General features: G+C 57.1%; 30 protein-coding genes, 1 long non-coding RNA gene and 1 other non-coding gene across 50 annotated transcripts; 12 read left to right on the top strand and 20 right to left on the bottom strand.

The window, feature by feature from the left end:
• Window positions 1-1,921: 1,921 nt before the first annotated feature.
• On the bottom strand, window positions 1,922-13,766 carry LOC118687036 (antigen WC1.1-like). Its single transcript, XM_054515082.1, has 25 exons — window positions 13,694-13,766; window positions 13,207-13,602; window positions 12,798-13,118; window positions 12,421-12,723; window positions 12,033-12,347; window positions 11,531-11,914; window positions 11,148-11,456; window positions 10,690-11,061; window positions 10,223-10,318; window positions 9,925-10,008; window positions 9,548-9,688; window positions 8,095-8,641; window positions 7,841-7,975; window positions 6,398-7,149; window positions 5,997-6,326; window positions 5,588-5,908; window positions 5,211-5,513; window positions 4,823-5,137; window positions 3,937-4,704; window positions 3,530-3,850; window positions 3,260-3,478; window positions 3,018-3,113; window positions 2,720-2,803; window positions 2,343-2,483; window positions 1,922-2,138 (listed from the first exon to the last, which is right to left on the bottom strand). The coding sequence occupies exons 1-25, from the start codon at window positions 13,764-13,766 to the stop codon at window positions 2,044-2,046; spliced, it is 7,221 nt and encodes a 2,406-aa protein (XP_054371057.1). The 3' UTR covers window positions 1,922-2,043.
• A 1,905-nt stretch (window positions 13,767-15,671) lies between these two features.
• AIP (aryl hydrocarbon receptor interacting protein) lies at window positions 15,672-17,885 on the top strand. The gene is made up of 6 exons (XM_036383927.2): window positions 15,672-15,852; window positions 15,990-16,169; window positions 16,345-16,533; window positions 16,712-16,888; window positions 16,975-17,116; window positions 17,202-17,885. The coding sequence occupies exons 1-6, from the start codon at window positions 15,754-15,756 to the stop codon at window positions 17,405-17,407; spliced, it is 993 nt and encodes a 330-aa protein (XP_036239820.1). The 5' UTR covers window positions 15,672-15,753; the 3' UTR covers window positions 17,408-17,885.
• Window positions 17,886-18,139: 254 nt separating this feature from the next.
• PITPNM1 (phosphatidylinositol transfer protein membrane associated 1) lies at window positions 18,140-29,423 on the bottom strand. 2 transcript variants are annotated; one of them, XM_036383926.2, is made up of 24 exons: window positions 29,378-29,423; window positions 28,770-28,877; window positions 27,903-28,117; window positions 27,708-27,829; window positions 25,087-25,311; window positions 24,700-25,014; window positions 24,245-24,340; window positions 24,030-24,137; window positions 23,856-23,917; window positions 23,541-23,785; window positions 22,842-23,031; window positions 22,621-22,728; window positions 22,385-22,527; window positions 21,985-22,163; window positions 21,500-21,670; window positions 21,153-21,302; window positions 20,905-21,053; window positions 20,721-20,831; window positions 20,470-20,586; window positions 20,114-20,262; window positions 19,863-20,012; window positions 19,347-19,530; window positions 18,972-19,100; window positions 18,140-18,866 (listed from the first exon to the last, which is right to left on the bottom strand). In XM_036383926.2, exons 2-24 carry the CDS (start codon window positions 28,845-28,847, stop codon window positions 18,600-18,602), a joined length of 3,663 nt encoding a protein of 1,220 aa, XP_036239819.1. In that variant the 5' UTR covers window positions 28,848-28,877; window positions 29,378-29,423; the 3' UTR covers window positions 18,140-18,599. The 2 variants fall into 2 exon arrangements, with proteins under 2 accessions (XP_036239819.1, XP_036239818.1); XM_036383925.1 differs by lacking the exon at window positions 29,378-29,423 and having other exon boundaries at window positions 28,770-29,304.
• A 308-nt stretch (window positions 29,424-29,731) lies between these two features.
• CDK2AP2 (cyclin dependent kinase 2 associated protein 2) lies at window positions 29,732-30,851 on the bottom strand. Its single transcript, XM_036384302.2, has 4 exons — window positions 30,527-30,851; window positions 30,268-30,368; window positions 30,043-30,175; window positions 29,732-29,943 (listed from the first exon to the last, which is right to left on the bottom strand). Exons 1-4 carry the CDS (start codon window positions 30,615-30,617, stop codon window positions 29,876-29,878), a joined length of 393 nt encoding a protein of 130 aa, XP_036240195.1. The 5' UTR covers window positions 30,618-30,851; the 3' UTR covers window positions 29,732-29,875.
• A 522-nt stretch (window positions 30,852-31,373) lies between these two features.
• CABP2 (calcium binding protein 2) lies at window positions 31,374-34,062 on the bottom strand. Of its 2 annotated transcripts, XR_004980360.2 has the most exons (8): window positions 33,567-34,062; window positions 32,963-33,124; window positions 32,816-32,846; window positions 32,611-32,745; window positions 32,431-32,540; window positions 32,206-32,353; window positions 31,982-32,128; window positions 31,374-31,892 (listed from the first exon to the last, which is right to left on the bottom strand). XR_004980360.2 is itself a non-coding variant. In XM_036384771.2 (7 exons), exons 1-7 carry the CDS (start codon window positions 33,822-33,824, stop codon window positions 32,103-32,105), a joined length of 870 nt encoding a protein of 289 aa, XP_036240664.1. In that variant the 5' UTR covers window positions 33,825-34,062; the 3' UTR covers window positions 31,374-32,102. The 2 variants fall into 2 exon arrangements, 1 of the variants encoding a protein (XP_036240664.1); XM_036384771.2 differs by having other exon boundaries at window positions 31,374-32,128.
• Window positions 34,063-34,242: 180 nt separating this feature from the next.
• On the top strand, window positions 34,243-36,738 carry NDUFV1 (NADH:ubiquinone oxidoreductase core subunit V1). The gene is made up of 10 exons (XM_036384769.1): window positions 34,243-34,370; window positions 34,455-34,537; window positions 34,623-34,793; window positions 34,875-35,058; window positions 35,138-35,327; window positions 35,656-35,868; window positions 35,936-36,102; window positions 36,177-36,258; window positions 36,334-36,479; window positions 36,553-36,738. Exons 1-10 carry the CDS (start codon window positions 34,317-34,319, stop codon window positions 36,634-36,636), a joined length of 1,374 nt encoding a protein of 457 aa, XP_036240662.1. The 5' UTR covers window positions 34,243-34,316; the 3' UTR covers window positions 36,637-36,738.
• A 306-nt stretch (window positions 36,739-37,044) lies between these two features.
• Window positions 37,045-39,038, bottom strand: NUDT8 (nudix hydrolase 8). Its single transcript, XM_036383690.2, has 4 exons — window positions 38,462-39,038; window positions 38,261-38,393; window positions 37,465-37,542; window positions 37,045-37,391 (listed from the first exon to the last, which is right to left on the bottom strand). The coding sequence occupies exons 1-4, from the start codon at window positions 38,680-38,682 to the stop codon at window positions 37,161-37,163; spliced, it is 663 nt and encodes a 220-aa protein (XP_036239583.1). The 5' UTR covers window positions 38,683-39,038; the 3' UTR covers window positions 37,045-37,160.
• Window positions 39,039-39,566: 528 nt separating this feature from the next.
• MTCH2 (mitochondrial carrier 2) lies at window positions 39,567-42,572 on the bottom strand. Its single transcript, XM_036385020.2, has 13 exons — window positions 42,433-42,572; window positions 42,261-42,345; window positions 42,067-42,173; window positions 41,903-41,929; window positions 41,425-41,472; window positions 41,292-41,349; window positions 41,157-41,208; window positions 41,014-41,073; window positions 40,684-40,777; window positions 40,517-40,564; window positions 40,206-40,273; window positions 39,897-39,972; window positions 39,567-39,768 (listed from the first exon to the last, which is right to left on the bottom strand). The coding sequence occupies exons 1-13, from the start codon at window positions 42,517-42,519 to the stop codon at window positions 39,682-39,684; spliced, it is 897 nt and encodes a 298-aa protein (XP_036240913.1). The 5' UTR covers window positions 42,520-42,572; the 3' UTR covers window positions 39,567-39,681.
• A 460-nt stretch (window positions 42,573-43,032) lies between these two features.
• AGBL2 (AGBL carboxypeptidase 2) lies at window positions 43,033-46,707 on the bottom strand. The gene is made up of 13 exons (XM_036385021.2): window positions 46,578-46,707; window positions 46,372-46,497; window positions 46,058-46,210; window positions 45,855-45,962; window positions 45,627-45,777; window positions 44,786-45,550; window positions 44,546-44,708; window positions 44,302-44,428; window positions 44,113-44,210; window positions 43,927-44,036; window positions 43,786-43,852; window positions 43,591-43,677; window positions 43,033-43,472 (listed from the first exon to the last, which is right to left on the bottom strand). The coding sequence occupies exons 1-13, from the start codon at window positions 46,705-46,707 to the stop codon at window positions 43,050-43,052; spliced, it is 2,508 nt and encodes an 835-aa protein (XP_036240914.2). The 3' UTR covers window positions 43,033-43,049.
• Window positions 46,708-47,709: 1,002 nt separating this feature from the next.
• Window positions 47,710-58,216, bottom strand: FNBP4 (formin binding protein 4). Of its 2 annotated transcripts, XM_036384022.2 has the most exons (17): window positions 58,062-58,213; window positions 57,821-57,901; window positions 56,841-56,977; window positions 56,495-56,699; window positions 56,251-56,401; window positions 56,053-56,170; window positions 55,549-55,887; window positions 55,251-55,461; window positions 53,079-53,197; window positions 50,904-51,008; window positions 50,499-50,632; window positions 49,360-49,541; window positions 48,891-49,204; window positions 48,640-48,784; window positions 48,253-48,599; window positions 48,011-48,168; window positions 47,710-47,905 (listed from the first exon to the last, which is right to left on the bottom strand). In XM_036384022.2, the coding sequence occupies exons 1-17, from the start codon at window positions 58,183-58,185 to the stop codon at window positions 47,815-47,817; spliced, it is 2,961 nt and encodes a 986-aa protein (XP_036239915.1). In that variant the 5' UTR covers window positions 58,186-58,213; the 3' UTR covers window positions 47,710-47,814. The 2 variants fall into 2 exon arrangements, with proteins under 2 accessions (XP_036239915.1, XP_054371149.1); XM_054515174.1 differs by lacking the exons at window positions 47,710-47,905; window positions 48,011-48,168 and having other exon boundaries at window positions 48,269-48,784; window positions 56,053-56,173; window positions 58,062-58,216.
• Window positions 58,217-58,692: 476 nt separating this feature from the next.
• NUP160 (nucleoporin 160) lies at window positions 58,693-85,415 on the bottom strand. Its single transcript, XM_036384800.1, has 35 exons — window positions 85,213-85,415; window positions 84,837-85,047; window positions 83,679-83,901; window positions 83,518-83,596; window positions 82,157-82,271; window positions 78,993-79,151; window positions 78,041-78,118; window positions 77,399-77,496; window positions 76,723-76,807; window positions 76,428-76,496; window positions 75,717-75,800; window positions 75,099-75,269; window positions 74,915-75,014; window positions 73,619-73,784; window positions 72,956-73,071; window positions 72,688-72,848; window positions 71,447-71,580; window positions 71,103-71,173; window positions 69,458-69,617; window positions 68,942-69,011; window positions 66,120-66,218; window positions 65,754-65,873; window positions 64,987-65,082; window positions 64,805-64,899; window positions 64,071-64,167; window positions 63,870-63,975; window positions 63,592-63,752; window positions 63,012-63,072; window positions 61,794-61,904; window positions 60,667-60,790; window positions 60,378-60,479; window positions 60,009-60,150; window positions 59,320-59,445; window positions 59,141-59,245; window positions 58,693-59,054 (listed from the first exon to the last, which is right to left on the bottom strand). The coding sequence occupies exons 1-35, from the start codon at window positions 85,413-85,415 to the stop codon at window positions 58,968-58,970; spliced, it is 4,185 nt and encodes a 1,394-aa protein (XP_036240693.1). The 3' UTR covers window positions 58,693-58,967.
• A 4,116-nt stretch (window positions 85,416-89,531) lies between these two features.
• Window positions 89,532-95,068, top strand: PLEKHG3 (pleckstrin homology and RhoGEF domain containing G3). The gene is made up of 14 exons (XM_054515150.1): window positions 89,532-89,815; window positions 89,903-90,003; window positions 90,101-90,170; window positions 90,253-90,299; window positions 90,387-90,537; window positions 90,726-90,860; window positions 90,970-91,152; window positions 91,396-91,488; window positions 91,574-91,660; window positions 91,773-91,806; window positions 91,892-91,999; window positions 92,160-92,371; window positions 92,573-92,758; window positions 93,003-95,068. Exons 1-14 carry the CDS (start codon window positions 89,540-89,542, stop codon window positions 94,563-94,565), a joined length of 3,246 nt encoding a protein of 1,081 aa, XP_054371125.1. The 5' UTR covers window positions 89,532-89,539; the 3' UTR covers window positions 94,566-95,068.
• A 36-nt stretch (window positions 95,069-95,104) lies between these two features.
• Window positions 95,105-113,801, bottom strand: SPTB (spectrin beta, erythrocytic). The gene is made up of 36 exons (XM_036383640.2): window positions 113,600-113,801; window positions 110,089-110,286; window positions 109,863-110,014; window positions 109,517-109,690; window positions 109,313-109,404; window positions 109,150-109,230; window positions 108,942-109,057; window positions 108,630-108,742; window positions 108,363-108,550; window positions 108,164-108,281; window positions 107,659-107,817; window positions 107,274-107,576; window positions 106,974-107,124; window positions 106,015-106,882; window positions 105,795-105,932; window positions 104,945-105,704; window positions 104,657-104,859; window positions 104,483-104,573; window positions 104,265-104,411; window positions 103,510-103,773; window positions 103,162-103,377; window positions 102,986-103,075; window positions 102,613-102,888; window positions 102,143-102,273; window positions 101,689-101,893; window positions 101,233-101,607; window positions 100,848-101,092; window positions 100,629-100,767; window positions 100,471-100,555; window positions 100,179-100,375; window positions 99,984-100,093; window positions 99,626-99,710; window positions 96,750-96,919; window positions 96,498-96,671; window positions 96,384-96,426; window positions 95,105-95,933 (listed from the first exon to the last, which is right to left on the bottom strand). Exons 2-36 carry the CDS (start codon window positions 110,234-110,236, stop codon window positions 95,763-95,765), a joined length of 6,978 nt encoding a protein of 2,325 aa, XP_036239533.1. The 5' UTR covers window positions 110,237-110,286; window positions 113,600-113,801; the 3' UTR covers window positions 95,105-95,762.
• A 1,130-nt stretch (window positions 113,802-114,931) lies between these two features.
• Window positions 114,932-117,046, top strand: CHURC1 (churchill domain containing 1). The gene is made up of 4 exons (XM_036383658.1): window positions 114,932-114,998; window positions 115,169-115,304; window positions 116,124-116,194; window positions 116,624-117,046. Exons 1-4 carry the CDS (start codon window positions 114,960-114,962, stop codon window positions 116,714-116,716), a joined length of 339 nt encoding a protein of 112 aa, XP_036239551.1. The 5' UTR covers window positions 114,932-114,959; the 3' UTR covers window positions 116,717-117,046.
• Window positions 117,047-117,585: 539 nt separating this feature from the next.
• On the bottom strand, window positions 117,586-119,266 carry GPX2 (glutathione peroxidase 2). 2 transcript variants are annotated; one of them, XM_036383657.1, is made up of 3 exons: window positions 118,628-119,266; window positions 118,227-118,397; window positions 117,586-118,148 (listed from the first exon to the last, which is right to left on the bottom strand). In XM_036383657.1, exons 1-3 carry the CDS (start codon window positions 118,667-118,669, stop codon window positions 117,798-117,800), a joined length of 564 nt encoding a protein of 187 aa, XP_036239550.1. In that variant the 5' UTR covers window positions 118,670-119,266; the 3' UTR covers window positions 117,586-117,797. The 2 variants fall into 2 exon arrangements, with proteins under 2 accessions (XP_036239550.1, XP_036239549.1); XM_036383656.1 differs by having other exon boundaries at window positions 118,227-119,266.
• Window positions 118,286-123,053, bottom strand: RAB15 (RAB15, member RAS oncogene family). 6 transcript variants are annotated; one of them, XM_054515146.1, is made up of 8 exons: window positions 122,705-123,053; window positions 121,383-121,443; window positions 121,180-121,240; window positions 121,014-121,091; window positions 120,848-120,937; window positions 119,915-119,980; window positions 119,594-119,798; window positions 118,286-118,397 (listed from the first exon to the last, which is right to left on the bottom strand). In XM_054515146.1, exons 1-7 carry the CDS (start codon window positions 122,826-122,828, stop codon window positions 119,643-119,645), a joined length of 636 nt encoding a protein of 211 aa, XP_054371121.1. In that variant the 5' UTR covers window positions 122,829-123,053; the 3' UTR covers window positions 118,286-118,397; window positions 119,594-119,642. The 6 variants fall into 6 exon arrangements, with proteins under 6 accessions (XP_054371121.1, XP_036239546.1, XP_036239547.1 ...); XM_036383653.2 differs by lacking the exon at window positions 118,286-118,397 and having other exon boundaries at window positions 119,368-119,798; XM_036383654.2 differs by lacking the exons at window positions 118,286-118,397; window positions 122,705-123,053 and adding an exon at window positions 122,041-122,652 and having other exon boundaries at window positions 119,368-119,798.
• A 1,128-nt stretch (window positions 123,054-124,181) lies between these two features.
• FNTB (farnesyltransferase, CAAX box, beta) lies at window positions 124,182-129,085 on the top strand. Its single transcript, XM_036383649.2, is given in 14 exon segments — window positions 124,182-124,225; window positions 124,227-124,297; window positions 124,300-124,472; window positions 125,375-125,439; window positions 125,596-125,668; window positions 125,898-125,989; window positions 126,276-126,422; window positions 126,496-126,579; window positions 127,208-127,294; window positions 127,370-127,499; window positions 127,582-127,714; window positions 127,808-127,919; window positions 128,005-128,119; window positions 128,616-129,085. Coding segments are annotated over 14 exon segments (1,437 nt in total). The 3' UTR covers window positions 128,727-129,085.
• MAX (MYC associated factor X) lies at window positions 129,072-132,130 on the bottom strand. The gene is given in 7 exon segments (XM_036383652.2): window positions 129,072-129,888; window positions 130,200-130,323; window positions 130,533-130,640; window positions 131,683-131,709; window positions 131,888-131,953; window positions 131,956-132,003; window positions 132,005-132,130. Coding segments are annotated over 7 exon segments (669 nt in total). The 5' UTR covers window positions 132,116-132,130; the 3' UTR covers window positions 129,072-129,703.
• Window positions 132,131-132,145: 15 nt separating this feature from the next.
• UNC93B1 (unc-93 homolog B1, TLR signaling regulator) lies at window positions 132,146-135,737 on the bottom strand. Of its 2 annotated transcripts, XM_036383645.2 has the most exons (11): window positions 135,533-135,737; window positions 135,310-135,451; window positions 135,079-135,232; window positions 134,841-135,002; window positions 134,647-134,776; window positions 134,474-134,567; window positions 134,270-134,394; window positions 134,015-134,197; window positions 133,672-133,945; window positions 133,328-133,446; window positions 132,146-133,234 (listed from the first exon to the last, which is right to left on the bottom strand). In XM_036383645.2, exons 1-11 carry the CDS (start codon window positions 135,734-135,736, stop codon window positions 132,968-132,970), a joined length of 1,854 nt encoding a protein of 617 aa, XP_036239538.1. In that variant the 5' UTR covers window position 135,737; the 3' UTR covers window positions 132,146-132,967. The 2 variants fall into 2 exon arrangements, with proteins under 2 accessions (XP_036239538.1, XP_036239537.1); XM_036383644.2 differs by having other exon boundaries at window positions 133,672-134,197.
• On the top strand, window positions 135,396-144,094 carry LOC118687005 (aldehyde dehydrogenase family 3 member B1-like). 4 transcript variants are annotated; one of them, XM_036383647.1, is made up of 11 exons: window positions 135,396-135,427; window positions 137,730-137,939; window positions 138,291-138,453; window positions 140,522-140,632; window positions 140,720-140,840; window positions 140,943-141,028; window positions 141,224-141,305; window positions 141,470-141,856; window positions 142,025-142,191; window positions 142,366-142,465; window positions 143,528-144,094. In XM_036383647.1, exons 2-11 carry the CDS (start codon window positions 137,746-137,748, stop codon window positions 143,719-143,721), a joined length of 1,605 nt encoding a protein of 534 aa, XP_036239540.1. In that variant the 5' UTR covers window positions 135,396-135,427; window positions 137,730-137,745; the 3' UTR covers window positions 143,722-144,094. The 4 variants fall into 4 exon arrangements, with proteins under 4 accessions (XP_036239540.1, XP_036239539.1, XP_036239541.1 ...); XM_036383646.1 differs by lacking the exon at window positions 135,396-135,427 and adding an exon at window positions 135,729-137,279 and having other exon boundaries at window positions 138,308-138,453; XM_036383648.1 differs by lacking the exon at window positions 135,396-135,427 and adding an exon at window positions 137,183-137,279.
• Window positions 144,095-144,185: 91 nt separating this feature from the next.
• On the top strand, window positions 144,186-149,048 carry LOC118687011 (aldehyde dehydrogenase family 3 member B1-like). The gene is made up of 10 exons (XM_036383659.2): window positions 144,186-144,455; window positions 144,607-144,769; window positions 145,489-145,599; window positions 145,684-145,804; window positions 145,935-146,020; window positions 146,228-146,309; window positions 146,544-146,930; window positions 147,119-147,285; window positions 147,464-147,563; window positions 148,765-149,048. The coding sequence occupies exons 1-10, from the start codon at window positions 144,355-144,357 to the stop codon at window positions 148,956-148,958; spliced, it is 1,512 nt and encodes a 503-aa protein (XP_036239552.1). The 5' UTR covers window positions 144,186-144,354; the 3' UTR covers window positions 148,959-149,048.
• A 975-nt stretch (window positions 149,049-150,023) lies between these two features.
• Window positions 150,024-151,933, top strand: NDUFS8 (NADH:ubiquinone oxidoreductase core subunit S8). 3 transcript variants are annotated; one of them, XM_036384740.1, is made up of 9 exons: window positions 150,038-150,116; window positions 150,155-150,301; window positions 150,688-150,702; window positions 150,793-150,858; window positions 150,940-151,002; window positions 151,088-151,177; window positions 151,260-151,432; window positions 151,507-151,635; window positions 151,721-151,933. In XM_036384740.1, exons 1-9 carry the CDS (start codon window positions 150,038-150,040, stop codon window positions 151,850-151,852), a joined length of 894 nt encoding a protein of 297 aa, XP_036240633.1. In that variant the 3' UTR covers window positions 151,853-151,933. The 3 variants fall into 3 exon arrangements, with proteins under 3 accessions (XP_036240631.1, XP_036240633.1, XP_036240632.1); XM_036384738.1 differs by lacking the exons at window positions 150,155-150,301; window positions 150,688-150,702 and having other exon boundaries at window positions 150,024-150,095; window positions 150,811-150,858; XM_036384739.2 differs by lacking the exons at window positions 150,038-150,116; window positions 150,688-150,702 and having other exon boundaries at window positions 150,166-150,336; window positions 150,811-150,858.
• Window positions 151,934-152,211: 278 nt separating this feature from the next.
• TCIRG1 (T cell immune regulator 1, ATPase H+ transporting V0 subunit a3) lies at window positions 152,212-158,895 on the top strand. The gene is made up of 19 exons (XM_036384737.2): window positions 152,212-153,989; window positions 154,235-154,313; window positions 154,402-154,631; window positions 154,721-154,815; window positions 154,985-155,111; window positions 155,191-155,273; window positions 155,394-155,487; window positions 155,558-155,770; window positions 156,240-156,390; window positions 156,467-156,606; window positions 156,845-157,002; window positions 157,080-157,170; window positions 157,251-157,369; window positions 157,546-157,759; window positions 157,861-157,965; window positions 158,039-158,149; window positions 158,229-158,349; window positions 158,436-158,607; window positions 158,697-158,895. The coding sequence occupies exons 1-19, from the start codon at window positions 153,873-153,875 to the stop codon at window positions 158,776-158,778; spliced, it is 2,502 nt and encodes an 833-aa protein (XP_036240630.1). The 5' UTR covers window positions 152,212-153,872; the 3' UTR covers window positions 158,779-158,895.
• A 49-nt stretch (window positions 158,896-158,944) lies between these two features.
• Window positions 158,945-160,630, bottom strand: TBX10 (T-box transcription factor 10). The gene is made up of 7 exons (XM_036383689.1): window positions 160,576-160,630; window positions 160,185-160,368; window positions 160,010-160,111; window positions 159,772-159,943; window positions 159,526-159,681; window positions 159,391-159,458; window positions 158,945-159,107 (listed from the first exon to the last, which is right to left on the bottom strand). The coding sequence occupies exons 1-7, from the start codon at window positions 160,628-160,630 to the stop codon at window positions 158,945-158,947; spliced, it is 900 nt and encodes a 299-aa protein (XP_036239582.1).
• Window positions 160,631-167,560: 6,930 nt separating this feature from the next.
• Window positions 167,561-173,398, bottom strand: LOC129046728 (uncharacterized). 2 transcript variants are annotated; one of them, XR_008508475.1, is made up of 4 exons: window positions 173,313-173,398; window positions 169,710-169,821; window positions 169,039-169,122; window positions 167,561-168,145 (listed from the first exon to the last, which is right to left on the bottom strand). It is a non-coding gene; the product is annotated as an uncharacterized LOC129046728 (long non-coding RNA). The 2 variants fall into 2 exon arrangements; XR_008508474.1 differs by lacking the exon at window positions 167,561-168,145 and having other exon boundaries at window positions 168,237-169,122.
• Window positions 173,399-178,891: 5,493 nt separating this feature from the next.
• Window positions 178,892-185,425, bottom strand: RAD51 (RAD51 recombinase). Its single transcript, XM_036384339.2, has 10 exons — window positions 185,387-185,425; window positions 184,409-184,518; window positions 183,854-183,991; window positions 183,343-183,460; window positions 182,696-182,787; window positions 181,902-181,996; window positions 180,943-181,056; window positions 180,490-180,619; window positions 179,827-179,948; window positions 178,892-179,567 (listed from the first exon to the last, which is right to left on the bottom strand). Exons 2-10 carry the CDS (start codon window positions 184,493-184,495, stop codon window positions 179,444-179,446), a joined length of 1,020 nt encoding a protein of 339 aa, XP_036240232.1. The 5' UTR covers window positions 184,496-184,518; window positions 185,387-185,425; the 3' UTR covers window positions 178,892-179,443.
• A 1,161-nt stretch (window positions 185,426-186,586) lies between these two features.
• On the bottom strand, window positions 186,587-209,726 carry KNL1 (kinetochore scaffold 1). The gene is given in 27 exon segments (XM_054515076.1): window positions 186,587-187,729; window positions 187,827-187,949; window positions 189,074-189,192; window positions 189,702-189,811; window positions 189,943-190,011; window positions 190,286-190,386; window positions 190,861-190,962; window positions 191,072-191,111; window positions 191,474-191,542; window positions 191,928-192,015; window positions 192,825-192,941; window positions 193,424-193,514; window positions 193,741-193,856; window positions 194,858-194,956; window positions 195,083-195,150; window positions 195,253-195,394; window positions 195,750-197,057; window positions 197,059-200,010; window positions 204,644-204,696; window positions 205,031-205,068; window positions 205,580-205,619; window positions 205,935-205,990; window positions 206,402-206,463; window positions 206,658-206,717; window positions 206,975-207,014; window positions 207,871-207,946; window positions 209,564-209,726. Coding segments are annotated over 27 exon segments (6,408 nt in total). The 3' UTR covers window positions 186,587-187,623.
• A 286-nt stretch (window positions 209,727-210,012) lies between these two features.
• On the top strand, window positions 210,013-210,094 carry TRNAS-GCU (transfer RNA serine (anticodon GCU)). The gene has a single exon. It is a non-coding gene; the product is annotated as a tRNA-Ser (tRNA).
• A 2,431-nt stretch (window positions 210,095-212,525) lies between these two features.
• On the bottom strand, window positions 212,526-216,457 carry RPUSD2 (RNA pseudouridine synthase domain containing 2). Its single transcript, XM_036385111.1, has 3 exons — window positions 215,975-216,457; window positions 215,194-215,490; window positions 212,526-214,259 (listed from the first exon to the last, which is right to left on the bottom strand). Exons 1-3 carry the CDS (start codon window positions 216,455-216,457, stop codon window positions 213,477-213,479), a joined length of 1,563 nt encoding a protein of 520 aa, XP_036241004.1. The 3' UTR covers window positions 212,526-213,476.
• Window positions 216,458-216,587: 130 nt separating this feature from the next.
• LOC118687762 (protein-L-isoaspartate(D-aspartate) O-methyltransferase-like) lies at window positions 216,588-220,507 on the bottom strand. Its single transcript, XM_036384883.2, has 8 exons — window positions 220,239-220,507; window positions 219,368-219,472; window positions 218,998-219,029; window positions 218,451-218,555; window positions 218,104-218,224; window positions 217,893-217,978; window positions 217,640-217,809; window positions 216,588-217,368 (listed from the first exon to the last, which is right to left on the bottom strand). Exons 1-8 carry the CDS (start codon window positions 220,351-220,353, stop codon window positions 217,356-217,358), a joined length of 747 nt encoding a protein of 248 aa, XP_036240776.1. The 5' UTR covers window positions 220,354-220,507; the 3' UTR covers window positions 216,588-217,355.
• A 161-nt stretch (window positions 220,508-220,668) lies between these two features.
• CCDC32 (coiled-coil domain containing 32) lies at window positions 220,669-225,307 on the top strand. Of its 3 annotated transcripts, none has more exons than XM_036384555.2 (4): window positions 220,669-220,720; window positions 220,914-221,151; window positions 221,856-222,012; window positions 223,606-225,307. In XM_036384555.2, exons 2-4 carry the CDS (start codon window positions 220,923-220,925, stop codon window positions 223,688-223,690), a joined length of 471 nt encoding a protein of 156 aa, XP_036240448.1. In that variant the 5' UTR covers window positions 220,669-220,720; window positions 220,914-220,922; the 3' UTR covers window positions 223,691-225,307. The 3 variants fall into 3 exon arrangements, with proteins under 3 accessions (XP_036240448.1, XP_036240449.1, XP_036240447.1); XM_036384556.2 differs by having other exon boundaries at window positions 220,701-220,724; XM_036384554.2 differs by lacking the exon at window positions 220,669-220,720 and adding an exon at window positions 220,727-220,824.
• A 2,969-nt stretch (window positions 225,308-228,276) lies between these two features.
• On the top strand, window positions 228,277-232,104 carry LOC118686817 (prolactin-releasing peptide receptor-like). Its single transcript, XM_036383206.2, has 2 exons — window positions 228,277-228,390; window positions 229,544-232,104. The coding sequence occupies exon 2, from the start codon at window positions 229,610-229,612 to the stop codon at window positions 230,693-230,695; it is 1,086 nt and encodes a 361-aa protein (XP_036239099.1). The 5' UTR covers window positions 228,277-228,390; window positions 229,544-229,609; the 3' UTR covers window positions 230,696-232,104.
• Window positions 232,105-236,281: the final 4,177 nt, after the last annotated feature.

Below are 236,281 nucleotides of genomic sequence, written 5' to 3'. Positions count from 1 at the left end.
GCTCACCCTTCACAGGACTCTCCGGCAGCGCATTCCCAACGCAGGGATCCGCTTGCTCCCATGGCACTGACACCCATTCACAGCTGCGGCTCCACTGACCCCCGCTGGCCCCGGAGCTTCCCCAAACACCCACTGCAACACGCAGACCTCACGTTTCCTCACTAGTTCCACTCCAGCTTTCCCACGGCACAGTCGCAGGTGACTCTCTGTAAATCCGATTGCTGCTGCCCGCAGGAACACAGAAGCAGCCCCAGCTGCTGCCTCCAGGATTGTCCCAGGCAAAGGAACGGGGCTTTGAACCTCTCACATTCCAAGCACAGAAAGTCCACTCTAAAGGCTCTCTTCCTCCCGATCCTCCTCTCCCGCTGTCTCTCACCTGGCCGGGATCCCGCTTTCTCCGGCTCTTTGTTATACAAACGACGGGCACCTCCCGGACTCTCGTGCCGGGCTGCCGCGCAGAGCAAACGGAGCAGCTGGAACTGCAGCTGCTGCCCATGCACCGGCAGCGCAGCCATTGCTGCCCGGCACCACGTCCCGGTCCCTCGCTGTGCGGCGGCGGGAGGAGCTGCCCTGCCCCATCCCCCCGCGCTGCCGGGCCCTGCGGCACCGGGCCCTGTCCGGGGCTGCTCCGCTCACAGACGCACGCACCGCACGGAGCCCACACCGGCCCGGGTGGGCCGGGGCACCCGGACCGGAGGGCACTGGCCGGCTGGGTGGCTGGCGGCGGGCCCGGCCACAGCGGACAGGAGATCTCCGAGTCCACGGACACATCTGGGGCCCCTCGGGAGGCTCTGAGGGTCTTTCCCGAGGGCTCTCCTTGGGCTGCGGAATTGCCGCCTCAGCAGCCCCTGCTGCTGCGAGCACCTCAGCCACTGCTCCGCCCTTCCCACCCGGAGCAGCTCAGCAAGCAGAGGCCAAAGCCCTCCTTCCCTGTTTCCCTCGCTCCCACAGGCTGGGCAGCTGCCGGCTGTCGGGCGCCTCTGCCCGGCCCTGGCTGCGCGGCTGCTGCAGGGGCCCCGTCTCACCTGCCTGGACCTGAGTGACAACGAGCTGCGAGCCCAGGGCATCCTGCAGCTCTGCCAGCAGCTCCGGCAGCCCGCCTGCCCGCTGAGGAGCCTGGGGTGAGTCAGGGCCCTGCCCCGGGCCCTTCCATGCCCGGCATGCCCGAGCCGGGCAGCGGAGGCTGCGGGACAGGCAGGGCCGCGCCGGCACCGCGGCCCCTTCAGCACCTCCCTCCCCACAAGCTCCAACACCTTCTCCTCTGCTCCTGCCTCCTCCACGCCCAGGCTGAGCACGGACGGATTCAGCCAGGCCCTGCTGCAGGAACTGGACGCCCTCCGGGCCCTGCAGCCCGGCCTGAACATCGGGAACCTCCTGGAGCACGACGTGCCGCACGCCGGGGCCATGGCCCGGCTGCCCTGCCACCGCGGGCTGCCCTGCCGGGGGGCAGGAAGGCACTGCCCTCCTTCAGGAGACCTCCCATCCTTTAGGAAAATCCTTCCAACAACCAGAGCCAGTCCTGGCCCAGCTCCCCGTGCTGAGACTGGGGCTGAGCCTGCCCCACCCTCGGGACACAGAGAGGAGATCCTGCTGCATCTGCGGGGCGGGGTCCGGCTCCTGCCCTCTCCCTTTTGCCCTCGCTGTTGGGGGCAGCAGTTCTGTGCATTTGGCAGTGCCAAATAAAGACCCCGAAGACAATCCCAGCCATCTCCCACTATTTCTCCCCCTCAGCCAAGGATGGGGTCTCTGGTTCCAGTTCCTGCCTCACATGCTTGTGCGTGGCTGGTGTACCTAAAATGAAAGTGCCAGCCCAAGAAGGATGTTCCAGGCCTGGCAGTGAGTTTCTGTCCACTTTGTGTTTTAATAGGAAAAAGGGGAAATTCACACTGAAATCAAAGAAAATCCCTTAAACAAGGGCTGCTTTCCTGCAGCGCGGGAGAGCGAGGGCTGACCTCTGTGGGCAGGGCCAGCCTTCCCTGGGGACAGGGCCCCATCACGCTGCCACACACGTGTCCTCAGGGCTGTGGCATGGCCAGGACATCCTCATGGCAATGTCCCCAGGGCGCTGCTGCCGACATCATCATAGTCCATGTGTCCAGGGGGCTGTTCTGAGGGCTCCCTGCTGGCTCCTGCGGGACCTGAAGGGGAGTAGATCCCACCATGGGGACAGCACAGAAAGGTGCCCGAGGGGGCAGGCGGCTCCGTGTCCCCCTGACAGACCCCACCTGGGCTCTGGCCACAGCACCCATGGATCTGCTGCTGGGGCCCTGCCCACCCCCACAGCCAAAGCCTGCCATGGAGTGGCTCTGCACAGGGGACAGGGCAGCTGGGAGCCCTCTCACCTGTGGGGAGCACACAGCTCCACCTCTGCCCTGCCATTCCCACGGAGATGTCCCCACTGCTGGCAGCCAGGGGCTCCTGGGGCACAGCCAGGACATCGTCGTAGCCATCCGGGGGTCCTTGCTCGGGCCAGGCAGGGGGATCTGGGAAAAACAGAGGGGTCCATGGCAGTGACCAGCAGCCCTGGCAGCGCTCAGGCTGTGCCACCCCCTCCAGCCTTTCCACTTCAGCACGTGCTAGAGGCCCTGTGGACCCACAGGGAAAGGTGATGTTTCACTGCACATTAATAAGGGAGGAGATTTGTCCCCTCAGCCCCCCCAGCCCAAGTGTGTCCCCTCTCCCCAGCTCTCCCTGCTGGGCTCCTGCCCTGTGGCCCTACCTGGGGCTGCCTCGGTGTCACTCCCCTCCATGCTGTCCCCTGTGTAATACGGCAGCTTCTTCACCCATCCCTCCAACAGGGAACCTGCAGGGGATAAACAGGGACTTGGGGGTGGCCTCAAGTGGTACCGCCGGTGACAGAACCTCACACCACAGAGCGGGGCTGCTCTGGGACCGAGGGACACCCACAGCCCATGGCCACGAGTTCCTGCTGGGCCACCAGGAGCCAGAGGTGCTGTGAGGCTCTCAGGGCAGAGCCTTCAGGGCGGGCACAACTGGGGCAAAAGGGCTGCACCCACCTGGGGGAGTGGGCACCTCCTGGTACTCGGGCATGTCTTTGTAATCCAGCTCCTCGTAGACAGCGTTGGAGATGGCATCTGCAGCTCTGCCAGGGCCTGGAAGGAGATGCAGCACTTACCTGGGGCCCTGGGCACGGTGGGGGGCACCGGGATCACCCGTGGTCCCCTTCTGAGCTATTCAGGGCTGGGGTTTCTGGACCCCCAAAGGGGATCTGTCCCCACCCCCACCCACCGGGACACACCTCGGCGACGGGCACGGCACAGCAGCAGGGCCAGGGCACCCAGGGACAGGCACAGCAGCATCCCCAGCACCACGCACAGCACAGTGGGCACAGGCACAGACCCCACGGCCACTGCCGGGGGCCTTCTTCTGGGGACACCTGTGGGGACACAGGCAGGCAGTGAGGCCAGGGGGATCCCAGCCAGCCTGCTGGGGGGGATGCGGGCACGGGCAGAGCTACCTGTGCTGCTGGCACCCTCCGGATATGCGGTCGTGTGTCCCTCCGTGGTGCCATCTCTGTCCTCCTCACACTCCACATGGGCGTCCCCGCCTGGCCTGCAGCTCTGCAGGTGCCAGGCTGCCGAGGGGCACTGCCAGAGCGAGCGGGCCCCGTCCTCACAGCCCACCCAGGCCAGCCAGGCCTCGGTCGAATCCTGGGCGGTGACAGCTGTGAGCCAGCCCCGCTGCCCACAGCCCAGCTGGCGGCAGACGGTGCTGGCAGTGCTGGGGCTGGTGCCGTTGGCGCACACGCGGCCCCAGGTGCCGTTGTAGGAGATCTCCAGGAAGCCCCGGCAGCGCCCAGGGCCCCCTGCCAGCCGCACGGAGAGCTGCTCTGCAAGGGAGGCACGGGGGTCACGGCACGGCCAGGAACCCCCCGGGGCCTCGCCGGGCCCTGATCTGGGGCTGCCCGGCACTGACCTGAGCAGACGGCCCCTGCCCCGCCGCCGCGCCCGCACTCGCGCCGTTCCGTGCGCCCGCATTCCCACAGAGACTCCTCGGAGCCGGAGCAGGCGGGGCTGTACGGCCACAGCGGCCCCGCGCCGGCACCCAAGCGCGCCCAGCCCGGGGCCTGCAGTGCCGTGCCACAGCCCAGCTCCCGGCACACAACGGCCGCGGCCTGCAGCCCCCAGCCTTCCTGGCACACCCAGCTCCAGCTGCCACCGGAATAGACCTCCACACGCCCGGCACAGCGCCCAGAGCTCCCCATCAGCCTCACCCGCAGGCTGCCTGTGGGCACGGAAGGAATGGGCTGGGGTGGCTGCTTGGGGCACCGGCACCTCCAGCCCTTCTCAGGACACCCACCTGAGCAGACAATGACCATCTCCTCAAGGCTGCTGTTTGCTGCAGGGCCCATCCCTGACACATTGCCCATCTCCTCCAGCTGGTCATCCATCTCCTCAGGGCTGCTGCTCAGTGCAGAGCCCATGCCCAAACTGCTGCCCATCTCTTCAGTCATGATGTCCACCTCGCTGGGGCTGCTGCTCAATGCAGGAGCCGTGCCCAAGGCAGTGTAAACGTCCTTGGGAAGGCCACAGCCCAGCACCGCACATACCATGTACGCATCCCATTGGTTCCACTGCTCCAGAGGCACACGGCGCCAGGCTGGGCTGGTTATGGTCTCCTCCAGCCGCCCATCACACAAGCTCTGACCATCCACCAGCCTCAGGGACGTGACAAAGCCACTGCCTGCAAATTCACCAGCAGAGCCATGGCTCACACCGTACTTCAGTCCGAAACATCAGCTCGCAATTCTCGGCAAGGTCCCAAAAGCCCTTAAGGCTCTTCACAGAGCTGCCATACCCACCTGAGCAGTTGACGGCGGCGGCGTTTCCGGGGGCACAGGGCGGCTTCCCCAGCACGGCCACGGGGCACTGGCCCGGGTGCCGCTCGCTCCCGCTGCAGCCGAAGGCGTCCGGCCGCAGCGGCCCCTCCCCACTGCCAAAGGAGCCTCCCGGGGGCACGCTGAAGGCGCGGCCGCAGCCCAGGTGCCGGCACAGGACGTGCGCATCGGGCAGGTCCCACTCGCTGGCGCACACGGAGCCCCACGTCCCCCTCACTGCCACCTCCACTCGCCCGGCGCATCCCGAGCTGCCGTTGCCCAGCCGGAAGCCCGTGTAGGCTGCCACAGGAACAGCCTTGAGAGCACTGATGCTGCAGGGACCCCAACTGCCCCCGCTGTCCCCGCCACTTACAGGAGCAGATGACGCTGGCAGAGCCGCTGCACTCCTGGCTCTGGGCTGGACGTTGGGCACAGGCACTGAGGAGGGGCTCGGTGCCATTGCACCGGAAGCCCCCGACCCAGAGCGATCCCGACACTGCCCCAAAACGGCCACTGCCGGCGATGGCGATCACCTCACCGCAGCCCAGCTCCCTGCACACCACCTGGGCCACCTTCATGTCCACCTCATCCTCACAGACACCGACCCAGGCCCGGCCCTGACGCACCTCCAGCCGCCCGGCACAGGCTCCATCGCCACCAACCAGCTGGGAAAAGCCTGGGGGAGCAGTGCAGGGCCTGTTACAAGAGATGTGCATGAACAGTCTCAACTCCCTCAAGCCCGGCTCCTACCTTGGCAGACTACGGCAGTGTCCGAACCATGGAGGTTAATGGAATAGGGTCCCCAGCCACGGATCTTGCAGTCCCAGAGCGTGGCCTCATCCCCACTGCAGTTCACCAGGGCCAGGCTGATGGGCCCAACGCCTACACCAAAGTGATCAAGGGCGAAGAAGGCACCGGAAGCCGAACCACAGCCCAGCTGCTGGCAAACCACCTCGGCGTCCGCCATGTCCCAGCTGTTGTCTACCACCGTGCCCCAGTGTCCCTGCAGCTTCACCTCCACCCTCCCGGCACAGGGACTGCCGCCGCCCGCCAGCCTCAGCTCCACGGCATCTGCACAGGGGCACCGGAACGGCTCACACCAGCCCGCAGTGCCCCAGCGCAAGATTGCTCTGCCAACGCGGCCAGCGTGTCCCCTCACCTGTGCAGGTCACTCCCACATCCGACTGGTGGCTGCAGAAATGCCGTCCCCATCCCTCGTGCGAACACTGCTCCAGCGTATCCTCGGTGCCGCGGCAGAAGAAGGGCTGCAGCCAGATCCGCCCGCTGCCCGGCCCGAACGGGGCGTGCAGGGACGCCCTGGCCACCCGGCCGCAGCCCAGCTGCCGGCACACCACCACGGCCAGTGGCTCTCCCAGAGCCTCCCAGTAGAAGTCGAAGGCGCACACGGAGCCCCACTCACCGTCGTGCTTCACCTCCACGCGCCCGGCACAGCGCCCGCCGCCGCCCACCAGACGCAGCTCCCCGGAGCCTGCGGCACGGAGGCTGCTGAGCCGGGCCCGCCGCCGCCGCGGGCCCCGCTCCCGCCCGCCCGACACTCACCCCCGCACAGCCGCACGCACACGAGCAGCCCCAGAGCCAGCAGCGGCCCCATGGCCACCGGCCCCCAGCCAGCGCAGCCACGGCACCTCTGCCAGCGCCCGAGCCAATGCACGCAGCAGCAGCAGCACCGGGGGGGGCAGCCTTTATCAGGCGCCTCATCTCCCGGCTGCGGGGCCGCGGCCTCCAATAACCTGCTCCGTGCCCAAATATGAGCCTCGCCTGCGCCTCTGCCGTCACACACCTCGCCACAGTGGGCTGCCACCAGGATGTCCCCGGGGGGAGACAGCCCCCCCACAGCACCTGCCCTGCGGGGGCCCCTCCTGCATGCCCCGGGGCTCCAACGCTGCTGCTGGAGCCTGCCGAGAGCCACCCTGATGGGGAGGACGGGCTCCAGCCCACATCCTACCGAGAGCATCCAGCAACCACTTCTAGGTCGAGCACCTGCAAAGCTCAAAGCCCCACGCTCGGGGCGCTCCCCTCCCGGCTGCTCGGAGCCCCCGGGGGGGTGGCAGCAGCCCCCGGCTCTCGCCGGGGCTGCCAGCTGCCAGCTGCATGCGGTCCCTCGCGGCGGCGCTGGCACATGGCGCCGCTGCCGCGGCTCTGGCCCCGCGCTCGCCTCGCCCAGGGCAGGAAGGAGGCGGTCACCCCCCGGCGGCTCCCGGCCTCGCCAGCGACCGCACGCGCCTCCCGACACCTGCGCTGCCGCCGACAGCGCCGCGCCCCCGCCGCGCCTGCCCCGCCGCCCCGGGCCCCTGCAGCCCGCCAGCCGCGCACGGCAGGAAACGTCCCGGGCTCACCCTTCACAGGACTCTCCGGCAGCGCATTCCCAACGCAGGGATCCGCTTGCTCCCATGGCACTGACACCCATTCACTCACAGCTGCGGCTCCACTGACCCCCGCTGGCCCCGGAGCTTCCCCAAACACACACTGCAACACGCAGACCTCACGTTTCCTCACTAGTTCCACCCCGGCTTTCCCACGGCACAGTCGCAGGTGATTCTCTGTAAATCCGATTGCTGCTGCCCGCAGGAACACAGAAGCAGCCCCAGCTGCTGCCTCCAGGATTGTCCCAGGCAAAGGAACAGGGCTTTGAGCCTCTCGCATTCCAAGCACAGAAAGTCCACTCTAAAGGCTCTCTTCCTCCCGATCCTCCTCTCCTCCTGTCTCTCTCAATGTCTCTCACCTGGCCGGGATCCCGCTTTTCCCGGCTCTTTGTTATACAAACGACGGGCACCTCCCGGACTCTCGTGCCGGGCTGCCGCGCAGAGCAAACGGAGCAGCTGGAACTGCAGCTGCTGCCCATGCACCGGCAGCGCAGCCATTGCTGCCCGGCACCACGTCCCGGTCCCTCGCTGTGCGGCGGCGGGAGGAGCTGCCCTGCCCCATCCCCCCGCGCTGCCGGGCCCTGCGGCACCGGGCCCTGTCCGGGGCTGCTCCGCTCACAGACGCACGCACCGCACGGAGCCCACATCGGCCCGGGTGGGCCGGGGCACCCGGACCGGAGGGCACTGGCCGGCTGGGTGGCTGGCGGCGGGCCCGGCCACAGCGGACAGGAGATCTCCGAGTCCACGGACACATCTGGGGCCCCTCGGGAGGCTCTGAGGGTCTTTCCCGAGGGCTCTCCTTGGGCTGCGGAATTGCCGCCTCAGCAGCCCCAGCTGCTGCGAGCACCTCAGCCACTGCTCCGCCCTTCCCACCCGGAGCAGCTCAGCAAGCAGAGGCCAAAGCCCTCCTTCCCTGTTTCCCTCGCTCCCACAGGCTGGGCAGCTGCCGGCTGTCGGGCGCCTCCTGCCCGGCCCTGGCTGCGCGGCTGCTGCAGGGGCCCCGTCTCACCTGCCTGGACCTGAGTGACAACGAGCTGCGAGCCCAGGGCATCCTGCAGCTCTGCCAGCAGCTCCGGCAGCCCGCCTGCCCGCTGAGGAGCCTGGGGTGAGTCAGGGCCCTGCCCCGGGCCCTTCCATGCCCGGCATGCCCGAGCCGGGCAGCGGAGGCTGCGGGACAGGCAGGGCCGCACCGGCACCGCGGCCCCTTCAGCACCTCCCTCCCCACAAGCTCCAACACCTTCTCCTCTGCTCCTGCCTCCTCCACGCCCAGGCTGAGCACGGACGGATTCAGCCAGGCCCTGCTGCAGGAACTGGACGCCCTCCGGGCCCTGCAGCCCGGCCTGAACATCGGGAACCTCCTGGAGCACGACGTGCCGCAGGCCGGGGCCATGGCCCGGCTGCCCTGCCACCGCGGGCTGCCCTGCCGGGGGGCAGGAAGGCGCTGCCCTCCTTCAGGAGACCTCCCATCCTTTAGGAAAATCCTTCCAACAACCAGAGCCAGTCCTGGCCCAGCTCCCCGTGCTGAGAGTGGGGCTGAGCCTGCCCCACCCTCGGGACACAGAGAGGAGATCCTGCTGCATCTGCGGGGCGGGGTCCGGCTCCTGCCCTCTCCCTTTTGCCCTCGCTGTTGGGGGCAGCAGTTCTGTGCATTTGGCACTGCCAAATAAAGACCCCGAAGACAATCCCAGCCATCTCCCACTATTTCTCCCCCTCAGCCAAGGATGGGGTCTCTGGTTCCAGTTCCTGCCTCACATGCTTGTGCGTGGCTGGTGTACCTAAAATGAAAGTGCCAGCCCAAGAAGGATGTTCCAGGCCTGGCAGTGAGTTTCTGTCCACTTTGTGTTTTAATAGGAAAAAGGGGAAATTCACACTGAAATCAAAGAAAATCCCTTAAACAAGGGCTGCTTTCCTGCAGCGCGGGAGAGCGAGGGCTGACCTCTGTGGGCAGGGCCAGCCTTCCCTGGGGACAGGGCCCCATCACGCTGGCACACACGTGTCCTCAGGGCTGTGGCATGGCCAGGACATCCTCATGGCAATGTCCCCAGGGCGCTGCTGCCGACATCATCATAGTCCATGTGTCCAGGGGTCTGTTCCGAGGGCTCCCTGCTGGCTCCTGCGGGACCTGAAGGGGAGTAGATCCCACCATGGGGACAGCACAGAAAGGTGCCTGAGGGGGCAGGCGGCTCCGTGTCCCCCTGACAGACCCCACCTCGGCTCTGGCCACAGCACCCATGGATCTGCTGCTGGGGCCCTGCCCACCCCCACAGCCAAAGCCTGCCATGGAGTGGCTCTGCACAGGGGACAGGGCAGCTGGGAGCCCTCTCACCTGTGGGGAGCACACAGATCCACCTCTGCCCTGCCATTCCCACGGAGATGTCCCCACTGCTGGCAGCCAGGGGCTCCTGGGGCACAGCCAGGACATCGTCGTAGCCATCCGGGGGTCCTTGCTCGGGCCAGGCAGGGGGATCTGGGAAAAACAGAGGGGTCCATGGCAGTGACCAGCAGCTCTGGCAGCGCTCAGGCTGTGCCACCCCCTCCAGCCTTTCCACTTCAGCACGTGCTAGAGGCCCTGTGGACCCACAGGGAAAGGTGATGTTTCACTGCACATTAATAAGGGAGGAGATTTGTCCCCTCAGCCCCCCCAGCCCAAGTGTGTCCCCTCTCCCCAGCTCTCCCTGCTGGGCTCCTGCCCTGTGGCCCTACCTGGGGCTGCCTCGGTGTCACTCCCCTCCATGCTGTCCCCTGTGTAATACGGCAGCTTCTTCACCCATCCCTCCAACAGGGAACCTGCAGGGGATAAACAGGGACTTGGGGGTGGCCTCAAGTGGCACCACCGGTGACAGAACCTCCCACCACAGAGCGGGGCTGCTCTGGGACCGAGGGACACCCACAGCCCATGGCCACGAGTTCCTGCTGGGCCACCAGGAGCCAGAGGTGCTGTGAGGCTCTCAGGGCAGAGCCTTCAGGGCGGGCACAACTGGGGCACAAGGGCTGCACCCACCTGGGGGAGTGGGCACCTCCTGGTACTCGGGCATGTCTTTGTAATCCAGCTCCTCGTAGACAGCGTTGGAGATGGCATCTGCAGCTCTGCCAGGGCCTGGAAGGAGATGCAGCACTTACCTGGGGCCCTGGGCACGGTGGGGGGCACCGGGATCACCCGTGGTCCCCTTCTGAGCTATTCAGGGCTGGGGTTGCTGGACCCCCAAAGGGGATCTGTCCCCACCCCCACCCACCGGGACACACCTCGGCGCCGGGCACGGGCACGGCACAGCAGCAGGGCCAGGGCACCCAGGGACAGGCACAGCAGCATCCCCAGCACCACGCACAGCACAGTGGGCACAGGCACAGACCCCACGGCCACTGCCGGGGGCCTTCTTCTGGGGACACCTGTGGGGACACAGGCAGGCAGTGAGGCCAGGGGGATCCCAGCCAGCCTGCTGGGGGGGATGCGGGCACGGGCAGAGCTACCTGTGCTGCTGGCACCCTCCGGATATGCGGTCGTGTGTCCCTCCGTGGTGCCATCTCTGTCCTCCTCACACTCCACATGGGCGTCCCCGCCTGGCCTGCAGCTCTGCAGGTGCCAGGCTGCCGAGGGGCACTGCCAGAGCGAGCGGGCCCCGTCCTCACAGCCCACCCAGGCCAGCCAGGCCTCGGTCGAATCCTGGGCGGTGACAGCTGTGAGCCAGCCCCGCTGCCCACAGCCCAGCTGGCGGCAGACGGTGCTGGCAGTGCTGGGGCTGGTGCCGTTGGCGCACACGCGGCCCCAGGTGCCGTTGTAGGAGATCTCCAGGAAGCCCCGGCAGCGCCCAGGGCCCCCTGCCAGCCGCACGGAGAGCTGCTCTGCAAGGGAGGCACGGGGGTCACGGCACGGCCAGGAACCCCCCGGGGCCTCGCCGGGCCCTGATCTGGGGCTGCCCGGCACTGACCTGAGCAGACGGCCCCTGCCCCGCCGCCAGGCCCGCACTCGCGCCGTTCCGTGCGCCCGCATTCCCACAGAGACTCCTCGGAGCCGGAGCAGGCGGGGCTGTACGGCCACAGCGGCCCCGCGCCGGCACCCAAGCGCGCCCAGCCCGGGGCCTGCAGTGCCGTGCCACAGCCCAGCTCCCGGCACACAACGGCCGCGGCCTGCAGCCCCCAGCCTTCCTGGCACACCCAGCTCCAGCTGCCACCGGAATAGACCTCCACACGCCCGGCACAGCGCCCAGAGCTCCCCATCAGCCTCACCCGCAGGCTGCCTGTGGGCACGGAAGGAATGGGCTGGGGTGGCTGCTTGGGGCACCGGCACCTCCAGCCCTCTCGGGACACCCACCTGAGCAGACAATGACCATCTCCTCAAGGCTGCTGTTTGCTGCAGGGCCCATCCCTGACACATTGCCCATCTCCTCCAGCTGGTCATCCATCTCCTCAGGGCTGCTGCTCAGTGCAGACCCCATGCCCAAACTGCTGCCCATCTCTTCAGTCATGATGTCCACCTCGCTGGGGCTGCTGCTCAATGCAGGAGCCGTGCCCAAGGCAGTGTAAACGTCCTTGGGAAGGCCACAGCCCAGCACCGCACATACCATGTACGCATCCCATTGGTTCCACTGCTCCAGAGGCACACGGCGCCAGGCTGGGCTGGTTATGGTCTCCTCCAGCCGCCCATCACACAAGCTCTGACCATCCACCAGCCTCAGGGACGTGACAAAGCCACTGCCTGCAAATTCACCAGCAGAGCCATGGCTCACACCGTACTTCAGTCCGAAACATCAGCTCGCAATTCTCGGCAAGGTCCCAAAAGCCCTTAAGGCTCTTCACAGAGCTGCCATACCCACCTGAGCAGTTGACGGCGGCGGCGTTTCCGGGGGCACAGGGCGGCTTCCCCAGCACGGCCACGGGGCACTGGCCCGGGTGCCGCTCGCTCCCGCTGCAGCCGAAGGCGTCCGGCCGCAGCGGCCCCTCCCCGCTGCCGAAGGAGCCTCCCGGGGGCACGCTGAAGGCGCGGCCGCAGCCCAGGTGCCGACACAGGACGTGCGCATCGGGCAGGTCCCACTCGCTGGCGCACACGGAGCCCCACGTCCCCCTCACTGCCACCTCCACTCGCCCGGCGCATCCCGAGCTGCCGTTGCCCAGCCGGAAGCCCGTGTAGGCTGCCACAGGAACAGCCTTGAGAGCACTGATGCTGCAGGGACCCCAACTGCCCCCGCTGTCCCCGCCACTTACAGGAGCAGATGACGCTGGCAGGGCCGCTGCACTCCTGGCTCTGGGCCGGACGCTGGGCACAGGCACTGAGGAGGGGCTCGGTGCCATTGCACTGGAAGCCCCCGTCCCAGAGCGATCCCGACACTGCCCCAAAACGGCCACTGCCGGCGATGGCGATCACCTCACCGCAGCCCAGCTCTCTGCACACCACCTGGGCCACCTTCATGTCCACCTCATCCTCACAGACACCGACCCAGGCCCGGCCCTGACGCACCTCCAGCCGCCCGGCACAGGCTCCATCGCCACCAACCAGCTGGGAAAATCCTGTGGGAGCAGTGCAGGGCCTGTTACAAGAGATGTGCATGAACAGTCTCAACTCTCTCAAGCCCGGCTCCTACCTTGGCAGACTACGGCAGTGTCTGAATCATGGATGGTAATGTTATAGGGTCCCCAGCCGCGGATCTCGCAGTCCCAGAGCGTGGCCTCATCCCCACTGCAGTTCACCAGGGCCAGGCTGATGGGCCCAACGCCTACACCAAAGTGATCAAGGGCGAAGAAGGCACCGGAAGCCGAACCACAGCCCAGCTGCTGGCAAACCACCTCGGCGTCCGCCACGTTCCAGTTGTCGTCTCCCACCGTGCCCCAGTGTCCCTGCAGCTTCACCTCCACCCTCCCGGCACAGGGACTGCCGCCGCCCGCCAGCCTCAGCTCCACGGCATCTGTACAGGGGCACCGGCACGGCTCACACCAGCCCGCAGTGCCCCAGCGCAAGGTGACTCTGCCAGCACGGCCAGCGTGTCCCCTCACCTGTGCAGGTCACCCCCACATCCCACTTGTGGCCGCAGAAATGCCGTCCCCATCCCAAGTGCAAACACTGCTCCAGCGCATCCTCGGTGCCACGGCAGAAGAAGGGCTGCAGCCAGATCCGCCCGCTGCCCGGCCCGAACGGGGCGTGCAGGGACGCCCTGGCCACCCGGCCGCAGCCCAGCTGCCGGCACACCACCACGGCCAGTGGCACTGCCAGAGCCTCCCAGTCGAAGTCGAAGGCGCACACGGAGCCCCACTCACCGTCGTGCTTCACCTCCACGCGCCCGGCACAGCGCCCGCCGCCGCCCACCAGACGCAGCTCCCCGGAGCCTGCGGCACGGAGGCTGCTGAGCCGGGCCCGCCGCCGCCGCGGGCCCCGCTCCCGCCCGCCCGACACTCACCCCCGCACAGCCGCACGCACACGAGCAGCCCCAGAGCCAGCAGCGGCCCCATGGCCACCGGCTCCCAGCCAGCGCAGCCACGGCACCTCTGCCAGCGCCCGAGCCAATGCACGCAGCAGCAGCAGCACCGGGGGGGGCAGCCTTTATCAGGCGCCTCATCTCCCGGCTGCGGGGCCGCGGCCTCCAATAACCTGCTCCGTGCCCAAATATGAGCCTCGTCTGCGCCTCTGCCGTCACACACCTCGCCACAGTGGGCTGCCACCCGGATGTCCCCGGGGGGAGACAGCCCCCCCACAGCACCTGCCCTGCGGGGGCCCCTCCTGCATCCCCCGGGGCTCCAACGCTGCTGCTGGAGCCTGCCGAGAGCCACCCTGATGGGGAGGACGGGCTCCAGCCCACATCCTACCGAGAGCATCCAGCAACCACTTCTACGTCGAGCACCTGCAAAGCTCAAAGCCCCACGCTCGGGGCGCTCCCCTCCCGGCTGCTCGGAGCCCCCGGGGGGGTGGCAGCAGCCCCCGGCTCTCGCCGGGGCTGCCAGCTGCCAGCTGCGTGCGGTCCCTCGCGGCGGCGCTGGCACATGGCGCCGCTGCCGCGGCTCTGGCCCCGCGCTCGCCTCGCCCAGGGCAGGAAGGAGGCGGTCACCCCCCGGCGGCTCCCGGCCTCGCCAGCGACCGCACGCGCCTCCCGACACCTGCGCTGCCGCCGACAGCGCCGCGCCCCCGCCGCGCCTGCCCGCGGTGAAGCCACATTCCGGGGGGGCACCGAGCCCACTTCTTTTTGTGGGGACCCACCTGCGTTATCTTGGATCAAGCACCACCGAAAAACAAGGGGTGTAAGAGGCGGGAGCAGGAGCTCTCTTGAGTTCTCCGCTGTGTGTGAGGGTGACAGTGGGTCTGAGCCACCCTCAGCAGTGCTGAGCAGTGACAGTGCCAGCAGAACAGCTTGCTCCCTGCGCGGTCACTTCTGCAGCAGCGTAATCACCGCTGTGAAAATCGCCAATCACTTGTTTTTAAATTTTTAAAGTCTAATAGTAATAAAATTGTTATAAAATTGTAATACAATTAGAGTAATAATAATTTTGACAATTTTAATTAGGAGAATAATGGACAATAGGGACAAAGAGTTACGGTCGTCCGGGTACACCTGTTAGCAGAGGATTAACCCTTAAGAGCAATAGCCTGTTACATATTCATGCACTTGATACATGATGCATAAATTCCATTCAAATACAGGATTCTGTCTGGTCGTCGTCAACTTATTCCTCTGAATCCTAACAGCGCCTTCGAGGTGGGAAGAAGTTCGTTTCTTCTGATAAGAGGGCAAAAAATTCTTTTTCTCTGAAAGACTTAGGTGTCCTGTGGCTGCTATCTCGCTGCGAGTCCTTTCTTCACAAAAAAGTATCCTACATAGCATAGTTTCTATTTTAACATTTTTTATAACCTAAAACTCTATTTAACACACTACTTAAGAGAATTAATACAGTATTACTTTCTAACACAACACATATAATTCTTTAATATTTGCGAAAAGCCAATCATAAAATACGCATTTTTCACAACCATCATGAGCCACCAGCTCTTCTGTGGGACTGGGGACCTGCCACCTGCCAGTGTCCTCGTGTCACCCCAGGATACCTCGTGAGCTGCGCTAAACCCTGTTAAGCCCTGAGGTGTCTCTGCCAGGGTTTCGCACGGCGCTGCTGCGGCTGCCTGTCCTTCCTGCCCGCTCGCAGACCCAGCCGGGGCTGGCGGGAGGGGACAATCCGCCTAAGCTCTCCCCGCGGCGGGCGGGAACCTTCACAGTGGGTGCCAGCCACATTATCAACCTCCCATTCTGCACCGCGGCCTTTGCATGCAGGTGGCAAAGTGCCACCGGAATGCCTCCCGTGTCTCCCGGAATGACACCCCAGAAAGGTGGGGGGGAGACGGGAACCAGGAGAACCACGTGGGAACCGGGTGCGCGGCTGCCCCTGCTGGACACGCCCCCCTTCCCTATGACCACGCCCCATTCCCGGAGCCCCCGCCCCGCAGCACCACCCCCGGGCCGGCAGGGGGAGCCCCGCGCAGCCGCGACGATCCGGAAAGAACCGAGCGGCGGCGGAGGCGGCCGAGCCAGGGCTGGCGGCGCGGGCGGAGCGGGCGCGATGGCGCAGCAAGTCGAGCAGCTGCGGGCGGACGGCGTGGACAAGGAGGTGCTGCGGGAGGGCACCGGGCCGCTGCCAGACTTCCGCGACGGCACCAAGGTCAGATCTGCGGGGGGACGGGCGGGGTGGGGGATGTGGGAAGCGGAACGCGGCGGGGCAGGCGCGCATGCGCGCCCTCCCCCCCCCCCCCGCCTGCGTCGCCATGGTGACGCCGCGCGCTCCTCCTGCTCCTTCAGGCCACTTTCCACTACCGGACGCTGCGGTGCGGCGATGAGGAGACGCCGGTGGACGACAGCAGGGCGCGGGGGAAGCCCATGGAGCTCATCGCCGGGAAAAAGTTCAAGCTGCCCGTGTGGGAAGCGGCGCTGCGAACCATGCGGCCCGGCGAGCGCGCACGCTTCCGCTGCGACACCAAGGTGGGCGGGCCCAGGACCTGTCCGGGGCGTGGTCTGTGCAGGTGGGCGGTGACTTTGTGTGGTAAGCGCGGGTTGCGGGGCCCCCGGTGCACTCCAGCCGTGCGGTTCGAGGCTAGAGCATCCTTACATTTTTCCCCCCGCCCTCTTCAAATTCTGGCTGTCTTCCCTCCCGCAGCACGTGGTGCTTTACCCACTAGTGTCCAAGAGCCTGCGGAACATCGCAGCAGGGAAGGACCCGCTGGAGGGGCAGCGGCACTGCTGCAGCATTGCCCAGATGCACGAGCACTACTCCCTGGGGTACCCCGACCTCGATGAGCTCCAGAAGAACCCCCAGCCCCTCATCTTTGACATCGAGGTGCTGAAGGTGAGGTGCTGGCATGGGGAGCTCGGGGTGAAAGTGTCCAGAAGACACACAGATGTGGCATGTGGGATGTGGTTTAGTAGTGGCCTTGGCAGTGCAGGACTCGAGGACTCTAGAGGTCTTCTCCAACCTGAACGATTCCATGATCCTATTCTCTGATTCCTTGATGGGCTGCTGGCAGGTGGAGCCACCCGGCTCCTACCAGCAGGACCCATGGGCCATGACAGATGAGGAGAAGCTCCAGGCTGTGCCCCAGATCCACAAGGAAGGCAATGAGCTATACCGGCAGGGCAAGGTGTCTGAGGCAGCTGCCAAATACTACGATGCCATCGCCTGTCTCAAGAACCTGCAGATGAAGGTGGGTCTCCCCAGATACACACAGGCATCCTTGGGAATGCGGGGCTTGAGCGCTGCCCCTCACTCTCCCTGCTCTGTCTGCCACAGGAGCAGCCAGGCTCTCCAGACTGGATCGAGCTCGACCAGAAGATCACACCCCTGCTCTTAAACTACTGCCAGTGCAAGCTGCAGTGTGAGGAGTACTACGAGGTGCTGGACCACTGCTCCTCCATCCTCAACAAGTACGAGGGTAAGGAGCCACGAGCCATCCCAGGTGGCTCTGGAGGGCACCAGGACACCCCCACCCTCCGCTGATGCTGGCTCTCTCCCCACAGACAATGTCAAGGCCTACTTCAAGCGGGGCAAGGCCCACGCAGCCGTGTGGAACGTGGCCGAGGCACAGGCTGACTTCGCCAAAGTCCTGGCGCTCGACCCCTCGCTGCGCCCCGTAGTGTCCAAGGAGCTGCGGAGCCTGGAAGCGCGGCTGCGGGAGAAGGACGCCGAGGACAAGATCCGCTTCAAGGGCATCTTCTCCCAGTAGAGTCTGTGGCTGCAAGGGAGAGCCCAGTGCTCTCGGGACAGGTTCTTTTAGATATTCCACATGTGGAATGGTCATGGATGTTTATTAATGTTTAATACAGATTTTACTTATTTGAAGTCAGTGGAAATGGCCCTGGAGCTCGCCATGGCCTGGGGACAACAGCCAGGGCTCATCGTCACAGCAGGGATACGTGGGTGACTAGAGCCTGCTGCTTCCTGCCAACTTTTATCACTTATTTGATGTTTTTATACTTTATGGTGGCCATGGAAGGGCAGCACTGAGCCTCAGCTCCAACCCATTCATGCCTGTTCTCTGTGCCACGCCATTGTCACTTATCCAGGCTGCTGCTATCATCCCAAACCAGTGTCTCCTCTTGTCATGTCAGTGTCAGGAATATTTTATATAGAGTAACAGCTTGTTCCTGCTATCTCTATAAATCTCTGATCATGCTATGCCAAGATAAAGTCAAGTAAAACCAGTCACACCCCATGGTCACTACAAAAATTTGCTGCTAGAGGTAAAATGAGGGGAAACCAAGTTGGAGAGGGGGAGGGTATCAGCATCAGCACAGCCCACACACCCCAGGCTCTCTTCCCTGTCCTAAATTGCTTGTAACCCAACTGCTGTGCCCCACAGCCATCTCCATGTGAGACATGGTGTCCCTGGAGGCTCCCCAGGGCTTTCCCAGTGGGTGGGAACCCTGCAGCCACAGGCACAGAGCAGACTCGTGGGTGATGGCACCTTGTCATAACATCTCTTTATTCAACACCGAAACGAGAAGGTGGGGGGAACAGAGGAACCACTCTGGAACCCCAACCCAGCCCTGCGCAGTGACACCAGACGGAAATAAATAGGTGGGGAGGTGCCACTCGCTCTGGGGCACAGCCACAGCCCCTAGTTCTGCACAGGGATAATGACCCTGGGGTGCAGACCCCACTGGGCACTGCCCAACGGCCCCAAAGGACCAGAGGGGATGGGGGCAGCAGGGAGGACCCAGGGTGGCTGTGCCCTGAGGGGATCACTCTGGTTCTCTGGGGGGCTCTGAGCCTTCTCCCAGCACCCCCTGGTCTCAGGAGACCCAGCACCCTCATCTCCTTGCGATGGCCTCATGGCCCAGCACTGGCTCTGTCCCCAGGTGCTCCTTGCTGGGAAATCAGGGATGTGGCAGAAGGGGGACATGGCTGTGCCACCCTCACTCCTCACCCTCCAGCTTGAGGCTGATGCTGCGGGGCTTGGTCCGGGAAAAGCCAGGGGGTGCTGAGGGGGGCCCCCCATCCCGCTCTGCCTGGCTGGAGCCCCGGGAGCGCAGGAGCTGGCTCTGCTTCCGCAGGAAGTCGACAGGCGCCGGGCAGCCATAGGTGCCTTTGCCCAGCACAGGTCGTGGGGGGCCCTTGGGGGAGTGAGCCAGGGCTGCGGCTTCCAACTGGGCCAGGTGGGCAACATAACCCTCAGAGAGGAACTGCAGGACACACAGACAGCCTGAGCCAGTGGCCACGGCCGGCTGGTGGGGTCAGCCATCATCCCCTGCGTCCCCAGTCTGTCCCCAGCCCTGCCACCACCATACCTGGCACTGGTTGTGGAACTTCTTGACGGCCCGTCCCACAATGTAGATGTGTGCTGGCGCGAGTCCCAGTGAGCTGTAGACGGAGACATCCTTGGTGGAGCCATAGCCAGCGACTATGGAGATCTCTGCCTGCCCAGAGATAAGAGCATTAGGGCAAGGAACAACCCTTCCCACAGGGACAGCTACCCCTAAGGGCTTGAACACCCTCATGTTAAGAGGGATGGCTGGCAGCTGCCCTGAGAAGCTTCCAGCTCTGCCATGGCAAGGCAGTCCAGCTCCCAGCATCCCCACCAGGACGCAGAGGTGCACAGGATTCAGCACAGCCCCCGCCACCCTAGCACCAGCCCTATGTCCCAGCAGCACCCCCATGGCCACCTCGGTGCGCAGGCTCTGCAGGAAGGCGGCTTTCTGGCGCAGCGGGTCGTGGGTGAGCCCGTCGCAGAAGGACACGGCGCCGTGGGGGAAGTTGTGCTGGGAGAGCCAGGCCACCACACGGTGCTTCTGCATGTCGGGGCGCCCCGTCACGTAGATGATCATGTACCCAGAGTCCTGCCAGTGCCTAGGAGGGGACATAGGTGGCTGCCAGGAGCCTGTGTGGAGACACAGGCTATGGGTAGTTGGGATCTCCCAATACAGCATGTGTGGGTGCTGCCTCCAAAACCTCCCTGCTCCCTAGATTTTATCAAGGACAAGGCCCAGCAGAGCTCTGGGGACCACATCCAAACTTGGATAGGATTATTTTCCACAATAGGGCGCCAGCATAGAGATAATTTGCTGGAGGCAAGGGAGTGGTGGAATACCCTGCCCCTTGTCCCTGCTCTGACACTCCCCGACTGAGTTGTCACACCATGAAAAATGGGGAGACTGACTCCCTGACTGAAGGGCACCTACCTTACAACGTCCACAGCCCCCGCCCGCACTTTGGGGTCACTGCCCATGATGGAGACGCTGGCAGTGAAGGAGCCGTCGATGCTGAACACAACAGACTCAGTGCCACGGGCCACCACGGTCAGGTACGCCTCGGCATAGCTGTGGTCCCCTCTGCAAAGGCAGAGATGGTGGCTCAGCACCAGCTCTCCTGCCAGAGCAGCACGTGTAGCTCTGCCAAAAGGGCTGCAGGAGAAACTGAGGCAACACCTCACCTGACCACCATGCGCACAGGGTAGATCCCGATGGCCAGAGCCTTGTCTGGAGGGATGGTGAAGGTCACGCGCCCGCTGCCACTCGTCACCTCGGTGCCATAGTACAGCCACTTCCCTGACAGCGGCTGTGTCATGATGTAGATGTCCACCTGAGAGAGGGAAATGGGCTGGGCACAGGCTGGACCCCACATCCTGCTGCATCCCCACACAAGTCCTTACAACCTTCTCCTGACATCCTGCACAGGGTCCTGTTAACCACATCCTTCCCCTACTGTGGGTGACACCAGCCCCATGCCCAGTCCTGGACATCCCACCCTGTCTGAGGGGTCCTAGTGGCCCACTGAGCCCAGCAATACCTTCTCCCCAGTCAGCGTCACCACGTCCAGGGGTCCGTACATGAAGCGTCCGCTGAGGACCTGCGCTTTGCCCTCACACACAATGACATCGCAAGCACGGTGGTTGGCCGTCACGTTCTGCAGGCACACGGGGTGTTCAGCAGCTCTTGGAGGAGCTCCTGAGGCACCACTGGGACACCACTGGGCAGTGGGATTGTCCCAGAACCCACACACCCCAGGATGCCCCAGGTGGCCTCCCGCTGGCCACATACCCGGATCTTCACTTGGGTGCGCTTGCGCTGCCACTTCTCCCGCGGGATGGCGGGGCTGTAGATGGAGCTCTCCTCGCTCTCCGCAGGCTGTGGCCCCTCCTTCTCCATCACCTGCCAGCAGCACGGGACCAGCTCAGCCTCCATCGGCCCCGGCCTGCCACCCACCCCACCGGGCCCGCCGTACCTGGCGCAGGATGAAGGCCACCACGTCAGAGGATTCCCAGTAGCTGGCGTGGAAGAGGTGGGGCAGGGTGATAGTGGGGAAGGCAGTCAGGGCGTCAGGGCAGTACAGAGAGTAGTCAATGCGCTTCAGGCCCCACCAGCGCTCCAGGACTGCAGGGAGAGCTGGAATGAAGCCTTTTCCAGGCTTCATCCCCTGTTGGGCAGCCTAACTCGCCCACATGGGATGGGATGGGTGGGGATGACACTTACTCTTGACAACCTCGCTGGTGCTGGCAGGAGTGGGGGGCTCTGCCGGCTCACTGCCCTTCCAGAAGCCCCCAAAGCTACCAGTGGGGGTAGGGGGAGCAGCCACATCCACTTTGGGCAGGAACAGGGCAGAGTGTGTCTGCAGGGCTTCCGCTGAAGAGAGAGCTGGGTGAGCACACCCAGAGCCCCAGGGGACACCCACCACCCCAAAACACCCCTCCAGTAGAGCCCCAGAGCAGTGGGAAGGGCTTGCACATCCCTCTACCCACACTCAGCCAGGATGTGGGTGCTCTGGGTACCCTGACGTGGCCCCAGGGTGCCTGGCACCAGCCTAGTGTGAACTTGCTCACCCAGCAGGGACGAGGTGCCATCACCCAGGGGGTACTTCTGGTATCGGGGCACGCTGAGCGGGGGCACAGCATGGAAGGCCTTGGCCAGGAGGGGCTCCAGGCGGGAGGCACAGGGATCGGCAGCGTGGAAGAGGTTGTAGATCTGCTCACAGGCAGGACGCAGCTGGGCCACTGCGGCACAGAGCGGGATCAGGGGCACCAGGAGCAAAACACCCAGGAGGGATAAAGCAGGACACAGCAAAAGGAAAGGCTGGACAGGGAAATTTGGGGCACTAGAGATAGGCTGAGGCTGGCACAGAGCAGGAACACTCAGCCACCCACCAACACCCACACAGCCAGGGCTGGGCATGCAAGGGCCTCAAACACAAGCAGGGCTCTCTGGGGTGGTCCTGAGGAGCTCAGGCTTGTCAGGTGAGCATGACTCAGGGACTTAAGCCCTGCAGGGAGGGTCAGGGGCTGGCACCGTGGCAGGCAGGGATCCTCACCATCCAGAGCAGGCATGACGGTCTTGCGCAGCGCGAGCACCAGCCCCAGTGGGGAACCGAAGAGGAAGAAGCCGGATACCTTAAATTCGAGGCAGGTGCTGGCACCCTCTGCCCCATCCAGCGCCATGGCACTGCTCCGGGGTGCCTCTGCCTCCAGCGGGGCCTCGCTGGCCTGCAGGCTGGGACAGCAGAGACAGGGGCCATGGGGAGGGATGGCAACATCACATTCCCACCATCCTGAGGGCAAAGCTGTGCCTGGCCCTGTTATCCCAGAGGAGCTCCAGCAAGATCCCACCAGGGCAGGTAACCTCCATGAAATACTCCTTCCCAGCCTGGAGCACAGGGGAATTGCACCCTTTCCATAAAGCACAGTATAGCCAACCATCCCCCTTGGGCTCACCTACTCATGGAGCTGTGCTGCTGGCTGTCCCCCTGTGCCCCTGGGGCTTCAGGGTTGGCCTGGCCCAATACTGGCACTCCCTCTGTCCCATCAGCCAGCGGGTCCGGGCCGCCGCACTGCTCCGGGGAGATGGGCTCTGTGCTCTGCAGGGAGAGGCAGCAAACACCCAGATCCCATGTAGCCTCCAGTGCACCCCCAAACCCTCCCCAGGGGGTGCTGGAATGCATGGCACTCACCAGACTGCCACGGCGGCTGCTGCTCCGGCTGCCCCCTGAGCCCGCCCGGCTCTGGCACAGGGCATCAAATCCCAGGATGCCGCCCACACAGTCCCCCAGCAGCACCACCTGCGGAGACCACAGATCCACGAGGAGGGTGAAACCCCCAAACCCTCCCTGCAGGGTCACAGCTGGACCCCAGAGCCAAGAACACTCAGCCAGACTCCCAAATTCCACCTCACCTGGCCGCAGAAGCCAGTGCCCTCTCCAGAGTGTAGGAAGGCTGTGTAGGCCTGGTTGGCACGGGTGATGACAGTGCCCACAGCCTGCTGGTAGGTGCCTGAGGAGGTGGCCAGTAGTGGGAGTGCTGCCAGTGGGATGTGGTCCTGGCTGCTGGACAGGCTGTCCCTGTCATGGCTGTAAGGGCTGAGCCTGAGGGGACACAGCGAAGGATGAACGTGACAGTTCTGATGTCCTCATCCCACTGCAGGGTAGTGGTTCATCCCAGATGTCACACCAGGATTAATCCCCATCCCATTCCCTCCCACCACAAGACACTTGCTCATCCAGGATGCTGTATCCGGAGTTACCCCATCCTATCCAATTCCAAGCCATTCCATGCTGCCTTGATGTCCCCATCTCTCTGCACAATGCTTGCTCAACCCAGGATGCTGCACAAGGAGTTATCCCCATCCTATCCCATCCCATCCTGCCCCACTGTCCTAATCCCAGACCAAAACACCTGCATGCCCTGGGATACCACACCAGGAATTATATGTATCCCATCCCATCTCATCACACAACACTTGCTTGCCCCAAGACACTGCACCAGGAGTTAATCCCCATCCCCTCCCCAGTCCTTAATGTCCCACCAGAAGTGAAGTCCCCTCTCCAAGGATACCAGCTCCCCAGTCCCCTGCTTTCCCAGTGAGAATCCGTACTTGGAGACAAGGGCATAGGCTGCAGCACAGATGGGCGGGCAGGGCACCAGGCGCAGGGCCACATGTCCCAGTGCCTCGGGAAAGTGTACACGGGTGACAGCATCAAAGGTGGCTGCCAGTGTCTGCACATCCGCCTGCTTGGAGCCCGGCTCGCCCGCTCCCTGATCCAGGATGTTCCCACTGTGGAGGATGAGGAAGAGCGCGTGGATCCGGCACATCTGCTCCGTGCTCTCTGCCGTGCCTCCCTGCAGGAAGGAGAGCAGTCAAGTCGGGGGACGCGGCAGGAGGGCAGGGCCCGAGGGAGGGGACACGCACCTCAGGGAAGCCGGATGTTCCCAATCCTTCAGCATCCCCCTTGGTGGTGCTGGCTCCATCCCCTGTAAGCACACAGCCTGGGTGAGGCAGCTGGGGTCTGATTCCAGGTGGGAATCAGGCCCCTCCCAGGAGATCCACCCCAGGATTTGGGGCCAGAGCACTCTCAAAGCTCACCCAGTGCCTCATCCAGCTCTGCTGGCCGCTCAAGGGTGTCCAAGAAGTCGTTGGAGCTCCACTTGGTCATCTCCTTGGCGAAGACCTCATCGCTGTCAGACAGATCCTCTGCAGAGGCAGGAGGGAAGCGTGGGTGGGGGGACACCCCTGTGCCTGCATTCCCATCCTCAGATGCCCTTGCCCCCACCCAGCCTGTTCCAAGATGGTGCCAGTACCGTGGGCATCGAAAAATTCCTCTTCGGAGCTGTTCTCTGAGTCCCGGGCAATGTTCTGCATCCGCCACTCTGACAGGCTCTGAGGAGACACGCCCCCTGCCACCCATGGTGAGTCAGCACTCACAGCCCCCTGCTGTGAGAGAGACCCCTACTCCTGCCCCACAGCTCCCCCTTGCTCATGGACCCAGACACCCAGGGAGATCTGGGGCCATCCCTGTGTCCCCCAGAGTCCCTCCATGGGAGATCTGTGACCATCTCTGGGTCACCCAGAGTCCCTCCAGGAGATCCAGAACTGCTCCTGGGTCATCCAGGGCCCCGTCAAGAAACCTGGGACCAGACCTGGGAAACCCAGAACCCCAGCCCAGGAGACCCAAGCCAGGCAAACCAGTCCCCTGACACATCTCCTATGATGAACCGCAGCATCCAGGGCAAAACCACCCCAGATCTGGTCTCACCTCCATGCTGGGAAGAGTAGGAAGACCGGGAAGAGGTGGACCACTGCTTGGCAAAGGTATCATCCGAGGGGGTATCGGTCCCTGCCTGCAGCTCAGCCTCCTCCTGAATGCCAGGACCATCTGGCTCCAGCTGCCCCTCAGGGCTGACCCCAGCCGCGGGTGGCTCCTCGCCCTCGCCACACTTGGCCATCTTCTGTGCCAGCATGCGCGCCGTCTCCTCCTCCAGCTGCCGGATGTCCTCCATCGTCAGGTCCGTCCACTCATCCTGCCAGCACCAGGCTTGGCGGTGGGCACGCAGCATCACCTTCCTCAGGCCTGGGGGGAGAGTCCAGTGTGATCCCACGGCTGCCCAAATGTCCCTCCAGCAACCCCTGGGTCTGAACTCACCTACGTCATGGATGAACTGCTCGATCTTGGACTGCATCCCCCAGTATCGGAACTCCACCTTGCAGAGCTTGTAGGCGCACATGAGGGGCCCACTGGCTGCTGCTGCCTCCAGCCAGTCATCCCCCAGCGGTCCCCGGCCCGTCTTGGATGAGTGGTAGAGTTTGGGATCCTCCTCAGGTTTGTATTCCCCGGGGGAGATGGGATCACGCACAATGTCAATGGTGTCTGTGGGGGGAACGGCGCTTGTCACCCCGCAGCGCTTGGCAAGGGGGCACAGGTAGAAAAATAAGGAAAAAGGGACAAAATTAAGGTCAAATTATTCCCATGAGACATGCACCCAACACAGCTGGCAGCAAACACTCTCTGTCTGAGAATTCTAAAATCTTGGAGTTCTGGAATCATAGAAACCTGGAATAGCTTTGGTTGGAAGGGACCTTAGGGATCATCTCATTCCACTCCTTGCCATGGACAGGGACACCTTCCACTATCCCAGGATGCTCCAAGCCCCATCCAACCTGGCCTTGGACACTTCCAGGGATGGAGCACCCACAGTTTTTCTGGGCACCATGTGTCAGGGCCTCACCACTCTCACAGGCAAGAATTTCCTAATAGAACATATAAAATCCCATGGCTGGAACATCACAGACACCCTTGGTGTAGCCAAAGACATCTCTGTCCCCATGTGGGACCCCAATCCAGCACCTCAGGGAGCAGCACAGGGAGGGAGGGTCTGGGAGCTGGGGAGAGCTGGGGCTGACACACATACGTGCATTAGCTGGCAGATCTGGCAGCTGCAGAGTGATCCCAGCCACCCTGGGGGACATGGGGGATGAGGACGGGGACAGCACATGGGGCAGCTTGGCACAGTTCCTGGCTCCTCCCCAAAAAAGTCCAAGGGTCCCCCAAAAACAAGGCACAGCAAAACCACCATGTGACACAGGAGCCTCCAGAGAGCCAGAGGGCAGGGGGAAAGAGAAATGAGCCCCATCTCCTGACAAAGGTGACCTTTCCCAATGAGGGTGAGCTTCCCCCAAATGAGGATGACCTCCCAAGACCAGAGAAAGGCTCCTGAAGGACACCCAGGAAAACATGATCCAACAGCCGTTTGGGCTCGATCCAGCACAAAATCTGCTAGAATTTGGCTTCAGATCATGGTCTGGGGGATCCCAGGGCACCCCAGTGGCTCCCAGTAACATCCTGCAGCACTGTCCCCACTTCTAGGATGTGCCAAACCAATTTATTTGCCCTCCTTGATGCCCCCAAGCTGCTGTCAGCCTCTCTTCCTCCAGCTTGGACTGAAAAAAGGGGGAAAAAGAAAACTAGAGATGCCCTGAATCCACAAAAATGATGCAATGCACAGCATGATGCCAAGCATCTTGGATAACAGCAGCAAAGAGCTAGGATAGGACCTGCTGTCCCCAAGCAGCTCCTGGCAGTGTCATTCCCATCACAATCCAACTCCCTCTGCTTTTGCCACTGGGAGAAAGCTGCCAAGGAAGCAGTTATCCCTGCGGATCACCCAGACCATGTTTTTCCATTGCCCTTTGAAACGTGAGAGGGGTTTAAATCTGTCAGTGCTACAAGACACCAGGGCAGAGAAATCCCAGTGGGATCCACACTGGGGCTGGTCCCACTTCAACCCTCCTCCCTGTGGAAGGCAGCAGCCACCGGAGATGCTGAGTGCCCTGTGGAATGTCCACTGGACGTGCACAGAGGGTGGAAAACCAGGCAGTGGGCACGGGGCCATGCCCTGATGCCGTCTGCTTGGCCCTGGTGGCTTCCTGAGGGCAGTAGGGGCAGAATTCCTGCCCCCAGGTCCCAGCCATCGGTATCCCAGCCGGACATCCCCAGTGCCGCAAGAGCCAGGGAGAGAAATAGGTCAGATGAATCATTTCCTCCAAGTGCCTATTTTGGGCCTCCATTTTAAGAGGCAGCACGTCACACTCCACACTCTGGCGCCTGAACTGACCATGTCCAACACCACTGAGAATGGGAACTCTGTGCAGAGGGAAGAATCCCACCCCGAGCTCCCCGTTCTGCCCACCAGTCCCAGCACAAAGAAGCCAGACGGCAAACTGGAGCAAAGCCCTGGGGAGAGGGGAAGCAGGACAAGAAGTAGGAAAATGGGGACATGCTTTTCCAGCTCTCCCTGCTCCAGCTGATCCAAAATATCCCACAGGACCCAGGTGTGGAGTCTCATGTACACTTTCTCAGGAGAGACTGAGAAAGCAAATGCATGCAAGAACAAGGCTGGGACACGGAAGGAGAGGGGAGTAGGCTGGCACTGGAAAGGAGAAGCTGCAAACAGAAATAGAGGCAAGGGAAGAGGCAGAGGACAAAACTGTCCCTGAAAATATCTTTAATGTGGAACTTAATTCAGCAGCGCTGAGAGGGAGCGGGCAGGGAGCTCGGAGCAGGGAGCCTGGGGCAGGGAGCTCAGGATCCAGGGAGCTCTTCCCTTCCAGCATCCGTGAAACATGAGGACCGGCAAGAAGAGTGCAGTTGAGCCCCTAAGGTCCCCATTATAAGGTCCCATTCCCACACACCCATCCCAGAAGCATTATGTGGGAATCCCAGCAGCCACAGTGCCCTGTCCAGCTCCCCAAGCCAGCCATACCCACCCAAAATCCTCTGCCTCTTCTCCGCAGCGCTCAGGTTGAAGATGTTGGTCTGCTGCCCCGCATCTGGGCGGTAGTATGTCTCAATCTCAATGGAAAACTTCTCCACGAAGGGACACGTGTACCTGGAGGGGCACAGGACTGAGCCCAGGGGCACGGCCAGTCCTGCAGCCCACCCCGCCGCCTCCCAGCTCCCACCTGGTGCGTGTGTAGGGATAAGCATTCCAGGACTCCTCCTCCACCTGGAGCGCGGCTTTGGGGAGCAGCGCCCGGAACCAGCTGGGGATGTGGGAGCCAACGTGGTAGATCTTGTGGGTGTACTGCCCGCTGCCCCCAGGGCCATCGCTGTAGGGCCGGTTGGCCAGGATCTCCACGCCGCTGCCCTCGCCACTCGACTCCTCCCGGCTCTTCTTCTGCACAGAGACGATGGCTCAGTGCGGCCCCTCCAAGCCCCGAGACCCCACCCCCACGGGCGCCCAGGGTCCGTGTATACTCCTGCCCCATGTGCCGGCATCCACCGGCCCCACACCTGCCCACAGCACCCCCTGCTTGGCTCGGTGGTCCCAAACCCACCCAAAGCCTCAGTGAAACCCGTGCAACCTGCAAGGGTGATCCCTTGGGATCAGCCTCAGCTCCCCGCCGTGCCCCTCCAGACTCAGCCCGACAGCTCCCCATACTCTGCCCCACAGCCCCCTTACACCCTCCAGCACCCCATGCTCAGCCTCATAGTCCCCTGTGCACCCTCAGGCTCAGCCCCTTCATCCCTCATGCAGCCCTCTACACCCACAGCCCTCTACACCCCTCAGGCTACACTCTCCAGCTTCTCCCAGCCTCCTGCACCCCCTCAGTCACAGTGCCCAGATCCCTGCACCCCTCCAGCTCCCCGTGCCCAGCCCCACAGCTCTGTGCACCCCCTCAGGCTCGGCCCTAGGTCCCTACACCCCTCAGGCTCAGCCCCACAAGACCCGTGTAACCCCCGGGCTCACCCCCCAACCCCTGCATCCCCAGCTCCCCCGCTCAGCCCGCAGCTCCCCCGAGCCCTCACGCTCAGCCCCGCATTCCCACCTGGATCATGTACAGCTGGGCCACCTGGTACTCCTCCAGGCTCATGGGCAGCAGGATGTGGTACTCCTTGATCAGCATGGCGGCGGCGGGGCACAGCGGGGGCACCTCCTGAGGGGGTTTCCGTTACACCGGACCGGGCCGGCTCCTGGACAGCTCGGGCCGGTTCGGCACCCCTTCAGAACCGCTCGGGCACGCTCAGCTCAGCCCGGCACGGGGTTCGGCCCGACTCGGAGCTGCTCCGTCCCCGGGTTCGGCTGAGTCGGTATCGCTCGGCTCCGGGTTCGGTTCAGTCCGGTATCGCTCGGCTGCTCTCGGTCCCGGGTTCGACCCGGCTCGGCACCACGCTCGGCTGAGTTCGGTACCGCCCGGCACCGCTCGGCCCCAGGTTCGGCCCGGCTCGGAAAAGCCCGGCCCCGGGTTCGGCGGAGTCTGGTACCGCTCGGCTCCCGGTTCGGTTCAGTCTGGTACCGCTCGGCCCCTCTCGGCCCCGGTTTCGGCCCGGCTCGGCCCCACTGGTCTCGGCTCCGTTGCCATGGCAACGCGGCCCCCTCCACTCCCCCCCGCCCGCCCGCCCGCCCGGTCCCCGCCGCCCCCCGGCCCCACCAAACCTGCGCCGCTCCGCACCGGCCCCTTGGATCGTGACATCACAGCCCGTTCCCACGGCGACAGCCGTGACGTAGGGAGGTGAGGGGGGGGGCCCGTGACGTCAGAGAGCGGAAGGCAGCGAGCGCCACTCACGGGCGCTCCGCGTGTACCGGCACCGCCACCCCCGGAAAAACCCATGTTTTATTTCAAAAGCCACTCTTTTAAGTGATCAACGAGTGGTCCGATCACTCCTGCACTCTCAGCTCCGGGACACCCACCCAGCGCGCCTCCAAACCACACCCGACTCCCCCACCTCTACCCCGCGTCCCACCATCCCCCATCGGGACCCACCCTCGCGGGGACACACCGAGGCCAAATCCCAACATTGTCCTTTATTTATAAAAACACGCATTTATAAAGAGCGGAGAGCGCGGGGAGGGGGGGCTCGGGCAGCACGGCGGCCCCCCCGCCCCCGCCGCCACCACCGGGAGGTCCCGGGGGCTCCCGGGTGGCAGCTGCCGTTACGTGCGGGCGTTTCGCTCTGTCTCTGCCAGGCACTCCCTGACTAGCGCCCGGGCGTGGATGATCCCTGCGGGGAGAAGCACAGGGACACCTCGTATCACCCTCCAGTGGCTCCCCACGGGGCTGAGGAGCCTCGGGGGCGCCTGGTTCCCCACCCTGCCCCTACCCCGCTTCAGCCGCTCCATGGCGCTCTTGCTGCCGGCGTAGGTGGGCCGGATCTCCTTCCCCATCTCTTCGATGACCGAGAGCAGGTCGGTGTAGGTGCTCTGCGAGCCCTGCGCCCCGGGGGGCTTCATGGCCTGCGGGAACAGGGGGACAAGCAGGGACGGAGGGGCTGGGGGCCGCCCCGGCCGCCGCGCCCGGCCCTGGCGGCCCCGGCGCCTCGCCTCACCTGCACGTAGCCCATGGACGGCGGCCCGAAGTCATTGAAGAGCGGCCGGAAAGGGGCGGCGGCGCCAGGGACGGAACCGGAGGGCGACGGGACACTCGTGGCTGCGAGAAACTGAGGGTCACGGCCACACTCCCTCTTCCTCGGTACCACCCTCATCCGGTACCATCCCTTCCCAGGGTACCCCCCCCCCTCCATCCCTCCGGTCCCTCTCCGCTCCCGCTGCCCCCCGTCCCCCACGGTTACCGCGGCGTTCTCTCACCGGCGGACGGTGCCCCGGGCCCCGGCGGGGCGGGGCTGGCGCTGGCGGCTCCGGGGGTAGCGGGGGCGGGAGCGATGGGCTTGTAGGACATCCCCGACGGCCGCCCGCCGCTCCCGGATCCCTGGAGCCCCGCGGCGGGGGTCGGCGTGCGGCCCCCGCGCTCGCCCCGCCGGTTGTATCGCCGGTGCCCGCCTCTCTTCAGCTCAGCTCGGCCCCGCTCGGCCCGGCGGGAAGCCGGGAACCGGAGCGGAGCGCGGCGGCCCCGGTTCCCGGTAGCGCTGCGCGGCCCCGGCCTGACCCGGGTCTCTCCCCCCCCCTCCGCCGCCGCCGCCGGCGCTCGCGGTGATGACGCAGGCGCGTCACGAGCGCGACGTCATCACGCCGCCGCGCGCCCGCCGGCCGGTCACCGTGGAGACACGCGGCGTCGGCCCCGCCCCCTTGGTGCCTATCCGACCACGTGACTCCTGTGCAGGCCACGCCCCCTCGCTCGGCGGGGGCCTCTCTCCGTGTCACGTGAGCGACGGGCGCCGCCGCCTCGGGGGCGCGGGGCGGGCACCGGGAGCGGCACCGCCACGCTTCCCCCGCCGCCGAGGGCCCCCGTGTCACCCCACAGCCCCGAGCCCCACCGGTCAGGGCGTTCCGACTCTCCGCGGGAGTGAACCCGGGGCCGGACTTTGGGGAACCCGCCCCACCCGCCGGCCGTGCATTCCCCGGAGCCCTGTGCCCGCGGTCCCGGCTCCCTAGGGGGCTCCCGTGAGACACAGTGGGAGTCCAGGGTTTTGGGGGATACCAGTGGACGGCACGATCACGAATAAACTCTGGAAACAACATAAAACACAAGCCAAAAGTCTGTACAGAGAGTTTTATCATTTCAAAAGGGCAAAATTGGCCCCAAAACTGCAGCCAGGGCAGAGAAGGTACCTACAGCAGCCCTGCCTGCAGCTGGCTGAGGCCCTTCCACCCAGTAATGCTTTATTTCTCCCCCGGAGGCTCTCCTGGCTGGGGTGCCAGGAGTCTCCCCTGTGCTAGGGGCTGCCAGAACATCCATGAGGGTCTGTGCCAGCCCCAAAAGGGGAGGGATGCCTCACCCTAGGCGGGTCTGGGGTGGGTCTGACCTCAAACCATGGTGACGGGACGGGTTATGCTGTGCAGTCTGCAATAAACCTGGTGTGGGGTGAGCCTGAGGGGCTCAGTGCGGCACACAGAGTGGGAATGGAGGCTGGAGGGATGAGCAGCAGGGGTGAGGAAGAGCTGAAGGAGAGGGGACCACGATGGTGGGACTTTTAGGGTGAGGTCCGGGTGGGAAGGGCGATGATGCAGGGAGAGAACAGAGATGAGGGCGAGAGTAATCGAAGCTCAGCCAAGCCTGTGCAGAAAGGGGTCTCGAATTCGGCCCCGGTGCCTCCCACCACGGTCAGAGCTCAGCATCAGAGCCGCCCCAGCACCCAGCCTCACCCTGGGCACGGGCACCGCTGTGCCAGCACTGCCCCAGTCCCTGGAGCTGGGGGTCCCTCCGTGGCTCCCTCGTCTTCGTAAGGCACGGGGGGCTTGGGTCCCACGTTGGCACACGCTGCCCTCAGCGTGACATCATCCGCACAAACTCTGCCGTGGGGGGGGAAACACACCTGGAACATCCCAGCTGTCCCTGGGAGCGCTCCTGGCCCCTTCCCTGCTCCTACCTTCGAAGTCCACCAGGCCATCACCATTGAGATCCACGTCCTTGAGGATCTCATCCACCTCCCGATAGTTGAGCTGCTGCCCCAGGAGCTTGCGCATGGCCTCCCGCAGCTCCGCCATGCTGATCTGTCCGTCCCCATTGGTGTCAAACTACGGACAAGGTCCCGTTGCCACCAGCCACCCTGGCACGCTGACAGCCTACCTGTCTGTCCTCACAGCCCCCGTACCTCACGGAAGGCGTCACGCAGCTCCTTGATCCCAATCATATCCGCCGTCTCCGCCAGCATCTTGGGGCCCATCAGCTCCACGAAATCATCAAAATCCACCTTGCCCCCAGCTGTGGCAGGAGAGGGGTGTCAGGGGGGCAGGGGTAGGGACTGATGGGCACCTGCTGCCCCACCACATACTGATCTGCTGGGACAGCTCGATGAGCTCCATCTCTGTGGGCATGTAGCCCATGGTCCGCATGCACTCGCCCAGGTCCTTGTAGCTGATGTAGCCATCGTGGTCCTTGTCAAACTCCCGGAATGCCTGCTTCAGCTCTGGGGACACCACAGCGTCACCACCAGCACCACCACCCACCCGAGTGGGACCCCCTCCCCAGCAGCTCACCTTCGATCTCCTCGGGCCGCAGCTCCCGGTCCTGGGGAAGAGAGAATGGGAAGAGACGAAGGAGGGGTCCTGCTCCGGGGGATCCCACGGGGATTCTGCCCTGAGCCCCCCGGGCGTACACGGGGAGGGGAAGGGACGGTGGCGTACCCGTTGGGTGATGGCGATGCTCTGCCGCAGAAAGATGCAGGCCGGCCCCACCAGCCCCTGGAGCACCGAGTATCCCTGCATCGGGGGGGTCTGCGCCGCGTCCAGCACGTCTTCAGGGTCCCCTGCGCCGGAGCCTGGAGCGCCCGAGCGTGGCTTCCCATCCTGCGGGTGGAGCAGGCGTCAGCGGCGAGGGGGAGGGCGAGCAGGGACCCTCCCTTCCTCCTCCTCCTGCCCCGCGGGGTGTCGCAGCCTTGCCGTGCCTTGGGGAGCCGCCGCTCAGGGGTCTTGGTGCAGTTGCCCATGGCTGGGGGCTGCCCCCGCGCCGCAGGACATGCCTGGCCCCGGGGGGGCTGGCTGGCGCAGACCGCGGGGCTGCCACCGGGGATTTGAGGTTTTTATGGAATATCTGGGGATATGCAGGGCAGGCGCGGGGGGGTGGGTGCCGCGCCCGCGTGCATAATCCTCCGGATTATTCCCCGCTCGGCCGCCCTGCTCCAGATGTGGGCAGCCGCCCAGCTGTTCCCCAGTCCCGCAGCCTCCCTGCGAAGGCATGCAGGACCCGCGGCACCCACCGTGCCCTGGGCCCGTCCCCGCCGCCGGTTACCTGCCCAAAAGAGGGGGGCGGCCGGGGCCCCGGCTCCTCGGCAGCCCGCTGAAGCTCCACGGGGGACGCACCACTACGGCTTAATCTCCCCTGGCTGCCCGCAGTGCCGGCGGTGCCGGGACCCCTGAGCCGAGGGGCCGGGCGGGAGCCGCGGGCCCCCCTCCGGCCGGGGCCGTGGCGCCGGGGAGTGCCCCGGCAGGCGGGGGGCGCGGGGCTGCTAGTGCCGCGCCGCTGCGGCCCGCGGAAGAGGAAGAACATCCCGCCCGCTCCTGCTCCTTCTCCTTCTTCCCACGACCGGTACCGAGCAGGAGGAAACCAGATCGCCCCGGACCCGCGCCCGTCCCTCGCAGGGACGAGGCCACCGCCGTCCCCGGGACCCGCCGCGGAGCGCAAGAGATCGGGTGGAACGCAGCGACCCCCCGGGGCGCTGGGGGGGGAGCGGGGCGCCCCGGGGGGCTCCAGCTGGGGCGGACGGGGGGCTCCGGTTTCAGCGCCGAAACCCGACCCGGGCCGGGCGCGGGGCACGTGCCAGCGCGCCAACAGCCAGGCCACGCCCCCTCGGCGCAGCGAGCCCGCCTTGTGACCGCGCCCCCCGCTCTGGCCCCGCCCCCTCCGCGCGGCCCCGCCCCAAATCTACCCTGGTCCGGCCTCTCTCGTGACGTCACTGCCGCGCCGCCGGCGCTCCCCCTGACGTCACCGGGGGGCGGCTGAAGGTGACGGTGGTGGGTCCTGGTGCCGGTGCCCCCCGCCATGGCCGGCAGGCAGCTCCTGGCGCTGCGGCGCCTGCCCGCCGCCTCCTTCTCGGTAAGCGGGGACGGGGCGGGGAGCGCCGGGACCGTGCGGTACCGCTCCCGGTGTTCCCGGCGCTGAATCCGTGTGTCCCCGCAGACGGCGCCCAAGAAGACGCAATTCGGGTCGCTGCGGGATGAGGACCGGATCTTCACCAACCTCTACGGGCGGCACGACTGGCGGTGAGTAGCGGGAGCAGCGTGGGGAGCGCCGGTGCCCCGTGCCCAGTGCCAGCGTGCCCGGTGCCACCGTGCCCGGTGCCCGCAGGCTGCGGGGCGCGCTGCGCCGCGGCGACTGGTACAAGACGAAGGAGATCCTGCTCAAGGGCGTGGACTGGATCCTCGGCGAGATCAAGACCTCGGGGCTGCGGGGCCGGGGTGGCGCCGGGTTCCCCACCGGGCTCAAGTGGAGCTTCATGAACAAACCCCCGGACGGGAGGTGAGAGCGGGACCGCCTAGAGCTCCGGTACCGCGGCCCCGGCCTGCGGGGAGCCGCCCCCCTGACGGGAGCTGCCCGCAGACCCAAGTACCTGGTGGTGAACGCGGACGAGGGCGAGCCGGGCACCTGCAAGGACCGGGAGATCATGCGGCACGACCCGCACAAGCTGCTGGAGGGCTGCCTGGTGGCGGGGCGGGCCATGGGCGCCCGCGCCGCCTACATCTACATCCGCGGGGAGTTCTATAATGAGGCCTCCAACCTGCAGGTACGGGGAGAGCGCCCCACAGCCACCCCACACCGGCGGGGCTCGGGGCGCTCCGGGGCTCACCCCCTGCCCCCTGCAGGTGGCCATCCGCGAGGCCTACGAGGCCGGGCTGCTGGGCGGCGATGCCTGCGGGTCGGGATATGCCTTTGACGTGTTCGTGGTGCGCGGCGCTGGCGCCTACATCTGCGGGGAGGAGACGGCGCTCATCGAGTCCATCGAGGGCAAGCAGGGGAAGCCCCGCCTCAAGCCCCCCTTCCCCGCTGACGTGGGTATGGCACCACAGCTCTGTCCGAGTTCCCAGCTGCCACCCCAAAACAACTGTCCCCAGGACACCGTCCTGCGGCAGGGACAACATCACAGGCACCACCACATCCATTAAGAGCTCCCACTGTTTCATAGAATGGTGTGGGTTGTAAGGGAGCTGTCTCATTCTACCCCGCTACCATGGGCCACATACCACAATCCCAGGTTGCTCCAAGCCCTGTTGAACTTGGCTTTGGACACTTCAGGGATGCAGCAGCCACAGCATCTTTGGGCCACTTTTGCCAGGGCATCACCACCCTCACAGGGAGGAATTTTTTCCTGATGTTTCCCCAGGTGTCTTCGGCTGCCCCACCACGGTGGCCAACGTGGAGACGGTATCGGTGGCCCCCACCATCTGCCGGCGCGGCGGCGCCTGGTTCGCCAGCTTTGGCCGGGAGCGGAATTCTGGCACCAAGCTCTTCAACATCTCGGGGCACGTCAACACGCCCTGCACGGTGGAGGAGGAGATGTCGGTGCCGCTGAAGGAGCTCATCGAGAAACACGCCGGTGAGCGCCGCGCTGAGCCGGGCCGCAGCGGGGCCGGAGCTGCCTGTCCTGACCTTCCTCCTTGCAGGAGGCGTCCGCGGGGGCTGGGACAACCTGCTGGCCGTCATCCCGGGTGGCTCCTCCACACCGCTGCTGCCCAAGTCTGTGTGTGAGACCGTGCTGATGGACTTCGATTCCCTGGTGCAGGCGCAGAGTGGGCTGGGCACGGCCGCCGTCATCGTCATGGATAAATCGGTGAGGGATGGGTTCCCCCGGCTCCCCCAGCCACGGTGGGACCCTCGCCTTCCTCACCCTCCCTCTCTTCCCAGACTGACATCGTCAAAGCCATCGCGCGCCTGATCGAGTTCTACAAGCACGAGAGCTGTGGGCAGTGCACCCCGTGCCGGGAAGGTGAGTGGGGGCCGGGGCTGAGGGGCTAGGGGCTGTGGGGACTGCAGGGACCCATCCCCATCCCAATTCCTGCAGGCGTGGACTGGATGAACAAGGTGATGGCGCGGTTTGTGCGGGGCGACGCGCAGGCCGCCGAGATTGATGCGCTCTGGGAGATCAGCAAGCAAATTGAGGGACACACCATCTGTGCCCTGGGCGACGGCGCGGCCTGGCCCGTGCAGGTGAGGGGCCCGGAGGGTTGGAGGGGCCAGCAGCCTTCCCCAACACCATTAACCACTCCTCTGCTCCATGCAGGGCCTCATCCGCCACTTCCGCCCCGAGTTGGAGGAGAGGATGCGGCGCTACAACGAGGCCAAAGCCCGAGCGGCGTCGGCGTAAGGATCCACCACCACCACGCCTCCCTCGTCCTGCTTGGAAGCGGTTTCTGGGGTGCTGGCAGCACTCAGAGGCTTCTCAATAAATGCTGCTGTGCTCCCAGGCTCTGCTGTAGACATTAAATAGTAGGAAGGGACTGACAGGGCAGAGGGCATCAAGGTCCTGCTGCCCCTGAAGCATGAGATCACCAGCGATCATGGGGTCACACAGATGGAGCCTGAGGGGAGATCCTGGATTTCCATGAGGCTATGGGTGGGGCAGAGGCAATGGCTGTGGGGTACTAACAGACACAGTCCCCTCCTTGGGGACCCCACACTCCCTGTCCCTGCCGCAGTGGCACCAGGACTCCTCCTCCTGTGCCCATGCCAAGGGACAGCTGTCCTACCCCCAGTCCACAACTCGGAGCCCAGGGCAGTTCCAAACATGGCTTTTACTGAATCACAGTGTGCGACATCCCTGCTGGGCTCAGAGCCGTTTCCCCCGTGCATGGTGGAGAACTGAGGCACCCCAGAGCCGCCCCTGCCTGCTCAGGCCGGGGCTTTCCGGGGGGGCACGCGGGTCTTCCTGCGGTAGCGGCCGGGCACCAGCAGCTCCAGGGTCAGCTCGGTGATGATGGCCGTGAGCCCCCAGACCTTGTGGGGGCCATTGAGGAACACGGGCAGGGTGTATCCGTAGCCGCTGGCTGTGCGGAAGTGGGTGTAGCCCTGGTTCTCCTCGCGGAGCAGGTGTGCCAGGGGCAGGGTGAACACCTCCTCCACCTGTCAGCACAGACCGCCGTGACCGGAGCGGCTACCACGGGAAGGGGAGCAGCCCTGGGGAGGAGCCACTCACCTCATCAGGGTTGGGGTTCAGTGTCAAGGCCTCCAGTGACCCCAGGTTGGCCACGATGGGCGCCACGGTCATTCCATGCTGGAAGGTGTGTCAGCGAAGGACAGGGTGACACCCCCTCCCTAAAGGCCATGCCCATGCCTTCACCCACTGCACCCAGTACAGGCACCCACCCCGTGTGTCACCCCCTCACCAGTGCTACTGCCTTGTGTCCCATCACCTTGAATTCCCAGAATTCTTGTCACCTGTATCCCTGCTGACCTGTCCCTGTCACCCAGAATTGTCATCACCTGTAACACCTGTCACCCGTGTCCCTGTCCCCCTGAATCTGCCACACATGACCCTGTTGCTTTGTCCCTGTCAACCTTGACCCTGCTGCCTTTTCCCTGTCATTCCAATCCGCTGCTGCCTGCAACCCCCCCCTCACCTGTGTTCCCATCCCCCTGGACCCCAGTCACCTGCACCCTGTCACCCATCTCTTGCCTTGTCCCTGTCACCCAGAACCCTCGCTCTGTCCCCTGTGTCCCTACTGCTTTATCTCTGTCAACTGAACCCCTTGCTTCTCTGTGTTCCTGTGGCCTTATTCCTGTCACATCTTGTTCCTGTCACCTGTGCTCCTGTCACTCTAAAGCCATCACGCCAGAACCTTTGTCCCCGTCACCTCGAACCCGTCACCCGTGACCCTGTTGCCTTACCCCTGTCACCCGTGACCCTGCCGCCCTCCCTGTCACCTTGAACCCATGCCCTGTCCCCGCACGCCCTTGTCCCCGCGACTCCAAGCCCCGTCGATCCCCGGTACCCGGTCGGGCAGCGTCCGAAGCTGTCCCCAGACGCTGGTGGCTGCCACCGTCACCCCCAGCTCCTCCCGCGTCTCCCGCAGAGCCGTGGCCACCGCGTCCCCGTCCGCCGGGTCCCGCCGCCCACCGGGGAAGCTGCGGGAGGGATCGGGGGCTGGGGTCAGGGCCGGCCCGGCCCCGGTGCCCGCTCCCCCCGCCGGTACCTGACGTCGCCGCTGTGGGGGCCGGCGAGGCGGCGGGAGCGGAGCGTGAAGAGCAGCGCGGGGCGGCCGCGCACCGAGCACAGCGGCACCAGCACCGCGGCCGCCGCCGCCGCGCCCCCCGCGCCCGCCGCCGCCAGCCGCGCCCGGCACCGCCGCTCGCTGCCGCTGCTCAGCACATCCCCGGCGTCCCCGGCACCGTCGGCACCGCCCGGGCCCGCCATGGCGCCGGCACGGGGCGGGGAGGAGCGGCGAGGGAGGAGGGAGGCGGGGAGAGGCCGGCACCGCCCCCCGCACCGAGCCCGTCCCGCCGCGGCCCGTCCGTGCCGAGGGTGAGGCAGCCCTGCCCGGGGTGCGACGGCCTCCTCCGGTGCGGAACGGCCCCGGCCGGGTATGAAACCACCGCCGGCTTGGCCATGTCCCGCCTGGTGTGCGACAGCCGCCCCCAGGTGTGTGACCCACGTCCCACCTTCGCGGTGTCCCTGCCAGGTGTGCGAGTCCTGCTCCAGCCCCCACCGGGTGAGCAACAACTCCTGCCAGCTGTGCCACCTACCCTCCAGCTTTGCCACAACCTTCCGGCTCTGCCGGCTGTGCAAGGCCTGCTCCAGCCATGCTATATCCCTCACCACGTGTGCAGCAGCCCCTGCCAGGTGTGCAATGACCCCCCCCCCCCCCCCAGAGTGTCCCTTTTGCTGGTGTGTGACAGCCCCTGCCACCTGTGTGACCCCAGCTCCCCAGCCCCACACACCCCCCGGGTGTGCAAACCTCTGGCTCAGTGTGCAACGCTCACCTCTGCCCCCCCAGGGCCTTGCAAGGGGTCTTCAAGGGGCCCAACAAGCCCTTAACAGGCATCCAACAGCCCCTTCCAGGCATCCAGCAACCCCTTCCAAGCATCCAACAACCCCTTCCAAGCATACGCTCCCCCCACTTCTGACAGCCCCCATGTGCCAGCAAGTGCCTGGGCTTGTCAGGGAATTTCTGCTGTGGAAACAGCTTCAATGGTGTTTGAGGTTGGGAAAAGGCTCCTGGATAAATCAGGGAATGCTGGTGACCGACCAGCCCCTCTTCCCAGGAAACCCCCATGGACAGAGACTCTCACACCTGCATCTTGACCTCTCAGCAGGAAATGATTTTTAAAAAACTGTATAGAAATCATCACTCTCCATGATTCTTTGCTTCCAGAGCCCGCCATTGGCTCCACAATCCCACTCCCGTCTCCGGAATCAGCGGAACCTCTGCTCCTCCCACACATATCTCTTCCCTGCTGGAACCTTGCGCAAGAACAGGCTGTTCCCTCGGCTCATGTTGCCCTGGAAAGGGAAAACGACCATGGAGGGGCCACTAAATGTCCAGGGTGGCCTCTCCAAACCCCATGGGGCTCCCACCTGGCTCCTCTCCATGTCCCTGGTGTCTGGAGCATCCCAGCTCCAGCACTTACCTCCCTGTGCAGCTGGCTCCAGCAATCCAGCCAGGAGGAGTAGGTGGGTGCATAGGGAAGGAGACCCCCGGCCAACCTGGGGAAGGGAGGAAAGACCCACCAGGAATTATTCCCACCCGGGAATGACCCATTCCCTCTGTTGCTCCACACTGGGTTGAACCCCAAAACAACCCTCTCCCAATTTAAGCACGGAGGGATCAATGCTGTGGAGCACTGGCAGCACCTTTCCACCAGGGAATTTCAGTAAGGTGGTCCCAGGAGCTGATCTGGGGCCGAGGGACGCAGGGGTCAGTGGGAGCAGGGACTCACCCGCAGTTGTTCACGGCCATCAGGTTGGAGACCAGGACGAAGGGGTAGGTCAGCATGCTGGCAAAGAACTGCAGGAAAAGCGGGGATTGGTGGGATGCTCCCTCTCCCCTTCACATCGGGAGAACCCCTCAGAGTTTCAACCCAGGGAGGAAGTCCACTCCTGCCACCTCCACAAGGTCACACGTGTCCTCCACGGAGCATCCTTTAGCCTGTGGGCTAATCAGGCTGATCCCAGCCTGGCAGCCGCATGATTCCGGGAACACATCCCTCCCTAGGGAAAGGATCCACTCCCTACTCCTGGCTGTACTCACCCCAGTGACCGCCTGGGAGTAGCTCTTCATCTCAGTCATGGTGGAGACCTGAGGGAGGAGCAACAGCACCTGAATCCCCTCCCCAAAATGGGATCGTGGCTCCCAGAACATCCCTGGAGCTGCCCCCCCTGAGCTCCCGGCACTCGGGATCCCGGAGCAGAGCCTACCCCGTTCTCCAGCGCGTACGTGTTGATGAGGTAGGCCAGCATGTTGCACAGCCACAGGGAGAGGATGTCCCCGAGGAGCCGCGGGATGAGGCCACTGCAAGGGAACAAACAGTGGGAATGACGGCCCAGGGTTGGGATCCAGCTGCGCGGAGAGCTGGGAACAACTGGTTTGGGGCAGGTTGAGGAGGGAACAGCCATCCCTGGGAGCAGGGATGCTTGGGTGAGTGATCCAGAGCTGCTGGAGGGATTCAAGGTACTCCCAGGAAGGCTTTGGGACCTTCCCACCGCTGCCACCCCTGCCGTGCCCCTCCCTGCCTTCCCGGCACTCACGCGAAGAATCCCAGGATTCCCTCTTCCCGGTAGATTGTGGCGAAGGCGCTTAGTGTCCCGCTGGGATAGGGAGGAAGAGGAGGGTTAAAGTCAAGGGGGTGCATCCCTGGCCCCCCGGAGCACCCAGAGCCCCCAGGCCGTACCTGTACTTGGTCTCGCGGCCGATGAACTGCACCATGCAGCGCAGGGTGATCACTGCGGTGACACAGGGGGACACGGGGGTAACAGGAGGCACCTGGCACTGCTCCCCCGGTCCCCTGGGGTGGGGGGACACCTACCGTGGAAGGGGTGGGTGATGAGGGTGGCAGCAGAGCGGGCAACCATCTCCTGGGAGGTCTGGGAACAAAGGGAGCCTCAGCAGGAGGGGACAGGGATGTGACATTCCACTGCCTTCCTCCTGCTGCTCCTCACCTCCTTGAGCACCTGCTCCAGTGAGGACTCCTTCCTCTTGGCTCCAGGCTGGAGGGAGAAGGAACAGTCAGGTGCTGCCTGGAGAGGGAGGCTGTCCCCAGGGTGGGGGTGGAAGCTCCGGATGCAGGGCTGGGGCTGCCCAAATCCGGGGGCCATGGGGAGGAGGGAGAGAGGGAAGAGAAAGGGGAGGAGGAGGAAAGAACGGAGGGAAAAAAAGGGAAAAAGAAGGACGGAAAGCATGGAGAAGGGAAAAAGGGCAGAAGAACAGAATGAAGGAAAGAAGGAAGGAGAGAGAGAAGAGGGGAGAGGAAAGAAAAAGAGAAGGAGAAAAAGGAGAAAGAAATGAGGGAAAGAAGAAAAGAAAGAAAGGATAAGAGAAGACCAGAAGAACAGAGAAATAAAGGGAGAAAGGAGGAGATGAAGGGAAGGGAAAGGAAGGGAAGGATGCATTCCCTGTGGGAAGCACCTCTGCACCCACCTCAGCCTGCTCGGCCTCCTGGTACCGCTGTGGAGCAAAGAGCAGGGTCAGCGCAGGGTCAGCACCGTGCGGGGAGCCAGGGGGCCCCGGTGTCCCCCCGTCCCGGCGGCAGAACCCCCAGTTCCCGCAGTGCCCCGGGCCCGGCGCCCCGCCCGTGCCGGTACCTGCAGCACTTTGCTGTGCACCACGGTGCCGATGGCGCTGGAGCAGAGGCGGGGGGCGAGGCCTTTAAAGAGTCCTGCTCTCCCGTCCACCTTTACGATGTGCTTGGCTGGGGACAGCGGGGACCGTCAGCCCCGGGGGGACCCCACGGCGGCACCGGGACGGCGCCGGGGCGGCCCCACCAAGGCGGACTCACCGTAAGAGAAGAGGCCGGGCAGCTGATACACCTGGCGGCCGAAGATGTTCCTCCCCAGGGTGGGCGGCAGCGGCTCGTAGCCCACCTGCAGCGGGAACGGGCAGGCTGTATCCCCCGCGCGGCCGATACCGGGCCCGGTACCCCCCTCTCAACCCCCCATTCCCGCCCTTACCTGCACCAGCACCTTCACGTACATGAGCGGCTGCGAGAGCACGGTGAGCCCCGAGCCCAGCAGCACCTGCGAAGCCGCGTCCGCCATGGTGCCGCCCCGGCGTCACGGCACAGAAGGACACGGCCACGGCTGCCGCCGCTTCCGCTTCCGCCTCCCCGGTATTTCCGGCGCCGCCGTGACGCGCTTCCGGCCGCTGGGGGGCGCCCTGGGAGCGCAGCGGCTGCCATGGAAACGGCCGGAGGCGCCGCTGGGCTGTTGCCATGGCAACGGGGCCTGCGGGCCTGGGGCAACCACGAGGCCTGAGGGGACACCGTGGTGACAGGGGGAAAGCGGCGTCACAGGGCTGAGGAGTCACCCGGGTAGCAGAGCTAGCACCACAACATCCCTACAGCCTAAGATGACACCGTGGTGGCAGGGCTGAGATGACACCAGGCAATGGAGGGGACACTGGTGGCAGGGCCCAAGGTAGCACCACAGGCATAGGCTGACACCATGGTGGTGTCATGGGGTTGGGTGCCAGCAAGACTCTGGCCGAGCGTGGGGACAAGGGGACTCCTGAGGGGACATCAAAATGAAAACAGGCAGCACCAAGCATAGACATGGAGGTGGCAGCACCTTTACTGCCGAGCACAGGCGCAGCAGCGTGAGGCCACCACATGGACAGTGAGGGGACGTGCCCTGTCCCTGGGCCTGTGCCCACCCCGCTGCCAGGATGGCCTCATGGCTGGATCCCGGGAAGAGTCACTGGTGGCAGCAGGGTGGCAGGGGCTCAGTGGTGGCTTGCGGTGTGTCACTGCACTTGTGCTGCTGTCCAGCTGATGCCTTCCCATGGTGGCACAGCGGCCATTCCCTGCTTCAGGTGCCGTGGGAAGGGCCACTCCAGAGTCAGCTCCAGATACCGCTCCTGCGATGGCACGGGGGCCATTCCCTGCTCCAGCTGCCCTGGAAAAGGTGACACTGGAGCTGGCTCTGGGCTTCTCTCCCGCACTGTCACCTCCACTCTGGACACCAGGAAGAACTGGATGCCTGCAGGTCCCAGCCTGGGGGGCACAGGAGAAGTGTCAGACCCACTTGAGATGTGGGACAGCACTGGGGACAAGTGTCCCTGCAGGACTGTCCCCTGGGGGCCTGGCTGGCCTATAGTGGCTCCAGGCTCACCGGGATAGTGGTGCGGCTTCGCTTTGTTCGGCGCAGGACATTCCTTGCTCTCCGTCTCTGCAGCTGCTTCTTCCTGTGTGGCTCCATCTGTGCCAGTGGTAAAGTGGCACTGGGACATCTGCACCCTCTGTTACTGTGTTCCACCCTGGCTCTGCATCCCTGCCACCTCAAAATCAGTGGCACATGGAGACTCACCTGTTGGCTGGGGCTGTGGAAGTCATCTGGGATCCCATCAGACACGGAACTGTCAGAGCCACTGGTGCTGCAGGGAGCAAGAACCATCTGCAGCCCCCAGTGGCACCAGGGGATGACATGAGGTGACAGGGGATGACATACCTGGACTCAAGCTCTGAGGGGGACACATCACTCCAGCTGCCTCCAGAGCCTGGCCCACGATCCATCCGCCGCTGCAGCAGCGCATCCGCCTCCACCAGGCACTGCTGGAGCTGCGGAACAGTACCAGAGTCATGGTGTCACCGTGGTCCCGTGGCACCAGGACACCTGGGCCAGGCCCAAACCCACCTTGGCAGGTGCAGGGTCGCAGAAGTCGAGCAGGGTGTCACAGAGGAGGCAGCCCAGTGACTCGAGGTCCTCCACGCTAAAGTGGGAGCTTCTCCCAGCTGGAGGAGACAGGGAAAAGGAAACAAGGGCAGCTTCCCAGCCCAGGACCACTCCACTGGAACTGTCCCCGTGGCTGTGGCAGCCCCTCACCCAGTGTGGAGCCACTGAAGGCCACCTCCAGGGTGTAGCTGTGGGAGACGCCCAGGCGCCACATGGAGACCCGGCCTGTCCCCTCTTTGCTCTTCTGCACCTGGAACTTGCAGCTGGAGAAGGAGAACTGGAGGCCCCCAGGGTCAGAGCGGTCTCAGCCACACAGGGACAACTTGGGAAGCAGCACATGGGCTGCATTCCCACTGCCACCACAACATGTGGCTCTGAGGCTTCCGTGTCCCACCTTGTCAGGGGCGTTTTTGCTCAGCATCAGGGGGAACACTCGCTGGCGCAGCCGTGTCCCTGTACCATCCCCGCCGCCATCGCAGCCATACATGAATACGTTGTTCTTCCTGCTGTGCCCATGGAAGTCGCAGTACAGCACCACCTCCCGCTCTGCCAGCTCCCTGCACACATTGGGATATGGCCACCAGCACAGCCACAGGAGTGGCCCTGTGCCACCAGCTCCCCACGCCCACCTCACCTCTGGACCATGGCCCACAGGTGCCACACGCTGGGGAAGGAGCCGGGAAGAGCCTTCCCATAGGCCCTGTTGGGATCCTGTCCCGCCAGGGAGCAGCGGGAGTTGCCCACCACCACCCCATCGGGGTTGAGCATCGGCACCACTTTGAAGACGAAGAGGCGGCGCAGGAGCTGCGCGTCCTCGTGGGGGCTCAGCAGGAAATCCAGGAATCCCCGCATGGCCCAGGAGCTGCCGCTCTCGCCAGGGTGCACACGGGCGCTCAGCACCACCGCCCGCTTGCCGGCCGTGCTGCCCGGGCCGGTGATGGTCAGCAGGGGCACGGTGTTGCCGGCCAGGCTGCGGCACAGCGCCCGCACTGTGCAGTACCGTGAGCGCGCCGGGTCGGCCGCCAGCGCGCGCAGGTAGCGCCCCAGATCCGAATAGGTGTAGGGGTAGCCGGTGGCAAAGAAGCAGGTGTCACCATCATGGGGGAAGCGCATGGTCCAGCTGAGCCGGAACAGCGGCGGCTCCCCTGCGCTGCCACGGTAATAGCAGACATCGGTCCCGACCCGGCGCCAGCCTATGCCACAGCTCTGGGCATCCTGCTGGGAATAGAACAGCGGCCGCAAACCCTGGCCATAGAGGCTCTTGGGCTTGGCCATGTTGGCGATGGTGAAGCGGTAGAGCGGCTCCTGCCGCGTGTTTTGGACACGGAAGTAGAACCACTGTGTGTGTTTGGCCGTGTACAGGTCTGGCCGCAGCATCAGCACATACTCGTAGGGACCCCTGTGTGGAGGGAAGGGTAGTGCTCCAGCTCCAGGCTGACACCAGAGGCCCCATGGTGCCCTGGCCTCTCTCTTACACCTTGATGGCCTTCTGGAGGTTCCCACTCTCAAAGCGGGACTCGAAGAGCAGCGTGGTGTCCTGGGGACCCTCCAAAGGGGCTGCTGGCGAGGAGAGTGGCCCCGGGGCTCCTCCAACCCGAGCACGGGTAAAGCAGGAGCCTTGGAGCACTGTGGGGGGAGCAGGGACAGTGGTGGGGGTCTGGGGAGAGCAGAGGCACTCAGGAGTGCTGCCTGTGCTCCCTTACCTGGGCTGGAGTGGTAGACGACAGTGCCCTGCTCCTCACCAAGGGTGCACAGGGCCTGCTCCTGGCCCATGGGTGGGCAGAAGGGCTCTGGTTTGGGGGGGACCCACTCTGGGAGAGGGGGGGGGACACAGAGAAAAATGCCATACACACAATAGGGGTCTGGCACAGGGGTGAGGCGGGGGACAGCTGGAGCATCCCCTCACCGATGTGCTCAATCGTCTCTGGGATGACTTCACACTCCACAGGCCAGCGAGGAGCAGAGAGGGAGAACAGAGCCTGTGGTTCTCCTGGAGACCTCCAGGGCTGCCTTAAGGGGGCCAGTCTGCCCTGGTGAGGCGTCTGCACCACCCTGGGGTCTGCAAGAGCACCAGGAAGGGTTGGGGGCCTCCAGTGTGGTTGGGGTAGGGGCACCCCACAAAACCAAGGCAGGGACAGGGAGAAGCCCTCCCCCCACACTTGCTGTGCTGGGAGGACGCTGTGCTCAGGGGGCTGTGAGGGGATGCAGGGTCTCACTCACGGTTTGGCTCGCGCCCAGGACCTTGTTGCCAGCCAGGGTCGGTGTTGCCCATGGTGGAGGCCTTGGGATGCTGCCCGGAGGGTTCCCCCGGGGACATGACAGTCTCTTCCCTGCCTGTCTTCTCATCTTGGGGAGAACAGCGCTGCAGCCAGGGGGCAGGAGGGGACACAGCCCAGGGACAGGAGGGCACAGCGGCCAGGGCTCACCTCGGAAGTAGCCATAGAAGCGCAGGTGGGTGCGGATGAAGCTGTCATAGGGCTTCAGGAGCTGTCCCCCCCTGAACCCCCCCAGAGCTCCCTCCCTTCCCTGGGCAGCGCAGCGCCCTGCGGGCTCCATGGCTGTGAGAGCCCCGGAAGAGCAGAGGCAGCGTCAGGGCTGGGCTAGCACCCGGTTGCTGAGCTACAGGGAGGAATGGGGCAGTCCTGGAGCAGAGCTGGGCAAGGAGCCAGAGGGATTTCACAGTCATTAAAGTTGGAAAAGACCTCCAGGATTATTAAGCCCAACCTGCGACCAATCCCCACCTCAACACCCAGACCAGAGCACTGAGGTGTTCATGCCATTCCTTGTCATTCCATGTCCAGTCATTCCTCGGATACTGCCAGGGCTAGGGACTCCATCACATTTTTGAGCAGCCCCTTCTGATGCCTGACACCACTTTCTATGAAGAAATTCCTCCTCTCATCCAACCTCAACTCCCCCTGGCAGAGCTTGAGGCTGTTTTCTCTGGTCCTGTCCCTTGTAGCAGAGCCTGACACACCCCCTGGCTGTATCCTCCTCTCAGGGAGTTGTGGAGAGCCAGAGGGTCCCACCAAGCTTCCTTCACTCCAGGCTGAGGACCTCCAGCTCCTCCTGGTGCTCCAGACCCTTCCTCTGCTCCATTCCCTTCTTTGGACAGCCCCTCTTACCACGAGGGCTCCAGATATGTCCCCAGGTAGAGTGGAGGCCACCTCCACTGCTGGAGGTGGCCCAGCAGTGTCAGAACAGGGGATGGGTCCGTGGCCACACCAATGCTGGGACAGCCCAGGTGCCATCAGCGTCTTGTCCACCTGGGCTCCTGTTCAGCTGCTCTCACCAGCACACCCAGGGCCTTTCCCAGCTTTCCAGCCTCTCTTGCCCCAGCCTGGAGCATTCAACAGGGTGTGTATGACCCAAGTGTAGGACCTGGCACTTGACCTTTACCCTCAGCCCTTCAATCCAGCCTGTCCAGTTTCCTCTGCAGAGCCTTCCTGCCTCCACAACCCACACACCCACCCAACTTGTAATCATGGATTACAGGGGTCTGTTGTGCTCCCCATCCCCATCTACCACCTGCCCTCAGCAGAAACAGTGAGATGGCACTTCCCAAACTGCTACAATTTATTGGACAATGGTCAAAGGAACTGTACATCTGTAAAAAAAACCAAAACAAAAAAACCCCAAGAGGTGGGCACGGCACTGCATGCCTCATGTGCTCGAGGCTGTTTTCCTCCGCTTCAGCCGTGACCGCCAGTCCTCTGGCAGTGCCTCGAAGTTGGCATTTCTCTCGGCCATGCCACTGCAGAGATAAAGCAGAATGTCAGCACCCAGCTGGCCCTCTCATGGAACCCCTCTTTTACAAGGGACCAGGAAATGTCCTGGTGCCAGCCCCCGGGCTCTGTACCTCATCAGCTGCTGCTGCTTCCACTCCTCGATGCGCCGCTGGGCTGTGGTCTCCCGGTCCTCCTCGCTGGAGCTGGAATTCTCCTCCTCATCCAGCTCCCGCTGGATACTTTGCCACTTCTTCACCAGCGATGGCATCTTTGTCTTGCCCTTCTTGCCCTGTGCCACAAAAATAACAGTGCTGAGTGTGGCTGGAAAGGAAGGAGGGAAGGAACAGTGTCGGTGTGAGACCTTCTGGCATACCTTGTCCTTGCGCCCCTTCCTTGGCTTCTCCTTCTCCGGAGGCGGCGGCGCCTTGGGGGTGGGCGGTGGGGGCGTCTGTGGGGGTGGCGGGGGCGGTGGCTGCTCAGCTGCAGTGCCCGTGGCTGGCAGGGCTCCCCGAGCTGGCACCGGCTGCGTGGTGGCCGTGGTGGCCGGGCTGACGGGCACAGCGCACTCCGAGTATCCCATCATGGAAGGTGCAGGAGGTCCCGCCACACCCAGGTAGCTGGACTGCAGCCCCAGCGCCGTGGGCTGAGGGCCAGCTGTGGCCCGGAGCCATGCGGAGGTTGGGCCGTCCCTGGATCTCGCTCTGGAGACGCTGGCGTGGCCTTAGGGAGGCCAGGGGCACGGCTGATGGCTGGTACTTGCCCGTGGCCATCAGGGGCTGGCTGTAGATGACGGGGCAGCTGCCAATGGTGGCCGTGCGCTGCATCAGCCCTGGGCTCATCTCCACTGCTTTCCTCTTCTGTGGCTTGGCCGAGAGCAGTGGGGCTGGGCTTGGATCGACGGTGGCCTGGAAGAGAGTGCTGAGGTGAGTGTGGAGTCAGGAGCACCATTACACACCCATTTCCCAGAGTCTCACACTCTGGAATCAGTGGAGCCCTGGCTCCAGTGCTCACCTGGCTGCTGCTGGCAGCAGGGCGCACCAAGGACTTCAGGGGAGCATCTTCCTCTGTTCCTGGGGCAGGTGGCTCCTCACCCCCCTCATCTTCCATCTCCACTTCCTGAATCTCCCCATCTTCTCCAGGTGGTGGGGGTGGCGGTGGAGGTGGTGGGGGCGAGTCTGGGGGGGGTGGAGGCGGTGGAGGCATTTCCAAAGGCAAGGGAGGTTGGAGGACTGGGACAGAGGACTGAAGCAGAGTCCAAAATGGAGTGAGCGGCATGAGAGACGTAGCAGGAACTTGGCCTGAGAAGGATTCCTTACAAAGGGAGCCTGAAGAACAGACATTGACACAGGCTTGAATGCATGGCCTACAGTCTGTACCACCTGCTCTTGCCCACGGTCCCGCTTGGAGGCACCACCACTGTGGACTGCCCTGTCCCCACCCCGCGCTCTGGGGCCAGGACCCTCCCGACAGCGAGGCGTACCTGCGGGGCGCTCGGCGGGCCCCTCGGCGTGCTCTCCTTTGTCTTTGGGAGGTGGCTTTGGAGGACTGTCGGGTTTTCTGTCGGCGGCACCTTGCTGTCCCTCCTCTTCGTCCTCCCCATCGGGGAACTCCCACTGCGACTCTCCCGAGCGCTCGTTAACATAGAAATAGCGTCTATGCTCCCTAGATCACAAGAAAGAGAAGGAGGCTTCAGCTTCCCTTCTCCGCCCCCGACACTCCAAGGCGGGCCTGCCCACGACAGCAGTGCGCTCTCGCAGGGGAGACCCTCGTGCAGCAGGGCTGCCGCTCTCCCACACACAACAAACAACTTTGAGGACAGAGGCAGGAGAGGCCCGAGCCGACTCGCTCAAAGCTATTTGCTATCGCTGGCTGCGGGAACGTCGCCCTGAGCCCCCCCGCTCCGAGGGAGAGGAGGGCCGGAACGCTGGCAACGTCTCGCTAACATTGGGACTTTCAGCACGGCCTTGGCTGAAAGTCGCCCTCCGAGAAGAGGCACAGGGGAACAGCCCAATGGAGGGAAGCGGCTGCCCCCCTACCCCATGGTGCGCAGAGTTTTTTATGATACTCTTGGTGTCAAACACACAGTGAATGCTAGAGAGAGGGAGCGGATCTGGGAGCTGAAAAACAAAAGAGCAAAGATTTCAAACAAAGGAAAATTAATCAAGAAAGCCAAATAGACAAAGAAATGTTTGGGTCTGACCTGCTGGCAGGAGACAGAAATCTTGTTCTTCATTCCGTCGGTGAGTTGAAGTTTGTCCTTTGGAAGAGCTGTTGGTCAGAAGAGTTGATCCAGAGATCCTGCAAAGTTCACAGAGCTCTCGCATGCGCGACCCCCCAGGCCCGCCCTCCACAGCGCTGGACACTCGCGAGAGGCACAACCAGCTCTGTCCGTCAGGGAATCGGCTCCGTCGCAAAGCACTGGGCACTCCGTTTGGATCCTCCAGTTTGGTGGCTGGCCCAAACTCTGCGAGTGCCGGACGTTTCTCTGCCTGCCCAGCACTAACAGAAGCCGCTCTCAGTCTGCCAGAGGGACGGCGCCAGCGTCGTCGGGTGGTTGATGGTCACAAATCATGTCTGAGATGTCAGAGATGAAAGGTGAGAAAGGAGGAGAGCGCGTACCTGTCCCAGTGGCAGGACCAGCCTTTAGGGGTGGCGTTTATTTCGTATTGTTTAAGCTGTTCGGCTGCGTCTTGGAGTTTGCGTTTGAGGTAGTTTCCATTGAGAGCACCTTCTCGCCAGTCTGCAATGCGGGTCTAGAGGGCAAGAACCGGGGGAAGCCGGTGAGGTGGGCTGCCAGGGGCCCTGGGGGGGACAGGACTCGAGGATCGGGAGGCTCCCTTCCGGCACGGGACGCGGGGGGCCAGGAGGAGGAGACCCCGCCTCCGCGCCAAGCCGCGCTCTCCCCCCGCCGAGGAAGGGAAGGCGCCACGAGGCTCACGCAGCACCGGCGCTCGGACGGACGGCGGATTGCATCCGATCCGCTCCGGAACACGAGGCCGGAGCGAGGGGCGAAGGCTCGGTTACCTCTGTCTGCAACAGCAACATGTGGAAGTTGGAGATAGATTGTCTGTTGATGCCCAGGAACTCCAATTTACTAGTCAGAGTATTTGCCAGCTCTCCAATCTGAAACTGCCAGGAAAAAGGGCAGAGTCAAGAGCTGTTCTCTGGGAGCAGCATCGGGCAGCTACGGCCCCGTGGCTCTTGGGACCACCCACAGCCCCTCAGCCTGGAGAGACCAGGACGTGCCACCCGGGCCCTGTGTGCCTGTCACCCCCTCTGTTAAGTCCTGCTACATCCTGCACCCCAGGGACAGGCAGTGTGGGTGGCTGGGTGACAGCTCCTCCACGGACTGCGCTCGACTCTGTGCGGAAGGACAGCATGGGCTCCGGTAGCTCTGGTACTTTGGAGTTACAGCAGAACCATCGCCATAGCAGATACCTAAGAATGCTTCCCAAATAAATGGGCCAGGATGTCATTCCAGGTTCTGTAAATAATTCCTTTCCAGAGGAACTAGCTGGAAAGCACCAGAAAGGGACAACAGCTCTGGATTTACCCCAGAGCAGAGGTAGCAGCTACATCAAAATTCAGGTCAGCTCATGGCGACCACAGCTACTCAACCCCAGCATCCCATGGAGTGAAACCTCCAGTCTGGGGACATGGGGATCCTGACTCCATCCCCCTGACTGGAGGCACTGCATGGAAGCAGCCACAAGCCAGAAGGGAATCCAGAACAGGAATGTCTGCGAGTGGCATCACCACTGCTAAAGCAGGTTTTAAAAATATCTATTTTTAACTTCACTCCTCCGAAGAGGCTTTGGAATGCCCACCAAAGCCACCAAGGAAGCATCTGTCTCCAGAGGTGATGGGCCAGACAAGCAAGCCCTAGAGAAGACCAAGGCAGGCATATGAATTCCCATGTTATTGTGTCTCTGGAGAAGCCAGGGAACATCCTGGAGCAGAGAGTGACTTGGGAGCGGTGGCCCCGGTGCAGCTGCTGTAACCAGAGAGATCCCAACCCGATGAGCAAATGGTACTGGTTACCCAGGAGCTGGCATTCCTCCAACAGCTCTAAGGGAATCCTGCATGGAAAAGCACCACACGGTCTGTCACAGCACCCACTGGGACCAGAAGGAGGAGGGGACTGCAGAGGGGACCAGCAAGTCCAGCCCTGCTACAGGCTTTTATTCTTTTTATTTAAATAAATTAATTTAAAAATCAGGTCTCAAATGGATACTGCATTGAGGAAGGCTCAGTTTTGGTCTGGGAATGTTACATCTCAAAATCCTTTAAGGAGTTGTTCTATGGGGGAGATAGGAGATTTTTCACAAGGACAAAAGGACCTTCCCTTTCACACCAGAAAAATTATTTAAGTAGTGGGAAATGAGGACAGGGATAGGTAACTCTCACTGCAGGTTCCACCTGGGCTCCACTATGAGCCGGCGATTCCCCATCTGCCACAGGGAGGTGACAACATTTCCAACGTCACAGAATAACTCCAGAGCCAAATTTTATGCTGCAGGAGATCTCAGGGTAACAAGTGGCATGGGGACTAAAGGACAAACAGGAAAGATGTCCCCTACTGCTCTGTCATACTGCCCTAGAGCCAGGAGCTCTGCTATAGATCAGGGAACTGATCCAGTGCAGCCAAAGGAGCAAACCAAGGCTCAGAGAAGAGCTATCAGCAGGATGCTGCAGAAATCCCCAGGGCTTCCCCAGCTTGTATCTAAGAGTAATGCCGGGCGAAGGGCAGAGCGGTACCGTCAGCCTCAAGAAACGGAGAGATTACGGACGAGGAGTCTTCAGCCTGGAAACGGGACGACTGACCGGGCCAGAGACTGGAATATTGTTATTGGTGAAAACAAAGTCAAGATCAAACTGGTTGTCCTCTGCCACAACAACACCCAGGGCTCAGTCTTTGCCCCCCCACACCCTCCTTTCATCCAAGCTTTTGCTGCTGAATCCTACTAGAGACAGGATATTGTCCCAGCCCTGCAGAGCCCTTCCTTCACAAGCTGTTTCCACAGCCACACCGGGATCTGAGCTGTAAAAGCTTCAGGTGGGCCAAATCCAGAGCCCAAAGCTCCAGTGTCCCCAGGGAAGAGGTGGCTGGGGGAGCCAGCATGTCCCTTGTTCCTGCTGGCAGCTGGAGCACCCATCACATCCCTCATCTCACAGACATGCACCTCTACCTCTCCATACCTTTAGATCCTGCTCCTCCTCTTCCATTTTTGGAGGCCCCTGTGATTTGGCTTTTTCCTGGGGCTCCTCAGATTCTGCCTCTTTGTCTGAGCTCAGATCAGTTGCTTCTGTGCTCGGGGCTGCAGGAGAAGGAAGGACAGGTCAGTCCTTGTCCCATCACCACCCTGGCAGTGCCAGCAGCTGGCTGGACACTGTGCCTGGAACCAAAGGCAATGTGAGCAACAGTGGGCAAAGAGCTGGGACCCACCAGAGCCAGTGACAAGAGCCTGAAATTTAAAAGGATAGATGGTCACTGCTCTGTTTTGGTGGTGGGGATCCTTCCAGAAGGATAGCATGGGAAGGGGAGCATTGGAGCAGCTACAGTGCAAAGCAGCGATGAGGCAAGACCTGGAAAATTGGACATCAGGGAAGCAGGAAGAGACTAACTCCCAAAATCTGTCAATAATAGGTACTAGCTATTAAATAAGTTAATTATGAAAGACTGAAGAGGTCCCCAAAAGCTGCCAATACCAGAAGGTCTTGCCTTCAGATTACCAATTCACTGTCAAAGCAATCAATTCTAAAGAAGGAAGTTCGTGACAGAGTCTCACAGGCCTCTGGGGAGAAACCCCAATTCCCAGCATTTCCTGGTGATGGAAGGCAGGACACTTCCCTAAATCACCAATACCAGAAGGTCTTGCCTTCAGATTACCAATTCACTGTCAAAGCAATCAATTCTAAAGAAGGAAGTTCGTGACAGAGTCTCACAGGCCTCTGGGGAGAAACCCCAATTCCCAGCATTTCCTGGTGATGGAAGGCAGGACACTTCCCTAAATCACCCTCCAGCAGCAGGGTGCTCAACTGGTTATTTTGGAGTGACAGCTCGTTGTTCCCTAGGCTAAGGTGGAATCTGGTGCTCCTGGAAAGAGCTGGCTTCAGGGTTATTTGGAAAGCCCTCTGGCAAAACCATTCATTTTCCTATGCAAAAATGACATCACTGATTTAATGCCAGAGCTGTCATCCAGCTCATGCCCCTGCCTGAAGCAGAGGTGCCTCAGGGCCACAGGAACCCTGGGATGGGGCAGGCACCAACTCCCACTACAGAAGGACACAGCCTGCTGTAGGCACTTTTGTACCAGTTTTTCCTTGCAAAAGCAGTTCCATTCAGCTTTCTGTGCTGCAGGCACACAAATCTTGTGCTGGGAAGGGAATGGCACATCCAGAGAAAAGGAGACTCAGGGGGACCTTCTCGGTCCCCACAATGCCCAGAAAGAAGGGTGGAGTCAGGCTCTGCTGCCGGCAAACAAGAGACAGGACAAGAAGAAACAGCCTTAAGTTGTGCCAAGGGACATTAAAGTAGGATATTGGGGGAAATTTCTTAGTGGAAAGAGCTGTCCAGCCCTTGCACAGGCTGCCCAGGGATGTGGTAGTGTTCCCACCCCTGGAGGAATTAAAAAATCATGTGGATGTGGAACTTGGGGACATAGGTTAGTGGTGGCCTTGACAGTGCTGGTGGAACAGCTGGACTCCGTGACCTTAGAGGGTATTTGCAACTTGAACAACTCCATGCTTCTACAATCTGGGAGTCCCAGAGCTGCTGGGCATAGAGCGGTCCTTAAAATGCTACAGCTGGTGCATTTTGGGAAGCACAGCTCTAGGGGATCCAACTGGAACACGAGGGCTAGCTGTGTACGACTGATATATCCATACACACCCTGAGTTGAACCAGCCTCTCAGAAACAGGGGCTGCCTTGCAACACAGGCCGGAGTTACATTCCCTACACACTGAGTGTGGGGCCCTGGAGTGGCTCCAGGGACACCGCAGCTGTCTGGAATTCAGTACCAGGCAGCTCAAAAACTGAACTTGACAAGTGCAGGGTGCCAATGTGCCACAGGCTGGATTTGTGATGTTGGAACGAACAGGAAGGCAATGGGATGTGAGGCAGCTGTTATCTGTGTCCTGTCTCCCAAGAACCACTGAATACGGAACTCTTCTCCTTATGTGGGTAATTAGGATAGGGAGACTGCGGCAGAGGCGCAGCTTATCCCAGTGAGGCTGGGCTGTGACAGAGCCACCCCTCACCTGTCCCCACCTGGCACAGGTACCTCACAGCCCTTCCTGGCACTGCTCTGCGGGTCCTCAGGGAATGGAAACCCCCCACTCCTGCCTCCAAAGGAAGCCTTTCCAATTACCTGCTTCTCCTGCTTCTGGGCTCTCCTGGCCTGTTTTGCTGGGGCCTCGACTGGCAGACTCGGGGCTGGCGGCTCCCACGAACAGTTTCCATTTGCCTCTCTTGGAGGCCAGCCTGCGGGACACATCCTGCGGGGCCGACTGGCTCCCGTCAGAGAGCGGGCTGGAGCCTGAAACACTGCCATCCCCTTCCTCCAGGGCACGCAGCTCCGCCTGCCGAGACACAACATCCCAGTGTATTCCCAGCAATACCATGGCTGCCACTGTGGCCCTGTTTACAGGACAAGCATCTCCCATTACCTTTTTCCTCTCCAGCACCATCTCCAGTTCAAGTGTGTCCTGCTCCTCCTCCTCCTCTGCGCTCTCCCCTGACTGCACCACACTGCACAGATCCTCCTGCCCTGTGTCTTCCAGGGGGTCCCTGCTGGGCTCTGGCTCTTCTGGAACAGCTGGCGCCTCTTCCACTTTCGCCTCCTCTTCCAGAGGTGGCTCAACCTCCTCTTTGCAGATCATTTTCCTCCTCCAGCGCTCCTCTTCCTCCTTGACCACGTCGGGCACGAGTGGGGCCAGGAGGGCCGCAGCCACACCCTTCCTCTCTTCTTCACTGTTGGAGAGAGCCTGAACTCCTTCATTCACTTCCTGTGGGATGAGCTCCATGTGAGCTTTCTAGCAGCTGCCTGGGAAAGAGCCCATACTACCAGGCCCCTCCTAGGGCTGCGGATGGAGCAGAGCATCCCAGCTGCTTCCAAGGACACCCAAGGAGGTGCCTGCAAGCCCCATGGCAGCCAGAACCACACGACTGACCTTCTTCACCTCTCGCTTGCTGAGGCCGGTCCCACGGCCAGCGCTGCCTGGGGTCCCCTTCTCCTGAGGGAATGGCTCCGTGGCTGCCATGAAGCTGCCGTTGGTGCCTGCCACGGTGCTGCTGAGGAAGAGAAGAGGGAATGAAGGGCAGGATTGGGACAACTTCACACAGGGACACATCCTGGAGATCTTGCCCACCTGTGCTGGTAATGCTGCAGGCCCTGGACCTGCGTTGCCAAGTACTGCGGCAGCTCCCAGGTCACCTCGTTGCTCTGGGTGTTCCAATAGTAGTAGCAGCCGGTGTTCTCATCCCACACTTCCTGCCAGTCACCCATCTCCAGCTCTCCCACTGCCAGGGAACAAGGACAGCCTGTCACTCCCCTCTCCCCCTGAGTGAGACCCATTTGTCAGCACCCCCTTTGGAGAGAGGAAGGGCTCTCACCTCCGGCCAGCGAGCACTGTGTGTCGTACTGCCACTCGGGGGCCGGTGCCGAGCCCGTGCCATTGGCTGTGCCCGACGAGGGGCCCGAGCCCGACTCCTTCGGCTCTGGGCGGGGAGGCATGGGGGGTGGCACGGAGGAGGAGGAGGAAGAGGAGGCAGCAGCGGGCTCAGCGGGCTGTGCTGGGGCTGTGATGGCGTCGATCTCCTGTAAAAACAGCATCCCACCAGGAGTTTCAATCCCAAGCAAAATCAAAGCTCTGACTAATGAGGACAATGCCTTGCACTAAGAAACTGCCCTCCTCCCGCCATCCCTCCCTCCCTCTGTCCCCGCTGGAGGGGCACTCACAGCCAGGAAGTTCGCCAGGGTGCTGTCGATGTCAGCAGAGTTGCTGCCGTTGGCATCCGTGGAGCGGGCTGGCTTCTCCGGGGTCTCACCTTCCTCATCATCACTGTCAGCATAGGCACCCAGCAGGCACAAACCTCCTGCAAAAGGGAGAGTGAACACTCAGGGGAACCCTCCTGCTGCCACAGGGCACTAGATCCCACCCTCCACCTCTGCTCCAGGTGCCACTGTGAGAACAGCCCGTGTACAAATGCCAGGGACAGCCTGGGGAGAATCAGTACAAGAAGCAGTAATAAAATGCATTTAGGAATGAGCAGTCACCTCTAGGGGCTGCTAACAGCATGACTAAAATAATCAACATGAAAACAACTCCAGCCCCAAAGTGAATCATTTTAGGAAAGGGTTAACTCTCTTCCCTTAAAACTAGTAGTTAAAACGTGGTTAATTATCCTGTGTTAAAAATACGGGGTTATGGAGAAGAAAACAAACACAGTCCCATAAAAGTCCCTAAATTTAGCACAAAACCCACCACACTTAGAACCAGAAAACCCACACTCAGCATCCCAAAAACTATTTGGAACTTCACAGCCCTGCACTTTTAGGACCAAAATCCCATACATACCACCAAACAAAGAAAAAAAAAAAAAAAATCACACAAAGGACCAAGCTCCTACATTCAGGACTCCCAAGCCCCCACATCAAGTACCAAAAACGCCTAGACTTAGGACAAAACACCTCTTTTAGGACCAAACTCCCCACATTTTAAACTTTAAATCAATCATGGCTTGAACCCAAAAAAATTATATGTGAGAATCAACCACCCCCAAAATTAAGACAAAAAGCCCCATTTAAAACCACAACGCCAACATTTTTTTATCATTATTGTGCAGCAGGGACCACAAGCTCCCCAAAATCCTGAAATTCTCCCCCTAGTTTTTCAGGGGGGATGTAATCCCGCGTCTCATCCCACAGCGCTCCCTTACCTGTGGCCTTGACCGCGGCGGGAGCGGGTGGCGGCGGATTCGGCGGGTTGCGGGGCGGCTCCGCCACCGTCTCGGGCTCATCTACAGGGCAGAAGCGTCAATCACGGGGGGCTCATGCTGGGGGGATGGCGGGGGAGGAGCGGATCGGGACCACCCGGTCCCGCCAGGCCGCGCTAGGCCTCACTAGGCCGCACCTCGCCAACAAAGCGCCCCCCACTTCCACCCGCCTTCTTCACCTTACCGGGTTCTGAGCCCGAGTCGCCCCCCTCTCCCGCGGGTCCTGCCGCCTCGTCGCGGCGCGGGGCGGGCGGGGAGAGCTGCAGGATGGGCCGGCGCCCGGGCGCGGCCCGCGCCTTCTTCCCCATGGCGGCGGCGGCGGCTGCGCCTCAGGGCTGGGGCCGCGCGAGCCGCGCAGAGGGGGGCGGGATGTTGACGTCACTAAAGGGGCGGAGCCTGCGCAAGACCCGCCCCTAGGAGCGGGACTGCGGGCGTGCACTCCCTATGGAGGGGGACGAACCAGAGGTTATGGCTCCATCTGGACCCGCGGCTCCCTCCTGCCCTACAGCGTGGTCCTGGCCTTGATCCTAGAGCCCCATCCTATCCCGGAGCCCCGTCCTGCCCTCCAGGGCTGTGGTCCCTTGCTATCCTATAGCACCACCCTATAGTTCTTCCTGGGGGCTATAGCCCCTTATTATCCTATACCCCCCCTTCCCTTGAACTATATCCCTGGAGATATAGCTCCATACTTCCTCGGGGCTCTACAGCTCCATCGTGCCCTAGATCCCAGCCCTAGGACCAGGGCGGTTATGGGGATGATCCCTGGAGAGGAGCACCACAGTCCCCACTTTTCCCCCCACATCCTTATGCACACCTCAAATAACAGTTCCATTTTATTAAAGTTGATCCAAAAACATACCAATAAATAAAAGAAATTCCCAACAGTTCCATGTCTGGAGGAGGCAGAGAGCAAGGGGGTGTCAAGGCCACACACCCCAGCTCGGTTGCTCACGCACTGCCCACAAAAGGGACAGTGAGGGGACACGCCCTTCGGCACTCCACCTCCCTGAACCGGATCTTTATGGAAAACCAATGGGTAAAACCAGCACTGCAGGGTGGGATGGTGACGCTCCTGGGGACGTCACCTGGACTAGGGGCGGCAGTACAGGCGCTCCATGGTGGCCACGCTGACCTTCTGCTGGTAGTCCTCCATCCTGTCGTTCAGCTTCTCATAGAGCTGGGAGAGAGGCAGGAGTCAGGAGGGATCCTACCCTGTGCCACCACACTCCCACGCCATTCCCCATGCTGGTGCTCAGTACCCACCACAACGCTGTTCTCGCTGGCGCTGCTCTCCCGCAGCGCCTGCAGCAGCTGGTCTATGGCGGTGTAGGGAAGCCACATCGTGGGGGATGTTGGGGACAGAGGGACCTGGAACGGAGAGGAACCCTCACATCATGTCCCCAAGGAACATCCCACCACATCCCAACTGCGGGTGAGCTCACCTCGATCCCAAAGTACTGGTGCCCTTTGCCCAGCACAGCATCCACATACTCCAGGACCAAATCCACAGCCTCCTCCAGCAGATCGTAGTTCAGGTACAGGCGTAGCAGCTCAGCAGCATCCACTTCCTGCCAGAAAGAGGGAAACTCAGCCAGGGAATGTGACCAGGACTGGGACCACGCTGAGAGAACCTGCTCTGTGTCACAGACATGTTTTATGAAAAATCCTTTCCTTCGGATTTTTTCTCCTGAGAAGCTGAGAGACCTCAGAAGCAAAATGTAAACAATGGTTATCTGCTGCTGTGGAATGCAACAGGTGGATCTTTGATTGGTTAGTTGTTTCTAATTAATAGCCAATCAAAGTCCAGCTGTCCAGACTGTCTCAGTCAGTCACAATCCTTTGTTATCATTCCTTTTCTATTCTTAGCTAGCCTTCTAATAAAATCTTTTCTTCTATTCTTTTAGTATAGTTTTAATAAAATATATATCATAAAATAATAAACCAGACCTTCTGAAACATAAAGTCAACATTCTCATCTCTTCCCTCATCCTGGGACCCCTGCAAACACCACCGCAGCTCAGAGCCTTGGTACCAGGCACAGAGCACCTGGCAGGTGTCCACTGGAGAGAGGGTGATCCAGCAGCTCTGGGAAATCTGGAATTTTGGGGTTTTTGCGGACAGCTGTTCTCACCTTGTAGCTGTTAATGAGCCAGTTGGGCAGAGGTATCCCGTGTGCCAGGAGCTTGTTGATGACGCAGCGATGGTACAGGCTGTTCTGGGATGGGTAACGCTCCAAGTAGGATGACAGCAGCCTCCAGGCTTCATCTGTGGCACTGCAAGGAAACAGTTCCCAGTGGAACACGTGCCAGCAGCTCCTGCCCCATCTATGAGGCCATGGTGTGCTCCAGGTGATGTGGGGACAGGGTGGAAGCACAGCTCTCCCCACATCCTGTGCCCACAGTTTTGGCCTTAGGGGTTTTAAGGACCTGAGACCCTCTGGATTTGCACAGAGCTCTTGTCTCCAGATCCTCCTCCTCCCAAACTGTGGAGATAAACCTACCTGGACTCCTTGGTGGTGACCAGGGCTGAGAGTTGGTTGGCTGCCAGCCAGTCCCAGGCCTTTGCCTGTGCCGCTTCCCCTCCCAGCTGGAGCTTGATGCACCTGCACGACCAAAAGCCATGGGAAGGTGGGTCCCTCCAGAGCCAGCCCCTTCCCACTGGCATCAAAGTCCCTTACAGGACTATTCCCAACAAACAATCCAGCTGGACTGACAGGGAAAGAAGGCTCTTGGGCAAGTTGCACACCCAAGCCCCTGCATCCCCCAAGGTGTGAGGGCACCCAGACGTACTTGAAGGTCAGGCCCTCAAAGATGGGCGTCAAGGGCAGCTTGAAGGTTTGGCACACGGTGATGGCCGAGTCGAAGAGCCCGGCCCGGACCAGCAGAGACACCGTTTCCTCAGGCGTGGAGTTGCCTGAAGGGGAGGAAGAGCAGGTAAAGCCTCCCCAGTAACACCCAGTGCTCACCAGGCCTCGCCCGGTGTTACTCATTCAGAGATGCAGCAGTAGGGTGCCAAGAGCCTCCAATATCCAGCAGCAGTACTCCTCAATCCATGGCTGGAGGCTTTCCTGGCCTCCAGAGCATCCCATGAGCCCAGCAGCTATCCCTGAAGGGACTGGACAGAGCAGCTGTGACCTACGGAGCTGTCCCTGATGGACCACCAGCTGGAGAGGGACAGGAGAGGGACACAGGTAGCAATACACGATAAGGAAATGCTGCTGCTTAGAATCATTGAATTGTTAAGGTTGGAAGAAGATCCCCAAGATCATTGAGGTTAGGGAGAGCACAGCCTCATCACAGGCCTGCATCCAAGCATACATATTCTGGCAGCACAGAAACTGTGGCACTCGGCTCCCTGCGTCACCGCTCTGCCCTCAAAGCAGCTGTTCCATCCTTTCCCTGCAATCCCACACTGGGAATTCACCTCCTCCTGACATTTAGAGGGGAAAGATGTGGACATGTTGTGTAACTTGTACCAGAGATACTAAAATACTCCAGGTGGGAGAGTTATACCTTCCTGCTTCCCAGAAAGGAACAACTTTCACAACTTTTTAACACCGTTCCATGAAGCAAAGCAAGACTGTCCAGGAAAATAAATTATTCATCAATCAAAAAGGTTGAATTTAATGATCTTGAAGGTCTTTTCCAGCCTTAATAATTCTTTGCTTCCATTATTTCCAAAATGCCTTTTTTTTTGTCCCAACTCAGAAGCTCCTCCCACGCCCACTGCAGACCACCAGATCTTGAAAAAGCCAAAAAAAAAGAGGTGGAAAACTTAAAATTGGTTCTCTTGATGTGCATCTCAGACCCTGCTGAAGTCAGTGGCTGGATTTCATAGTAGGGATGAGAATTTGATGGTCCCTGGCAGCTTCTGGGTTTGCCTCTGGGACAGGACAGAGTGGCTGACCCCCCCTCACCTGCCACAGCTGCTGCTGACACGTCGTGTTCCACCAGGGTGAGACGGATCCGTGCCAGCAGACATTCCCTCTCCAAATCCTCCAGCTCCAGGATCTCGATCTGCCGAGTGCCTGGAACAGATGGATACTGGGCTCTCGGTACTTCAAAAAGGGCTCTTTGAGCACTGTGCAGAATGTAATGGAATCACAAAATGGTTTGGGTTGAAAGGGACCTTAAAACTCATCCACTTCCATGGGCAGGGACACCATCCACTAGACCAGGTTGCTCCAAGTCCTGTCAAACCTGGCCTAGGACATTGCCAGGGATGGGGCAGCTGCAACTTCTCTGGGCAACCCATGCCAGGGCTTCAGCACACTCACAGGGAAGAACTTCTTCCCAACATTCCATTTAGTCCCACCCGCATGTCAGTCTGAAACCATTCCCCCCTGTCCTGGTGCTCCATCCCTTGTCCAAAGCCCCTCTCCAGCTCTCTTGGAGCCCCTTTAGGCACTGAAGAGGCTCTGAGGTCTCCCCGGAGTCCTTGTAAAAGCATCTCTACAACCCTCTCCCATCCTAAGAGGATTTGTACCCCAAAAAGCACCAAAGGAATGATTAGGATTTGCTGACTCTTCCCCACTCCCTTGACTGTGCTTATGTCCTTGATACCATTGTCCTGCTCCCCCCTCTCCAGATGTTAGATAATATTTGGGAGCAGCTGCTGCTTTGCCTGCCAGGCACATGCCACAAAAAAAACCTCTTCAGAAAAAGAAGCAGGTTTAAAAATACCTGACCTTAAATTTTCCTACTGGAACGCTGAGGATAACCTGATCCCACATCCTGGGCTGTGGCAGACACAGACAGAGCTTATTCCCAACAGGATTTCCAAAGGCACAAACAGCCTTGAAAAACTAGAGATTGCCTCAAAAAAATGGTTTTGTTTTAAATTACAAATTACTTCCACTGGAAAAAAAGTGTTGTCAAGGCATCAAGCTGTTAGGAGCAGGCACAGAAGCTCCTTGGGGAATAGCTGTTCTCTTGGGGAAATTGCTGTATTCCTTGGGGAATAGTGGCAGCTTGTTCTTGGGAGACACTGGGAGATTTAATGACCTTAAAATCCCACAAATTATTGATCTGGTGGAGGCAGGAGCTGCCCTGAGCCATGTCCCAGCTCCCATGGGAGCTGCAGAGAGGCTGTAGAAACTCCAGGGGCATGGGAAGGACCAGGACTGGGCACTTACTGGGAACAGCCATGCACTCCCCATCGTGGCTCCTCTTCGGGGACGCTCCTGGACGCTCATACTTGCAGAAAAAAGCAGAAAGAGAATTTATACCCACCTGGTTTCTGAAGGATAAATCACTGATAGAATAAATCCCAACAAGAGCTCTCCATTTCAAGCCTTGATTCGGACCAGGGAAGCTGTGCAGTCCCTTGGGAATTCAGGATACTTTATCCTGGGCTATCAGGAACATCAGGATCAGGTGACCAGGCCGCAGCCACCACCTCCCCGAGTCCTGACTGGGATTTGAAACACAACACTAACTCTCCTCTGGACTGGTATTCCAGCTGTTCACATTCCCCAAGACATCTGCTGTCTTCAGCACAAGGTGATATACTCCTGTATCTATCCACCAGCCCATTCCCAACAGCTACCCCACTTCCTCCTGCCCTAAAAAAGGGGGAATGGCACAAGGGTAATGGATGGGGTCAATGAGCAGAGCAGGACAGCTGGTCACAAGCAGCAGATAAGAAGTCCAATGTCTCTGTTGCCATCAGAAAGGATTCTGGAAGCTCCTTTTCAGGAAGCTCAGCATTCTTACCACAGCCCCAGAGGCTGGCTGCACTATCCAGGCGTATTCCGGGCGGATCAGGCGCAGGCAGTTGATGGCAGCCAGGAAACAATTGCCCTGCTTCTGGAGCCCTCGCAGCGTCCGCACCTCCCTGCCCAGCCGCATGCCATACTCAAACATCACTGTTCCAGCTGAAAACAGGGAAAAGTCATCAGCCAACAGCCTGGAGAGAGAGGTCACACAGCTGGCAGGGGCAGGAAAAGGGTGTCCCAGGAGGTGGGCAGGTACAGGTGCATCCCAAGCTTTACCTTTCCGGTAGTTGTGCCGGTACACGTGGAAGGCGTAGAGCAGCTCGTAGTAGTTGTGAGTCATCAGATCCACGGCCCGAGCGTGGGACTCGATGATCCCAACGACCTGCAGCACACAGAGGCTCCAGCAGGTCCATAATCCCCTTAAAGGGAGGGCTGTGCCCCTCCCCTCCCCAAGCTGTGATCCCAGTGCAGGATTACCTCATTGTGCAGGTTCACGTAAGGAAATTCCACCAGGTCCTGGAGCTGGGATCGCTCGCAGAGAACCACCACTAGCTGGCGTAAGCAGTCCAGCTGCCTGCAGAGGGAAGCACAACCCTTTGGAGGAGCAGGAATAAACCCAGGAGCAGGAACAAGCCCGGGATTTAAGCCACAAACAACCACTTTGTGACAAGCTCCTGCCTTCCAAATGAGCCCTGCAGGGTTTTTCCTGGCTAAGAACCAACTTAAACCTTCATATTTCTCCTGTACTGGAAACAGAGATCCTCTGAAAAGGCCTCTCAGGAGGGCAGTCTTCCTCCTTCAATTAGTTAAAGAGCATTCCTATTTCTCCCCCATTATTCCAATATTTTCCTCTGCTAGGATAAAGCTTTCCCTACACAGTTCACTTTCCAAACTGAAAACTCAACACTATATCTTTTCATTAAGCAAAATCAACTAGGCTCCTACAGCTTTTTAAACATACAATGCTACACAAATGATCCTACAATCTCTTCCTTGTTTTTCTTCCTCCCATTTTTCTCTTTTGAGAGGGTGCCAATCCCAGGTGTCCTTCAGATGAACATCCAAAAATGAACTCTACATTTTTAAAGCCACCTCTACACATTAACTTAACACAGCAGTCATGCCCTCCCCTAAAGTGTCATTTTCCCTTCAGTTTCATGGAAAAATGGGACCATGGACCTCCAAAACAAAGGCATAAGCCTGTCACCTACCTGCCTGGATCTGGGTTTTGTGTTAAGGCTACATAGGCTTCACTATTGTGCCCCAAATCCAAGTGATGTTTGAAGATGCAGGTCCTCAAAGTAGCCTGAAAACAGCACAAATCAGTTATAAACCCAGCAAGAAGTTCCTGTGGAAGAGGTTCCTGAAGAAACAGGGAAAGAAATGGCTGTACCTGGCTTCTCCAGTCATCTGCTGATTCCATGATGGCCAGGGTGGCCAGCTCGATGACCAGCTCTGGCAGACCCAGCATCTCCAACAGGCGAAGGACCTGGAAGGCAGGAGGGTTTGTTGTTGTTTTTATTTTAGGAGCTGTTCCTGCCCCTCGAGATATTTAAGGGATTAGACTTTAAAGGGGAATATTTGGGTAAACCGCAGGGATCTGGATGAAATCCCAGCACAACAGGACCAGGTTACAGCTTCTCTGCAGGATTCACCTCTGTACGTGAGGGATTTTCGAAGCATTTCAAGCATTAATGATTAGTTTTCTGGATCCTAAATCCAGGGAATCCCTCATCAAGCCCAGCTCCATGCTTGCAGCCTGCCTGAACCACAGCATTATGCAGAAGGATAGATCCTATCTCAATTTAAACATACTCACTTTAATTTGCCTCAGAGCTTAGTAACCCTTGCCTTAGGCAGCATCTTACATCGAGCCTGGACATGCCTGGCTTCTGCTTCCAGCAGCTGGATCTCATCCTCCCTTTTTCTGCTGGATAACCAAGTCCTTAGCTATTAGGAAACCAATAGGTGGAAAGTACCTAAATTTCACATACTCAGCTTATCATTACCCCCAAACAAAGAAAAGCAAGTACACATTTCACATTCCAAAAGCTAAGTTTTCTGAGGCTCAAGTCACTTCCCACAAAGGCAGGGATTGAGGAGGAATTCCCTCTCCAGTGTGGGAGGACTTGGTGCCAGTTTACCCGCTCAGCACTATACCTTGTTGTAGTACTGCAGGCGTGGTGTGGAGACCACCTCGCCCTCCTCGGGCTGGATCAGCCTGTCCAGGAACTCCTCTCTTCCCACCTCAGAGGCAGCTTGGCAGAAGCAATCCAGAGCCTGGAAGCAGACCTGGAATCAGCTCACTGTCCCCTCAGGTGACTGATACACCTGCTGTTCAGGTGAGGGGACAACACTGCCTGTCCCAAGCTTGTGAGGTCTTCCCAAGAGCAGATCGCACCAGGCCGCTCCAATCCAATCCTTTCCCAAAGGAGGCAGAGCTTGGGAAGGTTGCTTCCTGTGCACCTCTCCCTCCCAAGGGGAAAAGGTCCCAGACCCTGGGAAGAAGATGAGGGAAGGCCTCACCTTGTGCCCTTCCCCCATGACGAGGTAGCACCTGCCCATCATGAAGCAGCAGGAGCCCATGTTCACGTGGCACCAGGGCTGCAGCAGTCGGATGTATTCCTACAGGAGAGAAGGAATGGCAGTTTGGATTCAGGTCAGCACTCACTTGTGATCTGCAGGCAGCCAGGACCAGCAACGTTGTGGTGGCTCCTTTAGCTACTGTGCTCAGGCAAGTCCTGCTTCTCCAGCTTGAGGGCTGGTCTTTCCAACCCCACAGTCCCTTGGATGCACTGATCATGAAATCCTGGAATGATTTGGGTTGGAAGGGACCCCTTAAGCCTATCCAGACCCACATCCCTGTGAAAGGCAAGGACACCTACCACTAGACCAGGTTGCTCCATGCCTTGTCCAGCCTGGCCTTGGACTCTTCCAGGGATGAGGCAGCCACAGCTTCTTTGGGCAGGCTGTGCCATGGCCTCAGCTCCCCTACAAGGAACAATATTTTCCAGTACCCCATCTAGCCCTGCTCTCTTTTAGTAGGAAGCCGTTCTCCCTGTCCTGTCAGTCTAGGTCCTTCTCCAAAGCCTCTCTCCAGCTCTCTTGGAGCCCCTTTAGGCACTGGAAAAGGTTCCCAGGAGACCTTGGGGCCTTCTCTTCTCCAGGTTCCATGTTCCCAGTTCTCTCAGCTCACCAGATCAAAGCTGCTCCAGCCCTGTAAGGGGGAGATATCCCCTGCATGCTCCTGGGAAAAACAGTGCTCTAAACAGCTCCAGTGTCTGTGTGAAGCACCTCAGAAACAGCTCCCAACACACCCAAAAATCAGACAGGATTCTTCCTACATCCTGTTGCAGCCAACTGCAGGGAAAATATTGACAGAACGTGGAGGGCAGAGCTAAGGCTGCAGTACAATGGGCAAGGCAGGTGCTAGAAGGGGAATACCTGTGCAGGAGAGGGCCAGCAGCCAAGGGAGCACATGGATTACAGCATATGGGAGGGAGTGCCGATGGCACTGAGGGCACAGACAAAGTGAGATGACCCAGCCTGGGCCTGTGCCAGCACAGCATCCTCGTCATCCTTGGAGAAGCAGCCATGTCCTGCTAGCAGGGCCATGGGACTCAGCAGGAATTGGGAAGAGAAACCAGGACTTGGAAGTCGAGTCACCTCTACAGGTGCACAAACCATCAGCACCTCTTGCCTCACCTTTGCTGGCCATGAGTCCTCTCAAAACCACGTGGCAACGTATCCGGAGCCCAGATTCACTCCCTGGATTAGAAGCTACAAGGGATAAATCCTGCTCCAGCTTGTAACACACAGTGAGCAACATGGAGAGCTTTGGCCCATGTCCCAGCCCTCTGCTGTGTCACCAGACTGCCCCTGTGCCCGTCTGCTCCTTGCAAGGAGCCTCCTGTACCCCCCCAGTTTGGGTCACCATGCTCACAGCAAAGTTGCTGTTACCTCCCTGGGGTCAAGGCACTTAATCCCAGTTTCTGTGAACGACTGGGATCAGGGAGAAGAACAGAAGGCAGTGGGGAGGAGGAGGAGCTGGGCTCTGCAAAGATAAAAGCCTGGAGGAGACACCAGTGAGGCGAAAGAAATGCGAGGAGATTCAAAGCCTGCACATATGCCAGGAGGGAGAATGATGCTGCTCCAATCTTGGCATTTCCTGGCTCAAAAGCTCTAAAGAATTGAAATTCTTCTCTCAATTCTTCTCAGCAGCAACACAAAAGGAAGCAATTCAGCCCCCAGGTATGAGGGACTGGGAGGATGAAAGGTTCTGCTGAAAAACAGGTCACTAACAGCCTGCCTGGCCTGCTGCCTCCAGGAATGCCCAGACAGGGATAAAGCTGCACATCACGTGGAGCTGCAGACAAGGAATTGTGCAGGTCAGAACTCGAGCACAAGCAACACCAGCTGCCAAGAGCATAGGGAGAAAGGTGGAGGAACAGTGATCTGAAAAACAGCAGTCTAAAACCCCTGGAAATCAGGAGTCCACCATCCCTGCTACTGGGATGCCAGGAGCAGCCAGGGATGGAATGATGACAGGCGTTTCTCACACTGGTTTTTTACTAATAAGGACATTTAAGAAATAAATTAGTCCTTTCTGGACTGAAGAAATCCTTCTGAACCCAGGTCCCATGGGCAATCACAGGCAGAGGTGGTACAGGAAAGGCTGTGGGCACACCAGCAGCCAACAAGCTCTAGGATTGCTGGGATATTTAAAGAGGCTCTGCAAAGATGTTTCAGGAGCGCAGTGTCATGCGGCCAGACAAGCCCTGGAAGGATAAACTCCTCCATGGAAAGGGAAAAGCATAAACCTGAGTATCTGGATGCTCTTGAAAACAGATGAAAGAGAAAATGCAGAAGATGACTTCCCCATGGCAGGGGAGTGGAATGGGATGAGCTTTAACGTCCTTTCCAACCCAAACTGTTCTGGGATTCCACAATCTTAAATCACTCCCCATCAAACACTCTGTGGCATTGTCTCAGCTCAGAGAACAGCGATTAGGGGTGGTGGTTTTAAACTAAAACAGGGGAGATTTACACTGGATATTGGGAAGAAATTCTTCTCTGTGAGAGTGGGGACACCCTGGCACAGGTTGCCCAGAGAAGCTGTGGCTGCCCCATCCCTAGAACTGTCCAAGGCCAGTTTGGACAGGGCTTGGAGCAACCTGGGATAGTGGACAGTAGCCCTGTCCATGGCAGGGGATGGAACTGAATGAGCTCTGAAGTCCCTTCCAACCCAAACCATTTCATGACCAGGGGAAAGCAGAACTCCAGCACTTGGAAGGATGATGCTTCAGGGAGTTTTCCAGCATCTGTGAGGGCTGGCATGATGCACTCACCTGGAGCTGGGTGTACTGACAGCTCCCCATCAGGCACTCTGGGAAGAGGAAGCTGGGATTGCTGGGCCATCTGAGCAGAGGTTAAGGAACACAGGAGAATCCAGTCTGGAGAACCAGTCTGGAAGCCAACATGCCTCTCACGCTCCATTTGTGGGGGGAAAGGAGAGAAGATTAAGCTGCTCTTTATACAAATCATTATTCTGTAATAAGATTTATCCATATTAGAACAAAATCACCAGTACATCTAATCCCCAACTCCTGTTACCCTTCCAAATCCCCCAGCATCCCACCCCACCAAGTCAAGTAGTGAGAGCTTAAGGGCTTAAAGTCAAAAACTCAAATCCTTTATCGTGCACCTAAACAGGATGAAATCTGTGAAATCTTAAAATACCCACAAATCCCATTAATGCCAACAACCTCACTCCTTCAGGAGGTTTGTCTTGGAAATTTGGAGGTAGAAAACTGATTTTGGAATGGCAGGAGGCTCAGTGGCAATGGATTCACAGCCAAGGATACAGGAGAGGCAGAAAATCAGTCACTATTGAGGTGATAAGGTGGGGCCAGTTCAAACTTGTCTCAGCCAAAGAGGTGTTTGGTTGCAGGAAGAGTCGGGATATGATGTGTTTTCTGGCCACTTCCTGAAAGAAGAGCTCCACGATTGTTTGAGGGCCGGACACTAAAAGTAGAAATGAAAGGAACAGTGAGTAGAGAGCCTGCAGTAGAGATCCCAGGTTTTCCACCCTGTCCTGTGCTCATCAGCCCAAACAGCACAGATTAAGCCAGGGCAAACCAAAAGCACGTTCCACACTCCAACTTGTTGGTTTTGGATTTCTCCTGCTGTCTGGTTAAGTCAGAGGGAGCAGCAGGAGATCAAAGTGCCCCATCCTGCAGTGTTTATTAACCACAGTTCAATTAAAACACACAAAAAAAGGCTCTGCTCCCTCTCCACTTGTTATTCCCAGGCCAGCTGCAGCTTTCCAGCATGACAGGGCTGAGGGAGTGCTGAGCTGGCTGTTCCATTCCCTCCCTCCTCATTCCAGCATCCCAAAAATCCCCCCTTACCGACTGTTCCCAACGCCTCTCCCTGAGCTGCCACCTCCTTCCCCTATGTTTCACATATTTCTCCCCAAAGAACAGTGGCCAAACAGGACTTTCCTCATGAGCCAGCCAAGAAATAACCCACGACACCAGCACACACAAAGGATGTTTTCAACTTCCCTGACATTTCCAGCTGCCTTCTGCACCCAGACTCTCCATCAGGGAGAGCTCAGGCTCTGAAGATCCCCCATGTCAGAAAGTGGAGGAAGCTCTTTCCCAGCTCACACGTGGCACTGCTGCCTGTTTGTCCCAGATTTCCCCAGCTCCCTCTGAAGTACCTCAGCCTCCAAGTGCTGACTAGTCACAGCAAGCTCTTACCTGCATGTTTCCTTCCCATCCCTGTTCACCTCCTCCCTCTGGAACCACTTCAAGGCCCACATTTCCCTAATTAAGCAGCCTTATAGTCTCCCAATAAAAAACTAACCCAAAAGTTACATCTTTGCAGCAGAAGATAAAAAATATGAACCAAATATCAGCTGCAATATTTTGGGGAGGTATTTCCATATTTTTAAACACATTTTGGGCAAGTACTTCAACATTTTCATGCTTCCCTGAGCTGCTGCTCTTGGTTGCTGTAGGGTAAAGGGTGGAGAGCAGGACAGGTTGGATGGAACAGGTTGCTCTGAGCAACTCCAGCTAGTGCAAGGTGTCTCTGCCATGGCAGGGGGTGGAACTGGTTGAGCTTTTAGGTCCTTCCAACACAAGCCATTCCAGGATTCTGTGACAGACCTGGTCTGAGCTACTACAGCCACTGTAAAGTATGTGAGGGGTAAGTTTGGCTGATGCTGCCAGGGTTAGAATGACAAATTTTCAGCTGAGTGAGGCATTCCCATCCTTCTCAGGCTGAGAGTAAAATCAGAGTTCAGCGCTCTGAGATCCTTTGCTGTTGCTTTGTTGTTTTTTTTGGTTTTTTTTTTGTGGACAGCCTGACAAACATCCCCACTTAAATCAGGGTCATTCAACCACACAGTCCATTAGCTCCCTGCATAAAGCACTTCCCTTAGGTGGCAGAGTCAGGCTTAAATAACTGAAAGGGAGAGTTGATGATCCGTGGACACCTTACCCAGTTTGTGTGGTGTCAGAGCCGTGGTGTCTGCTAACTCCAACACAGAGAGATGCTGCAGATTAGATTCCCTAGGGAAGAAAGGAGCCATCAGTGAAGAGACAACAAAAGGCCTCCCGCTTTAACTGTGCTCATTGTTCAACTCCTACGGAGCACAGAACAGCGAGGCCTCACAGGGCAGATTTAGCACAAGGCAGAGTCAGCTCAGAACATGGAAGGAGGAAAAAAACCCTCCCCAGTGCTCCTGGAGCGATACTCCCACAGCAACCACCTGCTTTCCACACCAGGAAGGGCATTTCAGGTGGATTAAGGAGGACTCAAAGCCAGGTCAGGTAGAGACTCACAGCGTGTCCACGGGGACGTCGGAGGCCAGGCACTGGCTCGCCCACCGGATCAGGAAGTAGGACAGCAGCAGGGGAGAGGTGCGGTGCAGCAAGTCCTGCTGGGACTGGAAGAGCTGTCCCCCTCCCAAAACCATCTGCAAGGAAAGCCCAGAGCTTGGCACACTTGAGCAACAGCAGGACAAGGGCAACCAGAGATGTTTGTGGCAGGCCCAGCTTGTCCCTTCTGCGAACAGCAAGGTGCTCAACAGCCTGGCAGGAACTCAGCCCTTCCAGGGAACCAGCAGGAACTCTTGCCCCATGCCTGGAAGTGTTCAAGGCCAGACTGGAAGGTGCTTGGAGAAACCTGGCCTAGTGGCAAATGCTCCTGCCCATGTGAGGGGCTTGGAATTAAACACTCTTCAAGTTCTCTTCCAACCCAAAGCATTCCAGGATTGTTGTCCCTGAGACTGAAATCATGGCTTTGCTGCAGAGATCACCTCGGAGTCTCCATAAGCTCCAGCAAAGAGTCACAGGAGATGAAACAAGCCAAGCTTTTGAAGGACACAGGTACATCAAGGTGGGAAAGCAGCAGGTCACATGCCTCATGGTCTGGGAGAGCCCAGCTCCAGAGAGCACCTTGCAATGCACCTTAAATGCTACTAGGATAACCTCATCCAGGAAAAAGGGATTTATTGTCAACCAGGAAACTGCTGGCTATTTCTAAGCAAATAATATTGGTTTAAACAAGGCTGTCCTTGTCTGGGGACTTGTTCCACATCACTGGGTACATCCAAAGCAGCAGCACCTTGCCTCACATGGCCTCAGGCTGGGTGGGACAGACCCAGACCAGTCCATCCAATCATTCCAAACACAGCTACCCTCGTGGGGGCTGTTTGCTCTGGCTGGAGCAGCTTCCAAGGGGCTCAAACTGCAACCTTGGAGTGTGCTGCCAGAGAACGGAGCTGCCATCGCTGCTGGGAGAGGGACAGCTGGAAGTGCTGCATGTGTGCTGATTCACACAGGAGGCTGGAATCCATGCCCTCCTCCCACAAATACAGCTTGGCTTCCTGCTTCCTGGATGTTCATAGAGGAGTAAAGGGAATTAGGCTGCTTTGCTTAGGAAGACAAAAGCAGCTGGAGGAGAGAGCAGGACCTGCCCAAGCCTCGGGCTATTCCAACAGCCTTGTGGGGTGAGACAGAGCTCCGCCCTGCACCAGCAGCAGAACCCCACGGGATTCCCAAGTGCCAGGAGCTGTACTCACGGGATCTCCGAGGCGCAGCAGGAGCTGCTGGAGGATGAGCAGGTCCCGGCAGAGGAGGAAGCGCACGGTGCAGATCTTGGCCACCCCCCCACACACCACGTGCGCCGCGGTGCTGCTGCCGAACAGCTGGGACAGACTCATGCGCAGCGCCAGGTGAGGAGCTGAGGGGAAAACCACCCAGGTGAGGCAGGAGCCACACAGGCAGGAACCATTCCCAGGATAAAGGACACTTCCTAGCGTTTCCCAGAAGCTGGTGAAGAGCTTTCACCTCTTTCCATGTCAGCGTCTGTCTCATAGTCCATCTCTCGGATGAGCAATCCAATGGCATGGATGGGGTTCCTGATCTCTTGCAGTTTGCTGTGGATATCCTCCATCACATTTTCCCTGCAACATCAAAAAGATCCTACTCATCATCATGAACAGCAACCTAGGGTTCCAGCTGAAGAGGGCTCCCTTACACTCCCTTCCAGTGAGGATCAGTATCTGATCAGCCTGGACATTCCTAACTGGAATCCTTGGCTAGCTTGTGAGTTTTATTACAGCGCCTGAAGGGACCAGTCTATTTATTCCACTCCCTCAGGCTACCAGGAAATAACAGCCAGATAGCTGGCATTCCACAAGGAAACAATTTCGGTTAGCACAGGAACCAGACAGGACCACAAGGTTTGACCAAGGCTCTATTCTCTCCCTTCTGTCTCCAGGCACTTCTTTTCACACCTAACAGGAATTTGTGTCTCTTCTGCTCTCCAGATTGTGGATGAAAGACCCTGCTAACAACTCCAAACCACGGTCCCCATCCCTGGAAAAGTCTCCTGCAGCACAGGGCAAGGAGCCCACACATCTCAAACGTCCTTGGATGACAGGCAGGGACAGCTCTGGACAATCCCAGCTCAGCCACTCTGAGAAGCTTCTGGAAAACCCATCTCCTTACGTGTCATTAGCTATCAAGTCCTCCAGGATCTGCTCTGCAGCCTTTTCTGGAGGCTGGAGGCGGGAGCAAGCCATTTCCATGATGAATGCCATTTCCATAGAAATTGATTCTCCAATCAGGCGAAGGCACTGGACAAGACAGACAACATCACGAGACATCTCCAAATCTGCAATGAAAGAATCTAACTGTGTATTTTCCAAGAGATTTCCAAGGGAAGGTGGGAAGACCATGCAAAAGCCAGTTAGTTCAGCTCCTATCACCAGTAACAGCAGACGGGTCCCAGTTCCCTGTGCCAAACCTTCCCCAATAACAATGAGGCTGAATTAAAGCTCAGGAGTCAACAAGGGAAAGATATGGGCTTTATTATTCAGAAAATAAAAAATGATGCAACAATAAAAAAATGAAATTCCCTCCAAGGGATTTTTTCCAGCCACAGGTTGAAAGAAAATAAGCAGCACAAAAAAATATATCCTGAAGAAAAAGGCTCAGCTCAGCTGTGCAATCCTTTATGGGTCAGATTTTAAATTAAATCCCATTTTTTGAGACCGTGACTGTTTAAACAGCCAGGAGAGGAACTGCTGGGGCTCCTGCTGAGGATCCCAATCCAGCTCAGGCCTCCAAGCTTTCCCTCCCTCTGCTCCACAAAAAGCTCAACCAAACAGATGACGATCCCACTTTATAAAAATATATAAAAATCACTCAAGCATGAAAATGGAGCTTAGGTAACATTTTCCACTGCCTTTTTCTTAGTGAAACGGCATTCCAGGGCCAGCAAAGCACAGAGGGCACTGTGGTGACAATATTAATGACATGTTTTCCATACTCTGGCATTCACTTCCTGGAGACAAGGAACAGCACGGCCCCTTTCCACAGCTGATGTGAAAACATTTCATAAATCCTGGAGCGGTTTGGGTTGCAATGGACCTAAAAGCCCATCCAGTTCCACCCCCTGCCATGGGCAGGGACACCTTCCACTATCCCAGACTGCTCCAAACCCTGTCCACCCTGGCACTGGACACTCCCAAGGAGTGTCCACAGCTTCTCTGGGCACCTGTGCCAGGGCGTCCCCACCCTCACAGGGAAGAATTTCACCCAACCCAAACAATTCCATTACTCTACTGGCAGCCTTGACACTATTTTTTAATTGCTGGTGTGAGCATGATGGCAAATTTCACAAAATAAGTACCCCTGCAAAGCCAAAATAAAATTATTTGCATGCAGCTATGGATCAGGAGCTCTTCAAGGGATCTCTATGGAGATCTCTAACAGGAGGGGAGAAACTCTATGTATTCTCACCTTCAAAGATGGCAGCATCATCCTCAGTCAGGAGGTGCTCATTGGAGAGGAGATAGAGATGATCAACCAAGGAGCAGGGCACAAGGAAGGACATGGAGCCCTGAAAGGTGAGGAGAAAGTCCTTGAGCTTCCCAAATCCTCTGGAGAAAGTTGTTCAGGGAACCTCACCAGCACCCAGCCTCACCTTCTTTAGCAGGCACACCATGCTGGTGTAGGGGTTCAGGTGCAAGGCCAGGGGCCGGGAAAGAGCTTCCTGGTACTGCAGGCAGCAGGCATAGAACTTGGACCAGAATTCCACCTGCAGCTGCCAAAACTCCTCTGGAGAGCACTCGTATTCTGTCACACTGCCCTGGAACTGGTGGGGGCAAAACAACGGAATCAGGAACAGCCAAGTGAAATAAGAGCAGGATAAAACAAGGGAATTCAGACCCAAAAAGAACATAGGGATCTCTCAGGTAGGTCTCCTAATAATTATTATTTGGATTATTTGGAAGATAATCCCTCTATTTTGGATTATCTTCCAAAACGATGAGCAACTGCTCTGCAGGGTGGTGGTCTGGGCACCATGTGATGGGTGACCAAAGTGCACACAGGGAGCAGAGGCAGAACAGCCAGGATTCCAAAAACCCAAGAGGGAAAAGGAAACCCCAGGCAGGAAGGATGAAGACTTGTACTTTTTTAAAAAAGTTACATCACTCCCTTTGGAGAAAGAAAGGATAAACCAAGGTGTGGGGTCACCTGGCACCTAAAATATCGTGACATCATGTACAACACAATATCCTGGAAGGAAAATCCATCTCACCTCATTTTCCACAGCTAAGGTGACCTCTTTCCTTAACTCCTCCCACGTCAGATCCATGTGCCTCTCAGTTCCTTGAGAAAAGATCTGCAAAGCAGCATAAGAAACTTGGATTTTAAGGCAAAATAAAAGTCTCACCAAAGGTTCAAGCAGCACTCAGTGAGGTAAAGCAGGACAAGAGCATCAGCCAGCACTTTGTAGGATGGAAGTGTTAAAAAAAAAGATCTGGATGCTAAATTTGGGATACATGGATGTGTGGCAGTGTGCAACCACCACACCTCAAGGATTTAAAATCCAGGTGATGTGGCATTTGGGGATATGGATTAATGGTGGTCATGGCAGTGCTGAAGGGAATTGTCAGATTCCACCATCTCAGAGAGCTTTTCTGACCTTAAAAATTCCATGACACATCCTGACAAACAGCACCACAGGGCGCTGAGCCCCCATTCTCCTGGCTACATCAGCAGGAATGAAAAACAAGCTCATCAACTTGCTGTGCTATCCAAGGGGGAAAAAACCAATTATCTGGATTCCAGGTTCCATCTCTAGCTATGAGCACACAGCAGCTGCAGCACAGCCCAGCAGCCACCAACTCACTCCAGGGAGTCCCCATGAAAACATGCCTGGCAAGAGCTCCAAGGAATCCTGCTGCCTCACATCTAAAGGGCCAGGAAGAGGATGAAGAGAGAGCATCCCAAATTCCCTCTCACTCACCTGCAAAGCCTTCTGGATGGCTGCATTAGAGAACCGGCCCGGCATGAAGAGATATTCCAAGTAGATTTCCTGCAAAAAGATCATGACTTCAGGAAGCTCAAGGATGAGGAGAACATTTAAGCTGCTGTTTCTGGTCTTTCATTATCAACATCATCCCCTGGATCTGCGTTTCTGTCCACACCCAGCTCCAACCTGGGATCAAAAACGGCTTCCTGCACACTCCTGACTTTGTTTATTCCCATTCTCTCTCCTGAGTGACCTCGTTGCTTTCAGTGCTGTTCTACAGGTGGCTCACCCTGGGGTCCTGATCCTGCCGGACCGTCACCTCCTCCTCAGGAAGCGGCTGCACAAACACCTGGTTCCACTGGCCAGCAACATTCCTGGAAGGAAACAAACCTGGAATCAGTTTGGCATCCACCTGAACCATACCTGTGGCTTTCATCAGCAAAAACAGCCCTCTGGGTGTGGAAAAGGAGGTTTGTGCAGTGACAAGGGACAGATTTTGGCAGGAGAGGTTAACTGTGGCATTCCTAGCCATAAACTGATGGAACATGTTGGAATCCTTCATTTAATTCAACATTCTCCCCATCTCACGAACTCCCAAGGAACTCTGAGACTGACCAGTAGCTTCTTCTCCTAAAATTTGCACACTCACAGCATTTTTCATCCATTCCTCAACTCCCTGGCCCTGCACCAAGCCATCCTCTCAGCTTTATACTCAGGGATGATCCTTTCCCATCACCATCTCCCCAGAACATGTTTTTTCCTGGAAGGCACCACCTGGTTGTTTTGAAGTAGCTGTGGGGAAGCACAACGCTCCCTCTACCACACTCAAACTCCACTTTCAGCAATCCTGCTGCCTGGATTTTTACATTTTCCATGTTCCGGCAGCTTGAGTATAAATCTCTAAGTTGAGGAGCTCTGTCAAGGTTTTCTTGCAGTTATCCCAGTGACCCATGCCCAAAACTCACTGCTCAAAGTTGATGTATTTCACAACAGTTTGGTTCTCCTCGTTGTGCCACAGTGCCCAGATCTCAGCTGAGGTTAAGGCAAAGTCAACCAGAGTCTCCTAGGAAAGAGGGAAAGAGCCAATTTCCTTTCTTATCCCCAAATTAGAATATAGCAGAGAAAGGTGGATACTTAACAACAGCAAAACATTCCCCTGTGGAATTTAACAGGCTTTGGGAATTTTCAGTCCAGAAAAGAGAACGCTTTGGGATGAACTAATTGCCCCTTCCAGTACCTGAAGGAAATCTATAAGAAAGACAAATAGGGAATTTCAATAAGGGCTTGGAGTGACAGGACAAGGAGGAACAGCTCTAAACTGAGAAAGAGGAGATTCAGATGGGATACTGGAAGCAATTGTTCCCTGTGAGGGTGCTGAGGCTGCCCAGAGAAGCTGTGGCTGCCCCATCCCTGAAAGTGTCCAAGGCCAGGTTGGACACGGCTTGGAGCAACCTGGTCTAGTGGAAGGTGTCTCTGCCCACAGCAGGAGATTGGAACAACAAGAGGAGCTTTAAGGGGTTCCTTCCAACCCAACCATTCTGTGACTCTGTGATTTAAATCCCAAAGTCCAGGACTCTTCCTCCTGGGGGCCAGGCCCCAGCTCTCACCTGTGAGGAGAACAGGGAGGAGATGTGGTCAAGGCTGTAGCGGTTGCTCTCAGTGCTCACCAGCTGGAAGACACAAAACTACAAACACACCTCATAAATAACTTCCTGAAGGACTAAACCAACACATCTCATGGAACATCATCATTCCAGTCCGTCTCCCTGCCTGGTGCTAGGGGTAACAGAACCTAGAGGACAAGAAGAGTGAGCTGAGCACACCACTGGACCCTCTGCACGGAAATCCTGGCTTCACACTTCTCCCCAAGGACACTCATCCCTGCCTGGACCTGAAGGACTCCCAAGTCTTTTCAAACACCAAACTTGAAAAACTGTAAGACCACCACACCCAGCACTACCAGTGACCACAAGATGTGGGAAAAGAAGGGGAGTAAGGTGGGAAAACACCAATTTCTCAGCTGTAGACCCAGCTTTGCATGTTCTTCCCAGAGCAGAGCACTCATGGGACAGCAGGACTCATGTTACACACTCTTGTTCTGTGTGGGAATTCCCTGGAGAAAGGGATAAGCTGTCCAACAGATGAGCCTGGTTTATGCCGTCCTTCCCCTCCTGCTAAATTTATCCTTCTCCACAAAAAGTTCTCCCCAAGTTGCAGAAGCATCCACATGCTCCCAGGAGCCTGGTGTAAACACACCACCAGCATTTCCATGCTTTTAGCTCCTTTTGGACCTTTCCTTTTCCCACGGCACATCCACGCTTTCGGAGCAGGAGGTAAACAAGTGAACCAGCCCTGATGGATCAACTTAGTCATACAGGGAATTCCACTCCCAGAGCTCGGGCACACATATCCCCCAATGCTGTGGGGGGAAAAATGTTTATTTAGAAACCACCGATCCCTCCAGAGGGTCACACGTGAAACTTTTCCCTATTTCTTGCCTTCCAAACCCAAGTCCTAGGGGAATGAGTCCTGCAGCTTGAAGAGCCCGTGGCTCCATACCTGCCCTCGCTTGGGAGCGTGCATGTAGACTCCCAGGTAGAGGCCCAGGGACTGGGAGAAGGCCAGGCGCAGGCGGTGCCCAGTGCCGGCCGCCAGCCGCAGGTCCCTGCTGACCGGCATGAACTCCAGCAGATCCGACACCATCAGGCACATCTGATCCTGCAAACATCAAAAGCATCAGGAGAGCAGCTTAGGAAATACTCTGGATTGAGAAACCGCTCCTCTCCTTCCCCCTTCCAGACATCTGCCCAGAACTTTGCACAACAGATGTGAATTATGGCTCTGTACACTTACCTGAACCACTCCTTGGCTTCTCCCAGCTCACCTGGGCCCCCTTCCCACCAATCCCACGGGCTGCCAGAGCCCTGGCATGTAGGAGAAAGCTTCCCCTCCCTCCCACAGCACATTCCAATGCCACTGAGCCGTGAAAGCACCGTGCTGCTCCATTAGCTCTGGCACTCAATATCTGGAGCAAGAGGCTTTTATTAACTTCCTATTGACAAAGACACTTTCATTACTGCTGAAAGCAGGAGAAAATCCATTTGGGATGGCTCCTTGGGCCTCAAAGCGCTCCTGCCTGCCTTCCCAAACGCTCCAGTAGGTCTGGAAACAACCCTTAGCCCAGCAATGTGTATGTTGCAACTGAGATAGCCACACATACATTGCATGATGATACACAAGAGTATCGCTATAAAATATCAGAAGGTTTCAACCCATACACAGCAACACCTTAGTAACAGCCTATCACCTCAGAAGGCTGCAAGTCTCTGCCCTTCTTGTTCTTTAGCCCAACCTTTCATACCCCTCATGTCCATGCACTGCACCTGTGTGCCCTCTGTTCCCTTTGGGGATTGGTCAGTAACACCTCAGCACTCCATGGCTCATCACCTCCAACACTGCTCACCTGCTTCTCACAGCTGCAGCCCATTGGGGATGGGGCTCGGCCACAGCCCCACTCCCAATTCCCACAAACTGTGTACCTACAATTCCCCCTTTTTTTTCTTTTAAATAAATGCTATGTCTACTATTTCTCTACAGGGCCCTTGCAGAAGAAATAGTAAACATGGTACAAGTACCTGTTTTGTAGGTTCCATCAACTCTAGAATGCATCCCTGTACTGACCTTGATTCACTCTCTAAACTTGCATATTATTAAAATCTTTATGCTTACATTTATAGAATATTGACAATTTCAATAGCAACATACAAGAATAAGCCAAAGGCCAAACACCAAGATATCAACAAAATCAACAGCTATACAATTCACCCAATAGCTATACAACTTTTAACGATATCAATAATTATACAGCTATATAATTCCAAGTTATAATCCTTTTACAATTTTTAATAAAATAACAGTGAGATCCGTGTAGAATTGATAAAATGCAAGCACAACCCTTTGTCTGCATACTATGTAAATACATTTACAAAACTAGATCTAATGTGGATAATATGCAAAGACAACCATCCAGTAATAAAAACAAGAACAAATTCCAAGGCAGAACATTGCCTAAGCTGCAAACAAAGCCCAGCAAAATGGGAAACACCAGGAAAAGTTGAGCTCAAGTCACCAGGTTGGTTGAGGGCTCTGTCATTTCCACAGCTAGGCTCCCTCATGCCATTTCCATCTACCCAAACAAGGATGATAATTCACACAGAGGATATGGAATCACTCCATCTAGGCAGTGTGCTGTGAATTTCTCCCTCTGGGAAACCTGCTGGTACCAGCGCTTGCACTCAAAGACAGCAGGGTCCCCTGAGCAACAGTAAGGACTCAACTGGCTGGATGACTGCAACTGAGCATAGTTCTTTTCCATAGTGCTCCTATCCAGGGAGCAGTTCCTTCCCACAGTGCACCACGGGTATTCCAATATCCCCTCCACACACTGTAATTAGGAATACTTGGGTCTTTCAAATATCCAGGTTTACAATGGAATTCAGTTTAGTCACCTGTGGAGTACAGTTTATTCAACCCATTTCAGCTCAATATTGTTTCTGCCCATATCTTCTTCCGATGCTGTAAAGAACACCAGGCAAGCTGGGGGGCTTATCCACTGTCCTCTAAGACAGATGATTGTTGGAGATCCTTTCAAGATATAGACATTTGGGCATTTGCACTCCACAGTATCACTGTGTTGATATTCTTGCAAGAAGAAGACGGGAAGCTCTGCACTGTGAATAGCTAGAGGTGCGCCACATCCCCCAGCTTGTCCTTTGCACGTTGGCAGCTCTGTCCAGGTCCCACAGTCTTTTCCTAACTTCTTTCCAACCAGTAAATGCAGTACTTGCATCAGTCTTAAAATCTTATGACTTTGTCCATAGTAAAACACTACAAAGGGCATAGTCAATAGTCTCAATTCCTTCTCTTTTCCACAAAGCTTTCCATGTAGATAAAACACTCTGTTCTTCACTTGATAAGTTATTTCCCATTATGTCCTCAGCAGCTCAACTGTACCCCAGGTGTCAAAATCAGTCTGGTTCAGACCAGGCAGCTTCTCCTGCTGCTCTCACCACTAGGCTGGGCTCTGTCTCAGGCTGTACCTCACCCTACAGCCAAACCCCAAGTCACATCAGGGTCACCACAGGTCACAACATACACCACAGTATAGGCTGCAGTTGAGAGGGCCACTATACACAGAGTATCACCATACAAGATCAGGAGGCTCCAACCCATCCAGAGTATCACCCTACCACATCAGAGGGCTTCAGGTATCCGCCCATACAGAGCAACATCAGCTCACCTCAGAAAGCTGCAAGCATCTGCTCATCTTGTCCTTCAGCCAAACCTTTCATACCCCTTATTGTTGATGCACTGCACCTGTGAGCCCTCTGTTCCCTTTGGTGGTTGGTCAGTAACACCTCATTACCTTCATTCAACACTGCTCACCTGCTTTTCACAGCTGCAGCCCATTGGGGATGGGGCTCAGGCACAGCCCCACTCCCAATTCCCACAAACTGTGTACCTACGGGAATGAAGCTGGACAGGAAACTCCACACTTCACAGACACTGCTACAAACACACACCATGACTGTTCTCACATATTGTCCCATATCCCAGTGTGGAGAAGCCACAGCCACAATTTAAAGGGAGACAGATCCATGTGGAGCACTCACCTGTGATTCCTTGGGCTTTGTTTTGCTCCCCCAACCCCAGGTTCTGCTCACCTTGTAGGACCACATCCGGAGCTTATGGTCCTGGCAGAGGGCGAAGAGGAAGGCATCGTGATCCAGGCAGTGCACGGAGAGGCTGACGGGCACATCCGAGGGGCCACCATCACCTCTGGAAAACCAGACGTTACATCAACACCTTCAAAGAAAATTCTCCATCCCTGCAAGTGTCCAAACCCAGCCTGGACACTGGTCTAGTGGAAGGTGTCGCTGCCCTAGGCAGAGGTGGGACTGGATGAGCTTTAAGGCCCCTTCCAACTCAAACTGTTCCAGGATTTCATGATCCTAAATCATGGCAGGTGCACAGATCCAAGGCAGTGGGGTTCCTCCATTGTGCTTAAATCCGAATAAACCACTAGATGAGATTGGGAGAAGGGAATGTTTCAGCACCCACAGAGCAAATGATCCCACCACACCAGTGACACCCAGTTCTTCACTTGCTTTGATGGAATTGAAGCAGATTCCCACTTCCCCATCCCCAGCCTGGTACTTGCAAAACACAGGTGAAGGATCCAGAGGGAAAAAAGGATCCAAGCAGTCCCAGCATGAATCCTGCCAGCCTCTGACAAGGACCCAAGAAGCCATGAGCAAGGATCCTGACAACCCCATGATACCTTAAGTTTTAGCTTTCATATTTTCCAGATTCCATACTGCATTGGTATAGAACTCTGAACTTCATATGAAATGTTAGCAAGTTCTCTTCCCAGTTTAGTTAGACAACACAATCCTTTTCTAGCCCAAGAACCAAGGAGACCATTGCAGCTTCAGGCCCAAAAAGTAAACAAATAAACAGCAAAAAAGTAAACCTTGAACAGCAGCAAATTGAGGAGAGCAATGTGGGAGGATGGATCCTGCCAGACCCCAGGCAGGATCCATCCAACCCATCCATTGGGGGCAGACCCCCACAATGGTCCAAATCACTCAGGGCATCAAAGGACTCACTCCCACTTCCAAGAAAAAAGCTCTAGGACTCAGCTTTGCCCTCTAAGCCACCCTAAAGATCCCAACCCACCACGGAGCATCCGTGTGATCCCCATGTAACCTCTGCTCGTCAGGAACACGCCTGGCTCCTCAGCACAAGGGCAGAGTAATCCCTAATCCATGCTGGCTGTGAGCCACATCCTGGGCAAATCCTTGGAGGCCAATTACTAGAGAACATATTCACAGACACACGGAACAGCAGGACCCTGCTAATCCAGCATTCCACTCCCAACTTCCATATTCTGATAGCTCCTGTGACCCCGTTAACTTTTCTGGGTGGAGTATTTATAGGTGCCTGTGTGACTCAAGCTAAAAATTCCAGGTGAGGGGGTCCAAAAGCCAAAATTAGCTCAGTTTATCTGTCCCCAGGCACTTACCTGATGGCAGTTGGCATCCAGCCCGTGAGGAAACGCTGCACCACCGAGCTTTGCTTCAACTCCACGACAGAAACACTTCCTTCAAAAACAAAAGGAAAATCAAAAATGAAGATCAAATTAAACTCCAAGATGGGAGAGGGGTTGTAGTGCCCAATCCTTACCAGGAGCATCAGGAGGAGGCAGCTTAAGGACAAAGATCCCTCCTGAGGCAGAGGGAAGGGCAAAGAGAGCCTCTCCCTCACTGCTCAGCCAGGCTGCAGAGGCCACGGAGTTGGGAGCCAGCCCTGGCACGCTGGGAATCACGTAGTAATTGGAGGGATCCCTGATGTGGATCTTGCTGATATCTGTAAACACGGACTGCACTTGGCTCTCCGTTATCAGCTCCTGTGGGGAAACAGCAGAAAACAGCCTCAAGTTGTGCCAGAGGAGGTTTTCCTATATATGAAGCCCATATGAATATCAGGGATAATTCCTTCATGGAAAGGGTTATCAGGCACTGGAACAGGCTCCAGTGGTGGAATTCCCATCCTGTGTGGATGTGGTGCTTGGGGACATGGGTGGCCTTGGCAGTGCTGGACTCCATGATCCTAGAGGATTCCATAAAACATCAAATCCTGAGCACATGTATCTACGGTACAGGGAAAAAAAACCACCAGACATCAATGGAATGGCAACTGTCTCCTTGATAATAAAGATTTTTCCAGTAAAAAATCTCTGGCATAGCTCAGAGAAAACTGCTGGTGACACATCCCAGGAAGAGCAGCTCTGCCACAGCACAGGGTCATCCCTTGGGAAAGCTCTCCAGAGCTCTAAAAGCAGGAGAGAAGCTCTCCAAGAGAGGAGAGGATCCTGGTAAGAAGCAGGCACAAGAGGAAAAGTCAGAGCAAATGGGGAGAATCACGGAATCCTACAATAGTTCCAGTCAGAAGAGACCTTAAAAACCATCCAGTTCCAGCCCACATCCATGGAATGATGGTAAATGTGATATAAACCCTGCCTAGGATCCATCTGCCACATGAAATACAGATTCCAACCCAGACAAAACCATCCTGCAGCCTTCTCAGCTGAGGGAAAAAAAGACAATCCAGCCAGGGAGGGCTCTGGAAAAGCTGAAGCTCATTCCCAGCAGGAGCTCAACTACAGTGTCATGACACAGGCTGGACACCCAGCCAGTTCCTGAGCAAAACATGGCTAAATTCCCCAAACCTCCACTTTTCTTCTTGTTCCCGCTGTATTTTGTGTCACCCACCCCCTCCCAAGCCCTCCCTGTGCTGACAGGGTCCCCTGCCCCGGCCCCCGGCGGCATTCCTGGCACTCACGCTGCGGTAGAGGCGGGCGGGGTGCGGGAGCAGCAGGCGGTGCACGGTCTGCGCCGTGATCAGCAGCACCACCAGGTGACTCTGCACCTCGCACAGGTGGATCCCGCCCGGCAGGAACGGGCAGCCCTGGATCCGCAGCCGCACGGCGTTGTTCAGCAGGTTCACGTCCAGGGACTCCTCCACCAGCTCCACCGTGTCCCCCGACGTGCTCCTGCGGGAACAGAGGGGCACACCTGAGCATGAGGAGGGTCTGAGAGGGGAGCGAAGGGCAGAGATGAGGATGAGGAGGATCTGAGGGACAGGAGGGTCTCAGAAGGGTGAGAAGGGAGAGATGTGGATGAGAGTCTAAGCGAGGCGGACGGGGGCGTGCACTCACCATCGCACCCAGCGATTCCTGGTGGCGGCCCCGAGCTGCGCGCTCTCTTGGTAGCAGAAGCCGCCGGCACTGTCGCTGTAGCGCCCGGCGGGGAGAGGGGCGATGCCGGGGGGCACGAAGCTCAGCTCCTGCGGGGATCGCGGCGGGGCCCGGCCGGCCGCGCTCAGCTCGAGGCAGCTCCGCGCCGCCAGAGCTGCCGCCATCTTGGGCCGCCGCGTTCCCGCCTTGGCCGCGCGGGGCACGGCGGGAAGGGGAGGGAGCGGGCGCCCCCCGGCGGGCGGGAGGACGGGGGCAAGAGGGGATAGGACGCCCCCTGGCGGGCGGGAGGACAAGGGGCAAGAGGGAGAGGAAGGGAGGAGAAAGGAGGGCTCGGGGCGGGAGGGTGAGGAGAGGGATCTGGCATGGAGATGTGGGAAGGGGACTATGGGGAGGGGAGAATGGGGAGAAGGTGTAGGAAGGGGCTACCGGGAGAGGAGAAGAGGAGGGGCTACAGGAAGAGTGGATATGGGGAGAAGATAAAGGGGGATTTGGGGAAGGGGTTTGAGGAGGATCTATGAAATCTGGGGCAGGACACTGGGGAACAGGACAGGAGGTCTGGTCTAGTGGGGGCATGTGCCCTCAGCAGCACCCGTCCTGCCAGCTCCTGACACCCACCTGTGCCCATACCTCATCCCGGCAAAGCAGCCGCAGCCGCCTTCCCGGGCATGTCCAGCACACCGGACCCAGCCACTGGCAGAGCACATGTTCCCATACTGGTGAGGGCCATGGGGATCCCACCATCCGACGGATGCCACACGTCCCCCCACAACACCACACAGTGCCAGTGCCAGCGCTGGGCCTGGCCAGGCTCCCACTCTGCTCGGAACAATCCGGCCTTTGAGCGGATCCAGGGCCGGCGCACGAGGCACCCGCCTGTAGAATGGGCCCATTCTGGTGGCAGGTGCTGTGAGGGGCCGGGGGCTCCAGCTGGGGCCCAGCTTTACTGGGGGGGCTGGAGCCCAGTTGGATTTGGCACACAGTTGGATTTGGGGACTCAAGTGTCACGGCAGTGCCAGGGCCATGCATCAGTCACGGAAGGGGCTGAGGTGGGATGGAAGGGCACTGGGACCAGGCCTCACCCGTGGGCACCCATCCCACCGAGGCACCGAGGGGTGCCCTGCATCCACCCCGTGCCTGGTGGCAATGGCTGTCTGTGTCCCTGTCTGTGTCCCTACGTCCCCGTCTATGTCCCTCGAGCAGGAATGGGAGGTGCCCATGGCTGGGGCTGGGACCCCTTCGGGTGCCCGTGTCCCCTGGGAAGGGATCCCACGGGTGACGCAGTGGCTGCGGGTCTGCCACACTCGGTGCATCCCGAGACAGGGTCAGGAGCGTCCCGGGACCGCCTCGGGACTGTGCCGGGACAGTACCGGGACCACACCAGAAGCACGCCTAGTTCTGTACGGGAACAGTACCGGGACCGTGCCGGGACAGTACCTGAGCCATCTCTGGATGGCTCCTGTACCAGCCCAGTACCTGGAGCACACCTGGACTGTGCCGGACCGTGTCAGGACTGTATCAAGACTGTACCGGAACCATGCTTGGACCGGACGGAGACCTGGACAGTACTGGACCGTGCCCCGCGGTCACGCCCGGGCTCGGTGCGGTGTTGTCCCGCTCCCGTTCCCGGGAGTCCCCGTTCCCGGGGCCGGGCGGGGCGGCCGCTGTCCCCGCCCCGGGGCGCTCCCGCCGCTTCCTGCGGGCACGGCCGGGACGGGGCGGGACGGGACGGGTCGGGGCGGCGGCGGTAGCGGAGCGCGGTGAGTCCGGTCCGGGCGGGAACGGGGCACGGCCGTGGGGTCAGCGGGAGGGGAGCCGGGGGTCCCCGCCGGGAGGGGGCGGTCCCGAGGGTCCCCGGCAGCGGGGGTCTCCCGGTGGGGCAGGATCCGGGGGTCCCGGTGATGCAGGAGCCGTTGCATCCCGGTGAAGCGGGAGCCGGGGGGGCCGGTGGAATGGGAGTCGTTGCATCCCAGTGGAGTGGGATTCCTGGGTTCCGGTGGGGCGGGAGCCCTTGCATTCCCGCGCGGCAGGATCTGTGGGTCCTGGTGGAGCAGGATCCGTGGGTCCTGGTTAGGCAGGATTCGTGAGTCCAGGGATGCCCGGAGTGAAGCAGGAACTGGGGGTCCCCACGAAGTGGGAGTTGGGGATACTGGGGTCCCCAAGAGGCAGGAAGCAGCAGGACCTTGGGGTGCTGGCAGACCCCCGGGACAGGCACCCAGAGAAATTTGGGATGTCCTCAAGCCGAGCCGGGGGTGCAGGACAGGCTGTGGCATGTGGGGTGACCCTGGACAGGGGTCCCAGTGGGAGGTGGGGGTGTCCTGCGCCCCTCCTTCGGGATTAGGCGGCGCGACGCCATGGGCGCCGGGCACTAAGAGGCTTTTTCAGCCCCGCGTCTCGGTGCCGCCTTGTCCCGGGAATGCCGTGACACGGGGACCCCCGCGGTGCCGAGCCCCCCGAGTCCCAGCGGGCGGGAGCGGCGGCGCCCAGCCCGTGCCCGCCGGGCAGCGGCGGTGCCAGCCGGGGCCGGGAGCGACGGCCGCGGCAGCTGCGCCGGAGCCGGCGGCGACCTCCCCGCTCCCAAGGCCGCTGGGATTCTGGAAAATGCCTGGAAATGGTGAACCGCCTGCCCTTATATGGCTCCGGCGGGCTGGCGCGCCGCGGCCCCTCTCCCGCCGCGCCGTGCCGTGCCGATATCCTGGGAAAACGCCGTGGGCTGTGCCTCGCGCCCCAGCTCCCGCGCTGGAATGTGCAACGGGGCCGGCGATCCCACGGTGGGGAGAAAATCCCACCTCCCTCCCGCCGGCCCGGCACCACAAACCCGGCGCCTGCCTCAGTTTCCCCCACCGGGGAGCTTTGGGGACCCACCAGAGCCCCCTGTTCGGCACTCCAGGGGCATCGCCCGTCCTCTCTGGCGGGGTTGGGGAGGGTCGGGAGCGTGAAGGTCACAGCTAATCCCACCGGGGCAGGCGGGAGCGGGAGGGCTCTGGGCGGCCGCGTGCCCACCGAGGTGACACCGGGGGGGGGGGGTAAGAGGATCAACTCCCCCGCTCACCGGGGCGGGCTGACGGTGGCCGGCGGGCCCAGGAGAGTGGCCGCGGTCCCCGTGACGTGAGACCGGCGCCTTAATCACGGTGTTGTGAGCGGATTAGGATGGCCGAGGGTGGCCTTCGGGGACGGGCGGCGGTAGCCACAAATCCCCGCCCCTGTGTTAGGTGGGGGAGCCCCTGTCTGGTCCCTGCGTGCCACCTGGGGGTCTTCTTTTGTCCCTCCAGCAGGGTGGGATAAGGGTCGGACACTGCCCGGAGGGATGGTCGGGGTCTACTGTCTCTGGTGTCACCGGCTGGGTGCCCCCCCCCCCCCCCGGGGTCGAGGTGACCCTGAGGCCGGGTGCTCTAAGCCTGTAGGGGTGAGGAATTTGGGGGCTGGGGGAGCTGCTCCTCCAATCACACAGGTCCGAGGTGTCCAGGAAGTGCCCCATGGCACGGTTGGGTGTGCCAGTACCCGGGGTTCCGGGCTGTGGCACCACAGGGGACATGGACCTGAACTCCACTTAGGAGGCACCGCGGTGGCGTTTTGGGGGGCTCTTGGCGTGCTCGGGGAAGCCCCGGGGAGGGCGGTGGCTGGATGGCGGCCACGCGGCACGGTGGGTGTGGGGAAGCGGCGGCGGGAACCGGCCTGACCGGTTCGGTGCCGGCACCGGGGGTGCCGGGGGGCTCGGGCGGCCACGCCGCCGGCGCGGCACGTGGCCCAGCTCAAGGTCACTGTCCCCAGGGCCACCCGCCGCGGTGACCGGGCTCAGTGTCCTCGACACTCCCACACGCTTTGCCACTGGCCGCTGTTTTCTGGCTGTCCCAACCGTGTTTGTGGCACTGAGCGTTTTCGGCTGCACGGGAGGATCCCGGTGGCACCGGTGGTCCGGAAGGGCGAGCCGGCGCTGAGCTCACCTGGAAGGTGTCCCGCGGGCGCGGCGGTGACGCACGGCCCCGGTGGGTGGGGGCAGAGGCGCTCGTCGCACCCGGTCCCAGCGCGGTCCCCGGGTCTGGGATGAGGGGGGGCTGGACTCCCAAATCTCAGCATTGGTGGGCTGTGCAGAGACTCCGTACCCAGGAATTTTTGGGGTCGGAGGATGCTAGCACTCCTTGGCATAGAGGGTTTGGCATCAGGACTCTTCGTCAGCGTGAACTCCCTTGGTGCCACACAGCACCCATGTTTGGGGACTCTCTGCACCCCCTAACCCACCATTCTCCCACCAGAGCCGCCCTGTGCCCCACTGGTGCCAGGGGATGCCGGGATGCCGGTGCCCGCGTGCCCGCAGCGCCCTGCCCTGAGCCTGGAGCCCAGCTGTGCCATGGAGGATCCGCGCGGCACCAGGACCGAGCCATGGGCCGAGGGGCTCCATAACGCCAACAACAATGCGTCCCCAGGGGGGTGGCCCGGTGCCCGTGGTGGGCACCCCCTGGCAGCTTTCGGGAGTCCCGGGGCCAAGCCCAGCTACCTGGACCGTGTGGTGCAGGAGATCGTGGAGTCAGAGCGCACCTACGCCCGGGACCTGCGCAGCATCGTGGAGGTGGGTGCCAGGGGGCACACGGGGCACACCCCCTAGACACGGTGTGGGGTCTAGGGGTGCAATGGTGCCACCGTGGGTGCCCGGCAGGGTTACCTGGGCAAGATCATCGACGCGGAGGAGCCGGTGTTGCGACCAGAGCAGGTCAGCGCGCTCTTCGGGAACATCGAGGACATCTATGAGCTCAGCAGGTGGGGGAGCAGGTGCCACGGGGAGGTGACAGGAGTGTGACCCTTTCCCGTGGGTGTGTGGGGGGCTGTGGTCACCCTGTCCTCTCTGTGCCCCCAGCACCCTCCTGCAAAACCTGGAGAGCTGCGCCAATGACCCCGTGGCTGTGGCCGTGTGCTTCGTCACCCGGGTAAGGGCACAGGGAGCCTTGTGGGGACACCAGGGGGACACGTGGTCATACCAGGCTCTCACTGTGTTCCCTTTACCTGCAGAGCCAGGAATTTGCCATCTACACCCAGTACTGCAACAACTACCCCAGGTGGGTTGGAGGCACAGCTGGGTGAGCAGGGAGGTGAGCAGGGGGCACAAGGGTAGGCAGGGATCTGAGCCCCCTCCCTGCCCGCAGCTCGGTGGCAGCACTGACTGAGTGCATGAGGAGCAAGGTCCAGGCACGGTTCCTACGGGAATGCCAGGAGCGGCTGCGCCACGCGCTGCCCCTTGGGGCCTACCTGCTTAAGCCTGTCCAGAGGATCCTCAAGTACCACCTGCTGCTCCAGGTGAGTGCCTGGTGCCCAGCACGGCACGGCGTGGGCACCTGCTGTGGCGTGGGCACCTTGCATAGCCTGGGGGGACACAGGGAGGGGCTGTGGCTGGCTAGCCTGGCTACCTGGGGTGGTACAGGGCATTGGCTTGGGTGCCTGGAGCAGTCACATTCCCATGTCCTGATGCCACGTGCTGTGCCCAGGAGATTGCCAGGCACTTCGAGCACAAGGCAGGGGATGACTACGAGCTGGTGCTGGAGGCCATCGACACCATGACCTGCGTGGCCTGGTACATCAATGACATGAAGCGCAAGCATGAGCACGCCATCCGCCAGCAGGTGGGCACCAGGGGACACCAGGGAGGCACCACAGGGGTGGTGGGTGGCACCAGGTGTGACACGAGATGGGCACTGTGGCAAGGGTGCTGATGCCCCTGTGTCTGTGCAGGAGATCCAGTCGCTGCTGCTGGGCTGGAAGGGGCCAGACCTGACGAGCTACGGGGAGCTGGTGCTGGAGGGCACATTTCGGACACAGCGGGTGCGCCACGACCGTGCCCTCTTCCTCTTCGACAAGGCCCTGCTGATCACCAAGCGCCGTGGGGACCACTATGTCTACAAGAGCCACATCCCGGTGCGGGATGAGACAGGAGACTGAGGGTGATGGGGGGGGGGGGGGGGGGAGGAGCCCCTCTGGGTGCCAGGGACTCCTGTGGATGCCCAGGATGGAGGCACAGGGTGGGTGCCAGGAACCACAGTGAGTGCTGGGGTTGGGGGAACTGGGGAATGCTGGGAACGGGGGAGCCCAGTGAGTGCCAGGGACCCCGGTGGGTGCTGGGGTGGGAAGTTCCAGGGATGCTGATGCCTCTCCCGGCAGTGCTCCTCGCTGATGCTGATTGAGAGCACGAGGGACTCTCTGTGCTTCAGCCTGGCACACTACAAGCATGGCAAGCAGCAGCACAGCCTGCAGGTAGGGGGGCCTGGAGTGGGGGGCACCCTGGGGAAACACCCTGGAACCCCCTGCCCGACCCCACTGCCCTCCCTGTGCCCCTCAGGCCAAGAGCGTGGAGGAGAAGCGCGTGTGGACTCACCACATCAAGCGGCTCATCCTGGAGAACCACCATGCCACCATCCCCCAAAAGGTGAGGTTGGTGGGGTGGGCACCTCAGTGACACCAGGGACCACCTGGCACAGTGACGGGGGACAGCTGTACCCCACCTTTGCCTCATTTCTCTCCATCCTCCCTCTACCCAGGCTAAGGAAGCCATCCTGGAGATGGACCTGTTCTGTAAGTGCCACCAGTGCCCTACCATTCCGTCTCTGCCTTACTCCTACCCCCCCATTTTCCCTGGTGTCACTCCCTGTCCCCACAGATCCCCCACGCCTGCCCCGTTGCAGCCCTGAGCGCCTGAAGAAGAGCTGGTCCTGCCAGCCCCTGGGTGACGCTGCCACCGAGCCACTCCAGGGACGCCGGCAGTCTGGTGAGAGCCACGTGTCACCAGTGTCCCTCCTGTCCATGTGTTCCCACCACGCTACCCCTCTGTCACCCTTTCACCAGGGCCCAGCTGTGGCTGGGTGACAACAATGCCCGCAGGGAGGGTGGCACTGGGTGCTGATGGTGCCCCGTCCCTGTTCCCACAGAGCCCTTCCAGCACCAGGGGCACATGGAGACGCTGCTGGAGCGGCTGCAGGGACACGGGGGGCGCAGGCAGTCGGGTGTGGACAGCGGACGAGATCAGGGGGCTCGGGGTGCTGATGAGTTGGGGGACACGGGGGTGATGCCACTGTCATCTCCCCTCCCCCCAGAGCCCACCAAGCACAACCTGTGGCACCTGGGCGAGCAAGGTGAGCTGGTACGACCACGGCATCAGTGTGGCAGGCAGAGGGGTGGTTGAGGGCCATGGGGGGGAATTTCGGGTGCTCCCTCCACTAATCTCTGCTTTTCTCTATCCCGGCTGGCAGGGCTGAAGGTAAGGCCGGGTGTGGTGGGTTGGGGTGCCCAGTCCCTCCAGCCCTGGCACGGGGCGCTGAGCCTGGCGCTCACCCCCACACAGAATACCGGCAGCAATGGGGCGCTCCTGGAAATGGGGGAACCACACCAGCACCCCAGAGCCTGGGCAGCGGTTGAGGGCATGGTGGCGGAGGAAGAGGAGGAGGAGGAAGAGGAGGCTTTGGGCAAGGACTGCCAGGAGGAGCTGCCAGAGTCCAGGGATCTGCTGTTGGAGCCCCAGGAGGAGCAGGTACCTACACCAGCCCTTCAGACCGCGGGGAGGGCATGCAGAGCACCCCAAATTGCTTCTGGGGCACTCCCACACCACTCCTGGGGTACCCTGCCTCACTACCAGGACATCCCACTCCAGTCCAGGGCACCCCATGTTCTCTCAGTGCTCCCTCCCAGGGCCCCATGGCTTGGCTGGGATTTAACCTGCTCGGATCACCAGGGTGACCCCCCAGCTCATGACTCCCCACATTTGTCTTGCCCAGGCTGGGGAACACCCATGGGTGCTGGAGGGACCCAAGCGGCCGAGCAGCTGGGGGCCAGGGAGCTGTGAGAAGGTCAGTGTGACCCCCCGGCCCCCACCCAGGAGTGCCCAGGGACCCGGCACCCACACCCCTAACAGCAGTGCTGAGGAGCACCCCAAGGTCCCCAAATCCCCGTCCCTGGTGGGGACCCTGGCGCTGCACAGCGGGGACAGGGAACCGGAGCACACTGCGGAGGATTTGCAGGTGTTGAGCAGCGAGGAGGAGGAGGAGGAGGAGGAGGGGGAAGGAGCCGCCAGCATCCTGCCACCCTCAGTGCTGGACCAGGCCAGCGTCATTGCTGAGCGGTTCGGTGGCGGCAGCAGCTTGTCCCGAAGGAGCAGCCTGGCGCTGGAGGGGACCCTGGGACGCACCCCCAGCCATGGTGGCAGCACCCTCAGCCTGGATGGGGGCCCACCGCTCGAATCTGCGGAGCCTGGGGAGTCCCGCAGTGCCATCCCCTCGCCTGAGCCCTTCATCAGAGCCCGCCGGGAATCGCTGCTCTCCAACCGGGACCGCCTGCTCCTCGACAAGATCAAGAGCTACTATGGCCATGCCGAGCACCGCGATGCCGGCTTCGGGGTGCGCCGCCGCGAGAGCCTCTCCTTCATCCCCAAGGGGCTGGTGCGGAGCTCCGTGTGCCGCCTCAATGGGCTCCCACGGCCCCCCGAGAGCCCTGAGCCCCCCTCCCAGCCCGAGGCACCAGAACTGTGCCAGGAGAATGGGGCGCAGCCTCCCGAGCCGCTGCTCATCCTGGAGGAGGATGATGTGGGCACCGCGGTGTCACCCCCAGGGCCACCCCCGCAGCTGCTGCTGACACCCCCTCACCTGGGCACCAAGGTGTACCAGCTGGCGCGGCAGTACAGCCTCCGCATCAAGAGCCGCCGCGCCGGCACCCGCCGCCCTCCACTGACACCACAGGAGGACGGGGACCCCACTCCCAGCACCCCTTTGCTGGCTGTGCCTCAGGACGAGGCACTGGTGGCATCCCCATCCCCACGTGGCCCCCGCAGCCCCTCGAGCCCCGTGGGCGCCGAACCCTTCACCTGGCCCGATGTGCAGGAGCTCCGTGCACGTTTCGGTGGCCCGCGGCCTCCACTGGTGAGCCGCAGCCGCTCGGCGCCCGAGGGTCCCAGCCGCGGTGGGCGCCCAGCCGGGAAGGAGCGGGGCAGTGCCCGGAGCCGCAGCGCTGAGACCAACGGGGGCTCCAACACCCCGAGCCCGGCACCAGCGCGGTACAGCAGTGACGGGGCGCTGTGGGTGGCTTCCGAAGCCCCTCTGGGCCCAGGGCAGCGGGTGGTAGTGCTGGAGCGGCTGCCAGAGCCCCCGGCCTACGTGCAGATCCGCTCGCCCACCACGCGGGAGAAGATCTGCCTGAAGGCCGTGGTGGAGCGCTGCAAAGCCTACCAGGCGTCCGAGGAGTACCGGCGGCGCTGTCCCGAGACCCCCGGCAGCCCCGAGCCGCTGCGCCACGGCCTCGTCAGGGACCTGCGGCAGAAGTTTCAGACCCTCGACGCTGCCAGCTAGGGGCAGGAACGGGTAGAACGGGTGTCCTGTGGACTCCAAAGGAAGGAGCACCCCATGGACCCCCAACCTTCCTGGGAGAAGGGGCACCACATGGATCTCAATTCTAGTTGGAAGAAGGGTCACCCCATGCATCCTCAACCTGCCTGGAAGAAGGGGCACCAAATGGACCTCCAGGCTGTTTGGAAAAAGGAACCCTTTGGGAACTTCCAATCTGCCCAGGAGAAGGGGCACCCCCATGGACCCTAAGCCCTCTTGAAAGAAGGAGCACCCCATGGACCCCCAGCTTGTCCAGGAGAAGGGGCACCCCATGGACTCCCAAACCCACCTGGCAGACGGAGGACCCTGGGGACTCCCAACCTGTTCTGGACAAGGGACACCCCCGGTACTCTCTGCCCACAGGACCTGGGGCACCGCAAGAACCTCCCACTACAAGTACCAGCGGCGCCCCGTGCTCCACAGGCACCCAGCACTGCTCCCCACTTGCTTTCACATCTTTATTAGAAAAAAAACCCCAAACTGAACCCAAAGTTCCTCTGTGGTCGCCCGCCCCCCCCCCCCCCCCCCCCGGGTGTCTCGGCCCAGCTGCGGGGTGCAGGGGGCCCCCCCACCCCGGCTGGGGGGGGCACGGGATGGGGGTGCCAGAGAGGGGCCCCCATGGGCTGACGCTCTTTGGTTGGTGCCCGCGGGGGCCAGGAGGTCCCCCCTCTGCACCCACGCGCTGCAGTGGGGGGGGTGTTATGGCTTTGGGGGGCACCCACGCACCCCCCGTGCAGGTGCTGGGGGGTCCATGCACACCTGTGGGGCGCACACCTGTGCCGTGCGTGCGGAGGGGGGCCGGGGGTGCACCTGCATGCGGGGACACACGTGTGCAGACGTGTGCGTGCAGGGACACGTATGGGCACTGGGGGGCACATGCCTGGGGGGCGCCTGCGGCCGCCTCCACACAGGGGTGTGCCTGAAGCGTGTAAATGTATGTATATATATAAATACAAATATATATATATACACTGTGCACACGGACACGTGTGCTCATGGCGGGGGGGCTGGGGGGCTCCTGCCCACGCATGACCCCCGCGTGCCCCTCTGGACCTGGTGGCACCTGTACAGGCACCGCACACGCGTCTCCTTACGCACGTGTGGCCCCGCTGGCGTGACGTGGGGTGTCATTTCCCCTCCCCCCCCCGCCATCCAGGGGGGTTATTTCTTTTTTGGGAAGAAGCTGAAGCGTTTCTCCTTGTCCTTGCGGGGCAGGGGGGCTTCAGGGGGGGCCGGGGGTATGGGCAGGGGGAGGCTCTGCACCTTCCCACGGCTGCCCCGACACTCCGTGATGGCCGCGCTCAGCCCCTGCAGCCAGGCCTGCAGCTCTTCCTGCGGGCATGAGGGGTGGTCAGGGGGGCTTCCCTGGCGCCCAACAGAGTCCCAGCCAACCCCAGAGCCCCCTGAGTGATGCCAGTTGCTTCAAGTCTTCTGCAGGCACCCATGTCCCCTCGGGCACTGCCAGCCCCTCACTGTGTCCTCATGGCACCGCTGGCCATCCCCTGCCCCTCTGAGCATTGCTGGCCACTGCTGACTACATTCCCCTGGCCATTCCTGTGTACCCCAGTCACTGCTGGCCACCACCCCATCCCCATGACAACTACAGCCACCCCATATATCCCTGGGCACCACTGGTGTCCCCCTGGGAACAACCTGTGTCCCTCTGGACCTTTTGACCACCCATGTCTCCTTGGGCATTGCTGACCACCACCACATCCCCCAGCCACCCTGTGCCCCCTGGGTTCCACTAGCTACCCCGTGTCCCCCCAGGCCACCCCTCACCTCATCCTTGCCATGGAAAAGCCACTCGCTGCCGTTGCTGAGCCTAGGGACAGAGCACAGACACCAGTGCCATGCATGCCCACTGTGCCACCCCGCAAGGCGCCGCACCCTCACCTGAGCTTGAAGACGTGTTTCTTCTTCTTGTAGCCCGCGGGCACCTCGCAGCGGGCGTCCCACAGCCCCAGGGGCTCCTCGCCCTGGCACGGCAGCCCCAGCGCGCGGCTCTTAGCGTCCTTGAAGAAGGCGAGCTGGCCGCCCCGCAGGACACAGTACCGCGTGCTCCATGACCTGCACCAGCACCGTGTCACCCTGGGGACACTGCCCCGCCGGGGACACCGCGCTCGCCGCCGCCGCTGCCGTGCCTACCGGTTGGATGCGCGCTTGGTGGCCGCCTCCAGGTCGTGCTTGCGGCCGAGGTAGCCCTCCAGCTGGACGCTGCTGACACGGGCGGGCAGCGTGGCCGGCTCCTCCAGCTCCTCCCGCGGTGGCCGTGGGGTCGGTGACACTGGCTCCTCATCACCTGTCCTCGGTGCCAGCTGTTGCGAGGCAACAGCACGGTTATGCTGCAGTGTCACCCACCCACTGCCCCTGACAGACCCGTGGCAAGGTGTCGTGCCCTCCCATGGTGGCACTGGGCACATGGGTTGCTGTCACCAGTGGGTCATGGACCTCGGTCTGGTGGCCTGGGGGTAGGTCACCCCCAGGTCTCCGTACCAGTGACATCAGCAGCTCTGAAGTGTGGGAACTGGAGGACCCCAGTGAGTGGGTGGATGCCAATGACCCCACCAGTTCTGATAGGTGAGAACTGGTGACTGCTGGGAGGATGGCTCAGCATCCCCATCCCAGATGTGATCCCCCACTGAGTGGCAGGAATCCTGCAGTGATTCCAGCCCTGGGACCCTCCATGCAGTGCCAGTGACCCCACCACATGCAGTGTGTGGGAACTGATGGCTATTAGGAAGACCCCAGTGAGCATCTGGGACATGGTCCAGCCCTGGCACTCAGTGTGGTATCAATGTGTGTGTGTGTGTGTGTCCACGTGTCCAGCTCCAGTGTGCAGGAACTGGTGGCTACTGGGAGGACCCCAGTGAGCAGCTGGGACATGGTCCAGCCCTAGGACCTCCAGATCTCAGTGCCAGTGACCCCACCAGCTCCAGTATGTGGGAACTGGTGGGTTCTGGGAAGACCCCAGCAATCAGCTGGGACCCTCAGCAGTGCCAGTGAAGCCACCAGCTCCAGTACACAAAAACCGGTGGCTACTGGGAGGACCCCAGTGAGAGGCTGGGACATGGGCCTGCCCTGGCAGCCCCCAGTCTTGGTGCCAGTGTCTCCTCAGATTTGGAGTGATGAGGTTGAACCAAGCTAGATGAGCAGTCCTGGGAGCCACCTCAGTGTTGCTGCCAGCCTAGGGGACATGGGGACAGTGAGAGGTCTGGTTGGGGACCATGGCATCAGTGCCATCATCTCGAGGCATCAGTGGTGCCTGATGAAGGGGACGCCTATCCAGCTGGGTGCCACAGGAGGGGCTTGGTCAGGCCCCCTGTCCCCAAGGAGCCAGGAGATGCCCATGTCCCCAGGCAGGCAGATCTTGTCCCCAGATGCGTAGTCAGGGTCTTGTCCCCAAGCAGGCGAATGTGATCTTGCTCCCAGGGCAGCAGGAGATGTCCCATGTAGAGGGGGCTTCTGTCCCCAAGCAGGGAAAAGTGTCTGTGTTCCTGAGCAGACAAAGACCACCCTGTCCCCAAGGAGCCAGAAGATTCCCATGTCCCCCAGAATGCAGAGTAGGACCCTGTACCCAAGGAGATGCCCATGTCCCTGAGCCAGCAGAAATGTTCTTGTCCCCAAGTAGGTTCTCCAGGGTCCTGTCCCCACGCAGGGGAAAGTGATCTGGTCCCCAGGGATCCAGAAGATGGCCATGTTCCTGAGCAGGCTGGCAGTAAGCAGAGAGCACTCCTGTCCCCAAGCAGTTGAAAGTGGCCATGTCCCCAAGCAGGCAGAGAGGATCCTGTTCCTGAGCAGCCAGAAGATGCGCGTATCCCTGTGCTGGCAGAAATGATCTTGCCCCAAGGAGCCAGGAGATGCCCATGTCTCCAAGCAGGCAGAAGAGGCAGAAGGGGTTCCTGTCCCCAAGGAGCAAAAGGATGCCCATGTCCCTGAGTAGGCTGGCAGTAAGCAGAGAGGGCTACTGTCCCCAGGCTGATGAAAATGGCCATGTTCCCAAGCAGGCAGAGGGGTACACTCTCCCTGAGCAGCCAGAAGATCCCCACATCCCTGATCAGGCACAAATGAGCTTGTTTCCGTGTAGGCACTCAAGGATCCTGTCCCTGGGCAGGGGAGAGTGACCTGGTCCCTGAGGAGCCAGGAGATGCCCATGTCTCTAGGCAGGCAGAAAAGGCAGAAGGAGAGGTTCCTGTCCCCAAGCAGGCAGAGCCACAGAGAGCCATTGTGTCCCTGCACAGGCAGAGCACGTGGGAGGAGCAGAGAGCCGGCAGCGAGCACAGGGGCTGGCACATGGTGACAATGCCCTGTGAGCGACGATGTCTGCCTCGCAGGGTGACAATGATGCAGGGTGTAAGGATGCCACACAGGTGCTGATGCCATGCAGAGTGAAAATGTCCCACAGGGTGACGATGCCCCACAGGGTGACAGTGCCCCACGGGGTGACAATGCTCCATATGGTGACTGTGTCTCTTGGGGTGATGATGCTCCACAGGGTGATAATGACCCACAGGGTGAAAATTCCCTGCAGGGTGCTGATCTCCTGCACAGTTCCAGTGATGTCCCGCAGGGTGATGATGCCCTGCAGGGTGCTGATGTCCTGTACAGCAATGATGTCCCTTGGGGTGACACAGTGGCCCCAGGGCAGACACTCCAACTCTGGCTGCTGCACGGATCCCAGACACACACATACACCATGGGTGCCACCCCCAATGTCACCCCAGGAGTTGGGGCAAAGGGGACCTGAAGTACCCCTCTGCCCACCCGGCCTTTTTGGGGTCATTCAACATTTATTCAACACAAGGCAAGGACAAGGTGAGGGTTGGGAATGCAGGGATCTGTCAACACAGTGAGGTCATGGTCACAAGGGGTGCCAGGAGCTGTGGGACATGCAGGAACACCTTTTTGCATACAGGGACATATTTTGCATGCAGGGACACCTTTTTGCATGCAGGGACAACTTTTTGCATGCAGGGACACTTTTTGGTCATCAGGGAAGGTAAAATCTAAACTCAAGAACTGACCGGCTCTGGTCCATCTGTAGTGGGCAGCGAAGTGTCCTGTGTGCTCACATCCTTCTTCTCCTCCTCTTCCTCCTCCTCCTCTGACCTGCACAGGGAGACAGACAGTCAGCATCCCCATCCTAGACATGATCCCATAGGGATGGGGCTGGCTGCTGCTCCATGTCCCCCTTGAGGGATGAAAGCTCTGTCAGGGTGAAGCTTGACCTTCATCTCGCCCCTTCATCAACATCAATTTATTGCTTGCAAAAGGCAAATTGCTAAAAAGCCCCTTAATGCTACAAAACATCCTTAATGGTTTGAGAAAAGGGATGTGGAAACAGTGTCCCTGGTCACATGGAACGATGGTGGCATCCCTTACCCGGCCTCCAGCTCCCCATCCAGATCCAGGCAGTAGTCGGGAGCTTCGGAGCGCGTCATCCCATCTCGCACCAGCCCCTCACGCAGAGACCGCCCGCCGAGGAGCTCCAGCTGCCAGGCAAGGAGTGAAGGTGGTAAGGGATGGGGGGGAGACTGTGGCAGGGCCGGCAGAGGCCTCATCCCGAGCCTTTCTCACCGTTGTCAGCTTCCTGAGGGCAGCAATGCGCTCCTCCCAGGTGGCGGAGGACTTCTCAAAAGCCTCATGCCGCTTCAGCAGCTTCTCCACCGCATCCACCGTCTGCCCGTAGTCGCTACTGGCCAGGTAGGGCTCCTGAGCCATGAGCCACGACTCGGCCACCGAGGCGTCGCGGGAGAACTGGCACACCTCCAGCACTGTGGGAAGGATGGGCAATGCTCAGCCCCTGGACCAGCTGCCCCGCTGCCCCCGGCACTGCTGCACTCCTCCCTGGCACCCCCAGTGCACTCACACAACCGCAGCCGCTCCCAGCGCTGCTCCCACGTCTCCATCATGGCTTTCCTCTTGTCCACCAGCTCCACCAGCTTCGCCTTGATCTGTGAGGGGATGCTGTTAGGGAGTGGCACAGATGGCATCACCCCCACCACACCCCATCCCTGATTCCCTCACCTCTGGCGAGTCCTGGTGCTTGCGCTGCAGCAGTTTCTTGCCCAGCTCGATGCAGTCAGTAAAGTTCTTGCCTCGAGCATCCACCTCAGCCTTAATTCCCTGGTGGTATTTCATCAGCAGCTCCACCGAGGAGACATCCCTGAGGACACAGAGGCGTCAGGGACAGTGGTGCCATCAGTTCCATGTCCCATGCCGGGTGCCCACTGGGTGCATCCATACCTGGGTTTCTCCTGTGTCTCAATCTGCCGGACGGTGCTCTCCATCCAGGAGAGCAGATCCCGTGCCATGCTGAAGAAGCGATGTTTGTCAGCCGTGTCTGTCAGCCGTGCCCGGCGCCCGCTGCACGCTTCCAGCAGCTCCTGCAGCGCTCGGGACACCTCCTGCTCCTTCTCCTGGATTCCAGCTGCCTTCTCCCCGGCATAGGCGGTCTGCAGGCGCGCTGCTGTCTCCCGAAACTGCTGCACCTGCACGAACCACAGAACCGCTTGGGTTGGAAAGGACCTTAAGGACCGTTGAGCCCAGCCTCCCATCACGGGTAGGGACACCTTCCACCAGACCACAGAGAATGCTGAGTGCTGGCACCCATGTCAGGTTGGAGCCTCACCTGTGCCTCCAGCAGCTGGAGGTCCCTCTCAAAGGCGTTGTGCATGCGGTGGAAAGCCTCCACTGTGCCAGCATCCTCGCCCAGATCCTGGGGCAGTTCCTGGCGCCGGGTTGCGATGAGGGCCAGCAGCTCAGCACCGTCGTAGAAGTATTTATGGAGGTCATGGGAGGCGGCGAGGAGCTGCATGCGGGTGTCAATCAGCTCCAGAAGGTCGGCCCAGCTCTCGTTCAGCCCATCCTTCCACTCAGCTATGGTGGCTGCCTCGATGTGCCCCGCATCAATGAGGTCCTCAATGGTCAGGTTCACCCGGTCCACGCGCTCCTGCCCCACGCTCCCTGTCTCCCGCGCGAACTCACGAAACTTCTCTCGCAGGAGCTGCATGGAGGGAAGAGAAGAGTCAAGTCACCCCCCTCAAGCCACCCGCCAGTACTGCCACATCCACGGCATCATTCTCACCATGACATGGTCCAAGTCCTGCCCCATCTCCGGGGAGGAAGCAACCACATCGCGCTCAGCAATCCACTGCTCCAGCTCTTCCACCTCCCGCTTCAGCTGGAAGAGGTGGGACATGTTCTCCAGGCGCCGGCGGCGCTCCTCGGCCGCCTCCTTCAGCCCCGCGTAGTGCTTGTCCACCTGGCCCTGCAGCCGGATGATCTGCTCCCTGCGCGGCCCCGGCACACAGACACCCAGTTCTCACCCTCGAAAAAATGTCCCCGACCCACCCGTGTTGACATCCAGGGGGGTTGAGGGTGAAGGACCCGCTTTGTGCTCCCCATATCCCTCTCCGACCACCTCCCTGCCCAACTGGAGCAGCTGACACTGCCAGAGCTCCAGCTAAACCCCCCACCCACACAGTGCTGAGGGCACGGGGCTGCCACGAAGGACAGGGGACATGTGGCATAGCACCTACCCCTCGGGGTGGCCGGCAGAGAGCAGCTGCTGCGCCCTCCCCGCCAGCTCCTTGATGGTTTGTCCATAGTCCTCGATGGAGCGCAGCTGCCGGACATGTCTCTTCAGCATCATCAAGCAGCTCTCCTCATCCTATGGCATGGAAAACATCGGTGCCATCAGCACCTGGCATGGCTGGGGGACAGGGACTAGGTTCTAGACTCAGTGCCTGCCCTACGGGAATGTCCTGGCTCCATCAGATACCACAGGGAGCAATGGTGAGCTCTGAAGGGCATGGCATGGAATGGGTGGATGCTGTGTGATGGCATGGGAATGACACATAAGAGCAGAGCACACCATGGTGTCACATGTGGACAATGTTCAACAGAACAGTGTGGCACTGCCTGGGTCAACACTAGATATCCCAGCAAGGCATGGCCCAGTGCAGCACAGACCCCCAAACACGGAGCACCACATGGAATCACTCCTCACCTTTGGTTTCTCCTCAGGTCCCATGAAGAGCTCCTGCTCGCTGACCCAGGCCTCGGCCTCGTCAGCATCCAGGTAGTACTGCTGGGCCTCTTCAGCCTCCCGCAGGCGCCGGTGCCGGGCAGCTGCCTCCTCCTGCAGCGTCTCCCACAGCGCCCGCAGCTCCTGCGCCTGTGCCGCCAGCTCCGGGCCTGGCTCCTCGCCGTTTCCCGCTGCCTCTCCCCGGCTCAGCACCTCGCCCAGGCGGGGGGCATGGCCCGCCAGCTCCTTCTGCAGTGTCTGCCGGCAGGAGGGAAGTCACAGTGAGAGTCACCCATGGAATGGATCCCGAGGGACCACCTGGGATGGTGGCTGTTGGTGCAGTACCCAGGCTCACCTCATTCCTCTTGGTCAGGCGCTGCACGCTTGCAAGGTCGGTGCCATGATCCGTTGATCTCGCCAGGGAAAGCCGCTCCTGCACCCACAGCTGCGGGAAGGAGCACCCACTGAGTCCCCTGCAGCACCCATGGGTACCCCCAGCCCCTCAGCCCCTGCCACAGCAAGGACACTCACCGTCTCATCCTCCAGATCCCGCCCCAGCTGGTACATGGCCTTGGCAGTCTCCAACTCCTTCCTCTTCCTCTCCAGTGGCTCCAGCAGCTCAAGGACTCGCTGCCGGAGCATTTCCTCCTGCCTGGTGGTATCTGGCACATCTCCAGTACCAGGGGTGCCCTGCCACCCCAGTTCCTCCAGCTCCTTCATCCATGTTCTCACTTGCTCTTCCAGTCTCTGGCAGGGTAAATCCATGTGAGTTAGGGATCTGAGCCAAGATGGAGAACCCCAGTCCCATTTGGGAACAAACTCCATCACCTTGGACCTCCTGCCCCTTCCCAAAGGACCCTGTGAGGTGCCAGTACCCACCGTCAACCTCTTCAGCAGCAGGTTGGTGGCGGTGAGATCCTTGACCTTCTCGGCATGGCGCAGCTCCTCCTGCGCCCGCCCCAGCCAGCTCTCCAGCTCCCCGTAGCTCCGGGCGTACAGCGCCGCGCGCTCGGCCTCGAACAGCTGCCGTCCCTTGTCCTCGGCCGCGCTGCGCAGTTCGGCCCAGCGCCGGCGCAGCTCCTGCAGCCGCTGCGCCACCTCCACGCCGTACTGCGGCTTGCGCCCAGCCAGCTCCGTCCCCTCCTGCGGCAGCAGCACAGAGCGGGGTGGTCACTGTGGCACGGGGACATCTCACCCATGCAGCAGGCTGGGAGCATTCCGGAGTCATGGGACCTCTCAGGACAACGAGTCCAACCATTCCCCCAGAACCGCCAAGGCCACCACTAACCCATGTCCCCAAATCCCACCAGGCATGGGGATTCTACCACTGCCATGGGCAGAATGTGCCAGGGCTGCACAATCCTTTCCCAGAAGAAATTTTCCCTGATACCCAATCAAAACCTCCCCTGGTGCAACTTGAGGCTATTTCCTCTCATCCTTTCCCTTATTTCCTGGGAGAAGAGGCCAATCCCTAACTGGCTGAACCCTCCTGTCAGGGAGTTGTAGAGAGCAAGAAGGTCCCCCCTGAGCCTCCTGTTCTCCAGGCCAAACCTCCCAGCTCCTCAGCAATTCCTCATGCTCCAGATTCTTCCCCAACTCCGTTCCCCCTCTCTGATCACAGTGCTGGCACCCACCGCCTCAATCTTCTCCAGCCAGCTCTGGTTGGGTGCCAGCTCAGCCATGAATGCCTGGTGCTTCTGCCACTTGCTGTGCAGACCACGGGCTTCTCCATAGGAGACATCCTGAGCCATCAGCATCTTCTCATCCACCCAGGCATCAAACTGAAGAGAGGGGTGTCAGTGCTTAGCCAGTGGGGACCCCAGGGATGCCACCAGCCATCCTGAATTCCTACCTCACGGCAGCTCTGCAGGAAGGTCTGTAGGTCGTGGTTGTCCTGCATCAAACCCGCTGCCTCCTCCACCTTGTCCATGACAGCTCCATGCCTAGCAGGGAACCATGGATGTGCAGCATCAGCCCTGCTACCCACACACTGTCCACCCATCCGCCGGCTCTGTGCCGGACTCACCGCTCCTGGAGAGTTCGGCACTTCTCAGAGATCTTCTCGGCAAAGATGTTCTCCTCAGCCACCAGCTTGGTGCCACCAACCACCACCTCTGGAACCTTCTTGGCATTGCTCTCCACACCAGCGCGAAAGTTCTGGAAGCGGTGCAGGGCAGCAGCCGAGCCCTCCAGTGTGGAGGGCAGCTCCAGGTGGGACAGCGTGTACTCCTGAGGGGCACAGCAAGGGATCAGTGCATGATCACCCGTTTTTGGGGTGCCCGTGAGCCCCAAAGGACATCACTTGAGCACCCACCTGCTTGGTGAGGAGGATCTCCGCCTGCTTGGTGTCGCGAAGGAACTCCTGGAAGTTGCGGCACTGGGTGAGGAAGCGCTTCCGAGCCTCTGCCATCTTGCCCAGGGCAGCCCAGCCGTCCTTCACGCCGCCCAGGCGCTGCCGCAGCCCCTCGTATTCGGGGTCCGTCTGTCCCCGCAGCACCCGCTCCCCCGCCTCCACCAAGGCGGCGAAGGCTCCCGCATGCTCCTCAGCATCGCGCCGGGCCGCTTCGTGCCGCTGCAGCATCTCCTCTGCCTCCCCCAGCGTCGCCGGCACCTCATCGACGGCTGCCACGGCTTTCTGAGCGCCGAAGAGCCACGCCTGGAAGTCATCCAGGTCCTGCAGGAAACTCCGGAGCTGCCCGGCTTCCCCCAGGGACGCTGCGCGCTCTGCCAGGGCCGCCTGCAGCTCGTCCCAGGCCGAGGTGGCCATGGCCAGCTTCTGGGCAACCTCGGTGGCCGCCTCGGGCCGCTCCTCGGCCAGGCGCTCGGCTTGGGAGCGCAGGGCGGCCAGGCGGTCCTGGGCCACCGCCAGCTCCCGCTCGATGCCGTAGAGCTTGCGTTGGGTGGCCAGGACGCCGGCCAGGTCACGGCCCAGCTCGGCCGTGGCCTCCACCGCCCGGGCTTTGCTCCGCAGCCATTTCTGGGTCTCCTCGGACTCCAGGTTGTAGTTGAGGAGGCGCAGTGCCGAGCCCACTGCCCTCCGGCGCTCCGACACCAGCTCCCGGAACCGGCCCCACCTGCGGGACAGAGGGGGGGATGGCAGGGAATGCACTGGCACCGCGTCACCGCCTGCCCCGGCACCACCGCCGCCACCACCGCCACCGTACCTCTCATTGAGCTGGTCCCGGCACTGCCGGACCTGGGGGCTCCGTGGGTGCCCGCTAGCCAGGAGCCCGTCGGCCGCCTGGTTGACCGCGGCGATCTGGGAAGCCACGGTGGCCATGTCTTGCTCCAGCCCGTCCAGCCTGTGGGAAGGTCCAGGCTTAGAACGAGCAGCAGCTCAGGACAGGGCACGGCGGCACCGCCACGGCGGGGGCTCCTTTCTACCTGCGCTGCGTCACGTCCAGGTCCTCCAGCGCCTGCGGCACCTCCAGCTCCGCCAGCCAGGTCTCCTTGGAGCCCATCCAGAGATGGCAGGCGTCGCTCTCCCCGAAAACAGTGTAGAGGTTCAGGGCATCCTGCAGCTGGCGGCCGCGGCGCTCGGCCAGCGCGGCCGCCTCGGCGTGCAGCTCCCGCAGGGCTGCCAGCCGGCTCTGCGCCTCGGGGCCGGCGCGCAGCTCCGGCGGGAAGCCCTCGGCCTGCTGAGCCAGCCTGTCCAGCTGCTCCCGGGCGGCCGCCAGCTCGTCCAGCAGCTCCTGGTGCTGCCGCAGCAGGACGAGGGTGCGGGATTCATCCTGGCCCAGCTCCTCGGCGGCCGCCCGCCGGCGGGCATCCTGCAGCCCCTCCGCCAACTCCTCCACCTCCGCCTGGAACTGGAAGAAGCCCTCGGCTTCCCGCAGGCCGCGCCGTCGGAACGCCGCCAGCTCCTCCAGCTGCGCCCACAGCGCCCGCACGGCCGCCCCCCGCTCCCGCAGCTGCTCGGCCGCCCGGCCCGCGGCCGCCAGCCCCTCAGCCACCGCCAGCGTCTGCTCCAGCTGCCCGCCCCGGCTCCGCAGCTCAGCCTCGAAGGCAGCGTGCCGGCGCTGGAGCAGCAGCACGCCCGGCAGGTCCTTCCCGAAGTCCAGGGAGGAGTAGAGCTGCTCCTGCTCCTTGATCCAGCTCTCTGCCTCGTCTAGCTCCCACAGGCAGGTCCAGAGGGAGCGGGATTGCTCCAGCAAGGCCCTCCTCCGCGCCGCCAGTACCTGCAGCTCTCGCCGGCACATCTCCAGGTGGCTCACACGGTCCCGGATGACTTTGGGGTCACAGGGACGATAGCCTGGGCAGGGAGCAGGGTGGGTGCTCGTCAGGACAGTGTCCTGCTTTCCCTTGGCCATGCCAGGGATGCAGGGGTGTCCTGGCACACCTACCCTCAGCATCAGCAAAGCGGAGGGCGGCAGCGCTGATGGCCCGGGTCTTCTCTGCCTGTACCGCCATGTCGGCCTCCAGCAGACGGTGGGTCTGCAGCAGCTCCTCTGCTTCCAGAAGGTGCTTCCCAGATTCAGGAGATGCCAGTTTCACCTGCAGGAGACCCTCAGCTATTACCCGCTGACACCCAAAACTCAGCACCAGCACCCTGACATCTCATCTCCCTCCTTGGTGAGCTCCCACCAACACCTGGTGGGACAAAGACAGCTCACCCATGGTGACACCCAATGCCCATAGCTCACCTTGACCTCATCCATCCAGTCAATGCAATGGAGCATCTCCTGGAAGAGGTGCTGCAGGGTGAGGTTCATCTCCAGGCGCTGGCGCCGGGCAGCCAGCAGCTCCAGGAGCTGCTCCCAGAGCCGCAGGATATTGTCCTTCCGCCCGTTGATGCGCTGGATGTCGTGGTATCCCTCCAGCTCCAGCTCCTTGGCCACCGCCTCAATGGCCTGCACCCTCTCCCTGTAGGCAGCCGTGTCTGTCTCGATGGCCTCATGCTTCTTCTTGGCCGCCTCCACCGCCGCCAGGTCCTGCCCAAAGTTGTCCTGCCCGGCACAGAGCCCGTGGTGAGGCTCTGGTGAGCTTCCCAGGGTGGGGGGTCCCCGGGGTGGGTGGTCCCCTCCTCACCTGGGCCACCAGGCGCTGGTTCTCGCTCAGCCAGGCCTCCCGCATGGCTGCTTTGCGGTCGAAGCGCCGTGCCAGCTGCTCCAGCTTCTCCTGACGGATCAGCTCATTACGCAGCGCCAGCTCCCGCTCATGCTCTGCTTTCTCCAGCTGCTCCCAGGCCTGGGGGAAGGCGGCATTGGACAAGTGGCACAATCCCCATATCCCACATCCTCCCACCCACCCGTGTCTTGTTCTGTTGGTGACTCCCAGGTGGAGGAACACAGCCTGCCATGGGATGGATCAGTCCTGTCCCAGTATGGATTCTGCATGTCCTGGGATGGACCTGAACTGCCTCAAGAGATGGACTCAACCTGCTCCAGGACTCATCCCAGCCTGCCCAAGGACCTGAACTGCTCAGGGATGGACCCAATCTGCCCCAGGAGAGGAGTTCAGTTTCCCCCAGGAGATGGACCTGACTCAGCCCCAGGAGACAGCCCCCAGCTCCCACAGCAGACGGAGCCCGTACCCGGTTGATGTCAGAGACCAGGCGCCCCTCGTGTGGGGTGTAGACGCGCTGGTTGTTGGCCCTCATCCGCGACTGGATGGTGAAGAGCAGCACCTCCAGGTTGCCCTTCTCCTGAAACCTGCCCCAGAGAGAGCTCAGCGTTGGGCACCCTTGGGTGCCCCACACCACCGGGCGGGCATGGGGAGCGGGGGGCTCTTACTTGGGGGGCTTCTCCACGGTGCGGTAGGTGCTGAAGGCTTGCAGCTGGTGCTGCACCCCAGCCAGCGAGTTGGCAAAGCTGCGGCTGTTGAGGGAGGCGATGGTCTGCTCAATCCAGGTGAGCAGGTCGGACGCCAGCCCCCCATAGCCCTCGATCATCCGCTCTGTCTCCTTGGCGTGCTCGATGACCTGTGGTGGGACCAGGGGTGAGCATGAGGGTCTGGCACCCCAAGAGAATACCCCCAACCACTTCAACACCATACCCTACCTTGCCCAGGCGCCGTCCCTCCACCTCCAGCACCTTCATCTTGGAGAAGTAGTGGTAGAAGGCCACCACATAGGTGATGATGGACTTCTCATCAGGATTCTCCGTGAACACATCTGCCCGGTGCGAGTAAGAGGTGTCACTCCTGACCCAACCTCAGCCCACTTCACAGGCCACCCCAGCCTCATGAGGTCCCTCCTGTGCCCACCCAGGCCCTCCTTCCATGTATTGGGAACCTCTCTGTGCTCCAGGCTCTGGAGCCTGGGAATATCCCAGGGGAAACTGAGGCAGGAGGACTAGCAGCAATTGCCTCACCTTCAGGGTCGAGGAGAGGGGTGATGCCCAGGTGCCGCTCTGCCACGCTGAACGCATGCTCCAGGTTGTGCCGGGCATTGGATTTGGTAAGGTTTTGGAAGTCAACCAGCTCGGGCCTGGGGACAGAGGGCACGAGACAGCAGTGACACACCTGTGGGACATCTCTCAGTGACACTGCTGCCCCAGTGCCTGCTGCTGTGCCACCTACCTGTGCCTGTGGATGAGGGCATTGAAGGCCAGCCCATCCTTCCAGCTCGAGGTGAAGTTGGTGACATTCACATGGGGGTACCTGCGGTGAGGACAGGGCATCATTGTCACTCTCTGGACACTCACAGACCCTGACACAGTCACATGGGGGTCCCACCACCTACCCTGCTGTCTTCATCTGGCACCAGAGCAGCAGTGCATCCCTGGCAGAGCGAGTCTCCCGGCCCTCCTGCGTCTCCACAATAATGTCCTGGATCTGGGGGCAAAAGGACATTATTCTGGGGTTGGAACAGCAGTTCCATGGAGGATGGCTCCCACCTGGGAATGAGGTGTGAAGCAGAGGGATTCCCCAAACCACCTGTCCTCACCTGGAAGCGAAGGATGATGGTCCAGATGAGGCCGAGGACAAGGCGGTGGTTGCCATCCACGATATCATGGGAGCCCATGTTCTCCAGGTGCACCCGCTGCTCCTTCAGGAACTGCAGCGCCTTGTCCACATTCTCCAGGCAGTGGATCCGCATCCGGCCCTTGGTGGGCTTGGGCTGGTGTGTGACAGTGCTCAGTACCCTCCCTCCCACACCAGGCACCCCAAGCCCTGCCCAGGGACACCCCCACGCCCATGCTGCCACCCCTTGGCCAACACCAAGAAAAATGGTGTAGAGTGCCATGGGCAGGCCACAAGTCCTAGGGTCTCCAGCTGGATGGGATTCCTACCAGAAGCTCTCCTGACAGCACTTCCAGCAGCTTGATGAGCACCCGTCCATCCCGGAGGTCCATGTAGAGGTCTGAGATGCGGCAGGTGACACGAGCCAGGTGCGAGTTCACCCACTTGGTGAAGGTTTTCTTCTGCACGGCCTCCCGTTCATCTGGAGGGACAGCGGGCATGGGGTCACCGACAGTGGGGACAACCCAGGTGGGATCGAGGGGACCTGCCACCCACCTGCCAGGGCCTTGATGCGGGAGCGCTCGAAGAGCCGTGCGGAGCTGTTGTCATTGTCCAGCTCATCGTCGGACGCGTCCCAGCGGACATTGATGCGGCTGTACTGCTGCTGCAGCTCCAGCTGCTCGTAGTCATTGGCCGAGGTCATGGTCCCAGTGTGCCCCGGCCCGGTGGCCGTCAGCTACCGGTGAGAGGCCCCTGGGGGACAGCGGGACCGTGAGCATCAGTGCGGCCACGGTGGCTCACCGGCCCTGCGGCACGTGGGGATTTGCAGCTCAGAGCCTTGGGATAAGCTGCTCAGAGGGATTTAGCCTCGCCCCACCCAGGTGTGGGGGGGGCACCTGGCAGCTGCCCTCTCCAGGACCACCGTGCTGAGCCCTGCCGAGCTCTGCTAATGGCTATTTACGGTGCTGAGTCCCCACCCAGGTCCGTCTGCCCAACTGAAACCCCAGCCCAGGTCCCCAGAGGTGTCCCCCCAATCCTTGGATGCCCCCAGGGAAGGGGCTGCTGCTCACTCCCACCCCGACCCCTGCACTGCACAGGGGCTTCGCCCGCACTGGTGGCAGAAAGTGGGTGACAGCTGCCGGCAGGGGGGGGGCACCCACCCCCGGGGACATTTGAGACATAGATAGGACATGGCTGGTATCTAAAAATGCCTCTGAGCAGCTGTCGGTGGCTGCTGGGGCCCCTGAGGGGTGCAAGGAGATGGGCTGGGGCTCCCTACAGCCAGCAGCATGTCCAGGACCTCTCCTGCAACCCAGAGCTGCAGAGAGCCCTCAGTAGTGGGTGCCAGGGGGAACCCGTGTGCCCAAATCCCTGCTGTCCCCGTGAGCTGTGACAACTCATGGGCCCCCAGCTCCCCCTCGGATGCCCCGGGCATCCCCCATGTCCCCCCTGGCAGGGTTATCAGGGTGGCCCAGGCTGTGCCACACCCCAACTCCGCACCCTAATCGGGGCAGCACAGGCAGGGCCTTGGCTTGGACCTGGAGGCACCGGGAGCGTGCAAGGACATGGAGGAGCGTGCAGGAGTGTGGGCAGCACAGCAAAGACACTTGGGAGCACACCAGAGTGTGCAAGTGTGAGGGAGGGCATGGAGAAGGGTGGCAGGGTGTGTACCTGTGAGCCAGGACACGCAGGGACTTGTCACAGCATCCACGTGTGAACGAGGACATACAGAAGTGTGACAGAGTGCGCCTGTGAGCAAGGACACACAGGGACATGCCAGAGCGTGCACAGGTGAACAAGGACAAGTAGAAATGTGCCAGAGTTTGTATGCCAGAGCAAGGACATGCAGGAACACACCAGAGTGTGCATGGGACACACACGACAGGCACTCGCGTGGGTACAGGGCCATGCAGATGTGTACCAGAGCAGGCAGGAGGGCAGCCCCTCATGCCATGACTCCGTGCCTCTGCCAGAGCACCCAGCTTGCCCTAGCAGGAAAGCCTTCTGGGAGACCAAATCTGGGGATTTTGTCCCCAAAACTTCAGGGACTGCCAGCAGTTTGGGTATGCTAAGTTGTGTCTGGTGTCTGCAGGAGAGACCAGTTCTGACTGTGACCCCGACAACACAGCAGCGGGGCCATGGCTGCGAGCATCCAAGGAGGAGAAAGAGGAGGAGGAGGAGGAAGAGGAGGAGGAGGAGGAGGAGGAGGAGATGACGCCGAAGGGAGCCACAGCAGGCCCATGGGAGCATTCCGAGCGCGGGCGCTCACCCACCCTTTAAATCTCCCTCCACCACACTGGCACCTTCCGAGCATCCCTCCCTGCCACAGCCACGCCGCCACCAGCACCCGCCACCCGGGAATTGTCATTCCTGCCGCTCAGCGTGCGGAAAGCTGGGAATGCCAGCATGCCGGCCTCGCCGCCAGCATCCTGCGGCCATGGCCCGGGCAGCGTCGCCTTCCTCGGCCAGCGGCTCGCCTCGGTGAATCAGCACTTCCCGGTGAGGGGCTGGCACCGTGCCACCACCACGGTCCCCCCGCCGGGCATAGGGAATGTCCCCCCACACCCCAAGGGCGGCTGGGGCAGCGTTTGGCACCTGGCACTTATGGCACCCTCAAACCCATTCCCTGGCTCATCCCTCACAGCCACAGTATGCTGCCAGCAAACCCATTTCCAGTGTACAGAAACTCATCAGAATCGCCCAAAACACCCCGAAATTCTGTCCCATCACTGCCACCCAGAGCCTGGCGTGTCCCCATTGCTCCACTTCACCAAAACACTTGGATTTGGCATCTCCCCCATGTCCACAAGCAGCCATGCTCCGGTTGGGAAGGGGCAGGAGCCGGGGGGCAGCCCCCCAGCAGCCCCCTGCGTGCCAGGCGCAGGGCCAGGCCCGGGAGCAGATGGTCCCTCTCGGCACGGCCGCGCGGCACAGCACGGGGCACCTGGGCATGGAAAGGCACGGCACAGCTCCTCCGGCAGCGCTGCCCTGCCCCGGCCAGGGCTCCCCAGCCACACTCCCACCCGCCAGGAGAATTTGGGCTTCCCCAGGGCCACATGCCGGCCGTGCCAGGACTGTCCCATGTCACCCAAGCCGGTGACACGCACACGTGCTGACACTCCACAGACATTTTTTGCTATAAATAGGCCTCCCCTGCGCACGGCGCTAGCTGAGCCCCGCTCCCTTCTTAGGAGCTGCCCCCCCCCTGCACCCCAAAACCACCAGGCAGTGCCCCAAAACCACATGATAGCTATAAAATATTCTGTGGGGGGCCATGCTGGCATCCAGCAGGGTTTACTGAGTCTCCTGTGCTTGCCACTGTCTTCCAGGGCACCCCAATCCCCTGGTTTGGGAGCTGGAGATTTATAAAGGGAAAAGCTGGGAAATCAGGCCTGGGGGACACCTGGATTATTGGGGTGAGGGTAAGAATTCCCCCAGCCCAACGCCCACCCGTGAACATCCTCCTGGCACCAGGACAAGGGGGACAAGGGCATGGCACCCCAAAAACCCTTCCCAGTAACCCTCCAGTTTGCCCAGTTGCTAAAAGCTGGGAAACGAAGTGGGTTGGGTGATGTGTCCCACCAAGACCCTCAGGACTCGGCTTTTCCACCGTGTCCCAACAGTGCTGGGAGCACCAAGGACTAGTGTGGGGAGCCCTCCAGGAGTTGACACCCCAGGAAAAGTGTCCCCAGGGTGTCCCCACACTGTCCCCGGGCTGTCCACAGGGTGTCCCTAGAAAGTCACCGCCACTCGCCCGCCCCGTCCTTCCCGAGAGCAGCCCCGAGGGACGCGCGGTGACAGCAGACCCCCCTGCCGCGGGGGAAAAGGGGGCTCAGGCTCCGCGGAGGTCTCTTCACCCTCGCCACCAAACTTTCCTCCGTGCCCACCGTCGCCCCCCGGTACCGCGCCCGGTGTTCGGTGCCGCACCCCCCACCCGGTATCCCCGGGGCGGGCAGCGCCTGCCGGTGCCCCCCCCCGCGTGTCCCCGGGGACCGGTGCCTCCCGCTGTCCCCCGGTCCCTCCCGTGCTCCCCGGAGCGGCGCATCCCGGTGCCGCGGGGTCTCACCTGCGCGGGGCGGCGGGCGGGCGAGCGGCGGCGGCGGCGGCGGCGGGGCCGGTGCGGGAGCGGGGCGGGGGGAGCGGAGCCGCCCTGCACCGCGATATAAATAACATTATCTGGGCGCGCAGGGACATTCCTACCCGGAGCCGGCGGCGCTGCCCGGCCCCGATAGCCCCGCTCCCCCCGGGAGGGCCGGGCCGAGCCGACCGGGCGGGCGGGGACGGGGATGGGCGCAGGGACGGGGACGGGGACGGGCCGCCCGCCCCGCAATGCAGCACAGCGGCGCCCCCCGGCCGCCAGCGCCACCGGCACCGGCAGCAGCACCAGCAGCACCGACACCGGCAGCACCGGCAGCGGCAGCGCCGTTGGCGGCAGCATCATTGGCAGCAGCACCGGCGCCACCGGCACCTGCGGGCTGCGGAGAGGCGCAGCGCTCCGCCGACACCGGCGGGGGTCCCTGACCATCCCCTCCGGCCAGCCCACGTGTCCCCCGCTGGCCCTGGATGCCCCCCAGCTAATCACAGGCACCCCTCAGCTAGCCCTAGGTGTCCTCCACCAGCCCTGTGAGTAGCCCAACTCGTCCCAGGCACCCCCTCATTAGATCTCTGTGTCCTCCAGCTCCTCCTAGGCATCCCCTAATTTGTCCTGGGTGACCCCCAGCCGCCCTGGATGTCCCCCAACTAGTCGGTGGTGCTCTCCATCCAACGCAGGCAGTCCCCAGCTACCCCTGGATGACCCCCAGCTAGCCCAAGCCGCCCTACAATCAGCCCTGGGTGTCCCCCACTATCCCCGGATGCCCTCCAGCAAGTCACAGGCACCCCGCACCTGGCCCCGGGTGTTTCCCACTAATGCAGAGTGTCCCCCAGACAATTTCCAACACCCTATAGTTGGCCCTGAATGTCCCCCAGCTCGTCCTGGGTGTCTCCCACTAGCCCTGGATGCCCCCCCAGGTACTTCCCGGGGTCTCCCACTAGTCCTGGATAGCTCCCAGCTAATCCCAGGCAGCTCCTAGCTAGCCCTAGGTGGCCTTCGCTAGCCCCTGGTGCTCCCCAGGTCTCTCTAGGTGTCCCCCACCAGCCTTGGGTGCACTCAGGTAGCTCCAGGTGTCCCCCACCAGCCTTGGGTGCACTCAGGTAGCTCCAGGTGTCCCCACTAGCCCTGGGTGCCCGACTATCCCAGACCCTCCCCAGTTATTCCCCGTTGCCCCAAGCAGCCCCACGGCTCCCTAGGCCACGCCCGCTTCTCTAAGCCACGCCCATTGCTCTTCAGGCCACGCCCACACCCAGAGCCTCGTTCTCCAGCCCCGTCGCTGAGCCCCGCCCCTCGCCGCATGTCTCGCGACATTTGCGGGGGAGGGCGGTGCGAGATGTGTGGCGGCTGTGTGGGCACCGAGTACCCCGAGCGGGTGAGGGCGGGCAAGGGGGGCACTGACACCGGTCCCGGTCCCGGTCCCGGTCCCGATCCCGATCCCGATCCCGATCCCGATCCCGATCCCGATCCCGGTCCCGGTCCCGGTCCCGGTCCCGGTCCAGGTCCAGGTCCAGGTCCAGGTCCTAGCCTGTGCTCCCGCCCTAGGGCACCACCTGCCTGGAGGGCGGATCTTTCCTCCTGAACTTCGTGGGGTGCGCGCAGTGCGGCCGCCGGGACTTCGTGCTGGTCAGCAACCGGGCCGAGGGCCTGCAAGACGGGGAGGAGATCGTCACCTATGACCGTGCGGTGGGGGGCACCGGGGGGGTGAGGGCCGGAGGGGCCTTGAGGGGGTGGGGGAGCTTTTGGGGTCTTGAGGGTTGGGGGCCCTGAGGGGACCTTTGGGGTTGGGACTCTTAAGGGCGATATTTGGGGGATCCCTGAGCCATTCCTGGGCCTTAGGGTTCACTGAAGGTTGGGGGTCTTGAGGGCTATGAGGGGTCGGGGGTCTGGGGGTGTTGAGTATTGGGGGAGACCTTGGGTCTTGAAGGTCTTGAGGGATGCTGAAGGCTCTGGGGGAGCTTTGGAGTCTGGAGCTTGGGTGATCTTGAGGGTTAGAGAGGGCTGGAGGGGACCCTTGGGATCTTGGGGTCTTGAAGGCTGGGGCGCACAGGTGGAGGTTTTGAAGGTTGAGGCCTGGGGATAGCATTTGGATTCTGGGGGGTCTTGAGGGCTGGGAAGGGGGGGCTCTCGAGGGCTGGGGCGTGATGGGGTGGGGAGGCTCAGAGGTCAAAGGAGGGGGAGGCCTAAGGGAGGATTAGTTTGAGTAGGGAAAAGTTGGGGCCCCGATATTTGGGGGGTCCCTAAGGGTGGAAATGGTGGATGCCCAGGGAGGAGGTCTCAGGTTTTAGAGGGAGTATCAGGGAGCTACTGATGGGCATTAACGGGGGTGAGTTGCTGTGGGGGAATTTTGGGGGCTTGATGTTTTAAGGACTGGGACGTCTATGCCCTGGGAACAAGGGCAAGCATGGAGGATTGGGGCTTGTCCCAAGAGATTGGGACTAGGGGGATACCCCAGGGACAGTGTCCTTGTCCTCTCACCCCACTGTCCCCTGCCCCACAGACCTGTGCAAGAACTGCCACCACCTGATCGCACGCCATGAGTACACCTTCAGTGTGGTGGATGACTACCAGGTTTGTCTCTTGTCCCCCAAAAGCCCTTCCCAACTCTGTCTCTGGAATTCCAGACCCATCCTTACATGGGCTGATTCCCACCTTCCCTGGGACAGAGCCTTGAAGGATTCAGAGCCCCATCCCTGTGTTCAGGGCTACCTGGAGACCCCCCAGCACCAGTCTGTGCCTTGTGGAGGAAGCCCAGCTCACCTGGCATGGGAATGTGGATGATGGGAGGAGGCTGTGACCCCCATTCCTCATTCCTGGCACATCTCCTATGCAGCAAAGGGCTGGAAAAAGGGCTCAGGGGAGCCAGTGGGGCTGGAAACGAGATCCCCTGGCTCTGATTGCAATCGGGGATCGGGTACCAGATCTGGCTCAAGTTTCCCTGTGGGGGAGCAGGGCTGTGGCAGCCCCCCTTTTTCCAGCCCCCCCTTTTCCTTCCCCCAGGAATATACCATGCTGTGCCTGCTCTGTGGCCGTGCAGAGGATTCCGTCAGCATTCTGCCTGATGACCCTCGCCAGATGACCCCGCTGTTCTGATCCCCGTGTGTGTCCCAGGATGAGCTTTCAGGAGCTCTGGGAGATCCCTGGATACCTGGCACTGTATTTATGGGGACCACACAGTCCCTGACATAATTTGCCCCTCCAAACTTCCAGCCTGGATGCAGCGAATACCCAACACCGGATGCTCCCATGTTTCTGGAGCTTTTTGGCTTTGACCCTGACTGCAAGGATGGGATGCAGTGCCACATTCCAAGCTCCTGTGTGCTGAAGACATAAAAGGGTCCCTAAAACAGAATCCAAAGGGATTCCCACCCCATCCCACCTCAGGAGCCCTCGTATGTGGGGTAATAAATGTGATGTGTGACAGCTTGCTGGCACAGGCAGGAGTATTTTGGGAGTGGGCTTCACCCCCTGTAGTTGGTGAAGGGTGTTGGGAACTGATGCAGGAGACTTTTTCCATCCCAGAAGCCTGTGGAATTCCTCCTTGGCCCTTCCCAGCACTGGAGAGTGCAGTGGAGAACTGCACTTTCCAGTGCTCTCCTAAACCCTGCAGAGAAAGGACTTGGATCATTTTCCCTTCCCACAGAGTTGCTTTGGGGTCACTTCGCCCTGCCCTGGGGTTTGGAACCTGGCCCTGCCCTGCTGGGAATTCCCTATTCCTGAGGCAGGAAGGAGCTGGGTGTGGGAAATCACTGCCCTGGGGTGGGTGAAGTGTTGCTCTTGGCACCCGGCCCCAGCAACACCCATGGGGAACTGGGTGCAGCCAGCCTGGCACCCACCTATCCCTGAGCCTCCATTTCCTGGATCTGGCCTTTCAGGACTGTATCCTCCTTCCCGTTCCCCCTAAAAACCACATGTTTCCAAAAACCTCACGGATCCATTTACACTCCCAAAAACCACGTGGATCCAGGCACGCTCCCTGCGGCTCATTTATTGCCACCAGCCCACGCCACCCCAGCGGCTCCAACCCTCTGCCCCCATCAAGCCCCCTCCCCGTGGAGGTTTCAGAGGGGGCTGTCACTCTGCGGAGAGCTGAGGCCACCCCGGGGTGACACCAGAGCCAGGATCACACCAGAGCCAGGATCACACCAGAGCCAGGATCACACTGGAGCTAGGATTACTTGGCCAGCTTGAGGAGACGCTGGATGTCGGGCTCCAGCTGGGCTGTGGGCACACGGGGGCTGTAGCGCCGGAACGGTTCCCCCTCAGGCCCCACCAGGAACTTCTCAAAATTCCAGGAGATGTCGGAGCGCCGCACAGGGCTCCAGACGACAAAGCGGGGCTCGGCCATCAGATGTGCGGGCTCGTCGGCCGGTGCGGGCAGGTGAGCCTTGAGGTAGGCGAACACGGGATGGGTGTCACTGCCGTTCACCTGGCACTTCTGGAACAGGGTGAAGTTGGGCTCGAAGCCACCCCCGGGCCGCACGTGCTTCAGGGTGTTGAGGATCTCCTCGTTGGTGCCGTTCTCCTGTGGCGGGGAAGGAGAAATCCAGAGCCCTGTGTTTCCCAGCTCCTCGCCCCCTGCCTCGTGGCCCATAGGACTTACCTGGTATCCAAACTGGTTACAGGGGAAGCCCAGCACGACCAGCCGCCGGGGGTAGCGGGCTTGGAGCTGGTTGAGCTGGGTGTAATCCCGCACCGTGGTGCCTCAGAGCGAAGCCACGTTCTCGATCAGGACCACGCGGCCCCGGAAAACACCAAAATCCACTTTCTCCCCCTGCAAGGAGGTGGCGCTCAGGTCATAGAAGGACTTGGCGATGGGGATGGTCATGGCTGCAGGCGTGCGGCTGCTTGTGCCCCGTGCCCTGCGCCGCCTCTTAAGGGCTTCCCGGTGCTCACGTCATGGTCCAAAGGTCTCCAGGCCCCGCCGCAGCTCAGGAGAAACCTGAGCTGCCCGTCCCACCCATGGAAGTAGGAAGGTGGCACGGGGCCAAGGCGATGCTCTACCTGCCTCAATAATTCATGGCACGGCATGCTGCGGCTGCTCATCCTGCTGCCTGCGGGGTGTGGGATGCTCCCAGCCTAGCATGGCATGTTCCCGAGGGTTGGGAATGGCAGTGAGAGTTGGGGAATAATGGGAGTCAGGGAATTACAGGAATCTGGGAGCTGGGGCTCTGTGGGGCAGAGGAGGAGGGGACAAGTGTCCCAGTACTCCTCCTTGCCTGGTGCTGCCATGGCATCACCTCTGGGGCCTCCTGTGCTGCCCATCCCAGTGCCCACTAGTCCTGGGGCCCACTGGTCCCAGTACCAGCTCCACCCTTGGGCCTATCTGCTGTGGTGCCTAGCATGGTCCTGTGGTGCCCATCCGAGCACCTGGCAGCATCCTGGTGTCCACCTAGATCCCAGTAGGTTCCGCTATCTTAGTGCCCACCATCATCCCAGTAACCACCCATCCCAGCCCATCACCATCCTGCTGCTGGCTCATCCCAGTGCTGCCACCAAGTTTTCCGGCCCTGTTCCCACAGCTGGGGCAGAGCTGGTAGCCTGGCAGGCTGTGGTGGTGGCCATGGCACTCCATGGGCATCATGCCCCATGTCCCTGTGACCAGCCTGGAAAGGGGACACCATGCTGGCAGCCCCAGATCACCCTCAATTATTGATCACCACTCGAGTGTCCATGCCCAGGCTGTGCCTGCTGCCATGGCATCATGCCCACAGCCCCCCTGGAGCACACAGACCACCAGCCCCTCCAGCATCACCTTTATTCTGCAAACCACTGTGTAAAACCGGGGGTCCCACGGGCATGGGGTGGCACAGGGTGGGCACACAGTGCCTGGACAGCCCCCACCCTACCCGCGAGCTGAGGAGGGCACAGGTGCCAGGATGGGGGGGCCCCCCTTGCCACGTTCCCTGTCCCTGGGGGTGTCCCATGTCGCTCCCCACTCTGTGGGGGCTGCCTCAATCCTGCCCCTACCATGCCCCCTGACACAGCCTGGGGAGGAGGGGTCGGGGGGTCCCAGCCTTCAACACCAGCAGGTTTTGGGGGTGTCCTCGCTCCCCAGGGGCTGCTGCTCGTCCTCCTCCAGCCGAGCCAGGGTGGGGGCGCGGGGCAGCCCCCGCAGCTCATCCAGCTCCTTGCGGTGCGCCTGCAGCACCAGCTCCGTCAGCCGTGTGAAGGACTGCGGGAGAGGGGTGGGGTGAACCTGGGGGACCTCTCCAAGACCCCCTGACCTCTCCAGGCCCCCCAGGCCAGCCCCAACCCCCTCAGAACCCCCCTGCCCCAGTCTCCTCATACCTCCTTGATGTTGAGGTTGCTGCAGGCACTGGTCTCGTAGAAATCCATCCCGTATTCCCTGGCCAGCTGCAGCACCAGGGGTTTGGCAGGGAGGGGGGGTAGCATGATTTGGGAGGAGGGGGGATTCAATACCCCTGCCCCCCTCTCTGGAATGTGAACAGCCGGGCACGGACAGACAGGAGAGCTACGGGGGGGCTGGCATAGGGGCACACCTGGGTTGGGGTGCTGGATGCTTTGGGGTTCAGAGGTCACTGAGAGGGATACTGGGAGGAATTGGGGATTGTTGGACACCCTGGGGTAGCACTGGGCAGTAAAGGGGTTTCCTGGATGCTCTGGAGCTGCTGGGGGAGGTCAGTGGTCCCTGGGTTCAAACTGCAGGAACGTGAGGGGTCACTGGATACAGGTAGGGATGTTTGGGGGGGATCCCTGGATATGGGTTGGGCTGCAGGAGGGCTGTTGGGGCCTATGTGGAATGCAGGGGGGGCTTGTGGAGGGTCTGGCCATGCTGGGATTGTAGGGAGGTGCACTGGGTGCTTTGGGGGTCAAGAGGTCCCAAGGGGGACACCAAGGAGGTCACTGTGTGCTTCAGGGGCACAGGAGACCTTGCTGGAGGTGCAGGAAGAGGTTAGGGGTCTTTGAACATTTTGCAAGTGGGGAAGAGGGAGCCTTGGGGGTGCACAACCACTGCAGAGATGGCGGGAAAGAGGGTACCCGGACACTGAGGGAGCTGGGTACAGACTGCAAGAGGATGGGGGGTCCCTGGTCATGCTGGGAGGGACTGGGGAGGCTTGGGGGTCCCAGATAGAGGTAGGGCTGCAGGAGGGCTGTCGGGGTCCCAAGTGCCGGGGGGGGGGCTCAGGGAGAGGCTGGCCATGCTGGGGGTGCAGGAGGGGTCCTGCCCCCTGGGGGGGGCACACAGCAGCCCCCGCTCACCTGCAGCCCTTGCTCTTTGGGCACTTGCCTCTTGTGCTCCTCGTCTGCCTTGTTCCCGATGAGGATTTTCTGGACGCCATCGGGTGCGTACTGGGTGGGGGAACAGTGTAAGGACCCCCCAACACATGGCTGGGGAACCCCCAGACCTCCCCTCAAGAACCCCCACCTCATCCACGTCGCTGGCCCACTTCACGATGTGCTGGTAGGAGCGCTCGCTGCTGATGTCGTACACCAGGAAAATGCCCTGCAGGGGGTGGGGGGCGGCTGTTGACACCCCAAAATTGTGCCTCAGTTTCCCCTCTCCTGTGTAGCAGGATGGGGAGCCCCCATACCTGAGCCCGCCGGTAGTACTGCTTGGTGATGGTCTGGTACCGCTCCTGGCCAGCTGTGTCCCTGCCCAGCGACAGCGGGTCAGTGCCACCACCCATGGCATGAGTATGGCAGGGCTCAGCCCTTAGCTTGGGTGGGGGGAGCAGGACTCAGAACCCCCAGAATTACTTCTCTCTTGCCCCCAGGTTCCAGTGCTGCCACTCACCAGATCTGTATCCGCACCTTGATCCCATCCACCTCGATGGTCTTCATCTTGAAATCGACACCTGGGATTGGAATGGGGTGTGGTGTCCTGGTGTTTCCCTTTCCAGGAGATGCTGACACTGGGGGCCCTCTGGTCCCCTCCTCCCTCCTGACCCACCCCATGCCCCAACATGGCCTGGTGCTGATCCCCGCACCCAGTGCCTGGCCTTGCAGGAGGCCTCGGTGCCAGGTGCTGATCCCGGTGCTCCCAGTTCCCTGGTGCTGTGGCTGTCCAGTTCTCCCAGTTCCCCAGCGCTACGGCTTCTCGGTGCTGTGGCTTCCCAATGCTCTCACTTCCCGGCTGCATGCTGCTCCCGGTTCCCCTGTGCCAGAGGTGCCTGGTCCTCCTGGTTCTCCCATAGCCAGGATTTCCTGGCTCCCTGATGCTCCAGGGAACTGGCTCCCTGATGCTCTCGGTTCCCTGGAGCCGCGGCACTCCAGAGCCCCCGATTTCCCAGTTTCCCTATGCTGCACCCGGCTTGTGGATGCCCACAGTTTTACCGTTTCCCGATGCCCGTTACTTCCCGGTTCCCCGGTGCTGCATCTCTCGATGCTCCTGGTTCCCCGGTGCCCACAGTTTTCCCTCTCCCCAGTGCCCGGTTTTCCCGCTCTCTGGTTACCTGTTTCCCCATGTTCCTAGTGTTGCAGCTCTCCAGTGCCCACGGTTAACACTTTCCTGGTGCCCCCGGTTTTCCCGTGCCCACCACTCCCCGGTGCCCCGGTTCCCACGACTCCCTGGTGCCCTGGTTTCCCGTTTCCCCGATCCCGTGGTTTCCCGGCAGTTCCTCGGCAGTCCCGGTTCCCCGATGCCCACGGTTTTCCTGTTCCCTGGATTCCCATTTCTCGGTTGCTGCGTCTCCCGGTTCTCCACTTCCCACGGTTTTCCCGCTCCCCCGTTGCCCTTTTTCCCATTTCCCCGGTGCTGCGGTTGGCTCTCCAGTACTCACGGTTTCTTGGTGCCCACGGCTCCCCAGTTCCCCGTTTTCCCTTTTCCCCGGTAATGCGGCTCCCAGTGCTCCCGGTTACCCGGTGCTGCGCCTCCCCATTGCTCCCGATTCCTTGATGCTCCCGGTTTCACGTTTCCCCGGTGCCGCGGCTCCCCGTTTCCCCGGCATATCCGTTTCCACGGTGCTGCGGCTCCCAGTCTTCCCGGTTGCCCGGTTCCCCGATGCTCCCGTTTCCCCGGTGCTGTGCCTCCCCACTGCTCCCGCTTCCCCGATGCTCCCGGTTCCCCGTTTCCCCGCTCCCGCCGCCGCGGCCGCCGTGCGCTGCCGGTGCCGGTACCGATGGTGGAGATGTGGGCGGGGTGGAACTGGTTGTCGGTGAACCGGCAGAGCAGGCAGGTCTTGCCCACGCCCGAGTCCCCGAGCAGCAGCAACCGGAACAGCACGTCGTACTGCTTGGCCATGGCGGGCCCGGGCCGCCGCCGCCGCCGCCACACCGGGGCCGCTCCGGGGCCGCGAGCTGCGCCGCCGCCGCGCCGGGCCGGGCTGGCACCGGGGGATGCACCGGGGCGGGGCGGGGCGGGAGCGGCGGCGGCGGGAGGGGGCACCGGGAGGGGAAACGAGGGGGGCGACACCGGGGATGGACCGGGGGATGCTGTGGGGAGCGGGGAGGGGACACCCGGGATACACCGGGAGATGCTGTGGGGAATTGGGCGGCGACGCGGGGGATGGACTGGGAGGAGAGCTGGGGAGAACGGGGGGATGGAGCCAGGAATGCACCGTAGGATTTGTTGGGGATGCTCTGGAAAACCGGAGGTGGGGGACAGGGGATGTACCAGGGGGAGCAGCGGCGACTCTGGGGACTCTGGGAGCACCAGGGATGTACCCGGGATTGCTCTGGGGGCATTGAGAACTGGACAAAGGGGCGCAGCAGGGGACACTGCGGTGACACAGAGCTGCACCAGAGGGACTGCTGACACTTAGGAGGGATGGGATGGCACCCAGCAGGACCTGGACAAGGGTGCGTTGTCCAGGTTTTTCTGTCCAGGGACAAGGTTCCCGTGGGAACTTGTGAGAGTAAACAAGGCAAAGGACAGGGCTGGCACATGGGTCAGGACAACTCCCAATATAAGTGCAGGATGCAGGTGGTGGGATGAGGAGCAGCCCAGATGAGAGGAATCTGGGGGAGATGAGAGGCTGGATATGACCTGACAAGGTGTGCTGGCAGCCCTGGAAAGCCACCCATGTCCTGGGCTGTGTTGCTGGCAGCATGGGCAACAGGGTGAGGGGGGATTGTCCTCCTCTGTCCCACTCAGGTGAAACCCCACATGGAGCACTGTGTCCAGCCCTGGGGTCCTTGTCACCAGAAGGACAGGGAGCTGCTGGAGCATGTTCAGAGGAGGCCACAGAAATCCTCCAAGGGCTAAGAACAGGCTGGGAGAGCTGGGATTGCTTGGCATGGAGAAAAGAAGGCTCCAGCGAGAGTTAGAGCCCTTTCCAGTTCCTACAGGGGCTCCAAGAGAGGTGGAGAGGGACTTGGGATGAGGCCATGGAGTGACAGGACAAGGGGAAATGTCTCCAAAATGGAAAAGGGGAGGTGTAGATTGGATATTAGGAAGAAATTCTTTACAGTGAGGGTGCTGAGGCACTGGAGTGGATTTCCCAGAGAAGCTGTGGCTGCCCCATCCCTGGAAGTGTCCAAGGCCAGGCTGGACAAGGCTTGGAGCAACCTGGTCTGGTAGAAGGTGTCTCTGCTCACGGCACAGGGTGGAACTGGATGCGTTTTAAGGTTGTTATCAACCCAACCCGTGGGTTATATGATGATGCAATAAATGACGTCACATCACGATGACGCAGCGGCCCCGGAGTGGCTTCTCTGCGCACGCGCGCCGGGGCTGGGCGTGCCCAAGACATAAGAGGCGTGGCCATCCGGGGAGGGGCGGGGCCGTGTGTGGTGGGGCGGGGCCAGGAGCGCGGCCGCGCGTCCCCTCCCGGCCGCCGTCGCCCGCTGCCCCCGCGGCCGCAGCATGGCGGGAGCGGCCCCCGGCTCCGGCGGGCGGCGGCGGCTGCGGGACGATGGGCTGCGGACCTGCACCTCCGCCGAGCAGGTGCTGGGGGGCTGCGCTGTGGGGCGAGGGGTGCCGGGGCGGTGGGGTGTGGGGTGCCGGGCAGCCATGGGGCTGGGCTTTGGGCTGCCATGGAATGGGGTTTAGGGTGCCGGGCTGCCGTGGGGCTAGGCTTTGGGGTGCCATGGAATGGGCTTTAGGCTGCTCTGGGACGGGATTCAGGGGTGCCATGGGATTGAATGATCCCGATCCCAGTATCCCCACGACACTACTGTCCCCACACCCGCTGTGACAACAGCGCAGCAGTGACCAGTGTTTTGGGGGGCCCGGCGGTGCCTGCCACCCGCCAGCCACGGCAGCTTCCGCGGGACACGTTCCCCAGCACCAGCTGCGGGAGGGTGAGGAGTTCTGGGACAGCCAGACTCTCCCCTCCATCCCACTATCCTGACCCAGCCCCTGGCAGCTCCCCTGGGTGCTGGGACGGGGTAAAAAGTGACTCCGGGTTTCCCAATCCATGGGGTTCTTGCTCAATTGTTCTCTGGCAAGACACAGTGCCATGAATGCAGGTCCCCGTGTGGCCCCTCCTCACCCCTGAGGCTGATCCCGGGGTATTTCCTTGAGGATTACCGTGGCTTAGAGTGTCCAAGTCCCCAGTTATCCCAGCGTGAGCAGGAGGAGAGTGTTTTGTATGACAGTCTTGAGCTGAACCAAACTCAAGCTGGATTTGTAAAGCAGCACAGGATGGTGCTGGATTCTGGCATAATTTGGGGCACAAAGCTCCTGGGAATTCTTAGTTTGGTTTTACTGGGTGAGATGGGGCTGTGAATCAGATAGACCCCTGGGATGGGGTAGGAGTTGCAGGGTTCAGTGGGGATCATGTTTGGGACATGCAAAGCCTCTTCCCAGAGCTCACCATAGTCTTTATTCCCATTTTTCCTGACTAGTCCAAGGTGGAGGACATCGTGCAGGAGGTCTATGATGCCTACAAGACAAACCATCACTCCTCACAGTGAGTATCAAAACTCCCAATAACCATAAATAACTCCCATCCCAAAAGACCGATTGACCCCAGTGGGTGCTGCAGGAGGATTCTGCCCCTCCTGCCACTGTCCCCCTGCTTTTTCAGGCCACCCTGCCTGCTCATCCTGTCCTCTCTGTATTCCAGGTACGTCCTGCAGCGGGAGAAGCACTTCCATTACCTGAAGAGGGGTCTCCGGCAGCTCACTGAAGCCTATGAGGTACCGGGAATGCTGGATGTGCCACCTGGAGCCACTGCCTGGGGTGCTCCCCTTGCCCTGGGGCTGTCACCAGCGCTGTTTGTTGCCGGGGGTTTGCCAGCCCCAGGGTGGACACAGCATTCCCTGTGTGCCCACGCTCATCCCAGCGATGCTCTGGGGGCTTCCTGGCTGTCTCCTTGCTCCTGCCATGTCTGGTGCCATTCCCTGACTGTCCCCTCTGTCCCTGCAGTGTCTGGATGCCAGCCGCCCCTGGCTCTGCTACTGGATCCTGCACAGCCTGGAGCTGCTGGATGAGCCCATTCCCGATTCGGTGGCCTCTGAGTGAGTGGGGAGAGCTGGGGGGACCCCACCATGGCCACTGCCGCTGCTGGCCGCCCGCGTGACTCCGGAGGTGCCACCTCCCGCTGTCCCCAGAGCAAAGGAGTGCTTTGTCTCCCTGCCACCGTCAATGCCGCCCATTCTTCCGGCGGCTTCCTCGTGACGACGGAGATGGGAGGGTGACACCCCCGGCTTCGACCTTGGGGGGCATTCACGAGGCCGGGAGGGGATGCATCGCCCCAGCGGGGTGACACAGGTGACGCTGAGCCCCTTCCCCACCTTCTCGCAGTGTCTGCCAATTCCTGAGGCGGTGCCAGAGCCCCCAGGGTGGATTTGGGGGGGGTCCCGGCCAGCACCCCCACCTTGCCCCCACCTACGCCGCCGTCAATGCGCTCTGCATCATCGGCACCGAGGAGGCCTTCGGCATCATCGACAGGTCTGGGGGCCGGGAGGAGCTGGGTGGGAGCTGGGCTGCGTGTCCCCCCTCTCACAGCCCCTGGCTCCTGCAGGAAGAAGCTCTTGGAATACCTGTACTCACTGAAGCAGCCGGATGGCTCCTTCCTCATGCACGTGGGTGGAGAGGTGGATGTCAGGTGGGTGAGGGCTGCATGGGGAGGCTGTTTTGGAGGGAGGGCCTGGGCATTTTGGAGAGCCAGTGCTGGAAGCAGGTGCTGTGGTGGGGAGCTGGTGCCATTCTGGGGATTCAGTGCTGGGAGCTGGTGATGTTTGGGAGCCAGTAAAATTTTGGGGAGCTGGTGCTATGGTGGGGAGCCACTGCTAATTTGGGGTACAGTTTTGGGCAGTCAGTGCTACTTCTGGGGAGCAAATGCCATTCTGAAGAGCCAGTGCCATGGCAGGGTGCAGTTTTGTGGACCTAGTTGTGTTTTGGGGGGCTGGTGGTGTTTTGGGGAGTGGCTGGTGCCACACTGGAGAACCAGTGCTGTTCGGGGAGGTGGTACCGTGGTGGGGAGCCAGTGCCATGGGGAGGTGTAGTTTTGGGGAGCCAATGCTATTTTGGGGTGTTGGTGCCATGGCAGGGGACCAGTGACACGAGCTACTGCCATGGCAGGGTGCTGTCGCAGGGAGCCAGTGCCTAGATCAGGCACTTTGTGCCATTTTGGGGAGCCAGTGTAATTTTAGGGAGCTGGTGCCACTTTGGGGTTCCAGTGCCATATCCCTGAGCACTCACCTCCTGAATCTCTGGGCACCCTTTTCCTGCAGGAGCGCCTACTGCGCCGCCTCAGTGGCCTCACTGACCAATATCCTGACACCAGCACTCTTCGCTGGGACGGCCGAGTGGATTGCCAGGTGAGATCTGGGGACAGGTGGGGGACGGGAGATGACATTCCTGGCGTTCCTGCTGCCCTGACTCTGCTCCCACAGGTGCCAGAACTGGGAGGGTGGGATTGGCGGCGTGCCGGGCATGGAGGCACATGGTGGCTACACTTTCTGTGGCGTGGCCGCACTGGTCATCCTCAAGCAGGAACATCTGCTGAACCTCCGGAGCCTGCTGGTGAGTGACCGCTCTCCAGGATACTGGGGCTCTCATCCTGCTGGGGAGCTTTGGTCCCACACTGGTTCCCATTGCCCCGCAGCACTGGGTGACCGGGCGGCAGATGCGCTTCGAGGGCGGATTCCAGGGCCGCTGCAACAAGCTGGTGGATGGGTGCTACTCCTTTTGGCAAGCTGGGCTCCTGCCCCTGCTCCATCGGGCACTCCATGCCAGGGGTGAGTTGCCACAGGCTTCCTCTGTCCCCAGAACGGCATCTGGAGGGATTTGACACCTTCTGTGGTGTTTCTCCTCTGGGATTTCCCTTCCAGGCGATCCAGCGCTGAGCATGGCACACTGGATGTTTGACCAGCTGGCACTGCAGGAATACATTCTCCTGTGCTGCCAGTGCCCAGCTGGCGGGCTGCTGGATAAGCCAGGAAAGTGAGTGTGGGGGGAAACACGGGGCTGCCTGGCACCAGGGATGCCTCGATGCCCCCTCAGCATTCCAGTATCTCTTTGCATGCAGATCCCGGGATTTCTACCACACCTGCTACTGCCTGAGTGGGTTGGCCATAGCACAGCACTTCGGAAGTGGAGATCTCCACAATGAGGTGGTCCTGGGTATCCCTGAGAATTGCCTGGTAAGTACTAGGCATTGCTGGGGAGGGCAGGGATGAGCTTCCCGCGCTCCACAGCACTGAGAAAGGCAGATCCAATGGCAGTGAAAAGAGTTGGGGTTCAGCATGGAGAAAAGGAGGCTTCAGGGAGAACTTAGAGCTGCTTCAAGGGCCTAAAGAGCTTCAAGGGAGCTTGAGTCAGGCTTTGGACAAGGGCTTGGAGTGATAGGACAAGGGGGAATGGCTCCAAACCAGAAAAGGGGATTTTCAGATGGGATATGGGCAAGGTATTCTTCCCTGTGAGGGTGCTGAGGCCTTGGCACAGGCTGCCCAGAGAAGCTTTGGCTGCCCCGTCTCTGGAAGTGTCCAAGGCTGGGTTGGACTAGGCTTGGAGCAACCTGGGATGGTAGAGATTCCCTGTGCACAGTGGGCTGGACTAGGTGATCCTTAAGGTGCCTTCCCACCCAAACCATTCCAGGACTCCATGATTAACATTCCTCCATCCCTCTCTCTCCCACAGCAGGCCACGCACCCTGTCTACAACATTGCCCCGGAGAAGGTGGCGAGGGCGGTGATGCACTTCCTGCAGTATCCTGTGCCCAGCCTGGATCCAGCATCTGCTGCCCAGTAGGGGAGTCCTGCTGCTGGCTCGGGGTGCCAAGCCCCAGGAGCGAGCGGCACAGCCCATCCCATCCCATCCCCACGGCAGCCTGGCCAGGCAGAGCACGGTGCTCAGGGTGCTAGCAATACCAAAATCCAGCCTGCTCCAGGCCGGGTGTCCTGCTGCCATCCTGGCCAGAGCCCAGGTGGGACACAGGCTCTGGCAGAGCTTTTTGGCATCAATAAACCAGAAGTCACACCCGCCGTGTGCTGGTGGCCCCGGGGATGCGGGGCAGGAGGTGATGCCACGTCTGGATCCGGTGGCACCAACTTCCCCCATTCCAAGAACAAATGGTAACCACGGGGGAGGATAAAATAAGTGGAATTTTGGCTTTTTTTGTTTATTATTTATAGTCTTATAGTAAAGGGAAGCCTTAACTTGCAAGACAACTCTGGGCAGTATGTACAACATACCTTAGATCCATGGAATGGCATCAAAACGGGGGGAAGAGGGGCACCTACGGGGCAGGGACGGGCCACTGGAGTTCGGAAAATGACACGGAGGTTGGGAAGGGTCAAGGGAGGGAAGGAGGAGGAGGAGGAGTGGGGAAGGAGCCCCTAAGCCTGGCTCTGTGCTCCGCCGACTCGGGCAGGTGGAGTTGCACACGGAGAAAATAAATAGGGAGATCCCCCCCCAGTGCTTGCTCCTTTTTTGGGGGGGGGGCTGCCTGGCTCCTCCCCGTTCTGGACTGCACTGGTCCCCGGGTATAAATAGAAATGCTCCTATAAAACCAGGAGGGAAGGGGAGGGGGATCGCTAGCGGAGGGGAGTTGGCGGGGGAGTCTCCCTGACGCCCCCAAGTCTTTCTGCTCGGCCTGGCCGGCTCCCCCCGGGGCCGGCACGGTGGGAGCAGGGAAGGGGCCGGGGAGGGCTGGGAAGCTGCAGTCCAAGAGCTTCTAGGAGCGGAGGGAGCGAGTCCTGCCGCGGGCCGGGGGGTGGCGGAGGGGCCTAACTGGCCTCCATGCGCAGCTTCTTCCTGTTCTGCGGCTCGTCGGGCTCCGAGTCAGAGCTGGAGTCGGAGCCGCCGTCGAAGGCGGAGATGGCACTGCCCTTGGGGTTGGTGTAGAGGCTGTTGTCCGCAGGATAGCTGGCCTGGAGCTGAGCGCTGGCTCGGGCCTTCTCCAGCGCACGCACTGTGAGGGACGGCACTGTGTCACCCCCAGGCCTGGCCCTGCCTGCAGCCCAGCTCCCGACAGGCCCCAGCTCCCCCTGGATCCCAAACTCTTCCGGACCCCAGATCCTTCCAGACCCCAGCTCCCACTGAATTCTGGATCTTGCCAAACTCTGGTCCTGCCAGACCTCAGCTCCCACCAGATCCCAACTCCCAGTGGATCTCAGCTCCCACCAGATCCTAGATTCTGATGGACCATATCTCCTGCCAGGCCCCAGCTCCTGGATCTCAGAACCTGCCAGACCCCATCTCCAGCCAGATCTCAGCTACCACCTTGCTGCTCCAGCAGCGCATTCTGCCGCTTGAGGTCGTCAATGTCCTGCTGGTGTGTGTGGTTTTTCCGGCGCATGTACTGGATGTACTCTGTGGCTTTGTCCAGGATTTGGGCCCGGGATGCCTGTTGCAATAGTGGGAAAAGCCAGAGGCAAGATAAAGACCTAGTCCAGGGGGGAAAACTGGAATTTTACCTGTCTCATCATCCCACCCTGGCTCTGGTCCTTACTGGGGACTCTCGTGGCACAAGACAGCCTCGGGATCGTCCCAAATTGAGAAGCCTGGACCATGGGTGGGTGCTGTCCGTGCCCCCAGCACGCTCCATAAACTCACCTTCTCTCCTTGGAGCGAGGGCACGGAGTCCCGCAGGCTGTGGAAGCTATCCTTGATGTGGTCCCTGCGCTTGCGCTCCAGCGCGTTGTGATGAGCCCGTTTGTCGGCCTGGGATGGGGGGGATAGGGATGGCACCGGGAGGAGGCCACCACCTGCACCCCTAAAATTCCCTCTGGGAATCGTTGTGGGAGCTCAGCTGAGCCTCCAGGGCAGCTCCGTGGCTGTGACGCCTCCGGCTGGGCCGTGAGGGCGTGGGAAGGAGGCGTCTCCCGGTGCTTTCGGTTTCCCCATCTTCCTGCTGCCGGGGCAGCTCCGGGCCCCGGGGCGGGGGGTACAGCACTTTCCCCCTGGAACACTGTCACCTCCTCCCCATGTCACCTCCACCCCTGCCCCCCAACCAACCAGGCACAACCCCCCTCATGCCCTCTGTCAACCCCTGGTGTTGTTCCCCCTGTGCCCCCCAAACGTAGCCCCACCCCCCTAAATGACTCGGCCCCACACGTAACGCCTCCCCAACACCCCCATTTTCCCCCAGAAAGCCTCCCACTTCCCCTCCCCTAAAGAGCCCCGGATCGTCTTCCACACAACCCCAAGCCTCACTGGTGTGTCCTCACCATAGGACCCCCAGCCCCACAGGACACCCCCAAACCCAGCTGCCCCCCCAAAAGACATGACTCCATGGATCCCCTTCTGTGTCACAGCCCCCAACCCAAATAAGACCACCCAGCCAGAGGTGTCACCTCCCCAAGCCCAACCCTCCTCCCCCAAAAGCCCCCCAGCCCTACTGGTGTTCCCTCATTCCAAGAATGCCATCCCCACAGGACACCCCCCAAGCCCAGGTTTCTCCCCCAGGACCCCCATCCGCACAGATCCCTCTCCATGTCATAGCCCCCCCAGAAGACCCCAACTCCAAAGGTGTGTTCGTCTAAAAAAGACCCCCAACCCCACTGGTGCCCCCGTCAGCACCCCCAATCCCACTGATGTCCCCCTTCACCCCCACAGGACACGCCCAACACCACCCTCTCCCCCAGGATCCCCATTCCCCCAGTCCCCTTCCATGTCACCCCCTCCCCAAATCCCGCCCCCCTCACACCCCCGCCCACGTGCTCCCGATCCCGGGGGTGCCGCGGGGCGGCCCCCAGCGACCTACCGCGGACTGAAACCTCGGCTGCTCCTCCTGAGGAGCCCCGACCCGGGCGAGGAGGAAGAGGAAGAAGATGGTGGGGGGGGGCGCCGCCATATGAAGGAAGAACACACACAAACCAAACATTACCACATTCTCAGAGCTCCTAAAGTAGGGAAGAGCCACGGGGGGTTATCCCAGGGATTGTCTCGGGGTTGGGGGCCCAACTCACGTCGCTCTCCACCTCGATGTCATCGTTGTCGCTCATCGCTCCCGCCCGGGTGAAGCCGCGGGCCGGGCCGCGCCGCCACAACAACAGCCCGCACCGCGCATGCGCGGAAGTCGGCGGGGGGGGGGCAATGATGGCGCCGGGCGACGCGGACGGTCGCGGGAGTTGTGGTTTGAGTGGGGAGATGGAGGCGTCTTCCACGTGGCGGGGACTACAACTCCCGGCGTCCATCGCGCGGGGCAGCGCGTGGCACGCCGGGAGCTGTAGTCTACGCTTCGGGAAGGGGACGCTTCGGGTGCGCGGCCGGAGGATGGAGGAGGTGAGGGCCAAGGGCACGGAGGGAGGGGGTTTATTGAAGGAAAATGGGGATGGGATAGGTCGAGAAGGCTGCGGGGCCGGCCTGGGGGGCTGCAGGCTGAGCTAGAAGGGCTCCGGGACAACGTAGGGGGGGCTGCAGGGTCTGCCTGGGGCGCGTGTGGGTCTGGTCTGAAGGGCTGTGGGCCAGTTTGGGAGGGGGTCTACCTGCCTGGGGGCTCCAGGGTAGCCCTGCGGGGTCTGGATGCTAATGGGCTAATACGAGAGGGCTGGGGGTCTGCAGGACATTGCGGGGGGCTGCAAGCCTTGCTAGAGGGAATGTGCATCTGCTCAGGGGTCTGTGGGCCTCACCTGGGGGGGCCTTTGGCCAAATTTGGGGGGCTGTGGATCTACCTGGGGGGCGTGAGCCTTGTATGAGGGGCTGTGGATTTGTGTGTGGGAGCTCTGGGCCTGGCATGGGGGCCTGCAGGTCTGACCTGAGCAACTACATCATAATTTGAGGGGCTATGGGCCTGCCTGGGGGCTGTCCCACAATTTGGGGGCTGTAGATCAATCTGGAGGCTCTGGATCTGATCTAGGGAATCTATGGGCCAGTGTGGGGGTCCTTCAGCCAATGTGGGGGGATCTGGGCTGCCTGGGGGCTTTAGGCTTAGCTCGGGGGCTGCAAGCCTGACCTGAGGGGGTTTGCAGAATTTTGGGCCCACCCAGGGGGAGCTGTGGAACCCCCTCAGGTACCAAGAGCAGGATGGGGCCCAGAACAGGCTGTCCCTATCCCAGCAGCTCCCCGTCCTCTTTTGGCAGCTCGTCTTCCCTGGTGGCCTCAGTTGGGTGCCTGTCATCATCCTCCTTGTCCCCGTCACCGTCAGAGCCAGTCTCATCCGAGTTGTCTTCCAGGTAGCGGTATCCACGTGTTTTGTGGCGTGGGCGTGGGATACGGGGCAGCCGGACTTCCATGTTCCACGCCACCTTCTGCTCCATCCACAGGTATGTCCCCACTGCCACTACCAGCGTCAGCAGCATGATAGACAGCTTGGCCTGCGGCACACAGAGTTTTGGGATTGGTGTGGGGGTGTGTCCCCAAAAAGCCTGGAATCTCTCAGAGTGGGCTGGGGCATATCTGGGACTTACCTTCATGGGCAGCCCCGACCACAGGTAGACGGTGAAGATAGCCAGGGCCTGCCACCAGTGGTAGATGGTGAAGATGAAGTCTTGGCGCTCCTTTTTCTTGTACAGCATCCCCAGGAGGACTGTGGCAGAGACTGGAATCAGTGTCCCCTTTCTGTGGTGTGTCCCCTTGGCAGGGGGGACAATCACAGTGAGTCTGTCCCGTGGATCCAAGGACTGAGACTACAAACTCGTGGTGCATGATGAGAGGATGTGTGGAAAAACTTGGGACAACCCAGGCTGTTTTGGGGACCCCCAAGGCGTTTTGGGGACAACAGAGGCTGTTTTAGGACCTTCCCACTACTCACTGCTGATTCCGGTCTTGTTGAGGGCACTGCCGGTGCCCCAGAGTGCGGCAATGCTGTAGAGCAGCGGTGCCTGCGCCAGGCACCGGGGCTCCGGCGCCCAGCAGAAGAGCGTCACCAGGAGCACAGAGTGGATGAGGGCTCCAGCCAGGAGCGGGATGTGCCGGCGCAGGCGCAGCATGCACAGGGCCAGGCTGGAGCACACCGAGGCGGAGAAGCCGTAGGCCATGAGGAGATATGCCAGCCTCTCCAGCCCGAGCGCGCACACGCCGTAGTTCTGCAGAGAGCAGAGGCTCAGCATCACCTGTCCCCACTCCGTCACCTCCCACCCCATCACAGATCCTACCAGGGAAAATCCAGTGCAGACAAAGAGCACCTCGAAGCCGCTGTAGATGAACAGTGGGAAGAGGTGCCGCAGGCGATAGTCCCGCATGTGCTTGAAGGGCAGCTGGAAGATGTTGCCCCAGCCGATGCTGCGCATGTCGATCTCCTCCATGGGCCGGTACGCCGCGCCGCACAGCACCAGCACCTGCGGAGCGCCGGCAGGTGAGGTCCTGCCATTGTCCAGCCCATCCCTGTCCCCTCCCGCCCCGGCGCTCACCACCAGCATGGCGAGGAAGGCGGCACCCATCAAGGCGCTCTCCACGATGATGAGGTTGACGCTGCGGGGAAGGCTCTGCAGCACCGTCTTGTTGAAACCAGGCAGCGTGCCGTGGCTCAGGGTCCCTGCCAGAGGGGCACAGGCCGTGGTTAGTCCCAACCGGGGGGCTCCCAGTGCCGCCCCGCGCCCCGCCCGCAGCCTCACCGCAGTGCTTCACTGCAAAGAGCGTGTGGTTGAGTTGGTAGAGGTAGTTGTTGAGGAAGAAGATCATGGGCATCTGAGCGCAGACGAAGCTCAACTACAGGATGTAGAGGGGTGCATGCTCAGTGCTGCTGGCGTGATCCCCCGCCCATCCCAGCCACCCCACCGGGGCTCACGTGGAAGCAGGAGTAGAAGACAGTCTGGAAGATGATGATGTAGGCATTGCAGGCGTCCCGTGGTGCCCGCTGCTTCTCCTTCTCCTGCTCCTCCTTGTAGTTAATGTACTCATAGTACTTCTGGGCCATCCTGCGTGGAGCAGGCGGGTCAGCCAGCACCCCATGCACGCCCCACCCACCCTTCCGATGCCTACCGCATGATGTAGGTGCCCATGGAGGCCCAGAGGGGCACGATCACCATGCCAATGGCCACTGCAGAGGGCACCAGCGTGTAGTAGCGCTCCCAGTAGTTGCTGGAGACGAAGAGGGCGTAGATGCCAATCGCCAGGAACATGGCCCACTTGGTGCCAAAGAACCTGCCAGGACAAGGAGTGGAAGCGTGGGTGGCCATGCCAGTGATCCATGCTGGCGGGGAGTGTGGTGGGGCTGTACCTGATGAGGATGGGTGTGTAGAGCAGTGCTGCCACGGGTGTGACATTGATGCCCATCAGCACCTTGCGGTCAATGTCCTCCAACCGGATATTGCTGTACTTCACCTCCCGGTAGGTCTCATCATAGTGAAGGATCAGCTGCATTTGAAGCAGACCTGGGGGTGTCCAGGGATGGTCACCCCATGCCCTGAACACCCCGAGTTGTTCTGGGGGTCCCTGGGAGGTCCCATACCCAGGTAGACGCTGTAAGTGAGAGTACCAGCCAGGCTGGCAGCCACCACGTTCTTGATGACACCGAGGCGTTTGCGGCGAAAGTATTTCTGCTCTTCTTCCTCCTCATTGTAGTCAGGGTGAGGACCCACAAAATCGTCCAGCTGTGGGTAATTGCAGCTGTCACCCCTCGGGGATGGCCACCACATGCCTGCTTCCCCCCACGGGTGTCCCCCTGGTCTCACCTGTGTCTCTGTCCCCTCGGTGCCCAGCTTGGTGCTTGGCTCTATCTTGGCCCCATCCTGGCAGCTGTCAACGTCCTTCTCCATTAGTGCTTCTGGAGAGCCCTGGATGGTGTCAGGGTGGAAGGAACCCTGTTGGCACCCCAAGTCTTGCACCCATATGTTTTGCATCCCTGTGACCTGCACACACAGACCCTGCACCCTCATGCCCAGCACCCCCAGCCCTTGCACCCCTACATCCAGCACCGTGTACCCATGTACATGGCATCCCCAAGCCCTGAACCTCTGTGCTCTGCACACCCTGAACATGCACTCATGGTTGCACCCCTGTGTTCCGTACCCCTGTGAACCTTGAGATCCTGCACCCCTGAATCCCGTGCCCCCTACCCAGCTTTGCACTGCCCAGAACTGCACCTCTGGGCTCAGCACCCCCAGCCTCCTCACAGCCTCCCCGCCCCGTCACATCGACCCCAGCCCCGCTTGCCCGTGCCGGAACTTCTCGGGGGCGGGGCGGGGCGGGAGCTGCTTCCTCTTTCGGTTAGCACGGGCGGGACGGAGATGGTTCAAGGGGCCGTTCCCAGACCCTCCCCTCCGCTCCCGGATTCCCCCCCCCGGTCCCTGCCCGCCCTCCTCAGTGCCCCCCACCCGCGTCCTTTCTCAGCACCGCGGCCTCTGCAGCACTCATCACACCCCAACCCGCACAGCACCCTGGCCCCCCCGCACAGCACCCATTGCTCCCCCATCGCACAGCACCCCAGCCCTACCCTCCTCTCCGCTCCCCTGTGACCCCCCAGCCTCCCCAGCGCTCCCACCAGGCCTCGGGGTGGATGCTGCCTCCTCGGGGTACCCGTGGCACTGGGTGCTGTGCCCTGCTGCTTTCGCTTCCCTTTTCCGGTCCGGGGGATGTGCCAGAGTGCCTGGGCGGGGGGACACCCCAATCGGGGGGTGTAGGGCACGTGCCTATCCTGGTGTCACCCCAGAGCTGGGGCTGGGAGGGTGCCCGGGTGCGTGGCACGGCGGGGTGCCCCGGGGCAGGGCGAGGGGACTGCTGGGCAGGGCGGATGGGGTGACTGACATCTCCGGGACAGGATCTGGCCCAGCCGGTAGCGGGGGATTCTTGGGATGGGACTCTTGGGAGGGTGCTGGTTTCTGCAGGATAGGGGGGGATACACATGGAACAGCCCCAGAAGGGTCATGGCGGTGGGGCAGGGGCAACACCCGTCCTGAGGGCCCCCCACACCCCAGGCAATGGGAGCCACCCTGGGGTGCTGGGGCAAAGGGCCCTTCCTGGGAGCAGGATGAGTGGAGTCTATTGATCATGGAACCCTTGGGAAACAGGATGAGGGGTATTGGTGGGACCCCTATGGGCCAGGGTAGTCATGGTAGCAGCATGGTGGGTGTCTATTGATCATGGAACCCTTGGGAAGCGGGATGAGGGGTGTCTGTGGGACCCCCATGGAACAGGGTGGTCATGGGAGCAGGATGAAGGATGTCTGTGGGGTCCAAATGGGTCAAGGTTCATGGTGGTGGTGAGGTGGCCATGGGACTTCTACCATCCCAAGGGGGAGGTCCCATTCTATCCTATCCCATCCCAGACCTTTTCCCCACTGCCAGCCCCACGGAGGCGGGGCCCAATCCTTCCCGCCCCTGGCCATGGGGCCCAGCCCCACAGCATTTAGGGACCCTCACCCCGAGCCTCAGCAGTGCCTGCCTGGCCTCGCGCTCCTCCAGCTTCCACACGAGCTCCCAGGTAAGCACTGCGGGGTCCCCAAAGCTGGCACTCCCTGCATGGCACCCCTCTGACACCCCCCATGCTGGTGGGGGCTATGGGGCACAGGGGGTGTTCCCTCGAGGAAGGGTGGGTGTCTGGGCATGGAGAGGGAGAGGGTGACAGATGGGGGGCTGCAGCTCTGCTCCCCAGGTTTGGGGGTGTCTTGTCCCTGAGGTCCCCATAGGTGACCCTAAATCAGCAGGGCAACCTGGGCAGGTCAGTGTCCAGAGGATGGTGATTATCCCAGGAATCCCAGGCATCTCCCAGGGCCTCTGGCAGCTGCTCTGGGCTGAGTCACCCCACAACCAGGACGGCCCCGAGCACCAAGCTGCTCTTCAAAGGTGCCGCAGGTGACTCCTCTTGGGATTGAGCCGGCATCTCCAGCACTTCCATCCTGGCATAACCCACGCAGTGTCTCTCTCTCCCCAGGGCCACCACGCTCTCCATGGAGACTGGCAGCTCCTTCCAACAGCTTGGCATGCAGCAGCCCCTCGAGCCCCCCAAGCAGCAGCTCCTGGGCTGCGGCAAGTGCAGCAGCACGGGCAGTGATCCTGGCAAAGATCCTGGGAAAGCTGCTGGGTGCAGTGGAAGCAGCGGGATTGGGAAGGGGCCAGTTCCAATGGTCTGCAGCACTCCATGGTGAGAGCAAGGGGCTGGGGGCAGGAGGGAGACAGGGAGGTGGGCAGGGGAAGCTGTGGCAGTGCCAGGGCAACGGGGACCCCGGGTTAGTGCTGAGGGAAAAGTTTGAGGTCTGTGAGCCACCATGTCCCAGCATAGCCCAAGGGAGAAGACAGGATCAGCGGGGAATGGTGCTGTGTTGGGCTGCTCCCAGCAGCAAGGGAGACAGGTGTGTGCAGACTCCCTGCACTGTCCCCAGGGAATCTGGGATCCAGTTTCATGCTGGAATGGGATAATGTGGATCTGGGATGACATGAAGCTCTGGGGAGGTAGAATGGAGCTGGGTCCCCTCTAACACCCTCACCCCTGCAGTGGGAACCCCTATGCAGGGCTGGTGAGCCACCTGCGGGCATCCTGGCTCTCTGGGAAGACTCGGCCCATGGAATACCGTGTGGCCCAGCTGGAGGCTCTGGGACGCTTCCTGGATGACAAGAAGCAGGAGATTCTGGAAGCCACTGAATTGGATATGGGAAAGGTAAGAGGGGCTGGGAATTGGGGGCTACTGGCATCACATCTTTGAAGTCCTTCAGACTCCCTTGTTCGGGTGCTGTATCCTTGTGAGTGTCTGGGCACAGGGCTATCCCTTCCTTGGAGTCCTGATTCCCCCTTGATGCCTTGATGTGCTCCCAGGCTGGTGCATCTTCTTAGTGCTGGATCCCTGCAGATCCAGGGATAGTGGAGGGACTGTGCTGTTGATCCCATCCCTGGTGCCCTGAAACCAGGCAAAGGCCCTGTTGGCCTATCGGTGACCGGCCGAGGTGGAAGCGTTTCACACTCTGGTCTGCATCCTGCGGGTCCACGTGACCTCCACAAGGGTGACATCCTGGGGTGCTCCTGGCCAGCCTGGCACGCCCAGGATTACTGGCATTGTGCAATGTGCTGGCACTGCACATTCCTCCCAGGGCCTCCAAGGGACTGGTTTCACTGGCATGGTGGCATGGGCAGGGCTCTGGATATGGCTCAGGGTATTGTGGCATGCCAGGAGCTCCTGGATGATCTGCTGGTGAAGTGGGAGCATCTACACTATGGATAATTCTAGTGGTCGCAGCTCATCATCTCTGGAAGTGTTCAAGGCCAGGCTGGATGGGGCTTGGAGCAACCTGGGCTAGTGGAGGGTGTCCCTGCCCATGATGGGGCAGAATTGGATGTGCTTCAAGGTCCCTTCCAAGCCAATCCATTCCAGGATTCCATGAATCCTCACCTCTTTGTTCGGCATCAGTGAAGTGGCTCATGCCCTCAGTGATGTCTTTCCCTGTCCTGCCATCTCCCAAGGCTCCTGATTGCCTTGTTTGTTGGAGGTGAGGCCTTCTTCTTCAGCCAGGCCTTGATAGGCATCAGTGCTCTGAGTGTGTCCATCATCTTTCCTAATTACTCCTAATTAGATCCGGTTGTCCAGTAATGAGCTGGTTATGCAGCCGGGCCCTCATAGCTAGATGGACACTTCACCTGCTCTTACGTAGCTGAGGTGGTGTCTCACCTCCAGCAATGCCAGTTCCTCTCTGGTGCCCATGATTGGTGGCACTGGGATGACCTCAGACTTAATGTCCTATCTCACAACCTTTGTATCTCATCAAAATTCTTAATGAACCATCATCTTCCTTATCCTGGTGATGCCATCATCATCCTGGGTTGAGAATGGCCCCGTTGCTTCACTCCATTATCTCATATGTCTCCTGAGCCCTCGCTTCCAAGAGGGTCCTTGCACCTCCTGGCAGCTGCCTTTTGGGGACCTGAAGGTCTCTTGGTGGTGGAAGATCCTGGGAATCAGCAACCAGCCTTCCCAACTCCAAAGTGGTGTGGAGATGGGAGGAAGACTCCAATCCAGGGGTGGTTTTGGGTTGGAGGAGTCCAAAATATGATGTCACAGCACAGGAGCTTTGCTCCCCTGCTCCCCAGGTCATGAAGGGGCTCCAGTGAGCCTGCTGGGCTATCCCTGGTGTCTTCTCACTTCTCCTGCAAGGATGATATGATCCCAATCTGTGCTCCGCAACTATCAAGAGGACCCACTTCTCCATCACAAGGGGTTTAAGCTGTGGTTTTTATTACTTCCCTTTAGTCAAGGTCTTAAGACTTTGACTAAATTTAAGACTAAAAGGTGCAGCTTTAGTCCACAGGCAGTGAAAGGGAGGTTGGGGCTTTGCTTCCAGCTTGAACATTCAAGTGGGAAGGATGCCTTCCACCAGGACCAGCTCTTCAGGAGCTTTGGTGACATTGCTTTGGCTCAGGGTTCTGTTGCCAGTTCACAGTGCTGAGCTCAGGAATTTGACAAATAGCATGAGAATTTTAAATTTTGAGGGTTTTTTTTTCCTTCTGGCCAAGTAACTATTTTCATAAAATTTCTGGGTCACTGATATTCCCTAGGAGTTACAGGAGGTGATGGAAACTTCTGCTGAAGAGATCCTCCTGCTACTGATGTTTGGAAGGAGGGAGAGATGCCTCCTAGGGTGATGGGGTTGGTGTTGGGTAATGGGGTTTGTGTTAGGGTGACAGGGTCAATGATGGGGTCAGTGATGGGGTGGCACTTCCATGATGTCTGTCCCCAGCCATCCTTCGAGGCTTTCTTCAGTGAGATCCTCCTCTGCAAGAATGAGCTCAATGTCACCCTCAACAACCTGTGCAGCTGGATGAAGGATGAGCACGTGGACAAGAACCTGGTAAGAAGGAAGCTCCGGGCAAAGGGAAGTGGGGGAGAGGGATTGCTGGTGGGGAAGGCAGTGCTGAGATCATGTTCTTCCTTAAAGGTGATGCAACTGGACTCTGCCTTCATCCGCAAGGACCCCTACGGGGTGGTGCTCATCATAGCGCCCTGGAATTACCCCATCCACCTCTTCCTGGTGCCCCTCATCGGGGCCATCGCTGCCGGTGAGCCCAAACTTCCAGTCCCCTGGCCTGGAAGTGCCAGGGTCTCCCCAGGGGTCTCTGTCACCATGTCACTGTGCTGATGTCCTGTTCATCTTCCCTCAGGGAACTGTGCCATCATCAAACCCTCAGAGATCTCCAAGAACACAGAGAGACTCATTGCTGAAACTCTGAGCTGTTACCTGGACAGTGTGAGAAGCCCTTCTTGTCCTTGTCTGTTGTTCCTAGACCATGGTGTTCCCAACCCTGCCTCACACCCACCATCCCCACACATCATCTATGTGCAGAACCTCCTCCCTCCATCCTCAGCCAATGTCTCAGCTTCCTGGGATGCTGTTGGTGGGGACACATGGTGACACAAGGGGATGTTTTCTGTTTCCTTGCAGGACTGCTTTGCTGTGGTGACTGGTGGCGTGCCGGAGACCACCAGGCTGCTGGAGAACAAGTTTGACTACATCTTCTTCACTGGTACGTCCCATGGGACAGAGCAGAGCCCTCCTAGATGTGGTGCCAGGATCTGTTGGAGGATCTGGGATGTGTATCTGAGGTCAGGTGTGACCCAGTGCCACATCCCAGAGCCATGCGATGGCTGGTGGGATTCCCACCTCAATCCATGTTTTCCCTACCCACAGGCAGCCCCCCGGTGGGGCGGATTGTGATGACAGCCGCTGCCAAGCACCTGACACCGGTGACACTGGAGCTGGGGGGCAAGAACCCCTGCTATGTGTCTGACACCTGTGATGTGACCAATGTGGCACGACGTGTGGCCTGGGGCCGCTTCTTCAACGCGGGGCAGACCTGCATCGCGCCCGACTACCTGCTCTGCACCTTGGAGATGCAGGAGAAGCTCATGCCCGCCCTGCGTGAGGCCATCACTGAGTTTTTCGGCCCCAACCCCCGAGAATCCCCAGATTTTGGCCGCATTGTGAGTGACAAGCAGTTCCAGCGCCTGCGGGCGCTGCTGGGCAGCGGGCGCGTGGCCATCGGGGGACAGACGGACGAGGCCGAGCGCTACATCGGTGAGGCTTGGGGGTCACTCACATCTTGGTGAGCACCTTGGGGGTTTTCAGCGGGTCTGCGTAGAGAGGGGAGGCTCTAGAGGGAAAAGAGTTTTAGGGGTGCTTAAAAATGGGTCCTGAGGGGAGGTTTCATCTCCAACCTCTGTGCCTGGCTGATCCTCTCTGCAGCTCCCACCGTGCTGGCAGATGTGCTGCCCTCGGACCCTGCCATGCAGGAGGAGGTCTTTGGGCCCATCCTGCCCATCGTTGTTATCGCCAACATGGATGAAGCCATTGACTTCATCAACGCACGGCCACGGCCATTGGCCCTCTATGCCTTCTCCTGCGACAGCAAGGTGTGTCTGTGGAGCAGAAAAAGTGGGGAGGGAGGTTGGGCACCTCCTCCACGAGCCCCAGGATGTGCTCTGAAGGGTCTTTAGAGCCCAGACACTCTGGGAACATCTGGTGGGTAAACTGGGTAATGTTTGCCAAGTGCAAGCCCCTCATCTACCTTCTCTGCTCCCTCCCAGATAGTGAACCAGGTGCTGGAGCGGACGAGCAGCGGAGGCTTCTGTGGCAATGACACCCTGATGCATGTGACACTGACCTCGCTGCCCTTTGGAGGCGTTGGTAGGTCCAGAATCCCCAGTCCTGGCCATTGGGAGCCAGGTGTGATCCGTGGCCTGAGCCATGGTGAGGAATGGAAGTTTCTTCCTCCAGCCAGTGTGGTTCTGGCCTGGATTCCTTAATGTCCCTCAGGAGCCAGGTTGTACCTTCATTCCAACTTTTAGGACAAAATACTAGGAACAAAGTGCTTATGAAAACCTGGAGAAACTCTTCCAGGATCTTGGAGAAGAAGAAATTTTTGGTCTCCAGAGGCACCAATTTTTGCTTTTTCAGGTGAAAAGTGAGGCTGCTTAGCTCTGGGCTGTGGGTGCAGCACGGTCCAGGGATACAGAAATACAGGAATGTTGTTTCCCAGAATACTTCCGTATGACTTGATCTCTTCCCAAAATATTTCTGGGATAAGTCCCTTCATTTGGTGCTGCCCTTGCTCAGCATCTCTGTCGGCGCTGGCACCTGAGTCAGACATAATGAAACACCCAGACAATTAATTCCTCACCTGCCTGTGGCTCAGGGAACAATTTTTTGTACTTCCCATTCCGTAACTTATCTTAATTTGGAATGATTCAGACCAACCACCTTCAATTATTAGGTAAAGCCACTTTAGAGCAGGTGAAGGGGCTGAAGTCATTGGGGTGAGATGGCACCAAAGCTTCCTTGAGAAGTCACTTAACCTCCAGTTAAACCAGCCACAGGAACTGGGAGAACTGGTGTTGCCAATGTGGCTCCAGGCTTTTAGAGTTCCGGGAAGAGGGTCGAACAGCTCCAGCTGTGGGCAGATACGGTGGAGCATCATGGAGTGAAATCAAGACTTGCAGAACCCAGCAAAGCTTGTGTAGATAAATGGAGGTGGGTAAAAAGGGGCCTCCAAACTGCTGAGCTGCAGCAAGATTGGCTGGACTGAGCATGATATACCTGGAGGAGGCACTGGAAAATGGAATTCCTCCACCATGTCTGTGCTGCTCAGAAAATCCCGTAGTTGTCTTTTTCCCTCATTTTGATGCTTGGAGAAGGCATCATCAGGAACAGAGTCCCATCCTGAGCATGGACCTGTCCTGTGTGTTTCAGGGAACAGTGGCCTGGGAAAATACCATGGGAAGTTCACCTTTGACACCTTCTCCCTCCACCGTGGCTGCCTGCACCGGAACATGGGGCTGGAGACGCTCAACACCCCGCGCTACCCCCCCTACACCCAGCAGAAGTTGGGGCTCCTCACCACCACCTTCGAGGTGAAGCGCAGGGGCACCTGCACCCTGCTCTGAGGCTGCCGTGCCCTGCTCTGAAGATGCCACAGAGTCAGCGGGAAGACCTGGAACTGTCCCACTCTCCCTCTTCATCACACTCCCCACTTCCTTGCTGTGTCCTTTGCCTCGCTGGAGCATGTCAGACAGCCGGGATGGACATCCTCTCCTGCACCCTTTGTGGCCTCTGCTCCAAACCATTTTCTAGGACACAGCTGAAATGACCAAAATCTTTTTCTTAGTCCAAACTTCTCTTTCTGGTGGAGAGGTGCTCCCATCAGTCCCATCTCCCCTCACACGGACTTTTCCTTTGGAATGAACCTCTCTCCCTCCTTGCTGTTGCTCTTTGCTCCGTGTAACTCTGCCTGTAGTAAAGACTTTGCATCAAACTCTCTGCCAGCCTCTCTTTGTGCCTCCCTCCTCTGGTCTGGGGGGTGCTGGGAGGGTTGGGGGGCGTTTCCCTCCCCAAGCAGTTATAGCTGGAAGGGAGGTGTGGCAGGGCAGGCAGGCAAGGGGAAGGACAGCCAGAGGGCAGCCAAGGGGAAGGCAGCCAGAGGGCAGGGCAGGAAGCTGGCAGCCACCGTGTTAGCTGAGAAGAGAGAAGTTGTGGTTGATAACCCCGGTGCAACCATCCCATGCTGCACCTGTGGGAGCATGGAGACTGGAACTGTCTTCCCCCAGCTTCCTGAGAGCGAGGCCAAGAGAGCCCCCGAGGGCAATGCTGGGAACGGGAGTGTGGATGGTGACACCCTGAGGTGACAGTGTGGAGGGACAGACGGGTGGCAGGAGGAGTCCCAGTGCTCCATCCTCTCTCTGGAGTGGCACCTGGATGCTGGGCTGGGATGATGTGGAGCTCTGAGGAGCTGGAATGGGGCTGGAATCCCTCTAACACCCCTGTCCCCACAGCAGGAACCCCTTTGCAGGGCTGGTCAGCCACCTGCGGGCATCCTGGCTCTCTGGGAAGACTCGGCCCATGGAATACCGTGTGGCCCAGCTGGAGGCTCTGGGACGCTTCCTGGATGACAAGAAGCAGCAGATCATGGATGCCACTACCTCTGACTTGGGCAAGGTGAGAGGGGACAGGAACAGGAGGACTTGGTGGCCGGAGGAGCTGAGAGGCTCCTACAGCCCGGCTGGGGGTGCTTTGTCCTCCTCTCATTGGGTTCTCCAGCCCTGCCTGGGCTCTGCCTCAGACTCACAGCCTCTGGATTTGGGAGACTGAGATGAAGCATGTCACTGTCACCCGTACTCCAAAGTCCATCCATGCTCTGCCATAGACAGAGGGTGTGGTGAGCAGCACCTTGACAGGGATAACCATTCCCACACCCACCAGCCTCAGTTTCCCTCTTCCCTGGGCAAATTAATCCCAGATTTCTGTCCCTGCTCCCTGCCCTGAACTTCCCACCTGATGTCACCCCCTTTCCTCCCACGGGGCTCACCCAGGTTGTGACTCCCTGAGCCCAGATCCCCTGGCTCTGTAGCCAGAGCCTTAATACCACACAGGGCTCATTGTCTTCTCTTCCCCAGCCTAGTCCCTTTGGACACCCTCCCTATTCTTCCTGTTGTCTGGATGAATGGGATCTGCATAATTTTTCCTATTTTTAAGCAATCAGTGCTTAAAAGCATCATGTTGCAGACACAGGGGGTGCTCAATGCCCTTAGGGATTTGAATCCAGCATGGGATGTAGAGGACTCCAGTCCCCAAGTCCTGGGCAAAACACTATGGAGCACTGGGATAAGAGCTGCAGGATATGCCAAGGTCACATGTTGCATCCTTGGTGTCTGCAGGCACCCTTTGAAACCGAATTATCTGAGATCCTCGTGTGCAAGAATGAGCTCCATGAGACCCTGAACAACCTGTCCCGCTGGATGAAGGACGAGAAGGTGGACAGGATTCTGGTGAGAGGGGAGAGAGAGGATGGGAGGCAGAGCTGGGTGGGATGGTGGTGCAGGGTGGGACCTGATGTGGCGGGTGTCCCACAGGCAATGCAGCTGGACTCTGCCTTCATCCGCAAGGACCCCTACGGGGTGGTGCTCATCATAGTGCCCTGGAATTACCCCATTCAACTCTTCCTGGTGCCCCTCATCGGGGCCATCGCTGCCGGTGAGCCCAAACTTCCAGTCCCCTGGCCTGGAGGATCCCAGCAGTGCCAAGCACTGGTGAGGGCACTTCGTCCATAGAGGGGCTGGCTGTCACCATGTCACAGCTCCAACATCCTCTCTGTCTTCGCCAGGGAACTGTGTCATTGTCAAACCCTCTGAGGTGTCCAAGAAGACAGAAAGACTCGTGGCAGAAGCGCTGCCCAGCTACCTGGACAAGGTGGGACACTCTTCCCCCATCCCTGTGGCATGGCTGAGGGATCCCTGCATACACAGAGCTGTGTTCTGAGCCTGCCTCACACAGCATCTCTGGTTCCATGTACTGCCCAACTTCCTTCCTCCATGCCCAGCCAGTGTCCCAGCCTCCCAGGGTGCTATTGGTGGGGACAGATGGTGACAAGAGGGGGCCTTTCTCATTTCCTTGCAGGACTGCTTTGCTGTGGTGACTGGTGGTGTGCCGGAGACCACCAGGCTGCTGGAGAACAAGTTTGACTACATCTTCTTCACTGGTACGTCCCATGGGACAGAGCAGAGCCCTGCCTGGATTTTGTGTGAGGAGGAAGATGCGTTCCCTCCAGACATCCCTGGAGAAGAAGGCAGGGATTGGGTTGGAGATGTGTACCAGGATCTGTTGGAGGATCTGGGATGTGTATCTGAGGTTTGGTGGGACCCAGTGCCACATCCCAGAGCCATGCGATGGCTGGTGGGATTCCCACCTCAATCCATGTTTTCCCTACCCACAGGCAGCCCCCCGGTGGGGCGGATTGTGATGACAGCCGCTGCCAAGCACCTGACACCGGTGACACTGGAGCTGGGGGGCAAGAACCCCTGCTATGTGTCTGACACCTGTGATGTGACCAACGTGGCGCGGCGCGTGGCCTGGGGCCGCTTCTTCAACGCGGGGCAGACCTGCATCGCACCTGACTACCTGCTCTGCACCTTGGAGATGCAGGAGAAGCTGCTCCCAGCCCTGCAAAAGGCCATCAATGATTTCTATGGCCCCAACCCCCGAGAATCCCCGGATTTTGGCCGCATTGTGAGTGACAAGCAGTTCCAGCGCCTGCAGGCGCTGCTGGGCAGCGGGCGCGTGGCCATCGGGGGACAGACGGACGAGGCCGAGCACTACATCGGTGAGGCTTGGGGGTCACTCACATCTGCATCCTTGCATGGAGCACATTCCAGGTTTGGAGAAGAGTATGAGGGGAACTGGGTACTTGGCCAGGTGGCCTTTGGTACAGGAGATGTGTCCTGGGGGATCACCAAGGAGCCATCTCCGACCTCTGTGCCCGGCTGATGCTGTCAGGTTTCCTCTCTGCAGCTCCCACCGTGCTGGTGGATGTGCAGCCCTCAGATCCCGTCATGCAGGAGGAGATCTTTGGGCCCATCCTGCCCATCGTCATCATCACCAACGTGGATGAAGCCATTGACTTCATCAACAGCCGGGAGCGGCCCTTGGCTGTCTATGCCTTCTCCTCAGATGACAAGGTAGAGCCAAGCCAGGACTACACCTGCCCTGTGCTTCTTGGCAGCTGTATCCAGCCATGTTTGTGCTCCAAGTGCTTCCCTTACAGCACACAGCCCTAGTCAGGGGGTATGGACTGTGTTTGGAACTAGTGGAATGGGATGGGAGATCCATGTCTCATCTTCTTCACGTCACTCCCAGGTGGTGAACCGGGTCCTGGAGAGGACAAGCAGTGGTGGCTTCTGTGGCAACGACACCCTGATGCATGTGACACTGCCCTCACTGCCCTTTGGAGGCATTGGTAGGTCTAAAATCCCCAATCCTGGCCATTGGGAGCCAGGTGTGATCCCACCCATGGTCAGGAAGGGTCTCAGGGGGAACTCTCAGCTCCAGAGGGCTCAGTAGTCCATAGGGAAATTCTCCTCCAGAAGCACTTTGCTTCATCTTGGGCTCTTGGGCTTTGCTGGACAACCATGGAGCACCCTGAGGTTCCTTCTCTCCATATTCCCCATCCCATGCTCTGTGTTCCTGGGATCCATGGAAATGTCTGGTTTACCACACAGGGAATCAGAGCTTGAAGCAACCTGGTCTAGTGGGAGGTGTTCCTGCCCATGGTTGGGGGGGTGGAACTGAATAATCTTTAAGGCCCTTTCCAACCCAAACTATCCTGGGATTCTATGATGGAGACACCTACTTTTTATGGGATGATCTCCACTACCAGCTCCTGTTTTCCACTCCTGTTTTCCACCTTTTTTCCTCTCTTCCCACTCAGCTGGCCAGGAGGCATCAGTGACTTCCCTTTATCCTGGGGCTGCTGATGTGTGAGGAACTGCACCCAACGCATCACCCCAACCATGATTAGCATTTTATCAGGAAGACTGACTGGCTCAGGCTGACTCATGGCATTTTATCCCATCTGTTACCAAATCATCTGTGGATTTCGTTGTTTTTTTGCCAGCCTGCCTGGCTTTCCTGTGCTTGTTCCTGGCCAGCCAGCTTTCACCTCCCAACATTGATCCCTGGTGCTGGGTCCCACCTTGCCAAAGGCACCTCGGTCATTGTGCCTCTCCACCCCTGCAGTCTTGCCCCCCTGCAGCAGGGCTGGATCCAGCATGGATGGGATGTCTTTTGGAGGGTATTCCTGTGGTAGGGAAGCTCATCTGGTGGGAGCATCTTGCTGCTGCCATCACCTCATCAGTGACGCCCATCCAGTTGCTAAACATGTTAATTGAAATGGTAAAATCCACTGATGACAGAGTTTTGGAGTATTTCTCCACCTTCCAGCCTAATCTTCCCACTCCAAACATCAACTTGGGTGTGCACTAGGTCACTTTGTGGTCCTCTTTGAGTCACATTCTTGAGAAGCTCATCCATGGCTTGGAAAGCAGCTGGATGAAGGTGTGGTGCTGCTTTCACAGAGCTGGGAGCCTAATTTTGGGTTCTTTGACCCAAAGGATGGCCAGATCCAGCTCCCCACCAGGGTCCTGTGCTGTGTATTGCAGGGAACAGCGGCCTGGGAACGCACCACGGGAAGTTCAGCTTTGACACCTTCTCCCACCCCCGTGGGTGCCTGAAGCGCGGGATGGGCCGGGAGTCCCTCAACGCCCCGCGCTATCCCCCCTACAGCCAGAGGAAATTTGGGCTCATCCAGGCCACTTTAAAGGTGACACGTAAGAGTGACTGTACCCTGCTCTGAGAGTCTCCACATCCCACTCAGGGTCTGCCCACTCAGGACATCTCTTGCTGCTGGTCCTGGTGCTCAGGTGCAATGAAAGGTGTTTCTCAACATCCTGTGTGCTTCTCTTTCACTTCCCTGCACCCCTGCTCACCCCAAGAGTCCCTTGTCCCCCACATCTTCCTCCATTCCAGTCCCATATCCCTCTTTTCTGGCTGTTTGGGGCTTTATTTCCACTGGTACCACCAAACAGAAGGGTCTCCTATGCCCCTCATTGTGTACTCTGCCTTGAGAAGGTCCACAACAACTCCCTAATCCTAAATCCTTGAGCTGGGACGATCCTGGTTTCTCCTGCTCTATGATCCCAGTCTCCTTTGCCCCATGATATCAGTGTCCTTTGCCCTGTGTTCCCAGTTTCTCCTGCTCCATGATCCCAAGTTTCCTTTGACCCATGTTCCCGTTTATCCTGCCCCATGATCCCAGTTTCCTTTGCTCCATGATGCTCCATTTGCGGGGCTGGTTGTGCCGCTAAAGGGATAACCATTTCTGTTAGGCTGTGGGTTGTCCTGGCTGAATGCCACGGGGATTTCCCCGGGTGGGCGGATGGAGACAACTGGACGAGGCAGCTGAGATAAAGACAGTTTAATAGGGAAGGGGAAACATCCCTGATGCCCGCCTCCAGGGACTCTGCCGGGGCTGAGGGATCGGGGCCAGCGCTGAGCCCGCCAGAGGCGGAGCCGGGCTTTGTAGTGAATCCAAGTATCTGGGCCGCTCCAGCTGCGAGACCGTCCGGCAACCGTGGTCCGAGCTGCTCCAGAAACCGGACGGAAAGCTCCGGAGGCTCGGGAAGCCCTGGAGGAGCGGGAGGCTCCGCGCCAGCACCGCAACCGCGCGCCTCCGCCATGAACCCGCGCTTCCGCCCGCCCTTCGGACACGCCCCCTCCCGCCCCACCAATCGCCGCGCAGCACGGCCGCTCTCCGCCCAATCAGCGACGCTTCTCCCTCTTTCTTCCCGCCCCCCTCGCCCTTTGCGGGACTCCCACCAATGAGAAGCGCGTCCGCCATCGTTCGTCCTGCCCACGACGGGCAGACGCACGCGCATGCGCAGTGCCCGCGGGGGCGACCAGGGGTCAGGACGGCGGAGGGCCCTTAGGGCAGGTGAGGTGGGAGCGGGGGGCCCAGGGGGGCAGCCTGGGCGGCCCGGGGGGCGGCCCGGGGGGCGGCCCGGGGCTGTGGTCACCCCCAGTGGCGTGTAGTGGCCGCCCAAATCCGCCTGGGGCAGAGGGGGCGGCCCGGACACTGCGCTGCCCTCCCGCGCCAGCCTCTCCGAAGGGACACACACAGGCTGATCGGGGACTTGGGGGGTGACAGGAAGGATCGGTCCCGCGTGGGGGCTCAGGTGGGTGCGGGGCGGCAGGGAGGGGCATGGGGACGGGGATGGGGGGGACACGTGGGGCCCTTGGGAGGGGCAGGACATCAGGGCCCCTGGATCCTTAGGGGTGGGATGGGGAAGGGACATCTGAGTGTCCCTGGAGGGTGGGGTGTGGATGCCCGGGTCCCCTGGGGGAACAGCTGGGTCCCTTTTAGGGGATAGACAAGATATTGGGGGATACACTTGGGTCTCTTAAGAGGGGGCTGCAAGGAGGGGCAGGATGCCTGGGTGCCTTGAGAGGGGTTGGCAAAAGAAACAGGATGCTTAGGTCCCTAGGGAAAAGCACTTGGAGTCCCTTGTGGAGTGTTAGGACAGGAGTGCCTGGGGGTCTGGGTTTCTTTGGGTGGAGGAGCGGGGATCAGGGTGCCAGTGTCCCCCATGGGGGCCCCTGGCAGCCCCAGTCCCTTACTGGTAGTTGCTGAGGTTCCCTCTGCCCCCCAGGACCGGCCATGGCAGCACTGCGACTGCTGTACCAGGCTGCCCGTGCAGGTGAGGCCGCCCAGGAATCCCCAACCTCCTGAACCCCCCAAACCCCATTGTGACCCTGCTGACCCTCCTGTCCCTCCCCAGGCCCCCTGGCCCCACTGGGCTCCCTGCGCCCGCTCAGCACCAGCACCCCCAGGGACTGTTACAGTGAGTACAGCCATCCCACCCCCCTGGGGGCTCAGCTCCCACCCCAGGGCTCTGCAGGGTGGGCACAGCTCCCCTCTTCCCGCAGAGTATGTCAACATCCGGGAGCCGGCCATGGACATGCGATCCATCACTGACCGCGCTGCCCAGACCCTGCTCTGGACCGAGCTCGTCCGAGGTGCGACCCCGCTCATCCTCCTCATTTGTGGGGTGATCCCCCGCTTCCCAAATATGCCATAACCCCTCTTTCTCCCCCACAGGCCTGGCCATGACCCTGAGCTACCTTTTCCGTGAGCCGGCCACCATCAATTACCCGTTTGAGAAGGGCCCGCTGAGCCCGCGGTTCCGTGGGGAGCATGCGCTGCGCCGGTACCCATCTGGGGAGGAGCGCTGCATCGCCTGCAAGCTCTGCGAGGCCGTGTGCCCGGCACAGGTGAGACTACTTCCTCCTCCTCCTCCTCCTCCTCCTCACCCGGGGCTCTGGCCATGACGGTGTCCCTGTGCCAGGCCATCACCATCGAGGCCGAGCCCCGCGCCGACGGCAGCCGCCGCACCACGCGCTACGACATCGACATGACCAAGTGCATCTACTGTGGGTTCTGCCAGGAGGCCTGTCCTGTGGATGCCATCGTGGAGGTGAGTGGGGCCTGCAGGGGGGACTGCAGGGACTCCCCTTTCCTGCCACGGTGACCCCAAGGGTGACCCCGTCCTGCCCTGGCAGGGCCCCAACTTCGAGTTCTCGACGGAGACGCACGAGGAGCTGCTCTACAACAAGGAGAAGCTGCTCAACAACGGCGACAAGTGGGAGGCTGAGATTGCAGCCAACATCCAGGCTGATTACCTGTACCGATGACAGCCCCACCCGCCCCCCAAATAAAGCGTTTGGGGGTTCTCCCCCTCTGCTGGCACTATGGGTGTCAGCCCCTTCCCATAACTCTGTGTCTTTTCCTTTCCAGCGCTGGGGTCAGAGCCCCTGACCCCTGGGGGGACCCCAACCCTGGGTGTGGGGTTGTGTTTTGGGGAGTAGGATGCGGGTCCTGGGGGTGCTGGCACCAATGCTGGGGTAGGGTGTGGTTTGCAGGGAAAGGTGTGGGAGGTGGAGGGGAAGCAGGCAAGGATGGAGGAGCAGTGCTGGGGGGATTTAGGAATCTGGGAGGGTCATTTCCAGTTTCTGAGGGCAGCCAGGGTGGGGGGGCCTGGTGATCCTGGCAAGGGGGGTTCACAGTAGTACTGGTATGAGGATCCCAGTGATCCCTGTGATCTGGGTGATCCCAGCAGAGGGTCCTGATGGCACCAGTGGGGGAGCCTCTAGTGGTACTGGATGGGTGTCCCAGTGATGCTGGTGTGTGGGTACCAGCATGGGGTGCCTGGCAAATCTGTGGTCTCACAGTGGTACCAGTGTGGGGGTCTCGGTGATCCCAGCAGGGCGATCCCAGTGCTACCAGTTATTAGAACTTGTCCCTCAAAGGTGAGAGTAACACAGGGGCAGATTAGAGTGAAAGGACTCTTAATGATTGGTAAGTATGTATGTGTAGGGTTTATTTTAGAACAGTTGGGTGGCAATGGAAAGCAGGTATGTAGGTGTTTTGGTCATAATTATCAACAGTAATACAGCTACATGAAAGCATAAAAAATTATTACTTCAAAGAAACGTCTAAGGGAAAATAGAAAAAAAGAACTGAAAGATAAGGGTAAAAACAAATCACCCCTAGCAGATCTTGTGACTTGATTGTTGCAATAGTTGTCCCTTGGTCAAAGTGATGGTCTAGATCTGTCAGCAGTGGGGGAAGAAGCCCACAAAACACAAAGTCTGATGGGTTAAAATGCGATCAGGCTCGGGGGGAATGCCCAGGTTTCAGTCCTCTGGTGAAAGACCTCAGAAATTAGTCTGGGAGCACTTCGGGGGTCTTTGATGCTCAGTGATCCCTTTTCAGCTGCCTCTCACGGCGGCGCAGTTCAGCCTTCTTTCTTCCGGAGGGGAAGCATTAGAACTGAGCCAGTTGTGCAAGGGAGGGCTAGAGCGTGACGAGAAGACCGATTGCGCCCTGCAGGATGCAGGCAGTGATAGTTCACCCCCTTTGTGTTATGTAGATTGGGCAGTAGCACCCCAAACCTCTTCTCTCCAGGGATGTCAATCTGGCCCCAGCAAAGCACGCTGGCTCCTGCACAAATGGGGATTGTTTGGAGTAATTACTCACTAACAGCCCGGTCTCACACCGGTGCGGGGGTCCTGCTGATTCTCGCGGGCGGTTTTCCGGCTCCGCCCGGCTCCGGGAAATGTTTCCCATTTCCGTCCTCCTCGGGGGATGCTGCGAGGGTCCTGTCTCCGAGGGGCCGCTCCCCAGGCAAGGCGGTGCGGGGTGCGGTATGTCCCGGGGAACGGGTTTCCCGGGGGGCAGCGGGGCCGGGCCGGCCGGTCCCTCCCCGGGGCCGGGCTCTTCCTGGGGAAGAGGAAGTGCTGGATCCCGGCCGAGCTCGGCGCGGGGGGGGCACGGCCGGGTGGGTCCAGAGAGGGTCCGGCCCGGGGCGGTCCCGGGGCGGGGAATGCGCTGGCCCTGACTCAGAGGCAGCTGAATGGGGCAGGGGAAGAGAGGGTTTCGAAAGTACTTTTCCAGCCGGGTGCTGGGCGCAGCCGCGTGTGCCTGAGCGGGCCGGCTTCCCACGGTCACAGCCCTGTTCCGTCGCCGCAGCCGCCGAGACAGCGAGGCCACCTCTGCCCTGTTGTCCCCCTTTCCCGCCCTGACGCCTGAGGAAGCTCTCAGTGTCCCATTCTCATCCTACCCCATTCCCTCCTGTTCCGTTCTGTCCCGTCCCCAGGTGTGTGCCCTGACGCCTCCGCACCCCGGGCCGGACCGGGCGTCTCGGGGGAGGCCATGGGGTCCCTGTTCCGCAGCGAGGAGGTTTGCTTGGCCCAGCTCTTCCTGCAGTCGGCTTCTGCCTACAGCTGCATCAGCGAGCTGGGGGAGCGCGGGCTGCTGGAGTTCAGAGACGTGAGTAGGGGCTGGGGGGCGTTTTGGGGTGTCTGGGGTGCAGGGGGTTCGGCTGGGTGAGCCTGGGTGCGCTGGGTTAGGGGTGCTCTGTGTACAGGAGGTTTGGTCTGCTCGGGTTTGGGGTGGGTGTTCTAGGGTGCCGTGGGAAGTTGGTCAGGCTGGGTTTGGTGCCTGGGCTGCCTGTTCCCCGGGGTGCTGAACCCCCCAATCCAGTGTGGGGCCATGCCTTGACTGTATCCCCGCAGCTGAACCCCAAAGTGAGTCCCTTCCAGCGGCGCTTCGTGGGCGAGGTGCGGCGCTGCGAGGAGATGGAGAAAATCTTCAGTGAGTGCCGCGGGCTGACTTTGGGAGGGCTTCTCAGGGGAACGCCCCGTTCGGCCCCTCAGTCTGACCGTGTCCCCCCGTTCTCCAGCCTTCCTGCAGCAGGAGCTGCGCGCCGCGGGGCGGGTGCCGGGGCCGTGTCCCGAGAGCCCGCGGGCGCCGGCGGCGCGGGAAGCGCTGCGGGTGCAGGAGCAGTCGGAGCAGCTGGCGCAGGAGCTGCGGGAGGTCAGCCGGAACCGCGCGTCCCTGTGCGGCCGCCTGCGGGACCTGCGACAGTACCTGCACGTCCTGCGCGAGGGACAGCGCTTCACCAGCCTGCCGGTGGGTCCGGGGGTCCCTCGCCCCCCTGGGAGTGCTGCCGCGTGCCTCAGTTTCCCCCAGGCTCATCCCTCTGCTCCACCTCGCCGCAGGCCCCCCTGGGCTCCCCGCCGCGGCCACCGGCGCTGTCGGAGCGTGAGCCCATCCTCGACCCCTCCGTGCATCAGCACCTCGAACGCAAGATCAGGTGAGAGGGGGAAGGGTGTGGGGCGGGGGGTGGAGAGGGGCTCTGGTGCAAAGGTGTGGCCATGGGGCAGCTGGGAAACTGCGGGATAAGGCTTGGAGATGACCTTTGGGGCAGCGGTGCAGCCATGGGGCCGTTTGCCTATCCCAGCACTCCTGCTGTGTCTCTGCAGCTTTGTGGCCGGTGTCATCCACCCGTGGCGAGTGACGGCCTTCGAGCGGCTGCTGTGGCGCGCCTGCCGCGGGTACCTGGTGGCCTCCTTCGTGGAGATGCCCGAGCCAATGGAAGACCCGGCCACGGTGAGGCAGCACCCGGGGGCTGGTAGGCACGGCTGTGGGGGCTGGGACACCAGAGTGACACCGACTGTGCTGTCCCCAGGGCGAGAGCATCACCTGGGTCATCTTCCTCATCTCCTACTGGGGTGAGCAGATTGGGCAGAAGATCCGCAAGATCTTGGACTGGTGAGTGGCCATGTATCCCCCGCAGGGGGGTTTATTTAGTAACATCCACTCTGGACCCTGCTATGGGGCCGGGCTGGGCAGCCCTGACACCCCTGACATGGTGATGTCCCTCTGTCCCAGCTTCCACTGCCAGGTGTATGCGTACCCGGAGAGTGAGGCCAGCAGGACGGAGGCCATTACCAGGCTGCATGGGCAGATCCAGGAGCTCAGCGTGGTGAGCTGGGTGCCATGAGGGGATGTGGGGGCCACGCTTGGATTGCCATCCCTGACACAGGTGCCCGCAGACGCTGGAGGAGACTGAGAAGTACCTGGCGGAGGTGCTGGACAAGGTGGCACAGGTGCTGCCCACCTGGCGCGTGCAGGTGCAGAAGATGAAGGCCATCTACCTCGTCCTCAACCAGTGCAGCTTCGATGTCACCAAGAAGTGCCTCATTGCCGAGGTCTGGTGCCCCGTGCGGGACCTCACCCAAGTGCAGGATGCCCTGCGCCAGGGATCTGTGAGTGGCTCTGTGTCCCCATGTCCTTGCACCAGGGACTGTTCAGTGTATACATGTTCTTGTTCTGGGGTTGCTCAGTTGTCCTTGTGTCAGCAGTTGCTCTGTGTTCCCGTGTCCTTGTGCCTGGGTTTCTTGGTGTCCCATGTTTTCATGTCAAGGGTTTGTTGGTGTCCCCATGTCCTCCTGCCAGGGGCTGTTCTGTGTCTCCATGTCCTTTTTGTGGGGTTGCTCAGTGTCTCCATGTCTTTGTGCCAGAGGTTGCTTGGTGTCCCTGTGTCCCCTCATCATGATGGAGCATGTGCCAGGCTGGGGGGGATTGTGGGGTGGGTGTCAAGAACAGGCTCCAGGTGCTGGGGGCTGGTGCCAGGTGCTGGGGGTGTTGTGGGGTGGGTGCCAGGGGCAGGCTCCACGTGCCAGGCAAGGGTGTGCCGGGGGTGCTGGGATCAGGTTCTGGGTGCTGTTCCCGCAGTACCAGAGCGGCTCCAGCGTGGAGTGCTTCGTGCAGCGCGTCCCCACCTCAGAGAGCCCCCCCACCCTCATCCGCACCAACAAGTTCACCGCCGGCTTCCAGAGCATCGTGGACGCCTACGGGGTGGCCAGTTACCAGGAGGTGAACCCCGGTACGGCCCCCTGGCACCCCCCGAGCCCAGGGCTGAGAGGGGACGCCTTGTGTAACGCAGTCCCTGTGTCCCACAGCACCCTACGCCATCATCACCTTCCCCTTCATCTTCGCCATCATGTTTGGGGACGTGGGGCACGGGCTGCTCATGTTCCTCTTTGCGCTCTGGATGGTGCTGTACGAGGACAGCCCCCGCCTGCGGCAGGGCACCAACGAGGTGGGGGCACGACGGAGGGGTGGGACGGACACAGTTACAGACATGGGAAGGCGTGGGGACATGGAGCGGGGTTGGAGGTGTGGGACATGGTTGGGGATGTGGGATGGGGCTGGATGATACAGGATGGGGCTGGTGGCTCGGGACAGGGTCAGTATGGGTCAGGGTGGTGCTATGGGAAGGGAGTGGTGTGGGGCAGGGGAGGTGGTGTGGGACATGGGAGCTGTGTTTGCCCCCCTAGATCTGGCTGACATTCTTTGAGGGGCGCTACCTCATCTTGCTCATGGGTGCCTTCTCCATCTACACCGGCTTCATCTACAATGAGTGCTTCAGCAAAGCCACTGTCATCTTCCCCTCTGCCTGGAGTGTGGCCACCATGGCCAACCACTCCTCCTGGAGGTGGGGTCCCACCCCCGTGCCCCCTGCCTGGGTCCCCATCTCCCTGCTGGCACTGACACCCCTTGCTCTGCCCCCAGCGCTGCGTACCTCGCCACCCACCCCTCGCTCACCCTGGACCCTAATGTCACCGGTGTCTTCCGAGGGCCATATCCATTTGGGATCGACCCAGTGAGTGTCCCATGGGGATGACAACGAGGTGGGACCCTCTATGGGGTGGTGCAGAGTCTCACCCACCTTGTTTGTGACAGATCTGGAGCTTGGCCACCAACCACCTCAACTTCCTCAACTCCTTCAAGATGAAGATGTCAGTGGTGCTGGGCATCGTGCACATGGGCTTTGGCGTCGTGCTGGGAGTCTTCAACCACGTGTGAGTCCCTGGGCTGCACCCACGGGCTCTGGTCATGCCAAGGGGACCGGGATTGGACTCACCTGGGTGGGATGGGGGGGCAGCTGGGGTCCTGTACCCCTGTACCTCAGTGAGTGCCGAGGATGTGCGTGGGTGGGAAGGGACCGGCTGAGCGTGGCCAATGTCATCCCACCCAGGCACTTCCAGCAGCAGCACCGGCTGGTCTTGGAGTTCCTCCCAGAGATGATTTTCCTCCTGGCTCTTTTTGGCTACCTGGTCTTCCTCATCTTCTACAAGTGGATCAAGTTCAGTGCTGCTGACTCCATGGTGGCCCCCAGCATCCTCATCCACTTCATTGACATGTTCCTCTTCACCTCCAATGCCGAGAACCTCCCGCTCTACCCGGGGCAGGTACCACCCACCACCCTGGCAGGCACCTACTCCCCACCCTGGCTAGGAGAGCAGGGGTCAGGAGTGGGGGTAGACCCCAAAATGCTGTCCTTGTGCCCCAGGTGCCAGTGCAGGTGGTGCTGGTGGTGCTGGCGCTGGCGTCGGTGCCCATCCTGCTCCTGGGGACGCCGCTGTACCAGTGGTGCCGGCAGGGTGCCCCAAGGACGGTAAGGCCAGGGGCCGTGGGGGGCTCCCTGGGGATCACAAGGAGGTCTCACTGTGGGTGCTGTCCCGGTGCAGCCGCTGGCCACGGGGGAGCAGGAGCCGCTGCTGGAGGGGCAGGAGGCTGGGAACTCTGTCAACGCCACCACAGAGGATGTGGAGAGTGGAGGGCACAGCCGTGATGCCAAGGTGAGGAGCATCCAGGCAGGCTTTGGTGGTGGGATGAAGGTGTCTGTGCCCCCAGCTGATGTCCCCTCCCTCCCTGCAGCACTTGGACTTCGCTGAAATCTTCATGCATCAGGCGATCCACACCATCGAGTACTGCCTGGGCTGTGTCTCCAACACTGCGTCCTACCTGCGGCTCTGGGCACTCAGCCTGGCACACGCCCGTGAGTCCCCTTGGTACCCCCCTGTCCCACTCAGAGCCAGGCAGACCCTCACTCTCCACTCCTGCTCTTGTCCCTCCCTTTCCCAGAGCTCTCGGAGGTCTTGTGGACCATGGTGATGCGGAATGGCTTCGTGGGGCTGAGCTACGTGGGCGGTGTGGTGCTGGTGCCCGTCTTCGCCGCCTTCGCCGTGCTGACCGTGGCCATCCTGCTGGTGATGGAGGGGCTCTCTGCCTTCCTCCACGCCCTGCGCCTGCATTGGTGAGCCCCCAAAGCTGACAGGTTCCTGGGTGGGTCTGGGGGGGATGACAGACCCCCCAGAGCACTCCTCAACCCCCTCTCCTTGCCAGGGTGGAGTTCCAGAATAAGTTCTACGTGGGTGCCGGCTACAAGCTGTGCCCCTTCGCCTTCGCCCCGGACACCTGGGAATAGCTGTGCCAAGGGGATTCCAGGGGCTTGGAACATCGGCTGTGCCCCAAATTGCCCCCCCCCCATGGACCCCTGGAGCCTCCTTGGTGGTGAATAAAGCCATCCCTGTGCCTCCCCCCAGCTCTGCGTTGCCATTGCTTGGGTAGGGGGTGCTTGGGGGTGCCCCATGTCACTGCTGGCCGTAGCCAAAGGTGGGGGCTGTGGTGGGACCGTAGGTGCTGAGCTGGGGGAAGGCGGGCAGGGGGTAGGGCAGGGTGCGGGGTTTGGCTCCCACATAGACACCAGAGGGGCAGGTGAGGGGCTGGAAGGTGGGTGCAGGGAGCTCGGGGAAACTGGGGGGTGCTGCTGGCTGTTGGGGGGCAGCAGCCAGAGCCCCATGGCTGCGTGGAGCCCCTGCAGGGGGGAGAGGCAGCAGCAGGGGCTCGGCCCCCCCTGCAGCCCCCCTACCTTTCTCCTGCTTCTCGGGGCGGGGGGGCAGCGGGGCGGCCCGGGCGCGAGGCATGGCCCCCAGCAGGGACCCTGCTGGCACCCCACACCTGCAAGAGACGTGGGGTGGGGGCTCAGGGAGGTGACATCCTCACCGTGGTGGGGGGACAACGTCCAGGAGTGCCTTACCATGGCTCTGGGTCGCCGTCCCGAAATCCCTTGGCAAAGGGGTTGCTGGCAATCTTCAGCTGGGTGATCTGCGGAGGGGAGCGGGGTCAGGGAATCCCTGGGAGGGGCCCCAGTTTCCGTCTGGCTGGTGCTCACCCGGTGGTTCTGGTAGGCTGTCACTGCCATGAACTGGGTCTCAGGGAAGCTGAAGGACTTGAAGTTCTGGTGGGCGAAGCGCTCGCTGTCGCGCCGCGGGTCCACAAAGACGACGTGGAAGCGGGGCTGGTAGCGGTGCATGGAGTTGAGGATGATCTAGGGGTGGGAAAGAGGAGGTGGCAGGACCCCCCCAGGCAGGGATGCATTGTGTCTCCCCCAGCACCCAGCCCGCAGCGGGGTCCTCACGTGGCCGTTGTCGTCCAGGAGGTTGTTGGTCAGCTTGAGCTTGTCGAAGGACACGATCTGCCGCATCCACTGGGCACCCTTGGCGGGGGAGTCGGGGTGGAAGTGGACGCGGCCAGGAGCCGCCGGCTCGGCCCGGCCTGCTGCCAGCCAGGATGAGCTGTGGAAGGCGTATCTGCAGGGCAGGGAGGGGCTCAGCACCCCCAGATCTCATCCCCTGCCCCCACTGCCCCGTCCCCACCTGTATCTCTTGTCATCCAGCGGGATGAAATCCATGAGCAGGACGTAGTCAGCCAACGGATCCAGCCCCGAAAGCTTCACCTGAAAGGTTGGGAACATCCTCCTGCACAGGGAGAGGGGTGGGAAGGGGGTGCTCCCCCCACCTTTGCAGTCCCCCAGGCCACTCCGGTTCCCACCTGCCTGCCTTGGTGACGATCATCTCAGTGCCCAGGCGGTTGAACTCCTCCCAGAGGCTGCCCATCTCCAGCCGTGCCGCAGCGTGGCACACGTGCCGGTTCTTGCCACCGGCCCCCGGCCCCTCGCCAGCCCACCCGAGGACAGAGGTGCATGGAGACCCCTCAGCTGGGCCCCCCAGGAAGGCTGGCAGAGGGTTGAAGGGATGTTGGTCAGGGGGAGCAGACCCCGTGCAGGGCCACCCCATCACACCCTCCCTCCATGGAGATGGTGGCAGGATCAGGGTCTCCTGTCCCCTACCACAGTGAGGTTTTATCCCCATCCCCCCACCCCCCAAACCACCGCAGGACCCCACCACTGGGTGCAGGGGGTGTTGTCATGGGTGGGCTTTACCTGCCATGGGTGTGGTGTCAGGGCAGGAGGCGTCCGTGGCTCCGTTCCCCGGCATGGTGGCAGTGGGACGCTGCCAAAGTCCCCTCCCAGCGCAGTGCTGGCTCTGCAGTGTCCCTGCAGCCTGCCGGGGGTTTTATGCCCCAGCTCGGGGATGGAGAGGCGGGGGCTGGAGCCGAGGTGGTCCTTGGGGGCTGGAGCACGGCCCCCTTGCCCAGCCTGCCTTCGCGCCTTGACGCGGTGATGATGGACGGGACGTGAGCGGTGGCACCACTGGGAGCACCCCCAGTCCCCAAACAGGGCTTGGGATGCCCCAGGCTGGGCAGGGACATCTTTCTTGGGGTCTTCTGGTCCCTCCATATCACAGATCTGAGTGGGGGGAGGTGGGGGCTCCCCCAGGCAAAGCCCCTCTCTGTATGTGGCCGTCACCACCTGATATTGAAAATCATGGTGAGGTGTTGAGGTATTGGCAAAGATCCACTGCTCCAGCAGAGCCTCTGCAGCTCCAGAGGGAGGAACGAGCTTCCCCCTCCCCATAACCCCCTCAAGGTGGGTCCAGTCTTTGCCCTGATGCTGGGACCCCCTCGTTGCACTGACAGCAGGAGATTGATGGGGACAAGCAGGCGCCGGGGGGCTGAGGGCTCTTTGTGGGAGGTGACGGACACCAGGATGGGGCAGACACCAGGAAAAGCAGAGGGGTTGCTCCAGAGCCCCCCTACTCCCCTCCAAACTGCACTGGGGCCATGGACGCTGTCTCATAGCACACCATGGAGTGTGTTCTTGAGGGATGAGGGATGCTGAGGCTCTGGGAGAGGGTCTGGAGGACCAGGGCATGTCCTTGTGGGGGTGCTGATGGCTTTCTGTACCTGTTGGTGTTCCAGTGATGGCAGCACTGGTCTGAACTCCCTCCCTGCTCTGCACAGAGCTGGACATTTTCTCCCAAGTGGGGCTCAGCCTTCTGTCCAGCCTTGGGTTCAGCACTTGAACATTGTAACACAGAGGGGACCCCGTGTGGGGCAGCCAAGGGGGCAGCCCAGGCAGCTCCTGCATTTGGGACCAGGGCCAGGACTGATGTGAAGTGTGGAGGCACCACCTCCCCAGGTTCCCCCACATCCCTCAGACATGTCCATGCCCCGCAGGGCCGGCTCAGCCCCATCCATCTCCCGCTGTCAGCCGGGCTTGGCTGCGGGGCCGGTATCGAGCGCCAGATGAGGAGGTGTGAGAGAGGCAGAGCTGACAGCGGGCAGGAGGATGGAGGGGGCTCAGCCCTGGGCAGGATCACACCTGCCAGGGCTCATCTGCAGCTCCTGGACCTCTGGGGTGGAACTGGATGAGCTTTAAGGTCCTTTCCAGTCCAAGCCATTCCAGGATTCTCTGGCTAGTGAAGATGACTGCAGGTGGGTCTCCTGAGCCCATGTTGAAGCACATGGTACAAAATGGCTTTTCAAAATGAACTTTTTTGGTCCCAAATGAGCAAATGGGAGCCAGAAAAAAACTTCAGAAAAGGTAAGCAGTGAATCTTTCTCACGGGTAATAACTGCCCCAGACAGCAGGACAGGCTGGACAGAGCTGCGGAGGTTGTGGTGGCCACCAGGATGGAGCAGGAGAAGAGCGTTGGCACGCAGTCAGATGACTCCTTGCAATGAGCCTCTGACTCAGCTGGAATGGGGAAGTGAAAGCTGCTTGGGGTGCAGTGAGGGGAGAAGAGGAACTGACCCTGTTTCCCAGGGAGCGGTGAACAGCCGGCATGGCGGGGTCAAGAGGGAACTGAGAAGGCAGCAAGTGACAATACTCATTTCTGAACCAGAAACACGTGTATCTGTTAGGTAAGACTGGGCAACTCTTGAGCAGCAGTTAGCTCTATTTATTTTATTTATTAATTTTTAATTTTATTCTTTAATTTTTAAAGCCCTGATTGAGAAAAGAGGAAGTGAATTTTAGCAGGTAACGTTATACCCTGGAAGTGTCCAAGGCTGCCTTGGCCAGAGCTTGGAGCACCCTGGTCTAGTAAAAGGTGTCCATGCCCATGGCAGGGGATGGAACTGGATGATCTTTAAGATCCCTTCCAATCCAAACAATTCCAGGTTCCATTTGCTCTAGGGAATGTGTAGTATGAAAGAGAATTTATAATTGCTAAGATAAAGCAATAATTTCTTTTAATATGTCCATTACTTAATGTTTTTTCCCCTCCCATGTATAATGAATAAAGGATATGTTATACAAATATAATTATGTATAATTAAAAGGTAATGTAGAAATAGAGAAGAATTAAAAAAATCTTTCAAACTCAAGTCTCCAACAAACCAGTTTGATTTTGCTTCGCTCCTGCTGTCACCACTGTGCCCGTGAGCGGCATCGCTCCGTCTCTGCAGGCATCCATTCCAATGTGCCGCGGGGATCCCAGCCCTAAAACCCCAGCATGGATCCCAAGACCTCTGGGGAAGGCTCATTCTCTTTTCAGGTGCTTCAGAGACCCTTTGGCAACTGCTCATGGGGGGAAGGTGTGAAAGTTAAAATCTTCCAGCCACTTTAGAGGATGGAACAGGAAAAACTTCCTGGTTCTGGTGAGACCGATGGGGCTTGAGGACTTCAGCTCAAGGACCTGTGAGTATCTTGACTCAAGCTGCCATTAACTAAAGGGTAGGACTTTAAGTGGTTTTGGGACAATTTTTTACTTGATGGGAACAGTCATAAATTGGATTGGGGGGGGGGGGTTGGTTTTCCCTTGAAGCTGCACATGGATGAACTTGCAATCAGGAATGCTGGTCTCATTTTAATTGACCCAAATTGATTGGAAATCACTTCAACGGTGTCTGTTGTCAATTTAATGCAACACTGATTAATGTGGAAAATTAAGGCATGGTGTTATTGTATTTGTTATTGTATTTTTTGTCTCTAAATAAGAACATCTCCCTCCCTCTCTGCAAAATCTCATCCTTTCCAGGGACAGGGCATCCACAATTCTCTGGCCCTGGCACAGCTGTCCAAGGCCAGCTTGGACAGGGCTTGGAGCAGCCTGGGAGAGTGGAAGGTGTCCCTCCTCATGGCAGGGGTGGAACAAAATCAGCTTTAGGATCCCTTCCAACCCAGCCCATTCCAGGATTCCATAATTCTGTGTTCTGCATTCAGGCACACCCAGCTCCTTTGATGCTTCCAAACCTCCTGATGTTGTCCATACCTCCTGCACCCTCTCCTCTCCAACGTGTCTCTTTCCACCCAGGCAAGGCTGATTTTCCACCCCAGCTGCAGTTTTCTGATTATTCCTGCTCCCAGGTTTCAGGACTTGAGTCATCTCAGCCCATCTCATCCTCTCTCTTTGTAGGCTTTGAATGAGTCACCACAGGTTCCCCCGATGGAGACAACAATGTGTTTGGGGGCTTTGACTCATCTGATCTATTTAAAACATTTTTTTATGGAAAAATGGCATGGATTTCTCCACTTGCTGCCTGATGGTGAAGGGCGGCAGGGTGACACAGTCACATGGGAAATGCAGGATTTATTCAGAGCAGGCATGCTCCAGGCACGGGCTGAAGAGTCAATTTAAGCCTCAAGGGCTTAAATTCAGACTATAATCATCACCAGGAAGTGTAAAAACAATTTTTTGCAGCAGGAGAGTTCCTGAAGGGTTTTCCCTTTATCCCAGTTTGCAGTTGGAACACTTCTTCAAATCCTGGATCATCTCCCAACTCCTGAATCTTGATTTCCTATATCAATTCTTTTAATTCCCTGTGATGCCTATAGATCAGTTACATATTTCAAGAGATAAAATTGTAGGTATATAATTATGTATTTCTAAGAAAAAATGCTTTATATATATTAAGAAATTATATATAAACATTTTCTTTATATATTAAAATAAATGAATATATTGAAATTATTTTTATATGTTTATTTTATTTTTATGTATTTTATTTTTATTATAAGTTTATTTTTATATGTTTTTAATATATTTTAATATATAAAATAATATAAAAATGACAAATATGTTATATATGTATATAGAAGTAGGAAATCAATCCTCAAGTTTCCATTTAAATTTCGGAAACTGATTGAACTTTATTTATTTATCAGTACAGGTCTCCTCTCGAAGAGCTGCTTCCAGAGTAACCAATTCCCAAACCATCCCAGGATTCTGTGTCACTGTGTGTGGGTCTCACTGGGACATGGCACATCCTCTTCTGGGCTACCTTGGGCATGTTGATCACTCTAATTCTACCTGAGATGTCACAGCATATGAAAACCTGCTCCAGCTGCACCTGGGAGGAGAGAGGAGCCAAAATCTTCCTCCAGGTATGTTTGCATTTGGTATAGGGAAGAAATCCTTCCCTGGGAGGGTGGTGACGCAGGGTGCCCAGAGCAGCTGTGGCTGCCCCTGGATCTCTGGAAGTGTCTGAGGCCAGGCTGGATGGGCTGATCCTGGTGAATCCTAGTACAGCCTGTTGGGAGGTCCTCTACTGCCCTGCACTGGGATCTTAGGGAATTGGAGTAGGAAAGCAGGTGCCACGATGGAGATGCTTACCCCAGGAGGGCAGGGATGAATATTCCACACCAGCCTCTCAGCAGGGATGAAATCTGATCCCTGCTTTTTAACTGAATTCATTTCCATTCTCTGTCTCCCATCCTACCACCAAGGTTCATTGAGTAAGAAAAAGCGAGGCTGAACTTGGATTAATCAAAACATTGGAGTCAGTTTTCTGACAGGGCAGATTTCCAGATCCAGGCAGGTGGGGGCTGCCCCTGGGGAGGACTCAGCCCCCAAACCGCTCGATTTTCATTATCTGTGACAGCTCCAGCACGGGCCTGGTGTCCCCTTCCCTCCAGCACCTCCTTGTGGGTGATGAAAAGCCACTCTAAATCCTCATTACAGCACCAGGAGACCAGACACATGGCTTGTGCGACATGTGAAACGGGATGTCAGGTTCTGGGGATGAGGCTCAGCCCTTCAGCCAAGGTTTATCCAATAGTGATGATTTCCAGGTCTGGATCCATTTGGCAGGAGCCTGCGGTGCCTACCCTCGGTTTACTCTCTAGTGTAACTCTGTCAAGCCATGATTAATGTTATCCAGGAGAAAAAAATCAATGTTTATTTATTCTATCTGTCACAGAGGGGGATTTTAGGAGCTGTTGATCTCTCCCTGGTGAGCAGCAAGACAGAGCCTGAATTTATCTTTTTATCTCTAGATGAAGAATCACATCTAGAGCACAGTGAGGTGAGACAAAGCCCGGCTCTTATTCCTAGTGCTTTCACCTAGACAAGCTCTTCCTGGGACATGGAGAGCAGGTATTTATTCCTCAAGTGCTCAGCCTGGACTGGGAACACTCAGAAAACAAGGAAAATTTTAATTTTTCCAGCAGGTACTGGGAAAATCGTGGACTTCCATTCACGAATGGTTGGAGGGGCACTAAGAGGAAGCCTTGCAATTTCCTGATGATCTGTCCTGGTGCGGTATTTCCCTCTTTGATGCCCCAAAAATTCCCCTTTTCCAGCAGCTCCGCCCGGGGCTCAGCGCGACGGGCGGCGCGCTCGTGCTGCCCTCTGCGGGCGGAGCGCGGTACTGCACCCAGGGGCTCGGGGCTGAATTAGTCTCACAGCAGTGCGCATGCGCAGTCCGCCATGTCGGGTGGTGGCGGGGGGGGGGGCAATCCTGGCCGTATCTCGGTGCTGCCGCCATGTGGGAGCGCCCGGCACTGCAGGCGCCGTGCCCGGCCTGGGTCGCTCGGGCACCGGCCCTGAGTGGGGAAAGGGGAAGCGGCAGGGTCCGGGTGACCGGGAGGATGTTCCTGCGATCGAATTTGGTTCGGAAAGCACCGCAAAGCGCATCTAAACTCTTGCTTTCCGATTCTGCAGCAATGAACGCGTCTGACTCCTCGGCCTCATGGACGTTGTCAGTACTTTCCGTGATGCTGTCCGGGATTGTCCGGGAATGGGAACGGCTGGTGGGAGCTCGGGCGGAGCACCTGGAGACCAGGTAAACTCAGAAATGGGATTGTTCTCCCTGCTGCGGGCTGTGCGGTTCTTTTCATGATGTTCCTCTGATCTGTGTCACAGTAGCTTCCTAGAGTTAGAGTAATTTCCTAGGAGGGAACTTAACTTGGAAGCTGCATTCCAAACTTTTGTCCACGTTTATTTTATCTCCCACATGGAGTTCTCTAAAGAAGCAGAGGTGGGGTGTTTCTAACAAAAGAACATCCCAATTCATCTGTGGTAGAGGGCTTAAAATTAAAGTGTGAGTGGAGCTGCCTTTAGGACACTTCAAATTCCTTAGTATACGAGTGGAATTTAAATGAAATATCCAGATCCTGAGAAGCTTGTGTGAACTCCAGAGCCTCTGCAAGTGTTTTACAGCCAGGGAGAGAGACAAGAGTCTGGAGTCTCTCCCCAAAAACTGGCTGCTGTTTATTTGACCAGGCATAGGAATGACTGTGTATTCCCTGGGGCTGTCCTTATGGAGGAAGGTTTATTTGTGTGCCCTGGCTTTATTCAGGGTCTCTTCACCATGATGGAAACTGATTTCATTGAAATGCCAGAGGTGCCCAATGCTTTCCCCAGCCAGAGCTCAGAACCAGCCCTGTGGGAAGGGGTTTAATGCCCATTTTCCCAATCCCTCCAGGCAGCAGCACTGGAGCACTTGGGCCAAACATGGCCAAGGTGCCCAGTGCTGGCAGGAGGCAAATCCAGGGATTGGACAGTGGGAGTTTGCACTGCTCCTGGAATCCCAGACCTGGAGCTGTGCTTCAGAGAGCCCAGGAGATGCTGCCTCACTCAAACCTCATTTAAACCTCAGCATCCTCCCTGCTCCCTTGGAATTATTGCTGCTGCCTTAGCTGTTCTTCCTTAGTACTATTATTATTATGTTATTATTATTGATGTTATTGTTACCATTATTGTAAACTCCCACTCCCTGTCTCTTCCATAGCCCTTTGCTTCCCAGAGGTGATGCTTTAGGAAGCCCCTCCAGCCTGGGAAGGGCTTTTGGCTCCAGACACGTTCCCAGTGCCCAGGAGCAGCAGGACCTGTGCTGCTCCCAGCAGGTGAGGCAGAGGTGCCTTTCCTTCCTTCCCTGCTGCACTTGGGCTTTTTGAGGGGTCTCTGGGGCTCTGAGGGAGAAGTTCTTTGTCACTCCAGGGCAGAATTAGCCCTGTCCCACTAAAAGCAGGAGAATTCCTTTTATCCTTGGTTTTGGATACACATTTTGTGTTTTCTCTCTGTTGCTGACACCGTGTGGTGAAGCAGCAGCTCCCAACCTTGTCAGTGCTGCTCCCTGGAATAGTTTTTATCTGTAGAACCATGAATTCCCTGCTGGAATCCAGTCACAGCCCCCAGACCAATGTGCAGTTGAAGGTCTTACACCCTGACCAGGACAATTTCCTGTCTCTAGACATGGAAAATGGGGGAAAACTCAGTCTGGAGTGGAGCCAGGATGCAGAATGGGGCAGTGAGGCAGCGTGCTCAGCCCAGGCTGGGGTTGGCACAGGGGCTGTTCCCTGTTGGATGACACCCACGTGGAACAGATCCTTCTCTTCCTTTGTCCAAAGTCCAATGGCAAAGGATTGAATAACTCACAAGTGGGGCCTGGAATGAAAATGGATCTGTTAAAATTAGGCAAAGAACGTGATAAGAAAAAATGGGCATCTTTTTATGTATGAAAAAAGTAGGAAAAAAATGTTGACAAGGGGCACTTTTATTTGGTGTCACCTTTCATTTTTTATGGAGTGAGCAATCAGAACAGAAGTAGGAAAGCCAGGAGCCTTTGACTTCCAGAGTGGACCTAATTTCCATTTTCTCCTCTCTTTCAGGACAGGAAAAACCACTTAACTGATCCCATCTTTGCCCAGAGCTTTGGAGTTTGAGCAGCCAAACCCAACGGGCTCCAGCTGCACTGGAGGGTCCCTGCTCCTGCCCGTGGTGTGGGGTGAGTCCCCAGCTGTCCCCAGAGTGTCACAGACCCAGAGGGATCTGCCCTGGTCCCAGGCTGTCCCTGCCCTGCTCCCTGCAGTCCCCAGGGCCTGAGAGCCAGAGAGAGCCCTGTCCCAAGGGGCCTTTGTCACCTTTGTCACCTTGTGGGGAATGTGGTGGCAGCCCCGGGAGCAGCTGGGAGCTGGGGCAGGGCCTGGCACTGATCCAGGGCAGGGCAGTGCTTCCCTTGGGGGGGTTGGCCCCCACGCTGAGCTCAGGCAGGATCAGGCTCACAGATGCTGCATTTTGTGCCCCCTGAGAGTTTCTGTGCCCCCTGGGGATTTCCTGCCGGGATGGGGCAGCGCAGGAGCAGAATTGAACCTGCAGCTCCCGTGGCCATTGCTGGCCTTTGTCTCTCTGCTGTGCCATCAGACGGTGGCAATTTGCTGCTGCCACTGCCACTGCCACCCCCTGGGGCTGTGTCCTCCTGGCAGCCCTTCCCAGCCCCAACAGGAGCTCCAGTGCTGCCTCTGTGCCTGTTGGCAGTGTTTGCTGGCAATGTGCCTCACCCCTGGCAGGATCCTTTTGTTCCAGAGCAGGCAGACTCCAGAGCTTTTGGGCTTCTCAGCTTCAGGGCTGGATTGCAGAAGTCCCTGCAAAGAAGAATAACCATGAGGTTGTCCAAGTGTGCTTTCAGAGCCCACCTGACAGTCTGTGCTTTGTGCTGGAGGCTGTTGTGCATTGGCACTGCAGGGAATGAATGTCCCCTTCCCAGCTCAGCCCAGCAGATCCCAAAGGCTCTTACAGGAATATTTATCCTTCACTTCCCTGTGTGATAACCTAATTTCCACCTGCTGTGGGCCATTCCTTTAGTTCTCCTGGAGAAAACCTCACAGCAGAGGAGTTTGCAAAGAGCCCAGAGCTGTGTTTGGAGCAGAGAGAGCTGAGAGCTGTGTCTGCCTGTGCTGCCCCAGCCTGGCAACATCCCCATGGAACAGCCTGGGCAGATGGGATTAGATGGAGCAAAATCCCTTCATGCAAGAGGTTTTCTCCTGTGCAGATCAGGCACGGGGCAGGCAGTGAACTTTGGAGATCAGCTGATTTCCCCAGAAAGCATCACTCCCAGCAGCATCAATGACAGGACCTGTGCCCACTGCTCAGGAGTCACCCAGCCAGAATCAAGGGCAAAGCTTGGTTTGGGTCTGAGAACTTGAAATAACTTGGAAAGAGAAGAAATGACCTTTTTCTTCTTCCTTTCCTTCAGATGCTGGAATTGCCTCTGTGGATGTGCACTGAGCTCTCGCTGCAGGGAGCTGCCAGGCCTTAATGGTGGTGAGCTCATGTTCTTCTCACTGGGGAATTGGAAATAATTATTAATTAGTAATTGCAGAAACGTTTTCTGAAACCTTTCCCCTTTGCTGGTAGATCTTCTCTTTGTGGCTTTGAATTTACAGAATTCCCTGCTGTCCTTTGCCCTGCCTGAATTCCTTGCAGCTCCTAACTGGGAAAACCTGGGATAACTCAGAGGGGACAGAGGTGACATTTTTAGCTGAAAACCTGGGGCAGTTGGGAGGGGACACAAGAACTGTTTGTGCAGGAAAATGTGAGGGGATGTCAAGGGGAGCCAGGTGGCATTTTGAGGGAAAAGCTGAGGTGATGTTTAGGGGAGAGAATGCAAATTTCAGAGTAGAAAAGAGCTAATCAATATTGTACAGGAAGGAAAATTTGGGGGGTAAAACTGGATGTAATCTGTAGGGGACACGGTGAATATATTGGAGTAAAAATGAGGTACTCATTTTTAAGTAAGGAAAATTTTGGAGACAAAACTTGTCACAATATCAGGAGTAGAGAAGGAACACACTGAGGGGAAAAATGAGGTGATGAGTACTGAGCATGTAGGAAAAATTTTGGGTGCTAAATCTGAGATAATTTCTAGGGGAGAGCATGAACATACTGAGGTAACGTGAGGGAATCAGTTGTGGGCAGATGGGGAAATTTTGAGGGGCAAAAATAATATTAAATAATCTGTAGGGCAGAGAGCGAACATTTTGAGGTAAAAGTGAGATCATCACTAGTAGACAGATGGAGAATTAGGGGATAAATAATGAGACAAGCTACATGATAGAAAATACAGTGAAAGGAAAATGAGGGAATCAGTAGTGGACAGGTAGAGGAATAATGAAATAATCTAAAGGCTGAGAATAAATATTTTAAGGTAAAAATGAGGTAGTAAATTTGGGACAGGTAAGGAAAATTTTGGGAGTAAAACTGGAGTAAATCTCAAGGGAGAGAGTGAACACTGACATGAACTAAGGCAGTCAGTAGAGGTAGGCAAGGAAATTTTGGGGGTAAAACTTGGGAAGATCTGTAGGGCAGAGAATGAACATCTTGAGGGAGAAATGAAGTGATCAGGAGTGGACCAGCTAGGGGGAATTTGGCGGGCAAACCCTGAGCTAATATGTAAAAAGAAATGTTTTTGAGGAAAACTAATGTGATATGTAGGGGACAGAATTTGGGGATAAGACAGACATAACTTGTGTGGTTTTGATTTTAAAACCTAGTTAGTATACAGGGGACAAAATAGGCATTTTGGTAATAAAAAGTGAGCTAATCTGTGGGTGAAATAATTAATATTTTGAGGTTAAAATGAGGTAATCAGTACTGGGCAGGTAGGGAAAATTGAGGGGGTAAAGTGTGAGATTATCTTTTGGAAAGAGCAGGAACATTCTGAGGTTAAATTGCAGTGGACAGATGGGTAAATTTGGGGGTAAAACTTGAGGGATTTGCCATGGTAGAAAATGAGTATATTGAGGTAAAAATGAGGTACCCAGTGGTGGAGAGGTAGGGAAAATTTCAAGGGTAAAATCTGAGGTGATCTGTAGCAGAGAGGATGCACTTGATGGGGTAAACTGAGGTAACCGGTTATGGACAGGTAGGGAAATTATTGGGAAGGAAAACTGAAAGCAGCTGTAGGGTAAAGAATGAAAATATTGAGGTGGAAATGGGATAATAGGTAGAGGACAGGTAGAGAAGATTTTTAGGGTAAGTCTTGTGGTAATCTCCAGAGTAGAGAAAGAATGCTTTCTTGTAAAAAGTGAGGAAATCAGAAGGGGACAGGGAATATTTGTGGGGGAATGTGAACTATTCCCCAGGGAAGAGAATGATCATCATGAGGTAAACTGAAGTCATCACTTGTAGAGAGGTGATGAAAATTTTGGGTGTAGAAATTGATATTTTTTACAGGATGGAGAATTAGTATTTTGAGGTAAAAATGAGATAACTAGTGGTAGACATGTAGGGAAGACCTTGGGGGTAAAACTTGAAATAATCTGTAAAAATATTTTTGAGGAAATACCTGATATAATTTGTAGGGGACAGAATGAACATTTAGTGGATGAGATAGAGAAAACCTGTGTGGGTTTTGGTTTTAAAAATAGGTAATATAGAGAGGACAAAATGCTGGTAAGCTGGGATTTAGAGAATTCCATCCATTTGGCTGCTGAAATTTCCCAGCCCAGGGGCTTTGGCTGGCAGGGCAGCACAAAGATTGCTGCCTGTGTGGTGCCCAGATTTGGGGTTCATCTTTGTAGTTTAGATGAATTAGAGCTATAGCCCTGAATTCTCTGCTGGAATAACCTCTCAGTGCCTCATGCAGCATGGATATCCATGGATATCCTCATGCAGCATGGATATTCCTACACAGAGCTGCCTATTTGACACCTGCTGTGCCAGGAACCAGCAGAGGCTCCGAGAAGCTCAGTGGGATCAGGACAAGCACAGGTTGATATTCCATAGCATTTGCTATTTTTAACCCTTGGCTATTTATTCATCCCCCAGCCCCACCCATGTTCCCGGGGGCACTTGCAGAGTTCCCTGGAATTCCGTGGGCTCCACCCCTGGGCTCGGCTCCAGCTGATGCTCTCAGCGGCGAGGGCGGGGCCGGACGCGCTCCCGGCCCTGCTGAGGCAGCCCCTGTGCCCAGGGGAGGGCATCTCTCCCTGCAGGAGCTGAGCTCATTCCAGAGCCTCGGCAGCGGCCTCCGGGAGCTCTTTTCCCTGAGGAAAGGGATGCACATCCCTGCCTGCAGGGCACCTGCACTGTGACCCACCTGTGCCAGCTTCCCAGCACTTCTGCAGTGCCAGCTGGCTCCCGAAAAACTCCAAACTTCATCCAAACAAAACTCCATCTAACTCTAACCTTTTGTTTTAAGGCATCTCCGAGGGCCTTGCTTGGGATTGAATTGCTGTGAGGGGAATTCCCTTGGCTTTAAGGCTGCTGCTGGAGGATGGCCCCAGGCTGGAAGGGAAGGCACTGGAGTGGCTGGGACACACCCGGTGGCTGTGTGGGAGCTCCAGGAGGTGGCACCGGGAATTGCTGTCTGAGCTCCTCTGCAAAGCCAGCGTGCAGCACTCCCAGGCAATGGCAGCTGTTCCTTGGGCTGGTTTTGGGATGTCAGGGGGCTCTGTCTGGGCTGCAGCATCTCCGGGGCCCCGTTCAGAGCAGCCCCTGGCTCAGGAGCCGCAGGCAGCCCTTGATCCGTGCCCATCCCAGCGCTGCCCGGGCATCCCAGCGCCCGCCCCGGGTGTGCCTGGCACGCTGCCTGCACGGGCAGGACACTGAGGCACAGCTCCTGCCCTGCAGGCACCGAGGGCAGGAGGGGCTGGTTCCCCCTGGGCTCGGCCTCCTCCCGCCCCGCGTTCCCGGCCAGCCGGGACACACGGAGGGAGCAGCGAGGAACATTCCTGGCAGGGAGCAGGAGTCCCCTAGGGCTCCGTGCAGCTCCGGGCCGGAGAAGCAGCGCCGGGCTCAGCCCCCGCCGTGAGTTTGGGCTGTGAGCACTCACCTGCAGGAAAGGCCCCTCTGCAGGCGGGACCAGCCCTGACACTCTCCAGAAGAGCTTGGGCCTTGGAGCAAGGGAACCCTCAGGACTTGCTCGTTTCTCCCTGGAAAGGGACACGGCATCAGCATCTTTACAGCTCTGTAGGAAATGCTGGAAAAGGCAGGAAATCAGGATTATACAAATAGTTTCATGCTGTTGTGTCAAATGCCAGCCAGTTCTACCCTAGAGCCATTCCAGAGGCTGGTGTACAAAGCAGCATTAGCAGAACATTTGCTGATTTGCATGGCAATTCCTTTGCTGGCAGCAGCCATTCCCATCCCAGGCAGGACCTTTCTCGTGACCCTGAGAATGGCTCGGGTGCTTGGAGCAAGGTGCTGAGAAGGCCAGGATTCCGAGTTTAATGCCCACATGGGCCAGTCAGCTATGACTTGACGATCCTCGGGGGTCTTTCTAACTCAGAATATCCTGTGCTCTGGAAATAAAGAATAAACACTTCTCACTGGCTTTTTAAACCCAGAGGTTTTTGCGTTGGAGAGCACGAGCCACTGGGGAAAGGAGGGAGAGCATCATGTCTCACCTGGCAGATACCCAGTGAGCGGCCCGAGCAGAACCGAGCCCGGGCAGGGCCCCGTGCCCGCACCCGGCACAGTCGGTGCAGGAGCAGCAGCGCCGGGCTCGGCCCCAGCGTCCGGCCCGGAGCGGCTCCTCCGGCCCGCGGCGATGCAGCCCCGCTCGTTCCGCGGGGACGCGGCGGGCGGGAGCCCCGGGGGTGCAGGCGCGGGGTCCGGGTCCCGCTCTGCGCGCGGCGGCCTTGGGGGTACCGGGGCTGAGGGGGCTCCGCATCCCCGCGGGGGCCGGGCCGGGAGCGCGCCCCGGGGGCCGCCGCGCTCGCAGCCCCGCTCCGTGTCCGCCAGGGGGCGCCCCGCGGGGCGACGGCGCTGAGGCAGCGGCGGGGCCGGAGGGCTCCCGGGGCCGGCACGGGCGATCCCTGCGCCCCGGCCGCTTCCAGCCGCGATCCAGCGCCTGCTCCGGGAATGCGCCGCTCTCCTGCCGGGCCCGGCACCGGCACCTGCACAGCCCCGGCTCCCCACGGCAGCAGCGGGACTTGCCCGAAGCACCGGCGGGGCTCCCGCCCCTCTCCGGCCGCAGCCGGAGCGGCAGTGCCGGGCTCAGCCCCAGCGACCGTCCTGGAGCGGCTCCTCCTTGCCATGGCGATGCTTGTCCCGATCCCTACACCCAAACGCCACCCCGGTCTTGCGGGTCCAGGACCCGCAACCCGCTCTGCCCGGGACCCCCAGCAGACACCGGCAGGACCCGGATCCCCAGGCCCGGGTCCTGTTCCCGGCCCCACCTCAGCGCCTCGAGCCTCACGCAGCAACGGGAGCTGCCCCCGGTCCGGGGCTCCGCACAGCGCTCCAGCGACGACCCCGCCGCATCCCGGGACGAGCATCCATCGCACAAAGCGGAGCGGGCGTGGATCCGCCGGGATTTACGGGCGCGGGCGGGGCGGGGTGGGGCCGGCTCAGGTGTGAGGGGCGGGGCCGGCTCAGGTGTGAGGGGCGGGGCCGGCTCAGGTGCGCGGGGCCTCAGCGCGGCTGCGCGGGGCGGGGCCGAGAGGATTTAACCCCCGGGAATCGCCGCTGGTGCCATTTGCCCCCTCGGCGCTCGGAGGGGAAGGTTCTGTCCGCGCGGCCTCCATATCTTTGTTTCTTTTCTTTTACGCTTATTTTTGCTTCTTTTTTACAGATACCTCTCCTCTCTCCCTCCCTTCCTCCCCTCCCCCACCCCCTACACCCTCCCCCCCCCCTACCCCCCCCCCTCCCTCTCCCCCCTAGCCCTCCCCTCCCTCCCCCCCAAACCGCTCCCTCCCGGGCCGGTCCCCCCTACCCTTCCTATGCCCCCACACACCCCAGCCCTACCCTACCCTTCCTTCCTCCACGCTTCCTTCCCTCTTTAGCCCAGTTCCCACCTGCCCCCACATCCTCTTTCCCTTCCTCCCAATTCCTCCTTCCCCTCCTTCCTTCACCCTTTCTCCTTCTCCACCCCTGTTTTCCTTCCTCACCTTAACCCCCCCACCTGTGCTCCATCCTCGTTCTCCATCCTCTGCCCGTCCTGCCCCCGCCACCCCACCTGCCCTGCCCGCCTCCCTGCTCCACTGCACATCCCGACCCCCTCACCTGCCCTCCATCCTTGACCCACCCCGACCACCACCTCTGTCCCCTGTTCCCGTCCTCTGTCCCCCCCTCCGTCTTTCCCCCGCAGCCGCGGGGCTCGGGGCGCCGCAGAATAAAGCCCAGAGGGCCGGAGCGGCGCCCCCGCTGTCCCTGGAGCCCCCACACGGGGCCGGAGCCGCTGGGCGGGTCCCCCCATTGCAGTGCAAAGCACGGCCCGACACCGCCGGGGTTCCGGCTGTCCCTACATCACACTGGGGGTCCCCGGGGGGGGAAAGGTTGAGGGGCGGGGGGTGGGGGTTAGGCAGGGCCCCCTCCTCGGGAGGGGGTCCGGGGGGGAGGGGGGTTGGGGGGAGGGGTGGGGGGGGTTGGGGGGGGGGGGGGGGTAGGGCCCCCTCCGGAGGAGGGGGTCCCTGGGAGGGGGGCGGGGCGGGCCCCCTCCGGAGGAGGGGGTCCCGGGGGAGGGGGCGGGGCCTGGAGGGGGGGATTCCCCCCTCCACCCCGCTTCCTCCCCCCGGACCCCCTCCGCCGGACGGGGCTCGGCCCGGCCCCCATCCAGGGACCCCCTCCTCCGGACCGGGGCCCAGGGGGAGGGAGGGCGGCGGGGTGGGGTGGGCAGAACGGGGGGGGGCCGTTTGTCTGTGCGGTCATCTCTGTCGGTGTTCACGATGCAGAGCGACGCGACGCAACCCCCCTCCCTCCCCACCCCGCCCCCCCTCCCTCCCCACCCCGCCCCGCCCCCCTCCCTCCCCACCCCGCCCCCCTCCCTCCCCCTGGGCCCCGGTCCGGAGGAGGGGTCCCGGGGAGGGGGCCGAGCCGAGCCCCGCCCGGAGGAGGGGGTCCGGGGGGAGGAAGCGGGGCGGAGGGGGGAATCCCCCCCTCCAGGCCCCGCCCCCTCCCCCGGACCCCCTCCTCCGGAGGGGGCCTGCCCCGCCCCCCTCCCAGGGACCCCCTCCTCCGGAGGGGGCCCTACCCCCCCCCCCCCAACCCCCCCCACCCCTCCCCCCTTCTCCCCCTCCCCCCCGGACCCCCTCCCGAGGAGGGGGCCCTACCAAACCCCCACCCCCGCCCCCCAACCTTCCCCCCCCGGGGACCCCCAGTGTGATGTAGGGACAGCCGGAACCCCGGCGGTGTCGGGCCGTGCTTTGCACTGCAATGGGGGGACCCGCCCAGCGGCTCCGGCCCCGTGTGGGGGCTCCAGGGACAGCGGGGGCGCCGCTCCGGCCCTCTGGGCTTTATTCTGCGGCGCCCCGAGCCCCGCGTCTGCGGGGAAATGAAGGAGAGGAGGAGAGGGGAGGACGGGGAGAGAGGAGACGTGGAGGAGATGAGGAGGGGTAGGGAGGGGGGATCGGGGGATGGAGAAAAGCGGGAGGAGAAGGGAAAGGCCAGAAGGGAAGAGAAGGAACGTGGACAGAGGAGGGAGAGAGTGCGAATAGAAGGGATTGAGCGGGTAGGGACAGGAGAGGAAGGAGTGTGGGGGTTTGGGAAGAAAGGCGGGGAGGGTTTGAGGGAGAAAGGGAGGAGGGGGAAAGGGAAAGAAAGCAGGGGAGCACGGGGAGAAGGAAGGAGGGGTAGAGGGGGGGACAGGAGGCGAGGCCGAAGCCCCCGCGCCCCACCTGAGGACGGCGGACACGGACGCGCCGCCCGCACCGAGCTCCGGGTGAGCAAATGCCGGCGGAGGCGATTCCCGGGGATTAAATCACCTCGGCCCCGCCCCGCGCAGCCGCGCTGGGGTCCCGCGCACCTGAGCCAGGCCCGCCCCGCGCACCTGAGCCGGGCCCGGCCCCGCCCCTGGAACCGCCCCCGGCCCCACCTCGGGCCCCACCCCGGCCCCGCCTCACGGAGTCCCGGCCCCGCCTCACGGAGCCCCGCCCTGCCCGCGGTGGGGGCGGGACCATCGCTCGCGGCCTCGCCCCTCTCACCTGGGCCGGGCCCGTCCCTCACGGCTGGGCCCAACCGGGGCTGCTCCCGGCGATGGAACCGGGGCTTCCGGCCGGTGTCCACTGGGGGTCCCGGGGCCGGAGGACCGGGGCGGGACTGGGGCTGGCGTGGGGACCGGGCTCGCCGCGGGCGGGAGGAGCCGCTCCGGGACGGGCGCTGGGGCGGAGCCCGGCGCTGCCGTTCCTGCTCCGGCTGCGGCCCCGCCCGGGCTCCGGGCGCGGTCCCGCCACGGCCCCGGAACCCTCCGAACCCCGCCGGTCCCCGCAGCGCCGGAGGAATATTTTCGGAATTTTTTATCCAGCGTAGGCAGATAATTCTCATAGAGAAAGCCCAAAAATAAAGGCTATGGGGTCGAGGTAGGTGGGAGGGGCGGGCGATGTTCTGCTTTAAATTAAAACACATTGGGAAAAATCCATCTGTGGAACAGCTCGTTTTCTCTCCTGGACTGGCTTCTGTGTGATCGGCTGCGATTCCAGCTGTTCGCATGGCATTTCCAGCCTGTGGGACTCCAATGGAATGCCAGGTGCTGAGCACAAAAGAACACAATGGGAAATCTCTCTGGATCAGGCAGTGTCCCAAAGGTCTGGCAGCACCCAGCATTCCTAGCTGGAATTTGGGGATCCCAGCACAGCCCCTCCATAGTGTCCCTGTGAACCTGCAGTGCCCAGCATTCCTGGCTGGAATTTGGGGATCCCAGCACAGCCCCTCCATAGTGTCCCTGTGAATTGCAGTGCCCAGCATTCCTGGCTGGAATTTGGGGATCCCAGCACAGCCCCTCCATAGTGTCCCTGTGAACCTGCAGTGCCCAGCATTCCTGGCCAGGGGTTGGGGATCCCAGCACAGCCCCCCCAGCACATCCCGCTGCTTCCTCAAGTCCCTTTAACCAGGATCCTTTTTGGGGGTGGGAGCACCCAAACCCAGCAGAATTGGCTTTAACCAATTTTGGGGGCTCTCTCCTCTCCTCAGCCAGTTCCTGCAGCCAAAACCCAGCCTGAGGCTCAGCTCCCCATCCCCTCAATCTCTCCAAGGAATTGCACTTGGATTTCCCAATCCAGCTGGGCAGCAATGCTGTTCTCCTCACTGTGTATCTTAACTGTAGGAATTGCTTAAGAAATAATTAAAATAAATTCAAAGAATGAAGAGACAAGAACTGCCAGCTCCAACCAAGGGCTGCTCAAGCCCCTTCTCAATGATCTGCTTTAATTAATCAATGCAAATGAACCAATTAAGATCACATCAAGATCACATTATTCTTTTTACTCAAGTTCTAGAGAAAAACTGCAGAATAGGAAAGAAACTTTTTAACCCCAAAACCCTTCTAGGAGATCCACAGGGCAGGGCTGCACTGCACCCCAAACTGAGGACAAGTGGGAGCAAAGACAAACCAGACTGAGATTCCTGGGAGATTGGTGCAGCTTCTGCCAGCCAGAACATTCCTTGGTCTGAACACACACCTGAGAATTCCAGGAACCTGGGACATCATCAAGAGCCTTTTTATTAAAAGCAGATTTCCATGGAGAATTAACAGAATACAGAAAATTAAAGGCAAAGGAACAGCTCCCCCAGCCCAGCAGGCTGCAGCATCCAAAAGAAAATGAACAGAAAGATGATGGATTGGGACCATCACCAATCCCAAATCCCTGGTGTGGAATATCACTCTGCTTTGATTTATAAATCACCGCTTCTCTTAGTGGACAAACCCTTCAGCTTTGCTTCCAATTCACTGAGTTCCCAACTGTGGCCACCAAGATTCTGCTGCACCATGGTGGGATCCAGGGAAACACGCAGGGTCTGGTGCTCTGGGAATGTTGCTGAGGAAGCACACGGCCCTCACCTGTGCTTGCAGCCAAGGGAATCTCTTCCCAACAGCTGTGGCTGAGCTCGGTGTGTCCCGACGCTTCCCAGGCTGACACGGCACAGCTTCCTCTGCCCGCTGCCTTGGGAAGTATCCCTAAGGTGCCACTAGGAAAGGAGCCTCTTACAGACACAGAGTCTTGGGATTCAGGGGAAGAAAAGGAGTTTTCAATCTTTAGCATCTCCCACTCCGTCGGCATTGATAGCGAACATGGCTTCGGCCTCGGGAAGGCACGGAGAGTCGTAGATTTTACAGATCCTGGTCTCACCTCGGCCTTTCCGCAGGTACAGCCTGACAGGGAGAGGGAAGGAAACAGATCAGGATGGACTCCCAGAAAATCATCCTAATGCAGAAAGGAGTAAACAGAGCTGTAGGAACTGCCCAAGACATTCATTTCCCCATGGACTGAGGGCCCAGAGTGGCACTGAGCTGAAGCACAGGCTGGGCCTACCATGGACAGACTGGAAAGCCCAGAAGTAAAAGCTACTTGGCCAATTCCATAAAACATTCCCAGCCCAGGCTCGTGGGATATGACCATCTCTTGTCTCACCTGGTGGTGGAAGCATGAGCAATGATATTGCCTCCGATGGGCTTTTTGGGATCTGCAGCAAACATGGCAGCTCCATCTACCTGTGCCACCACCTGGTTCGTGATGACGATGGCCACGCCAAACTGCAGGAGAAACAACCCAAACCCAGTTATTTCCCACAATCAGAACAGAAAAGCAGGGAAAACTACACAGGGGCATTCCTGGTGTCCATAAGTGTGGGATCCAGCCTCTCCAAACCAATGGGAGCAGAGGTGGAGACAAAGCCCTTGGGACCTTTTCTCCCTCAGCAGTGGGAGAAGCCTTGGGTGGATGAACCGACCAAACCCCCCCATTCCCATCTCACTGTGCCATTGGCATAGGAGGAAGAGCTGGGAAGGAGGGAGAAGTGGGAGTAAGCTGTTTTTTTAAGAGCTTATTTTACTTCTCATTATCCTGCTCTGATTTTGTAAGTAATGATGTCACTTCAAATCTCTAAGCTGAGCCTGTTTTTCCCGTGCTGCTAATTGATGAGTGTTTTCTCCTGGTCCTTACCCTAACTCACAAACCCTTCATTACATTTTCTCTCCTCTGTCCAGCTGTAGAGGAGGGTGAGTGAGCAGATTTCATGGGTGCCTGGTGTTTGGCCAGCAGCAGCCCACGCCATAAAGCCCAGGGGATGCTCACCTCGTCGGCCAGGCGCAGCAGCATCCGCAGGAACCTGGCCAGGTGCATCTGCCTGGCGGAGAGCTCGCCCCTTCCCGAGTAATCCGTGCGGTACAGGGCCGTGGCACTGTCCACGATCAGCAGCGCGTACCTGGAAAGGGCAGGCGGGGCTCTAAGTCCTGGTTCCAATGCCAAGCTGCCTGCACAGCTCTCCTGGCAGCTTGGAAATCATCAGCACTGTTTCTAACCACAGCTCTAAACTGAGCTCCCAACTTGCTCCTCGGGCTGGCACTGGGGAACCATGAATTCCCTATGTTTGTGCAGCCACATCAGCTGGAGCCAGTTGCTGGCACCCAGAATTCCAGCAGCAGGATGTGCTGCTGACAGCTGACTGCCCATGGAGCAAGCTGGCTCCCTGGAGAATCAAAGGCTAATCCCATGTGGGAACAAACTCTGTGAAATCAGTGTCATTACCGTGACTCAGCCATCATGGCCGAGGCCTGGTACAGCAGCTGGGTCTGGTGGTCGGTGTTAAAGCCCCGAGCATAGGCCACGTTGTCCAGGACATCACTGCCAGACAGGCCATACCTGCAAAATCAGGGAAAACAAAGGGATGAACCTTGAGTGACAACTTCATCCATAGCAGTTAGACAGGAACTTTGCCAAAAGACTGGAAGAAAAACTCACATGCCCAGCAGAGATAAAAACAGATGGAAAAAAATGCAACCTGTGGTGATGAAAAGAGAACGGAATGATTGGAACCATTTGAAATGGATAAGAGGAAATGGCCTCATGTGATACTAGGGGAGGTTTAGGCTGAATATTGGGAAGTCTCTAAGAGGAAAGGCTGTCCAGCCCTGGCAGTGGAGGCTCCATCCCTGGAGGGATCTAAAGCCATGTGGATGTGGCACTTGGGGACATGGGAGAGTGGGGGGCTCAGAAGCACCAGGGAATGGTTGTGCACAGGGATCTCCCAGGGCTCCTCCAACCTGAAGATTCCCTGATTCCAAGGACACTCTGTACATGGCCAGCACAGACACAGCTGTGCCTGCTGCAATCATTTCACTTCCTCTCCTTTGCTTGGCTGCTAAATATTCCCTGGTGACAGGGAACATGGGAGCAGTCCATGCTGTGGGAGAAGCCAGCAGGATTCAATTAAATTCCCTTCAGAAAGAGCAAACAGAACCCAGCCAGTCCTGTCCCAGCTGCTTGGGAAGCTCCCAATCCCTTCCAGTAGCAAAAGACAAGGAAATCACCTCATGCCAAGGGACAATGACACGAGAGCTCTGGGGAAAGAGCGGCAAGGAGAGGAGAGGAATGGCAACACTAGAGCTTTCCAAAGGGAACACCTGCCAAATCAACCTCCAGGACCTCTGGAAAACATTTTCCAACTGAGTTGTGAGTCCATCTATTCCTGTCTCCCACTCACTGACCTTTCAGCCACGGCCAGGAGCCGCTCTGGACGGAAGGTGCCCTCTGTGTCGATGTACATGGCCTTTCCCTCGCCGCCACCGCGGTCTATGGGGAGCTAAAGGAGAAGGAAAGGAAGGAACAGGGAATAAAGCATCCATAAGTACAGCAGATACTGCCACATGCCCTCACTGAGCTCATACAACAAATAACATCCAAAGTTATTGTGCTTAAAGTCCCATTTAGCTGGGACAAGTGAAAGATCCCTGATCCCCATTGCTGCTGACACCTTCCTTTTGTAGTCCCTGTCACCCTGGAGTGCCAGCACAAGGGGGAATGGCTTCCCACTAACACAGGGCAGGGATAAATGAGATATTGGGAAGAAATTCTTCCCTGGGAGGGTGCTGAGGCCCTGGCACAGGTTGCCCAGGGAAGCTGTGGCTGCCCCTGGATCCCTGGAAGTGTCCAAGGCCAGGCTGGATGGGGCTTGGAGCAACCTGGGATAGTGGAAGGTGTCCCTGGCCATGGAACTGGATGGGCTTTAAGGTCCCTTCCCACCCAAACCATTCCAGCATTCCATGACTCTACAAAAGATGACAGGTGCTCAGCTTTGAGCTGGGAAGTTCAGGGAGTAAACTCAACGATCAAATTAAGTCCAAGCCTCTAATATTTTAGGGAACAGAAACTTCTAGACAGCAATAAACACTTAGAAAGTAAAAGGAAGTGCCCAAATTAGCAAATATCCCAAGGCAAATTAGCAAATATCCCAAAAGGCTGTGGGGTCTGAATATTGGATTGTGATGAGGTGAACCCCCACCTGACAGGTGACAGCCAGGGTGTGACACAGCTGCGTCTTCCCAGTACGGAATTCCCCGAATAATTCTGTTATGGACCCTGTTTCTATTCCTCCTGAAGGGAAAATAACAATAATAATTATTAATAAAAATCAAAAGGTCACATGCTACATGTATGATCTATGTATCTATGTCACACATAAAATATTACATTTACAGAGACTCAGTTAAACACTGAATTTGGCTGAAAGTTTCACAGCTAAGAGGGAAAATTGTTTGTCATCATGAGGTTTGTTCATGCTGTGGTTAAGAAGTTCACTGGTGTTTTTGAAGATGCTGAAGAGCTGAAATTACTTGTTTTCATTTTTAGATTACCAGAGGAATGGGGAGATGGTGATGCCTGGTTTTGTTTTCCCTAAATGCATCATGGACTTAAAAAAACCAGAAACATCCAAAAATGGACAGCTCTGGATCTTGCATCATGACTTAAAAGGACTAAAAACTATTTCTGCAGCTTCTAAAATAAAAGCAATTATTCAAGAGCAGTCCTAGAGGTTTTTCATCTAACCAGGACTTGCCTTCCATGATTCTGTGCAAGGATCCCACTCATGGCAAAACCCCATCCCAATAAGTGAGGTTAAGCAGGGAAGAGAAATAATAAAATGCTGACCTTGGAGCAGCTTATCCAGCTCTTTGGAGCCAGTGGTGATCTGGATGATCTCCGACCGCCGCTGGTGGAATTCTGTGGCCGTGGTGAAGCCCATGGGAACCAGTTTGGCTGCCTCAGCCTGAGGGAAAACCCAGATGAGCAGTGCCAGAGGAGTTAATGCCATTTGTTAATCCCACAGTAATTAATATTTCCTGCCTTGTGGAGCGGTGCCTGTATCATTCCATGCACATTTCATAGACTTTGCACTAGTTGGTACCTATGAACAGAACTCAAATTCTGCTCCAAGAAAAAGCTCCAACATCCCTTTTATGGAAATATTCTCCCCTTTTCCCCCAACCTGTTCAGTTCAGTCCTGTCCTGGTGTGTTTTGCCTTTTCCCATCACAAGTCAAGTCACACCTCTAATCACCCCTTACTGCCCTTTGGACACCTTCCAAATTCACCACAACACTTTCAGCCAGCAGAAATAAACCTGTGGAATATCTCGGGTTAAAGTTCCAGGACATGCCTACCAAGATTTTGTCGGCTTTGGCTTCACTGATGCCTTTAATGTTCAGCAGCTCCTTCTTTGGCGCATAAGCCACGGCCTCCACTGTGTGAAACCCAGCTTCTTCCAGCTTCTTCACATCATTGGCATTTATGCCACATTGCTAGGAGAGAGGGACGGAGGGAGAGAGGAAAAATTACACCTGTTGGTATTTTTGGGTATTTCTGAGTTTTTTGTTCGGTAGGGTTTTTTTTAACAGAACACAAGTAAGAATTTAGCAGCAGAGTTTTTGGTGTCACCTTGCTTTTAAATAAAAAGGTTCAGGTTGGATATTAGTGAGGAATTCTTCCCTGGGGAGGTGGTGAGGCCCTGGTGGAGAGCCTGGAAATGCTCAAGTCCAGGATGGATGGGGCTTGGAGCAACCTGGGGTAGTGAAAGGTGTCCCTGGCCATGGCAGGGGATGGAATGGGATGAACTTCTAAGGTTCCTTCCAACCCAAACCATCACAGGATTCCATTCTAGGAAAAAGAGCAGCAAGTGCATCTGTGAAAAGTTCCTCCAGAGGTAACTCCTCACCTACCTCCAACCTGGATATGAGCTGTGGCCCAAAGCTCTCCTCCTCTGCTGAGGTGTCTGCGCTGGCCTCCAGCTGCATCTGCATGGCCATGGCAGCGAGGCGCAGGACAGCCCCTGGAAGGAACCAGACATTTCAGTGCTCCCTTTTAGCAATAAGTTTTGTGGTCACATAAATCAGGATCACGGAGTTCTTAAAGCTGGAAAAGCCCTCTGAAATGGCCTCTGAAATGGCTGGGCTGTGCCCCAGAGCTTGCCCTCGGGGCTGCCACAAACACCTTGGAAAGGGCTGGAAAACCCTGCAGAGGATCTGCACCACGCCTGGGATTGCTGAGCAGGATGGCAGGCAGGAGCTGTCATGGGAAACTGAAGGATACAAGGGAATTCACACACCTGGGATATAACACACAATTTGAATATAATACTGACAGGACAAGTGGGAATGGATTCAAACTGACAGAGGGGAAATTTACATTGAATACTGGTAAATTCTTCCCTGTGAGAGTGTTGAGGCTTTGGCACAGAAAAGCTGTGGCCGTCCCTTGATCCCTGGAAGTGACCAAGGCCAGGCTGGACGGGGCTTGGAGCAACCTGGGATAGCGGAAGGTGTCGCTGTCCATGGCAGGGGGTGGAACTTCATGGCCATTCTGGCATTCCACGATCGAACTTTACCAGGGCCCCGGCCAGCAGCACCTCCCAGGTACCGCCCGCCGGCGATCTGGAGCTCCCTGGACTCCGCACGCCGTGTCCCCTCATTGTGCTCAACCCCAGCCCTTTGTTTAACGCCCTCCATGGCTGCCCACAGCTGACGGCCTTGCCCACCCTCCGCCGCCAACGCCCTCAGGCTCCCGCACCGCGGAGGCGCCGGGGGGACCCCGAGAGGCGTCGGGGGTCCGGCGGCCCCGGGCCCGTCCCGCCCGCCTCAGCTCAGCTCAGCTCAGCTCAGCTCAGCCCATCGCACCCCGTGCCCGTGCCCGTCCCTCACCGCGGCCCCGCTCCGGCCGTTCGGGCGCTCCCGCCGCCGCCTCACGTGACCGCTCCGCGCAGGCGCCGCCCCGCCCCCGGCGGCGCCTTAAAGGGGAGCGCGGGAACGGGCACCGGCACCGGCACCGGGACCAGAGTCATGGGTAGCAGCCCCGGCGTACCGCGGCCTTCCTTTCTAATCCTCTTTCCTTCCTTTCTAATCCTCTTTCCTTCCTCTCTCTTTCTTGTCTTCCTTTCTGTTTCCTTTAACCATTTTTCTTTTCCTTCTCTCTCGCCCCTTTTCTTTTTGCCCTTCTTTTCCCGCTTTCTTTTTCTCTTCCCCCCCTGCTTTTCCTTCTCTTTCTCCCCTCTTCTCCTTTTTTATCTCCTTTCTTTTTGCTTCTCTCTCCTTTCCATTACTTTCTCTTATTTCCCTTATTTTCTCTTTTCTTTTCCCTTTTGAAGCACAACCCCGTGCCCCCATAAATCCAGCAGCCCACGCAATTCCTGAGCAGTGACAATTCCTCAGAACCCAAGAACAAGCAGCTGGAGATCGAGACACATCTGGAGCAGAGGTTGCAATTCCACACTGGAAGCTCCATCCCTTGACTTTGATGGAATCCCGTTGCCTTGAGGTCTTGCACAGAGTGGAGCTGCTGATTCCTGGCACACGGAAGTGAAGATTTCCATGATTTTTTAAAGCTGGATAATGGAAAAATTTCTGCCTAAGCTCCCTTTCTTACCACAAATGTGTGGCTTTAGCTGCTGCTTGGATTCAGTATTTGGAACAATATAATAAACTCCACCAAAAACTCACTTGAGTCTTTAGTTATTGATGCTTTCGTGTGTAAATCCACTGAAAGAAAACAGCCAAAAAGGACAAGAAAAGAGAGGTGGATAATGCTCTTGGAGAACTGCCAGCTCTCTGCTGCTAGTTCCTGATGCACAGAGAATGGCCTGGGGAAATTCCAAATTCCAGGTATGGTACCTAAGTTGAGAATGATTTGGGTGCTATCTTCCTAATTAAAATACAATACATTCTTGTGAAAAGCCAGGATATAGAAAAGTAGCACTAGAAAAGGTAAGGAAAAAAATGATATTGTGAAAAGCCTTCCCAAGTATTTGACACATAATTATTTCAATATTTTGAATTTAATTTAGTACTGAATTTTCAATCACCAGTTTAAATAGAGCAGCCCATAATCTCCATTTGAAACAGGAAGAGTGATAAATCCAATCTTTATTAAACTTCCACTTTTCAGACAGACACAAACTTTGTAAAAAGACAAAATATATAAACACTAAAATACAGGAAAACATTTTAAAATTCAACATATTTTACAGGGTCCAAAGATTTGCAGCTGCAGAACTGAGAGCTGAGCCAGGGTTGGTGCTTTGGCTCAGTAACACAGGGTGAGATCAGTTCCAACAGCAAGACCCACATAATACACAAAATTATACACAAAACCAAGCTAGAGCTCACAGATGCTCCCAAGTTTAAGGAGTTCAGTCTCCTCACTAGAATTCCATGGCATTTCAAACTGGGAGAGTGCTGGACTGAGGCAATGAATAAAGAACTGACTTCTGCCAGGGAATCACAGTGATGGCTCTGAGGCTGTTGCATCCCAAAGTCTGTGGGCAAGCACAGGGATTTTTAGCCTTAATTCCAAAATATTTCTGACTTTGGTTTCTGGGGTGAATTGCTACAGGTTAACTGGTTAATTAATCAGATGCAGGGATAGTGTCTGGCCTGGGAGGGGTGCCAGGCAATGGATAAACACCAGATGTGGTGGGATCTGTTAAATTGTACGTGGTAGTGAAATAATGACAGCAAAAGTAAATTCCAGTTGTAATAATTTACAGAATGCTCATCATTGCGTTTTCCAAGTGCTCTGTAAATGACAAAATTAATGAGGTATGGCAGAAGAATATCCATGCTTGGAATGGCTATCCAATCATGACTATCTGTGCCAGGAATGACCACCAGTGACTGGCAGAAGGTAAAAGCACCTTGAACTTAGAAGGGATCTAGGAATTTCCTTCTTCTCCTCTTTAGACACCCCTGTCCTTGTAAAACTCGTGGCCTGCACCAAGGGTTCTACTTGGTCTAAGCCACAAGGAGACTAAATAGGCAGGAATTGTAGAGCTGAGTGGGTGACAACATTCCCATTTCAGGGAGACACAGCTGGAATTCTCATAAGAGCAAACTCACAGACCACCCACTTTGACTGCTTCAGTCCTGCCTGTGGATGCAGCAGATCATCTGGGAGCCTGGAGCAGATCCTGATGGATTGAGGTGACTGCTCTCTGCAGATAGTGGTGACCAGCTGGAACTCTGGAGAGAACTGCAGCAATTTCCTTCTCCCTGAGGAAGATAAAATTATCACACATGTTGGAGAGGATCCTGAGTGTGCAATCCCCCATCCCAGCTTTGGGATGGAGTCACAGCTCTGCCAGCTCACCCGATATCCCCAATGTGGGTTTGGACCCTGAAGGGAAGCACAGCAGATGGGTAATCATGAGAGAGAGCCAGAGTCAACTCAAACTTTGCAAAAGCCACTGAAGAGGAGAACAGAAGCTTCACCCTGTGGAAATAAACACAAAGATCCATGCAAAACAGTCAAATGGGCTGCTTCCACCTTGGAATTAGTGCCAGGAGCAGAAATAAGTGATAAGTGATGCAATAATTAGTGATGTCACTGATGGAACAAGCACAGTAACTTCTAAAGAGTTCTAGCACAGACAGGAACTTCAGGAATAAGATAAAAAAGACCCTTCACAATTTATCAACACTTCAGAATGTAAACCCCCAACTTCCCCCACAGAAAAAGTTAATGTACACATAATTGACAGAACCATCCAGAAACTGAGAATAGAGAATAGAGACTAAAAACATGTTTTCTAGTTAACATGAAACATTCCCAGGCACTTAAGGTTTTCTAATGCTTTAAGTTGGACTGATTTACCTCCAGCTCCATGGGGTTTTTGGCACTCTTGCAAAGGGAGCTACAAAATTAGAATGACCTCTGAAATAGCACCAAGGTAGGCAGAGGAAGTTCATACTTGGGCACCTCTCAGTTAAAGATATGGATCAGTAATGGAAGGATGAGGTGAAATTGTATTTGTGTTGTACCACTGGGGCATGCCACAAAATTGGGAAGTAGCAAGGGAAAATGGAAAGTAAAGAAAGTAAACTTCAGTTTCAGTGCATCCCTCCTTCCATGACTGATTCTGCTTGGCTGAGGCAAACACAAGATTAAAAGAAACAAAGCCCTAAGCTACAGGTAAGCTCTTGGCTCTGTTTCCTTTGCATTGCTACAATTTGGCCTCAGTATTTAAGAAAGGCAAGTCAAGCAGGAAAACAGTAAGGAAGGAGAGGCTGTCTGATAGTCCTAAAATCAATGAATCCATGAACAGCCTAATTTCCATGCACTGGGACACCATAGTGCAATTGTATGAAGATCAATTAAATTGTTCTTAAAAACAGCAGCATAAAATGTCACTTTTAAGAAAACCAAATTGAAACTATTTCAGTGTTTTGCTTCTGATTATCTAGAAACTCCCTCTTAAGGCTGCTGTGGGCTCCATCTTATTGAACCAGGGAACATCCTGAGTCAGAAAGGACCCACACAAGGATCATCAAAGTCCAGCTCCTGGCTCTGCACAGGACACCCCAACAATCCCATCACAATTTTCTGAATTTACTCACTCTGTGTCTTTGATATCTGTCTCCAGGAGCTGGAATTTTGCTCCCCACCTCTGCAGAAATTCCAACTCATCTCCCAAGATTCTGCAGCGACTCACCACCAAGGAGATGTCAAAGAGAGCCTGGGGGGGCAATCAGAAAGGAACATCAGCACTCAGGGGGCGACCATGTGATGCTTGAACACATAACTCATCCTAGAAAGTATCAAAAAAAGATGTGGTTTAACTGCTACCTCAGTTTGGGTGGAAAAATGAAATTATACAAGTATAACAAATGTACATTTTTTGCTTTAAATTTGTCCTTTCAGCTTTGCCAACAGCCACAGAGCAACACAAAAGTTTGGCTTGGCAATTTAAACCTACATGCTTTAGGAGGCAAAATGACCTTCAGCTCAATTTTTCTTTTAAGGCAAAAAAATGTTTTTTAAATAAACTTCAGCTTTTAGGACTCCTGCCTTCAAAGACAGGTATTTCCCCTCACACCTCAGAATACTCCTGAAGCAGATTTTGGTTTGCATTCCTGAAGCTTTCATTAAGGTGCTTTGCTTCTCATCTCAGCTCTATTTTCTCTGTTGCAGAAAATAATAACTGGATTTTTTTTCAGAATCTCCTAAGTTTCCCTGGAATGTTACCTGGGGCAAGTAGCACAGTTTGGGACACTTCTTCTGCCAGCATCCCTGACTTTCAATAAACTGGAAGATGAGTTTTTGGACTAAACATGAAGAGGGTGGAGCTTGTTCCTCTGTAACACAAAAGAAAACCAGAACTCTTTGAAAAGCCATTTCATAAAGCATTAGGAGATGGAGCACACATTTAGTCCTCCCAACAAAAGATCAGCAGGGCTGCTACTTTCACAATATTCAGAAATCTCACCATCCAGGAAAGATTCAAAGTCCAGGCTCATGATGCTCCTGGAAGGATGTGCAGCAAAAAACTCATCATCTGAGAAAGGAAATTAAAAAAATTCCAGTTATTTCCATGCTTAGTTCTGGAGTTACAGCTCTCCTCACCTTCAGAAACAGCCATGCATTACACAAATTTCTGAATTCTCATATGAAAAACATATTCAAAGCCACTTCTCTCAGCTTACACACTGTAGTATGTTTTCTATTTCCTACTTCCTTTCAGCAGATCTTTACAAATATGGACATTTTAGGTTTCTATTCTCTAACATTGCAAATTCACAAAACATAAACCTACTTATTTTGTGACTCACCTATTGGGGGTCCAAACATAACTGTGAGTGTCACAGAATCATAAAGGAAATTAAAGACAGCTTGCTGCTCACTCCATTCCATCAGCTCCCATTCAGTGAAGCTGAAAAGGGGAAAAAAAAGCCACCATCATCCCAAGTTTCAACCAACCAACTCAAACAACTTCTGAGGGACAAACATCAGAGTATTAAATGCTCTTGCAGCTCTTTCTACATCATACAGCAATGAAATTTCCCAAGCCAAACAGAGTCTTTAATTCCAAAAGAATATAAGAATCTCTTGGGAATGCAAGCATATTACTATAAATTTAATGTGAATGTCAGTTTGGTGATTGAATCAGAGTTGGATGTAGAAACCCTGAACACAGAGTACCACTGCAAAGCTGCTAACAGAATAACTGCCTCACACATCGAAGTCTTCCAAAGCTTTATTGCCAACCTTAGGCTGCAAGGAGATGGGCATTCCAAGATTTCCCACATCAAATAACAAGGAAAACCAAACCCAAACACATTCCAGTACAAATATGAGCTCCCAGAAATAGTTATTAAAAAATAAAACCTGGAGGTATTTTCCTTACTCATATTTCTCCAGGATTTCCAGGCAGTCCCTTTCAGTGTTCTTGAGCTTCTCCATCTCAGCCAAATCAAGCTCATCCTCAGCATCCATCTGTGACAGTTCTCTGCAAGGATAAACCAATCTCATGGGATGTGGTACAGTGCTTAAAAAACAGACCAACCCTCTAAAATCTGAGTGTGCAGCTGATTCTTAAATCCTCCTAGACATCTTACCTCAAAAGTTCCTCTTCTTGGGCTGTGATGCTTTGCAATTCTAAAGCGAAGAGAAAAAAGGAGAGAAAAGGAAAAAAATGAGAGAAAAGAGCAGCACAGGCAGCCTTAATTTGCTGTGCACTCACTGTTCTTATGGAGTTAAAGCTTATAATTACTGGACAATGAAGTGCTGAATATCATAATCAGCATAAGCTCTTCAGGTAAACAGTTCTAAATTCCCTTTTTCCAGGGAAAAAAACAGTCCTTTTCATTCTCTAGCACCTATGTATCTGTGCAATGCAGGAAAGACAGCAGCAGTGTCTGCATCCCTCTCAGAGTTCATGCATCAGAGTGGGGGGTGAGCATCACCCTCCCCAGGCTCTAAAACACCAGACAAAAAGTGCATTCAGCTGGTTCCATTACCTTCCTGGACATTCTGCCCTCCTGCTGCTCCAGCACTGCAGCCAGCTTCCTTTCCATCCCAAAAAGAATCTGTGGGAAAGAAGTGTCAGTTGTGTGCAGAACTTCCAGATTCAATACTTAGAGTTACTTTTGTTTGTTTGTGGGCTCTAGACATCTCAGCACTTCAAAGTTAACTAAAAAACATACAAAAACATGGAAACGTATCTACCAAAAACCTCAAAAATTTCAACAACAAGCAAGGCTTGTTTTATTGCACTGGTTTAGAGCTGCTACTGTGCAACTGGATTTCTACTCAAGGCATTGGAGAAAAAGAAACTACAGAGCATCATTACACAGTAATGCCAAGTTCTGACTGCAGCTTGTATCAAACAACCACAAACTGACCTTTTTTAAACAGCAGTTCTGCAGAAAAAAGAGAAAGCAGCATATTGGCCACCTCTTTGGAAACACACACCTGATTCCAGAGCAACCACAGAGCTCTCTGCCTCCTTCATCCATTCATCCACCTTTTCCATTCTTGACTGGAGCTTTCTGTATTGCTCCTAAGATGGGAAAATTGTACTTAAGTTAATGATATTATTTTAAAAGCTGAATTTTTTCTGGGATCACCATGGGGCTCTTTGCTTGTTGATTAATTAAAGCAGTTTGTGAAATTTGTTATTATTAGAGGGAAGAGGCAATGGACAAACCGTGGGGGAGTAGCCAATAATAAGAAATTACCAAATGCTTACTGAATCTAGAGCTTTGGTATATACACATCTTTGATCCCTGGCACAATGCATTACTTGTGCACTTCCTTTTTATCTGAAGAGAACCCCTGAATGGTTTGGGTTACAAAGGATTTTAAAGATCATCCAATTCCAACCCCCTGCCATGGGCAGGGACATCTTCCACTATCCCAGCTTGCTCCAAGCCCCATCCAACCTGGCCTTGGACACTTCCAGGGATCCAGTGGCAGCCACAGCTTCTGGCAAACCTGTGCCCGCACCTCAGCACCTTCACAGGGAAGAATTTCTTCCTAAATACTTGCTAATACTAGTAACCTACTTACTAACACTGGTCTTGCTACAGTATAAAGAACTCATTTTTGGTGGTGTTTCCCTTAATGCTCCCATTTTTCACTCTGCTAATCACCAAAACGCTTGGGCAGAAAGTTCCTACAGTGTAAGTGCAAGAATGTCACTGTCCCAGTGTTATATTTGCCTATAAATAAAAGGGAAATGTATTCATAAGAAAGAAACTTCCATGAAAGTACACACTACAATAATTAGGCTCCTACACATTTAAAGACAAGAAATGTGGTAGAAGTGATTTTTTAAAGGTAAATGCCTGCAGCCCTGTGGCTCCTTACCTCAGCACTCTGCAGCAATTTCCTGTACAATGTCTCCTTCTCATTGTGAGACAAGATTTTAGCCTCCTTGGTGAAACAGGACTTCATCTTGTTCAGTTCTGCTCCAAACTTACTCAGCTGTGATGAATGGGAAATATAGAAGAGAAAGTGAATGGAAATATAATCCTTCCTGACTCTAGCTCAGCACCCAACCTCAGTGACATCCCCATGCCAAACTAACAATGAATTATGAAAAATACTGTGTCTCTAAACAATTTAGACTTTATTTTCAAGGAATACATCTTTATTCTTGGCATTAGAACCACAGAATACAAAAATCTCTTGATCCACCTTCTCAGTTCTTGTGGGATACTTCTATAAATTTTCTGGGTTTTCTATGCAGGTGGGTCACTTCTTTTCCCTTTAATATATTTCAAAGGACACATTTCCTTGCATTCTCCTGACATGCTGTAAATTCTCAGCAGGTTTCCACTGAGAAAATATTTTGCCTTGTTACACCTGCTGTTATTTTGTGACCATTCTGGTTCTTATGTGATGTGAATAAATCAATTAACCTCACTTCTTCATTACACACAAACATTCTCTCCATGCAGCATTACCTCTTCATCAGTGCAGGTTCTCATTACTTCCCACAAACTCCTGATCACGTTCACCAGGGGCTGATCCAGGACAGTCACATGTGGTTTTAACCTGAAATATGGGGGGAAAAAAGTTGAAAGTCTTGCAGCAATTTCACTGACCACATAAAACAGCATGCTGATATTTACACAATTCATTTCTAAATCTGCAATAAACTACTAACTATATTTTCATTTTTCCCATATGTAATATAGTAACTTTCTTCAGGCCATTTCCATGCACCCAGACCTGAAAAAATGGAATTACTGATAAACTGTGTGACTGGAAAAGCACTCACTCCACTATTTTCTGAGACAGGTCCTGGCAATCCTCCTCGTAAATCCTCAGCTTGGGCCGGTGAACGTACTGGCTGTAGATGAGATCTTCTGCAGTGGGAGGTGCACTGACTGCACACTGAGGGAAAACACAGGGAAAAGTAGGAAGAAAAAGAAGAAAAAAAAATCCATCTTTTTCAGAAATAGTAACTTCCAGTCATTTCAATTCTGCTTTCACAACTTGTGTTTCCTCACACCAGAGCACAAGCTTCCTTTTGGGATATGTGCCTCATCATTAGAGCTCAAAACAATGAAATTAAATATTACTGAAAGAGGTCTCCTTTTTAGATGAAGACTTGAAAATATTATATGTTATGCAGATAAAAGAGTGCTCCCCAACAAAGCAATGCTTAATTCAAAGTCATGCTTAATTCAGAATTAAAGTCCCCAAGCCTTAGGGAAGCTTTATGGAGCTTTATTGCTCAAATAAATATGAGAGGGGTATTTCAGCAAGCTGCCTGTATAGTAAAGCTCATAAATCACTGACATTAATTATTTCCACTCCTTCAGAGAAAGTTTCCAGGGGCTTTTGTGGGGGTGGTGTCTGTTTTGTATCAGTCACTAAACCACAGAAGCAGTGTTATTAAGCCTGATGAATACTTAGAGACAACTCAGTAGGAATACATTTGTAAATTAAACTGTAACTAAGCTAGGAGAGTATTTTAAATAAAGAATAGAAAGGATTTAGAAGGCAGACTTCTGTTCTGTATTTCTTCCCCTTTCTTCAGGTGAAGGAATAGAAGTAGCAATATCATAGTGAAGCATTTCTAAAGGAGAGAGTAGAACAGGCAGGAGGAGCTCAGAGTAGCTACAGGCAGTAGTGGCTGATGGACACAGTGAGAAGATAAAGTGAAAAGGTCAGACTGAGCTTCTAATTCTTTCAATTTATTGTCCTTAAAACAAATTTTAAAAGCAAGAATTAGCATATTTATCCAAGAACAGTAATCCTGAATATATGGTATTTGGTGAGGAGATGGAAATCTGTTCTGGTTTTCATTTAAAGATGTCTGAGTTGCTAAAATTTAAAACCCAAACCAACAAAGGAGTATTATCTAAGGTCAGTTATATTGTTCCACTCACACTGGCTGGAAGCTGGCTGTGCCTGGGCTTCTGAATCACAACATGCACTTGAAGAAGGGTAAAAAACTCCCCAACCGTGATAGCACCACTCTGAAATTTCTGTGCATTTGAGGAAAAACATACAGGTAAGTCCATTTTTCAAGACAGCATGCTCACTAGTGTATAAACACAGGAGGTTTTTTCCTGTTAGGACAGGAAATTGCTGTCTTCCAGCCCTGTCCATACCTCCCACAAATTTTCTTCACAAATGCTGTCCGTGAGAAGCTGGGATTCCACCTGGCTGCTGCGCTGGACTGGGAAAACAAAACAGAAAGGGGAGATACTGGTGGGTTAATAACATCCTTACAGGGCAAAGAACACAGGGTTTGGGACTCTTATCACAAATGGTCTCTTACTTGTGGACTCTATGTCAGCCTTCACAGAATCCAGGGAGCTGCTGGTGCTGGCATGGGGACACCCAGGGCTTTTAGCTGAGCGATTTGGAGGCTCTCCAGCTTCATCAGCTTCTGCTTGGTCCTGGGGCACATCAAAAGTCACCTGTTATTAAAAAATTTAAAAAAAAAATTAATGTAGTTCTAGAAGACAACCTAAGTGGATCAGTGGTTTATTGTAGCTGTTCCTTGAAAGGATTAAAGGGATACTATGCAGAGAATGGTTTAAAATTGGCAAATCCCTCATTCTGACTGTTTTGCCTGGTACAGGACTGTTGCACACACCAGCCTGATTCTTCTGGCTTGGCAAAAAAATGAAAACCAGAGAGAATCACACAGGAAAATGACAGCAAGCTGGTGGTTATGAAAAACAAGAACTCCTACTAACAGATCCACTTACAGCCCCAAAACTTAAGCCTTGGTGGTGTTCCCATATCCTTACAGTGAGGGACCAAGCTCACCTCCAAGTCTTGAGAGACCCCAGCATCCACATGTTGATCCCTCTTGGCCTTCTTTGGGCTTTGAGCATCCTCCTCAGTTTGTCCTAAAGCTCTTTTCATGTTGCAAGCTTTTGTCCCTTCAAATGGATCCTTTTCAGAGTGGGGGATTTGTTTCTGAGTTTTATCATCCCAAGCATTTTCCATGAGTTCGGAGCTGACAGATTCATTGGAATCCATTTCCTCCAGGCACACAGGGAGAAATTCTTCTGCTATGAACTGAAAAGGACTGAAGTTCTGCCTGCTGGACTTGTTACCTGGGGTTTCACTGGTGTTTGCTGGAACTCGGGCTTCTACTCTGTCTGATTTTGTATTTATGTCCTGTGCACTGGAAACACGATTTCTCTTGTTTGGTAATTTAGGCTGGAATATACCCAGAGGGATATTGATTCCTGGATATTTATCCTTTGGTGCCATCCCTATGGGATCAGCTCCAGATTCCAGACCTGTGTTCTCCTGCTTTTTGGGCTCAAAGAAGTTATTTGCTTCACTGTCAGTGTTTTTTCCCAACCTCAGGGTATCCTCTGGCTGAGCTGAGGAACTGGGCAACTGGTCAGAAGAAGCAGTTTTGGAACCAGAAATAGATTTCCTTGTCAAACCCATCAGTTTTGAACAAACACCTATAATACCTGAAGCTGCTGGTGGAAGAGTGGCTTGTGTCTGATCCTCTGAACTGTCACTGACCAAAGGCTGCCTAGTTTGTTCAGAGTTTATTTGGAAATCTTTTGGAGATGCCTCCCCTTCAGCTGACAGCTCCTCATTTTTCTTGGATTCCTTGTTAGCAGCTGGAAGGAGGTTTGCTCCAGCCAAGCCCAAATCAGAATCTCCAGGCTGAGATGAATCCTCTTCCACTAGCTGGTTTCTCTGAGTACCAGGGGCATCTGGATGACCCTTCCAAGGATCTGATCCCTGCATGGGAAAGGCAACACAGGATCCCAAACTGCCACTTTCTTCCCTGTGATCCACAGGGCCCTTACTTGGGAACTCCAAAGATACTCCCTTTGACTGCAGTTTTTCTGGTGGTGCGAGATCCTGCTCCCTGCTCACAGGGACAGAATTATCTGGGGGAAGGCCTTGATCATGCGGTGCCCCCACATCCATAGTACTTTCCTGAAGGGAGACAGAATAAATGGAATGTGGTGTTGTGCCACTGGGGACCTGGGTAGCTCCTTTCTCACTCGGAAATGCTGGGACTGATGAGGCAGAAGAGGGAAGAGGTTTTGTGGCATATTGTGAGGAATCCATTTCACCTCTGCAGGGCACCAGCCCTGCCATGCATGTGCTGTGGTGGCTGCTGGGTGTTTGTGTGGGGCACCTGCTGGGCCTCAAACCCGCAGATGTTCTTACTGACAGCAACAGTGTGGGATGCAGTGATGTCCATGTCCTCCTGGTCAGGGGCAAACACAATGGTTTTGTCAGCAGGAATGGCTGGGATGGGCTGTCTGTGCCACCCTGTGTGAGTTGTGGTGATCTCCATGTCCTCAGCCAGAGGAAAACTGATGGTTGTGCCACCTGCAGCCTCCTGCCTGCCCTGCTCCGCCGGCATTGTCGTGGTGACCCCTTTTTCCAAGGACATTCTTTCATTTCCACCTTGACCAAAGCATCCAGGTGCTGCTTTGTTTTGTGACAAAACTCTGACAGTGTGAACTGGAACCATCACCACACCGCTGCCAGTCATGTCCATGTTTTCACCGTGGGGAAACACAACAGACTTTTCTCCAAAGAAAGATAACTGGGAACTTTCCTTGGGTGCCTCAGATGTCCTGGCCCACACTGGTTCTTCTGCACCCCTCTGGAGCAGCCCAGGAGTCAAGGGAAGAGTTTTTAAATCCTGTCTTGAAGAACCTGTTTTACCCATGGAAAAATGTCTCTCAGAGTCTCCTTGGGTAGGCAATACTTTGCTTACTGCCCTCACAGGCTGAGGTTTCTCTTGCCTCTCTGACTTTTGGCCCTCTGCATTTATTCCTATTACTGTCCCAGACTGTTCATTTCCTCTCATTCCAGAGGGAGCAGGATTGTTATTAAAAGCAAATGAACCACTTGGAGCCACAGCAGTAACAATTTGCTTGTTGGTGCTCATTTTCAAGTCCCCACATTCCATTGCTGCAGTTTGACTCACGATATCCACACCATGATGACTGGAAACTGGGAAGGGCTGGTTTTGCAGCTGCTTGGATACTGCAGTGTTTTGATTATAATTATTGCATCCTTGTTCTGTGTTAATAGGAGCAATCTCAAAGGCAGCAGGATGAGCTTTGGTTATGTCCATGCTTTGATCACCTAAAAACAAGCCTGTTGTGTCATTTGTGCAGAAATCTGAGGGGCTTGGAGGGTTTTTTCCCAGAGGCTGTGACCCAACTTCTTGGCTTTGCAAAGACAGGGATGCACCAGTGTTGGTGACAACATTCTCAGGGACTCCTCTGTTTTGCTCTTGTAGCAGACACATGCTCTTGGCACAGGAACTCAGACCACTTGCCTGGAAGTTGGTTTTTCCAAGCTTCTTATCAACCATTACCATCTGAAGATCTTGAGCATTGCTCTCCATAGCCTGGCTCCTTTTAATATTCCAATCAATACTCCTCACTTCAACATTTTCCTTGTCCATATCTACAGAATATGCAGATATGTCACCCTCAGTGACATCTTTGTTCTGGTTCTTTCTTGGAATGATTTTACAGGGCATTTGTTTTGTCTCTGCTGTTATCCCACTGCTTTGACCATCAAAGAAAACAGTGTGGCATCTTGTTATTTCCATTTCTTCCTGCTCAGTTACATTGGAAGACATGGATCTGTTGCCCAGGAAATGAGGTTTGCACGTGACAGAGGTGAACACTGCAGTGGGATGCTCATTATCAACATTCTCTCCACCATCCTTAACAAACGTTTTAGCCAAGTCCATATCTTCCCCTCCAAATATTACTGTCTTCTCACCTGAAAAAACAAGCTGGGGGTTTGCAGAGGGATCAGACCTGCTCTTCAGAACACCACCAGCCACAAAATGTGTATATGAGCCAAACCCAGAGCTGGCTGCAGCAGGACCACAAGCTTGAGACACATTTTCCACTTGTCCACCTGAGGCTGAAGGCAGTTCAAGGGCACTGTTTTTATAGGGCCCAGCAGCAGGATTATCTCCAGGTGCCAGACCCTTTGGGATGTCACCACATGCCAGGGATCTGCTCCCTGCCAGCGGAGGGTTGGTACTCACTGGCTTTTCACAGGGTTTATGGCATGAACTGCTCTGTTCTGTGGTGCTGGCCTCATAGATGATGTCTGTGTAATTCCCAGTCATTTCCATGTCATCACACTTGGAAAACACAATGGTTTTGTCCCCTCGGAAGATGGTCTCAGATGAAACAGATCCCTGGATGGCAGCCAATGCCCCGGCCTCCTGCTTCCCAGCTCGCAGCACTGGGGGCTCTCCTCTGCCTTCAGCACTTGCTGCTTTTCTGTCTGCACAAAGCTGAGGGTCCTGCTGAACATTCAGGCTGGGATTAGATGCTCCCCTGAACACAGAATTATCTAACTCTGTAGGTGGGAAATCCTTCTGGAAGTTGAGCCTTTGGTTCCCAACAGTGGAGAGGGCAAAGGACACCTTTGCAGTGTGACTGGTTGTGACGTCCATGCCCTCGTCTGCAAAAGCCTGGGTAACATCCCCACACTCCCACTGCTCTGCTGGAACCTCGCTGACGCCAGGGAATGGAATTTTAACATCAGCTGCCTCACATTTTGTCATCTCCATCCCACCTTCTCGGCCTCGAAACACTCTTGTCACATTGCAGGTGTCCAGTGGCTCATGGGAATAGCCAAATTCCCCAGACAGCTGCGTCACATCTCCCGAGCCTTGGGAAGGGACACAGCAAACATTGTCCCTGTCAGCTCCCTCAGCAGGATTGTTTGACTTCAGTCTCAGCAGAAATTCATTGAAATCTATTTTTTTCACAGTAGTGGCTTCTTCCTTCTGTTCCAAAGAGGGGCCCGGATGGTTTGTGGAGTCAGAGAGCAAACTCAATTCCTTGCTGGTTTCTGCCTTCCCCTGGCTGGAGTTTAACTTAGCCAGGAAGGAGCTGAAGTCTATTTTCTCAGTTCTGTCAGGCTGGTGGGTGCTCAGGTTCCGTGAGATCATGGCTGTGTGACTGGCTGTCATCTCCATCTCATTCTCCTCCGAGAACAGGAGGGTGGTGTCCTGCTTGTCCATCCTTGGAGCAGCCTGGTCCACGTCATGCCACTGAAAAACAACAAAAAAAGGAGAATTCAGTGACTGGCACTCAAAACAAATGATCAATGGTTTATTCTATTTAAAACAGAAGTCAGCTAATGTTGATTAATGTAATGACCTAAGGTTTTAGCTCTATAAGCCTTTTCTTAAAAAAACCAACCTGTTAATTTCAGGCCTCCCTGATAAGCAGTAACATATTTGAGGAAAGGGCAATGACTAAATTATGCAAATATATAACATTTAAATGGCTTTTAACAAAACAATGTGTCTCATCTTACACCTCACATCGAACCACATCTTAGCAAGCACAGACCTCTTACCGAGGCTTATGGATCAGTATTTTCTGATATTTCTCTACAACATGATTTCCACCTTTTATTTCCACCAGTTTATTGTCCACCTGCTCCAAAGCAGCAGCACCATGCTGGATGTTTCAAAAGACTTTTTCATCACTGATAAGGGAGATTTTGGTCTCTTGAACAGAAAGCACTTATAGTTTTATAGCAGTGGGAGGAAATTGTAATGAGATATATTATATTTTATCAAGCATAATGAATATATTTGTTACCAGATGATAAATTGTCTATACCCGGTGAATTATCACAACGCTTGTTTTCCAAAAACTACTGGCCTGGAACTGCTCAATGCCCCTTGTGTAAGAAGGAGAACTTTAAAAATTTTGTCATCAGTGGTGGCCACTTTATACACAGGAAGATCAAGAGATGTGGCCTAAGGATAGAACCTTGCAGTAGAATAAATATTGCAATTTGCGTTGTTTCATAGAATGGAAAATAAGTGGGATTAAATTCCTTGTACACTTGAAAAGGAAAAGAAGGCAAAGGGTTAAAAGAGGTGCTTAAAGTGCAGGCAAGAAGAGCAGGAGGATGATTTAGAGCTGATGGTTGCTCTGTGGCAAAGAATAAAGGGGGTGAATCATGAATCACCAGGGAATACAGTTAGACACATAAGTGAGTCTTGGAAAAGTGGACTGGAACAGAGAGAACGTTTTAGGGGATAGGAGGATTTTGGTCCAATTGCAGGACAGGCTAGAAGGCAGCAAGGAGATGTTGGGAGAGATGCCAGGGAAATTCTGATAACCCCCCTCCAGCAGGTTGTTGGGAATTATTGTCCAGTAATCTTGTTTTTAATAGTGGATTTAATGTCATGGAGAAAGGTGGCAGGAGTTTAAAGGGAAAATCTGGACAGAGCTGCTGAAGTGTTTGAAACTATAACTAGGACTCAGGACCCCTCTCAGTGAGAAACAAAGTATATAAAATATAAATAAATATATAATATAAAAATATATAAAGTATAAAGTATACTTTAGTAACTTGTAGTAATTAGTGGCTGAATTATATCTGGCAATTTGCATTGTGATAATCAGTGTCTGAAATGTATTTGGCACTTTGTGCTGTGATAGTTGATAGCTGAAATGTATTTGGCAATTTGTAAAAAATGGGGACACTGGAAAAGGGAGTGTCCCCAAGCCAGGCAAATCAAACAAAGAACCTAAACCAGGTTTTTCAAGCCATCAAGCCCAAGACCTTAAGTGAAAATGAAAAATCCCCCTAAAGGAACCAGGGGAATCATCTTAGCTGAGCCCTGGTTACATTATTGCAATGAATGAATGAAAAGGTAAATTTTTTAATTGATACAGAAACAACTTATTCAGTATGGAATATATGCAGAGGAAAACTTAGCTCAAACCTGTAAGTGTTGTGGGGGCAATAGGGAGGAAAGAGAACAGGCCTTTTTTACAATGATTACTATTTAAATTAATAAAACAGTGGGGGAAACACCAGTCTGTATACTCCTGGATGCTCAATCCCCTTGCTGGGGAGAGATTCATTGGGAAAATTGGATGTTCAAATAACTTTCTAGGATGGGCAAATACAAACTGAAACACCAGAATCAAAAGCCATCATGGCAAAGATTTTTATGTTATAGGACTAAGAAGAGCTGGACAGAATCCCAGAGGAGGCAGAGAATGCTGTAACCCTGCTGGTATGGGCAACTGAGATGCCTAGATGATCAAAGGTGGCCAAATTGGTGAGGATTACTCTCAAACCTGAAGCCAGACTGGTAAAGCAAAACCAATATCCTATTAAGTCGGAGGCATGGGGAAGCTGGAGAGACTTATAAAGAAATTTTAGAATAGTGAAAGAATATGAATCAGAATATAATACATCAATATTATCAGTTATAGATTTAAGATTTAAGGGCCATTAATGAAAAGTTCCTGATATTCATCCAGTGGTAGCTAATCTGTACACACTCTTGACAGCAAATAAAATTGGAAAGTATTCTGCCAGCAATCAAGACTGAAAGTAAGTGACTCAATGCTACTGTAAGTCTGCTACATTTCTTAGAACTGTCTGGATACAGGGTGTCAGAGAAAATAGCACAAATAAGCAAAGAAGCAGTAACATACTTTAGTTTTAAGATCTTGCAGGAAAAAAAAGAAGCTTGGGAAGCAGCTGAAAAGAAGCCATTTGCCAGACTCCAGAGCCAAGGACTATGAACCTCCTTATGTATGGCTGGATGGTGTCACTTATGGATTGCAATTATGGGCTTTGCATGGCCCTCCACCAAAAATACTTGGTTTGGACCCCTGAGAGCCAGAGCACCTGAAAGCCCTGAAAGAACCTTAATGCCAACCCCTGCACTGAGAGCCTCAGTCTTGAACCAAACCATTTGAGTTATATCTGTGCATGAAAGGATTTACCTGGCACTGGGGGCATTGCTGGTGTTTGGGATCATGGAAGCAGCCTGTCCAAACAATTGGACAGTGCAAGGGAAGGTGACCCAGATACCTGAGAGCAGTGGTAGCTACAGAGAAGCACAAAAGATGATATGTGTCCCCCCATGGGCACAGCTGGTTTGGAGCCAAAAGGAGGACATTGGATATTGCCAGCAGGATGTCCTTGTAAAGCCCATCAGTTTGGAGACTTCCCATTTAATACAGGGAATCAATTAGCTGACACAACAGCAAGAGAAGTTAATGAAAAAGGTATCCTTGCACTAATACCTAGCAAAAAATTGAATGTCTGGGAACAAAAACCAAACCAGGACAGGCAGTTAGCCCCACTATTGGAAGCCACGGAAAATCCCAGCAAGTGATTAGTAAATTCATGTAGGTGAGTAATTGCACCTCCAAATTAATGTATAAGATAACAGAACTAAAACCATCAAGAAACACTTAGGAAATAGAAAATACAGTAGCTAATGTATAAAGGAATTTAGTAAGCACAAAGGTGACCAAAACTAAGATCATTAAATTGAAAAATAAGTAATTTGTTTTCCACAATAATTTGTTTTCCTTTCCAAGGAAGGAAGGCCACCTCCAAGGCTAGTAAAACAGAGGAATTTACCAGGTAATTATTGGCAAACTGAATTTGCAGAACTGCCCAGGCAGAATGAGGGGGGCTGGTACATTTTAGTATTTTGGTACTTTCTCTAGATGGCCAGAAACTTTCCCCATGCCACACCAACAAGGTAAGGGAAGCCACAAAATTTTACTGTAATTAATATAATAGTATTAAAATTGACTCTCTTAAGTTTTACAAGGTACATTGTTACCAGCATATCACTGGGACCAGACTCGCCTGTACATCCTTTCAAACCAGAAGATCCGGTGTTCATCAGAACCTGGAGTTTTGGACCAACCCAGGAGAAGTGGAAGGGACCATATCAAGTCCTCCTGGTGACCTACACTGCACTCAGAGTGGAAGGAATTGAACTCTGAGCTCATCACATGTGGGTAACACAAGAATCACACATTAAACAGCAAGACTGACTCACACTGTGGAGTTTTTATGCAGATATGCAAATCCTATTGTTTTAGGATAGGATATGATGTTCTAGGGAAGTATTATTTATTACATCCAGATGAAAATGATAAATAATTACATATTTACAGTAATAACATAAACGATATTAATTTCTTGGAAGGAAAATGTAGTCTTAAAGTAAATGCAAGATTTTGGCAAATTACAGAATGTAACTTCTATAACATGAGACCTTACAAAGCAGATTAGCTTTAGAGCTATTACTGTTACACAAACATGAAATATGTAGTTATTTAAATTTAAACAATAATTCTTGTTGTGTGCACATTCCAAATGTGACTGCTAAATCAGATGATCAAGTAAGATAAGAACTGGTTGCTGCATCTAGCAGAGAATTAAAGGCAGAATTAGAAAGTAACTAGTGAAATAAAATATTTAAAGTATTTGTATTTTCTCTGACTGGTTAGTTGGCCTTACTTTTGCAAAATATAATTGTGATCAGATGAATATCTGATTATTATACTTGTCTTAAGAACTTATATTAGGAAAAAAAATAAGGGAGGCTCATGAAGGCTTGCAAAGCAGACAAGAATGGAGGAACTACTGCTTTACTGAGAAGTTGTAAAGGAATTTCAGAAGCAAGAGTTATTTATGTTGCAGTCCAATGACTATCAGATTAGGACACACTTCAAAACATAGAATACTCAGTACTTCAAAACATAGAATACTCAGTTTGAAGAGAATTTTATGTGAATACAAAGGCAGTTAACATTTTTAATCTTTACTACACAAATTCTTGTGATGTATTTTGGACACTGGTTTTTCAGCACCAAAAAATTACAGCCTTCACATACCTCAGTCTGCTGTCCCAAGGCCTGGATGGGGGCATGAAGCAAAGTGTTCATCCCTGTGGAAAGAAAGGGAATACTCCAGTTTTTGTGCTGTTTACTTATTATTTTATCCACTGAGCTGAAGCTCAATGCCTGAGTAAATAAACACAATCAAACCCAAATATATTTTGAAAAATATTTTCATTACTCCTTCAGCACCTCGAAGGGCCACCCAGACTTCCATAACAGGATCCTTGTAAACAACTCCAAGGGATAAAGCCCATCCAGAGTGAGCTCTCCCAAGGCAGGGAGACTGCTCTAGGCACAATAAAATTTCTTAAACATAATCAATAAATAAAAAACTGTTTAAATAAACAGTCATTTAGTTATTAAATCTGTTCTCAAACTCACCAGTGATCTCACATGGAACAGCCCCAGGGTCTTCATTCCTACAAAAGGTGGGTTTGAGAAACAGTTTGTTAAAAGGTTTCAAAGGGAAGCCTTGACCTGTAAACTGAAGAGGCAGAGAATTGTGCTGCACAGAATTCCATGGCAGAGCTCATGTGGATCTGGGCAGCAGGTACCAGACAGATAAGCAGGATGTCCTGCTTATCTGTCTTCAATATATTCTAATTTGATCACAATCTTATCTTTCCCATGAAATTATCTATTATGCCACAAACCACTGTTCAACATACAGTGGTATTTTAATTTTTAGATGACAAGAAAGATTAATTCTTTATTTTTCATAGCATCTATGGCTCTGTGAAATTCCCCTTCTCACATACAAAGTGTCTTATCTGTTATCCTACCACCAAGTCTTTTTAATTTTACAGATCCCACCACTGTGCTTTATCTACAAGAGCTTTGAGGCCAGACTAACGCTTCATCTTTTCCTGAGGAAAACACTTGGTAATAAACGTTGAATAATAACAAATATCTATCAGACATGATACTTACTGATTAGTCAAGGTATCATCCTTGTCATTTGCTGAACACCCTAAAAATAAGAAAATGACAACATTACAATGTGAGAAGCATGATCACAGTTGTACTTGATTATCTTAAAGGTTTTGCCTAACCCACACAATTCTGACTCAGTACGAGACAAGAGTGAAGTGCACAGAAAACAGTGTTCTGAAGTTCTCACTCCTGATGCGTCTTCTCAAGACAAGAACTCTGTGACTAAGGAGTTTTCAGCCAGGCCAGGACAAAGAGCTGGCCACGTTGTTCCTTCCCCGGATGGAAAAGTTCTGATTTCTTAAATTCAAGCTAAAATCTTATTGCTCATAGCTGTCAGAAAAAGGAGTTTTACCTGTATTCTCTGTTTCTGATGTGCCATTCTTAAGATCTCGCTGGAAGACTCTGCAGCTAAGAACAAAACCACCAGTTTTTAAAAACACAAAACCATCTCTAAAAGCAAATTTTTTAAAAAAAATCAGCACTAATTTATATACATTATATATGTTCTGAAACGAGATATCAAAAGCCAGAAATGTACTGAACCCAGATGTAATTTTCAGGGAGAAGATGCCATTATGACATTTAAGATGCATGAATGGAAAACAAAAGTTCCTAACTGGATGAATTTCACTGAACTGGACTTTTTTTCAGGCAGGAAAATGAATAATGGCTCTCAGGGTTTGACCCAACTGGATATAACAATCTTCCTGCTGCTTGCAGCCATTTGTGAATACTCAGTGAGGACACTTTCAGGGGGAAGGGATGTTACTCCCTGCGTTTTCTGGCTGAGGAAGGGGTGTGGGTGTGCAGCTCCCTCACTTGATGGTGCTGGCGAAGCTGACCCTGCGCGAGCTCCTCCTGCGCCTCTCTGCGTGGATGTCCTGCCAACAAAAACCACAACAGCTTGCTACCCATGACAGGCACAGCTCCCCAGGAAACACAAAACCAAACAAAAGCGCTGTAAGAATGTTATTATCAAAAATGGTGCATTAAAACCACCCGTGTTATTACAGTGACACAGCTGAATCAGGAAAACACAGAGGGGGATTGGTAGGAAAGGGCATGGCAGACCCACCTCTGTAATTTCATTCCCATTTCCCAGATCATCCAGAGGATTTCGTGGAGCCTTTAAAATCTGAAAGAAAATACAGAAAATTTTGAAAGAAAATGCAGCTGAGAGTCCAGCTGCAGCTCCAAGAGCTGCTTTCTTGGCTGAAGAGAGTTTCTAAGAGCCAGCAGTGCCCCAGTCAATCCTCTCAGGACTGACAGTCAATCCTCTCAGGACTGACAGGATCTTTTGGAATGCTTTTCTTCAAGCTCCTCTGTCAGCTTCCCTTGGCTCCTTTCCCCCCTCACACAGTTTTACTTTGAGGAATACTGAAGGTTACTCACAGAGGACAGTCGCTTCCTTCTGATGTGCTCTGTGTTATCCCTGCAGGGCAAAAAGAGAAACAGGTATCAATGCCTAAAGTTTTTAGCTTTTATGTATTTTTCATGTATTTGTAGCTTTGTAGACTGTTAAATGCCTCAGTGTAACTTCCAGTACTTTCCCACCTTTCATTTCCACAGGGAACTGGGCCCTTATTGACACATTCCTAAAATTTTTTTTGTCTTGCCTGTTACTTCTCCAAGGACATTTTTATTTTGCACCACGTAATGACTGGCATAATAAAGGTAGGGTAGAAGGGCAGAACCCAGCAGGGAGATTACCTAACCACCTGCTCCTCCAATTGGACAATATTGGCCAGACACTCTAATTGCTCCATCTTACAAATTGCAAGGATCTAATCTGGGGCACTGTTTTTCACCACCTTATGTACCTGAAGATCCCAAGTAAAGTTTTGCTTTTATAGTATCATTATATGGCCTGGAAAAGTTTGTGTTCTATTTCCAGGCATCAGTATGAAGGCCACAAAATTGCACCAAGGTACGTTTTCTGAATGGTCCAGGCCACGATTTTGAGGTTAATAAATTGATTTCTCTGTTATTTTTACAAGTGTGAAATTAAATAAACAACGTGCTTGGAACAGATTGATCATTTTAGCACTGGTTCCCAGGACAAGCTTTGGAAAACTCAGCAGATTGCCCTCCCAGTCCCATGGTCAGTTCATCTCCTGACAACCCACCACTATGAAATCCCCTCACCAAACACCAAAGAAACTCCCTGGTCTTCATCACAATGGAAAACACATTTCATTCAAGGGATGTTGAAGTGCATTACAAAAGGTTTTGCCTCTAAAGGGCAATATTTTATGCCACAGTAAAATTCTTAGAGGGTTTCAACTCACATTTCCATGTTAGGGTCTGTGTAAATCTTGTCCATTGCTGCAGGATAAGCTTTTCCTATAAAATACAGCACCAAAATACAAAACCATTAATGAGCCTCAGTAGGACAACTGCATAAACCCTAAAAACTGCTACTAGCTTTTGATGCTGTGTTTTTTTCTGTATTTTTCCCTCTCCATCCTTCTCTAGTCACAGAAATGCTCTGAAGTACAACAGGCCTCTCAAGTCAACCTTCTCCTGTTGTACTCACATTAGAGATATATTTCCTATTGTATATCATGTTAGAAAACAGCTGTGCTAACAATTTAAGTATTACTGGTTATTTTATTTAAAGTTAAGATTCTGGTAAATGCTGGGAGATAAATGATCAAACCTTATCCTAGACAATGTTTGCTCTGACACATCCAAGACATTTTCCCTCTTGCTCTAAACTGAGTTTCTGGTATTTCAGCTTGTGCCTGTTGTGTTTTGTTCCTTCTCTAGATACAACCAGAAGAGCATGGCTCAATTCTCTTAAAACCCTCCTGAAAGGAGTAAGAGGAATGTGTTTTTACAAACTATGAGTCTGCCTAAGCTGGAGAATTAGAGAATTGCTTAGAGTTAAGCAACAGGAGAATGTTACTTATTGACACAAACTGCTCCTTATCCAAGGTGCTGCTAAATTCCTGGACTTGGGGAAAAAGAACAAATATACAAAGAAAATGAGGGGACCAGGGTGCACATTAGAAGAGGGTCTGTATTAGGCAATTCAGGAAGTCTGTATCTCTCAAGTACCTCAGGCAATGGGGAAAGGTAACTCAGGATAAAAAGGAGGCTGCATTCTCCAGCAATTTGAGAGACCCCATGGAAAATGGCCCATGGCCTCTCTCTTGATTCACGAATAAAGTGACTCCTCTGTCTCCTTTCTAGACATAAACCTCATGAACTAAATTTTCCCAATGCAGGGAACAATTCCTTCCCGATATCCCATCGAAACCCACCGTCGGCCAGGCTGAACACACAAAGAAGGGAAGGACAGGGAAGATCGCTGTGAGAGATAAGCCAGGAGCTATGAAAGCCCTGATCACTCTGCTATTTGGGATATTAATCTGAAATTCATTTCCCAAACACTTTCCTTAACTGTTCTTCTCTAATCCTGCTTCAAAATCCGCTACAATCCTTGAGGGACGAGCTGCGAGCTGTGCTGATGAAGACGCCCCCCCCCCCCCCCCCCCACACACACTTTTTATTCGCCCGTTTGACTCTGCGAACACGGGAATGGCTCCATAACACTTCAGTCCACCCCTACGGCCCATCCCGCCCCTCCTCGGCCTTTTCCCTATAGGATAAACCCATATAATCTCTTTTTCCGTCTCTTTTTGTCCACGCGCCTTCGCTTTAGAACCCACACAGCCCAGGCGCCAATCACTCATCGATGACAAACGCCGCATTAATCACCTCTGCATTAATTACACCACATTAGCGCGTTCCCCAGACATTAATTACCGCCCTTATCGGGGGGTTCCCCACACGCTCCGCGCCCACCGCAGGTGGCACCGCCTCAGCCCCGCTTCCACCCCGCCGCTCCCGGGGCAGCGCCGCCCGCCTTCTCCCGCGCTCCTTCCCCGCAGCGCCCGCCCGGCCCTGGCCCCTGGCAACGGCGGCCGCCGCTCCCGCGCCGCCTCTCCTCCGAAGGGACCGCTCGGCCGCTCTTACCTCCCGCTCGAGGCCCCCCGCTCCCGAATCCCGGTTTCCGGGTCCCCGGCCCCGGTTCCCGCTCCCCGGCCGCCGCCGCCCCGTTCAAATCCAACCGCCCGCCCCGCGCCGTGACGACACATTGGCGCCGTACAGGACGGCTGCCCCTTGTGCAGTACAACATGGCGCCCCCTTGTGCCGTACAACATGGCGGCCTCATGCGGATGGCCCCGCTGCTGCCATTTCGGTGTCTCGCGCGGCCCGCACGCCCGCAGATGCCGTGACAGGGATGGCACGGTACCGCACCGGCTCTGCAGGATGCTCGGTCGCGGCGTGGAGGCTTTGCTCCGCACTGTGCCCGTGCAGGGCCGCGTAACCCGTGCCGTCACGCAAGGGTGCAGCGGGCGGGAGAAGATGATGGAGGCGCTGGATATACTTCCTTATAGGTCCGGTGAGAGAAAAGTTCCCGTGACGAGGTGGCCGAGTGGTTAAGGCGATGGACTGCTAATCCATTGTGCTCTGCACGCGTGGGTTCGAATCCCATCCTCGTCGGGGTATAAAACTTTTCCCTCACACAAATTTTTTTTTTTTTCTAACATTTCCAAGGGAACCTCTCCCTTCCTCCTCTCCTTTCGGCCCTTATTGGGAGAAGGAAAAGCGGAGGCGGCCGACAGCATCCTGAGGGATTCAGGGTTCCAAGGCAGGATAGAGTGTGCCACAGATTCTGGGGGTCACAACCAGGAGGGAGTGTCATGAGGGATCTAAGGGTCACCCAGGATAGTGTCCCACAGAATTTAGGGGTCACAGCCAGCACAGAGTGTCACGAGGGACTGAAGGGTCTCACCCCATATCCAGGTTCCTGTGGTGCCTCTCCATGGGGTATCCTGACTTACCTCCTTCCTCAGAGCACTCCAGCTGTGCCACCAGGGACAAATCACTTCTAGATCTCCACCTCCTCTGGGATCCCAACAAAACATCCTATTAGGGTTGGCTGGGTCCTTTGTGAAAGCTCTGAGTAAGAATTAGAGGGATGGAAGATCTCTCCTATGAGGAAAGGCTGAGAGAGCTGGGATTGTTCAGCCTGGAAAGGAGGAGACTGCAGGGAACCCTCTGAGCCCCTTCCAGTGCCTAAAGGGGCTCTAAGAGATGGACTTGGGACAAGGGGAAATGGCTCTGAACTGGAAAAGAGGAGATCTAGATGGGATATAGGGAAGATAGGGGCTCCTCACCCTCCTCACCTGGGAGGGTGGGGAGCCCCTGGCACAGGTTTGCCCAGAGAAGCTAAGGCTGTCCCTGGATCCCTGGAAGTGTCCAAGGCCAGCTTGGACAGGGCTTGGAGCAAGCTGGGACAGTAGAAAGTGTCCCTGCCCATGGCAGGGGAGTGGGACTGGATGGGCTTTAAGGTCCAGCCCCTCACTGAAAATGACATCCAGTTCTCCTCAGATAGTTACTGCTTTGTCTTCCATAAAGTTATGGCAATTGAAAAAGCATAAATGAGTGTATTGACAAGATACAGGAAAACTTTTCCTCTCTGCCTAAGCCATCCATGGTTCACTTAAAAAAATCTGGAATTAGAGGCCTGGAAGTAGAAGTTAGTGAAACTCAGAGGCTCCAGGAGAAGGGACATCTCCCAGCTCTGCTGTGACAGCTCTGAGCCCTCCCTGCACACACTGCCAAAATTTTAACTACACTTAAATCCTTCTGGAAATTAGATCATACTCAACCCTGGGCAGAGTGGCTGGATCACAACAGTGCAGCCTCACAAAAGGCTCCCAAACGCAATGTAAAGCACAAGTGAACAAGAAGCACACTTCCTTACTGTGTGGAAGGTGAGTACTCAGGGGCTGATTGCAGCCAGACCCGCACAGGGACAGGCCAAGGCACAGGGAAGTTTGCCAGGAGGGTTTATTTGTATGGAAAAGTGCTTTAGCACAGTGAGATAGACATTCTCCTGATAAAGAAAGAATTACAGGATTGTCTAGGATCAAGTCCAAAGCTAACCCAGCAATGTCAAGGCATGTCCAAGTAAAGGTGTACTAAGGAAAAAAATTCTTCCAGGACCTACATTTTGTATGGAAAACTTTATGCCATCAACCAGGACCCAGTACTTACCTCAGACCCAACCTCAAATGTGAATTTATCACAGGGAATCTCCAAGAACAACATTTTTCCAGCTAACAAAACATCAAACACAGTTTTGACAAATTAAAATAAATAAAATAAAATAAATTTTTAAATAAATAAGTAAAATAAAATAAATAGAAATAAATAAATAAAATCTAAAATAAAATCTAAAATAAAAATAAAATTAAAAATAAAAATAATTTTTAAAAAATGAAATTAAATGAAATAAAATAAAATAAATAAAAATAAATAAATAAAATAAAATAAAATAAAATGTAGTATCCTTGTGAAAGAAATCCTAAATCTTCATAGTTCAAAGAATCTTGGAAACAGAAGCCCAGGGGTTTCTTGACCAGGAAATTAAAAGTTGCCAGTTGCAGCCATTATTCCAGGAAAAGAGGAAAAAGCAGTGCTGAGCTCCAGTTCCTCATCAGGCCCTTTGGCCCCAATGTCAGTCAGGAAAATCCCTGACAGAGCCTTTTTTTGTTACAGAAATTTCTTACCAAAAAACCTCCAAGCATAACTTGGGACACATTAAAGTCTAATTTAACTGTCATCTCTAAGTCTACCCCCATTCCCCTGCATCCAAGTTCAGTAACAGCTCCAGCCACCCTTTTTGATACACCAAAGGTGCCCAAGTTCCATTTATTTCCATGAAAGGTGTATTCCAATGCATCAAAAATTTGGATAACGCTGACTTTTAGCATCACCTCCCTAAATATATGGAATTAAATTAGAATCACGAAACCACTGTCAGGATGTGGAAGAGCAAAGCTCAAACCTGAGTGAATTATTATGGAAATATTCAACATCAGCTGGATGATCCAGCAGAGAAAGACACCACTTGGCTCCTGTGGGCTACTGGAGGCAAGCAATGGTTTATTGTGATTTGGTAGTTATGTCTCGACCCTGGTGACATCATCAAGTGATTTTAGGAGGAAGGTACTAATTCCTGTGGGCTGGCCAACCTGAGATTTCCAAAATTAACATAAAAACCCTCCCAGAAGCCAAGAATCAACTGTGTAAACACTAATGAAAATAAGAACTATGGTGATATCAATCATTCATATAAAATTATTTTAAAAGAAGTCTTCTGCTTCATAAAACTGATTTTGTTTTTCTTGAAATCTGACTGTCACACTGAAGTGATATTAAAAAATATCTCCAGGACAAAATCTGGTAAACAGTACCTCCAAAACCAGGTCCAATACCTGCACCCAGAACTACTAACTTAAGTAATTATTTGAATGAATGTTGGTGATTTCAAAGGCAAGTGGATGTTGCTGACAAACAGCAGGCACAAAACAGATCACAGTGTCCTGGTTTTACCTCACAGTGTTCTCAGGAGTAATCTTGTCATTTTGAAATCAATCTGACAACAAAATACAATAAAAACAGGGTGTTTTATGACTTGACATCCAGCAGCTCTCACTGTAAGACACAGCAACACAGCAGGCTGGAAGAAAAATCAGTTTTGACTTTTAGTGCATACACTTCGTTATCCATGTGGATAATTGACCCAGAATCCATTGAGGTGAAGGCGAAGCTGCCTGTGCCGAGCAGAGTTCAGTCCTTGCTGCCCCCAGGTGCCAGTTCACTGAAGGGCAACATAAAACTCCTGTTTTAGCCTTGCTTCCCTGCTCATCCTTCACAGCACCTGTGGGAAGCGGGATAATTCTCCAGCCCCACCGATCCCTCCCAGCCCAGCTCAAGGCAGCTTTGTTCACCTCAACCACCATGCAAAGTCAGTCTTTGGTCTCTGTATGCTGCTGTCCTGGCCAGCAGGGCCTGCAGGTGCTGGGTGTCCTGGTCACTCCTGCCAGTCCTCCATGGCCCACTCGGGCATGCTGGAGCAGTACTCAAAGTCGGCACCCTTGTAGCGCAGGGCGTGCAGGAACATCACCAGCTCCTTGGGAGAGGGGTCCCGCCTGCTCGTCCTGCACTCCACACACAAAGGGTCCTTCTCTTCCCAACCCTTCTCCCCCGCCTGCCCATCCTGATTCCCACACAAACTGAGCTCTTTGTCTTTATCAAGCGTTTCCAGGTTGGCATCAGAGTTCAGTGGACAAGCTGCTATGTCATTCCTCTCTGGATCCTTCTCATCCTCAGCAGGGCAGGAACTCCCATTTACAGGATCAGACTTTGTGCAGTCACCTGAATTCCCACAGTCTTTACTTTCACCAGCAGAGTTCAAGTCGTCCTCCCCAATACCCAAGACCTCCAGGCTCTGTTTGGAGCGATGCTCCTCCACCAGCGCCTTCAGCAGCTCCTCGTCCGTCTTGCCGATCCTCCCGCCCTTGCCCCGGTGCAGTCCCCAGGCCTCCATGTTGTAGATGGGGTCGTTGAGGATGGGGTGTCCCAGGAACTGCAGGTGCACGCGGATCTGGTGCGTGCGGCCCGTGCGCGGCAGGCACCTCACCACGCTGCTGCTGCCGTTGTAGCTGAGCCGCTGGAAGAGCGTCTGGCACGGCTTCCCCTTGGCATCCACGCGGCACACGCCCACCTTGTAGGAAACCACCAGGATGGGCTCCTCACAGACCACCTCGTGCTCCGGGAACTCCCCCACCACCCGGCAGACGTACTCCTTCTCCAGCTGCCAAGAGACACAAGAGGAAGGCTCAGGAAACACAGCGGGGAAACACAACCAAGCTCCAGCCTTGCTTCTCCTCCTCCTTCTCCCCTTAATAAAATACATCCCGAGGTGGCATTTTATTACAACAGGAAAGGGAAAAAAAAATTCAATCAGCTACTTAAAAGCCAAATTTCCCCATACATTTTCCTCAGCTAGTTGGGATATCAAGAGCAGAAAGGCCTGGCCTATTTGCCTTGTTTTAAATTCAGGAGCCATCTCTCCACAGCCTTTGGCTTACAGCCCTGAAGCCAATCCTGGAAAAAGTTCTGTTTGGATCAAGAGATTCTGGAAAAATGGGAATTTTAAAATTAAGAAAGTGGTGGATAGTTGACATATGTCCACTCACAAATAAATTTCATCTCTAACTGGTCTGCATGACCCCAGTAAGTTTGCACAATCCCTTAAGAAAGATGATCCACGTCAACCCAATATTACTGAAATAATTTAAATTTTTAAGAGATAACTTCCAACCTAAAATTACCAAAATCAATTAAAGTTTTAGGAGATCCTTTACAATTAAATATTACCAATTCAAAATAAATTTGTAGGTGATCCCTTTTAGTCCAGTATTACTAAATGAAATTAAATTACCACATCGAACCAAATTTTTAGGAGATACCTTTCAATCCAATATCAAAAGCAGTTAAATTTTTAGGGTTTTCATTCTAATATTATCACGCTAGGATTACCAAAATCAATTAAATTTTTTAGGAGCTCCCTTCCAATCCAGTATTACCAAACTCAATTTTTACTCTCTCTTTGGCCTATTGTGGTGCTCTGTAAGAAGCACCACATAAGAACACCAACACAACTATGAGTTGTCTGGAGAACTTGAGCTCACCTAGAGAGCAAACCCGGCTGACTGTGGAGCACAGCAGCAGCTCGCAGCCCTCACCTGCCTCTGCCGGACCTGCTCGTCGATGCGCTTGGACACGGCGGCGGTCTTGGCGAACATGAGCACGCCCGAGGTCATGCGGTCCAGGCGGTGCAGGGTGTGCAGCTCCCGCAGGCCGTGCTCCTTGCCCAGGATGAAGATGACCGTGTTGTGCCGGAACCTGCCGCAGGGATGCACGGGCAGCGACGAGGGCTTGTCCACCACCACCACCTCCTCGTCCTCCGCCAGGATGCGGATGGGCTGGGCGGTGACCGGCGGCTCGTGCCGGTGCACCGTGTTCCTGAGGAAGTCGTTGTTCTGGAATGGGTATGGACAGTCAGCCTGAATCCGGCTCGTGGGACCACCCACCCGGCCACACACAACAGGGACTTGACATCGTGGGAGAAGAATTAAAGCCCTTCTCTCCCAGGATCCCGGATTTAGGATAACAAGTGTGTGTGTCACCATGCAAACCCGACCACCTGCCCATCGCGCATTCCCATTCCTAAGGGCCGAGGAAGCCGTGAGGCACGTGTGGGGCTGTAGGATCCACACATTCCCGAATCCAGTGGGGCAGGGATTCCCCGGGAGCCCCGATTTCCCCTTCAACCCCTCCACAGGGTTCACAGAATCGTAAAATATGTCGAACTGAAAGGAACCCATCAGGACTATCGAGTCCAACTCCCGGCCCTGCGTTATCTGACCACACCGCTCACGGGGTGATGTTCACCGCTTGGGGCAGGCCGGGCTCTGTCCCCAGCCCACGATCCCCGCCGGGAGCGCCCACCCCGGGCCCGCCCACCTTGAGCACGATGTCCAGGTCGCGCACGGGCTCCTCGTTGAGGCGCAGGCGGCCGGCGCGGGCGGCGGCACGGTAATAGGAGAGGGGCTGCGCTCGGAACTCGGTGCCGAAGACGTGCAGGAGGCTGCGGCCCACCCAGCGCCCCTTGCAGTAGGTGCGGAAGTCGAAGTAGTAGGGGCGCACCTTGCGCAGGCCGCCCTCGAAGTAGTACGAGGTCTCGGCGAAGTGCTCGGCGCCGAAGCTCACGCCGGGGTTCAGCTTCCGCGGCGGCGGCACGTACCGCTCGCCGCCCGCCAGCCGCCGCTTCTTGGGGGCCGGCGCCGCCGCCTCCTCCTTGCCGGCGGGGCCCGGCTCCTCGTCCCGGGCTCGGCCGGTGCCGGGTCCCCGCTCGGCCATGTCGCCGCGGGGCGGCGGCGGCTGGACCCCGATCCTCGCCGCGCGCACCCACGCCGGCCACACCGCGCGCCGCACGCCGTGACGCATCGCGCTGCGCCGGGCGGCGCAGGCCAATCAGCGCGGGCCGGTCCCGCCAGGCCACGCCCCCGGCGCCCCCGTCCAGTTCCCGCCCCTCCCCCCAGCGCGTCGTGAGGCGGAGGCGATGGAGGAGCGAGAGCACCTTTATTTATTTATTTATTTATATTATTACGTCCCAGCAGTTTCCCCCCTCAGAACTGCTCCACAAATGGCCCTCGAGCGTCACGGCAGCCAGCCTGCCCCTTGTGAGCCTCCTCAGTCACGGCCTGCGGGAGGGATGCATGAGGGAAAAGCCGAAACATGAGCATTATTTTAAAACCCCAATCAGAAAAGCCAAGAAACGCGCATTTTTCGTAACCTCAAAGAGGGTCAAGTCCAGAAATGAAAATTTTTCAAAACTCCAAACAGAAAAAAACGAGCATTTTTCATACCCTCAAAATCCAGTGTTGCTGCCCATCATTAAATTAGCTGGTGCAGGCAGGAAGAGAACATGCTCCCATATTTTAAAAACTGACAAGTCAGGGTACATTGCTGCTCCAAGACACTAATTGCGACTTATTTTCGCCAAGCATTAGGCAGAGTAGTCGATATTAAAGTGGTTTTAGTGAAGCTTTGGGTATTCCTGTCTGCTGTCAGAATTCTCTGTGATCTGATGTTATCTAGAGTTTATCAGAGAGGAAAGCTGGAGTTGTCTGGATCTGCTCCCTGGAAGCTGCTACGGCCTCCAAGAGCCTCCCCTGGTCCTGTCCCTGTTCTCCATCCCTCCAGAACGTGTTCCTCTGAAGCAGAACTTCCCTTTATCCATTGATGAAATTTCCATCAAAAAGCAAAACCATACTGACCATCTACAGGCCTAAGTCCCTCTCATGAGATTTCTGAGATGCCTTTAGAGATATCCATCCATGTGTCAGAGGTCATCCCTGAGGCAAAGGAAAACCAACAGTTACTACTCCCTCAGTTCTGTGCCAGCATCGCATGGAATTTAAACACACACACAAGCTCCAGAAAAAGAGGAAATAAAACTCTGCAAGCTCTATCAGAGAGAAAATACCCCCTGCTTTGCCAAGCTGTTCTCTCCTTTTTTCCACAAACAACATCCACCAGGGATCCAGGAGTCGGTCAGCAAAGCCAAGGAGAGCAAGCTCAGAGAGAGAGAGGAAGGAGTGTTCCTCAGGGAAGAGCAGGTTTTACCGAGGCCACTGCTTCTCCTTGTCTGTGAGAGGGACGTAGATGACGCCCATGAGCTGGGTCTCCACGATGTGCCCCTCGCTGGTCTTGTCGTACTGCATTAGCACCTGGTTCGCCCCCTCGGGCCCCACGGGCACGATCAGCCGCCCGCCCGGCTTCAGCTCCTTCAGCAGCTGCAGCACCGAGACATCCCAGTCAGCAGGGGCAAAAAACCCCACACATTTCCTCTAGGGATACCCAGCATGGCCTCTCTTACCTCCTTGGGGACGGTGGCTGCGGCCGCTCCCACGTGGATGGCGTCGTAAGGAGCTTCCTCGGGGTACCCCTGTCTGCCATCTCCAACTACAGACAGAAAGCACCCAGGGAACACTTGGGTTGTGTCATAACACCTCAAAGCATCAACACAAACTGGAAGGGCTGTGAGGAGCAGAGCCAAGGGGAAAACCCCGGGGCTGCAGGGAGCTCACCCACGAGCTTCACGCGGCCGGAGCTGAGCAGCGTCGGATCATCCTCTTGGACGTTCCGGATGGATTCGTGCACCAGCTCCTTGATGTGCTCCACACCCACAGCTTTTCCCGTCGGGCCAGTCTGCAAAAAACATCAGTCAAACACCTGATGCCTCCCATATGGAAGAGACAGGGCAGGTTTCAGTGGGAACTGGGGAATCTCCAGGGAGAAGCTCCAGAGCAGAGGTTCTGAAGAGGAGGTGCAAGCCCTGTGCCTCTTCCTTGGTTTTAGGGCTGAGTAGTCCCCGTTATAGCAGCTAATTAAGGGATGTGCTTTCCAGGCTGGGAATAGAGTGCCATGAGCTCACCATCCTGGCAAAGCACGCGGTGAGGTATCCACTCCCAGATCCCACATCCAGCGCCTTGGCACCTTCCACCAGCTGATCCTTGAGCAGCTCCAGCGCATGGGCGTGCTGCAGGGACACCCAGGACAAGGAAGAGGGAAACATCCCGGGGTTAGTCTCCTCTTCCAACACCTTTTCTTGTTTTCTGATTTAATCACAGCACACCTGGCCTCGTGCCTGACACTTCCAGAGCAAAACTCAAGTGTCAGACCTGGAAGATCTTTTGCAGGACATCATTTAGGCAGTGGCTCAGAAATTAGATATGAAACAGCAGGAGAAAAGGTCTCATGCAAAAAAAGGGACAGCATGGAATTCCCATCTAAGCATGCTTTTAAAGCAACTGAAAGAGTACAGGGGAAACTCCTCTACAGAAGAAAAATCCCTAAAGAAACAAGCAGGATAATCATGTCCATGGGATGTTTCAGTTTTCTACTTGAAGAAAAATTAAATATAAAAAGAGAAATAAACAATTCCCTCCATTGCTGTTGAAAGTGAGGAGTTTTCACCTTACCATGTGTGGAGCGCTGATCGTAGCCTTGTAGCCTAAAAGGAAACAGGTGACACAAGTCATTTGACAGGGAATAAAATTCCCAATGGGAACAGTTCCTAATTCTCCCCCACCTTCCCCCAAAAATAGGAAAACACTTGTCTCCTTTCACAGAATCACAGGATGATTTGAGTTGGAAGGGACCTTAAAGCTCATCCAGTCCCAGTCCCTGCCATGGGTGGGGACACCTTCCCTTAGACCAGGCTACTCCAAGGCCCATCCAGCCTGGCCTTGGACACTTCCAGGGATAAGGATTCCACATCACAACCATGGAGTACCTGCCAAGGCACCTTGTGCCCTGCTGACAGCAGATGTTTTGCCAGAAGTGACTCACCAATGGATTGAGGAGAATCCATGTATGGGAAATACTTGATGTAGTGACCTCTGTCCGTAGCCAACAGCACATCAAAGACTCGCTGAGACTTAACGATCCCTTTTTCTGGGAAAGAAGGAAAAAAGAGACAGGCAGGACTGAAATTTTGGGCATTCCAGCAAGAAGAAATTTGAAAGGGGAAGTTCATACTTCAGGGAGTTCATGGATCTGCGGGTATTAATGAGGGATCTGAGAGAGAGAGCAAACCAAACGCCGATGGAAGGACATCTTTTCCCATTCCTGCTGGGGCCCAGCCACCAGCCCAGCTCCAGAGGGTGGCCACCTGCAGCCACAACGCCTCTGGCACTGCCAAGTGTAACGGGAGTGAACCGGAATCACGTTTCACGGCGGGAAACGGAGACTCCGGTTCAGGTTTCAGCAGTGAACTCAAGGGCCACGGCCGCAGAGACATCCAACATCCCTTCACACCTTTCTGCGGGAATTCTGGAGAAGTTTATAGCTATTTTTATGTGTGTTCCAGCCCGCTGTCCTGGCACCGGGCACCATTCCAGCCCTCGGACAGAGCCTGGAAGTGCGGGACACTCGGCTGCACCACCGGGCTCGAACACCGAGCTGCAGCACTCTAAAGGGCGCCACACACTTCCAGAGGCAGGGAAGGAAGGTGTGGAGAGGCGCTCCTGCCCCTCCTGGCATAGCACCTTGTTTCCAGCTATAAATAGAAGGAGTTCAGGCTGGGACAAATGCCGAAATTCAGGAACGTGAACCCCAACCCTTCCGAGTGAGCAGCGTCACACGGCGTGACACTAAATAGCCATACACAGCCATTAAATATCCGTGTACTGCCGTTCCAAGGGATGCTGCCGGCACTCACTGTACAGGTTGTTGACCAGCTCCGCGTGCGTTTTCCCGCTGGACGTCCAGGCCATGGTCCTGGCGAAGAGCAGCCCCATGAGTGCCAGCACGGCGCCGCACGGCAGCTGGCTCATCCCACGGACACGGCAGCGGTCTACGGAGAGAGGGGGTGGTTCAGAGCCCTGCCGGAGCTCCCCGTGTGGCGCTGGAGCACATCCCGGCCTCGCTGAACCGCGGCGGGGGCGGCAGCGCCTCGGGGATGTCACACCGCCCTCGCCTGCGCCGCCCGGCGCAACTTCCGCCCTCTGCCAACATGGCAGCGCGGCGGCGTCAGCGGCCCCCACTCTTCGGACCAATGGGCGTCCCCCGCTCCGCGCGGGTTCGATCCGGGGCCGGTGCGGCGGTGATTGGTCGGACCCGGGCCCGGTGGCGACGGTGATTGGCCGGGTCCGGGTCCGGCGAGGCGCGGGTGGAGCTGCCGCGGTGCCTGGAGCGCGGGCGGTGGGTGCGGGAGTGGGGCGGCTCCTCCGCCTCACGGGCAGCCGCGGGGACATCGCTCCCTGCAGGGCGGCCGGGAGTCCTGGTGGATGGGAATTCCCTGGAATGTCCGCTGGCGTGACTTGGGCAGAGGGAGGGGGGTGGCGGAGGCCTGGGCGGGCGGCTCGGCGCTCACCGTTTGTTCCCCCCGTGGCAGGATCCCAGGATGAGGATGATCGAGAGCGTGGACTCCGTGGTGACCCGGTCCAGCGAGGACCTCTGGGCTGAGATCTGCTCCTGTCTGCCACATCCCGAGCACAAGGACGCCGGCGATGCTTTCACAGACTCCTTCATGGATTCCTACGCCGAGGGCAGCGGATCGGGTGGAGCTTCCCAACCTGCCCCGAAGCCCTGGGCACCCCTGAACGACTCAGAGGTGTATTTAGCATCCCTGGGTGAGTGTCTGCCTGGTGACAGTTCTGTTTTTGTGGTGCCGTTGCTGTGGTACAAAAGTCTTCCAGCTTAAATACACAGAATCTGACTCGTTTTCTTCAAGTGCAGCAGTGGAAAGGTGAAGCTCAGTCAGAGCTTCTTCATCTCTGGCACAGAAAGGAACTTTTTATAAAGCAAAAGCTGAAAAAAGTTGTTTTTTACCCTCCACAATAAGTAGGAGGCTGCACACAGCAACAGAACAGGTGGCAGAAGTAGCTTTTTAAGCTTTTATTTCTGCCAGAACTTTCATCGTGCCTTTGTTGCTGTTTCACAGCGCACCAAGTAGTGCAATGAGAGTGATTTATTTTCCAATTTGCATGGAAATTGTGGGAACTCGGTGCCTGTGAGATCTGTGCCGTCCTGTGTGATTTCATGGGAGCTGAGCAGTAAGTGTGAAAGTTATTAAAACCCCAAACAGGCAGAGCTGGCTGATTGCACAAACCTTATTTCCTTCAGAAGCATCACCTGAAAAAACCATCCTGTGCATATATAGGAAAGGAAGCCAGGCAGGCTTGAAATACAGGGAGAAAATTACTTTTAAAATAGAAATTAGTCTTGAACAGTTAATTTAACTTTCTTTTTGATATAGAAGTCCAGACCCTTCTCTTCTCTCCTTCCAGAAAAAAACCCATAACCAAGGTAACAAAATCCCCTGTTCCCCTCACAGAGAGAAGACTGATGAGGATCAAGGGCCTGTCCCAGGAGGTGACCTCCAAGGACATGCTGCGCACGCTGTCCCAGGCCAAGAAGGAATGCTGGGACAGGTTCCTGCAGGAGAAGTTTGAGGCAGAATGTTATGTTGAGGGCCACGATGCTGATGAGAGGTAACAAGCAAATTAGAGGGAAGGGATCACCACTTACCCCTCAAAAACTGCAAAAAGGTTTTGTCAGGACATTACACAGAAATACCCATTGGGGTTGTGCCAGAGGGAACACAGAGCACGTAGGGTTTGAGCTTCCAGTGCTCCCCTCTGATCTTTGCACCCCTCGGCCTGCACGGAAGCACCTGGGACCTACTCAGTTATTTCCCTCCTCACACGTGGGGTAGGGAAGGAATGGAGCAGAGGAGGGAATGTCCAGTATGTCTCAGATGGGGATTTGGGGTTGGTGCCAGTCCTGGCATGAGCTTTCCCTTCCCTGCCTCTCTTACAGTGCTTCTGCTCTCTCCCCCACTGCCCTCTCACAGGTGATGTCAGAAGTAAGATGGGAGCCCTTTCCCTAAGCAATCTCCCACTCCCAATCACATGGAATGCTCTCCAAATTCCTCATTTCTCAGCTGACATTTTTCATGATTGCTTCTGGATGACAAGAAGATTATTTCTCTCCCTTCAAGAAAATCTACTTAAGCCAGAACTATGAAAAGTAATCCCTGTTTATAAGGAGGTTTCAGATGGTTTCTTTGGTCTCCAAAGAAACTTCAATGCGATTTATATTTAAAACCAAGCTTTTATGGGCTCTTTCTACTGTTTTTAAGTGGTGGGGGTTATCCATGGGGATGTTATCCATGAAAGAATTTCAGTCCCTAGAATTTAACTATGAAGTTCGAGGTCACTCTGAATGGTGCTGAAGTTTTGAGTCTCACCCACCAATGTAATTAAAGAAGCCTTAACTTTTAAGTGCACTGAATTATGATATTAGAGGGTTAGGATTATATTGGTTTTTTAACCTTCCAGTGCTATTAATGCTCACACATTTTGAGATATTCTTCCAGCTTTGTTTTTGTTCCCTACCCTTTCTCCCCTTATTTCCTGATCTTCATCACCAAGAGGCAGTTGGAGTTTTGGTTTGTTTGAACAAGAGGTTTTTTACTTCCAGCCCAGAAAGCTGGAAACTTCTGGAATCACAGATTGGTTTGGGCTGGAAGGGACCTTAAGGCCCATCCAGTGCCACCCACCTACCCTGGGCAGGGACACCTTCCACTATCCCAGGCTGCTCCAAACCCCATCCAGCCTGGCTTTGAACATTTCCAGGGATGGGGCAGCCACAGCTTCTCCGGGCACCCTGTGCCAGGCCCTCAGCACCCTCACAGGGAAGGAATTCTTCCCATATCCCATCTAACCCTGCCCTCTGTCTGATGGAGTTGGAGTCTTTGGCTACAGAGGCAGAGCAGAACTTCAGGTGTGTAAAGGCTGAAAGGTTTCCTCTGCAGGTCCTTTACACTGAGAGAAATCAGAGCATAAAACCTGTTCTAACCACACTTCCAAAGGCCCGCCTGCAGGGAATGGCTTTGGAGAGTGACAGATTCTGCTCGTCCCTGTGGCACCAGGATCCATCCACGCCAGGCCTCACCTGTGGGAACGGGAATACCTGCAGAGGGGCAGGAAATGCCTGTGGAGGCTTTTCCCGTCGCTTCTCCTGTGCGTTGCTGTGAGGCTCTGTCCCTCCCTGGTCTCATGGTGTCCCTTTGCTGTCCCCAGCACGCTGGAGCACCTGAAGCGCTGGCTGCAGCCTGACAAGGTGGCCATCAGCTCCGAGGAGGTGCAGTGCCTCATCCCGCCCTGAGCCGCAGCCGGAGAAGCCGGAGGGCGAGGAGGAGCCTCCGGCTGCCGAGCAGTGAGAGCCCCTGGCCCTGCCCGGGCTGCCTCTTGTCCCAGCCCCCAGGAAGATGTGCCCAGCCATAGGAATAGCAGGAAGGGGGGCACAGAGCAAATAGTCAGTAATTGAAGAAGTAATTTTTAAAAGAAAGAACCCGCAACGCACCAAATCCCAGCTCTGGAGCTCCGCAGGCAGTGGCTGGCACTGGTAGGGACGAGAGGGAACACCTGTACCAAAACCTCACGTGCATCTTCTCCAGCCTGCTGCCACCTCATCATTCCAGCCTGGATGTGGATTGTTTGGAATCCATCAGGAGACACATTCAACAACAACAACAAAAGCAGTTGTGGAGAAGCATCAGAAAACATCACGGTCTAGAATAGAGCAGAGAAACCACTGAGTCACTTTGGTCCTGTCTTTTACCTTTTCATTACTCAGCTGGGCATTTTTTCCTCTCCTGCCAAATCCATTTTGGTTGTTTCTCCAGATCTTCACTGTTTCAGTCTGACTTGGCCCCAGGCTGTGCCAGAAGAAGATGGATATTTCCCACCTCTGTGAATTTGGGACCCTGAAGGAAGATCTCACTGCAGTCAATAAATTGATGGTGTCATTGACATTGTAGCTATTTCACATTCCTCTCTGTAATGTACCCCCTAATATCCCATTTTATTGCCCAAAATCTCTATTACAGACTGTAGGGGGAGTATTTTTCCTCTTGTTGGTCGTTTTGTACCTGTTCAGCCTCTCCAGAAAAAGATCAGATGAGATTCTGTATTGGGAAACCAAGAGGGGTAGCTAGGGAGGCTACAAACAACTTGTTTTCATCACAGACATGCATAGAATTCTCTGACTTGAAATATATTTAGTATTTAATTGTTTTTTTCACCCTGCTTAACTCTTCAGAGGGTTATTTCCTTTTACTAATCCGAGGATCTGTGATATTGTGCTGATTTTTCGCTGATCTGTGTGTTCTGCCTCGGCACCAACACTGGGGGTCGGTAGAGGGAAGCAGCACAGTCTGTCAGAGCTTCTTAGGGGAAATTGTGGTTCTAGGAGTTAATCCTCACCGGATTCATGCCGTGTTCGTTTATGTACCTGTTTGAAAATACTTTTTTAGGAGTAAATTTTTGCTGGAGCCTCCCAGTTTCCTGTCTCTGTACCCAAAAAGAAGCGCTGCTCTCTTAGTCACCGTGTCACAACTCAGAGGTTGTTCCCACCATCAGCTTTCCTGGTGTAACTCCCACCCCAGCTCACCTCTGAAAAATGTCAGGCTCAGAATTCTCCATTAAAACAATCCCTTGTTTTTTAAACCTTGAGGAATGGGGTGAATCATCTGAGTGCCAGTGATGCACAAGCCTCGTGTCTTGCTGGTTTGCTCATTAAATGTCCCCTTTAATTTATGCTTTAACTGTCCTCTGTTAAGTCTGTGTCCTTGTGCAGATCTCTCTCACCTGATGTGACAAAGCTGTGACAAAGATGCAGAACTCTGAGCTGTTCCCAGAAATAGTTTGTGCAGAGAGAGAAAGCAGTAATTTCTTTGTCCCCAGCCTATTTCCCAGTCAATAAAATTCTTATGGGTAGCAAGCACAGTGAGGATGCTTTATATTATCTTATCTGTTCTTAAACATATTTGAAGAAGAAATGTACCCAAAAGAACTGTGCTGAAATTGTTCCATATCCATATCACCAGGCATTTCCTTTGGAGAAGGGACCTGAGAGAACAGCTCGTATCATTTCACTCGTAAAAATAATAACCATTCCAAGATTCTCTGACCTGCTCTATGGAAACATGTGGGGCAAAAGAAAATCCAACTGATAATTGTAAAGGTTGAGCAATAATTTCCTTAAATGGATCCTTTATGTAGAGTTAACTTTTTTCCCCTCCCATATATAATAAATATATTACATAAATATAATTATATATAATTAAATTATAACTGAGAGTATAGACTTGGGGTGAGTCTGTACTTAAATCACCAAAAAAAACCCTTTAAAACTTTTTTACAAAATCACTGAACCTGTAAATAGGAGTGTGATGTGTCCAAGCAATGTTGTTGCACTTGGTGATGGCACACATGATTCGAGTAGCAAGAGCTTTACCTCCCAGTATTTGGGTTTATTTTGGGAAAAACAGACTGCTGAGCTCCTCTGCACCAAACCAACTCTTGCTGGTAAAAGCAGCAGCCTCATTAGGGGTGGGTTTTGCTTCTACATCAACACCAATCTTCCTATGTGTGGAAATAACTCCCACAGAGGGAGAATTGTTGAGGCTGGAAAAACCCTCTGGGATCATCGAATCCAAGCCCAGAACAGCTGAGCCCACCCATGTCCCCAAGTGCCACAGCCACATGGCTTTAAAACCCCCCCAGGGCTGGGCACTCTACCCTTGCCCTGGGCAGCCTGTTTTTAACAATTGAGCCCAGAGGGGACATCAGTGACATCTCAGGGACACAGAAGGGGCCCATCCTCAGAGGCACAGGCAGATCTGCAGCTCTGGTGCCTGGTGGCATCAGGTCCAGACCATGAAGCACAGGCAGACACAGGGAATGACTTTCAGGCAGGATAAATGAGTAAATCACAAAGGAAGTAGCAGCCCCTTGCCCCTTTGTACCTTTTAAAGGCATTATTTTACCTTTTTCTCTGCATGAAGCAGCATTTCTGCACCCCTGGAAGCCAGTGGAGAGCCCATGTGGTGATGCAGCCCCAGCCTGGCAGGGGTTTGCTTTCAAAATGGGGCAGAATAAAGTATCTAACACGATTCACCTGCTGCCTTCTCAGAGCAAGGGGAGGGCAGGGCTGACAGAGCACTCTGGGCAGCAAGGATAGCCTTCCACCCATCCAAATGAGAAAAAAATGTGGTTCTCCACAAGCTTGAGCCAAAGGAATCAACCCCACAGAAGCATGAGGTGGCAACACCCTGTGGTGCTGCTGAGAATCACAGAATTCTAGCATGGTTTGGGGTTTGAAGGGACCTCAAAGCTCATCCAGTTCTACCCTGTGCTGTGTGTAGGGACAGTTTCCACTATCCCAGGCTGCTCCAAGCCCTGTCCAACCTGGCCTTGGACACTGCCAGGGATGGGGCAGCCACAGCTTCTCTGGGCACCCTCTGCCAGGGCCTCAGCACCCTCACAGGGAAGGATTTTTTTCCTGCTAACCACCCAAACCTTCCTTCCTTCAGCTTATGGCCATTAAATATTCTATCCTCCTTTGGAACTGACAGGGTCTCAGGGATTTTTGGTTATTTCTAAAAACCACCCCAGTGACATGGAAAAGAATAAAAATCACAGCAAACTGATTCCTGTCCATCATCTCTACAGGTTGGGAGGGACACCAGGATGCCACAGGAGGGGCCTCCAGCACCTCCGGCTTGACCATCAGGGTGGGCTGCAGCTTTCAAACCCATCCTCGTATCCCTGAGCCAGGACCTGGGGCAGGGCAATACGAGCTCTGGGAATAAGAGTGATTTATTCTGCAGGCTCTGGAAGCAGCAAAGAGGATGTCAAAGAAGGCTTTTCCAGGATGAGCCTGTGCAGAGGGAAGGGCTCCCAGTGCTGCAGCCAGGTCACTCTGGCCGTGGCGCATCCGGGTGTGGATGGAGCCTGTGCCTGCCTTGGGCTGGACTCAGCATCCTGCAGTCAGCTCCAAAGCCCAGCTCTCCTCTCAAACCAGCCTCTGGCTCTCCTAATCTGATTGTTCTGCTCTTTAAAATTAACAGCAGCTCTCGTCAGGCACTGATATGGAGACAAAGATGATTTTTCTTCCTGCTGATTATTCGGCAGGGGTGAGCAGTCTCCTCTTGATCGGCTCAGCCAGCTTTAATAACCAGCCCAGCTCCATCAGATTGGGATGAATTAATCACCCTCTTGCACCAAAACTTCCAATTTTCTGTGACTGCTCTGCAAATTTCCATTCCTCTTATCCCCCCAAAATTCCTGTGGGTGATCATTATGTATCATTTTCCCTTATTAATGTCAGGCTGACCCTGGTACCCTTTCTCATCTGGGGCAATTCACAATGGCTGGACCGCCCTCACGCCATCCTACACTTGCCCCCCCAGCTGGGGCACCAGCACCCCGGGGCTGGGTGCCCATCACCCTACGGCTGGGCCACCCTCACCCCACTCTGCCCTCACCCCACTCTGTCCTCACCCCCTCTTCCCTCGCCCCCGGGCCGGGACCCCCCGACGGGGCGGGCGCTGCTGACGCCGGGAGCTCCGCGGGGTCCCCGCGCTCGCCCGCCCCGTCCTCTCCGCGCCTTCCCCTCCTTCCCTGCCGGGAGAATGTGCCCGGATCCGGCCCCGAGGGCGAGGGAGGGGCTCCCCGCAGCCCCCCGGTGCTCCCCGCCGGGCCGGGGGGCGGGATGCGGCTCCACCTGCGGTGGGATGTGCGCGTCCCCCCGGGTACCTGGAACACCCAGCGCCGGGGGTGGGAACGTCCTGTTCCTCCGGGACTGAAAGGCTCAGGCAGCGGGAAAAAAAAAAAAAAAAAAAAAAAAAAAAGACAAAGCAAGACAACAAAAGCCCCACACCACAAAAGCCCGCCTGAGATCGGCTGTGCCGGAGTCTCCCGGCGAACACCCCGCGAAGAGAACGCTCCTCCTCACCCTCACGGGAACATCGGCGGGCAGTGGGCGGCTCCCGGCCCCGAGCACTCCGGACCCTTCGGCAGGTAAGAGCTCCGGACTGGGACAGGGGGTCCCGCAGCCACACCCTGGACCCCCCAAACCCCGGCCGGAGCCGCGCGGTGCAGCATTTATCGGGGAGAGAGCAGGAGCCTGGCGATGCACACACAGAAGGGCTGGTTTGACTCTCGTGGGTACACGAAGCAGAATTAAAGAATTTAATTGAGCTTCAGAATTTTCATTCTGTAAGTTAATGAGCATTTGGCTCCTCAGCTGCAAGTTTCCTGATGGATTTTGTGCTCCTGCCCCAGGCAGGGCATGGGGACCTGGAGCTGTGGTATCACAGCGTGCGCCTTGTGAGTGCAGCTGGGATGTAGAAAACCTCAATATCCCTTGGTTAATTACAAGGGTTTCTTAATTAATGCTGATTTGACTCTCCACTGGGGGGAAAAGGCTGTCCAGATCCTGGCAAGGGGGATCAAACAATAATTTTTGAGAGTGTGGGACTTGAAAGGAAGGTCCTGGAGGGGAACTCTTAATTTCCATACACTTTGTGCTGGAATACATTTCACCTCATTCCCACTGAGTGGTTTGTAGAGGTGCTTAGGGAGCGAGGCTCTCCCTCCTTCCCTCCCTCCCATCACAGCTGCCACAGGGAAAGACAGGAGAAGCCAAAGCTCCATGGGTGATGAAGATATAACCAAGGGGATAAAGGAACCCAGTGGGATGGGTTGGGGTGGGGTGAGCTGGCTGGGAGAGACACAGGAGTGCAGGGGATGGAAAGGATGCTCCTTTCCCTGCCCAGCCAGGTAGCATGGGGATGGTGGGTCAGGGTGGGAAACTGAGAAAAATAATAAGCAAGAAATGCAGGCAAGAAATTTTTTTTTCTGCCTTAAGTCAGCTCAGCTCCCAAGTGGAAACTCTCCATGAGGTTTCTCGAGCTGATTTCTGGGTCCTGCTGCCCCAAGCTGGCAGCTCCCCACAGATCTGTGCTGGCTGCTTCACTATTTCACAGCCAGCTTCCCAACTGTCCTCCATACCGGAGCTCCTCTGTGTCTGTCACAGAGCATCTTCACTCTTAAGCAAGTCATTTAAACCAGCCAGTAGTGCCTCAGCACAGGCTGTGCAAAAGGCCATGCCCACTTGGGACATGTCCTTCTGCCCAGAAGTTCAGCCAAAATGTATTTGTGTCCCCTCCAGAGCTCACAGGCTCATCTGTGTTTGACTTTGAGTTGTGGAGAAGCTGCATCAGCCACAGGGGCCCCCATGGCTCAGCTGCCCAATGACTCCTGGCACAACGACTCAGTCCTGATCTTCACGGGCCTGGACCTGCTCCTGGAGCTGAAGCCACTCTTCATCCCGCTCTACACCACGCTGGTGGTGGTGGCGTGCATCGGGAACCTCTTCCTCATCCTCCTCATCGCCCTCACCAAGAAGCTGCACTGCACCACCAACTTCCTGATCGGGAACCTGGCCGTGGCCGACTTCATCATGTGCCTGGCCTGCGTCCCCCTCACCGTGTCCTACGCCTTCGAGGAGCGGGGCTGGCTCTTCGGCATGTTCATGTGCCACTTTGTCACCCTGCTGCAGGCCGCCACCGTCTTCGTGTCGGTGCTGTCCCTCACGGCCATCGCCATCGACCGCTACGTGGTGGTGGCGTACCCCATCCGCAGGCGGATCGGCCGCAGGGCCTGCGCCGGCCTCGTGGCCTGCATTTGGCTGCTCTCCATCGCGGCCTCCGTGCCCACCTCGCTGCACACCCACTACCTGGACCTCAACGCCATCGGCCACGACATGATCATCTGCGAGGAGTTCTGGAAGCACGAGGAGAGGGAGCGGCTGCTGTACTCGTGCCTGATGCTGCTGCTCTCCTACATGCTCCCGCTGCTGGCCGTGTCCGTCTCCTTCTGTGCCATCACCTACCACCTGCGCAAGAGGAACGTGCCAGGCGCCGCCTATCACTGCCGGGACAAGTGGACCAGGACCAAGCACAAGACCTTCCGGGTGCTCACCATCTCCGTGGTCTGCTTTGCCGTCTGCTGGCTGCCCCTGCAGGTGGTCAACTTCATCCGGGACATCGACGAGGAGTTCACCATTCTGGACAAGAGGTACGTCAACGTCATCCAGGTCTCGTGCCACCTGATCGCCATGAGCTCCGCCTGCTACAACCCCTTCATCTACGCCTCCCTCCACGACAAGTTCTGGTCCCACCTCAGCAGCTACTTCTACCGCAAGAAGCAGAGCTCCAGGAGCACGTCCTGCAAGGCTTCCCGCTTCAACACCTGCTCCACCCTGGCTGATGCTCCAGCCGGGGCCTCGGACAAGATAGCTTTGCAGTCCAGGTTACCTTAGCCAGAGGACCTTGAGGGATAGGGTTTGCACATCCCCACATCCCAAACCATGGCTAGGCCATATCCTTATATCCCAAATCCTGGCTGGGTGTAGTAGGTGTCCAGTGCTACATTTGGAGCACAGAGACTTCCCCCCATGGTTTATGCAGGAGGTGGGTCAGTGTCTGAGCAAGGCAAACACCCATTGTGTAAAAAACTCTTTGGAGAGAGAACATCTTCATTTTAGTAGGATATAGATTGTTCCTAAGCAACAGGCAGCACTTTGTGCCATGGGAAGAGATCGACTTGCACGGGGAGCCATGAAATTGCTGTGCATTTATCCTTTAAAATTGTGGCTTACTGGTGAGGGGACAATGTAGGACAATGTGCATTCTGCAGGTGCAGATGGGGACACGTGGCTGCTGACAGCAGATGGCTGTTTGGAATGAGTGTGATTTTCATAACCTGCTTGGCCTGCTGCAGGAGCTGCCCCCGTAACCAGACAGGGCATCCCAGTTTCTCCAGCCAAAGGTGCAGATGCAGCAGGGCACATCCATGAAGTCATCACTGCTTTTCATGGCCAAGTAGGACTCAAAAGATCTCATGTGATGAGTTTGCTGGGAATGGTGTCCTAAATTCTGCTCCCAGGGAAGTTTAGCTTGGTGTTTGTCCATGTTCAGGGCCCTGCAGTGGAGGTCGGAATCCCAGTGCCAGGCTGTTCTGCCCCAGAAGCTGCCAGATGAAGGGTGGGTTTGCTTGTCAGTGCTCCTCAGTGTCTGAAGTGCCTCTCTGGCCTCTCAGGCTCCTCTGTGCAAGCAGCACATGCAGAAGGCAGCATCTCCTTACACCCAATTCCCATCTAGGTTTTAACCTCTTGATTTCCCAGGAGAAACCCTTGGGAACAGCCCACAGGCACCAGCACTCCCACAGGTACCCCAGCTCAGGGCCACGGCAGCTCCCAGCTGCCCTGCTCTGTGGGGCCGAGCCGTGACCTCCCACTGCTCCTCGTGCCCAAGGACAGGAATTCAAAGCCCCCAGCAACAGATCCTCAGCCCTGCACAGAACCTGTCCATGGCACTGGCCAGCATCCCTGCTTCTGCCAGCAGCTGGGGAGCATCCAGTGCAGACACAGCTGGCTGGACCCCAACAGGATCCCTAACCCACTCCCCTTACACCCACCCACCAGCTCATTCACCTTCCCGCTGAGGCCCTCGTGGTGGCCCTAGAAGGGCTCATGATCTTCTGTGGGGTGACCAGCAGAGACAGAGACCCATCCAAGGTAGTGCCAGGGACTCTGTCGTGCTCCCTCAGAGCAGCTCCCTCCTCAGCTTCCTGCAGCTCCCCTGGGCCTGGGCTGCTCATCCCAGAGGAGCCAAGCAAGGCAGAAGGTCCCTGTTTGTCCTTCCTGTAATAAAGGCTTCAAGAGCTTGGGCTGTGTTTGTGTGTTGATGTGAATCCCACAAAACCCAGAAACCCTTGACTGCAGCTCAGCCACATCCCAGGAACATGCCAGCTTGGATGTGCTCTGTCCCAGTCCTGGGCAGTGGCAGATCCTTGGGGTTAAAGCTGGGATTAGTGCTGGACCAGGTTGCTCCAAGCCCCATACAGACTGGCCTTGGACACTTCCAGGGATGGAGCAGCCACAGCTTCTCTGGGCAACCTGTAACAGGGCCTCACCATCCTTGGAGCCAAGGATTTCTTCCCAGTATCCCATTTAACCCTGCCCTCTGTCTGAGTGAAGCCATTTCCCCTTGTCCTGTCACTGCTGGTGTTGATTCCTTCTCTCTCCATTTCATCCCATTGCAATCTCTATTACTTCACTCTGAATTAAAAGCCCCAAGTTTCCCTAAATTACTCTTCTTAGCCTTTTTTTCCTTTCAACTCCACCACCCACTCATTCCCATCACTGTATTTATCTGCAGGACCATTTAAAATCCATACATCCATCCCGGAGAACTGATCCACAAAGAGAATGAGGCTTCCTCTTCCATGTTTGCAGACTAGACTAGAATTTGCAGTTATTGAGCACTAGGAAAGAAAACCCCCAGCCTGAGGTCCCCCTGTTTAGATGTTTTGCTGATTACCCAAATTACCTGCAGGAAAAGGGAAAACACTATTTTGGGAGAGTGAGCTAAAAGCTGAGTGACTTCTGAGAATAAATACAGAAATCCTGGAGCTGTAGTCTGTGATTCACAGAAACTGGGTATATAAAGGAGAACATGGTTGGTTTTCTTAATGAAAGTAAATTAATCAGATAGATGAGAGAGAAAAACATGTTTGAAGGCTGATTCTGCAGAGCTTTCCTCAGGAAGCTGCTCGAAGCTTTTCTCCCAGGAGCCAGGGGGTATAAAGGGAATATTTTCATTAAATCATCCTCAATTATTGAGAGCTTTGCACAATATTCTCCCTGAGGCTGCTTCTTCCTCACAAACTCTCTTTTTGTTTGAAATATGGTTGATAACAGTTGGACTCTAGGATCTTAAAGATCTTTTCCAACCTAAAAAATTCCATTCTGTTACCCTCTTCTCTACCAGGATTTGATGCCTGTAGCTCTCCTATCTGCCAGGACACAGCCCAGGAAGGGAAATATTGTTCAGCCTGTTCAGGTGTTTACAGCTTTAAGGGGCAGATAATATAATTGGGGCAGATAATATAATTTATTCCAGTGATGTTCTCTCAAAAGCACTCAAGAGTGATTATTCAAAGAGCTTACCTACAAGCAAGGTATTATTCCCATTATTTGGTCCCCATCCAGGTTTCTCCCATGGCTGCAGATGATGAGGCCCTTTGGCCTGCACTGCAGAATGAATTGAAATGAGGATCAGCTCCAAATGCACACAAAAGATCAACACTGTTTTCATGTGTACTCCTAGAAATTTCCTCCTCTGTCTCCAAATCAGGCATAGCAAACAAAATTAGCCTGGTAATTTTCCATTGACTTTTAGTCCCCCTCTTGCTGTGTTTGTTCTGTCTGGATGTCACCAGTGATGACAAAAATCCAGAAGAGAGAAGCTCTTCCACTGAGCCAGGATCATTGGGCAAATTTTATTTATGGATCTGGAAAAAGCTTAGAAATTGCTGGTTCATTTACTATTATTATTATTATTATTATTATTATTATTATTATTATTATTATTATTATTATTGTTGTTGTTGTTGTTGTTGTTGTTGTTGTTGTTGTTGTTGTTGTTGTTGTTGTCATTATTGTTATCATTATTTCCTAGTTTATTGTGAATAACATTCTGACTCAAGCCGCTGCTTCTCATTTCCTTGACAGGGCTTGCAAAATATCTTTTGCATTTCTCTGAGCAGATTCCATGGGCTGTACAAACCGTGGCCAACTCTATTCCCAGCTCTTGGCTCTGGTTAAAGAGGCAGGTTTGTGACACGTACATGAGTAAATCAGGCTTATTTTCATTTCTTTTGGCTAAAAGCACAGTTGATACAGCTCAGGCTCACAGTAATGACTGGGAATGGGTCCTGGTTTGGGATGGAAGGGACCTTAAATCCCACCCAGTCCCACCCCCTGCTGTGGGCAGGGACACCTTTCAGCAGCCCAGGTTGCTCCAAGCCCCATCCAACCCAGCCTTGGACACCTGGGGGCTGGATCCCACTGGGTCAGGCACACTGAGCACCTTCCCATGGGCATCACCTCTCTGTGAACTGCTGGGTCTCCCAGCATCGTTGCATTATTGAAAGCACCACAGGTGATTTATGGATGTACCCACTTCCGACTCATGCCGTATTCCCCCGGTGCCTCCTCCTCCTCCTCCTCCTCCTCCTCCTCTGTTGCTGCGAGCGCTCGCACTTTAATTTCTGTGAGCGTAGCGAGCTCTCGCTGCAGCAAATTAACCAAGATTTCCTAAACCCCAGTTTAGTCCTCATTCATCTGTTTTATCCCTCATCCCGCTCCCACTGCAGATGCCAAGAATCTCCTTAGTCGCACACCACGGTCACCGTGCCCCAGCTCAGGGACAATTCTGGCATTTACCAGACTTGCTTCTCCATTGCTCCCCAAGGTGATGACGAGGGATGGGGTGCCTTGTGCCAGTCTCCAAAAACCTACAGACGCATCCCTGGCTTGGTGGCACTGCCTGGGACTCTCCAGCATGCCAAAGACGGAGCAGGCTTGGGAGACACCCCAAAACCCTCCCACTCAGAGCTTCATTTTTACTGCAGGTTAATATCCAATTTTGGGAGCAATGAGGGAGACACAGGCATTTCATGCAGCAGGGATGGATGGAGTCATCCCACAGCCCCTGGCAGCAGAGAACTGGGGGTGATGCTGCAGGCAGATCCCCCACACGGGGGGTGTCTCCAGCCATGTGCTGGCTGTGATGAGCGGGATGGGGCCGGGGCCACACACTAATTCACTAATTCCACAGATGAGGTGAGCGCTGATTGCCACGCAGGGAAGCACTGCCGAGCGGCTCTTGGTTGCCATAGGAACCATCAACCCCCCTGGGAAAAGCTAAATTACTGGATCGGCGGCTTCTCTGGCGGTGACAGTGGGGGGCTCTGCATGGTGACACCCTCCCGCTCCAGGAATGGAACCAGGGCAGCCTCAGGGGGTGAAAGATGGCAGTGGGGATGCCTAAGGCTCCAGGGAAAACTTGGAGCCCTTTCTTGTGCCTCAAGGGGCTCCCAGAGAGCTGCAGAGGGATTTTGGATATGAGCCTGGAGTGACAAGGGGGGAATGGCTTCCCACTGCCAGAGGGCAGCTTGGGAGATTGGGAAGAAATTCTTCCCTGTGAGGGTGCTGAGGCCCTGGCACAGATCACCCAGAGAAGCTGTGGCTGCTCCATCCCTGAAAGTGTCCAAGGCCAGGTTGGACAGGACTTGGAGCAACCTGGGATGGTGGAAGGTGTCCTTGCTCAAGGCAGGGGCTGGGATGGGACAGGACGGGACGGGACGGGACGGGATGGGATGGGATGGGACGGGATGGGATGTCCTGGCAGGGGAACAAAGGGTCCCCACGGATTTTACCAGGGCTCTGAAGGGAAAGTCTGCATTGCTGAGAATGTGCAGGATGTTGATAAAGCTCCAAAGTTCTGAACTAGGACCCTTGCAGCTCTTTATCCCAAAAATGTGGCCAAAAGAAAAAAGCTATTGCAATAATCCCACCGGGTTGCAATGGGAGCCTGGTGAATCAAATGGATGAATTTTCAAGATTTACCCTCAAACTCACCCCAAGGCACAGCCTGGTCCTTCTCAGTTCATCAGGAACCATCACCTCCTGGGCCACCCTGAGCCCGAAGCAACACCTGGAAATATCCAGGCAGGTTTAGTGATGCTCATCCCTCCTGCATTAACGAGAAATCTTAATTTCTCCCTTTGCCATGGGGTATTTCCAGGCTGACAGCTCCCTCCTTCCACAGAAGACGACACAGTTCCTGGGTCTCCATAATTATTTACATGTGGGCTGTGTTTATTGGCAATTAAATGGTTCGGTGGCTGCGAGACATCAGTCTCCTCTAAACATGTTGTCTGCCAGATTGCTTCCTGCCAGCAGTCCCTGTGGGACCGGGAATTCTGCCCAGCCCTCCGGGGCCGCCTGTGGATGGGAGGGAGCAGCTGGCAGAGCCCCCCCGGAAAGACAACGCTCCAA

Source organism: Molothrus ater, chromosome 6 (genome assembly GCF_012460135.2).
Source record: "Molothrus ater isolate BHLD 08-10-18 breed brown headed cowbird chromosome 6, BPBGC_Mater_1.1, whole genome shotgun sequence".
Lineage (NCBI taxonomy): Eukaryota > Metazoa > Chordata > Aves > Passeriformes > Icteridae > Molothrus > Molothrus ater.
Note: the sequence above shows the minus strand (reverse complement) of the source record. Positions and strands in the feature narration are given on the sequence as shown.

What these genes read in the sequence shown, in the direction of transcription:
- LOC118687036 (XM_054515082.1), bottom strand. Translation starts at nt 13,766, where the DNA reads ATGAGGCGCCTGATAAAGGCTGCCCCCCCCGGTGCTGCTGCTGCTGCG. An exon ending in CGCCGCCGTCAACTGCTCAG is followed by an intron (nt 11,915 to 12,032) that starts GTGGGTATGGCA and finishes GTGAATTTGCAG; the next exon opens with GCAGTGGCTTTGTCACGTCC. An exon ending in TGACACCGAGGCAGCCCCAG is followed by an intron (nt 9,689 to 9,924) that starts GTAGGGCCACAG and finishes TGTTTTTCCCAG; the next exon opens with ATCCCCCTGCCTGGCCCGAG.
- AIP (XM_036383927.2), top strand. Translation starts at nt 15,754, where the DNA reads ATGGCGCAGCAAGTCGAGCAGCTGCGGGCGGACGGCGTGGACAAGGAG. An exon ending in ACTTCCGCGACGGCACCAAG is followed by an intron (nt 15,853 to 15,989) that starts GTCAGATCTGCG and finishes CTGCTCCTTCAG; the next exon opens with GCCACTTTCCACTACCGGAC. An exon ending in CATCCTCAACAAGTACGAGG is followed by an intron (nt 17,117 to 17,201) that starts GTAAGGAGCCAC and finishes CTCTCCCCACAG; the next exon opens with ACAATGTCAAGGCCTACTTC.
- PITPNM1 (XM_036383926.2), bottom strand. Translation starts at nt 28,847, where the DNA reads ATGCTGATCAAGGAGTACCACATCCTGCTGCCCATGAGCCTGGAGGAG. An exon ending in GCAGCCGCCGTGGCAGTCTG is followed by an intron (nt 22,528 to 22,620) that starts GTGAGTGCCATG and finishes CTCTCCCTGCAG; the next exon opens with AGCACAGAGCCCATCTCCCC. An exon ending in GCACCCAAGTGAAGATCCGG is followed by an intron (nt 20,587 to 20,720) that starts GTATGTGGCCAG and finishes GTGTGCCTGCAG; the next exon opens with AACGTGACGGCCAACCACCG.
- CDK2AP2 (XM_036384302.2), bottom strand. Translation starts at nt 30,617, where the DNA reads ATGTCCTACAAGCCCATCGCTCCCGCCCCCGCTACCCCCGGAGCCGCC. An exon ending in GCCCGGGGCACCGTCCGCCG is followed by an intron (nt 30,369 to 30,526) that starts GTGAGAGAACGC and finishes AGTTTCTCGCAG; the next exon opens with CCACGAGTGTCCCGTCGCCC. An exon ending in CGTCCATGGGCTACGTGCAG is followed by an intron (nt 30,176 to 30,267) that starts GTGAGGCGAGGC and finishes CTGTTCCCGCAG; the next exon opens with GCCATGAAGCCCCCCGGGGC.
- CABP2 (XM_036384771.2), bottom strand. Translation starts at nt 33,824, where the DNA reads ATGTTCTTCCTCTTCCGCGGGCCGCAGCGGCGCGGCACTAGCAGCCCC. An exon ending in GCGGCCCGAGGAGATCGAAG is followed by an intron (nt 32,746 to 32,815) that starts GTGAGCTGCTGG and finishes TGGTGTCCCCAG; the next exon opens with AGCTGAAGCAGGCATTCCGG. An exon ending in CGAGCTGTCCCAGCAGATCA is followed by an intron (nt 32,541 to 32,610) that starts GTATGTGGTGGG and finishes CTCCTGCCACAG; the next exon opens with CTGGGGGCAAGGTGGATTTT.
- NDUFV1 (XM_036384769.1), top strand. Translation starts at nt 34,317, where the DNA reads ATGGCCGGCAGGCAGCTCCTGGCGCTGCGGCGCCTGCCCGCCGCCTCC. An exon ending in TACGGGCGGCACGACTGGCG is followed by an intron (nt 34,538 to 34,622) that starts GTGAGTAGCGGG and finishes CGGTGCCCGCAG; the next exon opens with GCTGCGGGGCGCGCTGCGCC. An exon ending in GCGCGGCCTGGCCCGTGCAG is followed by an intron (nt 36,480 to 36,552) that starts GTGAGGGGCCCG and finishes TGCTCCATGCAG; the next exon opens with GGCCTCATCCGCCACTTCCG.
- NUDT8 (XM_036383690.2), bottom strand. Translation starts at nt 38,682, where the DNA reads ATGGCGGGCCCGGGCGGTGCCGACGGTGCCGGGGACGCCGGGGATGTG. An exon ending in CCCCACAGCGGCGACGTCAG is followed by an intron (nt 38,394 to 38,461) that starts GTACCGGCGGGG and finishes TCCCTCCCGCAG; the next exon opens with CTTCCCCGGTGGGCGGCGGG. An exon ending in TGAACCCCAACCCTGATGAG is followed by an intron (nt 37,392 to 37,464) that starts GTGAGTGGCTCC and finishes CTGTGCTGACAG; the next exon opens with GTGGAGGAGGTGTTCACCCT.
- MTCH2 (XM_036385020.2), bottom strand. Translation starts at nt 42,519, where the DNA reads ATGGCGGACGCGGCTTCGCAGGTGCTGCTGGGCTCGGGGCTCACCGTG. An exon ending in CGTACGCGCTGGAGAACGGG is followed by an intron (nt 40,565 to 40,683) that starts GTAGGCTCTGCT and finishes CTCCTCCCTCAG; the next exon opens with GTCTCCACCATGACTGAGAT. An exon ending in ATGGCCGTGAACAACTGCGG is followed by an intron (nt 39,973 to 40,205) that starts GTGAGTCCCTGC and finishes TCCCTTCCCCAG; the next exon opens with GTTGGCCGGGGGTCTCCTTC.
- AGBL2 (XM_036385021.2), bottom strand. Translation starts at nt 46,707, where the DNA reads ATGGAGCCCGCAGGGCGCTGCGCTGCCCAGGGAAGGGAGGGAGCTCTG. An exon ending in CGTCTACCACTCCAGCCCAG is followed by an intron (nt 45,778 to 45,854) that starts GTAAGGGAGCAC and finishes CTCCCCCCACAG; the next exon opens with TGCTCCAAGGCTCCTGCTTT. An exon ending in GAAGCCGCACCACTATCCCG is followed by an intron (nt 43,473 to 43,590) that starts GTGAGCCTGGAG and finishes TGTGCCCCCCAG; the next exon opens with GCTGGGACCTGCAGGCATCC.
- FNBP4 (XM_036384022.2), bottom strand. Translation starts at nt 58,185, where the DNA reads ATGGGGAAGAAGGCGCGGGCCGCGCCCGGGCGCCGGCCCATCCTGCAG. An exon ending in CCCTGGCGAACTTCCTGGCT is followed by an intron (nt 56,700 to 56,840) that starts GTGAGTGCCCCT and finishes CTGTTTTTACAG; the next exon opens with GAGATCGACGCCATCACAGC. An exon ending in TGGTCCTGCCACTGGGACAG is followed by an intron (nt 49,542 to 50,498) that starts GTACGCGCTCTC and finishes CTTGTGATCTAG; the next exon opens with GGAGCATAGACGCTATTTCT.
- NUP160 (XM_036384800.1), bottom strand. Translation starts at nt 85,415, where the DNA reads ATGGCGGCAGCTCTGGCGGCGCGGAGCTGCCTCGAGCTGAGCGCGGCC. An exon ending in GCCTGCAGTACTACAACAAG is followed by an intron (nt 65,083 to 65,753) that starts GTATAGTGCTGA and finishes CCTGCCTTCCAG; the next exon opens with GTCCTTCGCCTGTTGGAGAT. An exon ending in GGCTCATTAACAGCTACAAG is followed by an intron (nt 59,446 to 60,008) that starts GTGAGAACAGCT and finishes TCTTTCTGGCAG; the next exon opens with GAAGTGGATGCTGCTGAGCT.
- PLEKHG3 (XM_054515150.1), top strand. Translation starts at nt 89,540, where the DNA reads ATGCCGGTGCCCGCGTGCCCGCAGCGCCCTGCCCTGAGCCTGGAGCCC. An exon ending in TCTACAAGAGCCACATCCCG is followed by an intron (nt 91,153 to 91,395) that starts GTGCGGGATGAG and finishes CTCTCCCGGCAG; the next exon opens with TGCTCCTCGCTGATGCTGAT. An exon ending in TGGAGCCCCAGGAGGAGCAG is followed by an intron (nt 92,759 to 93,002) that starts GTACCTACACCA and finishes TGTCTTGCCCAG; the next exon opens with GCTGGGGAACACCCATGGGT.
- SPTB (XM_036383640.2), bottom strand. Translation starts at nt 110,236, where the DNA reads ATGACCTCGGCCAATGACTACGAGCAGCTGGAGCTGCAGCAGCAGTAC. An exon ending in AGGACTTGGACCATGTCATG is followed by an intron (nt 101,608 to 101,688) that starts GTGAGAATGATG and finishes CCCTCCATGCAG; the next exon opens with CTCCTGCGAGAGAAGTTTCG. An exon ending in GATGGGGAGCTGGAGGCCGG is followed by an intron (nt 99,711 to 99,983) that starts GTAAGGGATGCC and finishes CTCCCTGTGCAG; the next exon opens with GTCAGAGGAGGAGGAGGAAG.
- CHURC1 (XM_036383658.1), top strand. Translation starts at nt 114,960, where the DNA reads ATGTGTGGCGGCTGTGTGGGCACCGAGTACCCCGAGCGG. An exon ending in GCACCGAGTACCCCGAGCGG is followed by an intron (nt 114,999 to 115,168) that starts GTGAGGGCGGGC and finishes CTCCCGCCCTAG; the next exon opens with GGCACCACCTGCCTGGAGGG. An exon ending in GGAGATCGTCACCTATGACC is followed by an intron (nt 115,305 to 116,123) that starts GTGCGGTGGGGG and finishes CCTGCCCCACAG; the next exon opens with ACCTGTGCAAGAACTGCCAC.
- RAB15 (XM_054515146.1), bottom strand. Translation starts at nt 122,828, where the DNA reads ATGGCCAAGCAGTACGACGTGCTGTTCCGGTTGCTGCTGCTCGGGGAC. An exon ending in AGTACTACCGGCGGGCTCAG is followed by an intron (nt 121,092 to 121,179) that starts GTATGGGGGCTC and finishes CACCCCCTGCAG; the next exon opens with GGCATTTTCCTGGTGTACGA. An exon ending in GCAACCTCAACATCAAGGAG is followed by an intron (nt 119,799 to 119,914) that starts GTATGAGGAGAC and finishes CCTCTCCCGCAG; the next exon opens with TCCTTCACACGGCTGACGGA.
- UNC93B1 (XM_036383644.2), bottom strand. Translation starts at nt 135,736, where the DNA reads ATGAGGGTGCAGGGTCTGTGTGTGCAGGTCACAGGGATGCAAAACATA. An exon ending in CTTTGCAGTGAAGCACTGCG is followed by an intron (nt 134,395 to 134,473) that starts GTGAGGCTGCGG and finishes CCCCTCTGGCAG; the next exon opens with GGACCCTGAGCCACGGCACG. An exon ending in CAACAAGACCGGAATCAGCA is followed by an intron (nt 133,447 to 133,671) that starts GTGAGTAGTGGG and finishes TCTCTGCCACAG; the next exon opens with TCCTCCTGGGGATGCTGTAC.
- LOC118687005 (XM_054515145.1), top strand. Translation starts at nt 137,424, where the DNA reads ATGGGGGGCTGCAGCTCTGCTCCCCAGGTTTGGGGGTGTCTTGTCCCT. An exon ending in ATGGTCTGCAGCACTCCATG is followed by an intron (nt 137,940 to 138,290) that starts GTGAGAGCAAGG and finishes TCACCCCTGCAG; the next exon opens with TGGGAACCCCTATGCAGGGC. An exon ending in TGAGCTGTTACCTGGACAGT is followed by an intron (nt 141,029 to 141,223) that starts GTGAGAAGCCCT and finishes GTTTCCTTGCAG; the next exon opens with GACTGCTTTGCTGTGGTGAC.
- LOC118687011 (XM_036383659.2), top strand. Translation starts at nt 144,355, where the DNA reads ATGGAGACTGGAACTGTCTTCCCCCAGCTTCCTGAGAGCGAGGCCAAG. An exon ending in CATCGGGGCCATCGCTGCCG is followed by an intron (nt 145,805 to 145,934) that starts GTGAGCCCAAAC and finishes TGTCTTCGCCAG; the next exon opens with GGAACTGTGTCATTGTCAAA. An exon ending in TGCCCAGCTACCTGGACAAG is followed by an intron (nt 146,021 to 146,227) that starts GTGGGACACTCT and finishes ATTTCCTTGCAG; the next exon opens with GACTGCTTTGCTGTGGTGAC.
- NDUFS8 (XM_036384740.1), top strand. Translation starts at nt 150,038, where the DNA reads ATGCGCAGTGCCCGCGGGGGCGACCAGGGGTCAGGACGGCGGAGGGCC. An exon ending in TGAGGTGGGAGCGGGGGGCC is followed by an intron (nt 150,117 to 150,154) that starts CAGGGGGGCAGC and finishes GGGCGGCCCGGG; the next exon opens with GGGCGGCCCGGGGCTGTGGT. An exon ending in CTGTGGATGCCATCGTGGAG is followed by an intron (nt 151,636 to 151,720) that starts GTGAGTGGGGCC and finishes CTGCCCTGGCAG; the next exon opens with GGCCCCAACTTCGAGTTCTC.
- TCIRG1 (XM_036384737.2), top strand. Translation starts at nt 153,873, where the DNA reads ATGGGGTCCCTGTTCCGCAGCGAGGAGGTTTGCTTGGCCCAGCTCTTC. An exon ending in GGCTGCTGGAGTTCAGAGAC is followed by an intron (nt 153,990 to 154,234) that starts GTGAGTAGGGGC and finishes GTATCCCCGCAG; the next exon opens with CTGAACCCCAAAGTGAGTCC. An exon ending in CACCTCGAACGCAAGATCAG is followed by an intron (nt 154,816 to 154,984) that starts GTGAGAGGGGGA and finishes GTGTCTCTGCAG; the next exon opens with CTTTGTGGCCGGTGTCATCC.
- TBX10 (XM_036383689.1), bottom strand. Translation starts at nt 160,630, where the DNA reads ATGCCGGGGAACGGAGCCACGGACGCCTCCTGCCCTGACACCACACCC. An exon ending in TGACACCACACCCATGGCAG is followed by an intron (nt 160,369 to 160,575) that starts GTAAAGCCCACC and finishes ACCCTCTGCCAG; the next exon opens with CCTTCCTGGGGGGCCCAGCT. An exon ending in CTGGATGACAAGAGATACAG is followed by an intron (nt 159,944 to 160,009) that starts GTGGGGACGGGG and finishes CCTGCCCTGCAG; the next exon opens with ATACGCCTTCCACAGCTCAT.
- RAD51 (XM_036384339.2), bottom strand. Translation starts at nt 184,495, where the DNA reads ATGGCCATGCAGATGCAGCTGGAGGCCAGCGCAGACACCTCAGCAGAG. An exon ending in GCTGGATAAGCTGCTCCAAG is followed by an intron (nt 182,788 to 183,342) that starts GTCAGCATTTTA and finishes TTTTCCCTTCAG; the next exon opens with GAGGAATAGAAACAGGGTCC. An exon ending in CTCCTGGCCGTGGCTGAAAG is followed by an intron (nt 181,057 to 181,901) that starts GTCAGTGAGTGG and finishes CTGATTTTGCAG; the next exon opens with GTATGGCCTGTCTGGCAGTG.
- RPUSD2 (XM_036385111.1), bottom strand. Translation starts at nt 216,457, where the DNA reads ATGCGTCACGGCGTGCGGCGCGCGGTGTGGCCGGCGTGGGTGCGCGCG. An exon ending in ACCTGGACATCGTGCTCAAG is followed by an intron (nt 215,491 to 215,974) that starts GTGGGCGGGCCC and finishes TACCCATTCCAG; the next exon opens with AACAACGACTTCCTCAGGAA. An exon ending in AGCAGGTCCGGCAGAGGCAG is followed by an intron (nt 214,260 to 215,193) that starts GTGAGGGCTGCG and finishes GTCTCTTGGCAG; the next exon opens with CTGGAGAAGGAGTACGTCTG.
- LOC118687762 (XM_036384883.2), bottom strand. Translation starts at nt 220,353, where the DNA reads ATGAGCCAGCTGCCGTGCGGCGCCGTGCTGGCACTCATGGGGCTGCTC. An exon ending in GGATTCTCCTCAATCCATTG is followed by an intron (nt 219,030 to 219,367) that starts GTGAGTCACTTC and finishes GTTTCCTTTTAG; the next exon opens with GCTACAAGGCTACGATCAGC. An exon ending in CGGCCGCGTGAAGCTCGTGG is followed by an intron (nt 217,979 to 218,103) that starts GTGAGCTCCCTG and finishes TTCTGTCTGTAG; the next exon opens with TTGGAGATGGCAGACAGGGG.
- CCDC32 (XM_036384554.2), top strand. An exon ending in GGTGTATTTAGCATCCCTGG is followed by an intron (nt 221,152 to 221,855) that starts GTGAGTGTCTGC and finishes TTCCCCTCACAG; the next exon opens with AGAGAAGACTGATGAGGATC. An exon ending in GGCCACGATGCTGATGAGAG is followed by an intron (nt 222,013 to 223,605) that starts GTAACAAGCAAA and finishes TGCTGTCCCCAG; the next exon opens with CACGCTGGAGCACCTGAAGC.
- LOC118686817 (XM_036383206.2), top strand. Translation starts at nt 229,610, where the DNA reads ATGGCTCAGCTGCCCAATGACTCCTGGCACAACGACTCAGTCCTGATC.